This window comes from Megalobrama amblycephala, linkage group LG12, assembly GCF_018812025.1.
Source record: "Megalobrama amblycephala isolate DHTTF-2021 linkage group LG12, ASM1881202v1, whole genome shotgun sequence".
NCBI classification, from domain to species: Eukaryota; Metazoa; Chordata; class Actinopteri; order Cypriniformes; family Xenocyprididae; genus Megalobrama; species Megalobrama amblycephala.
Window position 1 is genome coordinate 35,640,016 of NC_063055.1, and position 268,075 is coordinate 35,908,090.

The following is a 268,075-nucleotide window of genomic DNA, read 5'->3' on the forward strand; positions in this document are numbered from 1 at the left end:
AACACACACCGTCTAATCTGACGTCCATCAGATACGGAGGGAGGAAGCGTATCTGCACGGCACCTATAGTAATACAGCCTGCGGTCTCAGGAGACCATGTGTTCCCTCTGTCCGACAGAGAGACACCCGCCTCTCCCTCGTCACAGAGAGCTGCTGTTGGTGACTGTGTCTTGGAGTATGTGGGTGTTGGAGGTACGGCACTCTGGGTTACAGAAAGCACTTGATGAATGAGACTCGGTCATCTGTTAGGCCTCTCTGCTGCCCATCTGTTAGCAAAAAGCTCAGGGAAAGACTGCATTTCAGGCCTGAGCTTAATACTGCATTCATGTGTTCATTTATTTATAACCTTTATTTTTTCCAGAGCACCCACGTCTGGTTTTCAATAGAGCAAATGACAAAAGCGTAACACAACAAAGTGTGGCTACACAAAAACAATCACAAAAGACTGCTGTCTCCATTAAGTTCGGAGTGGTTTTAGCTAAAGGAAATCTGATGTTGTTCCACCCATGACATTTACAAGCTGAATGCAATTGTTGTTTACTAGTCTATACAAGAAGACCAGAACACCTTGTTATCAAATGGATAGTTCCAGTTCTGGATGCTGATTGGTCAATACAATGCTCTCAAGTGATAATGTGCAGTCAGACGGTCATCATCATAAAAACAACTGACTGGGTGATCAGCCGCTTTTTTTTAGAACCGTCGAAAAGTGACATTATCAATTGATTCGAACATGAATGCCCCACGTGAGCAGCATAACTCAATGTGTCATCATGATGGCTGTTTCCCGTTTGGTTAATCCAACTCAGGCTAATCAGATAACACACAATCAGACATCTTAACACTTGACACATTCACACACAAGAAGAATAATCTCCTAAATGAAGGAAAAGCATAAACCAAAATGAGCAAAGAAAACACTTCATTTACACTTTCTAGAGAGTAACAATACTATGTGGGTAAATCTCACAAAACTAGTCAAGTACGTTACAAATGTGAAATAACCTCATATTTACTACTGTAATACAGCAACAAATTTTTATTTAATTACAGTAAAATTTAAATAATAAATAATTGACTACACAATTCATCTGTTTAATATACCAGACTGAAATAGTAGACAGCCAGGAGAGGCCGTCTCAAGACTATCAAGATGCCATTTTTGGGGATCACAGGGCACTGGATCAGGTCCTGACAGATCTCGTCTGCCCGCTCTGCCCTGAGCTGTGAAGATTATGGCTTTTAAATATGTGATTAACCCACCAAAAAAAGGCCTGCTTGGACTATTCAGCTTTAACACTAGGTCAGAGTTAAGTCAGTGTTGTAAAACACTGTGTAAAATACAGTAGGTTATATCCACCGTACTTAGAGGATACTTTTAACTTGGCAGGCAGATGACAGCTTAGATGATCCTTTAGTTTTAAAATATCCTATTGTTTGTGTTTCTTAAAGGGTGTGTTCACCCAAAAATGAAAATTCAGTCATTAATTACTTCCGCTCATGTCGTTCCACACCCGTAAGACCTTTGCTCGTCTTTGGAACACAAATTGAGGTATTTTTGATGAAATCTGAGAGGTATCTGACACATTCAAGGTCCAGGAATGTACTAAAGACATCATTAAAACAGTCGACGTGACTGCAGTGGTTCAACCTTAATGTTATGAAGCGATGAGAATACCTTTTGTGCACAAAAACAAAACAAAAATAATGACTTTATTTAACATATCTTCTGTGTCATTCTGCTACATTGTTTACGTCATAACATTAAAGTTGAACCACTGCAGTCACATGGACTATTTTAATGATGTCTTTAGTACCTTTCTGGGCCTTGAAAGTGGTGATTATATTGCTGTCTATGGACGAGTCAGAAAGCTTTTGATTTCATCAAAAATATCTTCATTTGTGTTCTGAAGATGAACGAAGGTCTTACAGGTTTGGAACAACATGAGGGTGAGTAATTAATGACAGAAATTACATTTTTGGGTGAACTAACCCTTTAATGCTACTATATTAAAGTTTAAGTCAATGTGTACTGATATCATATGTGATGTTAGACTAGACTGTATTATTTTTCTCCTCTAATAGGTTGTTTGCAATCACGTGGTTCTGGTGACGCGCAAAATTCCGGTGGAGGGCAAGCAGTGAAAATTAGAATGTAAGAGATGGAGAAAAGGCCTTTCTGTGCCGGTTTAGAAAGGTATAAACAGAAAATCACAACATATGTTGGACGTGATCTTTATGTTATGAAGATGAGCGACTTTTCCACTGAATTGAAAGACTTTCCTGCCATCGAGGAGGTTGATATAGAGAATGTGAAGCTGTCGTCCGCCGCGTTCAGTTCTAGTTTGGTTTGTTTATATCGCGCTTCCCCTTCTACTAGTGAAGTTAGGGCAGTATTTTTGATTTTCTGTCGCGATTGTGAAAAATGTCGCCATTGTAGGTCATTTATGCTGAATCGAGAATCGCAACAGGAGCTCACGTCATCGTTCATGGAAAAAACTGGACGCTGTAATACAATTGTTGCCTTTTATACATGTAAAAACACAGTAAGGGAAGCAGGCTGAGGAGGTGACGGGAAGACGACGTATATCAAATCTAATAATAAACCCACAGCCTATCACTCAGTAAAATAATCACATAGCTGAGTGTTTTTGTCTTTGTTGTTGAATCAACTAATGTCAGCTTGTTAAACATTTATTTATTTGGACATTTTCTACCATATGATGGCTGAAGCAGCAGCGCGTGACACTGTTCTCATGGTAACCAGATCAACATTGTGAACGGAATACTACAAAACTGAAGTAAAAACACCAAATGATCATTCAATGGGATAAAATAGCTTCCCTCAAACGATACCATAAAGAATGTGGATATTTAACCAAGTCAAAAACTAATAAGGTAAGCAGATATCCATCTTCATTTCAGTATCAGCAGATGCAAAACGCTATTAAAGGCGACAACTTTTAAAGTTAAAAAACGATATTATAAAAAATGGTATAAGTTATGTAAATGATATAAACATCTTCTGGGTTCTCGATTTTATCGATTTGAGCAACCATAAATGACGCAAAACATACGAATTTTGAGTTTTTGATAGGATTCCTATATAGAAAAATCACTCCCTGCCCTCCAGACTCATTCGCGCTGCTGCTGTGACGTCATGTGCAGACAACCTATACACACACAGACGTCCTAAAAAGCATTTGGACACTTGTATGAATGTCACTGCATAATATTTCCTTATACATTATTATTATTATTGTTATAATACGAGTATGATTTAGTTAATATGACTATTCAACAGGACAAAAATAATTTTATCTTTACTAACATGCACTTTCAAATCAATAGTTCATTTTTTTTTTATTCATTATTCACCATGCCAACAATGGAGGGACTGTTAAATAAAAAAAAAAAAAAAAAAAAAAAAAAAAAAAAAAAAACACGCACTGACAATGACCACATGGTTTTTACAGAAACACACAAAACAACAAATTAGGAATTATATGAAGATACTGAATTTTTCAAAGAGGGGGTGAATTCACACATCCTGAAGACACGACTGTGTGTGTGTTTGACTTGGCTTTACCTCTTTTACTACATTCATTAGATTCTACTGTTTAGCTCTCTCACACACTTTCCTTAAAATAACACACGCAGTCTGAGCTGTGGACATAAGGAGGCAGGATTGTGGGGGTTAATCACATTAGAGTGAGGGGAAGTGTGTAGAGTGAGAGAGTGTGTGAGTGCAGCATAAAGGAGTGTTTTTGTGTGTGTGTGTGTGTGTGTGTGTGTGTGTGTGTGTGTGTTAGGGTTAATCACATTAGATCTGGGTGGAGGGAGCGTCAGCTTTAAAAATTTACAACTGAGTGTGTCTGTGCGTGTATGAGGGTGTTTCTTTAACTTGATTTTTTATTGATTTCGATTTTTATTAACGGCAACAGTTTTTTTTTATTTTTATTTAACTTTCTATTAAATGAATATCATTAAACTTTTTACCATGACTTGATAATTATATACTTTTTTGCTACTCTTCATATTCTTTTATGTATAAATTTGGTTTAACCTTTGTCCCAGGTCCAGACTTGTGAAAAAGGTATGCAAATATGTAATTGTGTACATTTAGAAAAAGCTAGCTATAAAATTAGCCTTAACAAGACAAGGGGTCTTGTTTGTACATGTTTGCATAGGGTTTTAAAACCAACTTTGTTTTGCCCAATGGCAGGTGAATTAAGAACATTTACTAGCCTTAAAGTCCCCATGAAATCAAAATATTTGGGCTTTTAGTATAGATATGTTCGCCTTACTGTTATTTATAAGCTGGTGTGCTCCAAAACAATGACAAAGCCAAGCTGTGGTATTAACAAAATGCAATTGGCTATATCAAAAAGGGGAGGAGCTGTTTCAGTGGAAATTACCTCAACACATTGAATAATGCTGCGCGTTCCAAGGCACTTCAGTGGGCCTTTAACTATATTATTACAGCCATGGGACAGCATTTTGTATCATTTCCTAAAAATACATACTTTTGTCCCAAAATACATAATTTGCACAGGACATTTTATCACTCACATCATCATATATTGTCACATGATCAGTGAGACATTGTTATCGTGTTATTGTATTCCTTATACTTCAGTCTTCATACTTCAATACATTGCATGCATTATTTGATTAATTACTAGTCTGCTGACTGGATACTGAACATTTAGAAGTTTGTAAGTGTTAACTTTAATACTCTACTTTTGTAGCATGTTAACTTTCAATTTTAAAGGATTAGTTCACTTCAGAATTCTAATTTCCTGATAATTTACTCACACCCATGTCATGCAAGATGTTTATGTCTTTTTTCAGTCGAAAAGAAATTAAAGTTTTTGAGGAAAACATTCCAGGATTTTTCTCCATATAGTGGACATTACAGTTCTCAACGGGTTGAAGGTCCAAATTACAGTTTCAGTGCAGCTTCAAAGGACTCTATCGATACCAGACGAGGAATAAGAGTCTTAAAAATAAAAAAATAAAATAAAAAATAAAAATGTATATACATTTTAACCACAAATGCTCGTCTTGCACAGCTCTGCGATGCGCCACGCATTATGTAATCGCGTTGGAAAGGACACGTCTCATTTTCTCCTCCAACTTCAAAATCGTCAACATCGTTGTTTTACCTTTTTTTGGCTTAGTCATTGCATGTTCACTTTGTAGACACTGGATCGGTACTTCCGCCTACGTCACGCATGACCTTTCCAACATAATGCATGGCGCATCGCAGAGCTAGTGCAAGATGAGCATTTGTGGTTAAAAAGTGCATACTTTTTTATTTTTTGAAAATGACTGATCGTTTCGCTAGATAGTTCCTTATATGGAGTCCACTATATGGAGAAAAATCCTGGAATGTTTTCCTCAAAAACCTTAATTTCTTTTCAACTGAAGAAAGAAAGACATGAACATCTTGGATGACATGGGGGTGAGTAAATTATCAGGAAATTTTAATTCTGAAGTGAACTAATCCTTTAAGTCCAATTATAATGATAAAACACAAAATAACTTGTAATCATTTTCCATCCTCGCTGGTTGATTTTGCTACTGTGCCTGTAAGTCTTCTAAAAAATTCTTTTAAAAAAAATATCATGATTTCTATGATATGATCCACATAACTGAGTGGATGTATTTTAGTTTGAGCTTTTTTTTTTGCGACTGAGCTGGGTACATTTGATGCTCACCTGAGCTCGTATCAGAGCCTCAAAGCTGGGCTGAAAGTAGTCGATGCGGCTGTTGTAGAACTTGGGCATCTCGTCCAATAGCTGCTTGTTCTTTGCTTCAAAGTCTTCTCTGACAGGCTTCAGTTCTTCCCTGGCCTAAAATCAGAACACACACACACACACATAATGGAGCAATGAACAAAACCAGGACTTGCCAATTATTTAAGCATGTGTGTCATTAGAAAAACAACAACAACAACATATATACTATACATATATATATATATATATATATTGTATGAGGCCAGAATATTTTCAAGGGTGTGGAGGTGGGGAAGAACGATATTCATGATGCAATCACCAATCAGCACAGCGGACGGGAGGGGAAAGCGGCCCATAAGTGCTGATCTCTGCTAGGATGTGACCTGCTTTCTATATATGACACAGGACGTGTGTAAATGTGAATGTGTTCGCATACTTTATCGGTGCGTCTATCCTCTACGGCCCTGCCGAAGTCCTTCAGCGTGTGTGTGTGTGTGGGCGATGAAACAGCCTGTATGTTGAACATGTATGTTGAAGTTTTCCAGGCACCCGTCTGTATCTGTTTGCGCACCTACAGTCCTCAACATGTCAACATACACATGCATAATGACCCAGAAGTGTACAACAAAGAGAACAAACAATTATTATCTGCCCGTGTTCGCTGGATCGTGTTACCGTGTGCGAATGCGCGTGTGTGTGTGCGGAACCCAATTATCCCTCAGTGTGTGTTGAGCGCAGCCTCTTGAAAAAGTGCAGCTGAGTTGAGAGGCTGTTTCTCTTGCGTGGGTGAGTTCGCTCGCATGTATACATGTGCTCTGAATACTTCTGCACCCATCCAGCCCAGCTTCCTTCACTTGTTGCTGCGTGCTAAAAAAATCCCGCCAGAACTGTACGAGAGTGGACAGATTAGAATAAACCCAATGACTCTCAAGGTCCGCCACACTCAAGCACAAGCATCCACTACAGGAAGATCTATAAAGACCAGATCAAAACTCATTCTAATGGCTGTGTGACGTTTTGAGTCCCAGCTGAAATCAAAATTGCTTTCTTAAAGCATATTTCTGGTCTTATTGGGAACAATATCCTGTTCCATGTCACAGAAGTAAAATGAGTTGTGAATGTCATTTCACGTGGACTACTACAACAAAAATACAGTTTCAGCTCAATATGTAGTATGCATTAAAAATATTTGTATTTTGTCAATTATTTGCCATATGTCTACATCTTTTCGCTACAGGTTTGAGGCGGACATGACATTAAATTCTATAGCTCCTTGTACCCAGGGACCACCACTCAAAAAATAATACATTTATTGCAGAGTGAATTTTAAGAGTGTGTCACAAGGAAGCAGAGTTTCATTTTAAACTCTTGTCCCAATGAACATTTGTGCTGAAAATTCACACTCGGAGCAAACAAGGCTGAAGATGTGCGATTTATCCATATACAATCCGCCAGAACAAACCTTGTGAAAATAAGCAAGTGTATTTGGCCTATTAAGGTAGAATATAATGTGATGAAGGCGATGAACTGCAGGGTAATATTTGAAACACTCATAGCAGAGGAAGGAATGGATGCCCCAATTTTGAGTTAAAAGATCCAATAATCAGTTACACTTTATTTCGATGGTCAACTAACTCTTAGAGTATTTGTAGACTGTTAGGTTAGGGTTAGGTGTGAGGGTTCAGGTTAGTAGAATAAGTTGTAATTGCAAAGTTACTTATAGTCAGTAGGATGTCTAAAGTGGACTATTGAAATAAAGTGTTTTGCAATCCTCTTTTACACAGAGCTTATTTACTCCTGAACGTGCATAAGCATTAGCTGGATAAGTCTGAAAAACACAAATTTGCAATATGATTTGCAGGTCACATTTTATTTAATGTATTCTTGTTACAGTATCATTACATAAATAAGCACTGATCTTAATTAACAACATGTACATACTATAAGGTTAGGGTTTGGTTTAGTGTTAGTTGCTTGTAATAAGGGCTGGTCACTGACAGATTTGATTTTGATTCACAAGCTTGCAATTTGATTCATTTCGGATATATAGTATTAGGTACAGCACATGTAAATTTTTCTTAAGGAAAAAAAATCTCTCTTAACTAATGCTGTAAAATATTTAGAGAACCCTGTCAGTAGGTACATTACTATATTAAAAGGTCAAAATGAATGTGTTTTTTTTATACAAATATTTGAAGTTTTATATACAGAAGTTTTTATAATAATAACTTTTAATGACATAATTAGGTTTCTATTCTAATTTCTTTTTTGAAATTGCAGTTTTTATGACGGTGACTCTCAGGACAGATTTATTCAAATATATCTAGTTTATAGTCATTGAATGGCTTTCCTGTGCTAAATGTGATGTTATGTGACATTGTTTACAAGCTGTTTATTGATGTCTTTCTGCGGATGAAAGACTGATTGAGTGATTACATGAGACATTTCAGTAAGATGTACTGTATCTTTAAACATACCTTCTGATGTTCATTCATGTTTATTTCATGCTGTAACTAGCAGTAAAGCGGAAAAGATTATCTGTTCATGCGAACCGCTTGAACTGATGCGGTTACAGCGATCTGTAACGTTACATTAAAGGTCCCGTTCTTCGTGATCCCATGTTTCAAACTTTAGTTAGTGTGTAATGTTGTTGTTAGAGTATAAATAAAATCTGTAAAATTTTAAAGCTCAAAGTTCAATGCCAAGCGAGATATTTTATTTAACAGAAGTCGCCTACATCGAACGGCCAGTTTGGACTACATCCCTCTACTTCCTTCTTTAATGACGTCACTAAAACAGTTTTTTTACTAACCGTGCTTTCGTGCATCTCCCCGTTATGGTAAGAGGCGTGACCTTTCCGGGCAAGGAGCGCTAAACTGCTGTCGAATCACAACACAGGAACCGCTGGCACAATCAGAACTCGTTACGTATTTCTGAAGGAGGGACTTCATAGAACAAGGAAGTCATCAGCCCGTTTTTATGACAGTGGAAACAGCGGTATACAGATAAGTAAATTATGTGAAAAATACTGTGTTTTTTTACACGCGAAACATGAACACATGTTATATTGCACACTATAAACACAATCAAAGCTTCAAAAAACCACGAAAAACGGGACCTTTAAAGAGTGACGAAACAGAATTTATTGTTTGAAATTCTTGGGATTTAAGAATCAATATTGGTTCATTGGTTTACTCCTGATTTGAAGCACAATCTCGACAATCAGTTTTGAGATTTCTGTTTTTCTCCATCCAAACGGACAGAGCTGTTTGTTTCATCTACATGGAAAACAGCTACCTGGGGCGTTACCAAGATGACCGCTGAGTGAACTGACTTGCATTAAAGGATTTTTGGTATTATTAAGAAATCAGTCACTCATTGAAATATGAATGCCTGAAATTGCAACGCCGTCGGAAAGGAAGTCCTGCCTTTCATTTAGATGGAAGAACTGGTTGTACCTGATGGAGTTTGACCATGATGGGCCCCGTCTTCTCTTTTTCTTCATACTTCTCCACTTTAGACTGGAGTCTCTTATAATCTTGAAGAGCCTGTTCCCTGCGTTTTACTGCCATGTTCAGACTGGGAAACACACTGCTGTACCTGAGCACACACAACACAGACAGAATGGAAACGGATCACATAACAAACAATACTAGGCAAAGACAAATTACAAAAGTCAACAAAAAGCTACAAACAGAAGAAATGAGTGTAAATCAGACTGTCACATTCAATTCAGTTACAAAAGATTTATAAAGATATTTGCCAAGTTTGCATTATGCATGAGGCCAATTGTCGTGTTTCTATGACGAGAACAATTATAGCTGTCAACCTCTGGAGAAATTTCTGGCTCAATAACATGAAGTGCATATTTTTGTGTCCAAGTGCAATGTTTACTTTTAAAATTTTTGGATAAATTCATGACATATATCACTTTATTCTATAAAACCTATTTAGTTTGAATTCATTTTTAGTACATTTAATATATATATATATATATATATATATATATATATATATATATATATATATATATATATATATATATATATATATATATATATATATATATATATATATATATATATATATATTAAATGTACTATTGAGATAAACATTTGAGAATATACAAATTGCTGGACAAAAGTTTTTCAATCATCTAAACAGCTTTAAAATATATATATATATATTTTAAAGCTGTTTAGATGATTGAAAAACTTTTGTCCAGCAATTTGTATATTCTCAAATGTCAGGGTGGCACAACTGCAAACATGGCTCTTTTATTATGAGCTGAAAAGGTAATAACAGTAAAACAATGCATCATCCAGAGGACCCCAACTGATCCTTGTGAAAAGGTCTCAAATACTGGTAAAAACTGCTAATTTCAAGTATGGTTAGGTTGGTACACTTTCCATGTCAGGAGGTACAACTCAACTACAGTATACAACGTGTGCAGAATTATTAGGCAAGTTTATTTTCTGATCATTTTTTTTTTTTTTTCAAGCACATTTTACCAATTCCAAACCACATCAATCTTGATAACTACTATTAATGTTGTATTTAATCAGTGATACAGTATATAATTGTTCATGAAGGCTGGAAATGAAAAACCGGTGTGCATAATTCCACCACATCCTCTTGTACCACTGTTTGAAGAATTCATCTTCCAGAATCTGGCAGTAAGGTGTGGGAGTTCATTTTTAGTCCATCTCCTATCCTGAAAAGTCTGTCTTGCAGAGATGGACTAAAAATGATCTTCCAAAACTGAATTCTTCAAACAGTGGTACAAGATGATGTGGTGTTGGTCCTTCAAGAGTCACTCTCAATCTGTCTGTCTATAAAGCCTAAAAAACAGTCTTCATGTATTTCACAACACTTCAGCTTGTGATTCTTTTTAAGTGCGGGTCATTTTTTAGGATTCTTTACCTAATCTAAGTCTCTGAGATCCTGACACCTTACACTTCTGGAGACTCCAGGTAGGTTGCAGTTCTGGAAAATGGTGGTGCTGGAGACTAAAGGGTTCCTGATGGTTTCACACTTAATTCATTTTTTTTTTTTTTGTAGTTAATGTGTCTTCTCCACATAATCTTCTCCACCTGTTTTTGTCTGACCCTGCTGACCCAATGAGCATTTTGCTGTACAATGGTCATGCTTTAACTTTGCACTTTCTAATACTGCATTAGTATTGCATCCTTCTCATGTGCATTTAATTATTTTTGACTTTTCAGTCTGAGTTAAATCACTTTTTTTGTCTCATTTTGCCTGTAAAAGAAAACCTGCCTAATAATCATGCACACCTTATAAATAATTAAATAGAAAATGAATAGTAATTTTTAAGATTGATGTGGTTTGGAATTGGTAAAATGTGCTTGGAAAAATGTTATCTAACAACTGAAAACTTGTTTAAACACATTGTTCATGATTCAAAAATATGCATTACACGAGTTTTGTAAAGAAAACAAAAAAAAAAAAAAACACACCTTTTTTGAAGCTTTATTTGTCAATGACCCTTCCCCAACGATTTACATCTTTGCATTTGAGTTCATAATTTTAAGTATAAATTTAGATTTTCTGAACAACCGATATGACAACACTTGGCATTTTCATAACAACAGGTTGACATATCTAAAAATAAACAGTTTGTGGCATGCTTATCTGAAGTTTGCATTTATTAACTTGGTTGATCTCAACATGGCGGCCAGCCATATAAATTACAAATCTCTGGCATTTTCTAGGCCACTGATATGACTGTAGTCTTCAGAATACACATCATCCTAAAAATATTTGTCAAAAATATCTATGCATTCCTTGAGGTGTTAAACTTACTTTAAATGAAAGACTACATAGTGCTCATGGTACATTATGTAGTGTACATGGAGAGAAAATCAATACAGTGTGTTGAACACAGCAAACAGAACATTCGTCTTTAGGAACTCACAGTGAGCTTGTTCGGACAATCGTTTAATAATGCGGTGAGGTTGTTGATGTAGCATTAGCCCATTTTAACAGGATCACTTAATTACAGCCACACAAAAGGCACAGAGGCATTTCACTTGAATTGTTGTATTGTTTCTATTCCAAATGAAAATATAATCTCTGGGTGAGAAGCCTGGTCTCAGGAAACTAAAAATAGGAAAACTCTAAACTGTAACTTAGCAACAGAGTCGGCCGCTTTGGTTTGAGGCCTGACTGCGTTTCGACTTCGCATCGCCTGGGAGCACCGAGAAACAGTACAAACACATGACCCTCACCGTTTTGTTCTTTGTAACTACTGAAAAAGCTACGAGCTTCGCAGTAGGAGGACAGTTTTAAGGTCAATGAGCTAAAAATGTATGTTCTTATGTGCATTATTTGGGGGATTTAGGTGAAGAAACTCTGTAAGGTGAATCTGTAGGTCTTCTGATGCATGAAAGATGCTACGGGCAATAAGTGGGAGAAGATACAATGAGTAAAGTGGCTTCTGATTAAACTCAAATGGAAACATTGCAAATTGAATTGGTGACTTTCACAGAGAATGATAATTAGTTAATAAAGGCCTCTTCACACCAAGTACGATAAAGATATAGTTCTAAAGATCATTCTACGTAAATATAAAAGTGTAGTAGAGTCCACACCACAACTATAATCAGTAACGGAATAGAGGAACTATATCACTGGTGTCACATTCAGAACAACTTTTTTTTCCAGCTGATGAATGATAAAAACATTGGCAGCCAATCAGAATCCATCCTGCTTTAAAGAGCTCAAGTATTTAAAGTGGCAGACGAAAAAATTGGAGCGTTCGCTTAGAATAAACAGAATGATATTATGGTGTGGACTCTAATATAGTTATAGTTATTATCTTTATATTTATGGTTCTTGGTGTGAATGGGCGTTAAGCCTACTTGAATAAAAAATATTCTAAATAAATAATTAATAACAATGAACACTAAATAGATGGAATAAAGCAGCAATGGCATTTAATGTAATGCACTTCTGAGAGAAATACAACATGTCCTCCAACCAATATGACCACATAGGTCGTTTGTCACTTTCCTGAAATACGACCCATAGGAGCGTTTGCTAAAGTTGTGCCCCTATCGACAACAGGACACTTTGTTCCCTTTTATCTGCATCTTATTTTGGGTTTCGCGTAGCTCAATTGACAGAGCATTGAAATAAAAATATGCAATCATGTGATCATGCGATTGTGGGTTCGATCCCAGGGAACATATGTGCTCATAAAGTGTATATGCGCTATAAATCACTAACCACGTGTTCACATCGCCGCCGGCGAAAGCGTCAAAATTAGTCTTGGCCGCCCTGCCAACAAAGCTGTACTGTTCGTTCAAACCGGTGCCGGTGGGAGGGTCAAAGTAAATGACAACTTGCGGCAACCAATCGGAATCCTCTCAAGCAAGGACCTCTACATTCCGATTGGTTGCTGCCGAACCGCGTCATAGCTCATTACCATAGAGTTGACCTGACTTCAACTCTCCTCGACGCTCTCACCGTCCAAGACGCGCCGAGCCGCTCTCACCGAAGCTCGCCGCCAGCTCTTATTGAAAATGAAGGATTTCCTGTCACTTTGACGCTCTCGCCGGCGGCGGTGTGAACACATGGTAAGGGTAGGTTTAGGGGTGGGTGTAGTCGTTAATAAAAAAAATAAGTTTTGCTAAATGGAAATAGGAGAAATGGTGTAAAAAGTCCACACATTGCATTCAAATTAACACGCATTTTGATTGGTAATGACGACAGACGTAACACAACACTGTCATTATTTTTACACCAGCTAGAGGGTGCATGACTTTAAAACATGAATATAGGTCATAATAATTATTCTTGAAAAACGACCTATAGGGTCGTTTTTTTTTTTTTTTTTTTTTGAAGAACAGTCTCGAGAAATAATATTCAGGAAATAATGTAAGGGCTTTATTTTATACAGAGATATGAATGGATCAGGGGCTGGTTGCATAAACCACTTAGACTAGTCTTAAAAGTTAAGACACTAATGTTTTTCTTGAAGAGCGGTCCTAATTTTTTAAAGTCCGTTACATAAAAAGGTAGATTGGTGTAATTTGAATTGGAAAAATAACATTGATTACCCCTTGGTTAACTGCAAGTTGGTCAAACTAGTTCTTAAGACAAAGTCTTAATATAGTGACTAAGTTTATGCAACTGTCCAGAAGTGGAAATAGACAAAACTGAAGGCTGAACAAATGATTCATGCTATTAAACTTTTTTTTAGTATGACATGCACTAATGATTCATAAAAACAAAAACAGATATTATGAAAGTAAATCATTAGTTATTTAATGATTATTTCTATAAGCAGTTCATTATTTTAAACAGGACCATTTAAAATGACAAGTTATTAAATAAGGATGTCAACAATATAATATTAAAAAGGTGTATAACTTTTCACTTTGCTTTCTAAAGTTTGGTTATAAAATTAATAGTGATTATTTTATTCTATTGACAGCCACAGGATTTAACAGTAAAAACAACACTACCAAATCTAAATATAGTGTGAAGTGTTTTATTGCATCATAATATATAATTTTCATCATCTTCGGCTGCTCACTGAGGGTTTTATGGCAACATTCTCTGTAAAACTGCTTAGTAACAATATTTAAGCTTATTATGTGAGCATTATACAAAATAATTATTACATTATTAGTGCAAAGAAAAGAAGAATCAGTCAAATTAGTAAAGAAAGTGATGAGCTAGAAGGTGAAAGTGAAGGAGAACTACAAGGAGGGAATTAGAGAGAGAGAGAGAGAGAGAGAGAGAGAGAGAGAGAGAGAGAGAGCGGGCTTCACCATCCAGAGCTCTGTTAAGACAAGCCCTAAATTGTTTCCCACAGGAAGTAAAGAAGGGAGCGGCACAATATCACTGTAGCAACGTCATAGGACCCAGCCCCACAACCCACGCTCACTCTCTATTTATAAAACACCACCTTGGCCCAATGACTACTCTCTTCTTGACACAAATGTGAAGTGTGACAACTGGATTATACAACATGAAACGTAATACTTAAAATGGCAGAATCTATTTAAAATAGATTCATAGTGATTATGACCATTTTCATATCAAAAACAACAAACTCAAACTCTTTCTTGCTCTTTTTTTATAAACACCCACCAAGAGGTGGAGACAGCACCAAAACTAAAAATAAATAAATAAATAAATAAACCTTAAAGTATATCAGATGACCGATGGATAAAAGTCCTGCCATTCAATAACTTTTCATTATTCTTTCCAGTCATTTATGATTACTTGGAAAGGATTATTAAAAATCATTTTAATTCAGAATGATTCTCTCATGAATAATTCAGAGTGATTAGTTTGACCAATTCAAGAAAAGAGTTGAAAATAATATATTTACTATATACATATGACAGTGTCTTTTCCAGAAATGGAAGACACAGTGTCCCTGAAAGAAACAAACAAACAATAGTGCTGTCAATAAATAAATAAATCTGCTGTCAATACTGATTAATCACACATTTTTCTGTAAATTAATTGCAATTAATTGTGATTAATCACATTTATAATAATATTTTCACACTAAATCTCCAAATTGATGTAGAAACAACATAAAGAGAGTATATAAATATTTGAAGGACTTTTTTTTTTTTAATTTCTGGGTATAAAAGGAGCAATTCTTCAACATTACAGTATAATTGAAAGCCATAATTTTTCACTTTTAATAGGTTTAAAAAGATTCTAACTTTTAATTTAAGTGAACTTAAAATAATATTCACATAAACCCATAAAATAAACATCACATTTAGCTGTGATTTTAATATACTGTCTCTATCAATATCAGCTCTATCTTTAAACGAGATCTGTCAGTTCATTTTTCCCCCAAGAATGTTCATTTTGCATTCATTTTTGACAAAAAGAAAGAAAGAAATGAACTAGTTAAAACATTTGGTATCAATATATTTATGTAAGGATCGATTATCTTGATACAACATCAGTATTGCAAGTATTAACACTTATTTTCACACCTGTGTGTCTTAATCATTGGCCGCGTTACTGACAGGATCAAAAACACACAGCTAGACGGAGCTTGAAACACAAGTGGGAATGAATGTGTTATTTTTGATGGAAATTAACTTAACTAAATAAATCTGACAGAATTTCACTCACACACACAAACTAAACACTCATTAAAGGGTCACAAAACCCCAAAACACTTTTTTTGAGATGTAAACAGATATGTATAGGCTGCACATCATTGAAAACACTAAAGGTACTCATTAATATTTTTCATAAGTGAAAAATAGTTATTTTTGCATTTTTCAGAGCGATTTCTGTCTTCCGGTTTGAAAAGCTGAGTCGGAGCAACGTCACAAAATCTGACGTAATCGTGTACTTTCGGCCCAAGTATGGGCATGATCGAACATGCTGACGTAGACCGTTTTGAGCGATTTTCGACATATATTCATGACATAAAACTCATTTAATCCAATCACTGCGCTGTAGTATGCATAAGGTTATAATTGCGGTATTATGAGGAAGTATCACTTCTCTCGCCTCTGTCTCTTGTCATTCAGAGACATATCGCTGGTGTTCATTTCCTCAGTGCTACAACACAATGTGTTTTCCTGCGACGCGACCAGAGCAGAGGTTTGTGTGCATGTGGATTGTTTTGCTGAAATCTACCAGCACAAATGGAAAATATGTTTGCATGAGATCGCATTATAGCGGAGAATTCAAATGTCACAAAAGTGCGGCTCATTCACCTCTGCCTGCTCTAGCCTCGTTCAAACACGCGAGCCATATGTATGTTTCCCTCAGTACAGCAGCACGTGAGTGTTGTTTGTATTTTGCTCACGATGTGGTCAAAACTGGAGTTTGAATAAGAACACATGAAAAATACGATTGTTATTATGATATAGACGCAGAGCGCGCATATGATCGGTTTCAGCGCGGAGCTCCGCGATGAGTTTAACAACACTAGACACGTGGCACATAGCTCATACAGAATAAAGTATCTGTGTTTAAAGTTTTTATTTCACACATTCTCCTGCACCAAACATTAACCAGCACGGTGTAGTTATGCACACATATTTCATAAAGTCTTCTTCAAACTAATTATATGTGCAAACTGGACACTGATACAGTGGTGTAGCCTATCTGAACGCAACGACACGATTATTCTAATATACAAAAGACTGATTTTGAGACTGCAGTGCTCGTAAACGTAATCAAAGTAGCCTATTATTAGCCCTATTAAATATCCTTTCGCATTTCTCCCTTGTGCTTGGGAGTTTGTTGTCATTTTTCTCCGTGCTCATATATTAATATTCATTATTCTGTATAATGAGTGTGTTGTATGTCTGTGCTTCATTGGTCATTCTCTCCCCTCTTCTCCCCCTCTACACTCCCACTTTTCCAGAGCTTTACACGCCCATTTTTACAGAGTTTTTGCAGCTCAGAGGTGTGAACGACCAGGCTATAACAGGAGGGTTTCATGACCCTTTAAGAATCAAAAAAGGGTAAATATGAATTGGACTTGGCCAGCTGGATGCTTCATAAGGTAATCATGCATCATGTTAGACTGTAAGAACATCAGTCTTGATGATCTAAGCAACACAAGTGATTCACACAGTCATACAACGGTCTACTACAGAAAACGTGTCAGAAATTTGCACTTTCTAATGACTTGGAAAACTTACCATGAGCAGTTTATTAGGATGCATAAAGTAGTCACTCCATGTGGCAATGCGTAGGTGTGTTAGTGAGATGAGGTGAAGAGAATAGTGATAAAGGACAAAAATAACATTATCTTTTAAAGGATCCTAAAGCTAGGAATAGGGTTATTTATTTTCAACAATGTGAATGTCTCAGTTGAGCTTTATTTATTTGCATTGGGTAAATTTCACTGTGGATTCTTTTGCATTTCAGCGCAGGCTTCGCAAACAAACTTTTACAATATGGACTCGACAGTAATGCAACAACATGTCAGTAACTGTGTTAATTCTAATGCCTGATCTGATATTAATGATTCATGTACAGTCAGATGTTCTTTGTCTGTGTGTCAGTAAATTAAACCAGTGACTGAACGGTCAACTTCACGTTGTTTCTCTTAGCAGGGTGAAAATAATCTGTTATTTAAACGGTAATTAAATTATATAGAAAACGATCAAAGAACGCTCCCTCTACAATCGCTGGAGCTGTCAATCAAACAGCGCAGGTTTATCAGTGACTGACTTGAGACTTGTGCCAAAACTCCCATTTTATGCAACGAATCTCTTAGTTATATCTCATTTGCACTGTTAGTTATGATGAAAACATCCGTTAGTGTGCAGAAATTGAGTTGCAATGACGAGAACACTGCTTTCATGCGCTCAACAACATGTCTGTGATCAGCTTCAATGCCACGATCTAAATACAAAGCCGTAGATCTAAATGTAATGCAACACTTTTCATGACTAGTTAACCTTGAGAGCTGTAAAAACGTGCTAAAAGTTTTTGAGAGAGTAATATGTAGCTATTTCAAATGGAAAGATGTTAGCCAATCACAGCAATGGGGTCTCACAGCAAACACGCCCCTTAAAACAGAGCATTCAAATAAGAGGGCTAAAATCAAGGGTAGAAAAAAAAAAAGCCTTTTAATTCTAAATTATGACAATTTTTAATGTAAAAACCATACTAACATTATAAGTGCACCACAGGAAACATTATAAAACAATAAAACAAAGCGGTTCATGACCCCTTTAAGTCTGTAATCACTAAAAATGTTGTTTCCATTTCCATTTTGGGGGAGTGATTCCTTCCATTTTGGAACATTCACATACACATAAACATCATCTAATTATGTATGTCTACACACACTATATTAGTAAAATAACAATTTGATACCGTTACATGGAATTCGTATCTGAGAGCAGGTTTAGTGCAGGTTACTGCCTGCTCTGTCCATAATAACAGTTTACGAGTGGTGTTCTTGGAAGTAAGCAATTTAAAAACACTCGCTGTAATCTAGACTAACAGTTCAGACTGGCTAGAGGACAGCCCGTCTGACTCGGCACAACCTAAACACACAGTCATGTGCCCGTCCTGTCTAAAAGCTCTCTTGATATTTCAATGAACATCCGCATGACAGCACACACACTTATGCTCCACCTCGCTGGTCGGCTGTATAATTTAACACCCGTCTAGTCTGGCTGCGGGTGTGGTGGCCGCTTGACAGAGAATGGCAGAAATAACAGTTGGACGAAGTCGCAGTCGGCTGTTTGCAACAGTCGCGCACACACACACGCGCAGCTCCGCGAGCCAAACCAGAGTCTGGACGGGATGACCGCTACAGCTACCCCGTGCTCCTGTCAGCAGGACAGCGTGACAGTACGTCTGCGCAAGAGTTTAACAAGTTCACTGTGCTGGAGGGTGTATTCTGAATGCTGGGTGCTGTGTCATGCCTGAGAACGCCTTTATTATAGTTTTTCTATTTTTATAAATCAGAATTGGAAGCTGGTCCACATCTTTGACCAGCCCTGTGTCTCTTTTAAGCAACACAGGAGACACACCATATGGATTCTATCTGCTGGCATTTGACAATGCAAGGGTGTATCGGGTGTTTGCTAGGGTGGTTACTTACTGGCCCAAGTCAAAAGAGCCCACCCACAAGTCTCTATGGCATTCTGGTATCTAGCTATGGCTCGGCTAAGTTTATGGGATTGTTCCACCCGTTTTATTATTTGGAGGGTGAAAATCATAGAGGGATAGTGCAGACAAAAAATAATATTTTGTCATATACTTAGCTTCAGTTTTGTCCAAACCTTATGACTTGCTTTCTAAGTTTTGTTTTGTTTATGCAATGGAAGTCTGTGTTGTTTTGGACCCTGTTGACTTTCATTGTATGGACGAAACAGATGAATCGATCAAAAATACCATCTATTTAAATTTTTGGGCGAATTATCCCTTTAAAGGGTTAGTTTATCCAAAAATGAAAATTTTGTCATTAATTACTCACCCTCATGTTATTCCCGTAAAAGACCTTTGTTCATCTTTGGAACACAAATTAAGATATTTTTAATGAAATCCAAGAGGTTTCTGTACCTCCATAGACGGCCTACGCAATTTAAATTTTCTGAAGAGACACGATCTGTTTTTATGATGAACAGATTGAATTTAGGCTTACAGTGCTCAGTGTAAATCAGTACACCCCCTTTGAAAAGTAACATTTTAAACAATATCTCAATGAACACAAAAACAATTTCCAAAATGTTGACAAGACTAAGTTTAATATAACGTCTGTTTAACTTATATGAAAGTAAGGTTAAAAATATAACTTAGAGAACAAAATTTTCAGTTTTACTCAAATTAGGGTGATGCAAAAATGAGTACACGCCACTAACAGTCTCTGAAGCAACTTTTTAGACTAACAAATGTCTAATTTAACAAGAATTCAACCACAGGTGAGTCTAATTATTCATTACACAGATGTTCAGCAGACAGTTGACTATAAAAGGGTGTTAAAACACCTTCCCATTTCATGCTGTCAGCAATGGCACCACATGGAAGAGAAATGTCACAAGTAATTTCTTTACACCAGAAAGGTGAAGGCTACAATAAGATCAGCAAAGCTTTACTTATCAGTCAGAATACTGTAGCAAAAGTGGTACAAAAATTTTAAAAAGATGGAACTGCAACCATCTCACAGAGATGTCCAGGTCGTCCATGGAAGTTAACACCTCGACAGGAGCGTCTTCTGATGAGAAGAGTTGAGTACACTGTAGAGGAATGGCATGCATGGGTGCCTAGAGTTTGTCAGGGCCCATGCTGACAAAGATGAAGACTACTGGGACTCTGGAGTGATGAGACCAAGATAAATGTTTTTGGAACTGATGGCTTCAAAACTGTATGGCATCACAAAGGTGAGGAATACAAAGAAAAATGCATTGTGCCGACAGTGAAACATGGTGGTGTCAGTGTCCTTATGTGGGGCTGCATGAGTGCTGCTGGTGTCGGGGAGCTGCATTTCACTGATGGCATCATGAATTCACAGATGTACTGCTCTATACTGAAAGAGAAGATGCTACCATCTCTTCGTGCCCTTGGTCCTTGTGCACTTTTCCAACATGACAGTGATCCTAAACACACATCTAAGGGAAGAGGGAAGAACAGGGTGAAAGTGATTCAGTGGCTCCTGATCTGAACCCAGTCGAACACCTATGGGGAATTCTGAAGAGACAAGTTGAGCATCACTCTCCATCCAGCATCCAGTCTCTAAAAGAGGTCATTCTTGAAGAAGGGAAAAAGATAGATGTTGCAAAATGTCGCCAACTTGTTCATTCCATACCTAGAAGACTTGGTGCTGTCATTAAAAATCATGGAGGCCGTACAAAGTACTAGATGTAGTAGTTTTATAGTAGTTTTTTTTGTGGGGTGTACTCATTTTTGCATCACCCTAATTTGAGTAAAACTGAAAAATGTGTTATCTAAGTTATATTATTAACCTTACTTTCATGTTATAAGTTAAACAGATGTTATATTAAACTTAGCCTTGTCAACATTTTGGAAATTGTTTTTGTGTTCATTGAGATATTGTTTAAAATGTTACTTTTCAAAGGGGGTGTACTCATTTACACTGAGCACTGTACATTCACATCAACTCACACATAAGTTGTGTTAAACAGAAGCTCAAGCATGTTTGCTTGATGCGTGCAAGAACCATTGAGGTTCGTTCTTGTGTTACGCAGCACATTTGAACTTCCACAAGAACCAATGAGGTTCATTCTTAAGTTATATGTAACCACTCAATTCATATGGATTAGTTTTACGATCTCTTTATATGAACTTTTTGAAGTGTCAAAGTTTCAATTGTGTAGCTGTCAATGGAGGACAGAAAGCTTTCAGATTTCATCAGATCTTCATTTGTGTTCTGAAGATGAACGAAGGTCTTACGGGTTTAAATTTTTATTTTTGGGTGAACTCTCTTTAAGTCCGATCACTTAGAAAAGTACTAACACATCTTTCCTCAACAAGTTGTAAGATTTGAGGCATCATCCATGTCTGTAGCACAAACATTGCAGGACAAGTTAAGCAACCAAGCTGAATACTTACTGCTTTGATTTGAATAAACCCTAATATATGAGCAAGAGTTTGTGGTGTTTGCCAAGACAAGTGTCACTGTTACCAAAATATCTCCCCATGAAACATATCAGAAGAAAAAAAAAAAAAAGAAACATTCCATCTTGTCTTGGTCAACAAAGACTTCAATGAACCAAGTCAAAACAACCTCCCCCTAATGCATATCGCCCAGCAGATATAATAGAGTGCTACTCGCGCAATTCAAAACTGCTGCTGACTTCTGTTAGCGCAGACAAAACACACACTCAAAGCGAGAGGCACGCACTCACCTGGTTTAGAAATGAGTTATCACATTAAGAGATCCGACATCTGTCTGAAGCCATTAGAGTTTCAACAGCTTTTCAGAAGGATCACATTATAAATACTTTCCTCCCATGAACATTGGGAGAACAACGAGAAAGAAACAAGAAACGCCGAGCTATTCATGCACTAATGGAATCTTGTCTTTCATGGTATCTTGGCTTATGGCTGATTAAATGTGTTTTGGCTCAGCAGAAAACAAAGACAGTGTGTTTTAAGGATTCCACTGGAGGCGAGACGCAACGATGGCTAAAAGAATGCCGTTTTGTTTAAAGCTAAATATGAGATTTCTAGCACACTTGATATGGACACATACTAAGTTTGAAAGAGTCAATGCTGTAAAGGATCTGTTTTGTACCTTTATAACACACTGACAACAACCAAAACACACAGGTGGTAAAGAGAAAGACACATGATGAATAAAATTTCATCACAAGTAGCTTTTCCACAAGCTGAGGTAAATATTAATATATAGAAGGTGCACACAGTGTCATGCACACAAATACAAAACAGCATTGTGATAAAATAAAGCAATAAACATTAATCTAACAACAAGATGTAACACAAAGCCCTAATGTACATACCTGACAATGATAAAAACTAAGATGCATAATAAAATAGACATTTAAATAATAACAAAAAAAAAAAAAAAACATCAAACGTGAAGTGTCACAGGAAATGTCAATTACAGTCTAACAAAATCTCACAATATTAAATAATAATAAAATATGCTAATGGTCCTAAAAACTATTTATTTCTTTAAAGGATTAGTTCACTTCTGAATTAAAATTTCCTGATCATTTACTCACCCCCATGTCATCCAAGATGTTCATGTCCTTCTTTCTTCAGTCGAAAATACATTTTTTTGAGGAAAACATCCCAGGATTTTTCTCCATATCATGGATTTCACTGGGGTACAACAGGTTGAAGGTCAAAATGTCGGTTTCAGTGCAGCTTCAAAGGACTCTACACGATCCCAGACGAGGAATAAGGGTCTTATCTAGTGAAACCATCGGTCATTTTATTAAAAACAAAAACAAAAAAACAAAACAAAATACTCGTCTTGCACTGCTCTGCAATCCGCACGCATGACGTAATTACGTTGGAAAGGTAATGCATGATGTAGGCGGAACTGCCGATCCAGTGTCTACAAAGCGAACATGCAAAGATTAAGCCAAACGCCCTTTACAAAAAAAAAAAAAGAAAAAAAAAAAAGAAGTCACACATGACCTTTCCAACATGATTATGTAATGCGTGGCGGATTTCAGAGAATTTGTGGTTAAAAAGTATATAAACTGATATTTTTTAGAAAATGACCGATCGTTTTGCTAGACATGCCCTTATTTCTCGTCTGGGATTGTGTAGAGCTCTTTAATGCTGCACTGAAACTGACATTTGGACCTTCAACCTGTTGAACCCCAGTGAAGTCCACTATATGGAGAAAAATCCTGGAATGTTTTCCTTAACCTTAATTTCTTTTCGACTAAAAAAAACAAACATCTTGGATGATATGGGGGTGAGTAAATTATCAGAAAATTTTTATTCTGAAATGAACCAATCCTTTAAGGCAAAATGTAATTTTAATGATCTGGTCATTTGTAAATGACTCTGTGCATCTTAACCCTGTAAAACCTACTATATCATATTTGATGCATGAATTTCTAAGGCCTCTAAATTATCAACATGATCGAAACTTTGCTGAAAAAACCTGTTGCACACAATCTACTAAATGCCTTCTGTGATCTAATTGAAAGTTCATACTTTTTGGCAAGTAAAAGGCCTTTTATTATAATTGTGAGTCTTGACCTAAAGGGAGATGTTTTTACATGTCTTTCTGCTTTTAAATATTTACTTGTTTTTATAAAGTAAACGTAATTCTTTTGGTTTTGAGGAGAAAAAATATCAAGATATTTTTCAACAATTGTGATATTCACTCAAGACTGAGTGCTGTTCAAGGTCTACCGTCATTTTCAAGCAGTCATATTTACAAGCGGTCAGCTGTAAGTTTGCATGTGTTTGTGTGAGAGTGTGTATGCTGTGCAGGGTTTGCTCTGCTGTTTAAAGCCTCTTCTGTGCTCATAGTATTTGCGTGTACATGAGAGTGTGTGTTTCTGGGCTTGAGGCCACGGTAAGAGCCTACACACACGTCCGCCGCACACCCACCAGCCAGCGGAAATGAGAACCATTCCGTCCTGCCACCAAACACACACACACACACTACTGCATGTACACTTCGCAACACAAATCCCACCAGAATGTACTTCCTATCCATCTTCCTCTGACTCGCTGTCTTTGTTCACACACATACACACACACACGCGACAGCTGTACGGCTTTCACTAGAGTGGATAGAGACCAAAAACTCTTTGTGGTGAATGGTTAAGTAATAAAAAACAAATATAATTATTTCTTATATAATTGAGCACAAATCAGCACATCCTTTAGGAACGACGGCAGAGTAAGAACTCACTCCAAGAATCCTCAAACACAGACACACACACACACACACACACACACACAGGCGTTTGTTAGGAGTGTCTCCACACCCACTCCTCTTCCTAGTCGCTCGTTAAGGCCTGCTTCCTGTTCCGGCCCCTCCCACGAGAGGACGGAGGCATGGAATAGCACTCATGGGGGCGAGAGAGGAGTGGAGGGGCGGACAGCCAAATAAACTTTCCTCCAGACACACTCTTTCATTCAGGACAGACCTGCAGCCGGCAAACCATTTCTCATATAACGCTCGGCGCTTTTAATGCGCGCAGCTGAGAGGAAGTCTGGTGACCTGAAAGAGAGTCATTAACACACCTTCGATGTATTCATTAATTGCAGCAGCCTGGCTGTAGTTCTTTTACGCAATAAACGTATCAGTTCAGACTGAAAAAGAATACCGCAGATTTTTTCCACTGAGGACACGCAGATTGATTCCAGGTGTTTAAAGACAATAACATAATTCCAGCCAGCATTCTTAACTAACTTAAGATTGCACATATATGGACTGTCAATGCAACAGCGATTCAAATGGCATAATCAATTCCAGGACAGATGTCTCATTTGGAAAATATTTGATGTTTGACATAAAATTTTTCTAATGAAATAAAAAAAGAAGGTTGAAACAATGACAGATAAAACGGCTCTTTTCTAAATCCTGAGCTGCCTCACTGTCGACTCCCTACATAGGCAGCATACTTACCCAACCGAAAGCAAGAGTGGCAGCAATATCACATGTGACACAAATTGATTTATTCATTAGACTTAACACCAGGGGTGTCACTAGGCCCACTTGCACCCAGCCCCCCTAAAAGATTGATATTAACTCCGTGATATGTACACTAATTCATGATCGCCTCAGTCCCCTTTAAAACTCATATGAAACCGGCTGCAGGCTTCGGCTCATCCCCGTATTTTAGTCTGCGTTATTCAATCTGCAGCGCCAGCGTCAAAAGCGGAGGAGGACAGGTGTGCATTTATTGAAAATTGTTATGATGTCTGCATCTATGTAGTTCTTTGTCATAAATGCAGTTTATACAATATGATGCAGGATCAAATCAAGACGGTTTCCCATCCACTGTAAAATCTGGGCAAATTTATTTATTTCATGAAATTCCTTTCATCTAAATGGCATGAGACTTTGTGACTTTTCCTACTCTTACTATACTTCATACTTTAGCAATAAAATAGCTAAAATTGTTCAAACATTCATTTTATAATAAATCCAAAAGCAAAACACATGAAACCACATTACATGTTTTTTTTTTTTTTTTTTTTAAATATTTAAAAAAAAATATTTTACCCACATATAATGCGAATCTAGACAATTACAGTAATATAAAGTTTGTCTATATTCTTAATGAATATTAGCAGGTTATTTAAAATGATTAGAAATTAATTCAATATTCAGGGATTGACTTGGGGTAGTGTAGAACCTACTGCACTGTTCATGCCTACCCAGCATACAAACTGGGGGCTGAACCAGATGCCAGGCTGCAACACACGATAAAAGTATCTTTGTCATGTTAATCAGAAATTTGGTCCCACTTTATATTAAGTGGCCTTAACTACTATGTACTTACATTTAAATTAATAATTTGATACAATGCACTTATTGTGTACATACATGTCTTTACATTGTACTTATATTTTAAAAACACCTGCATGTAATTAAATCTGTAAATAATTTCTGTAATTACATTTATAATTACACTTTATTAAATACACCTATCCCCTACACCTCACCCCTACCTTTAAACCTACCCATACCACCAAAGCTTTCCCTAACTTTACCTGTATCCCACCTCAATAGCGGCAATAGTGTTTTGCAATTCAATATGATCCAAATAAGTACATTGTACTTATTTTTTTATGTAAGTACATAGTAGTTAAGGCCACTTAATATAAAGTGGGACCAGAAATTTTGTCCTGACCAGACGTGACAGCTGTACGTGACGAGTGACAAGGGTTTCTATTTTGGGTGTGTTCACACTTGCAGTTCAGTTCTCGTTGTTCTTTTGGTCCGGACCAAAAAAGATGATTTATTTAAAACGCTTACTGATATACTGTGTGAACACAATGCTGTGTGCTGGGCTAAATGCACTCATTGTATGTGCATACATATGATGGTAATTTACCAGCTGAGAACTCATAAAGAGCTTAGAAAAAGTGTAAAGGAGTAAATATAGTGCCGTTGCACAAACCAAGATGCACTGCAAGGAGACGGCGGTTCCGACGTCTGTACTTAACTGTAATGGGCAACATCAAGACTATGATGAGAACAACCAGGCATTCTTGAGCGTTCTGTCTTTTTTATGGTCGCATCTTGTGAAATCACGTCCTGTTTTTGGTTGGTTAAGACGTCTTTTGTCCATGTTGCATTGAACCACACATGAAAAAGTGGGTCTCGGTCTGTTTGTTTGGTGTGCACCAGGGTTCGGATGGCAGCGTTCACACTCATTAAAATGAACCGCACTAATAGAGGAAATCGCAACAGAGTTCGATTTAATCGAACCAAACCTGCCAAGTGTGAACACACCCTTAAAAACAGTTTCTATTTGTGTGATGTGATGACTGGAACAGCAACATACAAACTATGACAATAATAATATCAGGTACTTATTATATGCTTATTTAATGTTAACTCGAATTTGTTTTTCATTTTTTTGTGCACTTAATAGCCATACTGAATGAGCAACAATGGATAATTCACAATTCTCAGATCTCGAAAAAAAATTAAAGGAACATTCAAACTGTGAACTCAATGTATTCTATGACAAAGATTGTTTCAGTCACTCTGTATGTATTTTTAATATGTTAAAATGGTGTAATATTTATGAATTTTATTATGTACTTATCCATTTGGTTGCGAGTGCAGTGCACTTGCAGAGAGATTCCGTCCTTCTGATTGGTTGTGATTTTTGATCGATCTTGTGTCGGGTTTGGTATGGACAGATAAATTGTGTCTGGTTAGGAAACGGTGTAACTCAGAATTGAGCTTAGTTTGATGTTACCATGTCACTAAGTTAACGATGCCATGCTCTATAAAAAAAATTCAAAAATAACACAAGATTTCTGTAAAATCTGATGGATTTTCTTTTCACTGATCACAATGGATGGCCAGCTGGATGGCAATGATTAAAATATTGTTTTTCTTTTACACATATATATGTAAACATATACATATATATGTATATTTACACATACATTTACATATATATGGCTCTGCTTCAGAAGACATTGACTCATCCACTGGAGTCTTATGGATTACCATCATGATGGCTGTATATGGTTTTTGGAGTTTCAACATTCTGTGCGTCGATTCACTTACATTACATGGGCTCACTGGATTATTTTTCTAAAAATCTTTGTCAATCAGAAGTGGAAAGTCACATAAATCTTGGATAGCATGAGGGTGAGTAAATGAAGAGAAAATTTTAATTTTGGGGTTTAATCTGCTGGTTAAAAAGCCAGTTTACTAGTTTTTGGAACAGAACCTTCTTGAGAATTTTTCAAAAAAGAAGCAAAAAGAGCACTCACTTTTTCAAAGGGTCGATCACAGTCTTCTGAATCTGATTGACCTGCATAGACAGAAAAAACAAACAAACAAACACATTAGCTGAAATAAATAAATAAATCGTTAATCGCTGAATGACAACCATCAAAATAAATTACATTGATCATTACGGTCGAACACAACAAAATAATTCAAATAAATAACTACGACATCCAAAAAACTTCTCAGTGAAGCTAATTGGCAACAGGATATGACATGACCCCCACGTTTAGAAGATCAACAGCTGACGCCCCTCCCCATCAATACGAAGAGCGTTTGGCGTTCAAATGAGAAGTATGGAGAAAAAGTTTGTGACGTTGTTTCTTTATTGTGCTCCTGGCCTGAGGAAAGCAGCGAGAAAGACGTGAATATTAATTGAGCAGCGAATACAAAAGGCTGGAATCGTCGAGGGACGGCACATGAAAGCACAGCCCCGGCTGGAGTTGAAAACGCTGAAGAGGGTGGGCCGCCGTACAAGATGAAAGTTCTTTGCAAACAAACATTTTTAACAATAACAGTTTATATTCCCCCCGTTCCTCCATGTGGTGTCAGGGCTGGAGAGGAGAAGAGGAGGAGGAGGAAGAGGAGAGGAGGGAAGGGGGGTGTTCGAGTTAAATGGGTGTAAACGAGCGTCGCATTGCCGCCTCAAGCCCCAAACCAACAAAGTCTTAAAAGTTGCCACACAATTAAAATCTTAAACTTGCAAAACATCATTTACATTGCAGATCTGAGATGTCAATAGGATGTGGTTGGCTGACAGAACGCTAACCTAAGCTGGCAAACAATGCAAGGAGAGAGCAAACAGGCAACGTTAAACCAGAACACGAAGAGGGAAGCCGACACAAGTTGACAGGCCCATCAGAGGATCGTAGCTTATGGAGCTAATCAACAACTCACTCGCTATTGAGAGCAGAGTCAGTCACTGAGAGCAAATAAACCTCGACCCCAGAACAGAGTGATTCATTAAAGATGAGCTAGCCTTCTTTCAAATCACTTCTTTAACACACAAAGTCAAAAATAGCCTTAAAGAAATAAAACAAAACTAAAATATAAGAATTCTGAGTGGTGGCTTGAAAAAAAATGCTGTATAAATAAATAAATAGACTCAATTTACTTTCTTAATAAGCGTTTCTGGTCTTAGCATATTATTGTAAACTTTGGGTTAGTTGTAGTTGTACATTAAACCTAAAATAAATAAATAAATTTGCTTAAATGTTTCTGGTCTTAGCATATTATTGTAAACTTAGGGTTAGTTTAGTTGTACATTAACCATAAACCCAACTATAAATAAATAATTATTAATTTATTCAATTTACCTTCACTCTAAAAAATGCTGGGTTAAAAACAACCCAAGTTGGGTTGAAAATGGACAAACCCAGCGGTTGGGTTATATGTTTGCCCATCCTGCTGGGTAGTTTTATTTAAACCAACTATTGTTTAAAAATTGCTATATTGCTATAAAATGAACCCAAAATAGTTGGGAAATTAAAAACCAGATGCAATTAGAGGCAAAAATAATAGACAAAAGGTGAATGTTTATTAATAAGCTTTAATATTTTATTAATATAAATTTAATAGTTTAATAGTTTATTAATATAAATGTATTAATAAGCAATTTAATAAATGTTTATTGTTTAATAATTATTCATTGAACATTAATAAATGTTCATTTCCAACATACTTTGGGTTAATTTTAATTAAGCAATACAGTAATTTTTAAACAATAGTTGAGTTAAATAAAACTACCCAGCAGGTTGGGCAAACATTTAACCCAACCGCTGGGTTAAAACAACCCAATTGCTGGGTTTGTCCATTTTCAACCCAACTTGGGTTGTTTTTAACCCAGCATTTTTTAGAGTGTTCTTAATAAATGTTTCTGGTTGTACACTTATGGTTAGTTGTGGCTGTAAAATCAACCCTAAACCTAACAAACAAATAAACAAACAATAAATAAATGTTTCTGGTGTAATAATCTAATTATTGTAAACTTATACAATTTGAACAATACAAAATGAAGTCTTCAAACAGTGAGCATGATTAGTTATCTCCTCTCTTCTTAAAAGAGAAAAAGAAAGAGGAAATATTGGGTCCATTCAATCAAGATCGCATAGAGAGAAAGGAGAGTTCACCTCATCAAGGAGCTGCGGGATTATCCCAAGCGTTTCAAAGTTTACTTCAGGATGTCAGTGGCTCAGTTTGATGCTTTACTACTGGCACAATCTGTCTTTATATTCTGTATCTTTGTATTCCTAACGTTGTGCTGCTGTTTTGTGCTGTAGACGACGTGGATCAACTTGTCAGATGGCATTCTGTTTTTTTGCGTTCGCGTACGGTGGCTCTGAATTGTCAAAACGTCTCTCAAAATGCATGCCACGGATGCGAAAAACGCAGAAAATCTAACCTGATCCGAATATTTTTTCGGAGTTTCGGAGGCAGTGTGCAAACGTGATTGACATAACGTGAGGTCGAATTTATTTTTTAACGTGCGAAAGTTTCGCATGCGAATTTCGGACTCGGTGTGCAATGACCTTTAGAGTTAGTTTTAGTTGTACATTAACCCTAAAGGGTTAGGGTTAACCCTAAAATAAATAAATGAATAAATGTCTTAATAAATGTTTCTGGTCTCAACATAAATTATTGTAAACCATAAAACCTAAATTATAGTGAATCCTAAACAAACAAACACATACAGTTCCTCAATGATGTTTACCTTGATTTTTACTTTCTGTACACATCACATATCTAATACTTCACCTCATATACGCCTTTTACTCACACTGTTGTCTCCCAGGTAGGAAAGTACACTAACTTTATTAAACTTTAAAAATTTCTTGGTGTGATCGAAATGACATCCATCATGTGTCAAATTTAAATGAAAGCATAGCATCTTTTTACTGTAACCCTCATATTATAAATCCCTAAAAACCTTAAATAAAAATAAAAGTTGAAATATAGACAAAACATTACATACAAGTTGATTTCTTTCTCAGTTGACAAAGTCATATAGTAGATAGAAGTCATATAAGTCAAATAGCAGATAGTTAAAGAAAACAAGAGGAGAAAGAAATGGAGAGATGGTGGGAACGATGGGGAAGTATATCCATATGATGAGAGAACAGCCTGAGGAAAACACTCCAGTGAGAGTGTGTGTGTGAATCAGGGGCCAGAGATCAACCACACACACAATACATAACACCCAAAAATACATACAATGCATACAAACCCTGGAAAAATCGATATTCCTCTCCACCATCATGGCTGCTAGTTATTAACTATTAAAGTCTCTGCAGGCCTTAAAGCTGCTTAAACATGGCTTAAAAAATACCCAGTGCAGGCCCAAAATGAAGCTACACTTATTATCATAACATTTTTCTGCCTATTTGTATCCACCCTGGGGCAATCCATCTTTCCCTCGACTGAGAGGGGAAGACGCGGCTTAGTTATCTTTATATAACACAAATATGATTTGCTTGGCTACCGTGACAAAACCTCTCAATCTAAAGAACAGGGGGAGTTTTTGCAGGTTTGCTATGTGATTCATGGAAGTCTTATTAACCATTCAAGCATCCTAGGGAGGTAATTCACACCAGCACACTCCAAAATGCAGAGCTGAAAAATCAGCTGTGCTAACATCTCTGGTCGCCCACGGATAGAGCGCCGTTCGCCTGCCAAGTGCCCATACAGTAGAGTATGAGAAAACGGTGCTCAGGCGAAGAGGAGAGCGCTGTAGAAAGCATTTGGCTTTGGTGAATCTGACAGAGGGGTCAGCGGAGAGCAAGGATATTTGCATCAGGCTTCAATCTGCTATTTCTGAGATCTGCAGAGCTGCGGATGGCATTACAGCTAGAGGCACTCGTGCTGTGTGTTTTACACTGGCGGGTTTGCGAACAAGCGAATATCCACGACGTGTTTTACTGAGCAACTATTGTTGGCTTTGATTATCAGCTGACGGCAACCATATTCAAAAAATAGGAAGTAAATTAAACCTTATCAAGATTACAAAAGAATGCATTTATATTATGTAAACGGGGGATCATGTAGTCATACATTAACAAAACAAGGTTTAGGTGTACAAAAAACTTAAACTTCAAATACAAACAACAACAAAAAACACCATTAAAAAAAAAAAAATCATAAAATCAGTCCATGTGATTTTTGTGTTGCAAAACTGGTCACATGATAGCTGATGTCATTATTCACAGTTAATATTCCTTTCTAGTGACCGGCTAACATGAGAAAGCTGAATCAGCGAATTAAGCTGGAAAACTGGAAAAGTGAATGAATCATATAAACTGGCTGATCCGATTCAGTTACTCACAAATTAGATTGATTTGTTTACGATTCAGAATTCAACTTAATGACCTGGTTGCAGAGGTTCTGGAATTAACAGCTGACTGGAGGGAAAGATTATCAGTGAATAACAACTTAAATTTCAAGCCCTTTCGACTCCGTGTACGTTGCTTCTCTCTCCTGCTAAAGCCGTAAAGTGCCACATTAAAGTGCCCCATTATGCTTTCGAATATTTCTGTGAATGTAAACGATCTGCAAACTTGTAAAGTCAAAAGTGCACGATAAATAACGTTATTGGCCCTCATTTATCAAACGAACGTAGAAACCAGCGCACATTTGAACGGAAAAAATCAGCTTACGACAAGGCTCACGTGCGATTCGTTAAACTTTCGTATGCGGCCAATTCCGTCGCTCAAATGAGCGGGTGTTGATAAATGTGGCGGCTGAAAACTGTCTTTCCTTAAATATCACGCCCCAAATTTTAGAATCCTCGCCCTATAGTTTACGACACAGAGAAACGTAATCAGGCCATGAAGAGGAAGTAATTGCATAAAAAAAATAAACGTATCTTACTCTAAAAACCCCTCAACCTCGTAATTTCAAACGATAAAATTAATTTAAATAATAATACCGGTAAATAAAACTAAATACTTACAAACATTATTAATACATATAAACTTGGTTATTTTAGTACTTGACTCCACAGAAAATCCTTTACATGTATTTTATTTAGAACAGAACAAGAACGAAAAATAAGTAGGTATATACTGAAACACAAATTAGGCTATAATGGCATTCATTACAAAGCAGAAATGAATTTATTTAAAGGGCTCACATAGCCTACCTCTCTCATTCGGGAGGAATCCAAACGTTTCCATATTCACGATTTAACATTTATTGCTTGCTGAACTACTGTTCATTATGTTAACTAAGGCTTTCTATTTCACTTTTTCAATATCCACGTAAAACATCATCTTTCACATGTGCAAAAATGTTTGGTTGGGCGTTGCACGCGGCGACTGGTACAGATGTACTCCTAGACGTACTCGGACCATTACACTGAGCAGTGTTAACTTTGTCTGAATTTTAGTTTTCTGATAAATGGCTGAAATGTAAAGTTAGCAATGCTAGAACTGATATGTTGGATCTGGGTATGTGAGGCGCCTGCGCGATCAATTGAATTTAATAAAATAAAGACAAATATTTTAATAAAATAAAAGAAAACGAATAGGCTACAACGCGTCAAATGAACGTAACCTGTACTAGCCCTACTTGCTGCACAGTTTTTTCTCTATTGTTTTGTTAATCTGTTAATTATTTCAGTGAAATATATTTCGTGTAGTCCTATTTTTTCTTTCCTTGTAGGCTATATTTTCTGTTCTCTGCATTGCAGGTGTATGATGTATGAATCCTAATGCTCTTTTGATGTTGCCATTTTGTGCATCCAAAGCTAAATCCCTGGGGGGGGGGGGGGGATAACAAACATTTGTGGTATTTTAAGACACACATCTATTCTAATTTAATTATAATTTGACATTTTAATCGTGTCGTTTAATGGTTAATGATCGGTTAGTGATTGATTGATTGATTGATTGATTGATTGATTGATTGTCGGTCAGGGAAATAATCTAAATGTTCTCATAACAATTCTCCACCAGATTTACTATGCAGCACGCAAGTTCCCGCTGACTCAAAAATGTGAGTACACGAGCTAAGACCTGACGTGAGATTTGATCGTAGCCACCGCTCACGTCCCTATTGATAAATGCCAAATTTTGCATGGAAATGAGCGTACGCACAGTTTTCTGGCGTACGATCGTTTGATAAATGAGGGCCATTGTCTCTCAAAAGAAAGAATCGACTCTGAACAGCCTAAACGAATCATTAGGAATTCGAATCCCCCTTCCGTGAAGGTCACAAAATAACATTTGCCTAACGTTAACTGCCGCTCTCAAACACTGTAGCAGGTTTGTGTTGTATACATCCTGAGTTATACATCGCGGTTTTCTGCTCAGCAAAAGCAAATTCTCTTTGTAAACACTCCCCAAGGATGAGGATGTGAAAAGTCAGTGGTTAAAATTACCACATACAACAGCAGAATAACATTTTCACGATTGCTTCTCAAATCTCTGTCAGGTCTAAATGGGATTGACAAAACGCCATTAAAGATAGGACAATAGCCACTTTATTTGGACCAACTTGCTCCTCAGAATCACAGCCTGTAAGTATGATTAATTATTGATGTATATATTTTCTACAGGGTGTTCAAAATACGTAGTTTTGAGTTTTATATTGTGTGGGTCTCCGGCTAACCACAGGTCAACTCACGTTATCACTGTCTTACTGAAATACTTTAGCTAATCAGCTAAAAGTGTGTCCATTAATGCAGATTGTCTGTTATTCTTACTAATTTGAGTAATGATAACGGATGGAGCAAGATTTGTTTTACAAACTTTAATGTTACATCAGTCATTCATGTTAGTGCTCGGCTAACGTATGCACTTTTATTGATACAGTTAATGATACAGTTCCCGCATGTGTACTGCAATAAATTAGAAAAATACACATCTGTTTGTTGATGGACATATACTTGCTAATGCTGATGGTAAGGAATTACAGTTGCAACATCTGATGATGGATGTCAAACTAAGTAGCGTATCACTGAGAAATGTCCTGCATGCGGTGTAAGTGGTAGAGAGCAGGCTCGTGGAAAGGAGGGATTTAGAGAGACTGAAGCATCGGACAAGTCATTTGAGAATCACTGAAAAATGTGGTGATGTGCATTGTATATTATGAGAAAATGAAAGTGTTTTTTGAACTTTGATGCATGTAAACCTGTTATAAGAGAAAATTAAGAATCGTTGGCTAAAATGCTGCAGAAAACAAGAATGCTGCAAATACAATTCCTATTTTGATCTGTCATACAGATGGCTGTGATCGTTTAACTAAACCGAAGATGAACAAAGGTCTTGTGGGTTTGGAACTATATGAGGATGAGTATATATATATATATATATATATATATATATATATATATATATATATATATATATATATATATATATATATATATATATATATATATATATATATATATATATATATATATATATGTATGAGTAATTATTGAAAGAATTTTCATTTTTGGGTGAACTAACCCTTTAAGAGGTAAACCCTGCACCCCCAGTATGTTAAATAAATAAAATGTAAATAAATAAAACATATTTTATAGAAATATTTACTTTTTTTGTTAAATATTGGTAAAAATTTGTAGACATGACAACTATTTTTTCTTTTTCAAAGTACTACGGCTGCCCTGATAGAAGAGTACAACTGTTCCAAAAAAGTATTGTCCGGACCTCCGCTGGGAAGAAATACAGAGACTGGACGTCTTGGAACTTTAACAGAATACACTTGCAATACATGCTAATGTATTGGGTAATGTATCCGAACTTAGAAGAGATAAAAAGTCTGATGCATCTCAGAAAAACAAACAAACATTGTATTTCCTGACTGTATAATAAGCTTTCAATGTTCTACTCCAAGCCAATTTAGCTACAACAGGATCAGTCTCTCTTCCATCTCATTTTGATGTCTCAGCTCTGTCCACATAATATGGTATGCAAATTGTCCGGTACATAATGGCTGAGCTTTAAATGGTCAGCAGAATGCGTCAAAAGTTGAAATTGTGCATCATGTTATAGTGCTTGAGCATCACGTTGTAACTCTTCACGCCGGGAGCAGTGCAGCAGCTGGGCGCTTCACCCCATAGAGCTCAATACATTGGGAATGTTGGCGCGAGTCATGTGAAGGGCCCAGTTTCCAGGGCGGAGGTTGTAGGCGATAGACCAGAGAAGATGAGCGCTACTCTTCTGACATGCAGTCAGTGCTGAGTGTATCGCTAAAGGGCTCTTAACCACTTTCAGAAGAAAAGACTGACTCCAATGTGGGGAAGTGAGAGGGGAAAAAAGGAAAAAGACAACGATCAGTACCAGCAGCAGCAGAAAACAGAAGATAGCAACGCAGAGATGGGACTCATTTGAAGATGCATGTGCACGCTGAGTGTGGAAGGGCGTGGGGTCTGCTGTGAGAAAAACTTACTCATACCCAATCTGCTGGAGGGAAGACAGAACGTACTTCTGCCAAAGTCAGAAACGCAACTATTTTTCTCGGCCAAAAGTAGAAAATATACATGGGTTAGAAGGTGTTGCAAGGCAGAAATTAAGTTGGTCGCTGGTTCATTTTTGAGATGTACAAAACAGAGATAAAGTTATAAATAAACAGTAGCCAACTGTGCTTTGTATAGTCATATGGATGGCTATTGGAAAGACAAACAAAAACAGTAATGGTGGGGGGGGGGGGGGGGGGGGGGGGCGTGCGTATGAAGCGCAGCTCAAAACAAATTCACTTTCAAATAAAGCACATTTCTTTAGTCAACACAGCAAATTCACGCGGACAACTTTGCAAACCCGTTGCAAAATCTGTGTGGGGAAATCATTATCCCTAACGCAAAATTACAAAATTCACAGAACAGCAGCAAATGTGACTGCACCTTAAAGTCCCCCTGAAATCAAAATTTACGTTTTTTAGCTTTTAGTATGAATATGTTAGCCTTAATGTTATGAATAAGCTGGTGTGTTCTAAAACAATGACAAAATTCACATTTAGGAGATACAAGCATTCAAAACTTACAGTCTCTCACTTCCGCTAAAATGGATCACGGATTTTCATGACATCACATCGCACTTCAGCTTCTCATCAAATCTTCGGTCCAATCAAATGCTCTCTAGAATCTGAAGTCCCGCCCCCTCCTACACTATCAACAGACACTGAAGCTGTGGCTGAAATCAGTCACTTGTTCACACATTTACTAGTTTCTACATGGTGAACGGCACATAGTGGACTTTATAGAGAATAGGGAACGATTCAGAAATATGCTTTCCTTTGACGTGAATGAAGTCCGTTTTCACGTTAGTGTCACGTGAACCGCCGCAGCACGAGCACAGTCTGCTCCGGTCCAGAGACACAAGAGCACAGAGCGGATCATATGCGCGAGTCGGCACAGACCACAGAAGGTATCAGACCCACTTGATTTCTGCAGAATGCTGTATATTAAAGCGATATAAAGGACATTAGGAGGAGAAACGGTTAGAGATTAGAAGGAAACTGAGGTTTTACAAAGTCTGACAGCTCTGGCCGAGCTGTAACAAACATAAAATGCTATTGGCTATTTTAAAAAAGGGGCGGGGCTGTTCAATATATCGCCCTGTCTTCCTGTTTCAGTTGAAATTACATCAACACATTGAATAATGCTGCACGTTCCAACACTCTTCAGTGGGCCTTTAAGACTCATTGTTCTAGTCTTGTTGTTTTTAAGCTTCTCACGCCATGAGTGCTGCGGTAAACTCTGGGTCAAGTTTAAAACAAACTCTTGAGGGTGGTGTGAAATAGTCGGTAATCATTTGGATGGATAACCGAAGGTTGTAGGTTTAAACCCATAAAATGCTGGAGTCATCACCACTATCCCCTCATACAAATGACACTTTACCCTAGATGTTCTTAAATGTACTGTCAGATTCTTTGAATAAACGCATCTCCTAAACGGTGACCTGCTTATAAACACAGAATGCCATTCTTCGTTATATACACAGTATGCAAGTTATAGCATAAACACACACAAATGAATAGTTAACAAAATATATATTCAATAACTGAAACGGTTAACCCGTCAGCGTCAGCGACACATCCAACCAAGCTGTATTCATGTTACCGAAACTCTTGAACCATTTGAGTAATAATTCAAATTACTACAGACAATAGACAACATGGGGTTTTCGGCAATATATAGGTTATTATGGTCATTTCGCGCCTTCCGTCAGCAAATGGCAGCCGCTTTCAGGGAGAGCAGGTGGTAGGAGGATTCGAATGGAGAGATATGGAGCGCGGCAGTTTAGGGAGTTTTGGATCGCAAAAATAATTGAAGAAACAAACAAAAACATGGCGAACTAGTACACAGTCGATTGGGATGACTTTTGATAAGACTTGGGAGAAGGCTAAGCGAGACTCTTTCGAATACTATGTTCGGAAAGGAAGTGACAGATTCTACAGAGCCCCTAAAGGGACATGGTGATGGAAAAAAATGCTTTTGCATTCTCTCTAAATTATATTGTTCGGTAATTATATTGTATATAATTTGCGGGCATCAGACTATCAATATGTGAGGTATTGAAATAGCTTTTGATGCACGTTCGCTTTTTACTTTCACTTTCCAATTCGTGATTATGTGTAAGCTACTCTGTGTATAGGGAGCAGCGGTACTGACCACACATTTGACAAGATATGATATTTGTCAATGACACTCAGGATCTGTTGGGCACCAAATCCTCTGACATCGTCCTGTCATCTCTCCTACTATCTTCACGCGATAAGTGAAATCTGAGGTACTGTAATGTAACCGACTACCGCAGCAAGCCTAAACATGTCCCTTTAGGAGCTCCATAGAATGCGTTACTCATTTTCTGTGCCTTTCCAAATTTGGATTTAGGTTTTGGGCACATCCCTAGTTGAGGGAATGTAAATGTTAGCTTTTAGCTACCAATACAAGTGCAGTACATTCAGTGCAGTACACACAAACAGCGAAATCCATTCTGCAGAATTCCACTGATTTTCCCCCCACAATTAGCACAGAAATATGGAAAGATAAAAAGTGTACAGATTCTGTGTGGGCCTAGAGGTGAGTAAGCCAGATCTAGTGGCGGCAATATATGCTTAAAACATAAACATGTCTCACATTCACTAGCTTGTTATGCAAATGAGTATCACTGCCTAATAAGAGGCAGCTTACAAAGCCCAAATACTTCTGGTCGAAGTGGAGGCGGAGCATATGATATTTAAAGATGGAAAAAAGTAACTTTTTCCTCATTAAAAAGTTTTAGCCCTAAAGAAATGAATAGTACTTAAGGACAATGTTAACTTACATGAGATTATAGCCATGTCATATATTTTACATGGAGCGGGTCGCCTCACAGTATACGTTTTGAGATCAGCCGAATATTACTTGGTACTGGACACTTTTGTTCATGGAATAAACGTATCATGGCTGACTGCAAACACTGATACAATCGTATCAGTAACTGAAAATGTGTGTGTGATGCTGCATTCACAGAACTAGGTGTCAGTATAAGCCTAAGACATATTGGCCAAACACAATATAAACAAAATAAATAAATGAATAAATAAAAACACCGAGCGCACATAAATGATCACTGGTTATATCTCAGTGAATGTAATGTATGCGGACGCCATCTCCTAGCGAGATGTGGAAATTCATTTGCCATGAAGAACAACGAATGGGTTTTTTGCCTGTACACTCATTACTGAGGTGCATTGTGGGATTGAATGAGTGCACTCAATGTCCACTGTGGTTTCAGAGGCCACGACAAATGGCTGTCCCCTCAAATAGTGCAAGGGTATAGTGGGTGATTTCTGATACAGGCGTGGTTGATTAGACCCTGCAGAGTTTGGTTCCTTAATCCTTGGGTCATGTGCAAGCCAATAAATGGGAATGAGAACATAGTAAACATTTATAATTCAACAAAATTTAATTTCAATTAAATGTAAAAATTCAATAGGAGGAAGATATATTTTTATTAGGGATGTCCCGAGCCGATCTCAAGGATTGTTATTGGTGCAGATTTGATCATTTTTATTTTTAACCAATTGTATCGGCTAGCCTAAGCCTGATCCTTTATTTTACGTCAATTGTCACGTAGGTGTCATGCAGTAGGTGGCGGTATGCAACCACACACGTTCAAGCTTCTGTGTTAAGCATATTTATTATTAACGAATCTCTCAAAAGTAATGTATTTACCGTTTATTTTTATCAGCCATCAGACTGTCTGAGACGCTGTCGTCATAACACGTTGCTATGGGTTGCGTCTTGCTTCGGACTTGACTGACAGACTGGTATTCTGATATTGCGAGCTTCATGCTTTCTAATCATATATTCATAAACATTTTTTTATTATTCTGCTTATTGTACATATAAAATGCAAGAAGTTTATATCAGTAGTCCCATATTCATAATTGACTAAACAGTCTATTTACAAGCTCTACCATTTTAGCAGATGTTTACATCTACCAATGTACCAATATATAAATATATATACTTTATCAGGACATTCCTAGTTTTTATGCATTGGGAAACATTGTCTTTTACAACTAAATCTCACCTTCTCCTGATTGAACGCATCCATTCTTTTCATGGCTGTATCCAGAGCGTTCATGGATTCAAGGAAAGCCTGATCCTGCTCACACAATGGATTACTCAACAAGTCCCCTGAGATCTTCACTGCTGCTTTAGACATGGCTGGAAAACAAACAAAGCCTGTTATCATTTATCCTAAAAACAAAGGAATGGCCACAACAACAGAAAAATGTTTGAACAGTCAGTTGTTTTCCATCTGCGGGACCTTGTCATGCACCAACAGAATAATGCGTATTGGTTTGAAACGATCAGTAGTCACTATCTGAGAAGGTGGAAAGTACTTAAAGGATTAGTTCACTTTAAAATGAAAGTTACCCCAAGATTTACTCACCCTCAAGCCATACTTGTTGTATATGACTTTCTTCTTTTTGATGAACACAATCGGAGTTATATTAATAAATATCCTGATGCGTCCAAGCTTTATAATGGCAGTGAACGAGGGCTACGAATATGAAGCTCAAGAAAGTGCTTCCCTCCATCATAAACGTACTCCACACGGCTCCAGGGATTAATAAAGGCCTTCTGAAACTTCCGCCAAACCACCTTCCATATTCACCATATGGAAAAAGCATAACTGACACGACGTCAGTTAAGCTTTTTTCGTAAGTTGAGTATGGTAGTGTTAGCATTTTGAACTGCGAGAGGCGTTACACTTTCTTCCTAAGTTGAATACGGAAAGCGGTCTGGCGGAAGCTAGATATCTTACTTTATAACTTTTTAAATATAAATATTTTTCTTACACAAATGCTTCAGAAGGCCTTTATTAACCCCCGGAGCCGTGTGGAGTATGTTTATGATGGATGGATGCACTTTCTTGAGCTTCAAACTCGTTGCCCCCGTTCACTGCCATTATAAATCTTGGATGCGTCAGGATATTTATTAATATAACTCCGATTGTGTTCATCAGAAAGAAGAAAGTCTTGGGGTAATTTTCATTTTAAAGTGAACTAATCCTTTAAGAGTGCTTAGTGGTTTTAAACATTCAAACATATGGCAAAATGGGACTAGATGATATTAATATTATTATTACTACTATTATTGTTGTTGGTTTCAGGGATGCTGTAGCCAATTATTAATTATTATTATTAATATTTAATATCATTATTAGTATTATTAGCATCACTATTATTGCCATTATTATTATTATTCTGAATGTACAAAATGAATGTGTATCATATTTCTCAAATTTAAAATGGAAGACATCCATATTCATCACAGAGGGACCGAAATTAAAAAAAAAAAAAACTTTCCCCTTCTTTCTTGACTTTGCCCCAATTAGCTCAAGTAAATCAAGTCTTTCCTGTGTTTGGGCTGTGGGGTGTAGAGGGGTGGATGTTTTATCTGGCTTCCTGCCTCGTGTGCGTCTGATCTGGATTGACGCTGACGTGCTCATCTGATCAGCATTCTGACTTTAAGCAGCTCTGGCAAGGAAGGCGACGGACTGTAATTGGCGTTGGCACTATTGAGGCATCACTACACGATCAGAGCTCTTTAGTGAATATTCATCATCTCCGTCAACTCTCTAACGACCCCTTCCAACCTGCACGGAACAAAGTTGTGAAGCGGTGCTGGAAATCTTTGTTCTTTTGCAGGTGTTTTGCCTGGTATCTTACGAATTCGAAAGATTTCTGACCTGCCGATAGCACGGAAGGCATTTCGATATACTTGCGAGCTGAAGAAGTTTGACCTTTTGTTAACTTATAGACAAAAGGTCTATGTTGATACGTAACCTGCACAAACACCGTTGATGTGCCTCCATGTGGCGAAGGACTGATGAAGCAAGTGCAGCATTATCTTGGCTACATGTGCGGCACGTTACTCACTGTGATAGGACAGACAAATTTGTTTCCTTTATAGCACAAAAATGTAAAGAGAAAACGGTCCTCACGCTTCATTTCCATCTGATTGACATTCAGCAAAATGCAGTTACTCGTCAAAGTCAGGCCTGCATGAAGTTGGAATTCCACAGAAAACTGAGTTCTAATAGAATTCTGTGAAAAACGGCATTCACCTCTTGACCTTTACATGTTCATTATTAAATATGTTGGCACATTTCAGAGAATGTTTCAGGCATAAATGCATGCCTGATTCATTCAGAAACACTCAAATTGTTACCAAAGTATAGCTACAGGTCTTAAACATTACACAAGTCTGTATGAGAGTCTTCTCTGTGTAAAGTTTCATTGCCATGACAACTTAACTGTGATAAAACCAGGTAAACCTGGCTCTGTAATAAATCTTTTAAGATTTTTAATTAATTTTCACTGAATTTTCTACAAATTTCTGTCAATATCAGTGAAGTGAAGAGTCTATTGTTGCAAGCTTATATTGACTTTTCCTTTGAAAGGTTATTGAAAGGTTTCCTTTCTTTATGACCAGTAAAAGCAATGATATGACAGTGGAGAGGAGTTATATTTAGATAAGTGTCAACATTAACAATGAGGAGAGGGAATAATTACAAACCTAAATCAGCCTCTGTGCTTTTCTTCATGTCTTTATGCAGCTTCTTTGTCTGTTCTTCCAACCTATAAAAAAAAAAAAAAAGAAAAGAAGGGGGAACAATAATATTATATACCCATTAAATTGGTCAAAAGTAACAGTTAAGACTTTAGTGTGTGTGTGTGTGTGTGTGTGTGTGTGTGTGTGTGTGTGTGTGTGTGTGTGTAGATATTTATATTTACACACATATACAGTACTGGTCAAAAGTTTGGACACATTACTATTTTTAATGTTTTTGAAAGAAGTCTCTTCTGCTCATCAAGGCTGAATTTATTTGATAAAAAAAACAAAAAAAAAAATAATATTGTGAAATATTATTACAATTCAAAATAATGGTTTTCCACTTTAATATACTTTAAAACAATTTTATGATGTAAATAAAATAAATAAAATAAAATAATAAAATAAAATAAAATAAAATAAAATAAAAAAAGAACAGCATTTATTTAAAACAAATCTTTTGTAACAATATACACTACCGTTCAAAAGTTTGGGGTCAGTAATTTTTGTCTTTTTTTTTTTTTTTTGGAATTAAATTAATATTTTTATTCTGCAAGGATGTGTTAAATTGATAAAAAGTGATAAAGATTTATATCGTTAGAAATTATTTCTATTCTAAATAAATGCTGTTCTTTTTAACTTTTTATTCATGAAAAAAGTAGCACAGATTCCAAAAAAATAAAATAAAATAAATATTAAGCAGCTATTTCAAACATTGATAATAACGGAGTATCAAATCAGCATATTAGAATGATTTCTGAAGGATCATGTGACAATGATGCCGAAAATTCAGCTTTGATCACAGAAATAAATTTTATGTTAAAGTATATTAAAATAGAAAACCTTTATTTTAAATAGTAAAAATATTTCACAATATTACTGTGTTTTCTGTATTTTTTATCAAATAAATGCAGCCTTGATGAGCAGAAGAGACTTAAAAAAAATAAATAAATAAAAATAGTAATGGTTTCCAAACTTTTGACTGGTACAGTACACAGATATATACAAAAACACATTATATACATACACACCCGCACATACACCCACACACACCCATGTATATTTATTTATAATGAGTTGTGCTTGCCTGTACAAAACTAGGGTGTAACACAATTTTAAGGAGTTTGCTAGGGCATTGCTTTGCATTTGCTAAGGTGTTCTGACGTTTGATAAGCGGCCTGAGTCAAAAAAGTCCACCCTCAAGTGTACATGATATTCTGGTTTAACATATGCTCACATCCCCTTCAACATAAGCTTTATAAAAGCACATAAACAGCACATCTCTCCTTAACAAAATGCAGAAATTAAGGTATCATTTAGGTGTATCTGCAGCACAAACAATCACCACAATCTGCTGAAAAACTTAGTACTGAACATGGAGACCATTTTTATTCATATTACAGTATTAAATGCTCATATCATACTTAAATCAGAGATAAAACAACCTGATCTATTTTAATGCGCTCATCTGCGAGTATCCATTCATATTTCTGTACAACAGTAACATTTCCTGAGAGGCAGAAGAGATCATTCACAGGGTCTTTCACAGTGTTGATCCATTCACACCCGCTGGGGGTGTTAACAACTGCAATTACCGCACTATTGCAGTCGACTCGTGCTCACATGAGTGTGTGTTTGCGGCGGTGATGGGGGAGCTGTTCATTATAATCAATTAGGTGGAAAATTAGACACGGACTGGGGGACTCCCCTGAGGCACCTCACACTGCACTTATTATAGCAATTAAGGAAAACGTTTCTGAAATAGGTTTTTTTTTTTGGGCTGTACATAGAAAATGAAGGTGGACAAAAAGATTGTGGACAAGTTATCACCTTTATATCAGGATGCAGAAAAAGGAAAAAAAAAAAACAATTGAAGAGATAAAGAGGAGGAGGAGGCAGGGATCATAGTTAACTGGCAAGAAATGGAAAGACTCTTAACAAGACGAGATAAAGGGGCCATTACAGTAGGTGCTAATAGAGTAGCAGTGGCCCAGCTGCTCCAGACGGCTGTCATGCGAACACGTTAGCAGCACGCCTCCTTCTAACATGTGAAAGGCATTTAGAGTAAGCGCAGGTTACAAGCCAACACATTAGCACCAAACCCCCACATTCTGACGAATGAATACGGGGGGTAGAAGGAGGAGAAAGGATAATGCAACGACTACATGCAAGTCCTACTGGCACAAAGTGTGAATTTTTATACCAAAATGTGCAGCAAGATGTTAATAAAGAAGGTGAGCGACTCATTTTATTATAGTAAAGGATATTACTATGCTCAAACAAGGATATTTTTAACCTAAAAATAGTTATCCTAAAACTAAAGTCTCTTATCACTGTTTACTCAGCCTCATGTCATTCCAAACCCATAAGGCTTCGAAAGACAAATGAACATTTTTTTATAAAATCTGATAGATTTTTTGCCCATCGAGTCCATCTACCCAAAATTTGGACACTCCTAAAAGTTAATAAAGACACCGAAAAATTAATCCATATGAATCAATGAATTAGTTGCGTTTGACAAAAATAGTCTGAATGATTTGTTGGTGAAATCAGACTGACAAAGTTCTATTTGAACTCAGTGATATAGAAAAGTGAAAGAACACATAATATGGCTTTGAAAAATGTATAAAATAGTATTAGGAACTATGCAGGGGCGGCCTTTGCAATTCAAGGGCCCACTGCAAAGAAACAGTTGGAGCTCTGACAAGTTTGTCCTTAAAGTCGTGTGATGACAAAGTGCGGAGACGGACAGTCTTTCTTGCAGCATGGTGGAACGTAGCAGGCATGATTTTATCAGCAGGTGCACAATATAAATAAAGAAAAGTGAAATTCTACAAAAAATTAAATTATACTTTTAAATATGGAACTAAAACCATCAGTAGGTGGCGGCAAATCACCATCTTAACGAGTGAGTCATTGCATCATTCATTCAAGTGATTAGTTCAAAACTGCTGATTCATTCAGGGACAAAGCAAATGGAAGGATGCATCTGAAATCACATACTCCCTTGAGTAGGTACTAATAAGTAATTACTTTGTGACTGCTAAAAAGTACGTTCTATATAATATGAATGTATAGTATGAATGTTAACCGGACATACTACATTAACTATGCTGTCAGTATCATGTGACCTACCAGCGTCAGTTGTGTCGCATAACTTTCATTCACAAATCCTCATCAGTGGCCACATGGGACAGTAATCTCACCAGAAGTAGTCGCTTATCTTGGTACCTTTTGCCCACTCTCTTATGAGTACTGTGAATTCGGACATACTTCTTTTGTCACATACGGTTTTTCGGAAGTATGCAATTTTGGATGCAGTCACTGACTCTTTGAGTCGTTGAGTCAATCATTAGATCGATTTGTTTAAAAATGTTCATTCAATAATGAAACGTATCACTGTGTTGCTTGGAGACGGCTCTACTGTGGATTTGTTTGGAACTATTTATGATGGCGAAATGGAATATTGTCTATTTTTGCTCTGTTTAAAATAGTCTAAAATGTAAGTCACCAAATATTAAGTTTCTGTTAATTTAACTTTTGTATAAAATCAATATCACATTTACAATCATGTTTGATATTCAGGAAAACAACACTCTTGCTCATATGGTATTGCCTAAATATGAAAAAAGAACTTATACACTAACATTTTTGCGTGGCGTGATGGCCAGGGGTGGGACTCTTTTTTTGAGACCCCTTCTGTTGCGAGGCCCATTTCAAGTGAAAAGTGCGAAACATAGCAAAGGCCGCTACTGCTTTTATGTTGCCATTACAGTGCTTTTGTGCCATTTTTCAAGTGTGTCCAATAGTGTTCCGCAGCACTACAAACCACGGCCCTACGAATTATGCGACAAGTTTAGTCAAATAGGGAATGTCATCAGAGAGCCCCTACTTCTAGAATCGCTGATGTTGTCACAAGCACCACTCTTTTTACTTCACTTTCCTTACTTTTTTTAAGCTTCACTATTGCCACCTAGTGATACGGCATGCAAATTGTATTACATATATATTTTTATTGAAGGGGTAAGGTTAGGGCAAGGTTTAGGGTTGGGGGTAGGTTATTATCTATAATTACCATACGTCTGTATTTGACTGTATTTTATGTTTTACTAATAGCTGTAAATATGAGATTCAAAAGAAATATAAATTAGCCTTACAAGCGTTTCATACATAAAACAAAATAAAAGTACTTGTTTCAGTCAATGACATTGACGCTCGTTTCTCTGCAGGAGGCAAAATTTGTAGTTGAATGTGCGTAACTTGTCGTTGAGGGGCATAACTTGTTGTAGTTGGAGGCGTAACGTAGTTAGAGGTGTTAATTGTTGTAGTTGGATAAGGCGTAACTTGGTTTGTAGTACTGCGGGATGCAGACAGACCCTTCTCCCATTTTTGGAAGCCTGAAATCTTTGGTCTTCATTTATTGTAATTGCATGGAAAACAACAACCAGAACAATCTACAAAATTGCTCCTTTTGTGTTCCACAGAATAAACAAGGTCATACAGTTTTGGAAAGACATGAGGGTGAGTACATGTTGACAGAAGAATATTCACTTTTAAAACTAAACCTGATGAACGAATAATGTTCAGTCACAGTGTAGAGCTCTGGAAAGTGCATCCCCCAAAAAGAAGACCACAAAAGAGTTTCATGAAGACAACGGGCATCACGTTCTCTGGGCGTGTGTTGTTGCGTAATGTGAGGTATTCTGATAGCAATCAAACCAAAGGAGCGGCCCTCTCAGACAAGAGTTCAGGCCCCTACATGTCCGTGCCCACACCACCAGTGCTTGTGTATAAGTGATATATGATTTTTTAACTCTTTGTACTGACTGAGACTCCACCTACACAAACGAAACTAAGGCGACAGGGTTAGGTGAGGCGCTAGAAAGCACATACGTCTCTACAGATGACCTCCAACCTGATTCAACAAGAAAAAGGATATGATAAGCACGTAAAACAAAGCTGTGAAAAAAGTTTGCTCCTTAAAATGACTAAATTGCTTCGTACTGGGGGAGAATATTACAAAAAAAACCATGTCCAGATCTCATTGCCCCCCAAATATATCAAATTAATTATACATAGATATTATTTTAATTGGAATTAAACACTCAAATTCAGATTACTATAATGTTTCAGACATTTTACTTTCAATTTTTTTTGTAATTTGTGGATATTAATTATTTTTTTTTTTTTAAGTGAAAATATTGTAATGCAATGTTTTTTTCATTTTTTTATTTAAATCATATAAGCAAATGTATAAATATTTTAGAATATTTCAGAATATTTTCCCCCGTTTTTAGAAAAAAAAAAAAAATCTTAAAATAGGCTTAAAATTTCTTTATTAAAAAATATTTTTCTTTGTTAATTTTGGGATGAAATATGACCTAGATATGTCATTCGAGAGGTTTTGTGTGATTTACCCCTACACATTAATCAGAACTCATGGATTACATGGTCTATACAGTCCTGAAGTGTACAGGCCAGGAAATATGCTGTAGATACAGGTCTATGCATGAAAATACATATGGATTAAGGTTGGAGGCATTTTAGTCAGCGCTGAAAACCATGCTTTCATTGTGTCATGTACAAGAGTCACTTATCTTCTGTCATGATTGGGGAGAAACAAATGATGCATCAGGGTCTCGTCACCAACGTAGCAATCCTTTGGAAAACCTAGACTGGCGCCATGGTTTTGATCAAATCAAAAGTTTTCAGATCCAATGTCGATCTATTTTTAAAATCGATGTACTACTTTGGTCTGTTCTTGTTGGGAAAACATATATTTGAGTGCTAGCTGTCGTCTTTTAAGTGCAGTCTTTTTCTGGGCAATTTCAAGCTAGCTAATGATACTCAGAAACATTCAAAGCTCTGTGGGAAACAGAACACATCGAATAACAATAAAAACAACGACACCGGACATGTCAACTTACTTTTGGAGCTTCTCATATTCCCGCTCAAAGTCCCTTTCAACCTGTGGAGAACACGTAGAGAGATATGAGAGTGGAACGAGAAGAATGGATAGAAAGATCTCTTTAAAGAAGTGTGTGGGCAAACTGCTCTAGTTTTGCTCTCTTGGGTGTGTAATCACAAAAACAGGATCTACAGGGCTGCAGAACCTAAAAGTAAGACAAGAGCGTAAAACCAGTAGATGTACGTTATCAGTTCGGGACCTTTTAGCTATTAGGCGAGATCTTTGAAGAACGCCAACGAGATCAAATAAAAAAAGATTAAGAAAACAGAACAAGCTAAATCTTTCATTTGGAAATCAGCAGTTGCAGGAGGTCCTGTAATTATTGCAGTGCTCTTCTGTTGCCACATTAGTTTGTGTCCATGCCACCCTACCGCTGTGTGTAGGGGGTTAATGATGCCATAATTGCAGCAGTAGGGGTTCCTGTCCTGTGGTTCGGTGGGCAAAGTCTGTAAATAAACAATATTTGGGAAGGCAGGCAGTTGGTACCCCGTTTAGAGCCGCGTGTCCGGCCTGTGGCCTGCCCACTCAAGGGTGACCATGGAAGTGTGGTGTAGCAGGAAAGGAGGCGAGTTAGGGAATGAGGCGATGAGGGGAAAATAAGAAAAAAAAGATGTTGATTGACCTTGCAAAAATGAGGAAGAGATCAGGACGCCCACTGTGTACGGTGTCCACAACAGAGGAGCGCTTATGAACTCACAGTTGATCTCCTCAAACAATGACTCAAACTCTAACCACAGCGCTGGAGTCAAATGGGCTAGAAAACTAGACATTTACATTTGCGGAAGACGACGTGAGTGGCACGTGCCTGAGAAAACTTGTTGTCGCGATGCTACAGTGTTGAAGGGTGTTTTGTATACCGGCCCAAGTCGAAAGATCACACCCTCAAGTCTTCATGATATTCTGGTCTATAGAAACACTTCAAAGTGCGACAGTCAGGTTCCGGAAGTTAAAAGCACCTTATTTCGCAACGCAGAAGTAAACTATTTTCTGTGAATGTGCGAGACTTCTGATTCATTTGTAGTAGTAAATAACTACAAGAATAACACAGTGCAGTAAAAGGTAAAACTATTTGCGCTACAAACCTGTGATTATAACTGAAACAATACATTAAAATAATATGATAACAATTCCAGTTTACAATATCAAGCACCATAACAAGCTCTTTTGAACAGCTAAAAATAACTGCAAGCAGCTGACACCAAAACCTCGCACATTCAATTTACAAATGGCCGTGCCTGAACTTAAACTTTTTTTTTTTTTTTTTTTAAATGGACCCCATTATACATTCTACTGACTATAAGTAACATGTCAACTTATTCTATACTAACCCTAACCTAATAGTCTACTACACTGCGTTCCAAATTATTATGCAATTGACATATCAAGATTTCAGTACAATAAACATTCAGATTTTAGTTTTTCTAAGAAAATGTTTGTTTGTTTATTTATCCATGTCTTTTTAGATAACTGGTATCAATCTCAGACAATTTTAATTTGCCAGATCTATGGAAACCCTACTTAGAGGTTGTTCCACATTATTAAACAAGTCACAGTTCTCATGCAATATGGGGAGGAAGAAAGATCTTTCTGAAGATGAAAAGCATGAAATGGTGCAATGTTGTGCAAAAGGCATGAAAACAACTAATATTGTGTGAAACTGAATGAAGATTATCGAATTATCATAAGATTTGTGAGTGATTTAGAGCACAGCAGAACTTGGTCAGATAAAGGCTTATTAATGAAAGTTCCTATCAAAAAAAATTATTGTATTAAAAGGGCAGCTATAAAAAAGCCAGTGTTGAGCAGCAAACAGGTATTTGAAGCTGCTGGTGTCTCTGGAGTCTTGAGAGCCTCACCATGCAGGCTGGCAGTTGTGCGTAAAGATGCATTTTAGACACCACTAAAATGGTGTACTAATACTCCAATGAGAGTTATACCATGTTCTAACCAGACGCGTTGTGATAAGATTCAGCGACAAGCAGTTTGTCTGTCCACACCAGATGCGACTATGAGACGTTTCTGAAGTCAAGTCAAAAATTGCAGCCAATCAGAAGAGCGTGTGGACAGGCTCTCTCGGCAAGCTCCTGGCACTCGCAACAAAATAGATTAGTACATAATCAAATTTATGAATATTACACCATTTTAAAGTCCCCCTATAGTCAATAATATATTTAAAACATTTTCCTGTGAAAAAAAAAATCTTCATGCCTTAAAATAGCCTGAATGTAACTCTACACCCTTGCTTCATTTAATATACGTGGATCTATGAATATGCTAATTAGCCCCGCCTCCACTCACTCGCATGAGCTCAAAGATCCACTCGGTCAACTTACTGAGGTAAACGCTGCACAATGGTAACGCTTTTTACAACGTCGGGCACATGACGGTAATTAATATGATTAGCCTTTTGCCTGACTAAGTTATCAAAAAGCTAATAACGTGTTGCTAATTTTACACAAACTATGTTCCTGTTCGTCATCTCAGTCTGCCTTCTAAAAATCAGTATCCTTAGAAATGCTTTGAACAGCTCAGAACGGCATATAGTTCATCATAACATCGTAATATGTTCCACCTGCTATATTGCTAAATATATCTGATTTCTAATATCAACAGAAAAATATATTCCAGGATATATTCTCTTGAGACTCCCCTGCTTCAAAGCGGAACTTCATATAAACAACATTAAAAACTTGATTTTCACCACAGGGGGACTTTAACATTATTGAAAATACATACTGAGTTACTGAAACAATCTTTGTCATAGAATACACTTCACAATGAGTTGACACGTAATGTTCTTGTTCCACTTTATTTATTTTGAAGATCTGACGTAAATTGTCCATTGTTGCTATCAGTATGACTATAAAAGACACACAAAATGATATTCAAACTCACATTAGGCACTTGAGATTATCATTTTCATACTGTGTTGTTGTTCCAGCCAGACCATCGCAGAAAAATAGAAACCGTGTCGCGTCACAGTTAACTGGGACAAAAACTCGAATTAATGTGGAATAGATAGCTTTTATCGCTTGTCACGGCGACGCGTTGTGTCTGGTTAGGACACGATGTTAGTTGACATGTAGCTGCAAAGTTATTTATATAGTTAGTAGAATATCTAAAGTGGACCATCGAAATAAAGTGTAAACTTTGACACGATTCCATTCTGTTTTAAAATTGTTTTAAAATTTAAAATAAATGAATTGCAAATTATAGGTGGTAAATATTGTGCAAAATAAATTGTGGCACAGAAATCACAAAAAAAAAAAAAAAAAAACTGTTAAAAATGGGGAAAAGGACAAGATTTCTTACCGTTTTAGAAACAATCTGTTTCCTTGGTTGTCCAATTTTGAATGGAATCCTAGGAAAACAGAAACACATAATTATTAGGTAGATTATAAACTCACCTTAGCATAAAGAATACATTTCATTTATTTTCTCACATGAATTTTATTTCATTTTAATTAGTATTTATAATATAAGCACTCATTTATTAAATTCAATCATAGTTCTACTCAGTCCATTTTTACGTTTTCAAAGAAGGCTGATTTTGATGACTACAAACAAAACCCCCATTTTGGTCAACTGTTTGATTTAAAGGTCATAGTATTTCATAAGATAATTTTGAGGTTCACTATGAAAACCCCAGAGGCAAATCAAATCTTCTCATATGGGCCACATAAATCCATCTCAGAAGCCATCAAAGGCGGATGTGTGTAATTAGAAGTGGCTGTCGCCGCTGCCACAAGTCTTCCTGTGGTCTGCTGAGGGGAGGGGGGGGTCACTGTATGTGCACATCTTACACACATGCACTTTCCTGATGTCTGCTACTGAAGACAGGCATTCACTCAGAGCCAGTGCAGACTCAGGTGTTCACAAGAAGCAGTCACACACATGTGCTTTGGTGGAATCAGTGGCAAACACACGTATGCAACACACATGACAGCAAATGACTACCAACCACAGGTCACCTTCAGGCATGAACCAATGAGTTCACAGTTCTCCATGGATTGAGAGTTTATACTCAGAAATCACTCCAGGTCCAGTGTGACTCTACTATTTATCACAACCAACTATTCTGAATTTCTTTAAACTTCAACATTTAATTTAATGTTATTTAAGTTTCATAAGTCTTAAGAATAACACAAAACATGTTTTGGGCTGATGAAAGCTAAAGATCTGCGATTCAATGAAGTCGAGAACCACAACCAATTCAGTCTGTCAGTCATTAGACTGATTCAAACTAATTACTTGAGAGTTCGAGACTGATTCTTGTCTTGACTCATTTAAAAGCATCAGATCATAAGAATCTTTCATTCTCTAATCAGACTACAATGGTAGTGCTGCATATTTGTTTTTCTGTGCAACTAGCGAGGACAAAGCAATATTTATTCAGTCTTTATTATTTTGGGATGTCTAATCTTACTCTATCATCAATTTAAATTCAATTAACCTATTTTTGCCCATGAAATTTTGCATGACCGCACCTTAAGTTTTGGGCTTTTCAAAATTTATTAGGAGAGTAAGTGTTCGGTTCAATAAAGTCAGAAGCCTATGCCTTCAGTCCTAACAAATCAAGACTTTTCAGGAAGTCTGCGAATCAATTTTCACTTTTTAACAGGCCTGAAGATATCCTAACCTTGACACGACACTCCAGCCCTCTGGGTGTGAAAGTATGTTAACTTTGGTCTGGTTTTCCTACAATTCAACAAATGCAAAAAAAAAACTGATACGCCTACAGGTCGTCCTTCAGTTAGGTCACAACGGTTGGTTATGTCTCCAGATAAAATCTCATTCAAAGAACTTTGAAAAAATTTTTATGTTTAATTTGATACTTATGCCAATATTCTCTTACTTTTTCCCACCTTGTTTTACGCTGCTGCTAACTGTCAAGCTTAAACAGAGCAAGTTGTCAGAAACATGCTGAATCAAGCAATGCTTGTTAATAGCTTTCTAAAGTTAAATAGCAAACAAAAATCAGGTCTCTTAAAATCAGGTCACTTCAAAAGTTCCAACCAAATTCTTTCATTTCAAATCAAAGGCCTAAAGCTAAAGTTGTTTCAAATAGGAAATGTGTCAGATTAATGAAACGCGTCATAATGTTCACTTCTTAGACAATCCAGTCCATTCTGTAACATAACTCAATCCTTATCTTCTTTTTTTTTTTTCCGGTCTAATCTTTACTAGAGACAATTGATATTTAGGGCTTTACAATCAATGTCAGTCTAATGATAACTGGGTAAAAGATCATCCTGACCTATATAATTGACTATGACTAATGCGGACAGAGTATGAATCTCTTTATTTGCGTTTGGATGCTACTTCACAAAGACATGAGGATAAGGTTTCTGCTGAAATAAGAATCGCCCTAGACCAACGTTAATGCAGCAAACAGATGTGAAGATTCAACAGCTTCAGCTTTTATCGTGACCAGCCACTGCCAACCCAACATCTAAACTCTTTCACCACATCTTAACAGCACGATGCTTTGCTAGTAACAACAGATACAATGATATGTTTAAGATAGGTGCGTATTGTATTCAAAACCATTCAAAAGTTTGGGGACAGTAAGACTTTTTTTTATTATTTTTTTTACACACAAGAAAAGTTAAGAAGGGATTTTTGAGATCATTTTTGAGTGATGACAGAAATGAACAGTGAAAGTTTTGAATCAATTATCATCTTAAAAAAAAAAAAAAAACAACAACAAAAAAAAACTAAATTAAAGCAACATTGCTTAATTTTACATGGTCAGCAAAATAATCATGAATATATTAGGAATATTCAAAATATCACTCAGGCCTAAATCTTATATTAGGGCGATCATTAAAAAAAGAAAGAAAGAAAAAAGATCAATGCCGATACGATCACATATACTGTGCATTGTGTGGGTTTAAATTGTCACTCCATTGAACCTGTCAAACTTGTTAACGTACTAAAGACGTGGCACAATGGCATCACATTCCCATCCACTGTTCTCACAACTTTCCTTAAGTGAAAAGCAGCAATTAACCGTTCGCTCTCCTTCTTCTCTGTGACATGCGTTGTTTAGTAATTACACCTGAGACGAGCTGGGATAGACCTGGAGAGAAAAAAAAAACACGTTTCCCACTGCTGCCAGAGCAGGCACCTCTCTCACGCACACATCTACACAAACTATTATTGATGTGACAGAAGTATGGCTCCAGAAGATTGATGGACAGCTGGGGATGACAGGAACGCGGCGATGCCGGCTGCGTCAAAGCTAAGGTGTGTGAGCTAATGAGACGGAAAGAGAGGGGTGTGAGGAAGTGTGTGTGTGTGTGTGTGTGTGTGTATGAGAACTTGGTGTGGAGAACAGAAATTACATTGGCACAGCTGAGTGTATATTATATTATATTATATTATATTATATTATATTATATTATATTACATTACATTACATTACATTACATTACATTACATGACCCTGGACCACAAAACCAGTCATAAGTCGCACGGGTATATTTGTAGCGATAGCCAACAATACATTGTATGGGCCAAAATTATTAATTTTTCTTTTTTGCCAAAAATCATTAGGATATTAGGTAAAGATCATGTTCCCTGAAGATATTTTGTAAATTTCCTACTGTAAATATATAAAAAAATATATATATTTTTGAGAGTGGATATGCATTGCTAAGTACTTCATTTTGACAAATTTAAAAGGCAATTTTCTCAATTTCTTGCACCCACCCTCAGATTCCAGGTTTTCAGTTGTCTCTCGGGGCCAAATATTGTCCTATCCTAACAAACCATACATCAATGGAAAGCTTATTTATTCAGTTTTGTGGATCACACATATATATATATGGGGTGTAAGGGTACATGTATTCGTCCCGAACCGTCACAGTACAGACGACCACAGTCAGATGCCAAATACGGTCAGTCATGGGTGATCCACACACACCAATCGAGAATGGGGCGCGCGGTAATGCAATGCTGTTTGCTAAACACCACAACAGGGGGGGAAAAAAAGTGCAGAAGAAGAACAGACAATCAATGCATAGATAAAACGAATGCAACAATATATATTGTGGATAGTGACATTATGTATTGTGTATAGTTCATCCTAAATGAAAATTATTGTGTGAGAAAAAATTCAAGTTTACAAAGTTTTAGTGTCATTTCTACATTGGACTACTATATATAATGTTGAATATAATGTATAATAATGCAATTGGGCAATATTTGTAGGTCCTGATAATGCCAAATGTCTTGTGTTACCAGTAAAAAGTGCCCTACATTGTTTTAAATATATCTAGTCTGCTTGGTGTCATGTGACCCGTTAGTGTTACACGGTCTCAGGTGTGAATGGGGAGCAGGTTTGTTAAATTTGGTGTTATCGCTCTCACTCTCTCATACTGGTCACTGGAAGTTCAACATGGCACCTCATGGCAAAGAACTCTCTGAGGATTTGAAAAAAAAAAAAAAAATGTTGCTCTACATAAAGATGGCGTAGGCTACAAGAAGGAAGCCTTTTCTAAAGATGATGCACAAGAAAGCCCGTAAACAGTTTGCTGAAGACAAGCAGACTAAGGACATAGATTACTGTCCTCTGGTCTGATGAGACCAAGATAAACTTGTTTGGTTCAGATGGTGTCAAGCGTGTGTGCCGGCAACCAGATGAGGAGTACAAAGACAAGTGTGTCTTGCCTACAGTCAAGCATGGTGGTGGGAGTGTCATGGTCTGGGGCTGCATGAGTGCTGCCGGCACTGGGGAGCTACAGTTCATTGAGGGAACCATGAATGAGCAGAGCATGATCCCCTCCCTTTGGAGACTGGGCCGCAGGGCAGTATTCCAACATGATAATAACCCCAAACACACCTCCAATACAACCACTGCCTTACTAAAGAAGCTGAGCTGAATTGGCCAAGCATGTCTCCAGACCTAAACCCTATTGAGCATCTGTGGCGCATCCTCAAATGGAAGGTGGAGGAGCGCAAGGTCTCTAACATCCACCAGCTCCGTGATGTCGTCATGGAGGAGTGGAAGAGGACTCCAGTGACAACCTGTGAAGCTCTGGTGAACTCCATGCCCAAGAGGGTTAAGGCAGTGCTGGAAAATAATGGTGGCCACACAAAATATTGACAGTTTGGGCCCAATTTGGACATTTTCACTTAGGGGTGTACTCACTTTTGTGTCCAGTGGTTTAGACATTAATGGCTGTGTGTTGAGTTATTTTGAGGGGACAGCAAATTTACACTGTTATACAAGCTGTACACTCACTACTTTACATTGTAGCAAAGTGTCATTTCTTCAGTGTTGTCACATGAAAAGATGTAATAAAATATTTACAAAAATGTGAGGGGTGTACTCACTTTTTAATGTACCATCAGAGGGAACATACACACACACACATATATATATATATATATAACCTTAAAAAAAAATGTGCGTACAAATATTTATTACTCACTAAAAAAGTAAATACGTTTTAAATCACTTTTTAAAGATAAGATACAGCCCCGTTCCAAGGAACACAAAGTTCACCTTTTGTCATGCTGCTGTTATGCCTAAATCATCATGGAAAACTACAAGTCATCACCCACAGAACTTCCTGAAGTCCTACCGCTGACTCACCCCAAAAACAGTTTACTACTGCCAAAATTACATAAACAGCCATCACTCAGAGCTCGGCAAGCAAAAAAAAGAGAAAGTAAGAAGCCAGACTGAAGTCAATTGTTTCATCTGTGTGATGACGTAGTGAGTTGCAACATCAAGACCTGTTGTCTCTCCTTTCATGTCGTCAGAAAGGTGAGTTCATCTTCGTAAGCAAGTCACACATAAGTAAGTATTGCTCAACTAGATGTCCTAAATGATTTGACAGAGGAAATCCATTCGTCATTGAAAGAAGAGGGATTTTCGTTCACTATGGATGCTCTTTGGGTCTCATTCTGTAACCGTGTGTATGCACACATTTGTGAATAAAAAGTAAAACCATTAAAAAATAAAATAAAAATAATAATAGTATAAGTTGAAGTACTAAAATAAATACAACTAATGAACTAAAATAAGAAAAATGAACAAATACTAAATAAAAAAGAAATTAAAAAATTACAACAGCAAAACTGGGGATGTGTTTGGTTCACTTAGTTTTGTCATTGCCATGACATATCAGCTCGCGGGAACGTAGTAAGTCGTGGCCACGAGATCATTTTTTCGAGGAAACGACATCCTTATGTCATGGCCACTCGATGTAAGTCGTGGCCTTGAGATCCTATGTCGAGGGAACGAGATCATTTCTCATGGCAACGAGTTAAATGCGTAAACAACCTGCAATCATAATCAAAATGATTAGCTTTATATTTGCATCTAAAAGCTCATTGGTACATAGTGTTGCAATGTTATTGAAACACAGCATGGAAAAATCACATACCAAAATTCCTTCATTAACATTAAAGACTTGTTTGCCAAGTTTCTACGTTTCACATCAACGCCCCATTCCAATGACATCATCGAGCATCACGAGATATTGCATCAACATTTTTAGTTAATAACGACTTTTGGGCACGTTTCACACAGAAAACAATTCTATGACTTTAAAACATTTAGAATATACACTTCCCGGCCAAAAAAAGTCATTGTTTGGATTTTAATAGGCAAATACTTAAGAATCTATGAAAGGATCATTATTACAGTGATTATGATGTGTCTTATGGAGAACCAGGGGTGCCACTTAAAAATAAAAAGAAGAATCAATTAATTAATTTAATAATTCAAACATAAAAATGTATATAAATGATTCACTTTTTATATGGGCAAATTAATAGACATATTTAAAGTTGTTTATTTAATTCCTGTTTTTAAATTTTCATTCTTAATTAAAAATATTATTATGGAATTGTCCATTTGTGATAATTCCAGGTTGCTATGGTTGCGCAGGTTTTTTACGCATTTAACTCATGGCCATGAGAAATTATGTCGTTCCTTTAACATATGATCTAGAGTCCACGACTTTACATCTCGTGGCCACGACATAAGGATGTCGTTACCTCGACAAAATGATCTTGTGGCCACAACTTATTATCACATTCCCACGAATTAATATCTTGTGGCCACGACATATTATCACGTTCCCATGAGTTTATATGTTGTGGCCACGACAGAACTAAGTGAACCGAACATGTCCCCTCCAGGTCACCGTACTAACTGTCCAATGACAGTGAATGTTACAAGTGAGAGAGGATTGGCTCTTCAAATCGAGGGGAAAGTTGATTGGTTGCTCCCACGTGTGTACTGTCCAATGGCATTTTACCACTCGATTGACAAATGGATAAAGAAAAGCATTTGCCAAATTCTTTTTAAAAAAGCAATTTAAATGCGCATTTAAAATGATTTACTAATGTACTTTTTATTGTTTTATTGATCTAAGTTTTAAAAAATGAATTAAATATCCCATTTCAAATTTGTCTATTTATTTATACATTCAAAAAAGATTTTTAAATGTATTGTTTTATTAAACTACATTTAAAAACAGGAATTAAACAAACAACTTTAAATATGTCTATTAATTTGCCCATATAAAAAGTGATTCATTTATGTAAATTTTTATGTTTGAATTATTAAATTAACTAATTGATTCTTCTTTTTATTTTTAAGTGGCACCCCTGGTCCTCCATAGTGTCTAGCATGTTATATATTTGGCAATGGTTCTTTTAACCCTTAAAGATGGAGTGTGTAGCTTTATTTCTTAAACAACCATGCAGGAAAACACATCACGACCATATTCCTGGATGACAATGTCAAGATTCACCAGGGTTAAAATTATGAAAGAATGGTTCAGAGAGCATGAAGAATCATTTTCACACATGAATCGGCACTTCTGAGTCCAGACCTTGATTTTATTGAAAGTCTTCGGGATGTGCTGGAGGAGACTTTACACCTCTTCCATTGTCAATACAAGATCTTGACCAAAAATTGATGCACCTCTTGATGGAAATAACATCACAACATTTATTTCCATCGAGAGGTGCATCATTTTTTGGTCAAGATCTTCACCAAATGCAACAGGTGAGCACTCTGTAAAGTCTTCTCCAGCACAACCCAAAGACTTACACTGAGGTCAGTGCCGATTCATGTGTGAAAATGATTCTTCATGCTCCCTCCCAACAATTCTTTCACAATTTGAGCCTGATGAATCTTGACATTGTCATTTTGGAATATGACCATGATACATCTTAATACATGGTTGTTTAAGAAACGAAAAGCTACACACTCCATCTTTTAGGGTTAAAAAGAATTGTTGCCAAACATATAACATGCTAGATAAAATAATAATCACTGTTATAATGATTTATCCAAAGACTCTTAAGTATTTGCCTATTAAAATCCAAACAGCGACTTTTTTTTTTGGCACATGAGTCATGTGGGCTAGTTTTATGGGGTTTTTAATGGTACATTTTTTAACTTTTTTGGGGGGGCTTGGCAGCATCTGTCATCATTTACTTTCATCATATGGAAAACAAGAAGTGTATCTAAGAGAACTTCTTTTGTGTTTCATGGAAGTCAGTCTTATGAGCTGGAAAACAGGGTGAATAAACGATGACAGATTCTTTATTTGGTGATGAACTATTCCTTCAGGCTCTACTAATAAAGATTACCACATTAACACCAGAGCTGTATAAGTCAGGATGTCAAGGTTTGACAGGATGTCAAGGTTCTGACAGGAAGGAAGAAATTCAGTGGGATGATTTTGTACTGTGGGAATCTGCAGCGAAGGTTCTTCGCATACAAGGCCATTTTTACATACAGGCTTATTTAAGTAAGCGGTTAGGCCGTACGATCCGATCCCATGCTCTTGAAGAGGTCACATAAAATGAAGGAAACTTAAATCATAGACATTTTTTTTTTAAATGCAATATTAACACACTTTAAGCTCATTATCACTGCTGAAGCCAATAAAGTAGTGGATTTAGGTGCATTTCTGGACAGTAAAATGCCCAGACTTGTCAATACTTGTCAAAGCAATCAATAATACGTTTAATGTAAAAAAAATAAATAAATAAAAATGATTACAAATATGTCTTTCAATATATGCTTTTATCATTAACTATTAAGACAATCTGACATCAGAGATATTTAAAGGATTATGGGAAAATACCAGGGGTTTACTGTAGGAACTTCCTGTCTGCGGTATAACGAGACAGAATATGAAATATTATTTATGGAGATACTGTTCACAACAGTATCCTGTGTGGCATCGTGTCATTTTGGTTTGCAAATTTGTGCATGATATCATTACAGGGATGCTGCTGCTGCTGCTAAATACTGAGTTTATTATGTCAACCAATGGCGTCTTTTGGACATCAAAACAAGACGGTAATGAGTGGTAATTAACCTTCCATTTTAATCTGTTAATTACAGTGTTGACCATCCAAACTCGATGTAGAAACTATGGACATCAGGTGGTGTCTGAAGAGATAATGGTCACATGATGGAGTATTTTTGGATTCAGTTTTGAATATTTTAAGTAAAACTTGTGCTGCACAGCTTACTGCATGTTACAGTTAAGAAATACTATCTAACACGGTCTGAAATACAGCTATGAGGTGAAAGAAATACAGCCAAACAGTACATATTTGATGCTTAATATACAGCTATGTGGAGCAGAATTCTGAGGCCATCGAGATTTCACTGGGGGCGGGATTTCCCAGTCCGACAAAACAAAAATGTGTTTGTAGATCACAGTTGTGGCAGATCAGGAAACTCAAGATTAACATGGAAGAGTGAACGTGGCATCATGCCTGGTCATAGTGTAAGACCCATTTCAAGCTAACTTCAGTGGTCTGCTATGAATGAGATCGGAGACTTACAGTGTGTTCACACTTGTAGTTCGGTTCTCTTGGATCTTTTGGTCTGGATCAAAAAAAGAAAATGATACATTTAGTCCTGGTTTACTAAGCATTCACGCTGTCATTTTTAACACCGAACCTTAAAAAAAAAAAAAAAAAAAAAAAAAGGCTTTTATGACATATAGTTTGGGACAGAACTTGTCGAACGTCCTGCAATGCTGTATGTGCGTACACATGACGGAATATGATGGAGCTGACAACTTGTGAAGAGCTTATAAAATGTGTAAAGGGGTCAAAACAGTATCAGGAATCCCTCACACACAAATGAAGATCTGCTGCAAGGACACGCGGTTCTGATGCCTGTACCGAACTGTAACGGGCAACATCTTGATATGAAAAGAAAAACCAGGTATGCTTTTTTAGGGTCACATCTTGTGACATCATATCCTGTTTTTGGTTCGTTTACATGTCTTTGGTCCATGTTGCATTCATATTTCAGTCAAACTGCACCAGAGTTACGATTGCTCTGTTCATTTGTAGTGCAGTTCATTTGAATAAGTGTGAATGCTGCCATCCGAACCCTGGTGCGTTTAAAAAAAAAAACGGACCGAGATCACGGAAAAAGTGGAACTCTGGTGTAGTTTGACGCAACAAGGATCAAAGGCAAAACAGGACGTGATGTCACAAGATGCTAAAAAGCACAGAACGCTCAAGCATACTTGCTTTTTCTCGTTACAGTATCCTTGCAGCAGATCTTCATCTGTGTGTAGGAAGGAGGAACTCCTGGCACTGTTTTGACACTTTTGCACATTTTATAAGCTCTTCATAAGTTCTCAGATGGTAAAAAATACCATCATATGTACACACATGAGTGCATTTAGCTTAGCACACAGCATTGTTTTGGATGTTTGACAAAATGTACGTCATAAATGCCTTTTTTTTTTACATTTTTTATATCTTTAGGTCCAGTCTTAATGACAGTGTGAATGCTTAGCAAGCCAGACTAAATGGATCATTTTCTTTTTTGGTCCGGACCAAAAGAACCGAAATACAAGTGACATCTGTTCCAGTTTGCTGAATGATCTTTCCCACATTCTGAGATTTTACATTTGAGATTATTCACCATAAGCTCACATTTAAATAAATATATATATAAATATTGCACAAATATCACTTGCATAGTTTCTCATTTTCACTCTCTCCAACTTGCCATCCAACCATCTTGTATCTCAGGGGTGTCAAAGACAGGGCCTGCGGAGGAGTGCAATTCAGCTCACAAAATTATTTGAGGGGAAAAAAGTAAATAAAGTTAGAGAAATATAATTATAAATTATTAAAAGTATTCTCGTTCATTAATTATATTGTTATAATATTTAAAAAAAATAACTCCATGGTTGCAAGTTAGAAAATTTAATTTATTGTTTTAATTAAACCCTTTAAGTTGCAAACATTATTTTGTTGAGTCCGGTTGACATAATAATGTTGATCATTGCATCAACTTAATATTGTGTGTAATTTAAACTCAAATTTCTGCGTTAATTGATTTTTTTTTTTTTTTTTTTTTTTTTTTTTTTTGTAGTAGTAGTAGTAGTAGTAGTAGTAGTAAGTTGTAGTAACTTAATGAAATTGTCTTGATAACTTCGGAAATTAGCAAGTGGATTTCTAGTTCCCAGCATGCTTTGCATAGGACTGGATAAGGAGAATAAATGTTGAAAATAAGCATTATTTTTTTTTTATTTTTTTTTTTTTTAGTGCAAGAAAAGACCCGTTAATGTTTAATGCTGTCATGTTTGACATTTAAAAGAGTTTCTGTAATGCTGAAGTTTTTGTGGTTACCATTGTGCAGAAGAGTAGACAAGTGACAATTAATATCTTACTTGTTTATTAAAAAACACATGAGAAACTATCCAAGTTAAGCATGTGCGATGATAGCTGTGGATTTGAACTGTCATGGGTAAGATTAATTGGTTTCAGGGCTACAACTCAAACAGTTGGAGAGACTACACACGGAGACACATTTAGCTGTACACGTAAAATTTGCATCGTATCAGCGTTTCATCAAGACCGATCCGGTGTTTTGGGAGCCTGAAACCTCTATTTTTTGAAACCTGGGGGGTATTCCAGAAAGCAGGTTATGTGACATACCTGGGTATGTTTAAGAGTAAGTAAGCAGATAACCTCAAAACGGAGGTAACTTTTAGGGTATGTAAGTAACCATAGCAACTTGCTCTCTGAACATAACCTGCTCCGGAGCAGGTTATGTTCAAGGGTTAGTTAGCTTAAGAGGAATTTAGATGTGTGTTATATTATCAATATGGTTATATTAATGTATCTAAATTTGTTATATAGTTACAGTTATATACACAATGTTATATTATACAATATATAAATGTTTATTCAATTCTAATATATGAATTTTATTGTCATAGCACACATGGATCTACTTCTTAATCTTTATAACAGGACATTTTCTATGCTATAATTTCTATAATAAAATACATATCATATATGTGATATTTTATTAAATAATTAGCATCAAACAAACAATATTAAGATTAAAAATTATTGCACAACCACCCAATAGGTGGTGATGTGCACCAAGTAGGTTATGTAAATCGGCATTAAACAAAAGAAGAAGAATGAAGTAGAATGGCGCGCTTTTTCTTAGCGTCTGTTTCCATGGTGAATCATCGATTCGTCGCTCTGTTGAGAATGTCTTGTGTGTTAACCGGGAACATACTCTGGGTTGGCTGAACTTATTCCCGGATGCATTTTTGGAACCAGCATACCTCGAGTAAGCAAGGTTTGGGTTAATCAACCGAGAGTTCAGGGTATATGTGACAGTAAGTTAACCCTGCTTTCTGGAATACACCCCTGGTCCCAGAGTGGATAAATCTGAAAACGACACCCTTACGTTTTCGTGTGTACAGCCAATCCGTATATTTTGTGAGACGAGGATGTCATCACCCCACGTCTCGACCCTAGTCAGACACCGCTACATCGCGTAACAGCAACAACAACAATGCCGGACTATACGCTTATATTCGTGCCGCAGAAGCTACTGAGCCTATTAGCTTTACTAAAGCAAAAATCTTCTGCTTCTTTGCTACTACGGTGAGCAACAAATGATTATGGATTGTTGTGTTGGGTTTATATACAGCGTGCAAGATTTATGCGCATGCTCCAAATCTTCTTCTCCATTTTTAGTGTATCTCTGTCGCAGAATTATAGCACCACATACTGGTTTGGCATGTATACTACATGGTTTTGTGTCCGTTTCAGTGGTTTCATGTGTACACAGATATTTCTTGAGACGACGCCGTGTTTACAGAATTTTTTTTAGAACGAGGAAAAAAAAAAAAAGATTGGATAGGGAAAGCTCTAGCTTCGTGTGGATGTAGCCTTAATTATTTTGAGTAATCAACTTAAAAATTTGTGTTTATGCTACAAATTTAGTTCCTGAATGTAATTTCACTCAAAGTTGTCAATTTAAAAAAAAAAACTGATGCAAGCTGTTGCGTTCATTTTTTTTTTTGTTGAGCCAACAAAATGTTTTTTTGAGTGTACAAAAGGATTGACTGATTGAAATCAAACATACTGAAGAACCCACAGAATGAATCTCAAATGTTTGATAGTTTATGCCCCAAATCTCAGATTTATAATTTCATCAGAAAAAGGACACCGTAGACATTCATGCTCAAGGCCAACAGATGTGACCTTTAGAATTAAAATGAAGCGTTACATTACTGCGGGTAATTCTGCAGAGTTACTAAATGATTGCTGTATAGATGTGACACTTTCATGTTGACCTAAACAAAATCCTCTCCATTCCCAGATGCCCATAATCATGAAAGGTGCCCTGTTCTGGAATCTAAGGCTTTACGCTATCAGCACAATCGCAGACGTGCTAGTGACAGAAGCACGAACAAAGCTCCGTTCAGACTTGCAGCAAAAATTATGCCGAGAACAGGCAAACTTGACTCACGCTACACATCAGCCCGAGTGGAGAAGTCAGCTAATGGAAGCTCTATCTGTTGAGGCTGCAGTTTTATGTTGGGATCTTATCTACAAGGAGCACAGAGACTTGGTTGAAGACTAGGGAGCGGCAATTGTTTTCATGGCGACCCCAGTGTCAGAACGGCCACGTCACTCTATCTAGCAAGAGGCCCTGAATGAATGCAGTGGGTCAGCCTGGTTCATAAAGGACTCTTTCACCACCGGCTCATTCGGGCCTTCACCCCAACACTAAGCATACTAGAGAGGAAGCATCCTCTGCTGGCCGCTGACCTTTCAGTAGGGCCCTGTGACGTGGATTCAGTTTCCGAAGTTGAACATCTGACAATGCAAATGGTAGAATGTTTAATACGTCAGAAGGAAAAGCCAGAAAAGCAATCTCCCCTCTGCTTTGGACTCTCCAAAGAATGACGTTTTGATGTTCTGTGACGTTAAAATGCTGAATCGTTTCAGCCAGAGTGGACTTTATGAGTTATGACACAAATTTTTGCATGAAGTGGATCACTTCTTTGTGGTCACAAAGCCATGAGCCAAAACAAATGCATGCCTGTTCATCATCCCCTCAGCATCCCAAGTTCATTCACATTATGCCAATCGTTCAGACTGAAACTAGTGACCTTAAAGGGATAGTTCACCCAAAAATGAAAATGATCCCATGATTTACTCACCCTCAAGCCATTCTAGGTGTATATGACTATCTTCTTGCAGACGAACACAATAAGAGTTATAATAAAAAAATATCCTGGCTCTTCCAAGCTTTATAATGGCAGTGAATGGGGCTCAAGATTTTGAAGCCCAAAAAAGTGCATCCATCTATCATAAAAGTAATCTATATGACTCCAAGGAGTTAATAAAGGCCTTCTGAAACGAAGCGATGGGTTTTTGTAAGAGAAATATCCATATTTAAACCTTTATAAACTATAATAACTGGCCTCCGGTAACAGCCGTACATGAGTCTCGTTCCGGCAGAAGAATGACAGAGCAAGACAAAACACCAGGCACGAATTAATAGTCTAAAACAGGAATTTTTAAAGAGAAATGTCAGAGGAGCTTGAGTTTGTTGCCCAGCCCTATTTGTTTGAACCACGAGAGGCATCTACTCTCACGTACCGGGTCAGAGGTCACTCTTCCGCTGGAACTCAACTCGCATACAGACGTTGCCGGAAGGCAGTTATTATAGTTTATAAAGTTTTAAATATGGATATTTTTCTTACAAATCCCATTGCTTCACTTCAGAAGGCCATAATTAACTCCCTGGAGTTGTATGGATTATTTTTATGATGGGTGGATGCACTTTTTTGGGCTTCAAAATGTTGAGCCCCATTCACTGCCATTATAAAGCTTGGAAGAGCCAGGATATTTTTTAATCTTATTGTGTACATCTGAAAGAAGATAGTCATAGAAGATAGTCAACCTAGGATGGCTTGAGGGTGAGTAAATCATGGGATAATTTTCATTTTTGGGTGAACTATCCCTTTAACAAACCAAGTCAGCTTTGCTGCATGCAGTGTAATCAAGTTATGATTGGACAATGAAAATTTAAAGGGTTAGTTCACCCAAAAATGAAAATTCTGTCATTTATTACTCACCCTCATGACGTTCCACACCCGTAAGACCTTCGTTCATCTTCAGAAAACAAATTAAGATATTTTGTTGAAATCCGATGGCTCTGTGAGGCCTGCATTGCCAGCAATGACATTTCCTCTCTCAAGTTCCATTAATGTACACATTTAACACATTTAAATCAGTTCATGTGAGTACAGTGGCTCAATATTAATATTATAAAGCGACGAGAATATTTTTGGTGCGCCAAAAAAAATAAAATAAAAATAACGACTTATATAGTGATGGCTGATTTCAAAACACTGCTTCAGGAAGATTCGGAGCATAAAGAATCAGCGTGTCGAATCAGCGGTTCGGAGCGCCAAAGTCACGTGATTTCAGCAGTTTGGCGGTTTGATACGCGATCCAAATCATGATTCGATACGCTGATTCATAACGCTCTGAAGCTTCCTGAAGCAGTGTTTTGAAATCGGCCATCACTATACAAGTCGTTATTTTTTTTTTTTTTTGGCGCACCAAAAATATTCTCGTCGCTTTATAATATTAATATTGAACCACTGTACTCACATGAACTGATTTAAATGTGTTAAATGTGTACATTAATGGAACTTGAGAGAGGAAGTGTCATTGCTGTCTATGCAGGCCTCACGGAGCCATCGGATTTCAACAAAAATATCTTAATTTGTGTTCCGAAGATTAACGAAGGTCTTACGGATGTGGAACGGCATGAGGGTGAGTAATAAATGACAGAATTTTCATTTTTGGGTGAACTAACCCTTTAAAGTCAGCATGAAATGGAAAAATCACCATATTTGTTTTCTAAATGCAAATTATTTATCTTATTGTGAACATTCATTGCAATTTTTAATCAAAATGTCATAACTCAATCTTCAGCTTAACCTCTGCCTCTTTCTTACAACCGACTTCAAGCTCACATCAGATCTTCCTTCATCCAATCAACAACAGATGCACAAAACCACACCCCCACCTTACATTTTTTTTCTTTTCAATAATTCGTTTCACTCGGATGTACATCACAAATGGAAAGAAAAAGATCTGTTGCTACTTCCGTTACATTACGACTTTACAGAAATCTGCAGAAACAGACATTTATAAGATCCACATGTAATTTTAAATGCCAGCTTTCAAGAGTTACCGTAGTGGACGATTACAATTCACATGATGAACATATAAGCGCCACTGAACTGAAAAACTGCTAATCATCACAAAATCACTTTGTGTATTTGTTGGAGCAGCGTGGCAAATTATTATGTTATCTAAACACAAATCCGCCAAACCTTTGTAGTTTAATGGCAATGTCTTCCTAAGTTCTCTTACATCTTGATGAAAGTAAAACAAACTGACAAGGCAAAACTACACAAGCCGACAGTGGTCCATTGTGTTCAGCCTAAAACAAATGCTTAAAAGTCCCTAGTTTACTGGAATCCAGTGAAAGACCGACTCAGAGACTTACGAAGGGAACAACACTTGAAAATAGGATCTTCTTTATAAGACAACTCAGCAAAGAACCTCATTGTTATCTAGAGTCATGTGTACTGTATATAATTATTTAGATTTAAAGTTTGTGATGTTGCATTACATTACAGGTTCTTCAGATCAGTGAAGGCTACTGGTTTCTTCTGATTTCTTATGGTTTTCTAAATGCAGAATAAAACATTTCAATGTTCCTGTTCCAGACTGTAAAACCCTTTTGGGTCTGATTCATTGTAAATGATTCATGTACACCTATCACAGGGTGTCTACATTTATAACACTCTATTTATACATGCTCTTTTATAATTAAAGGAGCTAAAAATAAGAATCAAATAAACTATACTCATGAAGTATATATAAGAAGTGGAACATTGATAAATCAAACTGTAAACATTGTGTCTCCGGGGGCTTGTGAGCTAACTTAGCTACTGTAACTAGGGAAATACACCAAGTGCTAACAAGAGATACAGTGAAAGCGAGAAATACAGAACATTTAAAACAAATCTGAAATTCCCAACAACCAAACATCGCTTTTCTGAGTTTAAACGGGACGTTTAAACTCATTCGTGACCTCAAACACGGTTAAATTAGTGCCTCGCGAGCTCGCTAGCCACAGTCAACGGCTGCGTGTCAAAAGCTCGCGCGCTGCCTAACTGGACAGCATTTTAGTTGTATTCGAACGCGCGAAGTGCAGTCTAGGTAGGTAGCTCACTATGTATTGAAACACAACCAGCGTCACTTCACGTCGCCCGAAAACAAACGCTTTATTATTATTTATTAACCCACATAAGCGCTGTGATACATACCAGCTCATCTTGTGGTGAAATTCAGTCCAAATCAATCGAAATGTAATCCTTTTCTTTTAAAAACATCGCCTTTTCAGCCTTTTAAGAGTCGGACAGCGAGCAGGAAGTAGAGAAGTTTACTGCAAGTCAGAGGTCGAGAGGATTTAAACTACGGAAAGCGGAGAGGTCAAACTACAAGCGCGCAACAGGTACCGCACGAGACACGAGATTAGAATGCGTTTATAATGATGTTAAGCAAACAAAATTATTGTAATAATACCAATATTCTTAGTTTCGCTTGATGTTTTATTTTCAGCATTATTTTTGTCCATTCTTTAAAGAGAACGTCGACTGATTGAGAAAACATTCAAAGGTTTCTCTCAAATCAGTGCTTACCCAGCAAAGTGAATTTGCTTTTTCAAAGCTCTGGGAAGTTTACTGAGTTGTCAGGTATGTTCATTTAAGTATGAACTTTGTCTCAAATGTTCTCCTAAAATATTAAGTAGGAGTAAACACAAATGACACAATAGCTCAGGTAAACTGTGTGCTTTAGATGGTTAAATTTGATGACAAATGTTTGAGTTCAGATTGAAATCTCTCATTGCTGTTGAGGAGAAACAATTGAGCAATTAAAAAAAAAAATCTAATTTTTGATATTTTAAGTTAAATATCTAGCTTCCGCCAGAACGCCTTCCTTATTCAACTTATGAAGAAAGTGTAATGCTTTTCCGAGGTTGCCAGGTTTTCACAACAAAACCAACCCAATTGCTACTCAAAACTAGCCCAATGGTATTTCAGGGGGATCCCCTGGTAAAAATCGCATTCCAAGGGGTAAAATCCGCATTTTTGGCGGGGTTCCCCTGGTAAAATCGCACATCACTGGCTAAATATAGTGTTATAGGGTCGCTTCAACCCGCGAACATGAAAAACAACCCACAGCAGTGTAAAATTAGCCCAATTGCTCTGGAAAACCGATTTGGCAACACTGCGCCTATCGCAGTTCAAAACGCTTGCGCTATGCCGCGTCAGTTACACTTTCTTCGTAAGTTGAATACGGAAGGCGGTCTGGCGGAAGCTAGATATTTTACTTTATAACATGTTAAATGTGGATATTTTTCTTAAACAAACGCATCGCTTCACTTCAGAAAGCTATTATTAACCCTCCGGAGCCGCGTCAGGATATTTATTAATATCAGATTGTGTTCATCAGAAAGGTGAGTAGCCTAAAGGCCTTTGCAAACTGAGTCTGAAATTCGCATGCGAAACTTTCGCACGTTAAAAAATAAATTCGACCTCAAATTATGTCAATCGCGTTTGGACACTGCCTCCGAAACTTTCGTCTGTCAAAAAAATATTCGGATCAGGTTCGATTTTCTGCGTTTTTCACATCCATGGCACACATTTTGAGAGACATTTTAACAATTCAGAGCCACCGTACGCGAACACAAAAATCCAGAATGCCATCTGACAAGTTGAGCCATGTCTTCTACAGCACAAAACAGCAGCACAACGTGAGGAATACAAAGATACAGAATATAAAGACAGATTGTGCCAGTACTAAAGCATCAAACTGAGCCACTGACATCCTGAAGTAAACTTTGAAATGCTCGGGATAATCCCGCAGCTCCTTGATGAGGTGAACTCTCCTTTCTCTCTATGCGATCGGGATTGAATGGACCCAATATTTCCTCTTTCTTTTTCTCTTTTTAAGAAGAGAGGAGATAACTAAATCGTGCTCACTGCTTGAAGACTTCATTTTGTATTGTTTTGTGATTTTTTTTTCACAACGCATTAATTTTTACGCATCGGACTCAGTGTGCACGGTCTCTGTGCGTGACGATTTTTTAGGATTACGAATACGAAAAAACTTTGGACTCAGTGTGCAAAGGCCTTAAATCTTGGGGTAATTTTCATTTGAAAGTGAACTAATCCTTTAAGGCCCGTTCACATCAAGGAAAATATTTGTAGGATGATAACTATATCGATAACTGTAACTATAAAGCTTTAATAGCCTAATCGTTCTGATTCTATGAGAATAAGTCCACACTAACTGTAATGGCACAGAGGAACGATATTGTTGGAATCACATTTTTTCTCCTTCTGATGAACCATAAATACACTGACAGCCAATCAAAAACCACCCAAATTTGAAGAACTCATTTAAAGCAGCAGACTACGAAACTACAGCTCGCATTTATATGGACTCTAATATACTGTAGATAATATTATTGTTATCTTTATAGTTATCGTTCTTGGTGTGAACGAGGCTTAACTATTCGGTTGTTGAGTCTGACGTCACGCGGCAGCGCTTCCGGGTCCAAACGCTCTATCTCATACCACAAGAAAACAACAAATGGTGCTAATTTACACACACGATGTGGTTTAATACTTCCAAAAAATTTTAATCATAACATTTATCTCCATACCAAAATCTCAGATGGTCAGACAGTGATTCATCTTTTATAAATTGTTAAAATATTAATGTCTGTGAAGCTGTGAGCACGGAGACTGTTGTGTTTTAAATGTTTAACTTTTTAAAATGTTAAATATTTAATATGAATAAATAGCGCTCATAAACGACCGAAGTGAAACGAGTCGAGGCTTGGACCCGGAAACTTACGTCACGACTTAACAAGCGAATAGGTTTTAATATGTCTCATTTTATGAGAATATAAGTCCCCACCACAAACTATAATGACACAGACGAACAATATTATTGAAATCACTTTCAGTACGATTTTTTTTTTTTTTTTCAGCTGATAAGGAATGCTATTGTCTGTTGTTGTGGACGCTAATGTAGTTAGCGGTACAGTTATCTTTAGTTATGTTCTTTATGCTATTTGTTGTCTTCCAGGCCAAATCTTAAATTCCTATAGAATTTTTTTTTTTTTTTTTTACCAAAAAATATATTTATTTTTAATTTTTTTTAAATTTAATTTTAATTTTTATTCTTTTTTTTGTGTAAAATGTATGCATTCAAACAACCTACACCTGAAAATTTAGGTCATTTATTCTAGTTTTTCCAGTTGTTGGCATAGTAGTTGTTTGTTTTGTACATGTGCAACACAAAAAAAGACAAAAAAAAAAAATGGATTCAGTTGTATTTTATTCAGGTGTGTATTCAAGTACGCATCAACTGGAAAACATTTAATTTACAACAAAATGAGAAGCCAAGTGAACATTTCCTCTCCACAAAAGGATAACATCAATTAATTTCGTGAACAATTAAAAGACTTTACCACTGGGCCTTATTATAAGGCAATGGAAGTAACAGGAGGTAAAAACGTATCAAAAGATCCTTTCTTCTACTGAGCTAAATCCCATGGTTGTGTCTCTCATACTCATAAAAGTGACCACAAACAACTCGAAGTGCCTCCATCTGAGAAGAGACATGCAAGACATGCAGTAAGAGATACAGTCCTGTAGGAAAAAAAGAATACGGATACCAAAATATCTGCCACACAACAAATTATTTATTTGCACACTATAGAACGGATGGGCATCGATAAAGATGACTTTCTTCTTTCGCTTTTGTGTTTTTTGTAGAGAAGATGAGTCACTGATCACGTACAGCGCAGTGGACAGCGTCATGGGCCGTTGCTGAATGTTTACTCTCAGTCTTCAGTGACCGGCCATAATGAGGGGGTTACGGGGAGCAGAGTAATCAGGTAAACAACAGTGAATCAGTGTTGTGAAACAGGGCCTGCTTCAGAGCTGACTAGGGCCACATTTACATCTCTGTTCGGTCCTCTGTGCATATTGTTCCAGGGCAGCCAAGCCTGCAGCCCGGTTTGGCACAAACAAGGCTGTTCGTCCTGGCTCTGATCCAAAGCCGGACAGTGAACAGTCATGCTGAGACCGTGACGAGGGGGGTGGGGAGTTGTGAGACTCATCACGATATCCCAAAAAAAACCAGATCGTCTCCTTAGTACTAAAGCACTGATTGAAAAGGAATCGCAAAGTTCTTGGTTAAATGCAAATTATAAATGGTCAGTACACTAATTATACACTGCAATCCATTCTTAGCAATTCTAATGAAACTGACTCGGATGTTCACATACAAAATAAAAAAAATGGAAAATTTGGACATGGAAGCACTCAGCACAGGTATACAGGTGCATGCATGCATGCTCAAACACAAACACGCGCACATACACACAAGTTTTCCGGAGGTCACGATTGCTTGTTGCTTCACAGAACTTTATGAGGAAGACTTCTACTTGTAGTAGCATATAATAAAATCGGAGTTATGACAGATACGTTAGAATGACTTGAGCACGTTCTAATTGTTCTAATAACTTTTCAGCTCAATGCTTCTAATGTAAAATGTTCTCTTCAAACCGGAGAAACGCACATACATGCACACAATTCCACCGGGTATCGCATCTGATCTGTAAGAACTGCTTCGCTATTTTTACTGCTGCAGTTTGGCCCTGCATTCTGATGTGTCTTGGCACAGAAAGAAAGAAAGAAAGAAAAAGAAAATAACAGATAAAAAAAAAAAAAATAAATAAGCCAGAAGCTGTTTTTGTATGTATTCTTTCTTAAAAACAATAGTTCTCATACCATGTGTGCTTCAGAAATGAGGAGGGACCTTGAACAGAACCTGATATTACAGAACCTGATAAAACTCAACATTTACACTCTCCAATCAGAAATCTAACCTATCAGCACTGTAATATTTCCCTTCTTCAGTTACGTTGAGAGAGGTTAAGAGGTACAAACTAACTCGTGTACACAATTCTGACATTCTGCCATTTCCATGCATTATTCAAGACAATAATGCCAACGTATACATTCAGAATGTTTAGCTTTCGGCAAATTTCAGCAGTATGTAGATGAGTTTTATGGATCAATATTTGGTTTGTATCATTACCGTTTTGCACCCAGGATAAATATTGCATTTATTTATATTTTTTTTAACTCAGATGCAAGAGCTATAACCTGCTGAACTTTTTCAATATTGCCTATAAGGAGCTGCATTTTTAATTAAAGAACTGTCACATTAATGCTCAAATTATTTATTTAATTCTTCAGAATCCAAAATAATCCTTAAATACCACTATTGTATTAATTATTCACGCATGACCTCGCCACTGCAAAAAAAAAAAAAAAAATGGAATTCTGCCAGATGATACGTTGCAGAAATGGTTTGCCAAAGATGGCGAGAGCCTATCAAGAGTATGACATGGAAGATGTAATTTTTTTTGTGACAACGTAAGCCAAGTGAGGTGTGTGAGATTTAATTTTACATTTGTTAAACATAACTGTAGTAAACTAAATGGTAGTGTTACATATCAAATGATTTGATTTGTATGCATAGTTTGCTTATAAGGTAATGAGATACACAGGTTTTCCTTTGTTGTTTTTTTTCACCAAATAATCTTACTGTTTATTCATTTATTAAACACATCATTCAGTGTGTCCGCAAGTCATCATTTGCAATGTTGCATTAATAACAGTTAATATTTGAGACTTTAAAGAAATGCTGAAGAATGCATCACATTTGACACTGTCAATACTCAAGTTTTCCTGCACACACACACCTACACACACACACACACACACACTTAAAAAAACATTCTGCACAATGTACACAGTCACAATCTCAAAAACAAAAAAGAAAGAAAGAAAGAAAAATGTAAACACCCTTTGTTTCAACATTCAGTCAATGGAAAATCTAAGTATTAGCACACACACACACACACACACACACACACACACACACACACACACACACACACACACAAGCACAGACAAACATTGTAATACTGAAAGACATTGCTTTGTACATTCCAAGTAGAAAACATGTAGTAATATGTTTGTATAATTATCTGTACAAAACCCCCTCTCGTTCTTATCGTTAATATTCAGAATCTCTAGGCATGATCCAGATATGAGTAACCGTGGAGATACCACATTACGGTGCTGCCCCTGAGAGCAGTATAAATGTCTAAACTGTACCCATCCAAAAACATCTTGAATGGCATGCATATAGCAGGCAGGCCTCAGCCGGTAAAAATGCAAAACAATGACTCCTAAGATCAATCCTGCCCAGTGGTGATGCTCGCAGGCAAGCATTACCATAATTTTGGCTGATTTCGTTTTTGAAAACCGTGTGTACATGTGTGTTCAAATGCGTGCTGAATATATAATGTGCATAAAAAGGGACCCGATGAAAAAATATTGGAAGATGAAAGCAGGAAACACAACTGTCCAGGAAAACAATGACAATAAGGACAACAAAAGGACAATTTTCACATAAAATAAAGTGTTAACTCTCATTGACAGTCTGCATGGTTCGAATTGGATGCATATTGCTGTGGGTCTTTTCAATCTTTTCAGTACTAGCAAAGACTTGATACTAGATGCATGCAGGGATACAGGCAGCAAAAAGAGAAAGGAAAATGTTTGGATCGGATCACAGCAGAACTGCAGGCTTGGCCCTTTTGTGCACTAAATTAAGCGAAAGGCCACAGCTGTGTCTTAATTTCATCTCTAGAAAGTAAACTTGTGAAAGTGAGCCAGACTATTTTATTGTTGTTGTTGTTGTTGTTGTTTTTCTTTTTTATTGCACTGAAAGTCCGTTGCTGATAACAAACGGCATTCGCATCCCTTAATTGTACAGAAGGGATTTCCAAATATTAAGATAATGCAACAGACTTTTAAAGTCCACCTGAAACTCAGTCTCCTTGAGCCTTCAGAGCTCACAGGCTTTCCCCAAATCAACATCTGAAATGAAGTTATTAGGTTAATACAAACAATTTTTTTTTTTTTGCTGTATTTAAATACATTTGGCACATTCTGTTGAAAAACAACAACAATAACAACACAGAAACATTAAATAATTAACAATCATTTAAAAAAAGACTGCAAAACATTAAGCAAATGAAAGTGCACTTTTATCTGACAAACCAATATACAAGAAAAAAAAAAAAATGTAAAAAATGAAAAGACTAAAAATCTCAAGAGATTGCTCTGGTCCCCAGAGCTAAGAGTTGAACCCTTCTGACTGCGCTGCATCTGTAAGTGCTCTTTCTGTGGATTGACCTGACTGCTTCAACCATCATCTTTGACGCCCTCTCCCTCCTATCCACGCACCACTAGTCCACTCATTCCCCGCTCGTTTGACCTAAAACAATAGTGGCTACAGAAACATGCCACCATGATCAATGAAAACCGTAGCAAACGGATGGATATTGTGAGAGTATAAGAGTCAAGTGTATGTAAGAGGAGAAAGAAACCATTTTATTCTCCTCGCAGTCTTACTTTGCAAGTCCATCTCATGCACAAGTGGTGACGGTCATGATATTGGCACTGCTGGGTCCCGCGCTCCCACAGGAACTGGGAGGAGAAGTGTGGCTCCCCCCGGCCCCAGCGCTACTGCCCTTGTCCGTGGGTTTCTTGTCCTTCTGTTTCAGGTGCACCTTGGCGTGCCTCTTTCGCTCGTCGCTCCTCGCGAACTTGCGTCCGCAGAACTCGCACGAGAACGGCTTCTCGCCGGTGTGCGTACGGATGTGCGTCGTTAGGTGGTCGCTGCGACTGAAGGACCGCATGCAGATGCGGCACTGGAAGGGTTTGTGTCCCGTGTGGATGCGCAGGTGGCGCGTCAACTCGTCTGATCTCGAAAAGCGGCGGTCGCAGTTTTCCGCCGGACAGGCGTGCGGCCGCTCGTGGACGGGCGTTTTGCTCGGCCGGTTGGGGTACTTTCTTGGTCGAATGGGTTTGAGAGCAAGTGTCTGAGAGGGTTGATGGTGTTGGGAAACGTGCTGTTGCCCACCGAGAAAGCCGGGATGGATCTGTTGCTTATCCTTAAAGGCTCGAATGGTCTCGAGGGGAGTTATGGGAGGTGGGTTCACTCTAATAGGGTCCATGGTTTGGAAGGGTTTATGCTCCATTACCCCTACGTCTCCCTGGTGGTGGAAGAGGTTGTAGTCTGGGATCATGGAAAAGAGACTTCCGTCCATGCCCGGTTTGGAGGTGGTGTGGTAGTCGGAGCTCGGGTAGGGCAAAGACGAGGACGTGGCCGGGCTGTGGTGGAACGCCACCTGTTCCGGGTATATCTCTCCACAGGTCGAGTAGGCAGGAAGGGGTGGCGCATAAACCTGCTCCATGTCTGACGACTGTCCGCCCATGCTGCCGCCCGACGAAGACGTCTGGGTAGTGATGTTGCCAGGTGACGGTGACACCCCCAGGATTCCCGCACTCACCAGGCTGATGATGTTGTTGTCGGGGCACCAACCCGAGCCTCCGATGCTGCCTGATGGAGGGGTGTCGAACGCAAACTTGCCCAGGTAGGTGACGGTTTGTCCGCTTCGACCGGACTGGAAACTCCCAGAGCCGTATTGGATTTCTCCGCTGTTCTTCTCGCCGCCCATCCCCAAGTCCATGATATTATCTGTGTGACAGGGGGTCAGAATGGACACGTCAATTCAGCGAACACCACACCAAATAACAGTCAAAGAGTTTATGCTTGGGAAAGTGACTAGTGGAAAGTTCTGCATCTATAGAAGAAGCTTCTAGGAGTCTAGACCTAACTACCGACTTAACTTTCTCTTAACTTTATTCTCAAGTTGGTCTCAAAAACAACATCTTGGCATGCCTCTGTTAATCGCCTATCCAAAAAAAAAAAAAAAAAAAAGAGAGAAGAAAGTGAAGCACATCAGTCCAAGTGAAGGCGTGGATATTGATCTTTGACCAAATCAGAAGTGATTCAAGATTCCAGTGAATATCTCTCACCTCCCTCGCCAACTTATTGTCTTTCTATCACAAAATCTAAACGGCTGCGTATTCAGTTGTAGGACTGGAACTTATTTGGCTTCTCTGTACGACAAGATGTCACGACTGACATCACTGTTACTCTTATACGCACTCCATCTCTCTCTCTCTTTCTCTCTCTCCCACACCTTCAGTCTTTTCAGAGAGATGACACTTGACGGCTGGATCTGTTGTATTGTAGTCACTTCAATCGCTTTTAATATGTCTGACAAAAGTACGTTGTTGAACACAATGCAGTGCTGATCACAACCCATGTCTGTAAATTAAATATTTTTTATGATGGCTCTCTAAGTTTAGTCTTGTACGTGCACTTACAGTAATCGCAGCGTGTACACCAAATTGTGGCTTACGGTAGAAACAAACAGAATGAAAATTACAGATGGTCCTCGCATCTGTTCAACACACATAGGGTACGTGTGTGAAGAGATGCTGTGCTGCGTCTGAAGGAAAAGACTCACTCGGGCAAAAATCAGAGAGAAAGGGAGAAGCGTGTGTTCCACAAATAAGTCAAAAACAGGAAAAACTCTGCCTATTTATTTCATGCTATGCCTATCATTACAGGATGTGTGTGGGGATGAGTTTCACACACTTGTTGGGGATGTTTGATAGGACACTTTGTGAGGACATGAAGGGTTTGTCACCTTGACACGTTGCGATAAGCAGTCCCACAGAAGATAGCAATGAACCGTGCTTACAAAAAGTTGTCATCTAAAGTCTTAAATCTATATAAAAGAGTAAATATATATATCTCCATAAAAAAATTTATACATCACAATAGTGGGTGAGCCAATAATGTTTTCTTTCTTTTTTTATTTGCTATTTACTTATTAATATTCTGTATATTTTATTTTGATTGACTATAGTCATTTGAAGAAAAAAAAAGCTCTCCTCAAGAAATGCAATACATGTTTTGAGAAATCATTCTCAAAATATTCTTTTTTTTTATTTTCAATAACTCACGCATTTGATGAGGACTAGTTTTCAGCCTGAAGTTAACATTGATATTTCGTATTCATTTAGATATTTTAATAAACGAAACGAGGTCACTACTCTCCCGCAAGTGTGGGAAGCATAGCCTCTTTTGACCTGCAGAGTGAAAACCACATCAAGAGCTCTATGAAACTCCATCAGTATATACATCAAGAGGACGAATGATCTTATGCTTTCACTCTCGATAATAATACGATATTTCACAACTTCTCACCAGATGATTTAATGTCGCAAATTATTAACGTTTAAGAAGGCTAACGACGTTACACCAATAGAAAAACTGCTAATTCCCACGTAGAGTGTGGTATTTTTAATTGATTTATTTTCTCCTTTTTTTTTTTTTTTTTTTTTGCATCAACTATTCAAGGTTTTAGCTGAAATATTTTTATAGTTCAAAAGGTAAAATCAGCGACAATAAGAAAAACATTACGGCTATATAGAACAATTCTAACAATTTGATGACCTGCCTGGAAGGAATTCCTCACATTCTGGAACCATTTTCTTAATCAATAATCCGATTTAATTCCATCTTTTTTATTGTTCACTGGATTCTAGTCGAAAATACTGTTCCAGAAAAGTGTATAATGATTTTTTTTAGTGTGCGGAGAAAATTCAAATGATTTTAAAAAGGACAGAGTGCGCGAATAAAGAGAAAAGGACACAACGAACACGCAAAGTGAATTTCAGGTAATAAACACTTAACGACCTGAATATTTTTTAATTTAGAGGATTTTATATTTCACGTGTTTTCACGAGTGGCACGAGCTTTTTTAAGACCAGCAGCGCTCATATAAACGCCCACCTGCGCGTGTGGAGGGTCAGAAACAGGGTCAATACTGTATAAAGCACTGACTAATCAAAACCTTTAAATAATATAATTAATAAACAGAATATCTAGAACAGAATAGGATATAAGACTGGTGCAATATACGGGGACAAGCCGAAATTAAGAGTTTTCACGGAATTAAAGCGCATAGTGAAAAACGAAACGGCTTTTGAAATTATTTGATATGATTAAAATATATGAAATTTACATTTCAAGACTGTATATGCATTGGCATTGAATAACGAAGAGGTTCCGCGTGTCCCGTGACGCGTGGGCTAGGAATGATACCTATTACCTGATATTACCTGTCCACTTCACACTCTTATCACGTGACTGGAACGTTTTTACCAGGCTACTTTCACACACCTTCTTCATAAAATACAATTTGGCAACAAATTGAACGCAATCTTATCGCAGAATTCCATTGAGAAAAGGCGCGTCTAGCAGGGAATTAGTCTATAAAATCATAGCCAGTGCTCATTCTAATGTTTTGCCATAAATACATTTGATTATAATAACAATATCAATATGTAATAGCGATCTAATAAAATAATTAGGCTACTAATATGCATGCCGTTGATTATTTCTCAGTATTTGGGTAGCCTAAATGCACTACAAAATAAATCCTGATCATTTGAGAACATTTAACAATATGTACGAGGAGAGTAGCTAACCTAATTCTGAACACATTTTTTTTTTTCTTCTTTTAAATATAAAGTCTCAAATAGCAACTGTTGCAGTACCAGGAGTTCTGTTACTAAACTACCGTAACTCGTACCAGGCGCGCGTTAACAGGTGCTGCGGGGCCGAGCAGCGCGTTCTGCGGGCTTCCAGACAACTGATGCCGCATGAGAAACTCTAACCAGCCGACAACAACAACAGGTTACAAACTCCAAGAACAGCTCACTGAAAAGTGATCCAAAACTTTTTGCCCTTACCTGTATTCATCTGCGAGTAGTGCGAAATGGAGTCCGGGTTTGTGAAAATGTTCATAGAAGTGGGAATGTCTTCTTCTGGATAGAGACTGTCAGGTATGGTGTTGATTAAACTGCTCATGGTAATAGGGATCTTGTCCGCTAGTTTACCTGTCATAGCAGTTATTCAGTCTGTCATTAATGAGCACGCACAGGTGTTCCGTCCCGATCAATCTCCAGTCTTCTGAAATCTCTCTAAAAGCGGCAGAAAGAGATCTCAATCCCTTTGAAATTGTATCCAAGCGCGCGATGAAGCACCGCGCTGAGGTCTCTTCACGAGGATGAATTGTCGACTGTTTTGTGACTGATTTCTGTGAAGTGTTATTGTCTCTGGATGAGTAGAGAGATGATGTTGGTGGTGGTGATTGCACAAGTGTAGCTCTGCTCGCTCTATTGCGAGCGCAGGGAACTCCAACGCTTTCTTGTTCAACAGGGGGACGGAACAACTGCGTGACGTAGGTGACCATATATGGACACACAAAGCTAGACGGCTGCTCCACGTCACATGGAAGCTCCTCATAGTGGAACATTACAGTCGGTAGCAGAAAGATAAGTGCTCAGTGGAGCAGTGAAGGGACATTTTCATCGGTTTAGGTGACAATTGGACCCGGCGAAGAGTAAGAATATTTTTAAAGGCATATTGTGAGCATGGATTTCACTATATCTGTGAGAGCGCGTGACTGCGTAACTTTTAGGCACCACAGAAGACGCTCCTGAAGCGGCATTATACCACGAAAAAGTGCATTTACGCATTGTTTGGTGCAGAAGCCGAACGAATGCATTTGCAAATTATGTTATGAGTTATTAATAATTTAAATATAGCATTATAAATAGCCTAATGATAATAAAAAAAATAATAATAATCAATTATAAAATTAAAATGTATGCTGTCTTGACTCGAAAAGTTGAAGTCTGCAGCGATGCTGCATCATTTTGCACGAAAGCACAGTGCCGTATTTTTAATCACTTAACAACTCAGTGTAAAGATGCCATAAGAAGAGCCTTTTATTAAAGCATCATGTATAAGGGTCTTAAATAATATAATTATATACTTAAATATAATAATATAAAAAAAAAAAAAAACTGAATCCACTTTTTGCATTGTAATGTGGATTGATAAACTCTTCCAGATTAAGAGAAACATTTACATTGCTACAATCACTTGCCATTTTACACATTTGCTTTTCTTTTCTCATCTTTGATTGGTGAGCCATAGGTCTCAGATTGCACAACATAGCCTACCTTGTGTTCTTGATTCTACAAAAGGTTATTTTATTATTACAAATGCTATTTTAAGTTACTATAGCCTATTCTCAGTCAGTGTGGGTTGTCAGACTGTCTATATAAAAGGTCATAGACCCGTGAGAATAGAATATCATGAGAATGTAGTGATTAATGGAGACTGTTTTTGTGCGCAGTGGCTTGTGTTGAGAGTTAAATAAAAATAAAACCCTAAATGAATCATTTGTAAACGTCAACTAAGTGGTTTAAGCAATTGACTGCAACAGATGATCAAGAACAGAAGAAGCAACGGTAACTGAGACTGGGCTGTACAAAGGCTGTAACTGCCAGAGAGTTAATCGCGTGTAAATACTGCAGGCGCGCGGCAAATCTGTAGGCTTGGCTTTGGCCTCGAGCGCCAAGTTCGCCACTGAAGTGGAAACTCCAAATAAGGCCTTGATCCGGCCACGCCCCTCGCTGTCTGTATTTGGTTCGCAAGGTTCCGGTTTAGAGAGCTGCAAAGTGGAAAAGCGATCGGAACCCGCAGCCATTAAAGGAACCGCAGAGGGCAAAACGTCATGGGTCGTATTTCACCAATTTAGAAACCAGGGAGAAAATATCTTATCTGCGACTTTTAGAAGTAATAAAAAACTGTCCCTCGTTGCAAATGGTTGACTTTGTTTGGGGAGAATAACAGTGAAGGGGAAACACACATCTTGCCAGCCGGTGGTTCACACAAGCAGCAACACTAAAGATATATACGACCCCTGAAACAGTAGCCTGCGGTTTGTTAGGAACTTTAAATAGTTATAAAACAATATGAAAATGCTTGTTTAATTTATAAAAGTATACTAGACATGCCATGATTAAATAATATTAATATTTACAAACATGAATGAAAAAAACAACAACATTGCTATATATTACTATACATAGAAAAAAATAGAATCAGATGACATACTTGTCTGTATGTAATCCAATTAGGAGGCCATGGTGGCCCATGAGATTTCCCACGTGTCCAACTAAAATTCCTCACTCCTCATCCAAGCCAATCACAGGCACAGCGCTCCTATTACCCACCGAGAGTAGAAATCCAGGCTGCCATACATGCGCTGAAGTGCTCAGAAGATGCTGATGCAATAGACAGAGTGATGAGGTAACAATTTGTACCCGAGACCCGGTTGACATGTGTACGTCGGCCTCGAGCCTGATAAATTATGTACCAAAAATGTGTTCAAAATAATAACTTCATACCCCCCACTCCAAACCAGAGGCCGACCTCACGGTGCTGTCACAGATACAAACTTATGTACAATTACATCACAGTTATACACATACATTTTGACAGTAGATTTATCATTTAAAACCTCAAACTTGAAAAGTGTGTTTGTATATTTTTATTTAAAATAAATGCATTTTGAAATTTTGTTATGGAATACCTATTATGAAAGACATTTTTTAAGCATGACTTAAAGGGATAGTTTTTGAATGAAAAGTTGTTCTAAACCTGTATGAATTTCTTTCTTCTGCTGAATGTTTTGAAGAATATGTTGATAGGCCCCACTGACAGGTTTGGAACAACAGAATTTTCATTTTTGGGTGAACTATCCCTTTAAGTGTCTAAATACTTTTTTGGGATAAATGCACATATCCATATAAAGACAATTCATTGGACGCATTCATCCAATGAACAGCTCCCTCAATTAACCTCATCGCATCCCCAGTAATCCCCAACAACCACACGCCTGCCAAATCAACAACACTCCATTCTGAACTCTGGAATTATCCGTCTTGGCAATTGATACATAAACACTGTAGTAGTATTAGCTCACAGATATGGCCTAATGAAGTAGAAATGGAGTGTGTGGGAGGGGGGTCTGAATCATGCTGTGTTCTGGGGGCCACAATAAATAAACACAGAGACTGACACACACTCAAGGGGGACTCCAAAGGCTAAGCTCTACTCAATGGGTAAGATGCAACATGTGTGTAGGTGAGCTGCTAAAATAACGTTGTGAATCTGTCATTAGGGGATTCTAAGGGGATCTCCCCTTAACTCCCACTTTATATCCCTGATATGAATATGATTTGATCCAATCAGGATGGAAATGTGTTAAGAATGAGCCAAGAATGTTGACAATGCAACAGGCTGTCTCTAAGGCCCTGTTTACACCTGGTATTAAAGGGATAGTTCACCCAAAAATGAAAATTACCCCATGATTTATTCACCCTCAAGCCATCCTAGGTGTATATGACTATCTTCTTTCAGACGAACACAATTGGAGATATATTTAAAAAATAGCCTTGCTCTTCCAAGCTTTATAATGGTAGTGAATGGGGGGCACGATTTTGAAGCCCAGAAAAATGCATCATATAAATAATCCAGGCTCCGGGGGTTAATAAAGGCCTTCTGAAGCAAAGCGATGGGTTTGTGTAAGAAAAATATCAGGTAACACTTTATTTTAGGGTCTTTTAACTAGTTGCTTATTAGCATGCATATTACTAAAATATTGGCTGTTTATTAGTACTTATTAAGCACGTATTTATGCCTTATTCTGCATGATCATATTCTACATTATTAATCCTACCCAATACCTAAACTTAACAACTACCTTACTAACTATCAATTAGCAGAGTGTATTGAGGGAAAAGTCATGGTTAATAGTTTATATGTGTTCCCTATACTAAAGTGTTACCAAATATCCATATTTAAAACTAAAATAACTAGCTTCGGCCAGATGACCGTACACTTACTGCGCAAGTCGACTTGCGCCAAATGAGTGACCTCTGAAGCGATGTATGATGCAGGATGTAGGAGTAGAGTAAGCTTTGATGCCTCTCGCGGTTCAAACAAACTCAAGCTCCTCTTCTCTTATATTGAAATCCTCTGATATTTCTCTTAAAAAATTCTCATTTTAGACTTGGTGTGTTTGGTTTGCTCTATCCTCTGCTCTTGCACGTTCTTCATTACGTCATGAGTCGGGTCAGAGGTCACTCTTTCGCTGTAAATCGATGCGTATGGCCATCTGTCGGAAGCTAGTTATTTAAGTTTTTAAAGTTTTAAATATGGATATTTTTCTTAGAAAAACCCATCGCTTTGCTTCAGAAGGCCTTTATTAAACATCTGGAGCCATGTGGAGTACTTTTGTTATGGATGGTTGCACTTTTTTGGGCTTCAAAATCTCCAAAATCATATTTACTGCCATTATAAAGCTTGGAATAGCCAGTATATTATTTAATATAACTCCGATTGTATTCGTCTAAAAAGAAGAAAGTCGTATACACCTAGAATGGCTTGAGGGTGAGTAAATCAGGGGGTAATTTTCATTTTTGGGTGAACTATCCCTTTAAGATGTGCTTTGGTCGATCAGATCACAAGTAGATGAGGGAGACACATGGTGTTTTAATCCATCTCCTTTGTCCACTTTCAACCACTTCTGTCCTGATTTCTTCAAGGGGAGTATCTATGGGCGGGTAAATGTTTTTTTCAGATCTTTCAATCTTATGGACGAAATAAGCTCACGTAATTTACATATGAACATGAAAAGAGACGACAGAAAAAACACACGGAGAGCAGCAGCTTTCGTTTCTGCTCCACGGGAGAAAGCTGTGAGTGTGTGTTAGAAATCAGGAATGGTGAGAGAACATTGTGCTTGGTACATTTTTCATCTTCAAACCAAACTTGGGTCTTCAGCCGACAAAGTTTAAATCCTGTCTGGCTAGCGCGCTTCCCATAATGTTTACGCATTAGGTCAGTAGATGGAGAGGAGGCGGTCTTTAGTGACTGTGCAAACACACTACAAGAGCAATCCGGTCGAATGCATTTTCGGCTACCTCTGGAAGTGGTCAAAATGGACAAGCTCAAAATGTTTTAGACCCCATTTACACCTGTATTTAGCTTCATCCACTTGTGATCTGAAAATGCATCTTAATACGAGGTTACCACCAGATACCACCATATATGGTGTGGTCACATTAAATCAAATGTCTATACATTGGTATTCTTGAAAGATGTTTTCTTATGTGCTAATTTAAGTCTCTCTATTCGTGATCACTGTCCATCACCATATTTCTGTTTTATTTGAAAAGATAAAGTTAGAACAATTTCATGGAATCTGACTTATGCGGCGTCTGTTTATGTAAGTTTGATTTTGCCAATGAGAGCCCCGTCATTCATGCCAAATGAGGAAATACACACATATTTCAAATAGAATGGTGGCAGCAAGTACTGAAAAAGAGAATGGAGACTTAGTAATTTGAATATTACTTTTTATAGACCAAAATAGAGGAAGTAAACACTCTATTTCCACTGACTGAACCCATGACGTGTAACAGCACTTGTGAACACCAGTGCTGAGGCTGTCAGTGTTCATTCAACAGTGCAGAACAAAAACGTACATAACAAACAATGATTTTCATATGGCAGAAACTTGGAAACATAACCATAACCCGGCGGTTCTCAACCGTTTTGACTCCAACGCCCCTCATTGTCCACAGCAATATTTGGAGGTTGTTTTAATCCCTAATCCTTATCTAGTTTATTTACTGGATAAGAATCAAAGATAAGATTTTTCTACAATTTCTACATGCTAAAATGTTTTAGAACTTGGCATGACTAAAAATGTTTTGCTTTAATGCTTTAGCATTTTATTAATTGACATGGCTTTTCTAAGTCTAGAAATCACAAATTGAGCTTTGTTAACAATATTTTTTATTTTTGATGAAATTTCATTATTAAATCACAGCATCTGCTGGTTTCATCATGAAAACAGAAGTATTGTATTGTAAATACTGTATATCCTCACGAATAAACAGTGCACTATGGGAAGCCTGATTGTATAGTAGTCAAACGTAGAGTAATCGAGATGCGTGTTAATTAGAACTGATAAGGAGCGATTGCTGCTACACCTCAACAATGTCCATATAAAACATATGAACCGATAAGCAATATAAATCATGATGTACTTACAGAAGCCTCTGAAAATCATTTTGTTGAACATCTTTTCATCCTCCTGAAATGCCAAATCGAATCTTGAAAGACCCTGAAGTCAGGTGACAAATCGCTGATCACAAAACGAATACACTATAAATATATTCTGACATTTCTAAATGTTCCCAACGGTTACATCCTTACGTAGCCACTTTGGTGGAAAATCATTTTGACATTGCCCACACTTATCTCCACAGCACCTGATCCCAACTGTTCTTTCAGGGATGCAAAACGGACAAGGGAATTCCCTTTGCATAGGAAAACGGCGGTCTGTCAGGGCACTTTCCTATAGGGAAGCCTTTTCATGGAGTCCAGACTGGAAAAACTGCTCAACACCTGTCAAGCTCCTCTTGTTTTTATTTCCGCAACTATTGTGAGCGAGCACACTGTACAATGAATGATTGACTAGAGCATGGAACGGTTACAGGCTGAAAAAGGACTACCCTCATGCATTTTGCATGTAGGGATTCCGGGGAAGCGTTCGCTTATCCTAGATCTTGATCTCGCTAATTTTAATACGCGGCGGAAAAATACAAGGCCGCAACGAGTGTATAATCAAATTAGTTGTGTGTCTTTCCAGGCTGTGCGAGGGGCATTTCCAGTAGCTGTTCCTCGCCGCTATTATGTCCCAGAGCCGAGGCTTATTCCTATGGGCTGATAGGAAGATTATTCATATAAATTTTGGAACACTTAGATGGTACAGTGCTTATGGGACAGCATGCAAAGCAATGGTTTAACGTGTAAAATACAAGATAGTTGTAAAAATCAATGAATGGGATGGAAAAAACATTAACTTTAATAATTGTTAATTATGAATAAACAGTGTTGGGCACTTGATGCTGATGCTTATTGAGTGTGTGTTCATGGGCATGTAATAGAGTGTTGGAATCACAGAAAGTCAATGGAAAACCTTCACACACACACGTTAGGTTTTCATGTTTTATGGGGATTTTTATACTGTACAAACTGTATATTCTCTCCCCTAACCCTAAACCCTATACCCATCCCAGAAAACTTTCTGCATTTTTACAACATTTTCAGAAGACATCAGTTAGAATGGTTTATGAGCCGTTTTACTCATGAGGACCAAAAAATGATCCCACAAGGACAAGGTTTTCAGATATTGCCATCTTTGTGGGGACATTCTGGAAAAAGCAGAAAACAGCAGTCTAAAACAGCAGTTTTCGTCTTATTTATGTTTATTTAGCAAATAATCAGATGACTTTGTACCTTAGTTTGATTTAGAGTATGTTTTATATTAAAGGGGTGGTTCATTGCAATTTCAATTTTTTAACTTTAGTTAGTATATAATGTTGCTGCTTGAACATAAACAACATCTGCAAAGTTACAGCTGTGAAAGTTCAATGCAAACGGAGATATTTTCTTTTAATTCTCTGTTTAAGGACTACAACAAACGGCTGGTAGGGACTACAACAAGCTTCTTCCTAAATTAGTGACATCACTAACCCTAGAATTTACATAAACCCCGCCCCCAAGAACACACAACAAAACAGTGAGGCCATGTTACTGCATTACAGTACTAACACAAATTTATAACATGCTTTTCATGTCATAAAAGCAAGATGACAAAATGACAAGTTATAACCGTAATTAAACTAAACTATACTTGTTCTATCTTCATGCAGCATATATTCTCTGGCTCTGTAAGCATCTTACAACAGTTCCCACAGCAGCGATTTATAGATTATCATGACAGAATATGCTAATCAATGACTTTAAGATAGTTAACTCCACATCAGCTACATAAATTCATCAACTAACCGTTAAGAAGCGTCCTGCTGTATTCTACACGTTGTCACTTCTTGAGTCTCTCCATCATAGTCCGACTCCGTTTTGAACATAAAAGGCTGAACAGTTTCTGACATTTTCAGTGAGTTTGACGTAATCGGAGCTGCTAACATGAGCTCCTGAAACTCCGCCCTCTTCTTGAGAGCAGCAGCTCCTTTGCATTTAAATGGACACACAAAAAAATGTCTCTTTGCCCACCTTCAAAAAGTGACAAACTTAACATGCTATAAAAAAAAAAAAAAAAAAAAAAAAAGATCTGTGGGGTATTTTGAGCTAAATCTTCACATACACACTCTGGGGACATCAGAGACTTATTTTACATCTTGTAAAAGTGGCATTATATGACCCCTTTACTCTTTAGGGGCATATAATAACTTTGAGTTTTGTTACGACCAAGATTAGGGACCAACATAAAAAGCTGTTCAAAAGACATTATAAACAATTCGCAATGGCCAGGGCAAAAAATATCAAATTTGTTGGCAGTAAAAGTATCAAAACTATAACAAACAAAGAAAAAAACAAAACAACAAATAAACATACAAAACACAAATCAGGGGCCTGTTTCATAAAACAACTTTATCAAATAATGCAGGTTTACTTCAGTAAGCCTGATTTATTGTCAGTTGATTTGGTTCAAAATAATCAGGCTAACTGAAATAAGCCTAGCTTATTTAGTAAACTTGTTTTATGAAACTAACTAATAAATGCTAACTAATCTAAACTACAATTCAGAGTTAAACTTTCCTCACTCCTGAGGAAAAATAACAAACACAAAAGAATCTTCCGGGTCAGCTTACTTACCTATGCTTTCCCGCTATTCTAATATAGCTAAACAAACAGATCTCACTGTCCTGTACAAAAACAAAGAGGAAAACAAACTCCAAAACCACCAACAACTGGTTTCTTGAGGTAGGCCCAAATAGAGTGCCACCAGCAGCTCTTAAATAGGCAGAGGCCACAGGTGTTGGAGATAACCAGGCTCCGTCCCCATCCAATTGGCAACTATGTTCAGAAAGGAAAAAAAAAAAAACGAAACAAAAGAAAGAGCAGGGGCTCGTAACAGTTTTTACCAATTTTAGTTTTAAAACCACAAAAAAAAAAAAAAAAAAAAAAACTGATAAAAAAATGTTTGTCAATCCAGTTCACCCAAGTCTGTTCCAGTCCAGGTTTTGTTTAACCCTGCTCCAGGATGACCACTATAGCTGCCGAGTTTAACTCTAACCCTAATCAAACACACCTGAACCAGCTAATCAAGCTCTTCAGGATCACTTTGGCTGGGCCCTTAATCACTTGGAATCCCCTATGGAGTTGATTTATTATTTTTATTATTTTCCCTTACAAAATTGTTTAATGCAGCATTCTATATGTATATAGAGTTTATATATCAGTTAGAGTTTGTGGTGGGGAAAATTAAACGCAATAAGCGGTGGTGTCACAATCGTGTTGCATTGTGGTATATGGAGCTGCATGAAGTGTTCGGTCAAAATCGAGGGAGTGAGGGTCTGTCCTTATACAGTCAAACCAAAAATTATTGATATTTTTGATATATTTTTACTAGTGTGTGCAGGACACTATAGTTCATTTATGTAAGTGAGGATAGCAAAATAAAGTAAACTGTGACGTATTATACCCAAATATTCTTCATACAGTGCACTACCAGTAAAATTGATAAAAATTTGGAACCAAAAATTATTCAGACACTTTGACCTGACCATGTTTTGCTTAAGTGTTATCTGACATAATTAACATTAATATTTTCTGACACAGTTTAACTCTGAGATCTTGTCATATTTTATTACCATTTTTTTAACTATAGTGAATAAACCGTATTAATGAATGAAATGTTCAAGGTGTCTGAATAAATTTAGGTTTGACTGTAAACTTCCCTCGTCCACTTCATGAAGTGGAACGCACTTTAAAAAGGCGGCAGGGATTCCCCCAAGGGGAAGTGCTTAGGGAAGTTTGCGGGTGCTTGTCTAAAACTGAGTGAAACGCAGCCTAGATACTTCCAGGCATGTGTGTTTGGTCAGCTTGGAGCTAAACTCTACAGGACGTTGGCCCTCCAGGAACAGGATTGATTTAGCGAGTGTAAACGCTTACTCATGTTACAGTTTACAGTAACAGTCAACTTGTCCCAGAAAAATTGCACAAAATATGCAACCAAATATATATTTAATAAAATGAAACCTATATATGATCAATGTAGTATATAATATAAAATATTTAACATACATATACTTCTTTAACTTGGTTTATTAAACTGTTTAAAGTATCTGTGTGGAATTTGGCCCACTGGTGCCAAATTATATTTATATATTGCATTAATCATATTATTTATGTACTTCCATTTTTATTTTGCTTGTTTCCAGCAAATATATGTATACAATATGCAAAATGATTCACAATATTATTAATAAAAGGTTACTAGGTATTTGTGCTATTTCCTTTTGTTTGAGAATAGAAGTTGGCATGTGAAAGTGAAAGTGACATGTGAAGGCCAAGTATAGTAACCCATACTTGGAATTTGTTATCTGCATTTAACCCAGTTATTTCCTGCCAGTATTGAGAATCGAACCTGCAACCTTCAGGTTACCAGTCTGACTATGGGGAATTGATTGAATGGTTGGACGGTTGTGGTTTGCTATTGGTAGATCTCATGTGAGTGACAGGTTGTCCCGCCCCTGCACGAGGAAGCACATCATCAGAGAAGGGATTTTGATTAATGATTATGTGGGTACATAAATAATAATAAAACAGATGTGCACAGATCGATAATTTATAATACTGAAATATTCCATAATAATAATAATAAAAAAAACAAGAATTTCATGGTGACTTTAAGTGCCCTAACTGTCCCTCCAATTTAACCCCTGCCTATGACATGTGCAGTATTCACATAATAATACAAAAAATCATTTCCAGAACCTTTAACCTTTATGATGTGACCTTTACCCTCTACAATAACAAGAGATGTCTCATGGCTGATCTACTTTCACTACCTGTTGACCTTTAAAAATATTAATTAATCCAAAAATATTTGCTTATATCACTAGTGCAGCATCTCTGACCTTTAACTGCTGCAGATCCTGTAGAAGCTTGAGCAACTGAGCGTTTTTGTTGTGTGTGTGTGTGTGTGTGTGTGTGTGTGGGGAGGAGAGACCACTGAAGTCTGAGAAAATAAACAAATGCAAACAGGACAAACTGATCAATGCTCTGCTGAGTTCATGCAGGGGACATGTGAGACTCACCAAAGACTGGCTTAACCAGCACAAAGACCTGCAGGAGCCCTGTGTGTGTGTGTGTGTGTGTGTGTGTGTGTGTGTGTGTGTGTGTGTGTGTGTGTGTGTGGCGCTCGGATTTGGGGTATGTGAGATAAATGAACTTCTGATCTTCTGTGAAAGTATGAATGCATGTGAGAGTGTGCCACATCGTGTGTGTGTGTGTGTGTGTCAGATGAGACACTATTGCCTGGTCAATTAAACCACTATCTTACATTGATCATATCCACATCAAAGTACCTTCCTTAAATCCTGGCCCTTTTTTCCAGACATCTGGTGTATTGATATCAAACTGTCCTCTGAGACACAAATGCTCAACTGAAGCCGATAGTTTTTTCCAGAGAGGAGCTTTTGTGACCCAACCTTACACACCCAGGAGTGAAGCAAAGAGGGATTACATGCTATAGACATTTTGAAGCTGTTAGGATCTTCACACAACACAGCTCTACAATGCATTGTAATGATGTATTACGATGCACAATACAATTAAAGGGATAGTTCACACTAAAATGAAAATTAAGTCATAATTTACTCACCCTGGTGTTGTTTTAATACCGTATGCTGTTCTTTCTTTTGTGGGCCACAAAAGGAGAATTTTTAAAAAATGTCTCATTTGTGCTCATCCATATGAAGGCAGTGAATAGTGACCAGGACCAAGCTTTTTAAAAAAAGACCCAAAAGTATCAAAGAACAATCCCAGGCGACACGTGTCGTATATTCAAAATAACAACAAAACCTTTGCTTTCCTAAAGTAAAGAAAACAAACAGGATGCGCTTTCTGCCATCTCAGTCTCCGTGAACTTCTTACGAATACTTGTGGCACAGACATGAGACATGTCTATAAAAATCTTTGCTTATTTGATGTTAAATGCATTATACAAGTCACTTTTAAATATTTCACTGCACATTTTACAAAAAACGACAGTCTGGAAAATATGGTAATAGCCAACTATTTCGCGGACCCCTGGCTGTTGGTAATGGTCCCCAGCCCTCTTTGAGAACCGCTGCATTAAACGATAAAAATACGAGGAGTACGATATATTAGGAAGAAGAGTACACTAAACTTGTTTAAGGTATTAAAATCACAACATTATTGGGCAAGAAAGTCAAATTCCAGCATATAATTAAATATGGGTTTTATTGTATTAGCTATGCAAAAAAGGCATCGAAAAACAAAAAGCTCACTGAAAGTAAAACATACATCAACTAAAACATACATTAAATACGTGTATTAAACTGCCAAAGTCACGTGATTTCAGTAAACGAGGCTTCGTTACATCACAAGTGTTTCGAAATTTCAATGGTTCACCACTGGGGGGCGTGACTTCGGCAGTTTGATACACGCTCCGAACCACTGATTCGAAACAAAAGCTTCGAAGCTTCATGAAGCAGTGTTTTGAAATCACCCATCACTAGATATTGTTGAATAAAGTCGTTATTTTTTTTTTTTTTTTTTGTGCGCAAAAAGTATTCTCGTCGCTTTATAATATTAAGGTTGAACCACTGTAGTCACATGAACTTACGTGAACTTAAATACGTCTTGAGTATCTTTCTGGGCATTGAAAGTGTTAATTATCTTGCTGGCAATGCAGGCCTCACTGAGCCATCGGATTTCATCAAAAACATCTTAATTTGTGTTCTGAAGGTGAACGAAGGCCTTACGAGTTTGGAACGACATGAGGGTGAGTAATTAATGACAGAAATTTCATTTTTGGGTGAACTAACCCTTTAAGTTCTTCCTAATGTTGAGCTTCATTGGAAGACCTGCATGACTTCTTACAATTCAGGTTTATAATTTCCCAAAGGTTTTTAATGGCTTTAAGGTCAGGGGACTGAGGAGGACACTTGAAGATTTCAATGATGAGCATGAACATTCACATTGTGTTTGGGATTGTTATCATGTTGGAAAATACACATTTGATCTCCAAACAGATCCTCCATACTTGGCTACAATGTGTTCAGCAGGATTCCCAAGTATTTTTCAAAGTGCAACTTTGTAGATTCTTCCAACACCTTCAGCAGACATGTGTCCCCAATACCGTTACGTTTCCCCTGCAGTGCTTAATGGTGCCACACATGCATTTGATATTAAAACATGCCCGTCATCTTTTATGAGCATACCTGACACCATCCAATGATGGGTTGTTAAATATTGACTTGATAAAACTAATAAAAGGTTTCTTACAACCTCTCAATCCAGCCTCTTGTAGTTGTTGGCTTACAGTTCAAGATGAAACTCTCATCCAGGTCTTTAGAAGCAGTTTTGAGGTTTTCCATATTCAGGTGATTTTCATCCTCCTGTCAAAATGTTCACTAGTCTTCTTTGACCAGCGACAGCACTTTACATTCTGCATGATAGTGATCTCACGCTGCTTTGAAATAATTCTGTGGACATTGTGACCATTCACATCCAGCACATGAGCAATATCCAGCTCTTTCCATCTGGCCACTTTCACTAAAACCCAAAAAATAACATCTAATAATATAGCTAATACCTGTCACATACTGATTTATTGAATATAGGCTAGGAATAATGAGTGCAAGTTTGGAATGACCACTTCACCAAAAATTATATCCACACAATTCATGTTTCATTGCGTCATGACAAATGATACAATTGAAACGTGGAACGCATACATTAGTTTTACACTCCAGGCACAACTTCACGACATGCACACAATACATGAACCGGCGACAGGGTCATGGGCGGCCAAAGCTCATTGATGCACGTGGAGCGAAGGCTGGCCCGTGTGGTCCGATCCAACAGAAGAGCTGCTGTAGCTCAAATTGCTCCAGAAGTTATTGCTGGTTCTGATAGAAAGGTGTCAGAATACACAGTGCATCACAGTTTGTTGCATATGGGGCTGCATAGCTGCAGATCAGTCAGGGTGAACATGCTGACCCCTGTCCACCACCGAAAGAGCCAACAGTGGACAAGTGAGCATCAGAACTGGACCACGGAGCAATGGAAGAAGGTGGTCTGGTCTGATGAATCGCGTTTTCTTTTCTTTTCTTTTCTGTGCGTCGCTTACCTGGGGAACACAGGGCACCAGGATGCACTATGGGAAGAAGGCAAGCCGGCGGAGGCAGTGTGATGCTTTGGGCAATGTTCTGCTGGGAAACCTTGGGTCCCGCCATCCATGTGGATGTTACTTTGACACGTACCACCTACCTAACCATTGTTGCAGACCATGTACACCCATTCATGTACACTCTTTCAGCAGGATAATGCTCCTGCCACAAAACAAAAATGGTTCAGGAATGGTTTGAGGAGCACAACGAGTTTGAGGTGTTGACTTGGCCTCCAAATTCCCCAGATCTCAATCCAGTCAAGCATTTGTGGGATGTGCTGAACAAACAAGATCCAGTGCCTTGACGGGTCAGAGCTGTTTCATAATGTTATGCCTGATCGGTGTATATACGCACATTATATATACACACACACACACACACACACACACACACACACACACACACACACACACACACACACACACACACACAGTGTCCTCCACAATTATTGGCACCCTTAGTAAATATGAGCAAAGGTGGCTATGAAAATAAATCTGCATTGTTTATCCTTTTGATCTTTCATTCAAAAAATTCACAAAAATCATTAAAGTAAAACAATTGAAAATGGGGGGAAAAGCTCATTATGAAATAGATGTTTTTCTCTAGTTCACATTGGCCAGAATTATTGGCACCCAATTATTGCAACGTCCTTTTCCCAAGATAACAGCTCTGAGTCTTCACCTATAATGCCTGATGAGATGGAGAACACCTGAGGAGAGATCAGAGACCATTCCTTCATGCAGAATCTCTCCAGATCCTTCAGATTCCAGCTCCATGTTGGTGCTTCTTCTCTTCAGTTCACTCCACTCATTTTCTTTAGGGTTCAGGTCAGGGAACTGGGGAGACCATGGCAGAAGCTTCATTTTGTGCTCAGTGACACATTTTTGTGTTGGTTTTGATGTTTGTTTTGGATCATTCTCCCGATGAAAGATCCAGTCACGGCCCATTATAAGATTTCTAGCAGAAGATTGATTTTTATCTGTTGGTATTTGATAGAATCCATGATGCCATGTACCTGAACACATTGACCAGGACCTCCAGCAGAAAAATAGGCCCACAACATTAAAGATCCAGCAGTATATTTAACCGTGGGAATGGGGTACTTTTTATCCATGTGTGCACCAAACCCATCTGGTGAGTTTGCTGCCAAAAAGCTCTTTTTTTTAGTTTCATCTGACCGTAGAAGCCGGTCCTGTTTGGTCTCCTGTAGAACAGCAAGTCATGCCTGGACAATTTCATGTTCATGATCACCCTGGTGTGCTAAAAATGTAAATATGAATGGGAATATACTTCAAGTTCGAGATATTTTACTCATAAGAATTTCTAGGGGTGCCAATAATTGTGGCCAACATGTATTGGAGAAAAACATTTATTTCATAACGTGAGTTCCCCCCCCCCACTTTCAATTGTTTTACTTTGATGAAAGGTTAGAATTTTGTGAATTTTTTGAATGAAAGATCAAAACAGATTTATTTTCACAGCCACCTTTGTTCATATCTACTAAGGGTGCCAATAATTGTGGAGGGAACTGTATATATATATATATATATATATATATATATATATAATATAGGTGATTTTATAATTGCAGCTACATTTGGTGCCCAAAGTAATTTTTTATTTTTTTTCAAATGGTTATATTTTTTAAATTATTTTCATAATTTGTCACTCATTGTCACGGATCACAATATGTTACAGGCCATAACAATATAATATTTTCTGTAAAAAGTGTCTTATATAGCTGAAAATCATGATTTCTTGTTGTCCGAATTAGTGAATTTTTTCCATCGTGTATCATTGTGTAATTAAAATATTTTATTTTACTTTTATTTTGGTAATATTTTATTTAAAAAGCCCCAAATAACAATTTTCCTAATTCTACAAAATTACATTTTTTAAAAATAACTTTTATCTTATAAAAATGTGTCCATAAGTCTTGTCTCAATTCTGTTACTGTACCATACTTTGCCTCTAAATTGGTGGAATTATCTTCCACATCTATGTAAGATACAGGAAAAGATGTCATTTTCCCTCACTGATAAGATCTGAAGCACTGAAAGCTGTGTGTGTGTGTTCTCTCTGAGAAAATATTTTAATCTTAAAAAAATCTCACACCAAGAGTTATTTTGTAAAAGTCAAAAAACCACAACATCAAAAGGAGAGCAGAATTTATCACTGATCACGCAGTGGATTGGTTAAAAGTCTTTTAAATTGTGATTTCATTAGTGTCATGTGCTCTTAGCATTTATGCTAACAAGTGGAGGTTTTGGATAAAAAGTTTAAAATGGTCAATTCTGTTACTGTCAAACTCTGTTACCAGCGTAGAGTAACAATATTGGCAGCATGTAACAGAATTGACAGTAACAGAGTTGACAAACAATACTATATGTACAGTGCTCAGTGTAAATGAGTACACCCCCTTTGAAAAGTAACATTTTAAACAATATCTCAATGAACACAAAAACAATTTCCAAAATGGTGACAAGACTATGTTTAATATAACATCTGTTTAACTTATAACATGAAAGTAAGGTTAATAATATAACTTAGAGAACAAAATTTTCAGTTTTACTCAAATTAGGGTGATGAAAAAATGAGTACACGCCACTGAAAGTCTCTGAAGCAACTTTTTAGACTACAAATGTCTAATTTAACGAGAATTCAACCACAGGTGAGTCTAATTATTCATTACACAGATGTCGAGCAGACAGTTGATTATAAAAGGGTGTTAAAGGGTTAGTTCACCCAAAAACAAAAATATTAATATTATAAAGCGACGAGAATATTTTTGGTGCGCCAAAAAAAAACTAAATAACGACTTATATAGTGATGGCCGATTTCAAAACACTGCTTCAGGAAGATTCGGAGCATAATGAATCAGCGTATCAAATCATGATTCGGATCGCGTGTCAAAATGCCAAACTGCTGAAATCACGTGACTTTGGCGCTCCGAACCACTGATTCGACACGCTGATTCATTTGTGCTCCAATGCTTCATGAAGCAGTGTTTTGAAATCAGCCATCACTATATAATTTTTGGGTGAACTAACCCTTTAAAACCCCTTCCCATTTCATGCTGTCAGCAATGGCACCACATGGAAGAGAAATGTCACAAGAAATGCTAGGTTCTTTACACCAGAAAGGTGAAGGCTACAAGAAGATCAGCAAAGCTTTACTTATCAGTCAGAATACTGTAGCAAAAATGGTACAAAAATTTTAAAAAGATGGAATTGCAACCATCTCACAGAGACGTCCAGGTCGTCCACGGAAGTTAACACCTCGACAGGAGCGTCTTCTGATGAGAAGGGTTGAAGAATATCGGCATGCAAGTTCACTGCAATTATCTAAAGAAGTAGAAAGCCAAACTGGGGTGACTATTTCCCGTGACACAATATGGCAAACACTGCAGAGGAATGGCATGCATGGGTGCCGTCCACAAAAGAAGCCTCTCCTAAAGCCCAGGCACAAAAAAGCCCACCTAGAGTTTGCCAGGGCCCAAGCTGACAAAGATGAAGACTACTGGGACTCTATACTCTGGAGTGATGAGACCAAGATAAATGTTTTTTGAACTGATGGCTTCAAAACTATATGGCGTTGCAAAGGTGAGGAATACAAAGAAAAATGCATGGTGCCTACAGTGAAACATGGTGGTGTCAGTGTCCTTATGTGGGGCTGCATGAGTGCTGCTGGTGTCGGGGAGCTGCATTTCATTGATGGCATCATGAATTCACAGATGTACTGCTCTATAATGAAAGAGAAGATGCTACCATCACTCCGTGCCCTTGGTCCTCGTGCACTTTTCCAACATGACAATGATCCTAAACACACATCTAAGGCCACTGTTGGATTTCTGAAGAAGAACAGGGTGAAAGTGATTCGGTGGCTCCTGATCTGAAGTTGAGCATCACTCTCTATCCAGCATCCAGTCTCTAAAAGAGGTCATTCTTGAAGAAGGGAAAAAGATAGATGTTGCAAAATGTCGACAACTTGTTCATTCCATACCTAGAAGACTTGGTGCTGTCATTAAAATCATGGAGGCCGTACAAAGTACTAGATGTAGTAGTTTTATAGTAGTTTTTGTTGTGGGCGTACTCATTTTTGCATCACCCTAATTTGAGTAAAACTGAAAAATGTGTAATCTAAGTTATATTATTAACCTTACTTTCATGTTATAAGTTAAACAGATGTTATATTAAACTTAGCCTTGTCAACATTTTGGAAATTGTTTTTGTGTTCATTGAGATATTGTTTAAAATGTTACTTTTCAAAGGGGGTGCACTGATTTACACTGAGCACTGTATATGTATATATATATATATATATATATATATATATATATATATGTATATGTATATGTGTGTGTGTGTGTGTGTGTGTGTGTGCGTATGACCAAAAGCAATGTTATAGTACTGCAAATGTTGTGTTAATGAAACTTGTAAGTGTAAATTTAGTTTCTGTGTCTGCCTTTGTTTTGCATGTCTATAATTATTACATAAGCCTGCTCAGAAATAGTGCTCTATGAAAATGCTTTGCCCAATATAGACAAAAAGTTACTCAGGCAAGACAAAACCTGCTGCTCCGAAAAACACTGAGAGGTGCGTTTACAAAAAAGTTTGTTCCTTTTACTATGAAAGTGTGCACACGTACAACCACAACAACAACACACACACACACACACACACACACACAAAAAGGCTTGTCGTGAACCTGTGCCCCTTCTGTCTGGCCTGAAGTAACATGCGGAGAGTATTTTGGTCGTAGTTCCACTGTGGCTTCCGGCTGAGCTGTGGCCTCAACACCCCTCCTTAACTTCCTCTATTGCCCCTGACGTACTTCCTGCCTTCAGTTTGACTCTTTCCACACACTCTTTCTAATGTGTGACAGCACTGAAGCTACTTTCACACCTCTGTTTCTGTCCATCTTTTCTTGTTCTTCTGTGCATATATTTCACACGTGGCCTGCAAATTGGCATGAAGTCATCATGTGCAGCCCAAAGCATGTCTGACCTCAGAGCAGGCCAGAGAGCAAACAGCATTACTGTTGGTTTGTGTGGTGTTGAGCTGTCTGGAAGAGTCCGGGCCTGCTCTCACTGCCAAGAAAACAGGAATGCAAAACTACGGCGGTTTGTAAGTGAGGGTGGATTATGTAAGAAAGTCAGAGAAATAGACTGTCCATTTCAGGGAGAAACAGGCAGGCTGTGGGATAATATGCTGATGGGTACTGCGAGTGTGCGCGCTCCTGGCTTGATTTGATCTCGTCTTTGCTGTTTGAGGGTAGATTTTACAGATTGACAATATGCGCTTTTAAGACAAATATATATATATATATATATATATATATATATATATATATATATATATATATATATATATATAAACAGCATTTTGTGGATGGCTTTGTCAGCGTATAACATGACAGTGTTATTCATATTTATAGCACACATTTTGAACAATATGTCATGCAAGTGCTGAAAATTGAAAAAAGTAAAAGTACCATGTAATATTTAAAACATATAATAAATAAAATCAAAACATTTATTTTAAGGCCCTTTATTGTAATCCTGCAGCTGAAACTGTGCTTGGATGGAAGAAAAAATGGGCTAGCTTTCATTCCTTTTTGGACGGGTTTGGCCTGGAAATTTTTTGGGGACCTGGCAACCCTGCTTTAAAGGGGTCATGAACTGCACCGTTTTATTGTTTTATAATGTTTCCTGGGGTGCACTTATAATCTTAGTATGCTTTTTTACATCCAAAATTGTCACAATTTAGAAATAAAAGGCATTTTTGCAACCCTGACTTTATCCCTCTGATTTGAACGCTCTGTTTTAAGAGGCATGAGACTGCTGTGATTGGTTAACATCTTTTCACTTGAAATAGCCAAGTATTACTCTCTCTTTTAGCATGTTTTTACTATTACAGCTCTCAAGGTTAACTAATCATGAAAAGTGTTGCATTACATTAAGATCTATGGCGTTATATTTAGATCGTGGCATGAAAGGTTGCAGTGATGAACATTGTAGCTGATCACAGACATGCTGTTGAGCGCATGAAAGCAGTGATCTTGTCAATCCAACTCAATTTCTGCACACTAACGAATACATTCATCATAACTAACAGTGCAAATGCAATGAAACTAAGAGATTCGTTGAATAAAACGGGAGTTTTGGCGCGAGTCCAGAACTCAGTCACTGATAAACTTGCTCTATTTGATTGACAGCTCCAGCGACTGTAGAGGGAGTGTTCTTTGATCATTTTCTATATAATTTAATTACTGTTTAAATAACAGATTGTTTTCACCCTGCTCACCACTGGTTTGATTTACTGACACACAGACAAAGAACATCTGACTGTACATGAATCATTAATATCAGATCAGGCATTAGAATTAACACAGTTACTGACATGTTGTTGCATTACTGTCGAGTCCATATCGTAAAAGTTTGTTTGCAAAGCCTGCGCTGAAATGCGATTGATTTACCAAAGAATCCACAGTGAAATTTACCCAATGCAAATAAATAAAGCTCAACTGAGACATTCACATTGCTGAAAATAAATAACCATATTCCTAGCATTAGGATCCTTTGAAAGGTAATGTTATTTTTGTCATGTTGTAACGCGTTTTTTTCTTTTTCTGAGAGTGTAGTAGTATCTTATGGGCACATATTACTAATCAAAGATACAAAAATGCACCTTTTAGGGGTAGATCAGGTGCAAAGTTGTCCTTCTTCAACAACCCGTGACAAGTTGTTGTATCCCCTAAAGGTACAATTTTTGCACTTTTTTTTTTCTTTTTTCTGAAGGCAGCATATTGCTACCTTGTTTTACCTAAACTCTAAGATGGCATCACATGTCCTTTGAGGCATAGCCAATCACAGAATCAGTGTACTGAAAAACTCATCCAAGACAGTGGATGAGTGAAGAACAATGTACATTAGATTATTAACAATGTAGATTATGTGCATAATATTTAAATATTCATTTTTATCACTCATAACTTTTGTAGTGAAATAACAGACACCGGACAAGTATGAATCTTTCCATTGCGCATGTGTCAAGGCTTTGAGTTCATGCATGTTATCAAACTCAGTCTACTATGTGCATAAAAAACTAAGTATACTTTGAGCTTAAAATACTAAGGCTTTAAAAACCATGAAACTTTTAAGTGTAAATAAGGCACAAAGTTTTCCCTTTAAGGGTACTACCCCATGCAGTGACAAGCTGTCGCACCCCTAAGGATCCAGTTTTTGCACATTTTCTGCCATGTGGAGCGTCCGTCAGTCATTTAGGAGGTTCCATTTTTACGATGACTTAGAAAGCGGCTCCCTAAGTAGGCAGCTGACAGCAAGGAAGCACACTAGGTTTTGGAACAGAGCTAGAGTGTTGGAGACATTCATAAAATACATTTCTTTCCCATTGATATTTACAACATTTCATAGACATGCTGCTCACTTTCAGAATCTGAAATGATATAAATATGGCTTTTATTCAAAGTTTTGTGAACATGAGATCTTATGTGATATTACTTCAAAACACATTTCTACAAGTTCCAATTCAAATATGAGGAATCAACACAGTGTGTCTGTCATTAGTTTAACATCCCCTGAATACTGATGTGCAATGGAGTATTATGGGATATAATATCAACTAGGCAAACAATTAGTCATAGCGTGTAAGACGGCCAGAGGTCAAAGTTCAGTTGCAGGTTGGAGGTGTTCTTTAGTCCTTGTGGTTTTGGGTGAGGAACTGATGTGAAGCCACTGGGCCAGCCAGACCAAACCTCTGAACAAATGCCTGCGGATCCCAGTTCCCTAGAAAAAAACAGCAACGAAGCCTCTCATTGCTCTTGTTCATGGATGTAAAGTGTGCTTCTGCCTCTCTGTAACCTCAACTGTCTACATGAAAGACAACAACATTTCTACATGACCCACTCCAACATCCTGTTTCAATAAGAAGTTCAAGAAGAAAATCAGCACAGGAAAAGATGCAAACTATTTAATGGGATCATGTGCCACATGATAAAAAAAGTACCCTAAAATGTATAATATCATAATTTGTAATATCATAAAAAAATATGTTGTTTGTTATTATTGCAATTGTTATTGACATTTATTTGCATCATAGTTGCTGTACATATCAATAAACCAATAAAACATTACTTTTACTCATTATTAATATTGTTTGTTATTATTGCTACTGTTTTTGTCTTTATTGCTGTACAAAATACATCAATAAAAATATTATTGTTGTTGTTACTATTGTTTTTATTTGTTTCTTTTTTGCTGTACATAAATCAATAAAAACATTATTATTATTACTACTATTATTATTATTGTTGTTATTGCTACTACTTTTATTTATTTTTTGCTGTACATAAATAAATCAGTAATAACAGTATTGTTTTTGTTATTGTTATTATATTTTATTTGTTCCTTTTTTCTGTTCTGTTGTTGCTGCTATTATTTTAATTTATTTATTTTTGCTGTACGAAAATAATAAAAACAGTATTATTTTTGTTGTTATTGTTTTCATTTGTTTCTTTTTTTCTGTATATAAATAAATCAATAAAACATTGTTATTGTTAGTTTTATTTGTTATTATTGCTAATTTTATTTATTTTTTTGTTTGCTATTTGAAGCAAATAAATAAATAAATATTTACTTTCTATGTGTGAAGTTTTATGGTCCGCCTCCCCCCCGAGATAAAGAAACAACAGAGAAACGTGTTTGGCACTAAAATGGCCTTTATGACAATATTCTACACAACACAATGTCAGCTGCATCATGTGCAACAACATGCGTCCCTTTCATTACTCTCTGTACTTTCCACGAGTAGTGACTGAGCTTCTCTGGCTGAACATTTCAATGTAGTTGTTACAAATGGTAAATGAACGTGTTTAATGGAGAATCTTGTAATGCCGCACGTGTCTCAGGGCCTCGGTGGGCTGTGAATCACTGCAAGCGTCTCATCTCTAAATAAAACACACAGCCTGTCACAGTGCTGGAGGTGGCAACATGAGAGAGAGCGTTTTGGCAGGACAACCAGATAAATACCAGACGTAACTCCGGCTGCTATGACAATATCACTTCTCCGATTCCGGCAATAACCACATTCCTAAAAGCAAATGTGAAATCACATTTGGAATAAAGCGCCAACAAACTGTGTCCAAGACTGAAAAATGTAAAGTTCTCAATTTGGAGGATCTTTAATTGTTCTTTGGTTTATATCAAGCAAATTGCAACTGGTGATATCTTTGTAAAACTAGACGAAGTCTATTTAGAGAAATTTTTATTAAAAAAAAAAAAAAAAAAAAAATATATATATATATATATATATATATATATATATATATATATATATATATATATATATATATATATATATATATATATATATATATATATACACATATAATATACATATAAAATTCGAACCTTCAGCCAATCAAAAGTATCTTGTAGAACAAAAGCAGAGCAGCAACAATACCCATTTAAAATTGAAATTTCTTCCGCTATCAGCGTGCAGAGACAAACACGCGGCCGAGGCGGAAATGCTGTAGTGGTGAGAAGGGAAACCCCGTCCGTGCACACAGCAGAGCGCACCACATCCTGGAAACATCAAATGTGAGTGTGTATGCTTGTTTGTATGTTTGAATGCAAGTGGGTGTGAGAGTATGCAAGTGTGATTTTAAAGGAAAATGTCATAGTCCCTTCCCCCGCTGGTTGCGGCTCCTTTATGGCTCACCAGACACTGTCTATGAACAACCAAAGTGCCGTTTGACATTACATTTATGCATTTTGCCAGATGCTTTTATCCAAAGCAACTTCAAAGTATTATACACTTCAGCAAATTTGTACCCTGGGAATTAAACTTGTGACCCCATAAATAGGATACTAGACACTTAAAGGGATAGTTCACCCAAAATGATCATCATTTACCCTTGTGAAAATAAATGCACTTGATTGTATTGAATGTAGTTTAGTTCAAATCTTAAAAGTATATTTAACCCTCTGGTGCTGCTCGCGTGGCAATTTATTTTAATGAAATGAATGTATTACATTTTAGTTCTATGTTTTTTTTTATTTAATATTTTGTATTATTAGGGGATTTTATGGTACTAAATTATATTTATGGAATATTCATGTTCCATTTATTACCTGTTAACCACTTTTTGAGCAAAGACTGAAAATGAAAATGAAATGAAATTAAAAGTCTTAAATCTAAGTTTGATCTCTTTTTAAAGACAACACTTGGCAGATTATTGCTGAAGTGAAGAAAGTTAAAAGAAAAGTGAAACAACAACAAAAAAAAAGTTATAGAAGTTTGCACAGAAGTACTATTTTAAAATTTTATATGAAATATCTATTTTCCAAAACATGTTTAACTCTAAAACAGTGAGAAAATCAAAGCCCAAAAGTTGTTTTCCAAATTTGAGGTTGATATCTCAAAAAATGAGCTTTCAGTAAGATTTTGTTAGGGCACAGTACCAAAGGTTTCCACTAGATGAAATTCGTCCTCCATTCATTTCCAATGCGGTCACTGACCGTGAGGAGCACAAAACCTTTACTAAGTTTTGTACCATTCCGATGAAGTAAAGAAAAAAAGAAAGAAAGAAAAAAAGGAACATTTTTCACTCAAAAATGACCAAACAGCTCCAGAGGGTTAAAAAACAGTATAATATTGATGAAATAGGCCACTTAACTTTAGATTGTAACGTCAAATTAAAAGTTTTGATTTTAGTGAGCCTATAGACATACAAGTTTCAATAGAAATGACATTTAAATATATTTCTTTACTATGCTTATCATTGACAGTACACTTTAACCATATTAAACCATCTTTAACCAAAGACAATACAGACATACGTAATTTAAGTGGGTCGAAAAAGCATCTAAAGTTCAGCTAAGTGCATTTAATATAATTTGAAAATATAATACATTTTAATTTAATTGTAATTAACATGTAATTAAGTGTAATGAATGTAATTAACATTACATAGAGTTCACAATTATGTGTATATTCTTTTAAAGTATATTATTTCTGTAACAAGTACTTTATTAAAAGCATGCTAAATGTACTTCATATTCACGTTTCACCTTCATGTAGTTCCAAACCTGTATAACCTTCTTTCTTCTGCGGAACACAAAAGAAGATATTTTGAAAATGTTTCAGCATTTATTTGTCCATATAGTAAAAAAATATAATCAAAATGGTGTCCATTTTGATCTTTCACTTTATGGACACAAACAGTTGAAACATTCTTCAAATGATCGTTTTTGCGTTCTATTCAACAAAGAAAAATCAAACGTGTTTGGAATGACAGAATTATTTGCGTGAAAATGTTACGATTTGTTCAGAGAACATATATTTGCATAACAAAGAAACTGTGAGACAGAGGTTTGTGTGTGAGTGAAAATCAAGTGTGCATATGACTCTGTGTATCATGTGTGAAGATGGTTCTCTCTAATTGAGTGCTAGAAATGGAGTAAAGTGACCCAGCATTATGAGGCCATGTGACCTTTAGGCCTCTGGACCTGAGAACATGAGGAGATAATGTTCCGCCTCTGCAGATCATGATCCCTGTTTGACCCCACTACAGTCAGGGCAACACACACACACACACACACACCTACACACACCTTTACCTGGCAACATCATCAGATGTAACACATGATCAACAGACCTCATGCAGGAGCACCTGCAGGATTTCATTGAGGTTACACACATTTTTTTTTTATGTTCAAAATTCTTAATTTAAAACTCATGTTCACATTTCAACTCTGAGAGGAGTTTTAATTTTCACTATAAAAATTATCGCAATTTTAACAGTAAAATTCTGTAAAATGTTACATCTTATGTTGCTAAATTAATATTTATTGCATTATTTTGGTCACGTGTGTTATCACAATAGTGTTTTATATTTGTGTGTATGACACTGTGTGCACTTTCTATATATTAATATTTACCTCCACTTGTGGAAAAGCTACTTGTGATGAACTTTTATTCATCATGTGTCTTTCTCTTTACCACCTGTGTGTTTTGGCCTATATTCACTACAACTTTTGCCTCAAACTCCTAATTAATAACTCCTGCTTATTAAAAGTTAGCAAGGTAGTTGTTAAGTTCAGGTATTGGTAGGATTAAGGGATGTAGAATATGATCATGCAGAATAAGGCATTAATATGTGCTTAATAAGTACTAATAAACAGCCAATATGCAAGCTAATAAGAAACTTGTTAATAGTGAGAATTGGTCCCCAAACTAAACTGTAACTGTATGTCTAGAATTATTAGACACTTATTACACACTTAAAGGATTAGTTCACTTTAAAATGAAAATTAGCCCAAGCTTTACTCACCCTCAAGCCATCCTTGGTGTATATGACTTTATTCTTTCTGATGAAAATAATTGGAGTTATATTAATAAATATCCTGATGTGTCCAAGATTTATAATGAGAGTGAATGGGGCCAACGAGTTTGAAGCTCATCTGAAGTGCATCCATCCATCATAAACATACTCCATACGACTCCGGGGGGGGTTAATAAAGGCATCTGAAGCAAAGCGAAGCGATGCGTTTGTGTAAAAAAATATCCATATTTAACAAATTATGAAGTAAAATATCTAGCTTCTGCCACACTGCCTTCCATATTCAGCTTACGAAGAAAATGTAATTGACGTCACGTCAGTTATACTTTTTCTGTAAGTTGAATAGGGAAGGTTTAGACGTAGCGTAAGCATTTGAACTACAAAAGTTTTACACTTTCTTCTTAAATTGAATACGGAAGGCGGTCTGGAGGAAGCTAGATATTTTACTTTATAACTTGCTAAATATGGATATTTTTCATACACAAACGCATCATTTGGCTTCAGAAGGCCTTTATTAACCCCCCGGAGCCGTGTGGAGTACGTTTATCATGGATGGATGCATTTTCTTGAGCTTCATACTCGTTGGTCCCGTTCATTGCCATTATAAAGCTCAGATGCGTCAGGATATTTATTAATATAACTCCGATTGTTCTCATCAGAAAGAAGAAAGTCAAATACACCTAGGATGGCTTGAGGGTGAGTAAAGCTTGGGCTAATTTTGTTTTCTTTTAAAGTGAACTAATCCTTTAGGACTCTTCAGACCAAGCCATCGGTGAAAGAAGAATAAAGGTGTCTCTAGACACATTTTAAATGCTTTAAAACGACAAAAGGAACAGAATGGCCAAAGACATCCACCCAGCACGTTCACAGAGGAAAACAACTGAAAAACAGTGTGGGCGAACATCAAAATACTTTCAGTGTGAATGGGCCCTTATTCACATGACACAGCAGTAGCTGAATTTTCTCAAAGTTACCTCTCAAAAAGTAGTCTTTTGTTTCAGCTGTTTGTAAGTGAATATCCATTCAGGGCTGTTTGTTCTCTGTGTTCTTAAGTATCTGTTTTACTGACTGAGAAACCGCTTCAGATGATTCAGGGAGAGAGCCTGAACGGATACGAATTGCAAACCTGCTGAAAATATAGAACCGGCTTAATTCACGAATGTCTGGCATCAACAGAACTGTGGGACGCACATAATAACTGCAAGGAAAACGTTTCTCAGGTCAGTCAATACGTAGTGCATGTCCTGATTTTGCCGAGTTAGACGCACATGTTTTGTTGATCCTGGAACAGCATTCCTGTCTGAAAATTTAATCCTAGCCATATCACTACCCCTAAACCTACCCATAAGATATACAGTGGGTACGGAAAGTATTCAGACCCCCTTAAATGTTTCACTCTTTGTTATATTGCAGCCATTTGCTAAAATCATTTAAGTTCATTTTTTTTTTCCTCATTAATGTACACACAACACGCCATATTGACAGAAAAACACAGAATTGTTGACATTTTTGCAGATTTATTAAAAAAGAAAAACTGAAATATCACATGGTCCTAAGTATTCAGACCCTTTGCTCAGTATTTAGTGGAAGCACCCTTTTGATCTAATACAGCCATGAGTCTTTTTGGGAAAGATGCAACAAGTTTTTCACACCTGGATTTGGGGATCCTCTGCCATTCCTCCTTGCAGATCCTCTCCAGTTCTGTCAGGTTGGATGGTAAACGTTGGTGGACAGCCATTTTTAGGTCTCTCCAGAGATGCTCAATTGGGTTTAAGTCAGGGCTCTGGCTGGGCCATTCAAGAACAGTCACGGAGTTGTTGTGAAGACACTCCTTCGTTATTTTAGCTGTGTGCTTAGGGTCATTGTCTTGTTGGAAGGTAAACCTTCGGCCCAGTCTGAGGTCCTGAGCACTCTGGAGAAGGTTTTCGTCCAGGATATCCCTGTACTTGGCCGCATTCATCTTTCCCTCGATTGCAACCAGTCGTCCTGTCCCTGCAGCTGAAAAACACCCCCACAGCATGATGCTGCCACCACCATGCTTCACTGTTGGGACTGTATTGGACAGGTGATGAGCAGTGCCTGGTTTTCTCCATACATACCGCTTAGAATTAAGGCCAAAAAGTTCTGTCTTGGTCTCATCAGACCAGAGAATCTTATTTCTCACCATCTTGGCAAACTCCATGCGGGCTTTCATGTGTTTTGCACTGAGGAGAGGCTTCCGTCGGGCCACTCTGCCATAAAGCCCTGACTGGTGGAGGGCTGCAGTGATGGTTGACTTTCTACAACTTTCTCCCATCTCCCGACTGCATCTCTGGAGCTCAGCCACAATGATCTATGGGTTCTTCTTTACCTCTCTCACCAAGGCTCTTCTCCCCCGATAGCTCAGTTTGGCCGGACGGCCAGCTCTAGGAAGGGTTCTGGTTGTCCCATACATCTTCCATTTAAGGATTATGGAGGCCACTGTGCTCGTAGGAACCTTAAGTGCAGCAGAATTTTTTTTGTAACCTTGGCCAGATCTGTGCCTTGCCACAATTCTGTCTCTGAGCTCTTCAGGCAGTTCCTTTGACCTCATGATTCTCATTTGCTCTGACATGCACTGTGAGCTGTAAGGTCTTATATAGACAGGTGTGTGGCTTTGTGAGGACCATGTGATATTTCAGTTTTTCTTTTTTAATAAATCTGCAAAAATGTCAACAATTCTGTGTTTTTCTGTCAATATGGGGTGCTGTGTGTCCATTGATGAGGAAAAAAATTAACTTAAATTATTTTAGCAAATGGCTGCAATATAACAAAGAGTGAAAAATTTAAGGGGGTCTGAATACTTTCCGTACCCACTGTCTATAGGGAAATGAAAAGTGAATAACACTGATGTAGAAGCACCTAACCCTGGTTGTAAGCCTAAACTTTGCATAAACTCCCTTAAATCTAATCTAATGTTGTTCCAGGATCAGCAAAGATGTTGATCCAGGAACATGTTGCACTTGGTGAGATCAGGTTCTGCTACAGCCGTACAGCTACAGGTGCCACTAACCAAATGCAATGAGATGTTTAATCATCCGCAAGGTTAAGTTAGAAAAGAAATGACCCACTTCTCCTCAACAACAAGACAGCTGCTTTATTGTAACACTGATGTCTGCAGGACAAAAATATGTGGGATGAGTTTATACTATCCCTAAGTATGAGCAATAATACGCCAGCACTAATACAGACATCTTGATGAGGAGTACGAATCTTCCCCAACCGGACTGAATCACAACCAGTGAGTCACAACTAAACTATGCCTGGATTACGACAACGTGACATCAGTTCAGTCCAGCGAGGAGGCAAGTGTTTGGTTGATCTGTTTATGTGCTGCTATAAAAATCAAGACATCATTCAATGTATACAGCTCACAGTTTATTCAGGACTCAAAAATAGGCCAGTGGGGAAGCCCCGATGTAAGCTGTGGTTAACTAGGGAAATAGCCCATCAGTTTGATCCTCCGGCCTCTGCTGGTATTGGTAACAGGTTGCTGACAGCTCTCGATGCGATGTCATCATGGAGTCAGGGGGGCGGAGTGTTGGCTACCGCGCTGATTTACAAACGCCTCTAAAAATAGTGTGTCTCTGTGTGTTTCGGTTAATTTTGTCTCTTTCCATTCCTCAGTCTGTCGACTCATGGAAAACGGAGATAGGAAGTGGGGAGTGATGCGGCACTTTCTTCCTTTGCTCGACTCCACCCTTTCTTGTCTGTCTTTTGATTTGCGCAATACAGGAAACGAAGTCTTTACTCGGTAAGATGTCTTTGTTACTTGAAAGAGCACTTTTAAGAGGCGTACATGCAGTATGCACTGGTGACAATGCAACTGGACAGATTTAATATAATATTAATGTAACAATTTTAAAAATGTAAGTTAAATTAAATGAAAGAGCTTTTTAGTCACTTTTAATTGGCAAAAAACAGAGAGAAAATTATTAGAGTGGGCTAATGGGAGGCTGCCATCAATTTTGTGAAGTAAGACATGTTCCTGGATCAATATATTTTGTTGATCCTTGAACAATATTCCTGTCTGAAAACATCCTAACCCAATCCCTACAGCAGATCCTAATTTCACCAAATGCAACATGCTCCTGGATCAACATCTTTGTTGACTTTGCAACAACATTTCAATCAACCGGTCAGATTTGAGTGACAAGTTTACAGTTTCTGTCAAGTTGGTTGATCATTTCCCTCTGATTTTAGGGATAACATATGGGTAGAGTTAGGTATATTATTAAACTTAAGTTATGATTACATTTTTGTACAGGAATATTGTTCCAGGATCAACAAAATATGTTATGTATACGTACCTAACTCTGCAAAATCAGGACGTGCATCACTACCCCTAAAACTGATGTAAAACCCTGGTTGTAAGCCTAAACTTGACAAAATGTAAATTTGTCCCTCAAATCTGATTGGTTCATTATAATGTTGTTCTAGGATCAACAAAGATGTTGATCCAGGAACATGTTGACCACCGAGCTGACCACCAGGCCACGGCTCTTACATTGGACAGACTTTTTAACACTAAGTGGCTGAATAGTTTGCGATAATGTAAATGATATAGTTCCAGTCCCGAGTTGTGACTGGATTTCAGGAGTGCTAATATAAACAATATAATATCAGCTGATGATACAAATCTATTATTCTGCAGTTATCACTGCTCAGCACAACTGAGACCAGATTTTACGTTTTTAAGTTTTAGTTCAGGGACTATCACAATATTCTTTGCATTTTTTTTTTTTTTTCATGAAATATTATTACAACTGTTTTTGAATTTCAAAATGTAATTTATTCCCATGGATTTTCAGCATCATTACTCCAGTCTTCAGTGTCACATGATCTTTGAGAAAGCATTCTAATATGCTTCTGATATTCTGATATGATTTGCTGCTCAAGAAATATTATTGTTATGAATGTTAAAAACCAGTTGTGCTGCCTAAAATTTTTGTAGAACACATGATTATATTCAGAATTCTTTGATGAATATATATATAAAAAAAAAAAATTATTTGAAATAGAAATATATTAGAAATCCAGTCATAACAATGGAAATGTCGTTGTCACCTTTGATAAATTAAAAAGTAATGTGTGTGTGTTTGTGTGTGTGTGTGTGAGTAAGAGAGAGAGTGAGAGAGTGAGTGTGAGAGAGTGTGTGTGGTGTGTGTTTGTGAGAGTGTGTGTGGTCTTGGTAAACCCTACAAAATATCCCCACAAGGATGGTAATACCAGAAATCTTTGATCTTGTGGGGACATTTTTGGTTCCCATGAGGAAACAGCTTATGAATCATAATAAATTGTTTTATGAAAATGTAAAAATGCAGAAAGTTTTCTTTGATGGGTAGGTTTAGGGTTAGGGGATAGAATATACAGTTTGTACAGTATATAAATCATTCTGTCTATGGAAAGTATCCATAAAACACGAAAACCCAGCGTGTGTGTGTGTGTGTGTGTTTTTATACTGTAAAGGGGGCTGAAATAAAGAGTGATTTCTGGTATATTTGGTGTGGGCATTACCCTGTCTGAAGCCTGTAATACTGACATGCTTGCAGGAGGTGTCTGTCTGCGTGCGTTTGTGAGAAAATATTCAGGAGTTCTTGCTAATGTATACAGAGCTAATGCTAATGTATACAGAGATTTGTTAAAAATGAATTCACTCCAGCATTGCCGACTCTCATTCTCAGTTTTCATCAATCTCAATACAAGAAGGGCTGTCAAATGAAAGGGGATATGAATTTTGTGGCATTTTATTAATGAGCCCAATAATAATATTAGTCAAGGCTTAGAACCTAAACCTTAGTTTGACACGAACAATTTCAAACCTTTAATACTTTTAAATAGGCGTTTGTGACTGTGGAGAAACCATTTTTGAATGGCTGTCAAAGACGAAAGATGCTTTACGCTGCAGTTACAGCATCTACCAGCAGGGGCTAATGCTACTTTCCAACATCTTGCTTTATTTCACCAAATGACTGAGAATCGAGAGAAACCCATGCGGAACACAAGCAGAGGTCCAGTGTGCCGTTGCAGGTGCTACTGGACTGTACAGTGAAGCCGGTCAAGGAGTTTTTGATTAATGACTGAATCAGTTAGTGGGAGGAAGACTCATGTGGGTCCATTACTACACTGCAGTGCTGCTAATGGCTTCAATTACAGCCCTGGAACCAGTGCTGAGCTCACACATTTCTGCTGAAGTGGACTATACGAGTGGACGGCAGTGGACGGTTCTCTCAGGAGTCTCGGTGAAAGTATGTGTCATCATGCAGAACTGAACGATGTCTTGGAGGAAAATGGTAATTAATTAGCCAAGACCTTTTACAGTCACATACCTCATTTCTAGGGGATTTCTAGGAAAGAACTGCACTTTTTTTTTTTAGAATCGACTGTATACTTCAAAACTCGATGGTCCACTAGGTAGCGCGCACACATCAAACGCATCCATCTGCATATAACTGCTGGAAGTTCAAAAGAACAGCAATTCATAGGTACAATATGTAAGATTTTTGGATTAAAATATTCACTAGAACAATGTTATAATTTTTTTTTACTTTAGAACTTACATTATCCCAAATGTTTCCAAGAATGTTTAAATCCAGAGAAAAAATGAAAAACAGAAAAAAGTCGACACAGCAAAGCTCCAAAAAAATCAGACGAAGAGCCAGTGTGCTCGAAAGTCTTATATAAAAAAAATAAAATCACTTATTTTTGGAGCTTTGGTGTGCTGACTTTTTTCTGTTTTTCATTAAAGGTGCAATATGTAAGAATTTTGCAGTAAAATATCCAAAGAGCACTAGGTCAGTATTATATGTTTTGTTCACTTGAGAACATACAATATCCCAAATGTTTGCAACTATTTGTAAATCATGAGAAAATTGCAATTTTAACCAAGGCTGCGGGACGTGTGAGGAGTCGCCTGTCAATGGCGTCATACCCGCGTTACCCTCGGTTCCGGTTTTATTTTGTAGAAAACATGGAAACACCAAAGATGCTTTAATATTTACATGTTTTAATAGACAAGGGAACAACTGTTTTGATATATTTATAGACAGAAAACTAATTATTGTTATATAGCTCAACACGTTTAGTCTTATTGTTTAAATCTAATTTTCTTGATTTTTTGTGAGTACCATGCTTTACCATGCCTCAGAGAAAAACACTATTTTGTGAAGTAGCTAACATAGCATAATCAGATGCAGTTTTATTTTTAGTAACAGTAATACAGCATTTTCTCCATCATACGATACATTTTAAAATTAATTACATGCCATTTATCAACACAAGCCATCCAGCATTTAATATGATATTGTAAAATCGATCTATCTTACTGCAGTGTGTAACAGTGTCTCACAGCAGCCGCCGAGTGAACGCACAGAGTAACGTTATAACATCATTTTCAACACACTCAAATGTATCTAATATGATAAACAGAGCTGCGTTACCTCATACTCATGACCGGAAAAGCGGAAGCGGCGCCAGCGACTGTGTCATAATAAAAGTCCCGCTGCTCGTGAGGCGTGTGTTGATCAATCGCTCCAGCTCCTCGTTCAGCTCCAACAACACTCGCTCCTGCTCTGCTTCATACTATAGTAACGTTAATAATCACATCCATGAACATGATTTCTTCCCGAGTCCCATCCCAATTGTTTTCCACCAGCTGTGAGGTGAAGACCACATGTCCCAAGATTCCGCGCTCAAACTTGGCGTCATCAAGCTACGCCTTTGTTGTGAATAGGCCTCTAGCGGACAGAAAATATTACATATTGCACCTTTAATTTTGAGCATATTTTTGCCGGTGATGTGTGTGCTTTTGTCTTGATTTTGCTGAATCCAGAGAAATAAGCAAATTTAACCAGGACACGGACCGTGTCCATGTGTCGCCTATCAATGACATCATACCTGCGTTACCCTCAATTTTGTAGAAACCATGGAAACACCAAAGACGCCGCACAGTGAATGCACAGAGTAGCACAATAACAACTTTCAACACACAAATGTATCTAATATGATAAACAGTGCTGCTTTACCCCACATACTCATGACCAGAAGAAGCGGAAGGGGTGACTGCAGCATAATAAAAGCTCCGCTGCTCTCGAGGCGTGTGTCGCGCTTGTCTCTCATTAGCAATCGTTCCAGTGGCCTCGTTCAGCTCCAACAGCACTCGCCCTGCTCTGCTTCATACTACAGCAACGTTAATAATCTCATCCATGAACATTAATTCTGGCTGAGTCTCTTTTCCACCGGCTGTAGACTTGAAGACAACACCTTCCGATGATTCTGTGAAATCGAGGCGTCATCCAGCTACGCCTTTATTTTGAATAAGCGACCTCTAGCTGCAAAAAATCTACATATTGTGCCTTTAATGCATCCTTGTTGAATAAAATCATATTGACCCCAAACCTCTTAACAGTAGCGCACATATTAGGAGTTCTGCAGTGATGTAACACATTACTTTTAATAGTAACATTTTCTCCCATGCTGCATGATTTTGTCACCTGAAATGAACTTATGAGTAAGACACAAAAGTTACTTCAACACAGATGACGAAGTATGCATGTCTTTTCACTTTTCACTTCTATAAGTCATAATGATTTCCCATTCCACAGCTATGTTATCACTCTGCCAGTCCTCCTTTCTCAACAAATATGAGTCAGTGTGAGTAGGCCATGATCTCTGAACTAGCAGTGTAGAGCAGAGAAGTGCTGACTCTGAGATGCTGGACTGATTACAGGCTGACTTCATTCTTTTGAAGTACTCACACTTCAAACACGAGCACTGTTGCAGCTCTTGACTTTCACTCTCATTGTCTTAGCCTACGACGGCTCAGCTGGAGCTGTGAATTATATATAACCTCACTGATGGAGTGCAAAGATGCATCGTTCATGTAGCATAAAACATATATTGAACTTATGTAATCCACATTAGGGGCTGGACGTCATATTGGATATTTAGGATATCCAACATAAGCTCTTTGCTTTATTTATCAAGGTTCCTAAAGACAAAACAGGCTGTTCTGCACCCCTTTCTTGCCTTGTGATTAGCAGAACTTCAAGTGCCCCTATTATGCTTTTTCAAATATTACCTTTCATGCAGTGTGCTTTCTAGCTAGTTTGTGAATGTAAAAGGTCAGGAAAGTTTTAAAGGTCAAAGTGCTGGACAAATAAAGTTATTGTCTCCTAAATGAAAGAATCAATTCTGAACTGTTGAAACGAGTTGTCAGAAATTCCAGTCTCACTTCCTGCTTAAACCTACGTAGGTTTGTAACATTTGCATAATGCCAGTCTATGGTCTTCACTGGCTGCCCACGAACAACGTCTACTTTCCCCCGCCCTCAAACACTGCAGTTGTAGCTGAGACTGGAAGAGTTTTGTTCATGTTGTCGACATGTTGAGAAGATGCTGTTTTCTGCTATGAAAGCAAATACACTTTGATGCAGTTCAAATGTTGAGGACTCACACTGGAACTGCCAAAAACTGGTAAAACTGACATCATCATCAAAGCTCAAATTCACATATGGTAATGGGTGTTTGGTTTACGACACGCGCTGTAAGTGGTTGACCAATCAACAGACTGGACCATCTGACCAATCAGAGCAGAGTATGATTGTGGAAAGAAGAAGTTTAGAGAGACTGAATCTTCAAACTAATGGTTTGCAATGTGTATTATGAGTGTTTTTTGACCTTGGATGCATGTACATATATTGTAGGTGACCTCAAACAAAAAACAAACAAACAAACAAACAAAAAAGAATAAAACAGACATATTTTGATTGACTTAAACATCATTAACAAAAATGACAACACATTTGAGAAATTTGATTCATTATTGTAAACTGTGAATTAGTTAAAGGTGCCGTAGAACGCGTTTTCAAAAGATGTAATATAAGTCTAAGGTGTCCCCTGAATGTGTCTGTGAAGTTTCAGCTCAAAATACACCAATGATTTTTTTTTAATTCATTTTTTTAACTGCCTATTTTGGGGCATCATTAAATATGAGCCGATTTAGGCTGCAGCCCCTTTAAATGCTCACGCTCCCCGTCCCCGAGCTCGTGACTGCCTTAAACAGCATAAACAAAATTCACACAGCTAATATAACCCTCAAAATGGATCTTTACAAAATGTTCGTCATGCAACATGTCTAATCGCGTAAGTATGGTATTTATTTGGATGTTTACATTTGATTCTGAATGAGTTTGATGGTGCTCCGTGGCTAAAGCTAACATTACACACTGTTGGAGAGATTTATAAAGAATGAAGTTGTGTTTATGAATTATACAGACTGCAAGTGTTTAAAAATGAAAATAACGACAGTCTTGTCTCCGTGAATACAGTAAGAAATGATGGTAACTTTAACCACATTTAACAGTACATTAGCAACATGCTAACAAAACATTTAGAAAGACAATTCACAAATATCACTAAAAATATCATGTGATCATGGATCATGTCAGTTATTATTGCTCCATCTGCCATTTTTCGCTATTGTTCTTGCTTGCTTACCTAGTCTGATGATTCAGCTGTGCACATCCAGATGTTCTGCCCTTGTCTAATGGCTTGATCATGGGCTGGCATATGCAAATATTGGGGGCGTACATATTAATGATCCCGACTGTTACGTAACAGTCAGTGTTATGTTGAGATTCGCCTGTTTTTCGGAGGTCTTTTAAACAAATGAGATTTACAAAATAAGGAGGAAACAATGGAATTTGAGACTCACTGTTTGTCATTTCCATGTACTGAACTCTTGTTATTCAACTATGTCAAGATAAATTCAATTTTCCATTCTACGGCACCTTTAAAAAGTAGTGCTGTCAGATCAATTAATCACATCTAACACACACACACACATATTATATATATACACACACACACACACACACACACTCACATATACATACATACATATATATATACATATATATATATATATATATATATATATATATATATATATATATATATATATATATAATTTTTTTTTTTTTTTTTTAAATGCCTCGATGGGACTTCTAAAACACTTGATGTTAATGAATCCCTGAGTCTGTTTTTAATAGTGCTGTCAAATCGATTAATCACATGTAACATAAAAGTTTATCAATAGTGTGTGTGTATGTGCGTGTTTTTGTGACATATTACACAAATTTTTATAATGGCATGGGTATGACAGGTATTACAAGGAGAGGACATTACCCCATGTCCCCATTTTTCAAAAGGTTTATAAATCATACACAATGAGTTGTTTTGAGAAAGTAAAAATGTGCAGAGTTTCCTGTGATGGGTAGGTTTAGGAGTAGGGGTAGTGTAGGGGGATAGAAAATACGGAGTGTACAGTATAAAAACCATTACACCTATGGAATGTCCCCACAATTCACAAAAATAAACCTATGTGTGTGTGTGTGTGTGTGTGTGCATATAATTATGTAGTAAATAGTGGTTTATACTGTATATTACAACTTTTTAAATGTATCAGTTCAAATGCATTGGACAAATCTATTGGATAATCACAGTAAATTAAGTTTAGTTTACTTAAACCAAAAAAGTGTCTTTACCTACGTATTTGCATCAAAAACATTTTTGGTAAAGTGTACTTATTGTGTTGATGCTGTATTGCAAAACACATGCTGTTATTGAGGTGGGATATGGGTAAGGTTAGGACAGGTTTGGTGGTATGGGAGGTTAAAGGCTGGGCTAAGGTAAGTCAAGGGTCAATAGTGTAATATTAATGTCATTACAGAAATTAAATATAGATGAAACTGCATGCTTGCATTTTTAATTATATGTACAACATAAAAACATGTATGTGCACAACATTTTATCAAATGATTAATTTACATGTTATTACATAGTAGTTAAAGATACATAATATAAAGTGGGTGCAATATTATTTATGGATTTTAAGCTGTATTGGACAGGGTGTGGGTGTGGAAATATGCAATATGCCCTATTTTTGTGTCATTGAGTTTTATAGTTTTTATTGTTATTTTGAATATATATTTTCCATTTTCGTTTTAGTCAAAATATATGTCTGTGATTTTTAATAATTTTAATTTCTACTTTTAGTTTTAGTTGTTTAGTATATCAAGTTAAACTAAATGAAAATAAGAAATGTTGCCTTGGCAACTAGCTAAAATAAATATTTTTTTATAATTTATTTAATCTGAAGTAAAGAACATGTTTTTTTGTGGTTTTACATTAAGTGTTAGTTAACAATAACAATAATAATAATTATTATTATTAATAAACCTGTTTCAAGCAGCATTTTCATATCTAATTGTTTTATAGTTTTAATAATGTAATTTTAATTAAGAGAATAATAAATTGTCCCTTGAACATTTAGTCACACCACATGACAATTAGGCTAAAATATGATAGGAAAGATGAACAGATTGAGGGAGATATAGGGTGCTTTATTCCTGTTTTATTTATTAATTTATTTGCTTGTTTGTTTTCATTTTGTTGTTGTTGTTGCAAAGTGTTTTTTCTTGATATTTGCTATAAATAGCAATAAACAAAGTAAATAAAAAACAGGGGGAAACTTAACTTAAAATCTTGATGTTGATAAAGAAATAAATCTTATTTCAGCTCTTCTTCATGTACAGTTGTTCTAAACAAATACTATTCCACGAATAGTTGTGTGCCATTCTAAAATAGCATCACATACTTTAACAAAAAGTTCATAAGTTCATAATCTTTAATTCACAACTCATGTGTCACAGGTAAAGCATCTGAATGAAAGAAGGGCTCCCACACACTCAACGATGAGAGAGACAGTAAAAATATCCCTCTCTCTGAGACAACTCCACCGGCAGTGTGTGTGTGTGTGTGTGTGCGTGTGGGCAGCGTGAGTGTGGGTGGGAGGGTGTTTAGGGAGAGTACAAAGTAGTGGGTTGAACGCCCTGTGTTTGAGTCTGAAGGCCAGCGTGTAAACGTGTGTGTGAACAGACGCCGCCGTGCCAGCTGGCAGCAAGAGGACGCCAGGCCCTCCGTGCCCATTTGCCACCTCCGCTTGGCTTGACCCGTGGCCTGTGAAACCCCTGGCACCGAGACGGCCATTGAGAAGAATACGGGACGCAGAGGAGGCGTGGGGATTCCCCACCAACACACATCTCTCATGCCCACTGCCGCCCGCATGCCACCCGATGCCAATTGTGTAACAACCAGCTGTCACTGTCCTTTCCGTGACCCACATTTCTCTTTCTACCCACACACTCGAACACGAGCCCGGCCCTGAATTCTGTACGGCAGGCGTGTAGCGCACCTCTCCCTGTACGCTTGAAGATCAAAGCTGAGGCTGAAATTGAGTTGAGCTCAGCATCAGGGGAAATGGAGTATCACCATTAGAGCGCTGTGTGTCGAGAGAAGAGTCGGGGAAGTGGAAAATGATCATTAGATGTCTCCACACCCACAGTCAAATGCTCCAAACCCTCCAATTAGATCAATTAGTCAATCAATGTCAGCAGAACATGAGAGATGGGTACCGGTTACAGGCCACACGCAAATGAAAGCACGTTTGTTGTCGGGACCACCACATGGGTGCAGAAATGCTCTAATGTGTATTAATATGGTGTTTGTTCACTTTTACTGGTCAAGTCACATTTACTTATACAGCACTTTATACAATACAGATTGTTCCGAAGCAGCTTCACATTAATAAAATAACAGTGTTAACAATATAGCTGCAAGCAGCAATTAAGGGTCCAAGCACAACAGAAGCAAACAAGGAAGCTAGCAGCAGACCAACAATGTCATAATGGACTATGATAGCAAATGTCAATTTTGAAGTCAATCAGGGGTGCCTTTCCCAAAAGCATCGTTAGCCAACTAAGATCACAATTTCCATTGTTACTAACATAGTTCAACGATTTGGTGTCTCATGAAACCATAGCTCAAACGAACATTCGCAAACTGCAACGCAAACTTGTATGGCTGGAACGACAGCTCTCGAGCTGTGGTTAGAAGCATAGTTTCCTGTTTTTATGACATGTAGACTTAATAAATCGTTATCTTGAGCAAAATAAGCAAGCTGAAATTAAGTACAATGCATATCTTTTATTCGAACACATACAAATGTCATTTACATATTTTAGTTTGTCAAGAGATTTTAAGCACCATTTTTGAAGAGTGCGCATGTGCGTACGTGCTCTAGTACGTAAGAACAAGCCTATGATTAAATCTGGAAATAAAACAAAATAACTGAAAAATTTGAATTAGTCCTCAGATGCCATGTCCACAATTTATAGAAGAAACTCTAGCATTAATTCATCTCAAATGGATTAATTTAAGATAGTTATAACTCCATCACCTGCATGACATCATTCACCAATGTGGCTTAATGGCACGTTTACGACAATACGGTTTTGGGAAACAGTTGTGATTATCTAATTGGTTGGTTCAACGATGCATCGTACTATGGTAGTGAAGCAGCGAATTACGTCGTTGTATGGGAAACACACCCCCAGACCAACAGTACTGTAGTTAGAGTGAATTTCTTTTTTTTTTCTTCAATTATAGCACTGCTAAGTGGTGCAGTCCCACTGCTTTTTGTGTGTCCTCAGAGTGTCCCAATACATAAGTGTGTCAAATTTGGTGAACATATCTCATTTTGTTTATATGTATGAACACATAAAAAATTACCCACACCTGAATTTGATTGCATTTTTTGCCACTTACTATCAAAATTTTGACATTTGGCCATTAGCATTTAACCCTCAGGGGTCTGAGGATTTTTGGGACCCTGGAGAAGTTTTGACATGCCCTGACATTTGTGCTTTTTTCAGTTGTTCATAAACATATTAATGGAAAAAGTGTCATTACACTATATTCAGCACAAACTAGGCTACAATAATATGTGAGGAACATGTATGTACATGTTTGTATTTTTGAAGGAATAACGTTTATGCGTGGTTATTGAAAAAACAAAAAACTTAAGTCACTGAAATAAAGCCAAAAAATATATATTAAATCTTTGTTCACAAGACTTCTGGGTATATGAGGTTGTAGACTAGAGTTTTTGCTTCAAAATGAGGTAAAAATTATGCTGCCTGCTTGTTCATATAAAACAATAGAGAGATTTAAATTTTCTAAAACATCTTTGGTCAAGAAACACAGTATGCGTGGAGGCGTGAATCCTCATGTATAATGGGTAATTCTCACCTGAGAAGACAAAAGAATCACATAATAATGACCTGAAATGACTTGCATATTAATGAGGCCTTTCAGTCAGGTAGGCTGTGAAAAAACCCTTTGTGATCATGATTCAAATCGCATCATGGTGTAAATCAAACATACAGAAAAAAACAGCAATACTGGGAAATATTAATACAATTTAAAATAATGGTATTCTATTATATTCTTTAAAATATAATGTATTTCTGTGATGCAAAGTGTCTGAACAATTATGTTACCTCTATGGCATTTCATATAGGCTTTTAGCTTAAAAGCATGCACATTTGGAGAAATATTGATGGATTCTCATATGTTTGTCAATTTTCTATACAGAAGAGTAATATTTATTCAGGATTTATTGTCAGTACTATGAGTGCTGGATACTGTGTTTTCAATTCATACTTGCAGCCGGAGGGCGCTCTGTACACCTTTAGTCCACAAATGCCTGAGCACTAAAGAAGAATAGGCAATCCAGGAACTAACCGAACTAACAGAGGACAGAGATCGCTAACTATGGCTATTCAAAACACTTTTCAAGACAATAAATACACGATTGAGACGATGAATGCATGTATTGACTCAGTTGTGTGAACCACCGCAGTGATATGCGCGAGTTGGCGCAGAACACATATCAGACCCAATTGAATTCTGCACAGAATGCTGTATTTTAAAGTGATATGGAGAAGATTAGGAGGAGAAACGGTTAGAGATTAGGAGGAAACTGAGGTTTTGCCGAGCTGTGATATAAACAAAATGCTATTGGCTATTTTTAAAAAGGGGAGGAGATGCTTGATATATCCCACCCTGTCGTTCAGTGGAAATTATGTCAACACACTGAATAATGCTGCGTGTTACAAGCAACTTCAGTGGGCTTTTAATACAAATAAGAGCTGACAAAGAACAACTGAAGCACAGGCCTATAACTATAATGCCTAACTATAGATACAAACAACGGCATAATCAGTAACTAACCAAGGAAAACAAAACTAAACAGAGTGGGGAAACAGGAACTAAAGTAAACAGAACAGAATGTCAAAATAAGGAGAGGAACAACATTGTTGGAATCACTTTCAGAAGGTTTTTTTTTTTTTTTTCAGCTGATGAAACATTGACAACCCATCAGAATCCATCCTGCTTTAAAGAGCTCAAGCATTTAAAGCGGCAGACGACAAAACTGCAACATTCGCTTAGAATAAACAGAACTAGACTTATATCGTCTGCTGTTGTGGAAGCTAATATAGTTATCGTTCTTGGTGTGAACGGGCCTTAACATTATTTTTTACTAGCAGGCAATAATCATACAAAAAATATCTCACTCACTCACTCACTTTTTTGACTTGAGCCAGTAAAGAACAGCCTAGCAACCACCCACAAGATTAGACCAGGCAAAAACAACTCATGTTTTCTGCAAACATCTAGTTAAACATTTATTTTGCCATCACACACGTCATTCTAATCAGTGAGACAAAAGGATCAATTATATTATCTCTCGTAGATTGCAGATGAAAACAAAGACCGCTGAGCAGGAAAACTGAGTATTATGGTTAGTATGCAGTATGCATGGAGAGGGATTGTAATATTGTCTAATTCCACTTTTTAGGGCTGATATATAGAGACTGTTGCAACAATTTGATCAGAATACAATACACATACAGGAAATGACTCAATGATGGCATGATTTTGGCCTGATCAGAGCCAATGAAAAATACTAATGAGAAAATGATTAGGAAATCATATTAGGCATCAAGATAACAATATATGTTTTGGCAAATCAGATGGGATTTCAGACAGGATTAGGACATGAGCTGGACAAAAATCATTCATTATTTGTTTTCTTGTTTTACATAAAAAATTAAATTAGATTAAAATAGTGTGATGTGTCAATTGACTCATATTTTATAAAAACAACATTGTAAAGAAGCCACTGCTTTAACTCAATGTAAATCAAGACTCTTCTGTCATATTAGGGTGAGTTCCAGTCTGCCTCATGTCCTGATCCCGTTAAAGATACTATCAAAGGCAGAGTTTGGTTGGGGGGATGGTTGGAGTTTCTGGGCATACCAGATACCATTACTAGAGCCAATGATTTTGTCTGAGCTATGTGTGTATATATTATATATATATATATATGTGTGTGTGTGTGTGTGTGTGTAAAAATAATAGAATTCATATTTTCTCTTTTTATTAAAAACTTCTAAAAGTTCAGTTTTTAGTCTGATTAAATTTATAGGCTACTCTGCCTCAGAGGTCTAACAGCACTCGTCAATGTCAAAATGAGGGCAGGTCTTACTGTCTCAATGCAACAAGAGTTCATGGAAAGATGCAAGCATGTAAGTATTTGACAACAGTTTTACAACAGAAATGTTGAAATGTTCAGTGACCGACAGTGTCACGATCTAGTGATGCAAATTACTCAACTTTTCATGAAATTTGAAAATATGCAATTATGATTCATGTAATTCATAAATGAATGTGACGAGAATTATTATTTTTTTTTTTTCTGACATATTAGACATACTAATAAGAGTGAATGTGTGCACATTTTAAAATGAAATATTATTTGCAAATAGTCTAAATTAATTACTTCATAACTAAAATTACACCTAGGACCCCTGTGGTGAAAATCAAGTTTTTATTGTTGTTTATATGTCTTTGTGGTGTTTTTTTTTTTTAATATGCTTTAATACAAACCATGTGCAAATTCATAAGTCAACACCATTGCTGAGTTTTTTCTATTTAAAACTGCAGTGAAAAAAGACTGCCATTTGAAATCGCCTGTGTTTCCAACGTCACAAACTACCTTGTAACCAATCACGTCAATGTGCCGGCGGCTTCAGAAAATCATTAACTGACCGTTCTGAAGCAAGAGTCTTAAGAGAAGGTTTTCCCGGTATATTTTTCTGTTATGAAAAATCAGGTAGATTTAGCAATATAGCGTGTATATTACGATGTTATGATGAACTATATGTCTTTCACCACTGACGTTCTGAGTTGTTCAAAGCCTTTCTAAGGATGCTGATTTTTAGAAGGCAGACAGAAATGGCGAATGGAAACATGGTTTGCTGTTTGATAACGTAGTCAAGCAAAAGGCTTATCATATTATGTGTCCAAAGTTGTAAAAAGCGATACCATTGTGCAGCGTTTACCTCAGTAAGTTGACCAAGTGGATCACTGAGTTCATGTGAGTGAGTGGAGACAGAGATAATTAGCATATTCATAGATTCGCATATACTAAATGAAGCAAGGGTGTAGAGTTACATCCAAGCTAAAAATGTTTAAATGTAATTGAGTTTTAAGGGATAAAATTATTGATTACAGGGGGACTTTAATTATTCTTATTTCTTAAGTGATAAACCCATTACATGAAGAAACTGAGACAGAATAAATCCAGAAGAACTGTGGCAACGTCTCCTATTTCCAACACTACCAGAAAAACTGTGCAAGTGTACCTAAGACAAAAGCTGTTTTAAATGCATAGGGTGATCACACCAAATATTGATTTGATTTAGTTAATAGAAGTTAATTAAAGGGGTGGTTCACTGGTATTTTTCTAGGCTTGATTAAAAAAAAAAAAAAAAAAAGCCGTATTTTTCATATATTTTAACTTTATTCTATACTGCTGTTTCCCTTCTCCTAAAAACGCTCTGTTAAGTTCCTGGTTCTATGAAGCCTCTCCCTTAGAAATACGCAATGGGCTCAGATTGGTTAGCTGGCCCAGTATATTGTGATTCGCTGTCCGGAACACGTTGTCACGATTCACGTTGTCCGGAAATGCCACGCCCCTTACCATTACAGGCAATAGTTGCATGCTTTTGGTGGAAATGTAAATAATGGCGTCAATATTGTCGTATCAATTTGAGCCTGAATCAGACCCAGGTAGCAGTAATGATGAAGAGGGTCAAGCAGAACCTCTGCAAGCACGGCTTTTAAAGGACGTTTATGAATGGTAAGCATTTCCGTTTGTATTCGTGTCAAAGTGTTTAGATATGCTGTCACTTGTAAATGTTACTGCTGTTTGTGTTAGCTTTCGATATACTGTTTTATCCTGATTAAAGCTTTACTGTAAACGAATACATGATACATGAGTTGTAGCATTTTTGTAAAGGTATTGTTTAATTTATAACATGAATGAGCATGTGGGTAAACAACATAAATGCCGTAATGAAACAATGCTGTACACTGATAACGGAAACGCCTACAAACACCAACAGAAGTTCGTTGGTGTGAATACACAGAAGTTTGTTGGTGTTTGTAGGCGTATGTTAAAGTATGAAATAGAACTGAGCTAACTGGCTAGCGAAGCCAAATCGCATTGGTCTTTGTTTACATCCCAGAAACTATATAACTTTATAAACAATAAAACTTACTTACAGGTTGGGGCCCATAAACAGCAGCTTCTGCTTTTAAAGTGGGAACTGCTCCATCTTTCAGTAATAGCCTTTGTGCAAATCCAGCATTGAAATCGTGTAGATTCTGGAAGCTGTCTTCCGTAAAATGTGCAGCACGGACAGCTAAATTAGCGTTATGATTGTCAGGAACAAAATTAAACATAAATTTTAAACATGGTTCCCGAAGTCCAGCATCCCTAAGAAGCCCAAACACAGAAGACTTGTATGCACGCTCCATGACCTCGCTCACTTTGTTGTGTGTTCCCGTGGGCAGGGTTTATGTTAACTGCAGGGTTTATGATGTCACCAACCCGGGAAGAAGATTGTTGTAGTCCAAACCGGTCGTAACTGTAGGCATTAAACTTTAAAAGACAATATCTCCATTTGCATTGAACTTTCAGCGCTGTAACTTTGCAGATACTGTTTATGCTCAAGCAGCCACATTACACACTAACTAAAGTTAAAAAAGTGAAATCGCAATGAACCACCCCTTTAATAAATAAAATCTATTTATGACATTATTTTTGAAAGTATTTTTTCACAAGTTCCTAAACTTTTCACAGTACTATAGCTTTGCAGGTCGGTTTCTTCAAGCGTCTTGGAGATGTTGCCGCAGTTCTTCTGGATTTAGTCTGTCAGTCAGTCAGTTTTTCCTGTTTCTTCATCTATTCCCAGACAGACTCGATGATGGTGAGATCAGATCATACTGGCTTGTTGAAAGACTCCTTGTGCATGTGAAAATCTTACTGGATAATTAAAATGAACATCAAAAGGAATGTTTGAAAATGATATGTCCTTCTGACACACTACAGCAAAAGATATAAATAACTGGCTTAAAACCATTTTTTTGGGGGGTGAAAATACTAATATGCCTAAGATTTTTGCTTAGTACTGTATATTTCTAATGATTGGCCGATTGTCACATCGTGCAGCAGTTTCACGAGCAGTGACACTTGAAACTTGGTACGGTACATCTGGTTACAAGATGTCAGTGATCCACAGGTAGACAAAACACTGATTACCTTGAGAATATGTCTGCATTGACTGAGAGTATAGTATATTATACACATCAATAAATAGTTCTGCCCTATAGCGGTGGAAGAGCAGGTGTATGATGCTGGACGCACATTGATACACAGTCCCCAAAGCAGACACACCAAATGCATTTACATTTCCGCTATTAAATTGGCTCACTTAAGTCTGATAAGCTTTGGAAACTGTCTTGTCTTGGCTCTCAAAGATCAAACACTTCCTATAATTCATAAGGCCATCTGTACAGGAAGCCAAATAGGCAGCTGAAACCAGCAGAACCTTTCAATAGGTACAGAGACCAATGGAAAAGCATAATTAGTAATAAAGAAAACTAGTTCAAGTAGTGACTGGTACAAGTGCTGAATGTGACGAATGGTGTAATTTGACAAATGTGACTTAATGCAATTTGCTGTTTTTGTACCAAGATGTTTGCTGCCATCAGGACAGCCATGGTCATCATGTACCATATAACAAGAGAAGAATAATTGGATCATGTCGGTCATGGGAGCAGTTCAGAGTCTCTGTAATTGTGAGAATTGCATTTTTTATTGTGAAAAGCAGTATAATAATGATAGTATGTCATGTGCAGAAATCTACTAGTGTGTGTATTTAGTCTTCAGTGTTATTGGCACTTTTCAATTCACCTCTTTTTATGAGATCAATCATTCAGATATAAATGTTAAATTACAGAGCAATTACATAAAATATAAATTAGAGGGAAATGTCAATGTCTTGCTCTGTGGTATTTGTCATTTCATGTCGAGATGTTAATTACAAGTTATGCTGAACAGCAAGAGCGATATTTTCAAGAAAATCAAAAATAGGTGGTTGCACAGTATGCAAGTGTTTGTGTGCATGCTTTAGAGGTGTATTTCAAGTTATGTGTATTGAAAGGATAGTTCACCTTAAAATCTCAACCCATATGAACTTTTTTCAGTCCCACTTTATATTAATTACTATGTAATAACATTTAAATTAATCATTTGATACAATGCACTTATTGCGTAAATACGTTTAAAAAATGTATATATATCAGCATGTAATTACAGCTGTAATTAACTTCTGTAATGACATTTATATTTATACACTGTTGACCCTTCCTTTACCCCTTAACCCATACTTAAACCTCCCCATACCACCAAACCTGTCCCTAACCTTACCCTTATTCCACTTCAATAGCAGCACAAGTGTTTTGCAATACAACATCAACACAATAAATACATTGTACCTAACTATTTGTTTTTGTATGCAAGTACATAGCAGTTAAAGACACCTAAAGTGTGACCTTTTTTCTTCTGTGGAACACAAAAGCAGAAATTTATCACAATGTTCACGCTGCTACTTTCCGTGAAATTAAATCATAAGGTGACCCAGGGCTGTCAAGCTCCAAAAAACACCATAAAAATCAACCATAAACTTTATGTATTATATCAAGAAAGGTTTGGAATGACTTGAGGGTGAGTAAATGATCCCATACTTCTCATTTTGGGTGAACTATCACTTTAAAATCCATACACACAGTGTGTTGTGGCTAAACCCATTACTGCGTCTGTGTGATTACCCAGTGAGCTCTTCTCCTGCGGGCTGAGGGACATGGTCTGGCCTTCAGGCTGCTCAAATACAAGAAACTGGTAGCGGTGGAGCCCAGTGCCTTGAGGTGGAGTGGGGCGGGTGTATGCTAGTGATGAAAAACAAGCACAAATCTGTTTTAGAGCTCCTGCTAGAATCTATTTTCAAATGGTTTATGTTACAGCTCAGAACAGAAAACTACTTTCAGAGCTGTGCTTGTCCATGCAAAACTCATCAGTAGCATGCTAGGGTGTTGTGGGTGGATTCTAGGGCACATCCAGCCCGAGCCCAGGTGTTTACACCTGGTATTAAGATGTGTTTTGGTCGATCGGAGTAGACGAGGGAGACACATACTCATTTACACCTGGTCTCTTTTGTCCACTTTCAACCTCTTCTGTCCTGATTTCTTCGAGGGGAGTGTCTATGGGCGGGTAAATGTATGGGCTTTTTCAGAGCTTTTGATCTAATGGACGAAACGAGTTCACACAATTTACATATGAACGCAACCAGAGATGACGGAGAAACACACGTTTATGCTCTGACAGCCGAAAGACGACGATTAACACGGTGAGTTTGTATGTTAGAAATTAGGAATGGTGAGAGAACATTGTGCTTGGTACATTTTTCATCTTCAAACCAAACTTGGGTCTTCATCCGACAGTTTAAATCCCCTCTGGCTAGCACGCTTCCCATAATGTTTACGCATTAGGTCAGTAGATGGAGAGTAGATGGTCTTTAGTGGCTGTTCGAACACATTCGACCACATGAGCGTCTACACTATGAAAGCAATCCGGTTTAATGTGTTTTCGACTACCTCTGGAAGTGGTCGAAAGTGGACAAGCTCAAAATGTTTTAGACCCAGTTTACACCTGTATTTAGCGTCGTCCACTTATGATCCATTCGACCAAAATGCATCTTAATACCAGGTGTGAACAGGGCCTGAGATGGACACAATGCACATTTTTTGATATAGTATACTTTAATTTGATTGGCTAGTTTTATACAACTTCCGGGATTAAGGGCGAACAGGATTTTTAATGAACTCGCCCAGAAAACAAAGTATCAGTTTGAACCAACATACACTTTTTAATAGGAAATAATCTGTGAATTTTCCAAAGTTAGTGGCATCACATCTTCTAAAGATATATCAAGTTTTTCCCATGAATATTCCGCTTTGTTTTCAGACTTAAAGGTTTGGGTTGGGGAAGATTTGTTAATGTTTTTGAACAAAGGCTGCTCACCAAGGCTGCATTTATTTTTTATCAAAAATATAATAAAAACTGCAACATTATTACAATTTTCTGTTTTAATCTATTTTAAAATGTAATTTATTCTTGTGATGGCTGGATTTTCAGCAGCAATTACACCAGTCTTCAGCTCTGTTTCCATTCAAATTATGTCCAAAATTGGAATATCACATTAAACATTTGTGAATAAAGCAGCGTTTCCATCCCATGTGTTCAAGTGAACAAAATCATTGCTTCCTGGGAAATTGGTGCAAAATATCTGTAATAAAAATGGAAGTTGCTGCAATCAGGGAAACTACCATGGCTCTTTTTTCCTCAATCATAAATGACTTGCGTCACAGAGCAGCAGACAAAATGAAATAATCGCTGACATGTTATCTTGCATTCGGATGCTGGTGTTTGGGTACGCAATCATTATACCAAACATTTGAGATGCTGTGCAATGTGATTGGTTCATTGGTTAGTCCAGTTATCCAACCACATCCTCTGCTGAGGCAAAGTCATGTGAGTTTAGGTTGGAGGAATTTATTTGGTTAATGTGTTTCCATCGTAGTTTCAGACTCATCCGAGTACAAGCATTTTTAGAATTTATCCACATCTTGGCGTTTCCATCCATTCCAAAATGTGCATAAAAACAGGTGGATGCAAACATAGCTAGTGTCACATGACCCTTCAAAGATCATTATAATATGCTGATTATGCTGTTCAAGAAACATTTATTATTATTATTATCAATGTTAAAAACCATTGTGCCGTTTAATATTTGTGTGAAAACCATGATACATTTTTTTTTGAAAGATTCTATTATTATGAATATAAATTTCAAAAGAACAGCAATTGAAATTGAAATCATTTAGAACATTGTAAAAGTATTTGAAATAACCATTTTGGATGGACAGACATTTTACATTATTTTTCCAGTGTTTCTGCACCACCTTTAGAGGAAAGAGTATCCACTGTTTTAATTATAATTTACTCTCAGTCTATCATTGTTGAATAATTGATTTCTGCTAAACCCACCCTAAATTGTGTGTAAAAACAAAACAAACTCTGGTTGGTCGCTTCACATGTCAGTCAGAGGACCTCTTCCTTTCTGAGTGGGCGGTTCTTGGCCAGAACAAGCTGCAATGTGAACTTGACATTTTGCCATTTATTCAAAGGTCTGGCTACATAAGACTAAAAGATCCCAAGTTTAATATTTAGGATTAGAGGTTAGTTTAACTCCAAATGTGCTATTGTAATAGTGCATGTAGCATATTCAGGCAAAAGTAACACTTTTTAGAAGTCACTCACCGGATAGTTCAGTGCCTCTGACATCTCCCGTCTTGAGCGCTTCCCCCTGCAGAAAGACACATGAGAGAAAGAGGGTACTTAAAGTACAAAGGCACTGTTGTACATGCGCCATTGTCTCGTGCTCTATGCTTCTGAATTAAAACAATGCGAGCCTGGGGACGCGTTGCGATTTTCTCCTTCATTCATCACCCGAGGGCCACAAAACCACAGCTTAACTGCAGCTCAAAGCCTCCAGGACCCTAACCTAACCAGGCTTAGATGTGTCGATGTTGGCCCCGCACGGGATCTGCGATATTTAATATCCTGAGACAAAGCCAATTCCCAGGCAAATTAAGTGAGTGATTGGATTTCAGAACAGCAAATTCCCATATTATTAATTGTATATTAAGTTTCCGTTGCCTAGGAACAGAGATTCACACTGAGATTTCTATGAGTTGAGTTTTTTCCCTCCCCCAAAGGGCACTCCTATATTTGCCATGTTTAAACCCATATCCTTAAGCAGATTTAATACTGCACAGTTTCACTGTAAATATCCTGCCTAATGGATCTGATTCCTCTGTGCCGAAGCTGTAGATTACAGTAGTTTAGACTGCTTTGCTTAATAGAGTGGATAAAACACTTAAAAAGATAAAGAGGCATAGTGGAGAAAAAAAAGTTTGTGCTCAAAACCTATTTAGAATGGGAAGTCCCCGCTTATAAATAAATGCCTTTCATGGTTTGTCAGAATGTCAGCACTCTGCTATTGTCAATCAAGCAGACCCTGCCATTGAAACTCACCACTCTCTATCGCCCCCTACAGGATATTAGGGTGTACTGTAGGGACAGTGATTACCTTTTACTTCAGGTGGGTTAAGGATGCAATACATTTGGTGTAACACTAAACACATGGTCATTAATGTAGGCATTTTCAAGGCAAAACAAAATTGATGTGCTTCAAGAGTCAGTCTTTTGTGAATAAAATGTACAGTAAAAAATGTATGCCAAAAGTTATACTTATTCAAAACTTAGCACATTAAGATTTAAAGTCACCATGAAAACCATCCCATTTTACTTATGCAATTTAACATGCTTATTTACAAGAATTGTAGGTTTTAGCTATCTGGAATTGGTCTGGATGGTAAAAAGTGGTCTCTGTCTGATGGGTGACTTGAAGGGAGGGGTAAATTAAAACTAAAACAATTTAGTCTTTTCATAAGCAGAGCAAGTGTTATATTTTGATTAAAGATTCTCAACACTTCTTTTCCCATTGGAATAAAATGGACTGATGAATCATGCACAGTAAGACCAGACGTGTATTAAGAAAGTAAACACTGTCGATTTTTATATTATGTTGACTTTAAATATCTTTTACAAGAGAAACCTGACCAAGAAAAGCATCATAAAAGTACTTAAATATATAAAATAACAGATGTAGTGGTCCATACATAAGCAGGGTTATTATGTTTGTTATGTGTGTGTGTGTTTGAATTCATTCAACAAGAACATTGTGCCAAACATAAAAATACAAAGACGACAGAGCTAACTACATCTGAACATAAATATGAATTGTCACCCTACACATGTTGCAGTGAACTTCATGAAATGAGACACGGTGCGAAGACAGTCAAAGACAATTAGTTTCACGAGGCCGCTTTGCTTCATTTGCAACAATTACTTTAAAAGTAAGAAACGGCTTTATTTAGACATTCCGAAGAGTTGCGCTGCCCGCGTGTTCTAGAGCTCTGTCGTCATAGCAACTGGTTGTCAACAGTGCTGGGAGGGTGAAACGCTCTTTTTGGTTTCCCACTTGGTCTGGTTGAGATATTCTCACTTGCCTCATTGCAGAAAATCAGCGCTCCTTTGTGCTGATATATTTTGGGGAGAGTGATATTCACACTTTGCAACAAGCAAAGAAATATAAAACATCAGTGAACTGATGGGCATATTGCACACAGATGGCAACATACTACATTACTAGCGCATTGAGCCATTTTAGGATGCCGATCATCATTAAAAACCTGTTGCATTTTACCACTCGAGGAGCATTATCACCTAAGAGAAATCCCTGGGGATGTTTGAGACTCTGAAATTGGAGATTTTGTGCAGCCAAAATGTGTTTGACCCCCTTTAGCCTCTCACCGGTGGAGTGGCTGGGCAGTTCCACAGTGGATCTCTGGGAAAGAGTCACACCTATTTTTCATGACATTTACACCTGGAGGACCAGCTTTCCTTGGGAGAGATGATGTAGGCGTAACTGCAAATGCTAACAATTTGAGTGAGTGTATTCGGGTTTATTGTTAGAGGAATTCAGATCAGTTCTACTGTCAAATTTCATCAACTGTTGACAGCTTAGATGGGCACTTTTGTTCAGTGAAATAAGACAAACTTAAATGCTCCAAGGACTTGAGAGGAGAGGGTGAAACTTCTGTCATTTAAACACTCACATGTCATTAAAAACATGTATGAACCTTTTTCTTATGTGAAACAGAAAAGGAGAATATTTAAAAAATATCCTGGTGGCTCTTCCCATATATTGAAAGGCAACAGGGACTTTCTACCAAGCTCTATAGAGCCATTTACACGGCACCATTTTCAACTAAAAATTGACTTTTTACACATTTTGGCCATTCATTTAAACGTCAATGGTGTTATGGAGGCCTGAAAATGCTAACTTTTAAAAACGGGTTTCAAAGTGCAAGTTTTTGAAAATGACACCGTTATCGTCTCTGTGTAAACTACAAAAATGCGAATTTGTGAAAACGGTGATGTCATGCACATGCATATTATGTGTTCAGTCTATAGGTGCGCAGTGTTTCTTTACAAAGTTACATCGCCAACTACTGGCCTGGCAGCGTAATACAGCGTTTTAAGTTGTTTTCACGGATACGTGTGAATGGGGATTATTTTAACAATGTTGTCGTCTGTACTAGAAAAATGCAAATGAAAAACTGTTAGTACATTGTGTCGTGTAAATGTACCCAAAAATGACAAAACAACAACAAAAAACAGCATATATAGGGTCATTTGACATTTTAATCCTCCGCCACAGAAACGATGATGACGCCCCAAGCCCGCCATGGAACCAGAGCCTGAGCCCCCTCCAACCATACAGTCAGAGCCGGCCAAAGAGTTTGTCCCGAAGCCAGTGCCAGTTGCCATATCCGTCCCTAGGCCGGAGAATTTCACTGAGACAGTGCCGTTCGAACTGTCCACCTCACTGGCTCATTGATTTTGAACTCTCTCCTCCTCCGGTTAAGCCAGGTGTGATTCTGGATGACCCAGTCCAGCCAGTCCAGCCTGGCACGGCTCTGTGAAGCGGATCCCCTAGCTTCACCTCAGGCCCATTTCTATACCTCGACCTGTCAGCTATTCAGCTCCGCCTGGGCTCTGCGCTCCCTCAGCTCCGCAGTGGTCCACCATCACTCAGGCTCCACCAGGGTCCTCCTTCCTCCGGCTCCACCTTGGTCTCTCTTCATCCTAGTTTTGCCATGGACTTTCGGACCTCCGACTGCGCCTCAGTCCTCCACCCCTTCGGCCCCACCGGTTTCCTCCTTCCCTCCAGTTCTGCCTTGGTCCTTGCTCTCTCTGGTGTCACCCCTTTCTGCCAGGTCCTGCCTCTGCCATGATTACTTGAGTCAACAACGTCACCTTGGCTCTCCAAGCCTACAATGTCGCACTGGGCTTTCATCCTCACAGTTTTGCTTGGGTCTTCACCTCGTTTTAGAAATGTACTAATGTGTATATTTTGATGGTTCAGGAGCGAGGCTGATGACTATTATATCAGAGGATAGCACACTCTACTAAGACAACAAGGTAGTAGCCGAATCGTTAGTTTTGATTTATTGTTTCTGTTTTAGAAATGTACTAACGTGTACATTTTTATCGTAACACTGGCACCAATTGTTATCTGTTTATTTTAGAGTTTTGTATTCTATTGTGTTTAGCTAAGGTGGAGTTTTAATGAGTTTTGAACTCGTAAATAGAGTTCGTGTTTTTTAGTGTGCTCCGTATATGACGAGTCCCTCTCTTTGATAAATGTCCAACGTGTATTGGGAGGTAATATATCATATAGATGGCTTCCATGACAAGGAATGGTGACTGCTGAGTTGTTTGTTTAAATGTTTTTGTGTTTGTTTCTTTTTAGGTTTTCCCAGGCGGTTGCACTTGAGGGGCAGTGGGCGCACATGTGGTGTTTTGTGGATGCAGTGGTTTGGTGTGTTGGTTTTCACATAGTAAGTAAATGCTGTGGTGAATTAATTCTTGGTTTGGATTATTATTAACTTTTCACTCCACTTGTTCCTCCGTGTGCTGCCTGGTTTTGTTTATGTTGTTCTTTTTGTTTATTAGTTGTTGTTTTTTTATATGTCTATGCTGAAGTGTATTTTGGCGTTTTCAATAAAACTGCTATGTAAAAGCTTTTGTACTAAAATTATCTTGACTGCTGGTTTATTCCATACATGATATACCTGTATGCTCATTAAGTGGGCAAGGTTACATTGTGCTTCAGTGCAGTTTTGCCTTGATTGTTTCCTAGTTAGTCTCCTTGGTTACTGATTACGTTCAGCTATCGATAATTATGTTTGCCCATTGTTTTGTTCTGTTCCTTGACGGTTATTGTCTTTGCTTAAGTGTGGGGTATGTGTTCATTCTCCTGCGATTCTCTTGTGTAATTCTGTTTGTGGATTGAAGACAAGTTTATTATTGTTTATTTATTTATTTTTACAATAATAGGGCCCAATAAAAGGTTTTATTATAGAGGCTTTCGCACCGAATAGTTCTAGGAACTAGCCATTAGGAGAGTTCCCAGAGAACTAATTTCTCCTCCAGGTCATGTTCCTGGTTGCATTTGCACCGGAAATAGGAACTCTGAAGCGGCCAACAGTGACGTCTTTAAGCGCGGCATTTACAAACGCTAAAAACTGGTGGATGGAAGAAGTCGTGATCGGAGCTGTGTTTGTTGTGTGTCACGGGTTTGGTGATAACGGCGATGGAATGTAAATGCATAATTTACGTGACTGAAAGAGCAAAAAGTGAGGCTAAGAGACGAAATCTCCTATGACAACTTTCAGTATTACATATCATCGAGGTGGAGAAAAGAACACAATGCTGCAGACAACAGGTAAATGGGTGCTGGTGTTTGAGATGCGTTTGACCAATCAACGTACACTCACGTCACTGATAGTTCCTATAGTGCTGGTTTAGACCGTACTCTGAAGTAGAAGCTAATTTAGTTCTCCAAAAAAGGAGTTCCTAGAACTAAAATCGTTTCTAGTTCCTGCGGTGCGAACACAGCAAAATCCAGGTACTTCAGCCAATAGTTCTAGAAACTATGAAAAAGGTTCCTCCAGTGTGAAAGCCCCATTTGTCAGAAATTCTCTATTGTCTAGTTTACTTTTTCTGGATTTATGATTTAATACAAATAATTGTATTACAAAAACAGGAGTAATCAAATGAAGGCATAAAACTTAATTTAATTAATCTTTTAAAATGTAATCAAATTAAAATAGAAATTTTTTGTCAAACAAAGTGCTGCACAACAGATGTTTAAAAAAAAACTGTTTGATATATATATATATATATATATATATATATATATATATATATATATATATATATAAATAAAATTACATTAGTTTTTTTTGTTTTTTGTTTTTTTTTTATGGGTTGTCATGAAGAGTTTTAAGTTTCTGTGTAAATATGATATGAAGATAGTTTTTATCAAATGAATCTGTGAAACACTCGTGAAATAACTCTCAGAGCAGCTCTGTGTCATGATCACGAATTGGAGTGCCCGAGTTGACCACTAGAGGGCACTCCAACATGGACTTTTGTCACCTGTCAGAACTTCATTTCCCATAATTCACCTCCTGGACCCATTATCCTCCTTTCATTGCACTCAGCTGTTTTGTGTTTGCATATTAGTTCTGTCTATTTATACTCTGTTGTTTTCTGCCTTTGTTTGTGGTTCGTTGTATTGTTACATGCACTTTGTGTCTCTGGTTTTCTGTTTTTTTGTGGACTGTTTCTGTGGAGTTTGACCCTTGCCTGTGTGAAGTTCATGAAGTTCATGTTTTCATTTAGTGAGACAGCTGATGCTGCAAATGCCTAATATTTCCCCCAATCCAGTTCATCGCAAACTCCACCCCCCAGTCATGTCAATCACAGTGCTGATTGCCTACACGATGCTACAACAAATACTAAACTAATACAAAAATAATTTTTCCTTTAAAGTATTGATTAAATGGTCACACTTTATATTAGGTGTCTTTAACTACTATATACTTGCATAAAAAATAAGTACAATGTTCATCTTGCGTTCATGTTGTATTACAAAACATTTATGCTGCTATTGAGGTGGATATGGGTAAGGTTAGGGCAGTTTTGGTGGGATGGTTAGGTTTAAGGGTGGGTTAAGGGGTAAAGGAAGGGTCAACAATGTAATTATATATTTAATTACATTAGTTAATTACAGCTGTAATTATACACAGGTTTTTTTTAAGAAATAAGTAAAATGTAAAAACATGCATGTACACAATAAGTGCATTGTATCAAATGATTAATTTAAATGTTAGTACATAGTAGTTAAAGACACCAAATATAAAGTTGGACCGATTTGGTTAATGGGATTAATAACACATTCATTTAATCTGGTGAAGAACTATGTGACTCCAATGGTAGTGTGCGAATGTTTCAAATAAAAACACAGAACAGCTGACACAAAGAACACAAGACAACACCCCAACACAAACATGAGCATAAAACCTATTCTCAAAATAATAGTTATTCTGAATCAAAATAATAGCTTTGGGGAGCCATTCTCATCATGAATAAAGTCGATGACTTAACAAATCAGTAAACAGCAGATCTACTTCAGTCATCCCGCTCAGTAAGTGTTTTTCAGAGTCACGTGGCCAACTTTGAGGGCTCTTAAAATTCTCCACAGTGGAGCAACACAAAAGAACATCACCAGTTTGTGAACAAAAGGGGTTATACACACATATATTCAACAAGCAGCAGGGCACTGGGGCAGCCGTCTTACTCCCGTATGGTTAGGCAGATCCTCTGTTCTGCTTTCATTGTGGGTAGCATGTGGTTCACAGGTTGTAAACCCGGTTGAGAAGAGGGTTTTTATTCAGATGGTGAGGGCAACAGTCAGTGGCATTAAATCCATGTTCTGAAAGTCTGATATTGCCACAGTTGGCCTCTATTCATTCCTGCTGGTGCAGTTCAGTTCAAGTGTTTTTTCAATATCACTGGCTTCAGTTATACTTTCAGTTAAACAAAGGAAATATTCACTCTTTCTCAAAAGGAGTTAAGACAACATCTCACGAAGCACTGAGATGATGTAAACAACTGGATTGATTCTTCCTTCACCCTCCATCAATCATGTATGCAGCTCACATCTCAAGTAGAAATGCCTTTAAAGATACTGGGAATAAAAACTCTGCTATTGATGGTTTTACTGCAATATGAGAGTGAAAGAAGTGCAGCTTATTGGCTAGTTTTCATTATTAACTTAAGATTGATACACAAATCTGCTGCACAATACATCTATTATTTATTATATACAGAACAATGAATGATCCCTGCATAATAAATGAATTAATAAATTACTTATTAAGGTTAGATTTTATTTTAAGGTGTCCTTGTTACAGTGTAATTATAAATTTATGTACTGCGTAATAATAGTTAGCTAATAGTGTACTTACTATAGGTTTAGGATTAGAATGAGGGTTTGGTTTAGGGTTAGTTGCATGTCATTATGCATAATTTATTTATTTTTTACTGCAGTATATAATGTGTGGAAGCTTTTTTTCTTCCACTGAATAAAAAAAAAAGGTAATTGTGACTTTTTATCTTACAATTCTGACTTTTTTTCTCAGAAGAGCGTAACAAAGTCACAATTGTGAGTTATAAAATCAGAATTGCAATTTTGAGAAAAGAAGTCAGAATTGCAAGATAGAATGTCTCAATTATTCTTTAAATTTGTATTTATTCTGTGGCAGAAACAAGCTTCCATACATGTGTAACAAGGACGTCAAGTAAATAAAATGTTATTTATTATTACACTCTAAAAAATGCTGGGTTAAAAACAACCCAAGTTGGGTTGAAAATGGACAAACCCAGCAGTTGGGTTAAATGTTTGCCCAATGTTCTGGGAAGTTTTATTTAACTCAACTATTGTTTAAAAATTATTGTATTGCTCACTTGAAATGAACCCAAAGTATGTTGGAAATTAACATTTATTAAGTTGCTTAATAATAAATGTTCACCTTTTGATTATTATTGTTGCCTCTAGTAATAATGTGTCTGATTTTTAATTTCCAACCTATTTTGGGTTCATTTTAAGCCAGCGATATAGTCATTTTTAAACAATAGTTGAGTTAAATAAAACTAACCAGCATGTTGGAAAAACATTTAACCCAACCACTGGGTTAAAACAACCCAAATGCTGGGTTTGTCCATTCTCAACCCAACTTGGGTTGTTTTTAACTCAGCATTTTTTAGAGTGTATTATTTATCCCTTTTGAAATGTCAATAAATATTTATTAAATATAAATTATATATAATAAATTATATATATAAATAATATAAATATATTTTATAAATATAATTATCAAATTATAAATATATAAGAGATTTAATAGCAAATAATATAAACAATTGTTTAAAATAAATATTTTTGTCACGATTACGTCAGTTCCTGGACTCCAATTCCCATAATCCTCCCTGCCAGTCACATGTACACACTCCACACCAATCACCCATTGCCACATACAGCTAAGCTCATTATCTGGACTATTTAAGACTCACACACACCACCTCATTGCGAAGTCTTGTTTACTCTGTAGCAATTCTAAGCGTTATTTACCCTGTCTGCCTGTTTCTGATCCTGTTTGTTCCAGTGTACGATACTCTGCTGCCTGCCCTTTGTACTGTTTATTGTTTCCTGGATTTGTGATTGTTATCTGCCAGCCCTGACCCATTGCCTGTATCCTGACCACGATTCTGCCTGCTCTCTGCCATACCTGTTTGCCACTGTTTGACCCCAGCCTGTCTTACTACGAACTCTTTTGTTGAAAGTTTTTTGGATGGTTGCTTAGATTTTCTGTGTGTTTTCTAGTGTGTTGCTATGCGGATGCTAAGGTGGATCATTGGTGACTCTAATCTCTTTTCCTTCAATGTAAATTTTAATGTATTTATTTATTATTACCCATTTTATCATCCACCATCATTTAGAAAATTAAAATCACACCTTACTCACCTCTATAAGCTGCATGTTGCAGGATGAGTTATAGAGGCCTGTTCGGAGCAATACTAACTGCGAAGCTTGAGTTAGCAAACACCACTAGTTAAACTGCCATTCAACATTTTTGGCAAAGAGATCTAGCAGGTCTAACAGGAAATTCAAATTCACAAGATGGTGCTCTAAAACACAAGGCGACCAGCAGATCTCAAGGGGGTTTGGAGCCTCAGCAAGCTGGAGCCTCGAAATGGATATTTTTCTAGGATTTCTAGGATCTGTAATTTCCAGTAACAGTAAACTTGCCCAGAATGTCTCTTCATCCCTCAAATATCCTACTGCAAACAAAGTTCCTCAAAACCTTTTCCTCATGACAGGTTACTAGAGGAACAGTTCACAATCTTTAGAGTTTTTGCAGGAAATTATGGGCTCCGTTAAGTGTTGTTCTTCAGTGAATTGCTTCGGTTCTGTGTTGCTGTGTGTGTGAGTTTGAGAATGACTTTTGAGGTTGTAGCTACAGTCGGGGAGGTGAAGGATCTTCTAATCAATGCTGATTAGTTGAGAAAAGTGCATATTAACTCTTTCCCCATCAGCGTTTTTTAAAAAAGTTGCCAGCCAGCACCAGCATTTTAGATCATTTTCACAAAACTTTCATGGCCTCCAGAATATTGAGTTGTATGAATATCTGAATATGCAATATATCAAGAGAAAGAGCAGAGACTCTGCTTTTAAAAAACAACAAAAACATTTTACTCTAGCTTTATGCATTCTTTTTTTCATCAACACTTGAATGTGGGTTAGTTTTATCAAAAAAGCAACATTTTGAACAAAAAGATGAGAAAATCTCTTTTTTTTCTTTCTCAGAACTATGATCAAAACATAGATGGAGTAGATCAAGTCCATCAACATCCCCAAAGCTTCACAGTTCTGTACCTTTTCATGGGTTTATATGCTGTTTGTTGTTGTTAATGTTTGATTGACTTGTTATTTTATATATGCGTAAGCAATGCTTCTGCTTCTTCTTCGTTTGTGTTTTGATCTGGAGATTCTGTACTGTTTCAGAAGATGTGTAATAGTGCTCCCTAAAAACATGGATTGCCAGAAGATTCCATCAATGCTTGGAAAGCGTTAACAACAGAAAACAAGAAGTCTTGACATATGCAACATGATTCAGTCTTATTGTGTACACGCGGCTTGAGTTTCAGTAACTCTAAATCTGCTGGTGTTCTCAGTCTCAAACATCACACCTGTTGAAACTAGCTAGCAAACCATTTCTGAACATATTTTACTATCCATGATTTGACAAACATAGCTTAATGAATGTTAGTCTAATTGACTAATTACCTAACAATACTGGTGTTATGATCCAGCAGACAGACCGGTGCTCAGGAGATAGCAGCTGTTTAAGTGCACATATTGCTTTGAATAAAAATGTCTGCTAATAGTATGAATGTTTTCCCTAATTTGTCTCCTTTAATGGACCATTAATGGACCATTTTTCAAGTTCAAGTCCTCCGAGGTTAATCTTCTAACTCCTGACTGCTTTGTCGGACAAAATGGCGGATTCGGCGTTATGATTGGTTAGATTGCTTGTCAATCAAACTCCCGGCGAAGGGTCAATTAAGATTTTTTTAAACAATATTTCAACAATTCTCATTATTCTTACTGTAAATTCTCAGAATTTTTAACTGCATTTCAACACAAATTGACTGTATATATATATATATATATATATATATATATATATTACCATAAGGGCAGTAAAATAAATATTACCATAGTTATAAATCATTTACAACTGAAACAACTGCTTAAGTATTATTGCAATATTGTTAGAATTATTATTAACAATATTAAAATAATAATATTGTCTATTATAAATGTATTATATTTGAATTTATTTAATATTTTATTTTATTTAAATATTTTAAACAATTATATGATAAAATATGCACTGTTAACTTTCGTGGTTCCAAAAAACCTTGAAAGTGCTGATGAAACTTTCATTATGAAATATGCAGGATTAAAGATGATGTACTTTTAAAGTCCCCCAAACCTGTTTTTTTTTTTTTTTATTACACCCCTCCAACCCCCCATAACTGATATGTTTAATTTCCATTGGTCATTTAATAGCTCTTGTTTTCATTATGCAAAACAGAATTTCATATTTCATTTTGATTTCGGGGTGAAATATGACCCGGACATGTTCTTGACAGGTTTTCTGAGATTCACCCGAGAACAGCGAGTCTCCTGTTCAGTTCTTGAGCAGCGAGAGAGAAGAGGTCCTGCTGGGGCAACAGCGTAACAGACGGGAGAGAGAGACAGAGAGAGAGAGAGAGAATGGCAGATGGTGTTCACAGCTCTATTTCTGATACTGGACCTTCACCATGAGCCTGGTCCCCTCCCCCCTCTCCTCTCTCGTTCTCTCCCCTCCCTTCCTCTTCCTAAACTCCCTCACTCGTGCGAGTCGTGCCTACAAACCCTCTGACATTTTCTTCTCTTCTTTTGACTCTTGTTCTCTTGTCATCGTGTCCCAATATTTAATCTATTTCCAAAGAGCCGCCATTCTCCCATTCATCCGGATTTAACGTTTCGGTTTTGTTGTAGAGTCACTCTTAGATGTAGGTCATGTGATTAAATTACATAATCCCAGTGCATGCTGTTAGAATATGCTTTTTGGCATGTATTTAATTCTGTTCTTAAAAAGGTTAGAGGCATCAGAGTGTTGTGCTGGTAAATAGCTTACATTTCCTTATTGTTGGGTTTATTAGGGGATTATCTGGCTTTTGTCAAAAGATGTTATCTTGGCAAGGCAACAGTTCAAAACCGTTCCAGTATGATGCCTTCCAAAAGTCTGCGTGCTTTAAATCATTATATTTTCAAAGCGGCTGTATTAAACCGAGGCTGAACCCAGAGCGATTTTCCCAGCAGTAATTGAAACGAGTGCCGTTTCTGGCCCAAGTGCGCACTGTGAAACAGTTCACTGTGATCTTATGCTCCACTAACTCTCCACGTCTCTAAATTAACTCACCCAGTGTCTTAATCCACTCGCAACCTGACCATGTGACCTCCTGGACCCAGACTGCAACAGTTACCATAGCGATATTCATTACGGCCATTACTGCATTATCACCTCACTGGCCTAATAAATTACAACCCCTAAATCCATTAGAGCACATTTATTTCTTAGATTTCATTCAGTTATATTTTAAGATGCAGACAAAGAATTCACTGTGCAAAAAAAAAAAAAAAAATGTGAGCAATTCAAGCTAATTTTTCAATTTTTATATTTTTTTTTAAACATTAAGCAAGTCTTACGGTTTTCTTCCTTATGTTCTTCACATCTCTAATATAGTGGCCTCAAAACATATTTTTGAGTCATATATATTTAAGTCATACTTAAAAACGTTGGAATGTTATTATCGAAGAATATATCAAAGCAAATCTGGATTCAAATGCTGTGTGATCTTTTCTCACTTTTCTGTCATTTTTTATAAATATCTTTTAATCAACTTGGGTTTGATGACTTTTAGTGCATGCATGAAGTCAGTTCACAGATGTTCTACAGAGATGCAAACAGGTAAGGAGGAAAAAAGGTGAGAACATTGCACGTCTCATGTTATAAATAACGAAATGCTATGTAGGATACCCTTGTAAGACCCCCCCACCCCCCAAAGAAAACTTTCTCATTGGATCTATGCAAATCCCATAGGTGACCTATTTTGATCTCAAAAAGGTGAGTTCTCACCTAAAGGTGAGGAGTTTGCATCTATGGTTCTATTAGGTTGGACATGTAACATTCATATCTCAAAAAAAAAAAAAAAAAAAAAAAAAAAAATGGTAAAAATGGTAACAATCTGAATTATTATTACAATTTAAAATAACTGTTTTCTATTTTAATATATTTAAAAAATATATAATTTATTCCTGTGATCAAAGTTGAATTTTCAGCATCATTACTCCAGTCTTCAGTGTCACATGATCCTTCAGAAATCATTCTAATATGATGATTTGATGCTCAAGAAACATTTCTGATTATTATCAATGTTCAAATCACTTGTGCTGCTTCATTTTTTTGTGGAAACCGTAAAACATTTTTCCAGGATTCTTTGATAAATAAAGTTTACAAATTAATAAATTAAGTCTTTACTGCCAATTTAATGTGCACTTGCTGAGCATTAATTTCTAAAAACAACAACAACAACAAAAAAAACTTAATGAAAGAAAACTTTTGAACAATAGTGTATAGTATCGGAGTATTTCAGAAACCGCTGGTTTACTGGGATTTTCACGCACAATCATTTCTAGGGTTTACAAAGTATGGTCCAAAAGAGAAAAAATATCCAGTGAGCAGCAGTTCTGTGGGTGAAAATGCCTTGCTGATGTCAGAGGAGAATGACCAGACTGGATTGAGCTGATAGAAAGGCAACAGTAACTCAAATAACCACTCGTTACAACTGAGGTCTGCAGAAGAACATCTCTGAATGCTCAACATGTCGAACCTTGAAGAAGATGAGCTACAGCAGCAGAAGACACACTCCTGTCAGCTGAGAACAGCAAACTAAGGCTACAATTCACATGCATGTGCTCACCAAAACTGGACAAAAGAAGATTGGAAAAACATTACCTGGTCTGATTTTTGCTGCAACATTCAGATGGTAGGGTCAGAATTTGGTTTAAATAACATGAAAGCATGGATCCATCCTGCCTTCTATCAACGGTTCGAGTTGCTAGTGGTGTAATGGTGTGGGGGATTTTTCTTGGCACACTTTGGGCCTCTTAGTACCAATTGAGCATTGTTTAAACGCCACAGCTTGAATATTGTTGCTGATCATGTCCATCCCTTTATGACCACAGTGAAGCATCTTCTGATGGCTACTTCCAGCAGGATAGTCACAAAGCTCAAATCATCTCAAACTGGTTTCTTGAACATGACTGTGAGTTCACTAGACTCAAATGGCCTCCACAGTCACCAGATCTCAATCCAATAGAGCAGCTTTGGGATGTGCTGGAACGGGAGATTCGCATCATGGATGTGCAGCTGACAAATCTGTAGCATCTGTGTGAGGCTATCATGACAATATGGACCAAAATCTCTGAGGAATGTTTCCAGAACTTTGTTGAATCTACGCCATGAAGAATTAAGGCAGTTCTGAAGGCAAAAGGGGCTCCAACTAGAGGTCTTCTCGGGTCCTCGTGCATAAATTATTTTTTTAAAAGACAAAACTCGATCCGAGACAGACCAGATAAAATTAGACCCGAGTCCGATCCCTACCCCACAGCATATTTAGCATATTTTCGAACCTGACTGGACACGAATGTAAACAGCATTGACTTATCAGGTCCATTTGGAAAAAGGCACATTTAATTTAAATTACACAAGACCCGAGGCCATTGATACCGAACCCGACCCGTGTCCGGGGCATTCGTTGGAGTCTTGGACCCGAACCTGCTCGCGTCTCGGGTTTTCGGATCCAAGTGGACCCATGAAGACCTCTAGTTCCAACCCGGTACTAGCAAAGTGTATTTAATAAAGTGTATATCTTTTGTTACAATAAATTAGAACTTCCATACACTAAAAGTGCTTAAAGTCTTATTGGGACCACTGACATATATGACCTTTGACCCATATTAATACTAATAGTAGAGAGGATATAGGATATGATGATGGAAAAATTTTGGGACCCAAAAAATTGATCACTGCATAAGCACCATGGCTTGATGACTTAAATTAAATAAAAATGAACTAAAATAAATATTATCTACAAGTAAAATTAATTATACAAATGGATAAATTCAATTTATTAATTCAATTTTTAAAAAAATATAAATATAGTCAGAGTCTGCTCCAAAAGTTAAGTATGGAGTAAAATATGTAGAAAAAATGTAACAGTTTATATTAAAAACATGTTGAAATTAAACTCAATAAAAGTGAGCGAAACAATGCAAAACAAACCATATAAGCCAAAGTGCTGTACAAGCGGACCAGTGAAGAGTAGGCGGATCGTTACAAAATGACTCCAAGTCCGGACGGTGACTACTTAGGGAAGTCTCTGCTCCACTGACTCCTCAGCTAAATTAACTCACCACAAAAGTCATTCAGAGGGTTAATAATGGCCAGATAAAAGTCAATTAGTGTGGCTAATAAGATGAGATTGGTAATACAAACAGTCCTTTTCATGACACGAGCTTTTTAAGAGAGAACACCAAGCACTGGACCGCTTGACACTTCCTAAAACCCACACACATTTCTTGTAAGCTAGGCTTGAATGAGTCACGTTATTAACTGAAAAGGTACTTCACACCACTAGCTAAAGAAACAATCACCTGACCCATCTGAGCAGGATTAAGTTTAATCTAAATGCCAAAACATTAACTAACCGAAGGCGGCAGGATATGCTTGGACTCTTTACGAGATCCTGGGCAATGAGAACACTGAAAATGAGTTACCGGTAAAGAAAGCCAATGAGGTGGGGGAGGATTATAACTGTGAAAATTCAATAAATGCTAATTAGGAGCCTCACCAGCCTGTGATCATCTCTAGAACTCTACTAGTCATCTTATATTGCGAAATATATATCCACACTTATGTAACCATCTTCTAAGCCGCCCCTTCTTGTTCTGTCTTGTAGTTCTTGTCCTTCTCTCTTATCTGTGAATTGTTTTATAGCTCTAGGAGAGAGAGAGAGAGAGAGAGAGAGAGAGAGAGAGAGAGAGAGAGATGGTCGTGGTGCTGATGAGGGAAGCCCCCGGTCCGAGTTCCCTAGGTAACCCTGCGGAGAGTGGGCAGAGCGGGGGGCCGACTGCCTGCCTGACTCATTTGGAGGGAATCCTGGAACACGGCGACTGCCCACTCCAGTACACCCCCGGATTCATCAGCAAACAAACACACACACTGAACCCACACTGTCCTTCGCAGACAAGAACGCTGGCATTTCATCCCCTAGGAAGCAGGGGAAACCCTGTGTGTGTGTGTGTGTGTGTGTGTGTGTGTGTGTGTGTGTGTGTGTGTGTGTGAGTCATACCTGCACAGATGATAAGAGAGATACAGTAAAGATGAGAGTGCAGTAGAGTGACACCAATAAGCATTTGCTGACTAATAGGAAGAGAGTGAGGCAGATGAGCTGATTGGTGGAGGAGGCGTTGAAATTGGGATGCACTTAAGAACACTGCCAAATCATCATAATATGATCTTAAACACATTTATACTTGTATTAGTTAAACTGATAAATTGAAAGCTTATTTATTTTCAAAATACGCATTCTTAGTCTTATTGTGAAATCGGCATGAAATGGAAATTATTTGTCATGTTTTGAACAAATCATGCATGTTTTTGCATTATGTTTTTGAATTGAATAAAAATGTCATTGGTTTGATCTTCTAGTGAAATGACAGACTTTTCTCTGGTGATGTATGCAGGGCTTGTCCAAAAATTTTGTCAGCTTAAACCCAGCCTTTTTCTTACAATTGACTCCATCCAATCAACAATTGAGAGATTGACAGATAAACCTCGCCCTACATTGGGCCTGTCCCAATGCCCACACTTGCAGTCTTTGCAATTGCTGCCAATGTGTGTAGAACATTTGATTACCCAACGGGATGCAATTATACACTTTAAAACAAAATATATTTTTAGAACTTGTAAATAAAATAAAAGGTTTTGGAGAGCTTTATTTTGATTTTCAATATTTTGCACTTGAAAATAAACTTTTAAATTTCTATTCGGTAGTCACTGATCTATGACTGGTTTGCTCATTGCGTTCTAAACTGCCAGCAGGTGGTGATGCCAAAGAAAATATTCGAGCGGCCATATTGGTATTCCCTACTGACAGAGGGCATCATCGACTTAGGGCCGGGGATATTTCATTTTCTGTGTTCCGCTCCATCTTTCCATCCAGCCTTTCAAAGTGTACTCCTTTGGCCGTGAATGTGGAAAGACGCATTTGGTGTCTAGTGGACTGTTTCCAAGTGCTCAAGTCATTCGCACATGTGTTGTTGTACGCGCACCATCCCTCCAGATGATGAAATTACGGCACCTGGACAGTGTGGGAACCGTCTCGGAATGTGGACGACTGAAGTATACTTTGGGCTTTACAGCCAAAACTTTGAGCTAGATTCACCTGAATTGCAGCATATCAGTGGGACAGGATTAGGATAATCTTGCTCAAAGTGACAGTATAAATGCTTGGAAACGTGAATATTATGTGAAGCGTGAATATTATTTCCTGATGTCTTTTTCTTGACCAACATCCACTTCAGATTATTGGTGGTCTTGGAAAACATTAAAAAGCTACAGGTCAGCTAAAATTTTATGGATTTTTACTAGCATGACAGTTTGCATATGAATTAAGTGTTATTTGTATACATTGCTGAGCTAATTATTCATTTAACCAACGTTTAAGTCGTTATCTTTACTGCTTCGAAATACATGCTGTTAACGAAAACTTAATTTACAGTTATGACAATGTTAATATTTTAAGTCTTTTGCTACGCTGCTGTTATTGCTGCTGCTGCAAGTTAGACATGCTGCTGCTGCTGCTGTACAAGCATACATGAATCACCCCTGAAGCAGCTCTATTCAGGTGGAACTGGGGAAGGAGAAGGGTTTCTGAAAGCGAGCCGCTCTGCAACAGCAAATGCCAACCAAATATTTGAAGGTTAAGCAGGCAAGCTCATTGGCTGTTGATACAGCAGGAACCAATCAGCTGTGCCCTATAGAGAATTATGTGATTACAAGCAGGTTAATCCTTAAATGCATTAATGTTTTGCCAAGCATTCTTACATATTCGGGTCTTTAGCGACCCGGATCTATATCTAACGCTGATGGATCTCCACCTGTTGTGATAATATAAAACTCCCCTAATATTATAATAACCATTACAGAAGAATAAAATAAAGCATAATTTGTTACCTTTTGGAGCTTGGAAGGGTTCATTTTGAGCAGATGTTTTATGTGATCATCACTGTCCTCATCAGAGCTCATTTCCCAGTGCATTCAGCAAATTATAGTTTTGAGAATACGTGGGAGATTGCAAATGGGCTCAAATCTAGACTTATCAGACCAGGCAACGTTTTTACAATCTTCTATTGTCTAATTTTGGTGATTCTGTGTGAATTGTAGCCTCAGTTTCCTGTTCTTATCTGATAGGAGTGTCACCGGTGTGTCTTTTGCTGCTGTAGCTCATCTTCTTCAAGGTTGGACATGTTGTGTGTTCAGAGATGCTCTTCTGCACCTCAGTTGTAGCGAGTGCTTATTTGAGTAACTGTTGCCTTTCTATCAGCTCAATCCAGTCTCGCCATTCTCCTCTGACCTCTGGCATCAATGAGGCAATTTCACCAACAAAACTGACGGTCACTGGATATTTTCTCTTTTTCTAACCTTTTTCTGATTGTACGTGAAAATCCCAGTAGATCAGCAGTTTCTGAAATACTCGGATCAGCCTGTCTGGCACCAACAACCATGCCACGTTCAAAGTTACTCAAACCTTTATTCCCCAATCTGATGCTCAGTTTCAGCAGATCGTCTTGACCATGTCTACATGTCTACATGCCTAAATGCATTGAGTTGTTGCCATGTGATTAAGTGATTAGATATTTGTGTTGATGAGCAATTGAACACCTATTAAAGTGGCTGGTGAGTGAATGTGTGTATTTATATATGCATATGAATATTATATATATATATATATATTTTTTTTTTATATATATATTTTTGTGATCCTCTCTCCATAACTGCCTAAAAACATAGCAGCGGATAGTGCTATACCCAAATAGTAAAGTTGGGGAAATGCAATTTCTTGAGCCTCTGTAGTTCTTTGTGTGGGGGAGGATGAGGTTGAAAAGAGAAAAAAAAAATGGCTATTTGGTGGTCAGGTCCAGCCAATTAAAAATGAATAGCAATTAAATCACTATTAAAAGCTATTATGAGGACTCAACAGGCATGTAATAATCCTTAATTAGCTCAAGGTCACTTGATGTCTTAAGGAGCTTCAAAGGACATTAAGAACAAACTTTGTGGGAGCTTTTAGGGGTTGTGTACATATGACTTCTGAAAATATGGCCATAACCTCTCTTTATTCATGAAATTTAGAATGAGAGTCAATAAATAAATTAATTGGATATTAAATTAACTGTAAGGATTTAGGTAAACTGTGGCAAAAGTTACTGCAAAATTAGCATTTCTAACACTACCACGTGATTTCAAGAGGTGCAGTACAGTACATCCAGAACTTCAAATGACATTACAATATCACACTTCAACAAGACTCCTACTGTATAACAGCACACAATCTTTTAAAATACACCAATCTAGGGACTAAATTGGATCGACTCTGGGTTTTACATGCAATGTCTCTCTGTAAAGAGGCACTACTCAGTGAATCACTGCAGTGGCTGTTTAATTCTTGTATTATAATTGAGATAGAAGCAGCTCAGAGGTTATAGAAACTGCTGGGGAACCAGGAGCACTTCACGGAGAGGTTAACGAACCCCGCAGCCCTCTGGGAGATGGAGTATGCTGTTAATTTGACGAACGTGGGAAATGAATGCTTTTATGCTTTTATTGACGGTGACCAGAAAACGGCCTTTGCGGGAATGAAAGGTTTTTAGTCTTGCAGCCGCTCGGCTCACTGCGGCAAAACAATGCCGCTGAATGCATTTGTTGGAAGAAAACTAAGTACATAATTGTTTTGACGGTAATTACAGGGGCAAAATGTTTCTTCATTAATTCCCCTTTTTTTCATGGAAATCGTACAATGAAAACATACAGAAGTGTGAGTGCAGCACTGTATTACATGTTTTATGCAATGAATGAGAAAGTTACCTGAATATTATATTGAGGGGGTCTACACAGTTCCATCACAAGGGCTTCGAAGGGAAGTGAGAACTTTGACAGACTCTATCAAATAAAAAAAATTGTTGCTTTTGCTAGATAGGCTTGTGTGTGTGTGTGTGTGTGTGTGTGTGTGTGTGTGTGTGTGTGTGTGTGTGTATATAAAATGATTTCTGAAGGATGAAGTAATGGCTGCTGAAAAGTCAGCTTTGTCATCAGGAAAAAATTATATCCTGAAATATATTAAAATAGAAAACAGTTGTTTTAGTTTGTAATAATAGCCTATTTTACTATATTACTGTTTTTACTTGATACACTTAATTATTGTAATTTTTTTACCTGTAGTGTATTGTATTATATTATTATATAATTTCATTATATAAAGTTTTAATATTTTACTTATATTAATAAAGTTTATATAAACACCCGAAGCACTGGCCGAGATGAAGCTGTTCTCTGCCGGTACATGAGCGCTGAGTGGCCGCTGACGGACTGGAGCTCGCATCTGTGAAAGCGTCAAAACAAATAGTAAAATAGGCGCTATGTTTATATATGAGTCACATATTTGATATCTAAATAACTACATTCTTGCTAAAAACATAACAACAGTAGTATTTATAAAAAAAAATTGGTAGATTTGCTCGACTGCCATGACAGTCGCTGCAAACGGAGTGATACAAAGGTTGAAACGGTACCAGTGCTGATACTGGGAGAATATCACAGGGCTCTCAGCCAATCACATTCGAGAATCAGAAAGAACTGTGGTATAAATATATATATGTTGCTTTTGTTAGACAGGCTTGTGATTTTATATATATATATATATATATATATATATATATATATATATATATAATGATTATATATATACGTATGCATGTATGGTATGCATGTATGCATGTATATACAGTACAGTCCAAAAGTTTGGAACCACTAAGAGTTTTAATGTTTTTAAAAGAAGTTTCGTCTGCTCACCAAGGCTACATTTATTTAATTAAAAATACAGTAAAAAACAGTAATATTGTGAAATATTATTACAATTTAAAATAACTGTTTTCTATTTGAATATATTTCACAAAGTAATTTATTCCTGTGATGCAAAGCTGAATTTTCAGCATCATTACTCCAGTCTTCAGTGTCACATGATCCTTCAGAAATCATTCTAATATGCTGATCTGCTGCTCAAGAAACATTTAAGGTGTACAATTGTACAAAATATTTGTGTACAATATTTTTTTTCAGGATTATTTGATGAATAGAAAGTTCAAAAGAACAGTGTTTATCTGAAATCTAATCTTTTGTAACATTATAAATGTCTTTACTGCCACTTTTGATTGATTTAATGCATCCTTGCTGAATAAAAGTATTCATTTCTTTAATTTCTTTTCAAAAAAATAAAAATAAAAATTCTTACTGACCCCAAACTTTTGAACGGTAGTGTATAATGCTACAGAAGCTTTGTATTTCAGATAAATGCTGTTCTTTTGAACTTTCTATTCATCAAGGAATCCTGAAAAACATACTTTTAATAATATCTAATTATATAAATGTAATAGGGTATTTTTAATTACAATAATGTTATTTTTTTCGTAGAGAAAAACCTTAAAGGTACAGTAGTGGACATTCTAAATGTACAGAGAAAAGGTGGAAAATAGTCAACTGTATCTCAAAACTAAAATTTTACATTTTCTAAAAGTGCTTGGCCATAATGCTATGGTATTGTGGGTAGTTGCCTGCGGGCATTGCTGTGTGGTGCCTAAGGTGTTATGAGTGGTTTTAATGTGCTGCTATGTGGTTGTTAGGGTGTTCTTGTGGTTATGAGGTGGTTGCTTATTAGTCCATGTTCCAAAAAAAAAAAAAAAAAGTCTTATCACTAAGAAAAGACGTAAAACATCCATCTTCAACAAACTGAGGCATCATTCATGTCAGTAGCACAAAAAAAAAAAAAAAAAAAATGCAAGTTATGCACCAAAATATAACTTTGTAATTTCAGATTTTTGTCAAAATGAATGGTATTTGCAACAATCAAACAATAATCCATCGACCAATATGTAACAAGCACACAGTGGTAACAATCACACCATGATGCCTGCTTTCTTTCTGTTAAGCACTGTAAAAACAGTCTTTTTCTCTGTACATGAAGTGAATCTCCCGGGGACGTGCAGTGCTACCGTTCCGAGCTGCATAACGCCTCTCTTAACCTTTGACTTCCTCTGTTATTCTTACCTGAGAGCGCTGCTGCGTCTGTAGCTAACGAATAACATTTTTTTTAAACGAGTAACATCCTCATCATTTAGAGCTGCGAGCTGTTTATGTTTCTTGACTGTCGGACAGGCAGGGGAGCAGGGGAGAGAGAGAGGCAGGGGGCTGGAGGGAAGGAAGCAAAGAGAAGAGGAGGGGGAAGAGAAAGAGGGGAGCGATTTAATCCCCCCCAAAGGAACTCCCCTCTGAACCCCGTATCGTGAACTCGCAGGCAAAACTCGTCGCCATGGGCAACACCACACACAATGTGCTGTCTTTTTAATTTCATCAGCTGTGAGAAATCTATACCGAAGCGGCGAGATAGAGGAAGAGAGAGAAGGCGCGCAGGAGAGAGAGAGAAAGAGACGGAGATAAAAACAACAATGCAACAGGCGAAAATAAAAGCCAGTTGCTTGACTAATTGTTGCAGTTCAGAACGAGGCAGTGGGAATGGGGTCTGTGGGCTGTGGTGATGGTGATGGTCATTGGTCTGCAATTGTGTAGGAAACACTTTATATAGAATCATTCAAACTTGTGGCAGATAAAAAAAAAATGCTCTTTCATAGTTTGAGAGGTTTGATTATCTCAATTTTGTTTCATTTAAGTACCAACTTTGTCTCAGGTGTTTCTTCTAAAGTTCCTAGAGATAAACACAAATGAGAAATTCATTGACATACAGTAAGACTAAAGAGATATAAAATGAACGTCTATAACAAAGAAATGACTGAGAAATGGTTGCATTCATATCGAAATCTCTTTTGATTGCAGATTTTGGTACCTTGGCAAATATGAGCACAGATTGAGACACTGTTGACTGTTCTGAAAAGCCAGAGGACAGATGTAAGATTACAGAGGTCATTTTCACTGACTGGAGAAGATACGGTGAGATACAGCTGATGATTTGGCCTATAAAGCAAATACTTGCCTTATCCCTTTTTCTCCTTTTGCTGTATTATAGAACCAATTGGATAAATTATGCAACTATAATTGTGTGGTTGTGTTGGTATGGATGTCAAAGTGTGGTTTGTGTGTGTGTGTGTGTGTGTACTAAAAAAATGTGTGTGTTTGTGCATGTGAGCCTGTAATGTTTGAGAGAGAGAAATTATATTTTACTGTGAATCACAAATCCCAATCCCATCTAATGGGAAAATTGCGCCCAAACAAAATCTTACTAAGAGCTAATTTTTTGAGATATCAATCTCAAATTTGGAACACAACTTATTTAAATTCGTTTTTTTTTTGTTTTTGTTTTTTTGCGTTCAACATGTTTTATACAATATATATTTTATATAAATATTTGCTCATAAATTATTTTCATAAACTAAAACCTCTAAAACTTTTTTTTTGTTTCATTTTTAAAAGTAACTGTTTTAATTGATGCACAGTACTGAAAATACTATTTCAGTCTTTCTATGTCAACATTTTCTGTTAGACTTTATTAAAGGTGTCCTTATTACAGAGTAATCATACATTTAAGTATTGAGTAATATTAATTGAATACATGTACTTGGTATAGGGTTAGGGTTAAGATTAGGGTTTTGTCACAGTGTGGCGGTATCACCCAAACAGTCTTTAATTCAAACATCCAACAGATCACAGTTCATAGAAACTCAGGAATTAATGAGACAAGAAAAACAACCACTTCACATTGACGAAACCGGACAAAGAACTGAACACAACAGTGGTACACAACCAATGAGGAAACTAATGAGTTAAAGGGGTCCTTGATTATGATTTCCCTTTTTTAACTTTAGTTAGTGTGTAATGTTGCTATTTGAACATAAACAACATCTGCCAAATTACTACGCTCAAAGTTCAATGCAAAGGGAGACATTTTATTTTACAGTAATCGCATCTTAAGGACTACAACAAACGGTTGGTAGGAACTACAACAAGCTTCTTCCAGGGTTGGTGACATCACAAACCCTAAAATTTACATAAACCCCGCCCCCGGGAACACACAACAAAGGGGGTCAGGCCATGTTGGGCTGCTTTAGAGAAGAGGAAGAGTTGTTGTTGTAGAGTGTTGTTGTCATTGCGTCATTTTACAGCGAACTGCTTCACAAACAAGGGTCAATTCAACACTGGATTTGCACAAAAGATGAACATGACGGCACATGCTAGTCGATGAGTTGAATCAACTCCACAGCAACTACATAAATGTATCCACTAACCATTCAGAAACGTCCAGTTTCATTCTAAAAGTTGTAACTTCTTCCTGAGTCTCTCCATCAGTGTCGACTCCGGTTTGAACAATGTAAGGCTGAACACCGTTACTGACAATCCTCATTTTGGCAGATTCTCCAGCTTTGTTGTTCCAGGTTTGGTTTAGGATTAGTTGCATGTGATTATGCATAATTTTACAGTTATTACTATATATGTATATATAACCACATGTAAGGAGTATCAAGAACACTAAAATAAATTATGTTAATTCAAAGTCTTACTTGCCATTTGTTTGCTTGCTTCTGAGCTAAAATTACACTTTATTTTAGTGTCCTCGTTACATGTTACATGTAGTTACAATAGTAATAACAATAAATTATGAATAATTACATGCAACTAACCCCAAACAAAACCTGATCCTAACCAAACCCTAAAGTTCATGTAGTTAATTAATATTACTTGGTATTTAAAGGTATAATTACACTGTAACAAGGACACCGTAAAATAAAGTGTAACCAAATTTTTTTTTCACACACCTTTTTTTTGCAAAAATGCAATGCAAAAGTTTGCAAATCTCTATGAGATGTTACATAGTAGGCACATTCACAAATATGTTCAATTATCCACAATAAAAAGGAGACTGTCCTCCTCTAAAAAACAACCCTATAGGTCATTTTTTCAAGCACCTTATTACAACTTATATTTACATTTTAAAGTCATGCGACCTCTAGATGACAGTGTCATGTTACATCTGTCGTCATGAAATGACGTATGACCATTATTAACAATCAAAATGCATGTTCATTTAAATGCAATGTGTGGACATTTTACATGGTCCCTTACCTACCTTACCCCTTACCCATCTTTCTTTTTTTTTTAACAACTAAACCTACCCTTAGTGATTTATAGAGCATATAAACTTTATGAGCACATGCGCCCCCTGGGATCGAACCCACAATTGCATGATCACATGATTGCACATTGTTGTATACTGTAATGCTCTACCAATTGAGCTACGCGAAACTCTAAATATGACGCAGATAAAAGGGAACAATGCATTAAAATGAAAGTGTCCTGTTGTCGATAGGGGCGCAACTTTAGTAAACGCTCCTATGGGTCGTATTTCAGGGAAGTGAAAAACGACCTATATGGGCGTATTGGTTGGAGGACATGTTGATAAAAAGCGTGTGTTTAGTATGCGTTCCAGAATGCCATAACCCACAAGGCCATGTTATGTCTGAATTTAATGTGTTTTGTCCAAACATGAGAACCCCTCTGATTTCTTTAAAACAAACACATCTTACCCTCTCAACTCACTTAAAATGCTTACATTTCTTATTGTCTGACTTTTCATATTTCTTGCCGTCAGCATAAACAAGAGCGATGAACTCTGTAATGAACCGCCTGCAGTTCAGATCTGAGTTGAGGTTTCATCTGCCCAAAAAGTGTTGAACTAGGAGTGGTTCTTATTTGTGCAGAAAAACAAACATAAAGTACAATTCACATTGGCTGAATTTTAAAGAAGTTTAGTTCTGAAACGAAGATATCTGAATCAACAAGCATCACCCTCTTCTTTCATGCCATAGTTCAAGTGTACTTCCTTTGCAAGGTAGGCAGCAAGTTTTAACCCACACCTGCTCCTTTCTTATGACAGGAAATAGGGCTGGATATCAGATTTTCTCATTCAGTGTGATTTCAATTCACCTTCAAAAATAGATTCTGGTTTGATTTCGATTCACTTGGCTATTTTTCAGTAATGTCCAATAATGCCATTTTTCGTGGAACACTGTCTTATTATTGGACCACATTCAATACATATTGCAAATTCACATTCACAATTAAAATAAAACATTATTTTTCACATATTTTACATTGTTGCAGCTCCTCTCTTCCCAGTCTGTCAGTAAGGATTTGGGGTGCGTTTCCCAAAAGCATCGTTAGCCAACCAACATCGCAAGTTCCGTCGTTACTAACATACTGTAGTTCAACGATTTGGTGTCTCCCGAAACCATAGTTCAAACGAACATTCGCAAACTGCATCGCAAACTTGTGTGGTTGGAACGACAGCTCTCGAGCTGCGGTTAGAAGCATAGTTTCTTGTTTTTATGACATGTGGAGTTAATAAATTGTTATCTTGAGCAAAATAAGCAAGCTGACATTAAGTACAATGTACATCTTTTATTCGAACACATACAAATGTCATTTACATATTTTAGTTTGTCAAGAGATTTTAAGCACCATTTTTGAATAGTGTGCATGTGCGTACGTGCTCTAGTACGTAAACATAAGAACGAGCCTATGACTGAATCTGGAAATAAAGCAAAATAACTGAGAAAAATGAGAATTAGTCCTCAGATGCCATGTCCGCAATTTATAGCAGAAATCTAGCTTTAATTCCTCTCAAATGGATTCATTTAAAGAAGTTATTACTCCACTCCCTGCATGACATCATTCACCAATGTGGCTGAACGACAGGTTTGTGACAATACGGTTTCGGGAAACAGTCGTCATTATCTGGTCGATTTGTTCAACGATGCATCGTACTATGGTAGTGAAGCAGCGAGTTACGTCTTTGTATGGGAAACACACTCCTGTTTAGTTCCTGTCTCTATGAAGCCCATCCTTCTGAAAAGCGCAATGTGCTCTGATTGGTCAACCACTTTGAGCTTGTTTGGGAAATATCACGCCCCTTACCATAACAGTGAGTTTCAACACACTACTAACTCAATCAGGCCCCGCCTCTTAATTTTGTGTTTGCCTTGGAGGGAAATTATTTAAATGAGGAATATTGTGACGTATTCATTCCCAGAAGAAAACTCAGGACTACAATGGAGGCGTTTCAGGGAGAAACAGCGCTTATATACACATAACTCCCTCTAGAGTGGATGGAGTAATCAAGGTCTACAGAGTAACTAATTTTACAGGTAGGTGAGTTTGAACAGTGGCCCTCCAGGAGACAGTTTTAAATAACCTTTTTCTTCTGTGTGAAGAACATTTTAAAATTCTTTTTTCCACTATGAAGAATCGTTTGTGGAATGGAAAGGTTCCATGGATTTTAAAAAGAATAAAGAATGCGATAAAGAATCTTTATTTTTTTAGAGTTTAACTTAATACATTATGAAAAAAATTAATTTTGAAGAATGAAAATAGGAATTAAAAAAATAGATCTTATAATAGTCAATACTGGAATCATTCAGATGAATATTGTGATTAATCTGAAAATTCAATATTTTTACCCAGTCCTATTTGGAAAGAACAATCACAAATAAGTGTTCTTTGTTCTCTTTCTTTAAGACTGCAAATAGAGAGTTAAATTAAGATTTTTTTTTTCTCCTGAAAAAAGGACTCCAGCAATCTTACGTACCTCTTCTAAAGTTTCAGAAGGAATCTCAACAATGTCTCAAAATATGCTAAGTGGAAATGCTGTCAGTATGAGAGCATAACACAGGTCTGCTGTTGCATTTATACTGTATGAAAGTGTAGCCATGTATGGTGTCCCATACTCGCAATTTGTGCTCTGCATTTCACCCATCCAAGTGCACACACACAGCAGTGAGTTGTGAACACGCACACACTGTGAACACACACAGCGCAGTGGTCAGCCATTTTTGCTGCATCACCCAGGGGATGATTGGGGGGTTAGGTGCGCTGCCTAATGGCACCTCAGTTGTGGGTAATGAGAGTGGAAGAGAGCGCTGTTCATTCACTCCCCCCACCTACATTTCCTACCGGTACTGAAACTCGAACCCGCAACCTTCAGTCTGACTCTCTAACCATTAGGCTACAACTGTCCCCATGTGTGTTCGTGAAACATTTTAGGTTAATACTTCATAGAACTCTTTTAAGTGCCCTAAACTAAGAAAGAAAAAAAAAAAAAATCCCTATTTCTCACACATTTTAAATCACGCATGACCTTCAATGAAGCTGTTACACCCAATATTAATCTTTCTCAACATCTACCTCTCACTAATGACCATATACTTCTCTGTTTTTGTCCCTTATATTTTCTTTCCCCTACTACAGTTTGTGTGTGTGAATGAGAGAGAGAGAGAGAGAGAGACAAAAAGGACAGCTTGTGAGGGGGTTACATTGTCTGCAGCGACGTCTCGGAAATCTACTCAAGGGTAGAACAGGATTTGGAGCACAATGGTTGTGGGTGTAAAGAAAGAGGGCACGTCTTACAAAGACGAGGTGTCTTAATGTGTGAAGCTTCAGCCCTGGCGTGGATGAGCTTCAGTCGGCTTGTCTGCGCTGTCTGGATTGCTGAGAGGTTTTTCCCTATCTTTCGCTGTTGACTGCGGATAATGCAGTGATCAAGGGAAGAGGACACTCAAATGCTGTGCAGATAATAAGCATTATAGGCATTTAAACAGAATGGCACTTCCTATCAGCTCTCATGGATTACTTCAGAAGCCATTCTGAAAGTTCAATCGCATCCTAAAAACACCTCTAAATTCTACACAAATTCTCTCAACCTTAAAAACTGAAAGCTGTACTTAACTACAACACTAAAGATGTTTTTCCAAAGACTCTTAAAAATCACAGAGCATGTGATTGACAAACCCTATAGGATTTTTATTTAAAATATAAATCTTTTGTAATATTATAAATGTCTGGTCAATTTATTGCATTCTTGCTGAAGTAAAAAAGTTTTAAAAAATTAATAAATAAATAATCTTAAATAAATGTGTGTTGGCACATTGTGTGTAACCACACTATAATGCTAAAAAATCCACCCACTCCTTTATTATATTCCCCTTATAAATCATAAACCGTATCTCGAAATGAGCTGTTGCGTTTTCTACACATTGTGATGTCACAACGTAACAGGCCCCACAAGTGGTGATGGAATCTGCCCTGTTAGCTTAGCTCCTCCCCTGAGTGAGCTGTACACAGTCCGCCATGTTTATCTTCTCACTAGAGCAGCTTGTGGAAAGACAAGAATGTCTCAGCTATGTGATAAACAATCTAAATGTTCTGTTGTTGGCTGTATCAATGAACACAGAATGTTTTTACATTTCTCTGTGGTGTTATTTTTCCATTACTTTTCTATGTAAACATGCTAGACGGACGTGTTTGACCGTTGTGTTTGTGTCCCGCATCTTTTACAGCATCTCACGCCGGAATCGGTGTTCTAAAAATGCAGCGCTCAAGAAGTTTAACTTATAAAAAATGCGTCTTGACACTTTGCGTTTTCCACTGCCCAAGTCTCACGTTTTTAAACGCAAAGACGTGTTGTGTGTGAATGGCCCCGAATGGTAGAAAAAACTCAAGGTCTGTCTAGCAGGTTTACATACAAAAAAATACTGGAAAAGCAGTGCAGTGCAAAAACATGTTCTGTAGAAACGGCTCCATACTCTTTCTCCTGTTTTGTTGTTGCTGGAGTATCTGAGGCACGAGCTGTAAAGGCACAGCCCCCTTCTGGAAAGGGGGGAGCAGCAGCTCATTTGTATTTAAAGAGTCACACACAAAAACAGTGTGTTTTTGCTTCCACCCAAAAAGTGGCATTTATTAAGTATAATAAATGATCTGTGGGGTATTTTGAGCTGAAACTTCACAGACACATTCTGGGGACACCAGAGACTTATATTACATCTTGTAAAAAAGGGCATAAAATACCAAGTTCTGTCATGAAAAGTTCTGCACATGGTGCAGGCTGATGGGTCCTTGATGCAACCTGATGATATTTACATAGTTAACTACATGGCACAAGCAGATTGGTTCATGTCACATCTGCAGCCAATGAGCTTGCTGCTCAACATTCAAATAGCTGGTTAGTGTTCACTGTAGCAGTTTGCAGCGCACTTTTAGAGTTCCTCTGAGACCCTCCACCTTCCCCAGCTCCACCTGTATACATCAGGTAATTTTATATATGCTCTTTGTGCTGAAGAAACATGTCTTACATGTTTACAGCACCGTATCAACAGAAGCAGTAGCATAGCAGATCCATTCCGCCAAGACCAAATACATTAACATTTTCATATCCAATTCTGTGTATTATATATTAAATGATTAGTTCACTTTCAAATGAAAATTAGCCCAAGCTTTATTCACCCTCAAGCCATCCTAGGTGTATATGACTCTCTTCTTTCTGATGAAAACAATCAGAGAAATATTAATAAATGTCCTGACACATCTGAGCTTTATAATGGCAGTGAACAGGGGTCACTAGTATGAGCTGAAGAAAGTGCTTCCATCCACATCCATCCATCATAAACATACTCCACATGGCTCCGGGGTGTTAATAAAGGCCTTCTTAAGCGAAGTGATGCGTTTGTGTAAAAAAAAAAATATCCATATTTAACATGTTATGAAGTAAAATATCTAGCTTCCGCCAGACTGCCTTCCGTATTCAACTTACGCAGAAAGTGTAAAACTCTTGCAGATCACAAAGCTTACGCTACGTCCTACGCCTTCCCTATTCAACTTACGGAAAAAGTGTTACTGACACAATGCCAGTTTACACTTTCTTCATAACTTGAATACAGAAGGCGGTATGGCGGAAGTTAGATATTTTACTTCATAACTTGTTAAATATGGATTTTTTTTTTTTTTTTTTTACACAAATGTATCACTTTGCTTCAGAAGGGGTGAGTAAAGCTTGGGCTAATTTTTATTTGAAAGTGAACTAATTCACTGCCATTATAAAGCTCGGATGCATCAGGATATTTATTAAAATATCTTAAGATTGTGTTCATCTGAAAGAAGAAAGTCATATACACCTAGGATGGCTTGAGGGTGAGTAAGGCTTGGGCTAATTTTAATGAACTAATCCTTTAAATATATATACAGATTAATTATTATTATATATACACATTAATTATTATTAATTATTATACTAGTTCATGTTATGGTCAGGAGAAAATTGGTCTGGAATGATTTGGAACCTTCTGGCACCTTGTTCAAAATTTCCTGTATGTTCAGAGTATGTACTGAATTCGATGAAGAAATGTTGAAGCATGGATTAAGAATAAGAGAATTCGGGCAACTTTCATGAGTCAACTAAATCCAAACTTTGAATGTCCTCAGGTCCCACAACATTATGGGATAGCAAAGTGTCCATCGGCTGCACACTTCAGAATGTGCACACAGCAGATGCAGACTAGGTATTGTTAAAGGGGTACTTCACCCCTGGAAAGATGAATTTGTATTTAAAATTGGTCATTTATGTAGTAGAAATGTGAAATTATTTTTGAATTTGGAGCTTTCTAGACTGAGAAAAGGCAGAAAATGTATTTTTGACTAATGTGGATGAAAGACAACAACTCCCAGAATGCACTTGTTTTGCTACCCTTGCGAGGCCACGCCCAAACCACGCCTATCGGTTACAGGCGGCATTCAGGAAAATTCAAACAAATAAATCGTGAGTTAGTTCATACATTTACAGCGAAATGGTGCTAAATTGCTTTGTACCTGGATGTACACCCAAAACCAGGAAAGGACAAGTAAGTTTCCATCATTTTCCTATTAAGTTAAAGATTTGGAGCGATGTAAACAGTGGCTGCGGGCCATCAAACACCCGAAGTTTGGAGATGACACCGTTATAGAAAACCTAAAAAAACGCAGAATATGTAGTCTCCATTTCAAGCACGAGGACTACGAACCAAATATCCTTGCAATGAAGAGAACCATTCTGAAGGACACCGCGATACCATCTATATTCACTTTCCCAGAGGACGAACAGCCTGGGCATCTGGTACTAAGCGTATTCGCCCAGAGGTAAGACTCGCTGATACTAGACTGATAACACAGTAGCCTATATGTAGTGTTGTAGGTAACAGTAAAACTGCAAACTTAGCAAAGTAACGTTAGATAGACAATTACATATAAGTTGCATATAAGTTGACTGTTATCAAAGTAAAGCCTCTGTTCTGTAAAACTGAGTTTATTTATCTATTTATGCTAACGTTACCACAAAAGCCTGTTGCTGTATTGGTTGAGATGACTGCAGAGACCGATAAATTTGCGAGATGAACCAATGATGTAGTGCAGACTATAACAAATAATGTTAATTACTGTAAGCTTAAAAATATATTGACACCCACTTTTGATAAAATCTTTGATCTATGTCCGTGAGTAACCTCAAAAGCGCATATGTATGGGCGTGGTGAAAAAATGCGGAACTACCTGCTATTACTGGCTGTAGTTTTAAGCCTCTGGCCAAAAAAGCCTCCGATGACGCAAAATGACGATTTTTGCGTCATCGGAGGCTTTTTTACAGAATAAAAATGCATAAATCTCTCATCTCGGGCTGATATGAAGGGGGAAAGCACGCTAATTAGAAAATACTAGTGGTATTCTACTAATACAAAGCTTAATGCTAAATCCTGAAGTAACCCTTTAATCTACTGTATAATGTATATGCATGCTATTAAGTAGGGAATTGTGCATATTTATACTCGGACAATGATTGGCGATACGTTTGTCAATCCATTTCATTTTGTAGGTGTATGTTCCAGTCCAGGTTTTGTGTGATTCCAGTAGTAGTGTACTGGCTGAAAAACTCACACCAAGGACCCCAAATACGATGACCCCTTGTGACAGACCTCCTTCCTACAATATAAAGGGACGCATATATTTTAATGTGTAAAACATGCTATTTTCAAAATGTAATAACTGATTTTTAATAATTTTACCATAAATATTGTTCCAAAGCAGTTTTAGAGAGAATACAACTCCCACAGAGCAATATTAAGGAGATTTCTGTACCCATCCTGTAAGATATTTGAATATATATATATATATATATATATATATATATATATTTTTTTTTTTTTTTTTTTTTTTTTTTTGCACACACGCTTTAAGTATGAGTGAGAAGATATCAGGCTGGATGATCACATCTACATCTCCCTAAGTCTGACTAATGAGGGGGAGAGCGAGGGTAGTCGTGCAACCAAAAGTCCTTTCCTGTGTGGCACCTCGGTTACCACACAGTCGCAACAGAGGCTTTTGGTTGAGAGGAAAGTGGTTGTTATAGCAATAACAGAAGGTTGGAAGGGTAAGCGAGGCGAGTGAATGGTGAGCGTGGATGGAAGATGGAGAGGAGGATTGTTACATAAGACAGAAACAGAGAGTCAGCAAGCGATATCATAGAAACCAAAGCAGCCCACATGACAACAAGGGCAAGCAACGTGTGCTAACAATGACAAGATCACAGCCTCCCCATACGCCTTACACTTCCACACAAATAAATACACAACCACAAACAGGCATTTAAAGTGTCCTCTCATTTATACACATAGAAACATACATATGAAATGGCCTCAAACATGATCAGATAAAATAGATTCAATTTTTAAAAAGTCTATATATACACTGGAAGAACTAAAACTAAAACTGGAAACTGAGAAAAAACAAAAAAAACTTTAAATATCACAGACTGAAAACTGTACTAAATTGGAATGATAAACTCATATAAAATGGTTTCTATGCAGTTGTTCATAGATATAAAGTGCACCGATGCCATTATGCTTCAATTATCATGACCATGGTTGAGAAAACAAATTAATTAAATGAAATTACCTACATTTTTATTTTAAACAATCATTAATCACTAAATCTAAAGGTCTCTGGTATGACAAATTATATTAATTCAAATATATAATAATATTTATATTCTATAAATTCACATGGATGTATAATATTTTTTACTATTTACACTATTATTTGAACCAGGGTAAAATTAATTAGTGTTGAATGCACGATGTAGTGCATTTCAAATGAATACGTTTCATCAATTGAAGTGAACTTCTACAGATATCACCTGCTCAGTGTGTAGGGAGCAGTGAACACTGGGTAGGGACCCTTTGAAGTCAAGTTCACACAGGTGTAGTTCATTACAATAACCGCCAACATTTGACATCCATGTCACAATACTTTGTCTTTGAAAAATATAAATATCATTTTATCAATGTGATATTTTGTTATGTAATGTATTTTAAACGCTCCTCTAGTTAAAACCACAGACAGACAGAGAGATCGATCTTCAGTTCCGCAGAATCTTTCTGGTGGCTCTAATTGCTGGTTAAGGCCTGTGCACACTTGACCTCAGTGCGTGCGAGTGAGTAGGTGTGCATATGGAAGGAGTGGCGGGTTACTGACCTCTATTCAGCAGCGTTCTGACTGACCCCCCTCCCTCCACCAGCAGCTCCAGATGGCCTCACATGTTAAAGACCTATTGTCAGCTCTGCTCTCTTTATCCAATAGGGACACAGCATAAATAGACACATCTGAACGAAAACATACGGGGGGAAGCAATCCAGCACTATTCTCATTATACATAAACAGCATTTCCTAAAATTGCAATATAGTGTGATTTATGTAAGAAAGAATAATAAAGGTTAAAAAGTTTGAGCTCTGAATGAAATATTGAATTTTATATATTTATATTTCTTTCCTTCTTCATTTTCTTATTATATTGTAATTTATTTAAGAAAGGATAAAGGTTAAAAAGTTTGAGCTCTGAATTAAATTTTGAGTTTTATCCATTTATTTATTTATTGTGTTATATTGTAGTTTATGCAAGAAAGAAAAAAAAAAGTTTTAGTTTATTTAGTTCGATTTTTATTTATTTATTTAATATTTTGTGATATATTGTAATTTATGTAAGAAAGAGTACATAAATTTGAAAAAAAGTTTAAGCTCTGAATTGAAGATGGAATTTTATTTATTTATTTTCTTGTTATATTGTTTATTTAGTAAAAAAGAAAAAGTTTGAGCTGTGAATTAAAGCTTGAAATTTTATTTATTTATTGTGTTATATTGTAATTTAAAGAAACAAAAAAGGTTAAAATGTTTGAACTCTGAATTAAATATTGATTGATTGATTTAGTGTTTGTTATATTGTAATTTATGCGTAAATAGTTTAAGCTCTGAATTAAACCTCAAGTTTTTATTTATTTAAGATTTTGTGATATTTTGTAATTTATGTAAGAAAGAGTACATAAATTAAAAAAGTTTGAGCTGTGAATTAAAGATTGAATTTTATTTATTTATTTATTTGTTTATATTTTCTTGTTATACTGTATTACTAAAAAAGGTTAAAAAGCTCTGAATTAATTTTTTTAATGTATTTTATTATGTTTATTTATTTATTGAGTTATACTGTAATTTATTTAAGAAATTAAAAAGGGTAAGTTTGAGCTCTGAATTAAATATTTATTTATTTAGTGTTTTATTGTAATTTATGTATGAAAAGAAAATGCTTAAACAGTTTAAGCCCTGAATTAAAGCTTGAGTTTTTCTTTATTTAATATTTTGTGATATATTGTAATTTATGTAAGAAAGAGTACATAAATTAAAAAAGTCTGAGTTTTGAATAAGATTTAATCATTTATTAATGAATTTATTCATTATTTATTTTAATATTATTTAGTCGTTGTTTTCATCACAGTTACTGTTGACTGAACTACACAATATTAAACAGGATATTTTTTTTTAAAGGCCTGCTGAAGTGTGTTGGAAAGCGCAGCATTATTCAATGTTGATGTAATTTCAACTGAAACAGGAAGACAGGGCGGGACATATCGAACAGCCCCACCCCTTTTTTAAAATAGCCAATAGCGTTTAGTTTATACCACAGCTCGACCAGAGCTGTTAAACTCAGTAAAACCTCCGTTTCCTTCTAATGTCTAACTGTTTCTCCTCCTAATGCCCTCTATATCACTTTAAATACAGCATTCTGTGTAAAATTCAAATGGGTCGGATACATTTTGTGGTCTGTGCCGACTCGCGGTCTGCGGATATGATTCGCTCTGTACTCTAATGTCTCTGGATCGGAGCAGACTGCTCATGCCCTTGCAGTTCACGTGATGAAAACGGATTCCAATCGCGTCAATGGAAAGCATATTTACACTCTCTGAATCGTTCCCTATTCTCTAGTGCACTATGTGCCATTCACCATGTAGAAACTAGTAAATATGTGAACAAATGACCGATTTCAGCCGCAGTTTCAGTGTAGTGTAGGAGGGCGGGACTTCAGATTCTAGAGAGCATTTGATTGGACAGAAAATCTGACGAGAAGCTGAAGTGCGATGTGATGTCATGAAAATCCGTGATCGATTTCAACGGAAGTGAGAGACTGTAAGTTTTGAATGCTTATATCTCCTAAATGCGAATTTTGTCATTGTTTTGTTTATTTATAACCTTAAGGCTAACATATTCATAAAAGCTAAAAAACTTAAATTTTGATTTCAGGGGGACTTTAAAAAAGTGAGGTTTGCTTGCATTGTATTTTGTGAAATTTGATTTGAAAATATTCTTCCTTTGTTTTCAGAGACTTGAGGTCATTATAAAAATTTAGGATACAAATTATGCATACTCAAATGTAAGTTCTTGTTAACCAGGTCGTAATGTGCATTCATCTGCAGACTTTCTGATTGGTTGAAGAAAATGTGAGGTATGTGGAGCATATCTGTCTAGACCAGGGCTGCCCAATCCTTTTCCTAGAGATCTACTACCTGAAAAGTTCGGCTCTATCCTTGATCAAACACAACTGAAGCAGCCAATCAAGACCTTCAGGAGCACTTGGATTAGGGATGGATCTGAAGTCCAAGTAGTTAAAGTAGTAGGAGCTCTAGGAACAGGACTGGGAACCCCTGATCTAGACCAACTGTACATGTTAAATGATTTACTTTTAAAAAAGAAAAAAAGATAATACAAAAACACAATGAAACCTATATATAAGGGAAGAGAAAAATAAATATTTGTTGAATAAGTTCTCAAATGAATCATTCAAGAACCTCTGACAGGGTCTAAATGTGATGCAATTCACCAGGAGCTCGCTGGGATACACTAAGACTAACGAATCTTAATTAAGACACAACCGAGAGATTGCAGAGAGAGTGATGGATGTCGACATGTTGACGAGCATTTCATTTTCACAGCTCTGGAAAAACCTCACAAACACATCACGACCTCACACATCTGCATATCCTCTAAATATGGAATTAAAATCACATTAGACAAAAAAGGAAGAAAAACAGACTTCGCCACGCTCCTGCACGGCGCCCACCGTCTCTCGGAAAGATACAGGTGGCTTGTAAGGTTAGCAGCACACGTCTGCAAATGAACTACTTCGAAAACAACAAGCCCTGCATATGTCGGTAAATCTGTCGGGTTGGGCGTTCGCGGAGAAGTGAGCGGACCAGTGGCGGCGAACGGTGTCTCGGGTAGCTGAGAGAAAGGGCAGCAACACTCATCATTAACGGGGATGAGATGCACTCCGGTACCTGCGCCCCATATGCCCCCCCAGCCGTCACGCTCCCCGCACAGATGTTTCCCCGACAAGGTGTGAGGCTCACAGACATGGGAAACAGAGAAAAAGTGCGGCAGGAGAAAAAAGAACAGTTGTCTAAGTGTACAATAGAGGAGTAATTCTAAATAACAGTTGTTGTTGTTGTTGTCGGGGGTTTTTTTGAGTCTGAAACGGGTCCTTAGAGAGTAAATAGTCATGATTGAGAACTACCTGAGGAGAAATGTCTGTCAAACTCAGCTGGATTGTGAGAAATTACATGGTACACATGAGCTCCCTGGACACAATAACACATCAAATGGAGCGAAAAAAGCAGATTGACCCTATTTACTGCCTTAATACACATTCTTGATCTTATTGTGAAGGTCTTACTGAACAGTGGATATGTTACCCCACAGTCTTTATAATCATTCATCAAAATAATGTTAACCAATAGCCATTTATAGACATTGCTGTAACCTGAAGAGTTTCATTTCAGGGAACGCACAGAAATCTGACCCCTATTTCCGCTCCCCAATAATACAGTCACACAACAAAGAAAAATTCATAGCATAAAAAAACACATGTTATTTGTTAATGTGTTAATGGCATGACACTCACATTTTTTGTCTGGATCTATTAATCAAAAATGCATTAACAAAATGCAGTTCATACATACTGTACTGTACTCGTTCAAAGGTTTGGAGTCAGTAAATGTTTTTGTTTTTGAAAAAAAAAGGACACTTTTATTCAGCAAAGATGCATTACATTGATCAAAATGATGGTAAAGACATTTATAATGTTGCAAATATTTCTATTTTAAATGAACACTGTTCAAATTTCTAAGAAAAAACAATACACTTTTAACACTCCATTAAGCAGTACAATCATTTTAAACTAATAATATTGAGAAAAAATGTTTCTTGAGCAGCAAAACAGTATATTAGAATGATTTCTGAAGGATCATGTGACACTGAAGACTGGAGTAACGCAAACATAAGACTCTTCTTTCAAAAACATTCACTGACCATGAACTGTTGAATGGTAGTGTACACTGACTATACATCTATATGCACTTCTATGATAAAAATTAAAGTAAAAAATGTATAGGTGGTACAACTGGTCCTGATATCTTAATTGAGAAAAAAAATCCTCATTAAATGGTGATTTAAAAAAAAATAAAAAAAATTTTAAAGACCTCATTAGTAGCAGTTGGCTAATATTTTATTATTATTTCTTAGAAAAAAGTGAAGCGTATTTCGTATTTCACGAATTTTGATATCATAAAATGCCTTAATTAAAGCATAAATAACTATCACAATATATATATATATACTCAACATTTGAAGTGGATCAAAAAGTTCACCTCACTCCAGTCTAAACTAACTGATTTTATAGGTAGGCCTAATTTACTACACATTGTCATTTAAATAACCTGAAAATATTGTGGATTATTAAGGCTAATTTTACTAACCACTCTTGCTAAATGGGGTAAGCACACTTATGTTCTCATTTCAGAGTTGTTCGAGTAAATGATTCATTATAGACCGTGTGGACAGATCAGTTGTTGTCATGATTCATTAAAATGAATCTGTTCAAATGAGTCATTAGGTCACGAATCGGACATTAGCGGACGTTGACGCGTTGCATGTGAATCGCGACTGTTATTAGGACATCGCAAAAGATTTGTCAACACAGAAAACACTTCACCACTGGATAGGATTTTCTTTTTGTTTACTGAAAGTGTGGTTTATGTCAGCTGCACGTGCAAGGCGCGCCTGTCAGAGAAGATGAGGTGACGTTCTTTTGAGCACTATTCACACCCAACGGTTATTCAGGAAAAACATTCTCCGAATGCGTGAAACATGATGGATTCAGTCTTATGAACTTTTAGCATTGTGTCAGTTGATTTAGATTATTATGTGTGAGGTAGAGAGAGTGCAAAGACGGTGCTTACTTTGAAAGAGCTCGCGCGCACGAGAACGGCTCCAGGTTCAAAGGTCAATACGGAATGGATTAATCGGCGTTATTTTTTTAACACGTTATTTTTTCTCAGATTAATTAATCGAAATTAACGTGTTATTTTGACAGCCCTAATATATATATATATATATATATATTGATGAAAATTGATGAAAATGGTACAAAGACTGTACTATCACCCAGAAATTTGTCAAATTTAGAAGTAAAATGGTTTAGGAATGCCATTCAATGTTGACTTTTAAAATCTAAAAACAGAAAGTCAAGTCTGACACAAACACATGCAATGGGACAAAAACATCTCTCAAGACAATAACACACTGCCGGCTCCTGAGACCTTAAACTGTTTTCAGTTAAACAATAATAAAACAGTTTCTGCTCTGCCTTGGCATAACAAACTCCTACAGATTTGCTGTCTTATTGACCCTAAAGAGGCCGGGAGTCACTTACAGAGCTTAACAGCTTCTTCAGCTAAGCGTGGATGCACACATAAACACACAGGGAGAGAAGAAAACACTTGCGCTTGACACGCTGACTTCCAGAAAAGCGCAGTCCTCTGAGGGAAAGAAATATAATCCAATCAGCAGTCAAAGGACATGCAGTACAGGCAGAGCCGAGCGTCCCAACAGGCACTCGAAAGACTGCACAAAACTGAGAAACACACAGCTGTTCTGAGAGTATTACAATAGTTTCTCTGTCTGTAAAAGTGTGTTCTCTCCTGAGAGTCATGCTGCTTTAAAGTGGCTGGATGCTGAGGTATTTCCCACCAGTACCTCATGCCTCCATCACACACACACAAAACTTTTTATTGCATAATCTAGTCTCTAATTAGAAATTATAGAAATTGCAGTAACGCTTTATTTCGATAGTCTGTTTTACACATTCTACGAACTAGACCTGCACGATTAATTGTTAAAAGATTGCAATCTCAATTCAAACACCCATGCGATTTTATCCCTAAATGACCACAATTTGTCTATGTCTATTAAACTTCTGGAAGCAAAACTCCAGGACCGACCATTGACCCAGAGGAAGCAGTTGTCATGTGTAAGTATGAAACAGCTTCACAAACAGTCTTTTCACCCACACAGTATCAAAATTTCTGTATTACAATCATTCAAATTATCACAGAAGTACTGGTATGAAAGTTTATAGTTTGGATATAAACACTGATGTCTACGATAGTCCTCAAGTAAATCGCCTGAAAGTACCTTGTCGCTTCAAATAAAGATTGTATTAATTATATTGTTACACCAGTAGGTGGCGACAAGTGACTTAAAGAATGTATTTGTCACTGAATCATTCATTCAAGAGATTCATTCAAAAATGCTGATTCATCTAGTAAAAAAAAAGTCCTTGAAAAATTTCAAGAATTCAAACAAATTATTTTTAAATGCAACAATTAACATTTTGTCAGAACCTCTAATAAATTACATGTTATTTTGTTTAGTTGTCTATTCAGAATCATGGGAGAATAGTGATCTCTTCTTTTCAATTTATCCAGAATTGTACAGCTTCAACATCAACTTATTCTAACCTGAACCCTTACCCTAACAGTCTACTAATACTTCATAGTTCGAAGAAGGTTATCTGGAGTCCCTAAATGAGACACTATGGACGGCAATTTATGGACACCATTTTCAGTTAGAAAGGTTATCATATGAGCTAAGCATAGCCCTAAAGGCCTGTTAACACCAAGGATTTGAAGTGGACAGTAATAAAGTTATCGTTATCTTTATAGTTATCATTCTCGGTGTGAATGGGCCTAAACTAACTAAAGGTGTGGTCATATTTCTTTGCTGTTCAGCAAATTTTCACAGACAATATCCAGTAGGAATCTACTTGATCAGGAATTTCGTGCGAGGGCGAAAGATTTCCCCACGCAGATTTCAGGTTCAAGTTGGTCACGTGAATTCATCATGCTGACCATAAGAAAGCTTTTTGGTTAGAAAATGCCTTGTATGTTAGCTGTGCTTTATATGTCGCTGCACTATTGACGATGGACCTTTTTGGACTGAGAAAATTTGCTAATGTGACTGCGAAAAAGTAACGAGCAGTTCTATCACACTAGCCTCATGTTAACATGTGTAATACTATGTCTTGCTATAAACAGTGTACATTTTAATGTGTACTGCTTTGTTAGTCTCACTACATCTTGCCTCACCACAAATTTTACTTAAAGGGGTCCTTGATTATGATTTCACTTTTTTAACTTTAGTTAGTGTGTAATGTTGCTGTTTGAGCATAAACAACTTCTGCAAAGTTACGACGCTCAAAATTCGATGCAAATGGAGATATTTTCTTTTACAGAATTCTCTGTTTAAGGACTACAACAAACGGTTGGTAGGAACTAGTGACATCACTAACCCTAAAATTTACATAAGCCCACCCCCGAGAACACGCAACAAAGGGGGTGAGGCCATGTTGGGCTGCTTTAGAGAAGAGGAAGAGTTGTTGTAGTAGAGTGTTGCTGTCATTGCGTCATTTTACGCCGGACTGCTTCACAAACGAGGGTCAATTCAACACTGGATTTGCACAAAAGATTAACATGACGGCACATGCTAGTCAATGAGCTGAATCAACTCCACAGCAACTACATAAATTTATCCACTAACCATTCAGAAACGTCCAGTTTCATTCTAAAAGTTGTAACTTCTTCCTGAGTCTCTCCATCAGTGTCGACTCCGGTTTGAACAATGTAAGGCTGAACACCGTTACTGACAATCCTCATTTTGGCTGCGTGAGATTCTCCAGCTTTGTTGTTGTTGAGCTGTTAAAGCTCCGCCCTCTTCTGGAAAGGGGGCCAGAAGCAGCAGCTCATTTGCATTTAAAGGGACAAACACAAAACAGCATGTTTTTGCTCACACCCAAACAGGGGCAAATTTGACAAGCTATAATAAATGATCTGTGGGGTATTTTGAGCTGAAACTTCACAGACACATCCTGGGGACACCAGAGACTTATATTGCATCTTGTGAAAAGGGGCATTGAAAAATTATAAATAAATAAATAAATAATAAGAGAGAAGTCAGAATTACTTATGATAAAATTGATTTATATGAAACAAATGCTGATGACTGAGTTAAACTTGTATTGAACCCACAACATTCCTTTAATATCTGCCTGTTAGCGATTAGCATGAATTCTCAAAATGATCCATTGTGACTGAGACTCACATACACTTGTGTCGGATGTGAGGTGTGTGTGAGAGAGAGATGAGCACATGCGGGTGTGTCAGGGTCAGTTTGGACCTTATGATAGGAAAAACACTGGCAATGACATGCAGTCAGGCCCACACAGCTACACTGGCCCCCAAAATTATATATTTGAACATTTAAGTCATACATAAAATGTCTGGATGATTTTGCATTAGATTAAAGAAACAAAAAAACAAACCAAAAGCAAGTTGCATCTGAAAATAAATGATAAATATATTTTATACTTACTGTATATTTATACAGTATTTATTCAAATTTTCATCATATTATTATTCAAAGCACTTCTTAAAATCTTAAAAAATGTATGCCACCCGTGGTACAAATACCTTTCAAAAAGAGACCTTGGGAATGCTAAAGGGTTAAATATTTTTACCCCTCAATCAAGAAAAAAATACTGATTAAGAAAATGCAATTGAAGAGAACTTGATAAATGAAATCAATTCAAGCGTTTTAAAATAATAATTGTAATTTGGCAAAACTCCTGTGCAAGATTACAGTTAATAATTATTTGATTCACCAGCAGCTCTTGGGTGATGCGATATTGCAATCTGTGGGTGGACTATTAGGGTGAAAAGTAAATAAGGATTTTTCACCTAGTGCTTTATTTACATAAGCAAACTATTCTCTACTGCTAATGACTCTACCTTTTGTTTCTGTCGGCAGAGCAAACAAAAACATCCGCTTTTATGTGCAGAGAAAGAGAGAGCGAGAGATACTGAAATCAGACAGAGCAAGACATAGGAGCGTTGTGATCTGGAGGAAGAGTCCGTTTGAGGCAGAACAAGCTGTTCGGGGATTGTTTTTTGGTAGTATTCCATGAGCAGGAGGGAATTGAGAGACAGAATGGGTCAGGCGGGCTGAGTGGTGAGCTACAGGGGCATTTCAGCTCCCCATTCCCCTCTTCCATCACCATCTGCTCCAACAGAATTAATAACTTCATTACCAATTCAATCTGCATCAGCTTCCTTAAACGTGAAATCAACAGGCGTCCACTGTGTAAATAGCCTATAGTAGAACTGGAAGTTTTTTTTTTTCTCTCTCTCTCTCTTACAACGATAATATGGTTATCAAAGTTTAGCCATTAGTGTTGTTTGCTGAGTGGTTGCTTAACAAAAAATATCTATACTGTACATTGTAAAAACAATAGAAGACTGTAAAAATGCTATGGTAAAAACTTGATAATTAGTTAATGGTAAGTTCCCTAACTGTATACAATGAAAAACTGTAACAAATATAATGGGACATTTCATGTAATTTTTCATGAAAATACTGTTAAAGGGGTGATGAACTGAGAAATCAAATTTTCCTTGAGCTTTTGACATATAAGAGGTCATCATACTTTAAGAGTATTCTGTAAGTTTTAGAGCTGAAAACTTCATTGTTAGTCCAATAAAAGCTTTAATTGACACCAGACCCAGCAAATGACAGGATTTACAAAGGGCAGCAAGCACCGCCTCCGCAGAAGAAGATCAACGCCTACTTCATCCCTGCCTGTTTAGCCCCGCCCACCGATTCGCACATTACATGCAATAGAATAGGTAGCCTAAGTAACATAGGCCTACTTGGTGCTAAACCAGTTTGAGGTACCAAGCAATAAACATGCCGTTGAGGATTACAAAATATCGTGCAGTGCCTGGACTCGACAGTAATGCAACAACATGTCAGTAACTGTGTTAATTCTAATGCCTGATCTGATATTAATGATTCATGTACAGTCAGATGTTCTTTGTCTGTGTGTCAGTAAATCAAACCCGTGACTAAACGTCAACTTGCGTTGTTTCTCTTAGTAGGATGAAAATAATCTGTTATTTAACGGTGATTAAATTATATAAAGAAAGCTCAAAGAACGCTCCCTTTGCAATCGTTGGAGCTGTCAATCAAACAGTGCGAGTTTATCAGTGACTGATGCGCGAAACTCCTGTTTTATTCAACAAATCTTTTAGTTATATCGCGTTTGCACTGTTAGTGAAGATGAAGGCATTTGTTAGTGTCCAGAAATTGAGTTGCAATGACGAGATCACTGCTTTCATGCGCTCAACAACATGTCTGTGATCGACTACGATGTTCATTTCTGCAACCTTTCATGCCGCGATCTAAATATAACACCATAGATTTAAATGTAATGCAACACTTTTCATGATTAGTTAACCTTGAGAGCTGTAATAGTAAAAACGCGCTAAAAGTTTTCGAGAGAGTAATACTTGGCTATTTCAAATGGAAAGATGTTAGCCAATCACAGTAGTGGGCGTTTACAATGAAGTTTCACAGCAGACACGTCCCTTAAAACAGAGCGTTCAAGTCAGAGGGCTAAAATCAGGGTAGGAAAAATGCCTTTTATTTATAAATTATGACAATTTTGGATGTAAAAAGCATACTAACATTATAAGTGCACCTCAGGAAACATTATAAAACAATAAACCAACGCAGTTCATGACACCTTTAAATGTATAAATGTATAATTTACAGTGAAAAACCATAAATTTACATTTTCAGAATTCTCTTTTAATAGAATTCTTTTAATAAATACTTCTTAGTTTTTTTTTTCTTAACAGATTTGTAAATGTCATATTACACCTTGTGTTTTGCCTTCTTTATATTAGTATTAAAGGAACACTCCACTTCTTTTTGAAAATAGGCTCATTTTCCATCTCCCCTTGAGTTAAACAGTTGAGTTTTACCATTTTCGAATCCATTCAGCTGATCTCCGGGTCTGGCCGCACCACTTTTAGCATAGCTTAGCATAGTTCATTGAATCTGATTAGACCAATAGCATCTCGCTCAAAAAAATGACCAAAGAGTTTCGAAATTTTTCCTATTTAAAACTTGACTCTTCTGTAGTTACATCGTGTACTAAGACGGACGGAAAATGAAAAGTTGTGATTTTCTAGGCCGATATGGCTAGGAACTATACTCTCATTCCAGCGTAATAATCAAGGAACTGCTGCCGTACCATGAGTGCAGCAGGCGCAATGATATTACGCAGCGCCTCTCACAAATGTCTCCATGGTTGCAAGGCACGCTCCCTGTGCAAGGTCACAGGCGGTGCATAATATCATTGCGCCTGCTGCACCCAAAGTTCCTTGATTATCAGTTTAGATATGACTCAGGTTCCTCCTATAATGTGAGACTAGGGATTTGTTTGCCCACTATATTGTCTGCCCAGATAAAATCGTAACACCTTGTCCCAACCATTTGCGACACAAGTTCCAGTGACAAGCAATTTGTCTGTTCACATCAGACAAGACAAAATCAATCACAACTCACAGCCAATCAGAAGAGTATGTGGGCAGAGCTCTCTGTGCAAGTGCACTGCTGACTTGCACTCACAAGCATATAGCTGTCACGGCTGGTCAGGATAAAAACTCTGGTTAACTTGTAGACTTTTTATTGTGTGTCAGTGTCAAACCATGTCGCGTCTGGTTAGGACATTTTGTAAGTCTGACTGTTCAGAGAAAGTAATAGCACATGTCTCTATCATTCATGCTAATACTAGGGCAACAGCATTAGAGAAGCTTGTTGTAACAAGCACACAGAGAGATGTGGCTTGTATTGAAAAAAAACAAAATGAACAAAATGCGTGATAAAGTCAAAAGCTACAAGAAGTATAATCATGATCTTGTACACAAAGTGACAATCCAAAGCCTTGAGTCAATCACGCCAGGCAAGAGCTCTCATGAAAGTCCCAGACAACGGTTAACAGGATCTTGAGAGGCATGAATGGTTGGTCGGAGAAAAGCAGAACTGGTCAGGCCTGAGCCAGGAACAGTTCAAGTACCCGAGCGGATAGCGGTTGCATGGAAACTGTTGGCTGAAGAGCCGAAGAGCATAAGATGATGTGTTACTGAGGGAGATATGTTCAGCACAATGACACAAATGTGTGGAGTGAGCTCTCTGGTTTGCGACGAGTGCCAGAAATCTCGAGTGGTGACTGGAGATGGCGACTGACTGCGAGTGGCGAGTTGGCAGCGGTACGGGAGGAAGGGTCCATCTGCACACATGCTGCCAAACAGAGGAAATGACAAACTAAATATGGTTCCAATAAAGTGTTAGAAATACCTCCTTCAGACAGACAAAGGTCGAGGCAAAACTTGTGTGAGCGCTGATGACAAAATCACTAATTAACACAGGACTGTATAAGACATTACATTCAAGAGAATACATAGATAATTTTATGTCAGGCAAAGGAGGTGAATGAATCACTGAATGAAAGAGATTTTGAATGAGATGGTGCTTGTCCACACAAAAGGCGCTTATTGTAGGTAGTTGCTACACTCTTAAAAATAAAGGTTCCAATTTTTTTTTTTTTTTTTTTTAGTTTATTTGCAGAGATGCCATAAAATAACCATTTTAGATTCCCCAAAGAACCTTACAGTAAACAGTTCTTAAAAAAGAACTATTTTTTTTTTCTTAGTGAGAAGAACCTTTATCCACTTTAAAGAACCTTTCGTGCAACTGAATAGGTTCCATGGATGTTAAAGGTTCTTCATGGAACCATTGATGCCAATGAAGAACCATTATTTTTAAGAGTGTTGGTCATTTCTATGTGGATACTAAGACCTTCTGAAAGGTTTTGAATACATTGCATTGCTCTTTCAATGCAAGTATAGAGGATTTTTTTCCTCATTTTATCGTCAGACAGGCGGAAATTTTTCGAACACTAAAGGTGCAGTGACATTGGCGAAAAATTTGGCTAAATTTGGCAAAAAAGCTCTATTGTCTATTGTCAATAAGCATGAAGCATAACTCACAAATAAGTCACTTTCAAGCCAAGCTGCTTTATGTTGGTCAGCATGATGAATTCATGTTACCAACTTGAACACAAGCAAAAATTGTTTGCCTTCACATGAAACTCACATGGATTGAACACAATTGAAATGACTGGATTTTGACTGTTAAATTGCGCTGAGCAGCTGTAATTCAAGTCTGTATTCATGTCCGTCATGATGTGTAGGACTAGGTTTGAGTGTATCAAAGATTGAATCAGCCACTGAGTATGTATTTTGAATAATGTTAAACTTGATTAATTTTTGAAATGTTTAAATGTATTTACTGTGATTTTGATTGGAGGGTTGTTCTTGCTACAGTGTAATTATACATTTAAGTACTGAGTAATATTAATTAACAACATGTACTTACTATAGGGTTAGGAACAGGGTTTGGTTTAGGGTTAGTTGCATGTACTTATTAATAATTTACTGCAAATACTATAGTAAGTACATGCAACGTGTAAAAAGGACATAAAGTGTTACCAGTTGATGTTGTGTCTCAAAAATGCATGTCGCTGGAATCTTATTGTGCCATATTTGCTTTAATCATTCAGGAAGTGGACACCAGGAAGCACTGAATTAAGCTTCTGAATGTGAAGTGTTTTTAGAAATTTAGAAAGAAAAACTTATTAAAAAAAAAAACTTATTTTCAAACTTATTATGATATATTTCAAGAAATATGATTGTCTACTCATGTTGTAATAAAAGCTTAATTTAATACATTTCCAGTACTTGATAAGAAAACCTGTTCCCTGCGCTAATATTCATCAGTAGCTAATAAAGTTGTGCTATTTTTCTGTAAACACAGAAAAAAGTTGTAATATATACATATATAGTTAAATTACACACTGAAGTTCATTATAGGTGAGATTTTTTTTTTTTTTTTTTTTTTTTTTTTTGCTTTTAATGCACCTTCATTTTTAGTTTAGACATCCCATGAGTCAAAGTCAATTTAGCATGGAAACCAAAACTGAGATAAAATGTGTTCTCCGATATGAGTTTGGATGGAAGAGTGAAAATGAAAAACAACTTTTGCTCTCCTATCGTGTTTGCATGCAATACACAAAAGACATTACGTTTGCTTGTATGGGGGAGTAACAAGCCAAATCAGGGTTGTAATTTAATTTCTAAAAAAAGGAATTACAGGGTAGATTTCTAAATAAGGTGTTGGAATGAGAGGGGAATTGTTCATTTGTGTGGCACCTGCTTCAGTCTGAAGCCCAGGAGTATTCCAGGACAGATAATTCCACACATTCACACGGGATGTTATTATAACTTCAGCGAGGTTAGAGGAAGTCACCGCGGCAATTACTCACCTCCCACCAGCCTCATTAAACCTCTGACCAACCACGGCCCCTCATCATACACACAGCACAACGAGACAGCCAATCAGGGAGCAGACAGGCGGCATGCCGCCGCCCACACAGTGACAGGGTATTGAGAGGTTGTCTGTCTGAGCACCTGAAATACATTTGTTTATTCACAATGTGTCGCCTGGCCAGACGGGGAGGAGGCTCATCTCTGTGAGACAGAGAATAACAGGAGAGGAGGGCAGGGCTGAGCTAGCGCCGAAGATGGCCTCGCTTTCAGGGACTATGATCATACGCTGCTTTTAGCAAATGTATTTGTATCGAGATTTACGAGTAAAACGCCTGCAAAAAAGGGTGATGCTTTTTGTAGCCGCAGGATTGTCCTTAGTGGTATTTTATAGATATCCTGTCACGAAACCACAATGAAATGGTAGAATTAAAGGAATAGTTCACCCAAAAAAAGAGAATTATGTCATCATTTGCACACCGTTATGCCTTTTCAATCTCGTATGGCTTCTTACCTTTTTAGTTTGCAGCACGAAAGGCAGAATGTGCAAGCTGCTCTTTTCCATACAATGAAAATAAATAAGGACTGGGGCTGTCAAGCTTCAAAAAAAAAAAAAAAAAAAAAACGCAGCTCAAATACATCTAATTTGTGTGATTTTTATATTGCATTTGGCATTCCAAATTATTATTATTGTTAAAGGGATAGTTTACCCAAAAATGAAATTCTGTCATCATTTCCTCGCCCTCAAGTTGTTCCAAACCTGTATGAGTTTCTTTCTTCTGCTGAACACACAAAAAAAGATATTTTGAAGAATATGGGTAACCAAACAGGCCCAGGGCCCCACTGACTTCTACAGTATGGAAAAAAAAATTATAATATTATGGAAGTCAATGGCGCTCATCAACTGTTTGGTTACTGTCATTCTTCAAAATATCTTCTTTTGTGTTCAGCAGAAGAATGAAATTCATACAGGTTTGGAACAACTTGAGGGTGAGGAAATAAAGACAAAATTTTCATTTTTGGGGTGAACTGTCCCTTTAAATAAAACTAAAACTACTACAATAGTTTTTTGTTAACTGAAATAAAGAAAAAAATTAAAGTAAATACAAATATTATTTGAACACTAGTTGCACATTAGTTGAAGACTTAAACTTTGAAGTTAAGTTGGTTAATTTGAAGCGCACAGTTGAAGTAAATTAATTAAAACTAAATGTAAATATAAAAAAGCTGAGAAAATGTACAAAGCATATAACAAACTAAAATTAAAACTATAAAAATAAAGCTAAATGACTGAAAAATCTCATTAAATCTCATTTAAATAATATTAAAATAACACTGCTCAAAACCAACGACATTGCCATTACTGAGGTCAAACCTGGCATGACATATGTCGTGTCATATTTATGTGGAAATATGAATGAGATTTGAGAGCTACACAAATCAGTAAATAACTTAAATGTCTGCCTTTTGATCAATAAAGGGGGCAGTCGTGGCCTAATGGATAGAGAGTCGGACTTGTAACCCAAAGGTCATGGGTTCGAGTCTCAGGTCTGGCAGGGATTGTGGGTGAGGGGAGTGAATATCCAGCGCTCTCCCCACCCTCAATACCACAACTGAGGTGAGACCCTTGAGCAAGGCACCGTACCCCCAACTGCTCTCCGGGCGCCGCAGCAACGGCTGCCCACTGCTCCGGGTGTGTGTTCACTGCTGTGTGTGTGCACTTGGATGGGTTAAATGCAGAGCACAAATTCCGAGTATGGGTCACTATACTCGGCCACATGTCACTTCACTCACTCACTTAATAAAAATGATCATATGGCCTCAAAAGACTTGGAAATAGCATACAGACAGCTGTTATGGCACTATCACCATTTTTTTTTCTTTTTTTTTTCTAGCTTGACAGCCACTGTCACTGTCATTGTGAATGAAACAGCAGCATGAACATTCTGCTTAATGCCTCCTTTTGTCTTCCAAAGAAGAAAAAGTCATGTGAATTTAACTGACCCTTTGAATGTAAATGGAAGGAATGAACAGGGCTTTAATGTAAATGTAAGAAAATAAATAAATAAATTAATTAATTAATTAATATGACATCTTCAATGGAAACTTTATGTGACTCTTCCAGTACAAGGTGTAAAAAAAAGAAACAAAGAGAACAATAGTTACAGTACTCCTCTTTCCCATCTGTAGTTCTCTTGTTCCGCTCTGTCTGAAGCAGAACTGACGTGCAATCATTCCCGTTACACAGGAGAGCCATTCGCCCACATGACTGCCACAAACATTTCCAAACAGAAAATCTTGAACGTCAGGAATGTCATTCATCAAAACTTAATTTTTGGTACCTTGTGTATGTGAGACACGTCAGTCATTTTTCTAGTTTTTTTAAGTTTCTAGTTACAAACTTTATTGAAATCAATGGGCTCCCCTGTGAACTAATAGGACCACAGCAAGAAAATCAGAGAAAGAAAGAAAGTACATATATAAAAAAAAAAAATAGCCTGCAAGATTAAGAGCGGATGAAAGAATATTGACTTAATATTGAGCAATTAAAGTGTGTCTCATCCCCGGTTGTTTAAACACGGCGTCCCCATACACAGCCTGATGAATCTGCCTCTAGATCCCGCCGGAGCGGAGCGCTGATGACTAACATGATATTTTTACTCAGTAATTATGTAACTCATCGGAAACGCAGCACAAGTGTGAAGCACATGGAAGGTGCAGATACGGTCCACGCGATCCAGGAATTGTTTGCCCACCAAAGTGTTTCTGACACCTTTTGCTTTGCACATTATGTCCAGGATTGTCCGTGCCAAAGCTCTGCTTTAAGCAACCTTTATTTTAAGGCTTTGTTCCTGGTAATATTCAGATTATATATATATGTATTGACTTATATTAGATGGCTTGAAGAATCATCATATCACAGAAGAACATTCATGAAGTCACAGAGGTTATAACACTCAAGGAAGTAAAAAGATTGTACAACTGCGAAATTAGGGTGACACAGCATTTCAAAGTCGTTTTTGGGAGATGTGACGTACCTTAATATCAGCCAGTAACCAATGTCTCCAGTAAGCACGAGAGGGTTTCTTACGACTTGGAGCATCTGGATCCACCATTAATAAAGTGTATTTCTTCTCCTAGACAGAAAGAAGGAAAAAATATTTGACTTCAGAACTTCACATTAACCATTCAGAATGGGTTTTGTCAGTATGAAATATGATATGCGAGATATGATATGCAATATATACAGCCTATATATGATATGCGAGAGATATGATATGATATATGGTATATAATATATGAGATATGATATATGATATGAGATATATGATGATATATGATTGATATATGTGAGATGTGTTATGATATGCAAGATATATATGATATATATACATGATATGATATGATATGATATGATATGATATGATATGATTGATGTATGATTGTTATGATATATGATAGATATATGATATGCAAGATATGATATGACATATGATATATAATATATGGGATATATGATATGAGATATATGATGATATGATATATGATATGATAATATTCAGGGCTATAACTACCACAAAAACAGCTAATCAATTTGCTTTTTTCACAAACTGATTATCATGGTTACATCCTTGATAGTAATGTAATAATAATTATGTATTAAAAATAATACATACGTTTCTGCTTTTTGTTCTCATCAACATGGATCTGAGCTTTACTTTCCTTCAGCGATTTCCTTCAGAAACATCAGGTGCTTTAACTATTTCTGAGAACCCAGCATCTTTAGCAATTGACGTACGGAAGAAAACTTTAATTAGTTACTGATATTCTCAGGCAACCTTCCATTCTCACACATTCACCAAATCACAATCTGTCTGCGAAGTTTTCTTTACTTTCTCCCTCTCTCTCTCTCTCTCTCTCTCTCATAAAAACACTTCTCCATAAACAACCTGGCACATATTTTTGGTGCTACACATTAACAATGACTGACCAACTTAATTGCTCCAACTACTCATCTTCGCAAGTCCCCTTAAAGTTGAAGAACTGGGAGAGCAGATTGAATTATTGCGTGAGCACATTTGTCATCCCTGGTGAGGAGCCCAAAATCTGCCAGACCATATGATAGCGTTATTATTATACGCCTCTCTCAAGAAAACAGTACTGTCAATCACGATTGTTGCCATGCAACAATAGCTCCTCCCCACAACATCAAGACTTAGAAGAAGAATAAGTAAAACACAGTATAAAGTTAAACAATGCAGTATGGTATTTCCAAAAAAGGGAAATTAATGACAAAAAGCCAAAATGATTACAAATGATCAAATCAAGTCAAATTGCAGTGTTAATGTTGTAAAATTAATTCATTATGAAACAAATTCAATTAAAAACAGCGTCATTATTTAGCTCAATCAAGTTCAGGGCTGTTTCAATTCAGTTCAATATCCATGCCAGTGTTGCAAAGTTCAATTCAATTATGAAAAGTTCATCAATTATGAAACAATTATCATAAAAAACAAACAGTAGTTATGCATTTAAAAGTAAAAGGACCAAAATTACACAGCACACATAAATTATTATACATTAAATTAAATAAGCTTTATATTAAACAGAGGACATCTGTTTAATTTTTTTGTTTTGTTGTTGTTGTTTAGATGTTGCCAGTCCAAGAAAAGAGTTTTTCTCATTTCATCTGCAGCCTCGAGACAATTTAATCAGACAAGCCTATGTTTAAGCAACTAAAGCATGGAATTAAAAATCCCCGATATTCGAAGGTCTCTACAGCCTAAATCCTTTGCTCACCTGACACAAAGCAATAAGCTCAAACAACCATAAGCCTAATAATCGGATGATGTTTAAGTTTAAGTGATAGCAGCTCCAGGCAATATTCAAACAGCCAGAACAATGCTGCCTCCTCCACGGGCTGTCACGGTAAACCCTGACTGGATCGCACTGATCTGACCCCCCTGTGGACAGATTAACCACCCTCCTCAGACCTGTTGCCGAAAATGCGATTCCAGTTCTTATCGGCCATGATGAAGAGCAGATGAAACAAACAAACCTTTGATTAGTTCCAGCACTTAAATAAATCTCAAGATTTTAATGTCCAGATTTTAATGCTACACTACATAAAGTTGGATATATAGTACATCCTACGTTACCTGCATACTTACAGTATACTCACATAAAACAATATATACTAAATAGCAAATCTCAGTGATTGTTTATATTGTTGCAAAAATATAAACTGTATTGTCACAGATCTATAAATAATGTTAGATATATACTGTATCTGCCAAAACATATACATTCCCTTAAAAAGATATACACTATATAGCAAATTCTAATTGTCTGATTTTATTTATTTATTTATTTATTTTGTCGCAAAATGTACCTATATTATCGCCAAGCTCTTTATATAAAGTTTGATATAAAAGTATGTCCACATACATACAGTATACTCACTTTGGGTGATATATAATATATAGGAAATCTCAATTGCTTGATCGCTCTTACACTGTAAACCCTAATGTTCAAAATAATTAATTGACTTAAGTAAGGTAAACTTAAATTAATCAAATTAACTTTGAGTATTTAGAACTTTCTTTTCTTTTGAGTTCACAAAATTGACACATTTTAAGTAATCTTAATTGTTTCATTGTTTTGAGTTTTATGAACTTGTTTCTTTTAATTTAGACAAACTTAAATTTAACTGAAACTGGGCTGGGATTTCTATTTCCCAGCATGCTTTGCCATGACACTCAAAAGGGAGAGTAAATTCTAAAATTAAGTGTTATACAATGTTTTTTTTTTTTGTTTGTTTGTTTGTTTGTTTTTTTGATGCAAGATTAATGTTAAGTGGGAGATTTAGTAGTGTTTAATGTTTAGCTATGCTAATTTAGAAGTTTCTGTATATGTTAAATGTTTCCAATTAGCAAGTTAGCATTTACTGACTTAGCTAGTTACTAATACTTCCACTACTAAAAATATTTAAGTTGAGATTACATTGTATTTTAAGTTAAATGAATTAAGAACTAGCTTACTCAAATATTTAAAGTTAAGAGCAAATAAAATATATTGGAACAAAATAAAAAATCTGCCAGTTCTGCAATTCTTAAATATTTTAATTTAACTGATTACCTAAAAAATTTTTTGCCAACTTATTCGGATTTACAGTGTATAGTTGCAGAATGTAAACTATATCATTGCCCAGCTCTGATCAGCTAAATGAGACCACAAGGTCTCTGTATTTTATGAATTTTATGAAGATATATTGTCATTCAACATCAGAGTCTGAAAGCCCCTCCCCCTCCGCTATGTAATTAAAGCTGCGACAATGGACCCTTCGCTAAGCCACGCCCGAAAACCGCCACAGGCCAATCGTGGTTTAGCAACCGTTACTAGGCACGGGAGGTCTGTCAAGCTTTCGAGCGAGGGAACATGCCGAAGCGTTGTGCTTATGGATTGTGTTAACATGATACCCGATATCCTAAAAGTTTGGACGGGGTGGTGGAATTTTTTTTCCCTTCCCGACACCTAAAACCCAAGTGGAGAAATGCCGGTGTTCTGACAATTTGTGCTACCCTGTCAGATTTTACTACCTCCCATTGAAACAGTAGGTAACGTTAGCAAAATCTGAAAAATGCTAACGTTACCTATCAGATTGTGCTTCCAGTGTGATATTAACGTGGTTTATGGCTTTATTAACATCTACACTTTCCCCAACCCTAAACCTACCCTTAACAATAATGCAAGTACAGTAATTGTGTGTTATTTATCATGACGACAGTGATGTAATATTGATGTATGCAAATGCAGTAAGTCCGGGTAGGTTAGCTAGCTAGCTAACTCAGCACATCGTTGCTTGGAAATAATGGCGGTTCTTTGTTCATAATGCATATAATGTATTTTAATGTGAAATAATATGATTAAAGGCAAGACGGAGTAACGTTAGCCTGGCGTGCTAAAATTATAAGCGAGAGAATGTTATCATTGCAAAGTGGTCAGGCTAACGTCTTGTGTTTATTCCACAAGACTTAAGGATAAGCTGTTTGATTTAAAATTATTAGGTTATTTTCACAAATTTCACTTAACCTGCTGTGGATGAACAAAGCTTTTCCTCAATAAACTGTGTGTTTCCCATTTGAATGGTCAGTGTATGAGGCGGCTGCCGCTCGCGCTCGGAGCTTTAGCTTCAATTTTGATTAAATTATTTTCTAATCGGTTGCATATTATGTCGCGGATATATCCCTCGAATGCATACTGCAGTCCCTTTTGTCTTGCTCTCTCAGATATTTCACCTGTTCACCAAAAATGCCTAATTATCTCATTGAAAATGTCTGACACCGGTGCATACACACTGTAAATGACTTGCCAGGCTCGAAAGTTTGACAGGCGTAGCAACAGTAACTAAGGAGGGCGGGGCTTAGCGACGAGTCCATTGAATGCATGAAGTCTTCCACACTTTTTTTTTTCTTTTTTTTTCGGTTAAATAAATGCATCATCCGAGTATTTGAATTGCTCTTTTTCTTTTGGAATTTTCAGTGGGACCAATAGCCTCGGACCTCGAGCACCAAGGCCAAAATCAAGCTGCGTTTCCACTGTCGGGCCAGTAGCCCCACAGTGCTTACCCTAAAACCAACCCTTAACACACACCACCAGCATGGAGAAGCTAGCTGACTGAAAACTAGCTAGATTGCCGTTTGGTCTTTGCTTAAAGACTTTACTTAAAGTCACATTTCTTTAGAAAGAATGAGCATTTCTATTAATTTTCCACTAAATTATGTGATCTGAGCAGTTTTGAATGATCTCTTACGTCTCGCTATACTGTTATCCTTTCATCCAGAGCAACAGAGGAAGCTCACTAGCAGAAAACAGCAGTTATGAGTTATACGAGTTAACCAGACTATATATAATTTATGACATGCAGATACATTGCAGAAGTCTGGTATCAACAAAGGCACGGGGAAGAGATGGAAGAAAAATGAAACCAAATAAATATATGATTATAATCATATATGATTTGTTTAAGTTCTTTACGCAGTCTCTTGTATTTTAAATAACCGTGTGTATTTATTATGGCAATGGTTAGCATAAGTATCCTTGAGCATCGCATGTAAGTATATTTCTGCCTCAGACACTCGCTGGTGTGAGTTGAGCTGAAAATTGTTTTAAATGTCTTAAATGTTGAAGTTAGCTGGTAGTCTGATATGAAGCATGGGAAATAAGCAGCAGTGTTAACCCTCTCCTGACTCAGATAAACTCCACCTCTGTTCATGACCACTCATCAAAGCCCAGTTGGCCCGTTTTGGATCAAGGTGTTCGGCGAGCCAATAACCCCTTCTTCTTTATTCTTCTTTTGGTGTTTTATGGCAGTTGGCAAACCATCTTAAATGGTGCATTCCCACCACCTACTGGATTGGAGTGTGGAGCACGAAAGGGTTGGAAGTTGGGAAATATCAGGGGAGATGTTTTTAAAAAAAATAATAAAACCGTATTCTAAATTCTATTGATCATTCTTGTTTCTTTAAAAGTAATTAAACAATTCGCTGTAACTTCTTGAATGCTTTGGACCAACAAACCCTGGCCGTTGGCTCCCAGGAGGCCAGATCAAGCCCCAGAAGTGAAAGTAGAAACGCAACTGGCCCTGGCACGCACTAGCATGCTCGCTTTTGGCCCGACAGTGGAAATGCGGCTAATGTCTATTGTGAAAAAAAAGCTATACAAATAAATTTGACTTGACATAACCCTTTAATTGTAATGTTATTGGGAGCTCGTCCGGGATATGGACTTTGCAGAACTCTGCTCCTGTAAACAATGCTTTACAGATTGTTCTGTACATCAGTTCCATGTCCATTCCTGGTACCCTTGTGCAGATACTAAGTTAAAGTAACTGTGTTTACTTATTTAGATGGTCATGGCATCACTTGAAACGCTAGATAAAGTGTTGACAGACAAGTTTGGCAAATGATTCTTTCACAACAGTCTCATGCCAACACGTGTAATGTTTATTTCAAAAACTGTGTGATACTTGTATATTTTAGAAGTATTTTTATTTACAGTACTGCACATTTGCCTGCTAGATTTTCATTGTAAGTGCATTACTATAAATGTGTCTTTCATTGCTTTTTACAAACTGACTGACAAGTTGTAATTATATTCTATGGTAACTGACAGCATGCCACAGATGCTGTTAATAGAGCTAATGATGTATTTAAATGCAAAAACATTTAATAATTTAATCATTTGAGCAGAGTTCTTCAATATATTAGACACTGTACGTGTTTATGTGCAGTTCCAAAACTTTTTATGTCAATGAACATGTCCAAACTTTTATTCATTATTCCAGTCTCAACAATCATATTATTGTAACATCAGTACACTACTGACATTAGGACCTATTTTCAGTGTTTCCCCTAATAAATGTGGAGAAAGCACATGCATTATGTGGGTGTGTGTCGCTGGGGTAGAGAATATATGTGTGTATGTGTATAATTAATGTGCATTTAGACAGATGGAGGAAGCAAATGCAGTGGAAAGAGAGGACAGGGAGGGAAGGTGTGAAGAGATGCAGTCTTCCCCCCACCAGCTGGGACAGGGTATGGTTTAGGTGTACTAAAAACAACATAATATCTTAATATTTGTGGATTTAAGTCATTTTCATTTGTATTTCATGAACATGTTGTAATTGTTTGGTAGACATCATCCTTGTTTGAGATGAGCTCAAGTCATATGTAGGGACCAGAATGCAGAGAGCCTGGGGCTCGTTTGACTTGGCTTGTAAGCAACCACCTGGAAACGCCCTAGAAAGCACACTTAACATAGTAACACACACCCCACAGTGCCATATTTTGCATAATGCTTCTGAAGATAGGGTCTGAAAGACCAACGGTCAAAATCATTTCGCAAGTATTTTCACAAGATGTTCTATATTTCTACTGTATCTTACACTATAATGCAAATATTTTAAATTATGCTCTACAGGAGCCATGGCCTAGCTGTTAACATGCTTCAGATTTTAAGGTCTGACAGTGTCCCAAGAGAAAAAAAAATGGTTCAACATAATAATGGTTTAACGGTTTACCAGTGGAAATAAATCCCTGGTGAGTTTCAGCCTTCGGGCTGTGTCTTGGGTTTTTTCTTCTAGTTATTATTGGTATTTTTGGTTGCAAAATAATATGCACTTAGGATTTCACACATTTTGGATTCCTGTAGCCTCTTTGCATGGGACAGGGCACATTAAGGACATATTTAACACATTCAGTATATTGCTTTCCAAAACAATCAACAAAATTCAATATTCAAAATTGCTTGACCTCAGACACATTTAGCTGTGGTGGTCAATCCATATCTTACCACTATTCCACTGGGGCTTGTGCCGGAGCTGAGTGTGTGTGTGTCTATGTATAGGGTGGGGACTTGATTCTACGCATTGGTTCTTTGTTTGGATTTTGAGATGTCAGTGTTGCACGCACTCAAAAATGGAGGCAGATGAATACAAACTCGAAGGGGTGTGTTTAAGCAAACTAAATTATTAGAGAAGTCCTGCATACGTCACCAGAGATGTCTGTCATTTCACTGGAAGGTCCCAGTGTCATTTTGATTAAACATTATGAGGTCAAATTTTTTTGAACTACTAGTGGACTAACTAGCACATTAAAATACAAATTTACCAACAATCAAGTGAACTTTACTATAGGCCTACTATTGACAATCCTGACTCTTTATGGTTTCAGATTTTGGCATCACACCAAAACATCAATGAAAGCTCACATAAGAGGTTCTGATTCCTTTGAAGACTGCAGTATGATAAGAGCCATTTGATGTGTACATGTGTTATAGTGAAAAACAGAGAATATGGAACATGGAACATAGAACATGCAACACAGTAGGTCTAAAAGTACGCAGGGTGTCCCTGTTTGACCTCATTCATGGCTGTAAAATGTAAATGTACTGTTACAATCTCAACTCTATGTTTAATCGCTCAATTATTCAATTGTGAAAATGAAAATCAACACCATACCAATAATTTACAGTTAATATGCTATTCTAAAATGAGTTCGTTCAACTAAGATTAAGGACTAAGGCTAAGGTTGATTAAAAACCCCTCTGGAAGTACACAATTTGAATTCTGCCATCTTTGCGCATGGGCACTAGTTAGATTTTTTTAACTAATACATTACGGAAATGGGATTATTATCATAAGAAACTGCAAGAAATGAGTAGATAACCAAGACATGGGAAAACAAACATAAAATGAAAGAGTAGCTAAGATGGAGAGGAAAAAAAAGAACAGAGAAAACATGGCCCCATTGTGAGTTTATAAGTTCATGGTTTATCCCTGACCCGATACCAAGCCGTGTTGTCCATTCAAAAGTCTATAAATATCCATCCTGCTTTATCCTTCCCTCTCTCTCCATAGACACACAGATGACCATAAACACACACATACACACAAACAGACACTCGGGACCCGCAGCTAACGCAACCCAATCAATCCCAAATCTCTCTTTAAGCAGTGAAAACACTTGAACTGGTTGGGTAATTAACAGGTATCTGTGTTGTGATTAAGATACAGAGACGGCTTAAGGATCATCGACTGTAGCTTAGTGCAAGGTTAGCCGATCAATGAGTAAATACAGGGGAAATTGGCCCATTAAAAAGAGCACCAGATGAATACTGATCTCAAAACTGGAGAACAAGTATCCCTGAAATTCACAAGTTATAACTAACTTACGAATGCAAGAGTGCTTGTCCATGCAAAATTTTCCATGATCTCAAAACCTAGCAAATCTAGACAGCATATTTGGGCATTATAGACTCAAATCCAATCATTCAAATGTGTCAATGATTGCCAAAAGAGCTGTCTAGGTAGGACATTTTTTAGATTTCGAATAAATGCCAATACTGTCAAAAACAACCTACTTTTCTTAGGGTGTGTCATTCCACTAACTAATTCCCAATTGTATGAATCAATATATTGTGAACACAAGGGCCTTGATTCACAGGACACTTATGACTTAATGGGGATAATCATTAAGTTGTTTCATCAACTTGAGAGACTGAACAACAGTTTTGTTGGGTTAATTTTTCAGTGTGTGTGTTTCTTGGCTGTACAGTGTGAATATTTTTGTTATCCAAAGAAAATATAAATGAAATAACTGGTCAAATTTGGTTTAAGTTTTTCAATATTTATTCAGCAATGTTCACTGAAGCTATTTCGTTTCTGTATAAACTGTATAACTGTTGATTTGCCATTCTTGTCTGCAGTTTTTCTTACTCGCATACATGTACACATTGTTTTTATTTTTGTTTAACGTTTTGGCCATTTCTAGGTGTTCTTGAGTATTAATAAATTCCGCCCTTCGAGTATTACGGTTTCCTGTTTTGTTACTGTAGTCATTCTGTGTGCTTTAGTGTGATTTGAATTTACAACCAATTTGGATTCATTTAAAAAATTTTCACCCAGCAGTAATTTTAGGTAAAAAAAATGTAAAAAAAAAATCGAGCGCTGGGTTGCCAAATTACCCAAATTGTACTGCTTTTAACTCAGCATTTTTAGAGTGTATACTTAACAGGTGATGCTCACTGATTTTTACAGTGCATTTTGGGAATTCCTAGGGAGAAAATGCTTCAGTGTAGTTTAGTAAACTACCTAAGCTGCATGACCCCATTGGAATTGGACTTATCCAATATCCAATAGATATATCCAATATCTCTTACATTTTATGTCACAATATTACTCTTGAAGGTTTTATCTATTTTATGTTAAAGGTCCCGTTCTTCGTGATCCCATGTTTCAAACTTTAGTTAGTGTGTAATGTTGTTGTTAGAGTATAAATGAAATCTGTAAAATTTTAAAGCTCAAAGTTCAATGCCAAGCGAGATATTTTATTTAACAGAAGTTGCCTACATCGAACGGCCAGTTTGGACTACATCCCTCTACTTCCTTCTTTAATGACGTCACTAAAACAGTTTTTTGACTAACCTCCGCCCACAGGAATACACAAGAGTTGCGTTTGTAGAGTGTGTTTGTCGCCATGTCGTCGAAACGCTGTTATTTTCATCCCGCAGTCCAATCACCGGGTCTGATTCCGGCTCAAATTGATAGGGTAAAAGTAAAGACATGTTTACAATAACACTGAGCGCGTGCATCTCCACGTTATGTTAAGAGGCGTGACCTTTCCGGGCAAGATGCGCTAAGCTGCTGTCAAATCACAACACAGGAACCGCTGGCACAATCAGAACTCGTTACGTATTTCTGAAGGAGGGACTTCATAGAACAAGGAAGTCATCAGCCCGTTTTTATGACAGTGGAAACAGCGGTATACAGATAAGTAAATTATGTGAAAAATACTGTGTTTTTTTACACGCGAAACATGAACACATGTTATATTGCACACTATAAACACAATCAAAGCTTCAAAAAACCACGAAAAACGGGACCTTTAATTTAAAATACGATTTTCCTCCCTGATGCCTGACACCACACCCACTGTGTCTGTCTTAACGTTCACACAGGGTTGAAAACTAGGGATCAATATGGAGACCACCTGGGGTGAATTGTAGATAGGTGAGAGTTAAGACGTGGTAGGAGATGAGGAAAAAGATGACAGAAGAATGAGTCTGAAAGACGGATAGAATAAGGAGAAAAAGGAAGAACATTATGGGAAAAAAAACAAAGAGATGCAAAAGGGCATAACAAGAAAGGACAAAGGAAAAGGACAGAAGAGTAGAGGGGAGGTAGGTATGTGGTGGGCTGGTATGGGCTGCTATCGAGGCAGGCGATGGGGCTGTTCTCAGGGATCAAAGGGGTTTAAGGTCAGAGCAGGGGCAGTAATTGAATCTAGTCTGTGGTGGAAAAAGGGACAGTGGAAATGCAGAGATTAAGCTGGGACAGGAAACACACACACTGTTTTGCTCTCACCTCATTTCCCACACACATATATAGGTCACTATCTTAAAAGAGAACACTTAGGGTTAGGAAAGATGTCCTTTATTGTCAAGGCTGGTCTGTACCTTAGGTTTCTTTGCCTACTATGTGGCTAAAGAATAAAAACTAGAATCTATTAAAAGCCGTTGGAATTTTTGGTGCTTTTTTTAAGAATCTCTTTTCCATACAAGCAAAATAAAATGGAGGAAAAAAACACTGAAATGCATGAAACAGACCTTAAGTATTTACTGAAAATCTTGCATTTTGCCAAAGCTGTCAAATCTCATTTGCAGCATTCCTGTAGGACAAACAATAGAGCATGGCGTTGACCATGTCAAGGTCATGAGTTCAAGTATGAACTGATAAAATGGATACCCTGAATGCAATGTAATGACGCTTTTCCACTGCGTGGTATGACTCGGCTTGGCATATCATGGGATATCATATCACGGGATATGATGATGTAACGTCGATGTCCCTATATAACAAACCAGTGTTTAAAACTCTTGGACGTATTTTAAAGAGTCAATGCGGCAAACTTTACATACTTTTGAAAATCCAGCGTTTAGTTGATCCTGATAAGCGCTCATTGTAAGTCTGCGGCTTGCTTGTATCATAAGGGGGTTTGGTGTCACTGCATCTTTGTTTCCAGACGGACCATTAAAGAACATGACACACGTCTCCCAGAAATCCTGTAGAATTCAACCAATCAGATAATGACTTTGAAACTCCTGAAGTGTTTCCAATTTTGTGTGTGTTATATGCATCAGATTTTTAGTCCGTGGGTGTGACGTCTGAGACTGAGACTAATTAAATTTGAGAGCTACAGCAAAAAAAGTGTATCAGTAAAACGAATTCTTCCACAAAGGAAAAAAAATAAAAAATAAAGTAAATATTGACAGATTTTTCATTTTTGTTGAAAGTCTTGCTCAAAGGCAAACGTGCATGGATTGCTTCTTGTGGGGATAAAATCAGCAAACTTCTGGTAACAAGCCTTAAGCTTAAAGTATACTTCAGTTTTGATGTGAACTCTTAGCCTATGTGTACAGCCGAACACGCAGTCTTTTAAAGTATAATCCATTTAATATCCTGCATGAAGACAAGCGCTCACCACATGTACACTATTAAGTTTCATCCTTGTCCTGTGTCTGTGCTATTTCTCTCTAGAAGTTATGAGTAATAAAAATGTCTTTGCACTTGTTTTAAGTAGAGTTGTGTGTATTTCTGAAACCCCCACAGAAGCACTTGTCAACACGGGCATCTATTGTTGATACGTCTCAAGTAGTTTGTTGTTGTTCAGTCACATCAGTTTCTTTTTCGCTGGTGAAATAGCGGCCTGAGCCAATTTGTTGCCATCTTGTGGATAAACTAATCAGTACAAAACAATCTTGTGGTGCATGTGAGAGCTAAGCATACATTGTATGTGCATTTAAAAAAAAAAAATTGACCATCACGCGCACTTCACACATACCCAATCGTACGCATAAAACTGAAGTATACTTTGGCCTACTATGCCGTCCACTCCCAAAAATTGAAATCTCCCCATTGCGGAACAAAAACCCTGGTCTCCTGTACGACATTCAGAAAGACTGTCCACTTATGAGGAACAAATTTACAAAGACAGTTGTATATGTATGCTTGACTGTGTGTATGTGTGTGTGTGTGTGTGTGTGTGTGTGGGAGAGAGTGAATGGTCATGGGCTCTCATAACCAGAGCTCCTACTGCGCCACCACCCACCGCAGTAACCTGAACTTCATATCCTCTTGCGCAAAAAGGCTCTAGAGATGCAAACACAGCACGTCGAAAAGTGATTACAGTTATTACTGAATGGCTGTGGGTGACATGCGTGCGGCTCGTTAACGCTCTGCGCTGCTAAGTGTTTGGTTCCTGCTATTAACAGATATGGGCTTCCAGCTATTCGTCTCTTACTAACACTAATATGGCATCGCAGGGGCAGGAGTGGACGCACAGAGCAATCAACATTAGAGATGCCACAGTGAAGGGTTAGTAATGCAGAAACAAAAGTGTTTTAGCCTGGAAACACAGAATGGACAGTCGTAGTGGGAAAGTGAGGATAAAGAAAGAAAATGTTTATAAAAGTTTGTAATGCAATTCTCTTTTCATTTTGGGCACTACTGGTCAAAAGTTTGTAATAATTAAGGTTTAATGTTTTTGAAATAAGTCTCTTATGCTCAACAAACTAAGGCTGCATTTATGTGATCAAAATACAGTAAAAACGGTAATATCATGAAATCTTATTACATTTTGAAATATCTGCTCTCTATTTGAATATATTGTAAAATGTAATTTATTCCTGTGATCAAAGCTGAATTTTCAGCATCATTACTCCAGTCTTCAGTGTCACATGATCCTTAAGAAATAGATATGCTAATATGCTGATTTGGTGCTCAGTTATTAATTATTATTAGTGCTTAATTATTAATTATTTTATGTTTTTGCTGCTTAAGATGTTTTGTGGAAACCGTGATACTTTTTTTTTCAGGATTCTTTGATGAATTGAAAGTTCAAAAGAACAACATTTATTTGAAATAGAAATCATTTATAACAATGTAAACACTTTACTGACACTTTTGATCAATGTATTGCATCCTTGTTGAATAAACATATTTCTTTTTTAAAAAGTGGTAACACTTTAGTATAGGGAGCACAAATATACTATTAACTATGACTTTTCCCTCAATGCCATTTCATGTATTCTGACATATTTACACTGTTAAAGAGTTGGATTCTCATGCTAAACATGGCCAAAGTTTCAAAACACGAGTTGGACGTATGACGGAGTATTTCTGTGCCAAAAATCCTCACGAACTTTGGGGTCTTTTTTTCGAGTATGGGCCTGTGTGACATAAACGGGGGCGGAATTTCTTGTACGGGCACTTCTCCCGGAAGAGCGCACGCACACATTGACCAGAGCGAGAGAGCAAGAGCACGCCCATCAACGCGCGTTCGGCTTTACGGAAGTCGTCGGCAGCGCTGCACAGTTCACAGGACTTTACAAAATCAACAATGTCACCAAAGAAGTGTTTTTGGTTGTGAGGGAAAGATAACCTTGCTTCCCAAAGAACCCAGCATTAAGTGGAGCTGAGAGTTTTGTGCTCACACATTACATTGATGCGCTCTCTATATTTGTTATTAAAATAACCATAGAAACTGATAGTTGCAATCACTTTTTTATTGGTTAAAATGAATGGAGAATATCTTGTGTTTTTCCGTGGCTGCTCGAGCCCTCAGGATCAGTGCTTATGGTTTTATAAACAAGGCCCAGTTCCACGCTGGATTTACAGATCGTTTGAAACTGAAAGATGGAGCGGTCACAGCGGTCATGAGTCAGAACCGCAGGTGGTGAGTAAAACTGCATCAAATGTCTGTTTTGTTGGCAATCCGCGCCTAACTGCATATAATGTAAACAACACGAACGTAGTGAATTCATAAATTCATTATTCATCATTCACTATATGCTATATTCATTATAGTGATTCAAAAGTTATCCATGGATAATGCAATGGTGCATTGCGTGTGTTTAAATATATCTGTTTAGCTGACCATTGATAGCTTGCAGCCGATCTCTACGCATAAGTTGCGCGTGCTTGTGTAGGTATTGGGTAGGATTAAGAATGTAGAATAAGGTCATACAGAATAAGGCATTAATAAGTGCCTAATAAGTAATAATAAATAGCCAATATTCTAGTAATATGCCTGCTAATAATGAGCTAGTTAAAAGACCCTAAAATAAAGTGTTGCCAAAAAAGTTTCTTCTGACAGGTAGTGTATCATGGTTTCCACAAAAATATAAAGCAGCAAAAACTGTTTTCAACATTGATAATAATCAGAAATGTTTCTTGAGTAACAGATCAGCATTTTAGAATGATTTCTGAAGGATCATGTGACACTAAAGACTGAAGTAATGATGCTGAAAATTCAGCTTTGATCACAGGAATAAATTACATTTTAAAATACATATTCAATATATTTAAATCTAATATTTTACAATATTACTGTTTTACTGTATTTTTAATCAAATAAATGCAGCCTTGGTGAGCAGAAAAGACTGCAAACTTTTAAAACTTTCTAAATAAATCTGCAAAAATGTCAACAATTCTGTGTTTTTCTGTCAATATGGGGTGCTGTGTGTCCATTAATGAGGAAAAAAAATGAACTTAAATGATTTTAGCAAATGGCTGCAATATAACAAAGTGTGAAAAATTTAAGGGGGTCTGAATACTTTCTGTACACACTGTATATCTTATCTCTTATAGAACGTGAACTTTCAATATTCAATGAATATTTTGAGCATCGTTTTATTACATCCAATGAGCTAATAAATCTTTTTATTATGGGCACCTTATAGCACAAGTAGCATGTTCTTTACAAAAGAAATGGTGATATTCACATCGTGCCTCAAAGAAATTCATGCGTACATCTCATATGCAAACTCTCTCTTTGTCTTTTCTTCACTCTGACTGCTTTATTTAAGATTCTCTGCCTCTCTCAAGGGCTAACCTCACCCTCCAGCCCTAAGACAACTAAATTTATCCCATTCTGTAGCCCACACACCCTCACACACATGTATACAGTTTCTGTGTGGGGGGGGGGGGTGAATATTAGTGGATATTGTTGTTAAGAACACAAAACTGAGATACTTCAAGAAAATCAAAGCCAATTTTTTATTAACACACAGTTCTCAAACGGATCCAGTAGAGAAGACACCATCTGGACTATGATAAGAAAAATGAAATAACAGATTCAAGAGCGATAAAAATCACAGAGCAATGTGAAATATTGTTCTTTTGTTAAAAAAGTGCATTAACACCTTTATGTTGATTGTCTCCATGTGCCCATGTGATCCGATCATAGTTCCAGTCCTTGGCAGGGGCCTGGGAGCTCGAATGTGGCCTCTATACAAAATTCTCGGAAGCTTGTTTACACTATTGGTGATCCAACACCAGTGCTTCTAAACCAGGGAGGTCGGGTCCACAAAAGAAAAACTGAACCGTGTCAAGTGGACATTTTTGTTTGTTTATTTGTTTAATCAGTGGATAAAAAAAAGACTGTTGTTCACTATTTTATTAAAACCACTTTGCAGCTTTAAATGATTATGCAAGATGACATGTGTTAACAATGTACAGATCACCAACAAATTATTTGGACCCTTAAGTCACTTAAAATCGTGTGACTGTCATTAAAAAAAAAAAAACAAGTGGCATTTCAAAGAAAGATAGCCCACTTTCAAAAAAAAAAAAAAAATGTTAGTGGATCATGTTCATAGATCATGTGATGAACTACACCTGTGCGAACTTGAGGAGAACTGACTTATACTGTACATCCACTAAAAATCACATGCTGATCAAAAGTCATCACAGACTGGCTCTGAGAAAAGCTTGTAAAACATTGTTTGCATATGCAACTTGCTTTTATATATATATATATATATATATATATATATATATATATATATATATATATATATATATATATATATATATGTGACCAGTCACGGAAAGTAGGGACACAAGTCGGTTTTGGGGCATTTTGAGTTATTCACAGATTCTGAAAGTGCAGTCTCCAAGCTTTCCAACGATGTGTGACACATGGAAATCTGATAATATTTGGAGAAGTTGTGGCCATTTGAAGGTAGGCAATCAAGAAAGCTCTATAGGGAGAAAAACGCCTCTAAAGTTGCAGTTCTCACCTGTTCTCACCTGCTGGGAGTGACAATAGGGCTCATTTACATCTCATTTAGATAAGCCATACCCCCTGTAAAGCTGCATGGACCGCATACTATTAATAATAAAGGTTAATGTGCATTGTAAATGTCAGTAATTTATCTTTTTTGACTTTTATAAAAATGATTTAGAGGCTGAAATATGTGACTTTTTTGTCAAAACTCTATTTGAACTTGTGCATTGTAGATAACATGTTGCAAGACACTCCTTTAAAATCTGCCCATCATTTTTAATGTTATTATTTTAATGTTTATGTAAAGAAAAAGTACATATTGATGCTAATTTTATTTTTTATTTGTTGGTTTTCCACATAAAACTTGGTGAATTGACTTTTTGAACAGGATTCTGTGATAACCGTGATCATTTTGGTCACTTTAATCATGAAATGAAATGTTCTCACCTGAGAAGCCTGTTAAAGAAGAATAGGCAATCCAGGAAATAACTGGACTAACAGAGGCCAGAGATCGCTAACTATGGCTATTCAAAACACTTTTCAAGACAATAAATAGCTACACGATTGAGACGATGAATGCATGCATTGCCTCTGAATTTGCGTCTGAATAGCGCTCCCTCCGTGGGCGTGGCCGCATTAGCAGATAATGAGCTGAATCACGGACTTCTGACATGGCTCTCTTTTCATAAAGATTACATAAACACAGAAGGTTTGTTTTCGATTTGACTTACACGTTTTAAAACTTGACATTTCAATGTTTTTTCAGACATAAGTATAATTTTTTTATGATTAGTATTCACTAAGTTACAGTTCATTTTCTGAGAACTATCAGATTGGACTTCGTTCAGAGGGAGACGAGAGATCACGCATCATGTTAGTTTTCTTTATTTTACAAAAAGCACAACATTGTGTTTTTACTCTGAGTGTACACAAATAAAAGAAGACATTCTATAGTTTCAATTGATATATTACTTATGTCTCTATGACAAAAAATGACGGAGTATTTTAAGTCTGTTTTGCTGCAATGTGAAAAAAATCCTGCAAAATGCGCCAGCGCGTTACCCGACTCCAGAGAGGTAATGTCTTATTATGCCGCTTTCATCGTCGCTCAGATCGTTTTCAGAATCAGTGAGCGCTTGTTCATAAGCATCCGGCTTGTCGAAGAAGTACTTCAAAACATTTTCGGTGTAACGGCCACGGTCATTCATTGAATTTTGATATCAGCTAGAGCCGGCCAGAGCGCTGCATAGTAAGTATAGCCACGCTTCCCAGTATGGAAATACACACAGACATGACACGCCCCTACTGCGTGCTAGAATCTCCGAAAAACAAGCCGATTTCGACCTCAAAATGTACGCTTTTAAATATACCAATACTGCTATCTCAAACACGGAAAGGCTTCTTCATGATCTCAACTAACAGATTCTGCAAAAACACGAAAATCACCAATTTTGAAAAAAAATGCTTCTTTCTCATTTTGCTCAAGAGTTGTGCTGCCGACTTGTGTCCCTGGTTTCCGGGACAGGTCACATATATATATATTTTTTTTTTTTTGGCTTTATTATGATAGGATAGTATAGAGTGAAAAGGAAGTGAGATGGGAGAGAGAGAGGGGGACGGGATTAGGATTAGAAAAAGTCCACGAGCCGGGACTCGAACTTGGGTCACCCGAAGCGCAACAACGCTATATGTCGGTGTGCTGCCCACGAGGCTATTGGCGCCAACTGCTTTGATCATTTTTATATAATGGGATGATATTCAGACATTTAAATATTTATATTTAAATACTTTTCAAATATTTTATTTTGATTTCTTTAGTTTAGAAAAGCCTTTACTACAGGGGTTGGACAATGAAACTGAAACACTGGCCAATATATTGTTGGAGGTTTCACAGCTATATATGCGTGGCCTGGAGGACAATCTTAATTGATTTTACATTCCATCAGTAAGAGCAGAGTGTGAAGGTTGAATTAGCAGAGCAATAGCACAGCTGTACATAAAACATTGCAATCCACACAACATAATGGGAGACATTTCAGAGTTCAAAAGAGGACAAATTATTGGTGAGTGTCTCGCTGGCTCATCTGTGACCAGGACAACAAGTCTTTGTGGTGTATCAAGAGCTATGGTATCCAGGGTAATGTAGGACGAACCACATCCAACAGGATGACATAAGAGGAAGCTGTCTGAAAGTGATGTCCAGGTACTAACCCGGACTGTATCCAAAAAACATAAAACCACAGCTGCCGAGCTCACTGCAGAATTATATGCGCACCTTGATTCTCCTGTTTCCACCATGTATCAGCATGATAATGCACCAATATACTCAGCAAGACTTGTGACAGAATGGTTTGATGAACATGAAAGTGAAATTGAACACCTCCCATGTCCTGAACATTCATCAGATCTGAATTTTTTGAGCCACTTTTGGGGTATTTTGGAAGAGTCAAAAAATGTTTTCCTCCACCAGCATCAAGTAGTAACCTGGCCAATGTTCTGGAAGAGGAATGCCTCAAATCCCTCTGGCCACTGTGAAGGACTTGTATCTGTCATTCCCAATATGAACTGATGCTGTATTGGCCACAAAAAGAGGCCCCATATTAATACATTATTGGTGTTTTTTAGGGGTGTGACGAGATCTCGTGACTCAAGATCTCACAAGATTAAAAGGTTACAAGATTATTTGTCAAGGTGAAAAGCAGTCTCGTGATAGCCTATTGCTATGACGGAGCGTGAGGTTGAAATTAGGATAGAAGTATACACTGCTACCACTGCTACATTTACATTACGCCTCTACTGTTGTTTTGCTTTTTATAAAAATAAAAACCATTTAATTCAGTTGGATAACAGTCGCTTCAATTCCATCCAGCTCATCCAACATAAGCAGCAGGGCTGTACATAGTGCAGCAGGAAACAGAGTTAACTGATCAAGAGTAAGTGATGGGATGACTGACAAGACCATGGCAGAGGATTCGTTGCACAACAGAGCCTAAGCGTCTGACAAATGTTTTATCTTGTAGAATGCATGCTCAGCACCGCCACTCCCTATTCACAGAGTACATGCGATCGCAAAATCTAAAGTGAAAGTAAAACATGAGCGCACATTCAAACGCGATTTCAATACAGCGCATTTTGAAAGCGGCTCCCTGATGCATGCAAATATATTCCAATATGAAAGCTATATTAGGTTGGGCTGTGTAGTTGTAACCATCTCTTAGCGCTGTATCGTACTTAAAGAAAAATTTGGTCTGTATTTGCACTTTGAATATTGAGAGTACTTTGATTATGGTTGCACTTCTTGTTTGCACTTAATACTTTAATACTTCTTGTTACACTTAATTTTTATTTATACTGTTTTATTTCTACGATCAATTTGTGGAAAGGAGTTCAGTTAAAAGTTGTAGAAGCTCATAATTCATGTACAGTAAGGTCTGAAGAGGCTCATATGAAATCATACAGGAGAGTCAGTTGAGTTGAGAGCTTGAGTATTGTTGTCTTTTACTGCATATGATAATTCATACTCAGGAAGTAGAACTGAACTGACATTCATTACAAGATGATTAGTTAAATAATTTCAAATGCACCTGCAGACTATTTTTCCAGTCGTGTATTACGCCATTGAGGATTTCTTAAAAATACTGTGTAAAAATTCTAACTATAAAATTATATAACATTATAAACACCCCTAGTGTTTATAATAACCAGGTGTTTCAGTTTCATCGCCCAACCCTTGTACTGTATGTGCATCACAATTTATCAAAAATTGACTTTCTTGTAGTAATACATGTATCTAAATATCTGATGTATTTATAGACATTCAAGCCATCTTAAACCTTGCCTATTTCTGCACTTTACTTAAAAGAAACTTAATTTACAATCATTCTTACAGTATAAATTCTAACTACTAAACCTCATTATGAATATTTGCAACATGCCGGGATATAGCTTTGGAAGTTTATCTTTTTATAACTTTTAATAAGTCACGTTTAATCTTGCTTCAGTTAAGTATGCTCTAGTAGAACATTAATTAGATTTTGGTCCAGCTGAATTTTAGAATGTACTGTATGGGAAACTTCACCAGGCATGATGTTTAGTATCCCAAAACATTCATTTTTATGCTTTGAAAAGAGTTAACGATTAGTTTTAACAGTTCGAGGGTTACTGTGCAATTACAAGATTTACAGAATTAATTCTTTAAAAAGAAGACTGCAGATTACTGTAAGTACAAGAAAAATGCAAATGGCACGAACAAGTCAGTCTCAATGAACTCGGTGGTATGAGTTATCTAATACTTATGAAATATATCTGAAACTCTTCAAAAAAACAGACTGTTTTGAAATAAAATGATTGTTAGATCCCTGACAGAGTTAATTGAATGAAAAATGCTGCAAATTATAAATAATGTTGGTTACATTTATATTTGAAGCAAAAATTAAATTGTCATCAATTAAATCAATCTCACAAAAATCTCACACTGGCTGTTACATAAATATTTTTTTATAATATTAATAATAATAATAATAATAATAATAATAATAATAATATATTATAAATATTAATAATAGTTATGTAATAACAGTTATAAATAATAATAATAATAATAATAAAAATAAAAATAAAATAATAACAGTTCTGTCATGTCTGTATTAGTTATCGTTAGTCACCATGGTTTCTAATTAGTCTTGTCAGTTGTTTCCATTTAGTAGTCATCCCCCATTTTCACAGACAAGGCTTAAGCTAGTCCTAGTCTAAAATGTATGTTTGAGCTTTTTTAACTGAAAGCAACTTGCTCTGACATGTCTTAAATTATGTCAGTGTCAATGTTTTGTCTCAAGATTCACACCAGTAATATTTTTTTCAAGGGTACGATTATAAAAGATACTTAAATGCCCTAACTGAACTAAGGCCTAATCCAATCCAGGCTTAGTCTAAGCCCTGTCTGTGAAACCAGGCCATTATCTGTGTATTTAAGTCCACTGCAGAGCCAGGAGCGGACCTGGACCTGATCGATCTGTGGTCCGTGGACCCAATTCCCACCCAAGTCCCCACCCTAGAAATCCTCCTCTTCATCACTGGTCCCGTCCAGTTATTTGGATGCTCCAGTCCCATCCGGAGATCTTCTTCAGCCCGTATCCCTGCCTGACTTCCTGATCCCGTCTCCATCGCTGGTCCACTGGCGTCACTAGTGTCGTCAAGCACCTTGGCTCTGTCCCCACCGCTCATTCCGTGCAGCTCATCTTCCTCGCCTCAGGCTTCCCCTCCACCAGCTCAGCTTGAGGCCAGCTTGAGGCCCTGGCTCCACTTTGGGCCTCCAGGCCCATGTCTCCACCTTGGCCTGTCAGCCCGTCACTATCGCCTCCATGGCCCGTCTGCCTGGATATTCTGCTAGGCTCCCTTGTCACTCCAGGTCAGCCTCCGGCGGTCGACGACCAGCTTCCGCAACGGACTTCGGGGGTTCCAGTTACACACTGCACCCCTACAGCGTCATCGGACTCCTCCCTTCCTCTGACCTCCCCATCATCCTTAATCACCCCATCGTCGCCCCAGTCATCCAAGTCCCCATCGCTGCCTCAGTCCCACGAGATAGCAGTTCAGCGCCAGGCTTCCAGGCCTGTGATGTCACACTGGTCTGTCAGCCGCTCTGTTCCACTGGTTCCTCCACTCACCATGGTTCGGTCTCCGTCAATTGGTCCCAGGGTTTTGTCTGCCCTCTCAGTCAAGACTCCGCCCTGGATCCTCCCAACCTCAGCGCCACCATGGTGCCTGTGGCCAACTCCTCCAGGCTCCTATCCATCACCAGCTCTACGCCCTCCACCCTCTTTCCTTTTCTTAGAATTTCTTTGTCACGGCGTGAGGATGCACCTTTCCGAGGGGGGCGTTATGTCACATGTATGTTCAGTTTAGTTCAGTTCTGTCTTGTCTTTATTAGTTCTTGTTAGTCACCATGGTTTCTAATTAGTTAAGTCTTGTCAGCTGTTTCCGTTTAGTAGGCATCATCTGTGTGTTTAAGTTCCAGCCTGTTTTCTGTTGATGGTCGGTTGTTGTCTGTGCACTAGCACACTGTGATTTATAGTTACCAGTTATCCTGAGTTGTATAATAAATCTGTCTTTATTGTATTTGTCTTCATCTTCTGTGGAGCACGATGTTACAAATACACTGTAAAAATTTCAGACCTCTCTAACTAAAATGTTCTAGTGCTTGTTGCATCTAAATATAATAATAATAATAATAATAATGCTTGTAACTGAATGCTAATAATAACTAACAATAATTATTATATATTACACATACTTATATTACAAATATAATATCTATATTGTGTAAAAATGCATGATAACAAAACAAATTTTCTAAGGTCTTATGATCAAACCAAATGTAAAAGTAGCTGTGATTTGCTTGAGATAAAACTGTATGAATAGCATGTCGCAATAAATCTGGCATTATAAAGTGTGTAACAAAAAAGCAAATGGCACAGATGGACTGTTTTTTTCTGCTAGATGGAGACACGGCTGGTTGGGTAAGCTGAGCGATCGGCACAGGCAGATAATATATGTAAGAGAACAGAGACTACTCGATAATCATGCTAATCCTGAACACTGCCAAACATTCAGCATACTGACAGTGCCAAGTATCTGCAGAGAAACACTCTCTCTCTCTCTCTCTCTCTCTCTCACACACACACACACACACACACACACACACACAAAATCATAGACACAAATCACGCATACGCTTACACCCAAACACACATGGAACACTCAGACTGACATACGAGCACAAACCATCAGAAACACTCGCTCACACACATCACTGGTAAAAAGATGCATTCAAATGGCTGCCCATTTCTCAGCCACTCTCTGAAAGTTGTACATTACAAAGAACGGTGTGATTTCAAAGTGAAAAATGCCTGAAGACAATTAAGCAAGGTCTCTAAGAGGCATCTGATTTGCAGCCCCCTTTGAGAGGAATATTCTAAATATAAACACATATTGGAAATGGGATTTTAGTCTGACTTCAGGCAGCTATATGCGGTTTCCAAGGCAACACTTTTTTGTTTGTGCTAATGGGTGGGATACAGTAAGACAGTTTAAAACAGAAGACGCACATTTACATTGTAAGTGCTACATGGGCAGAACTTCTAGTCAGATAATTAATAGTGAGGTTCTTTTCAGTTCAATGTAACCCACCACTCCAATCTGGTCAGTCTTCTGGCTTGGAGGCAGAAACATATTTCTGCAGCTGAGATCCACGCAAAAGTACAATGCTGCATGTGTTCGATTCCATATGTGCTGTGTACGTGTCTCTGCTTGCTTAATTTGATACTTCAATGCTAAAGGAAGTGATTAAGGATTTCAATCTCACATCTTAGTTTTCCATAAGACTGTATATAATTACACTACATGTTCACATAATTGCTGTCACTCTGCATTACGTCGTAAATTAAACTAACGCTACAGTAGTCTCAAAGCAGTGAACATTCCTCATTAATCTACCTTTCTTATATGTAATTAGATTAACATCTCACTCATCTTCATCAAGAAGAACATACAGTTGGAAAATTCACTTTACCATGGAAAGCAATATAGGAATCACCCTCTGGATGAAAATGTCAAAGCTGTGGCTTAGTGGTTTGTGCATGCTCTAACATTTAGCTCAAGCAGGTAACATGGGTTTGAATCTGGCCAGTGTTGTTATTAGCTAAAACTGCTAAAAATATTTTTTTTTCATAAACTGAAAATAAAATATAAATATTAGATGAAAAACTTAAACGTAAAGGCACAATATGTAAGACTTTTGCATTAAATTATCCAAAAACTCCTAGCACACCATAGTAAAAAACAACCTACACTAAAATCTATTTAAAGTACAGTACATTTATTTCATAAGTATACTTCAAATTCATTAACATATTTATTGACATATCACGAAAGACTGATAAACAATTATAATTAAACTTTATCTGAAGTATTTCTTTGTTGCACAATGCACATTTTCTTAATATTATGCTGAAAAAGTGTTTTAATATCACTATTAATAAGGATTTTATGATCTCTGTATAATATCAGTCTTTAAATGCAAGATATTTAAAGTCTACCTAAAGAAAACTTGCAATTGTTCCACTTTAACACAATCAAAAATACTTCAGTTTGTTTAGTTGGACCTCAGCACTACTTCCCCACAATTAAAGTGCATTAAGTACAAAATTAGTTGCTCCAATTTAGCAGACAATTGCAGGGTATTTTTATTTAGCACATAATATGTAAATGTATTTGTAGTAGAGTTGTCAAAAGATTTGGTACCGAGGTCGGTACTGAAATTTTAAAAATGTGACACCTTGAGCACTGTTGGGCAGATTCGTAAACACCTCTGATTGGCCGTTGTGTTCACACACTCATCAGATATGTCTGTGATTGGCTACAATGATCAATGTACGGGAGTGTTTAAAGGCACACGGAAATGTTTGAATTTGAAAGCATTTTAAAAGGGGAGTGTTTGAAAGCAGGCCTGTGTATCTGTGTAAGCACTCGGTGAAGAGTGTCATTGATGTCTATTTACAACATGTTTTTTAAGCATTGATCATTGAAGCCAATCACAGACATATCTGATAAGCGCATGAACACAATGGCCAATCAGAGGTGTTTACGAATCCACTCAACAGTGCTTAAAGCATCACATTTTTAAAATTTCATTACTGACTTGGTACCGAAGTCGTTACTTTTAACTCTAATTTGTAGTATACTTAGCACAAAATAAATGTATTTCAAATACATTTTAGTATACTTTTTTTTCACTGTGGCATTGTTATATATTTTGTTCACTTGTGTACTTATATTATCCTAAAAGTTTCCAACAATGTAAAAATGCTGAGAAATTCCCAATTTTAACCAGTGTAATGTTCTGTCATTGCCTGTCAATGGCGTTACGCTTGCGTTATGCGCAGTTTCCGCTTTGCCATAGAAACCATGGTCACACAGTGACCATGAAAAAATCAATTTGAAAAAAATCAAATGTATTTTACTATGATTGTTTTGACCAAGTAAAACACTACTAAAAATTCACAAATAAAAGCTAATTCAAAATATTAATAAATACAAAAAAGTTTATTAATAATATTAAAATAACTAAAAATATTTTCTGAAGCAATTCCCTGCAATTTATTAAATAAAATAATGTGAATTTAAGTGATCAAACGTAACTGTAACAAAGTTCAAGTTCAGGGAAGAAGGACGCAGGAACTGGCAAGCGTTAAACGTAGCTTTAATCGTAAAATAAACATAAACAACAAATGAAAGGAGCATAATAAAACAGCAACGTAAAATGCACACCACAGTAACGTTAATAAAACTTACTATTAAAAATAAAATAAAAAAGCTCATCCATGAACATGATTTGTGCCTTTTTATTACCGCTAAATCGCCATCACCTGCTTTCAAATGGAGCGGCATTTAATAGACAGAGCCGTAGTTCACTGACAAGCTACGCAATATCGCGTTCATTATCGAAGGCGATTCATCTGCGATATGAATGCGATATTGCATGGCTTTTCAGTGATCTACGGTTCTGTCTATTAAATGCCACTCCATTTGAAAGCAGGTGATGGCGATTTAGCGGTAATCAGGGAACTGGCTTTACTGACGAAATGCGTGTGTGATATATCGCCCAGCCCTACTGTGGAGGTGAAGATAACAACTCGCATGACTCCACGCTCATTCTCGGCGTTATCAAGCTACGCCTTTGTTATTGTTTTAAAGGGTTACTTCAGGATTTAGCATTAAGCTTTGTATTAGTAGAATACCACTAGTATTTTCGAATTACCGTGCTTTCCCCCTTCATATCAGCCCGAGATGAGAGATTTATGCATTTTTATTCTGTAAAAAAGCCTCCGATGACGCAAAAATCGTCATTTTGCGTCATCGGAGGCTTTTTTGGCCAGAGGCTTAAAACTACAGCCAGTAATAGCAGGTAGTTCCGCGTTTTTTCACCACGCCCATACATATGCGCTTTTGAGGTTACTCACGGACATAGATCAAAGATTTTATCAAAAGTGGGTATCAATTATATTTTTAAGCTTACAGTAATTAACATTATTTGTTATAGTCTGCACTACATCAGTGGTTCATCTCGCAAATTTATCGGTCTCTGCAGTCATCTCAACCAATACAGCAACAGGCTTTTGTGGTAATAAATAGATAAATAGACTAACTCAGTTTTACAGAACAGTGGCTTTACTTTGATAACAGTCAACTTATATGCAACTTATATGTAATTGTCTATCTAACGTTACTTTGCTAAGTTTGCAGTTTTACTGCTACCTACAACACTACATATAGGCTACTGTGTTATTAGTCTAGTATCAGCGAGTCTTACCTCTGGGCGAATACGCTTAGTACCAGATGCCCAGGCTGTTCGTCCTCTGGGTAAGTGAATATAGATGGTATCGCAATGTCCTTCAGAATGGTTCTCTTCATTGCAAGGATATTTGGTTCGTAGTCCTCGTGCTTGAAATGGAGACTACATATTCTGCGGTTTTTTATGTTTTCTATAACGGTGTCATCTCCAAACTTCGGGTGTTTGATGGCCCGCAGCCACTGTTTACATCGCTCCAAATCTTTAACTTAATCGGAAAATGATGGAAACTTACTTGTCCTTTCCTGGTTTTGGGTGTACATCCAGGTACAAAGCAATTTAGCACCATTTCGCTGTAAATGTATGAACTAACTCACGATTTATAGAATTAATATGTAATAAAGCAAGCCTAGTTGTTTGAATTTTCCTAGTAATGCCGCCTGTAACCGATAGGCGTGTTTGGGCGTGGCCTCGCAAGGGCAGCAAAACAAGTGCATTCTGGGAGTTGTTGTCTTTCATTCACATTAGTCAAAAATACATTTTCTGCCTTTTCTCAGTCTAGAAAGCTTCAAATTCAAAAATAATTTCACATTTCTACTACATAAATGACCAATTTTAAATACACATTCATCTTTCCAGGGGTAAAGTACCCCTTTAAATAAGTGACCTATAGTGGTGAAACTTACATACTGTGCCTTTAACCAAAAATTATAAATGTTGCCTTGGAAACTAACTTGAATAAAATAAGTTTTAGCTGAGGTACTAAAATTACAAAAGCTAAAACTATAAACTAAAAAGGAATATATGCTAAACTGAAATATAATAATAATAATAATAATGACAAAAGCACATAACAAAACTGCTAAGACTCAAACTATATTTAAAATGAAACTAAAAATATACAAATAAAAGCTAATTCAAAATATTAATAAATACAAAAAACGTTTATTAATATTAAAATAACTGTAAATCTGGCTTAGAATATTTTCTGAAGCAATTCCCAGCAATTTCCCATTAACAGTTTTCTCATTTTCTCTCACTGTAAAGCAAAAGTTATACTAAACTAAACTCAACTAAACACGTTTATCCTGATGTCCAATTAAAAAGCTTTTTTGCAACTAAATCATTCATAATTTTGTTTTGTGTAACCACTTTCCACACTATCTCTGATCCTATACTATCTCATCATGGCTGCCCCATCATTTAATAATCTCTTTGAAAAGCCTGCATTACAAGCTTAAAAAAATAAAAATAAAAAATCAGTCACATAATTTGTTAACATCATTTTGAAATGACCAGGGACATTGCTAAAACTATACTTTAGCCACTCTTTCCTAACATTGGGATCCTGAAGAAGGATCTGCAGAGCGGCAGGTGCTACACACAGTCAAGAACAGCACAGAATTGACAGATTTTCACACATTTTACCATTAGTTCTTCTTGGGTTTAGGAATAATGAATACATCCTTTGATTTGGTAATCGGTTTTAGGACACCACAGGGTAATCTTGGGTTTATGATTTTGGGTCAGAAAATCCAAGGAAGAAATTTTGACTTCTGAAATTTTACCTCCATTCATAGTACAATGAACTCAAAAGATCAAAAAAAAATGTATTCCTCTATAATAAAAATATTTCACACAACCTTCGCCGAGGTCTAATGCATTCTGTTTTTATGTGGGAAGGAAGAAAACTCATTGAAATGGGTTGAATCTTAAGTACCAGATTGCAGGGCTGTCCTCAGAACGCACAGAAAGTCTCTCAAACTGATTCTGACACCTCTCCTGTTAGCCCATCAGCGCTGCTAACGCTAACACAAGCATTCACAGGCACTGCATGTATCACCACCGAACACATCCCTTCCATGAATTTCTTTCCTATCAGGATTAATTATGGCTACTAATGTTGGCTGCATGTGAGAATGACTGTCATAAAAGGGACATTTTACTGCCACTCATAGTCATGTCCTCTTTGCACTCCTCTGTGTGGGATGATGACATTGACGCCATTCGTGGACACCCACCAAAATGGCTCTCCCACTGGCAAGGGCCGAGTTTGAGATTTCTGATTTGGTTTGCCAGTGCAACATGACAGATGAAAATGATCTGGCTAAGGAAGCCTTAGCATGAAACACTTAAGCTGACCTGAGTCTTTTACCGTTCTCATCTGCCAAAAGAGATAAAGCTAGTCTGAAGCAAACTTATGTTAATGTTTGTGTTAATAGACGTTCATGAGTTCGCCAACAACAACGTGTCAGGAAATGTGCTCAGAAGGCTCTATTATTATTGTCACAACAAAAACACAAGCAGTGAGGTTTTCCTTTATTAGATTTTTTTTTTAATCTAAGAAACTGTTTGTTCTAAAAATTCAGCTAAGAAAGTATATGCAATAAACACTGCATAATATAAATCTACAAATCTGGTAAGGGAAGATGGACATGCTGTGTGTTTTAGAGTCGATACACTTTGGCCACATTTCTTGATGCCCAACTCCGATTTGTTGACTATATTTTTTTGACGACCAGCTTACATCCTTTAAAAGCGACCCATATCTGCATTTACACTATACACTTGGCGAAACAACCCAAGGTAGACATACTGACCCGGAAAAGCTTAGGCCGAAAAGGTAAAAATGGGACGATTTGCAATGGACGCAGACATTGGGTCAGCAAAACATTGGGTTGAGGTTTCGTCCTCCATTACGCCATTGAAAAGAGTCATGTGATCGCGGTTGAGTCCACCTAAGCTGATGTCATTCACCACCATCTCTTTTTCAATGACATACGACTCCGCATTGTTGGGAATATCCGATCTGTCGGCTTACATGACAGATGCACGTATCATACCAGATTTATTTACACATACACTCTAAAAAATGCTGGGTTAAAAACAACCCAAGTTGGGTTGAAAATGGACAAACCCAGCAATTGGGTTGTTTTAACCCAGCGGTTGGGTTAAATGTTTGCCCAACCTGCTGGGTAGTTTTATTTAACTCAACTATTGTTTAAAAATTACTGTATTGCTTAATTAAATTTAACCCAAAGTATGTTGGAAATGAACATTTATTAATGTTCAATGAATAATTATTAAACAATAAACATTTATTAAATTGCTTATTAATAAATTTATATTAATAAACTATTAAACTATTAAATTTACATTAATAAAATATTAAAGCTTATTAATAAACATTCACCTTTTGTCTATTATTGTTGTCTCTAATTGCATCTGGTTTTTAATTTCCCAACTATTTTGGGTTCATTTTAAGCTAGCCATATAGCAATTTTTAAACAATAGTTGGTTTAAATAAAACTACCCAGCAGGTTGGGCAAACATTTAACCCAACCGCTGGGTTAAAACAACCCAATTGCTGGGTTTGTCCATTTTCAACCCAACTTGGGTTGTTTTTAACCCAGCATTTTTTAGAGTGTATGAATAAGGCCTGAATATCGGAATCCTTGTGCTTTTTTCTGTTGATCTGTGCCACATGGGAGAAAAAAATAAAATTGGAATTGGGTCACTTGAACTATGTAATGTAAATGCAAATTGTAAATTGAGACACATCTTAGGCTATGACAGAAGTATTGAACATTTATGGGGATATTTGCAAGAATGATAATAGAAAAAGACAGATATTCACTTTCACATAAAGTCAAAATTTTCCAGGTGATACAACATTCCTGATATTATGGTCAAGAAAATACCTCATTAAATGATGAATTTCTTGAAAGAAAACCTTACAGATTAGTAGTAACAAATAAGTAGTTTGGCATAATGCGGTGTGACCAAAATATCAGATCATTTGCTCTTTTTATGACAAGGCAAGGTTGGTTCAGGTTGTAAAATGTAATGTGGTTCGATTAATATTAAATAATTCATGAGTATTGTTAAAAATAAATAAATAAAATTCCTGAAAATAATGATTAAGACGTGTATACTCATAAGTTCAAGATGTTAATAAAACGGTATTACTTTTTATTTGATTGTTACACAACATTACATTTTCAGAACTTTAGAAAAAATTCAAAACCACATAAAACCAACATGAATACAAAGACTAGATCTCTATGATTTGGTACATGTGCCTTAAACTGGATTTTTCATTAACACTGACACTCTTAATTGTCACAGACCCACCATGCTCACTACAAGAGTGGGTGGGATGTACGGTTCAACCATTGTATAAGATCTACACAGTGTTTACAACGGAATAGGCCTTTTACAGCTACATTACACCCACAATCTTACAGTCACCTTCTAGCCACAAGGTGCTAGTATGGCAGCATTCAAGGGTCTAAACACATGCAAGGTTACAAGCTTTCAAGTCTCTCTTTGACGTATCTACAGCAGATGAGGGCCGTCTGTGTGCTGCTCTCACCAGCCCACCCGTCTGACAAACGGCACCTCGCTGATCCGCGAGAGCTAGCGTCAGGGAGCCCTCGCGACTCGCTAAGACTCGGGCCTAGTCAAGACGTCAGAAACACCATCACCATCACCATCATTCACAGCCAACTCAGCCCAGACTCAAACGGAACAGATGGAGGTTCACAGAACATAGAATGCATACATTGTACCCGCCTGGGAAACATGCTGTACCACTTCGCATATAAGAAAGAAAAAAATTAGAGCTCATTAAAATCTGAATTGTTTTTCCTATATAGAAATGGAATTAAACAGAGAGGAAATGTAGACTTTTGTTGAGGTCTCCTGCTTCTCAGGCTTTAATTTTGAGAAAAGTTCACAGGTCAGTGATGTGAAGCTCATTTTTTAAAATATTAATATACTGATTTAATATTAACTATTAAAATATTGACTGTAATTATCTTTTAAAATGTATTTTATAGAACAAAATTTTTTACTTTTGTCTACAAATTCAAAGTCAAGTGGTGCAACCAACATGCAGAAAAAACACGTTCTAAACCCTCATGACTGTGTTTCAAGATCAATAAGTCTTTAACAATAGATCCTTTTCACATTTCCGGGTTTCTCAGAAGCGGAAGTCGTCATAGTTGGGTAAAATTCTATAGCGGTGAATGAGAGAATACATTAAATATATATTTTTTGTGTGTTTCCATTTGCTCACACAGCAAAAGAAAAACTCCACAAGTGTTTTCACAACTTTCAATAAGAGGAAAAAAATTGAAACTTTTACTGTCACTCCCATAGCTGCTGTATTAGAAACACCCTCACAGCAGCGTTAACAAATTTTTTGTAATTTGATGCAAAGGTAATATAATACTAAGTAAATGTACATATGTTTTTTTTTTTTTTAATGAAAATATAAAAAACTTATTTATATTTATATAAACTTTTTATATTATATAAAACACTGCAGGATTTACGATATTGATGACCGTTAAAACGTATCATCACAGTCTGTGAAAAGGGTCTACCTCAGATAAATTGACTTTTTATGACAAGGAAAGGTTAGTTCTGCTTGTAAAATGTCATGTGGTGTAACTTAAATGAATTAATTCATGATATTGTACTTCGTTGTTTTTTTTTTTTTTTTTTAAATAATGATTACGATGTGAACACGTATTCAATGTGAAAAGAAAATGTTATTACTTTTTATTTGATGGTTAAACCACATGACATTTTATATACATTAAGCTTGAAAAGTTTTTCAAAACCATATGAAACCAAAATGAAAAGTTCTAAGAACTTGGTACATGATTTAAAGCAGATTTTTACAACTCTACTATATCATTGACCCTTGATGAAAAGAGCAACCTTTGAGCAGTCAAATCAAATTATAACTCTCTATATATGTGGTGATTTTCACTCTGTATTAAAATATGCTGAAAATACAATACTCCAAGAAATATTAATAGACAGCAAGCATACTATATCTTCTCCCACTGAAAGGAAATTACTTTAATTAACCTCAAGATTTGCGGGTTTAGATTGCACAGATCCAAAAAAAGAAGGAATAATGGAAGTTAGGGAGAGGGAAAAAGAAAAATCATAATAATTAAGAGGGAGGAGCAGGGGGAAAAGGTTCGTAAGGCATGGAGAATGATAGAAACGAATGATTGGGGGAGAGAGAAAGGAAGAGTGGTATGTAAGAGGATATAAATATCGTCATGTGGTCTGGCGGTAATGATGTCACAATAGTGTGTGTTATCAGCGCTTGTGCAGGTTCTTTGGTCGCAGGGTTTGTCCTTTTCACTGCTAAACAGACACCCGCTCTGCCCTTAATGCTGATAAAAAGCCACAAATAATGCTGACACATGTGACCACACCCATGGTTACTAGCCCGCTGGACAGATATCTCATCCGTCTTGACCATTCTGTTATCTTTAGTGTAGCTCTCTCCCCTTACAGCTAAGATATTTAAGTAGAAGGGATCTAATTTGGATCATTAGTTCATGACCAGTCTGGTGACTGATGCTTATAATAAACAATCACAATAAACATTTTATTCACCAAGTAATACAATTTATTAGCATAATTGTAGACTGTTAACAGTTTTCGGCATTTTGTGCTTTAATATAGAATTGACCTGATTTGCTATCACAATGTTGCCTATTTTACAACGGCTTCAAATGAGACTCATTCAATCAGATTTAAAATTCTGTCATTTATTACTCACCCTCATGTTGTTCCAAACAAACACAAATGATCATTTTGATAAAACATGAAAGCTTTCGCCCCTCCATAGACAGCTACATTTTTGACGTAAAACTAATCCATATGAATTGAGGTTTAGTCTAAATTTTCTGAAGAGACTCAATCACTTTATATGATGAACAGACTTAATTTAGGCTTTTATTCACATATAAACATTGATCAACTCACACATCAGCCGTGGTAAACGGAAGCTCAAGCGTGTTCACTTGATGTGTAAGAAAAAGAGTAGCATAATAACACTAATACACAGATCTGTAGAATAAGCAGGTTACAGAATGAAATATGCCAAATATGCAAACACTGGCCATGAAGAAGGCTATGCTATACATTCAGTTTAGTAGTTAACCTTTCACAAAGTCATGCTAAAAAACACTCATAAGAGCACTAGACAAAGTCCATATTACTTATCCATATAGCAATGCCTATTAATGAAAAATATTACAGTAATAAGTATTGTTGAAAAATAATAATAAACAAATAATACAATTACATAGCCTATAGTAAAGCATTAACAGATTGTGATGCAATAAATTAAAGGTGCCCTAGAATCAAAAATTGAATTTACCTCGGCATAGTTGAATAACAAGAGTTCAGTACATGGAAAAGACATACGTTGAGTTTCATACTCCATTGTTTCCTCCTTCTTATATAAATCTCATTTGTTTAAAAGACCTCCGGAAAACAGGCGAATCTCAACATAACACAGACTGTTACGTAACAGTCGGGATCATTAATATGTACGCCCCCAATATTTGCATATGCCAGCTCATGTTCAAGGCATTAGACAAGGGCAGCCAGTATTAACGTCTGGATCTGTGCACAGCTGAATCATCAGACTAGGTAAGCAAGCGAGGACAATAGCAAAAAATGGCAGATGGAGCAATAATAACTGACATGATCCATGATTACATGATATTTTTAGTGATATTTGTAAATTGTCTTTCTAAATGTTTCGTTAGCATGTTGCTAATGTACTGTTAAATATGGTTAAAGTTACCATCGTTTATTACTGTATTTGCGGAGACAAGAGCCGTCGCTATTTTAATTTTTAAACACTTGCAGTCTGTATAATTCATAAACACAACTTCATTCTTTATAAATCTCTACAACAGTGTAGCATTAGCCCGTTAGCCACAGAGCATATAGCCTCAAACTCATTCAGAATCAAATGTAAACATCCAAATAAATACTGTACTCACAGGAATCGATGCATGCATGCAGCATGAATGATGAACATCTTGTAAAGATCCATTTTCTTTTACAGGCAAAATGAGCCAAAAAAGAGATTTAACTCAGACTGAAAAGTCAAAAATTATTAAATACTCATGAGAAGGACGCAATACTAATGCAATACTAGAAATTGCAAAGTTAAAGCATGACCAAGGGACAGCAAAATGCTCAGTGGGTCAGCGGGGTCAGACAAAAACAGGTGGAAAAGAAAAGACACATGTTAACTGCAAAATAATTAAGAATTAAGGTGAAGAATTAAGTGTGAAACCATCAGGAACCCTTTAGTCTCCAGCGCCACCATTTTCCAGAGCTGCAACCTACCTGGAGTCTCCAGAAGTGCAAGGTCTCAGGATCTCAGAGACTTAGGTTAGCTAAAGAATCCTAAAAAATGACCTGCACTTGATAAGAATCACAAGCTGAAGTGTTATAAAATACATGAAGACTGAGTTTTTATAGGCCTTATAGACAGACAGCTTGAGAATGACTCCTGATGGACCAGCACCACATCCTCTTGTACCACTGTTTGAAGAATTTATCCAGAATCTGGCAGTAAGGTGTTTGAGTTCACTTTTAGCAGAGATGGACTAAAAATGATCTTCCAAAACTTACTGCCAGATTCTGGAAGATAAATTCTTCAAACAGTGGTACAAGAGGATGTGGTGCTGGTCCTTCAGGAGTCACTCTCAAGCTGTCGGTTTATAAGGCCTATAAAAACCCAGTCTTCATGTATTTTATAACACTTCAGCTTGTGATTCTTATCAAGTGCGGGTCATTTTTTAGGATTCTTTAGCTAACCTAAGTCTCTGAGATCCTGAGACCTTGCACTTCTGGAGACTCCAGGTAGGTTGCAGTTCTGGAAAATGGTGGCGCTGGAGACTAAAGGGTTCCTGATGGTTTCACACATAATTCTTAATTATTTTGCAGTTAACGTGTCTTTTCTTTTCCACCTGTTTTTGTCTGACCCCGCTGACCCAATGAGCATTTTGCTGTCCCTTGGTCATGCTTTAACTTTGCAATTTCTAGTATTGCATTAGTATTGCGTCCTTCTCATGAGTATTTAATAATTTTTGACTTTTCAGTCTGAGTTAAATCTCTTTTTTTGGCTCATTTTGCCTGTAAAAGAAAACTTGCCTAATAATTCTGCACACCTGAATATAAGGCATTTTTCATTTCCAGCCTTCATGAACAATTATATATCACTTATAAATGATTAAAAACAATATTAATAGTAGTTATTAAGATTGATGTGGATTGGAATTGGTAAAATGTGCTTGGGAAAAAAATATGATCAGAAAATCAACTTGCCTAATAATTCTGCACTCCCTGTATAACTGCACTTATAGTCAAGAGCTCGGGGGGGCAGGGAGCGAGAGATTTAAAGGGGCCGCGCAGCCTGAATCGGTGCATAGTTAATGATGCCCCAAAATAGGCAGTTAAAAAAAATAATAAAAAAAAATCTATAGGGTATTTTGAGCTGAAACTTCACAGACACATTCAGGGGACACCTTAGACTTATATTACATCTTGTGAAAAGACGTTCTACGGCACCTTTAAGTCTAATTTAACAATGTCCATCCTACCAAAAAAAAAGACAGAACAGAGAGAGAGAGTAGAATGCAAGAAGGTTCCGACAAAATACGTTAGATGTATTTCTTTTAAAAAAAAAGCCTAAATCAGGAAGGCCAATATGAGGACAAAGAGGAGAGCAACAGGGAGGAAGAGGATAGAGATCAGAAGGAGACAAAGGAGAGCAACAGGGAGGAGGAGGAGGATAGAGATATGAAGGAGACTTTTAAAATTTACATATAGTGTATATTAATGAGTTGCATTTGTAGGTGTTATTAATAGCACATTTCTCAACACCCCTCCCCAGACCTCACTAATTTTCAAAACCTGGTTACAGCAATGATCACCTCATATCATTTCCATCACAAAAGTTTTGCGAGTGTAACGAAGGCCAGCTAGTAAGAGCTGTGCAAGTAAACCACACTCCCCTGGCCTCAAGAGGCACACTAGAGACTGCAATCTTTAGCGTTCTTGTTAACGTGCCTGCCTCCCATTCCGGAGACGCTGGTTCAAATCCCGCTCGGAGTGGGTTGAGTAGGACCGGTTACATTTGGTGCCGTGACCCGGATGGGTGTGAGGTTTAGGAGGGTGAGTGTAACGGATGCAAGCTAGTATGAGTTGTGCGAGTAAACCTCACTCCCCTGGCCTCAAGAGGCATGCTAGCGACTAACGGTAGAGGCTGCAGTCTTTAGCATGCTTGTTAGGGCACTCGCCTCCCATGCCGGAGACGGCAGATTAAACACCCTTCAGAGTGAGTCGAGAAGGGCCGTTTACATGAGCGAATGAAAACGTTTTTCTGATAAATGAAAAAACATAATTTTTCCATCACATGTTCCTTTATGGCTCCACAGTCTGTTGCTCATTTGATGAACAAAAGCATTTAAATTATCAGTTGGTAGTTGAGTTATCCTTAACAAATTCATTGTAATAGGTTGCCTTATTTTTCAAGTTAGGTAAACTTTTTTTATAGTGCGGACACAGTGTCTTCCTAAATTCCTGTGAGCCTGTGACCTGTTTTATACAATCTATCAGTTAACCTATTGAGAGTAAAATGGCATAATGTTAAAGTCAAGAGTCAAAGAGCTCTGCAGTTTATTTCCAAAAGGTCATGCATGTAAAAAACATGCGTTTGTTCAGTTTTCCCTTTGAACGTATAGAGGGGTTCCTGAATGAAACATTACTGGTCTGTGTGATCCAAAACACTTCTGAATCTTATTATTGAACTGACTTGAAAAGACACTGGCTCAAAAGAGTGCCAGTTAAAGATCCCCACTGTGGTGCATTAGGTTAACATCTTAATGTAACATTTCTGGATTTATCACACTGATCTAGAGAATGGCTAGTTTTCAAACACGCTGTTTGTTGACGTTTGTTTTGTTTTATGCTGTATGTCTGTACACAATATCCTGCATGTATAAGCCCATCCATCATGGCCCAACAGCTCAGAGCCACAATCCCATTTTAGACACAATTAAACCACCTGAGTGAAATAAACATGACATACGTGTCGCTTTTTGCGACCACAGCCAGATAACGGATTAAGTGGGATTTACATAGACAAAAACGGGACATTACTTGGCAGGTCTTTGAGAGGACATACCTATCGATTGGCAACGTGAAACCTGACGTACACATCTCCAAACAGATGCATTTTCTACATTTAGTCCTTGAATCTGTTGTTTGGGTCTCATGTTGAGATTCTTAAAATGCTTTCAACAAAAGCCTGAAGTCAATTATGTAGCTGTCTGAATACATAGGTGCAGCCAGTAAGCCGCTCCATCAACAGAGCGACCGCTTTCCCTCATCTCATGTTTCTCGGCTCTCTCTCATCCTTCTCGAAAGGTCTCAACAGATGCCTGAGGTCCATAAACTCTCTGCATTCTCCGAAGCATCTGGGATCTGCTTCTCTGTCAAGGCAAGTTACGGGACAATAACCTCAGCCACATTTCTCAGGGTAAAAATGTGTTTTTAAAAGCAGAGTTTGAATACATTCGGCACAAAACAGCAGAGAGCCAGGAATCAGCCTAGCGGCAAACACAAGCGCTCGGCTTCTCGCACTGTGAAAGGGTTACATCCGCATCTCGCGCTGAAAGAAAACGCTCAACATACACACGGAGAAGAACAAATCCTGTTGAGCCAAGCTGAGCTGAGATACCCTACATACTACCAGCCCTTCCAGGCACAATTAGGATTTTACGGAAGGGAGAAATCCACATTCCTGCACACACAGAACATCATCCTTCTCAACAGCATCCAGCTATTCTCTCGTTTTCTCTCTTTCCTTCTTGCACGCTCATGAATCTTTCCTCTCCCTTCTTTCTTACTTGGGAATTTGCGCGAAACAGAGAAAGTCTTGGAAATCAAATTAAGAGCTCCTTTTTGGCAGGGAAAGGGTGTCTGAGGGTTATCGAGAAAAGCAAAGATATTTTGTATACATTCAGTCCCAATCAAATTTTTTCAGGCATAGTTGTGTCAGTCTTGTGTTTTAGTGCACCATTTCTAACAATACAGACTAGACTTGCGCTGAAGGCAAGCAAAGCCAACACAAAACTATAGTAGTTCTAGGTCAATGTTCTTAGTTTTGGGGCTTTTTAAACACTTGAGTAGAGTGCAAAATTAATGCTGTTTGATGATACATGTAAGATTCAAGGATAAAACTTCATCTTTACAAGTCCTGTCGGCCAGACAACAGATTAGGTAAAAGTACCCAGATAGGTGGAGTTGGGGATGGAGGAGGGAGTTAAATGCAGCGTGCAGCTAAGCAATAGAGAGAGGCAGAATGAATGGGCATTTAAATGAACCACTGTGATGGGTGTCACGACTGGATTGGTAGGCGTCATGAAACAGCTGACGGTCAGCTGGTGCGAGCTTGACTGACGTGGCCTGCCTGAACTAACGCGATGCTTGATAACAATTTTTCCAAGAAAACTATTTTTGCTTACATTATTTTGATTAGAGAAAATGGGGAAAAAATTAAGAAACACCCGCAATGAATTCCTAATAAACTGCCAGTTTTTGAAGTTTCAGAGAACCCGGTGACACATCAATAATAACCAAACCAAAATACTGAAATAATTTAAAATGCACCCCTTTTTTACTTAATTGTGATATTGTGTAATAAAAGAAAATGAACTAATATGATTTCCAACACTTGTTTTTATTTAGCAGATCTTATATGATGCAGGTACATCAAAACATAGTACATAGGAATGACCCAAATGCATTGCAAATGCCATTTTATATTGTCTTAAATTATCCTATTACACTTTTTCATTATTAAAGAATAGTGCTGAGCATCAGACAATGGCCTAAATGCTCTCTGCTGTCCTTAAAAAACAAAATGTACCAGATCATTAAAGAAAACTGATATAATTTAACTCAATGATTCATGTAACTGCAGAGAGAGAGAGAGAGAGAGAGAGTCAGGAATCCTTTATTAAGTTCCAAGAAGCAGTCATTAAGATTACAGTTAAACTGTGATTCACAAACATCATGTACTGTATTTTCTAAATATGCTAATCTATAGAGAATTATGGGTATTCTGCAACCAAGCCAATTCCTCCAAACACTCAGACACACACACACACAGTTAAAGTGCAACAATCTCAGCATATTATAGTAGTCAGTTAAGCGACAGTTAGTTGAGGCAACAGTCTGAGCAAAGCAGACACTGGAACGGTTACTGAGATTGACTTTGGCCTTTTAGCTGTCAGCACAATAGGGCTGAGCCCTCACAAACATATTATTACTGTCACTAAAGATTCCCTGAATGAAAAGAAAAGGTTAACACCATCTCTACCATGTGAAATGACACTGGATCTAACAGCTTAATCATGACCTGCAGTTAAAGCACAAACGTGTTTGTAAAAGTATGATCAGAGTATAAATATTACTCATATTACCATGCAAGAAACATATTTAAAACTGTAACTTGCAAGGATTTTAACAGATCATTTATATCCATTAACGACAGTTCCATTCCTGACTTCTGATTGGTCAATACAGTATTAAAAACATGAAACATCAGTTCATCTCTGTGCAGCTCCCATTGCAGTTAATTATTTCGGCTTCATAGCTATTGTTCTGTTTTTGCTCTTTTTTTAATATTTGTATTGTGTAGTAAAGACATTATAAAACTGCTTGAGGCTGTGTTGATTTGTGAATACAGTCAAAGCTAAAGGCCACTGCTGATGTATATATTTTTTTTTTTTTCCCGATGCATGATGAATATGAACGAAAGAGGAGAGATCAAAAGAAAAAAAAAAAACTGGAGCAACAGTTGGAGAAGGTTTTAGAAGACAATGCATTAAAAAAAAAAAAAAAAATCACTCAGCAGGATGCAGGCAAATGCATGTGGAAGTAAGTTGACTTATGCCCACTTGTGTTCTCTTCACAGACAAAATGTCCACATGGTGTTCCAAGTCCTTGTGTATTGTGGGGGTGAGAAGCAGTGAAAAACCTCAGTCACTTCAGGGTAATGCAAATGACTTTAATATGTTAAGAAGATTAAAGTGGATAAATGTCTAGATACATTTTTTTGAAAAGCCACATAAACCTCTAGTGTTTTTATTTGGCGAGGGGAGGGGTGGATATACGTGAGTCAGTTCGGGATGATCAACACAAAAACCCTGCCGAAATGAGACGCCATTGGCTGAGGAAAATTGGGCTTATTCGAGATTTTGCATTTTAAGCTTCTTGGATGTAAGACCGTCCCACTTCTTTCTTATTATTTTTAAACACCAACCCTTAGGACAACAAAAAGCTACCGGCAGACATAGGTCACAATCCACGCTCTCTCCTGAATTAGGCTTGGTTGTCTTCTTCAGCTTTTGTCAAAGTGGTCTTAAAGATGGTGTGCTCTGAACTACTTTTGCGGTCCTCCTGTGAAAGTAAGTACACATGCAGCCTGTAGAATAATGCTTTAACTAAACTTGTGTATCTGTTTTCTTAAGCTATAGTTAGCAAATCAAGTTTTTTGTAGGTGAGCTTTCTTGGTGATGCAATCAACAAAACTTATTTCTTAAGAAAGAAACCTGAACACGAAATGACAACCGACTGCAGCAATTGGCCGAAGTTTGTGTGGTGGTAGAACACTGCATAAAACGTACAGATGCCACAGCAAAAATATGTGAGTGTGAAAAATGAAAGAGAAATGGAACAAAATAACATAAAAGGATTAAGAAATGATTTGCATAACATTTCCGTTACTTCCAAAGCGCAGGATCAGAGACATGACAGGGACGTGATGACTGCTGAGTCTTATCGTCAACCACATTCTCTTCAAGGCACAAAGCTAGTCAAGATCAATCACAGTTAATTTCACAATTAAAGATATAACCATCAAGAGAATATCTTCAGCTTGCTTCTGGGATCCAAAATCTGAAGAATATGAACATGTTTGTTTCATTCACATTCCCTTCACTTTTCTCATGATACTGAGAATGATCGCTGTCCCAACCACCCGGTAAAAGGAACAAGAGGTGAAATCACAATAGTCTGAAACATAAGCGAGTTATGTTCAAGTGTGATATGTGCCATGCACTTACTACAATTCTTATTTGCTCTGATCAAAAAGACAATATCTAACCAGCTGGGCTGCTGCCAATGAAAATCAGATTCAGCTCGTAATGACCACAAAATAACATCAACAACAACAACAACATGCCCAGTAGGTACAGCTAGAGAACAAAAGAAAATATGCAGGAAAAGAAAGAGTAGTTGATAACTCTGAAGGAAGGGAAAAGGAAGGAAGGAACTAAGGAACAAAGTAGAATGGAAGGGGAAAAGAAGGAAGGAATGAAGTAAGCAGAAAGAAATGAAGTGGAAAGAAAGAAGTAAAAAGGAAGAGAAAAAGAAGAAATTAACTAAGTGGAATGGATGTGAAATCAAAGGAAGGAAGGAAGGAAGGAAAAAAGGAAGGAAGGAAGGAAGGAAGGAAGGAGGGGGGAAAGAAGAATGGAATAAAGTAAGCGGAAAGGAAGGAAGGAAGGAAGGAAGGAAGGAAGGAAGGAAGGAAGGAAGGAAGGAAGAAAGGAAGGAAGGAAGGAAGGAAGAGAAAGGAAGGAATTAACTAAGTGGAATGGAAGTGAAATCAAAGAAGAGAAGGAAGGAAGGAAGGAAGGAAGGAAGGAAGGAAGGAAGGAAGGAAGCAGAAAGGAAGAGAAAGGAAGGAATTAACTAAGTGGAATGGAAGTGAAATCAAAGAAGAGAAGGAAGGAAGGAAGGAAGGAAGGAAGGAAGGAAGGAAGGAAGGAAGGAAGGAAGGAAGGAAGGAAGGAAGGAAGGAAGGAAGGGGGAAAGAAGAAAGGAATAAAGAAAGGAAGGAAGAAGAAAGGAAGGAATTAACTAAGTGGAATGGAAGTGAAATCAAAGAAGAGAAGGAAGGAAGGAAGGAAGGAAGGAAGGAAGGAAGGAGGGGGGAAAGAAGAAAGGAATAAAGTAAGCAGAAAGGAAGGAAGGAAGGAAGGAAGCAGAAAAGAAGAGAAAGGAAGGAATTAACTAAGTGGAATGGAAGTGAAATCAAAGAAGAAAAGGAATGAAGGAAGGAAGGAAAAAAGGAAAGAAGGAAGGAGGGGGGAAAGAAGAAAGGAATAAAGTTAGCGGAATGGAAGGAAGGAAGGAAGGAAGGAAGGAAGGAAGCAGAAAAGAAGAGAAAGGGAGGAATTAACTAAGTGGAATGGAAGTGAAATCAAATAAGAAAAGGAATGAAGGAAGGAATGAAAAAAGGAAGGAAGGAAGGAGGGGGGAAAGAAGGAAGGAATTAACTAAGTGGAATGGAAGTGAAATCAAAGAAGAGAAGGAAGGAAGGAAGGAAGGAAGGAAGGAAGGAAGGGGAAAGAAGAAAGGAAGGAAGGAAGGAAGAGAAAGGAAGGAATTAACAGTGGAATGGAAGTGAAATCAAAGAAGAGAAGGAAGGAAGGAAGGAAGGAAGGAAGGAAGCGAAAAAGTGGGAGGAAGGAATGAACAAAGGAACAAAGTAGAATGGAAGGGGAAAAGAGGGAAGGAATGAAGTAAGCAGAAAGAAATGAAGTGGAAAGGAAGAAGTAAAAAGGAAGAGAAAAAGAAGAAATTAACTAAGTGGAATGGAAGTGAAATCAAAGAAGAGAAGGAAGGAAGGAAGTAAGTGAAAAAGTGGGAGAAAGGAAAGAACTAAGGAACAAAGTAGAATGGGAGGGGAAAAGAAGGAAGGAACAAAGTAAGCAGAAAGGAATGAAATAAGTGGAAAGGAAGAAGCAGAAAGGAAGAGAAAAGGAAGGGAAAAGCAAGTGAAAATGAAGAAGAAACAGAAGGAAGGAAGCAAGGAACGAAGAAAGGAAGTAGAATGGGGTAGGGAAGGAAGGAAGGAAGGAAGGAAGGAAGGAAGGAAGGAAGGAAGAACAGAGAGGAATAAAGTGGAAAGGAAAGAACAAGCTCCACTGAGACTTTTTTTGGTGCATTAAATAAGATTTTATATAGCTGATCTTCAAAATGATAATCTTTGTAATACTGAATATTCTGCATTTTAAGTTTCATTAATTTTGATGAACTAAATTAATTAATTTTAAAGTAAAAATTTCTTAAACACTTACAAAAAAAAAAAAAAAAAAAGTCCACACTCTGGTCTCATTCCTAATGAGAATACTCACTAATTCAAATAATAAAGCTAAATGAACGGTTAGCATATAAGCGACAGACACATTGAGCCATGGTCGAAAATGCAGTTTCGAGTCTGCATCATACCCCATTTTTCCACTTCTCTTCATTCTCGTTTCTTTGAGTAAATGGACACACATAGTACTAAAATAAAGACAAATGTTTGTTAAATCAAGTTTCAGAAGTTGCAAATGATACTTTCAAGCGACTTTGATATGAATGTAGTCTCACAGCAAAGAAGATTAAACATGGCTCATTAAATACATACTGTCCCTTTTTTCTCACAGTTCCCACAGAACTATGGATCTGCCAAGCCTCTCTTGTTCTCTCGTCTTTATCTGTGGAAACAATATCTTTGCCAAGACAAAAGGGGACGGCGGGAAGACAGAGACAGTGAAAGTTTGTAAAAGGCCCCAGGGCTCTTTCAGGACCAGGTGAATCAGTGGGCTGGGACAGACGTGCATGGAGGGGGTGGTAGGGAGGAATTATGGCGAATCTTCAGAAACACATGCATTTAATTCCTGTAAAATGAATGCAAATCCAAAACTTTTTCAAACTTAAACTCTTTAGAGAACAGAGGGAAAAGAAGTTTAAGAACAGCTCTAAAAGTTCTAAATTTGGTCTCCGATGATCATTAAACAAGGTAACGCGTCGAAGCCGCGGCCCAGCGGGTAGCGTGCGTCGTCCGACACGTCGAGCGCCGCTAATGCGGCCGCGAATCCGTCATTTCCCGATCCATCTTCCTCGCATCATTTCCTGTCCTCTCTAAAAGAAAGTGACAAGAAGGCCCAAAATCCGAAAAGGCAACATTACTTCAACCTTTTGTAAAGGCACAACATGCAGGGCATCAAATGCACTGTAACCGAATGTCACAGTCTTTGCACCTAAGTGAACGAGACACCCACTCAAACAGACACCCGGCAACATCAGCCTGCAACAATATCAGCTCACAATTCACATTAGAGGTGGCATTACATATTTCTGACAGGCTTGCCTTTACACGCAGAACTCCTCAAATGGGATTGGGCAGATCCCTCTAAACAGCTTGCAGCCGAGTGACATTTTGTCCCCATTTCAGCAACGGTTCTGCCAGATATGATCCACCATCTAGTTAACGCAAGTGTTAGGCTAATTACTTTAGCTGCTTGAGCCTGGCCTCCGATGCTCCGTGCAGCATCAATTCTCCGGCAAACGCTTGGCGGTTTCCAGGCTTCGTATAAATAGAAATTTAATTTCTGTATGTTTATCCTGGCATCCTCTGCGGCAAAGGCATATTCCCGAGCCTGATGGATTATTGCATCTTTGAACTTTAAAATATCTGTCAATGTAGGGAAAAGGCACAAAGTAGAATCTCGACTTTAATGAGATTTGTAAGTGACAAACGAGAGATTAATGTTCTAAGTCGATGTAATTCCATCTTTCCAAATGTGTCTCCCATACCTTTTCGTCTGACTTCTCTCTGTTTGTCTTTGGCTCATTTTTTTTTTCTAGGTTTGACGTAAAGCGGAAATTTAAATGAAGGTGAAGCAGAATGCAATTATGAAGAATCTTAATAAAGATGCATTGTTTAAATTAGCAATTTGCGGTAGCAATTTGAAAGCTGGTGGAAAAACTGAAAGATAAATAACTAGTGAGATAATAGTTAATAGCAAATTAAAAATACAGCTGGAGGCGTGGCCTCACATAATTAATGCATATGCAACTCTACACTATATTAGTGAAGACACTGCATAGACTTCCATTGATTTTATGTCAGGTTAGTGATATTTTCTATCACCTAACTCAACCCCTACACCTAAACAAAACCCTCTGTGTGCAAAACACTAGATTTAAATAAAAACAAGTTTTGGATCATTTATAAGCCCTTTTAAATAGTGAGGACCAGTAAAATGTCCTCACTAGTTAGTTATTTCACATTAGACATTTGACACTCACAAATATAGTCAAACCTGACCACAAGGAAGGAAAGTCCAGAGATCAAACAATACTGTTGTATGACTGATAATTAAGTGCTTAATAACCAATATTCATAACTGATTTTTAAAACTTCTGAAGGTGACCAGCTAGCTATAAGTGTTTAATATTACACTGAATAAGTCTAAAAGGTTATGCAAGTGACATAACATTAAGAGTTTATTCGATAAATGTTTAATGCTTTAATGACAGCAACAGTTGCTTGAACTCCACAAGTTGATGACTATGTTCTCCAGCATGATTTGAGGATTATTTAAAGAGCATCTTGTGCTTCAATGGAAGCAAGAACATCTGAACATGACACAAAATTGCTAATGTCATTAGTGACCTAGAAATAGTGCAGAATATTAAATTCTTTTTACATCATCCAGGTTTTAATGAATCAACTACAGATTACAGATAAAATTACAGATTTTAAAGAGTTCTCAGACTTTTAAAGTTGACCCCTCTTTACATGATGTAATATAAGCCTTAGGTGCCCCCAGAATGTGTCTGTGACCTTTCCAGAAGGGGGCTGTGCCTTTACAACTCCTCGAATACTCAGTCAACAAAAAAACTGGAGAAACAATATGGGGCCGTTTCCAAAAAATGCACATTTGCATTCCACTGCGCTGCTTTTCTATTATTTTCTGAGTAAACATGCAATAGACGGACCTTGCATTTTTTTTTTCTCTTATTCGGGGCCATTCATATACAACACGTCTTTGCATTTAAAAATGCAAGACGTGGGCAGTGGAAACGCAAGGTGTCAAGACACATTTTTTAAAAGTTAAACTTTTAACTTCAGCGCTGCGTTTTTAGAACACCGTTTCCTGCGAGAGATGCTGTAAAAGATGTGAGATGCAAGCAAACACATCTGTCTAGCACATTTACAAAGAAAAGCAACGGAAAAATAATGCCACAGAGGAATGAAAATACACGTTATGTGTTCATTTACACAGTCAAGAACAGAACATTTAGATTGTTTATCACATAGCTGAGACATTCTTGTGTTTCCACAAGCTGCTCTAGCGAGGAGATAAACATGGCGGACTGTGTACAGCTAAGCTAACAGGGCAGATTCCGTAACCAGTCGTGGGCGGGGCCTGTTACATTGTGATGTCACATTGTATAGAAAACACGAATGACTCATTTTGAGATACGGTTTATGATTCATGGGGAATATAAAAAAAAGGAGTGGGTGGATTTTCACCATTATAGGGTGGTTGTGTACACACTGCCAACACATTTATGTTCATACACCATGTGAAAATGAATTTTGCATAATAGGTCCCCTTTAACCCCTTTCATTTAAAAAAAATGAAGCAAGGTAAAACAAGACAGAAACATGGAAAATACCATGAGGAGATGTATAATTTGTCTATGAGGTCAAAGTTCACAGGCTCCTGGGTCCTCACAGGAGTTCACATCTCAGCGCTGACCCTACCCACGGGGGCCGATTCCTGAACCTCACTATGGAATCTTTACATTCATGATGCGCTCCAGTCTGAGAGTGGTGCGCAGTCCTTATACAACATGTAAATCATCTGTGTGTGTGGAAACGAGGATTATGTGGCTTATTGCCTCTCTCACCATTTAACTGAATATTCATATCAATCCTTCGCCTCTAGTAAAGAGTAGCAGCAGATGTTGGCAGAGTCAGATCCCCGGTGTGATTCATAGGCATTGTGTAAGAGCGCCTGATGATGACTGTATAAATGAGGTCCAGTGTCAAAGCAATATGCTTGTTATCATGACAAACAGATCCACAGGGGAGAAAGAGAGAAACCTGGTGTCTATCCTGAATGAGAGCCTGTAATCCTACACGCCCGAGACGCCCACCTGGTTATGGCAGATTTACTATTAAACAGGCAACAGTGACCTTCTTTCATTCATGGAGTGGATCTCATCTAGTGGCATGGTTTGGCAAAATTTGGAATTTAAGAATTGGCTCCATTTCAAACCAATGGCAATTCAGTTTCAGAAAACTGGTCACACCCAAAAGAGCCATGTTTCAGTAAAAAAAAAAAAAAAAAAAAAAAAAAATCACAGGTCTGAATGTTTTCAGTCCAGTTGAGTTTAACCTTCCGCAGATAATTTGCTTTAAACTGAAAAATCTGTTATTCGCCCAAAATAATATGCTGATCTTAGAACAAGAAGTTATCCAAGTGGCAAATCTGCTTTTTTCATGTAAAGAAAATGTTCACTGTCTGTCAAATTTATTTGCAATTTTGCTCAGTTCATTAAAACAAATAAATAAAATATAATTAAATATGATTTTTTTTAAAGTATTGTTTTAATTATTTATTTCTTATTTTTATTATATTAATTAAAATATCAATTAATAATGTATTAATTGTATTTAGTTGAAATACATTTTTAATAAAAAAATCAAAATTGCAATATATACTTAGGTTTCCCATTTAAGGTTTCAATCTTGTATGCCTGCTTAATTTTTTAAGAATTTGGAACATTACATGCAAATTGTTCATGGTGCATCAAATAAAATTTAAAAGTATTAAGTATATTGAAATATATGTCCATCCATTACATACACATTTCTATAATGTGTATTTTGATTATTTATTATTATCCTAATTGTAATTTTCTGATGTGTGTATTCACTAGAGCTGTAGGCCAGTGCTAAACTATTCAACTACATGGTAATAAAACAAACTCTATAGAAAGAGCTTTGTACATTTTTGTATTCATTTGTGAACAAACATGTCTTAAATAGTATTTGGGTGCTTTTCACAGCCATTATTAATAAATGTCATTAACTTCAAGTTAAAAATGTTCACATTTATTCCAATTTATTTCATTTTTTTTTTTTTTTTTTTTACAATTGAATTAACAGCTCTAGTGACAAACTTTTTAAGTGTAATTCATACTACAAACGTAATATATTAATAAAAACTACACTTACTGCAGTTCTATGAATTATCTCCAGCCCTTCCTCATAAAGATAGACAAATTAAAGTGGTTCGCCCACTGCGAGTATAAAAAGCAAACTCAAAACCCCCTCTCTTCCTCCATCTTTCAAGAGGCCCAACAGCGAAAGACCTTTCAGGAATCCTGCATGGGTGGACGAGTGGGTTTTCCCTGGGAAAGACACTCAGGGTCTTCCGGAAAGGAACCCCACCTTCGGATGTCGGATAGCACGCTGCTAAGGCGCGCTGGTGCCAAGGCTAGCGTGGGTGAGTGGGCAGCGCTGCACTGAGACGACTAGCAGCCGTGGGCACTGCCAGGCTTAGCGATGAAGATGCCGCCCCTGTCGTCATTACAGGCAGCTCACAGAAAAGAACAGAGAGCTTCGCCGAAATAAGCCAAAAAAAGCAGGAAGTAGGGAGGGATGGTTCACATTGAAATCCTCTCTTGACGCCCCCACGCACGGTTTTAAGCACAGCGTACAAAATCACTCTCACAGAGAGAGCGAGAGAAGAAGAGATATTAGCGGCGCAGTAAGCTAGCTCAGGAGATCACATCCAGGCGCTTTCTAATCACTGTAATGGTTTAGAAACCTCATGCTCATCTCTCTTAAGCACCGAATAAAACAGTAGAAGTCCCCATATGAACCACAGGCGCTGCTTTCCTATGCCAAAGAGACTTTCAACAGCTGCGGGGGGCAACAGCCTAAAAAGTTAACGTGATTTTTTTTATTTTTTTTTTCTGGGAATAAGTCACATCCTAGAATACCACCCGATAAGACCTTAAGGAAATGGATGGAGTTGAGAAGTTCTGAAATATCCTTGTATGCCGATACTTCTCGATCAGCAAATAACACGTGCCAGATCAAACGTTCATCCAAAATACAAGATTATGCACACGTTTAAATAAACACTCCAGATATCTTTAAGAGCACACAGCACGTTGGATATCACAGGCTGCTCGATGCCAAACATAGCCTTGCAGATGCTTTTAAGGTAAGAATGTGTGATATATCCGTGACCTTACCGGTATAGGCTAATATTAGCATTTTTTAAATGAGTCAATATTGAAATAGCATCAGGGATTATTTCCAGCATCAAATAGTAAACTATTTTTTCTATACCAGGTCACAACTTTGAAACAGTTACACATGTCCCAAATAGGCATGCTGCAATGCATCGATGAAAAACAGGACAATCATTTAGTCTCTATTTCTGAGCAACATGCTCTCCAACCAATACGCCCATATAGGTCGTTTGTCACTTCCCTAAAATACGACCCATAGGGGCGTTTACTAAAGTTGTGCCCCTATCGACAACAGGACACTTTCATTTTAATGCATTGTTCCCTTTTATCTGCGTCATATTTCGGGTTTCGCGTAGCTCAATTGGCAGAGCATTGCAGTATACAACAATATGCAATCATGTGATCATGGGTTTGATTCCAGGGGATGCATGTGCTCATAAAGTGTATATGCACTATAAGTCATTAAGGTTAGGTTTAGGGGTGGGTGCAGTCGTTAATAAAAAAATAAAAAAAGAGTTTTGCTAAATGGAAATAGGAGAAATGGTGTAAAAAGTCCACACATTGCATTTAAATGAACACGCATTTTGATTGGTACCGACGGTCATACGTCATTTCATGACGACAGACGTAACATAACACTGTCATTATTTTTATGCCAGTTAGAGGGCACATGACTTTAAAACGTAAATATACATGTAAGTTGTAATAAGGTGCTTGAAAAACGACCTATAGGGTCGGGTTTTTTTTTTTTTTTTTTTGGAGGACAGTATGTTCTGAGGCTTTGCACTGGGTAGGCCCGCCCACCTCAAAATGCCATTGGTCAAAAATCCTGCTCTTCAAACATCAAATTTGTTCTGATTGGCTGTGATTTCATCAAGCGCTCAATGAAAACAGATAAATTGTTTGCCACTGGAAACTTTGTTGTTGGATATGGCGTTAAGCAACTTTTCTTCAGAACCTGATTTAATATCTCATGTAAAATTATAGTTTGGAGCTTTAACTATGAACATTTTTTTTTTAAACAAGGACAAAACTGTATAAATGTATGGTAACAGTTTAGTTTAGGGTCCAATTTTCACTATGGACTAGTTGCTTATTAGCATGCATATTACTAGGATATTGTTTATTAGTACTTATAAAGCACATATTAATGTTTTATTCAGCATAACCATATTCTACATCCCTTAATTCTATACCTTACTAACTATTAAAAGCAGTAATTAGGAGTTTATTGAGGCAAAAGTCATAGTCAATAGTTAGTTAAGTGAGAATTGGACCCTAAACTAAAGTGTGACCAAATAATACTGGCCATCCCACGAACAATTATCAACTATCAATTATTTTTTTGCAAACAAGGACAAAACTGTATAAATTTATAGTAACACTTTAATTTAGGGTGGAATTCTCTTATTAGCATGCATATTATAAACATATTGGCTGTTTATCATTGTCTTATTCTGCATGACCATATTTTACATCCCTTAATCCTATCCAATACCTGAACTTAACAGCTACCTTACTAACTAGTAATAAGCAGTAATTTTATATGGATCTTATAAAGTACACAAAGCCAAGATCTCAAATCATATCATACATTTAACTGCAAATTTACATGAACACTATAATAACCATTGTCGAAAGGAGCGAAAAATAAGAAATCATTTTGATGATGTACATGAATCGAGGATATTTGTGGGTCTTGGAAAATGGCACAAGCATTACAACACAAGTGTTGGTACATAAAATGCTGCCAATGGTCTGTTCTCCAAACTGAGAACATGTGGTATCGTCACAAGAGAAACAGGAGAATATTCCATACATAACAAATCCCATTTATAAAAGACCATTTATGAAATCCAATTGAACTTTCTTTTGTGTATGTGTGAGATAAAAGGGCCTTGTAACAGTTCTAACAGTTTAACAGGCTATACTGGCAGTTAAAATGAATTGAAATGAAAGCACATTGACGTGTAAGGTCTTTCATGAAGATTACTGCACGTTTTAAAGGGGAAATCATGTGCAATTTTTGCAATTTAGCATTATTTCCTGCTAAACTAATCCTAATAAGGTCAGGGTTAAAGGGATATTTCACTGGCAAATAAAAATTCTGTCATCAATTATTGACCCTTATGTTGTATCAAACCCATAAGACTTTCGTTCATGTTCAAAACATAAATGAAGATATTTTTAATGAAACCTCCACTGAAAGTCCATTCCACTGAATCAAAAAAAAAAAAATCCATATGAATCGAGCGGTTTATTTGAATATATGAATTTATTTGGTTACACTTTATTTTAAGGTGTCCGTGTTACAGTGTAATTATACATTTAAGTACTGAGTAATACTAGTTAACAAGCTGTACTTTCTATAGGGTAGGGTTAGGAATATAGTTTGGTTTAGGGTTAGTTGCATGTAATTATGCACAATTTACTGTTATTACTACAGTATATGTAACAAGGACACTGTAAAATAAAGTGTACCCTTTACTTTAAGGTGTCCGTGTTACGGTGTTCGACATTTAAGTACTGAGTAATATTGTACTTACTATAAGGTTACGGTTAGGATTAGGGTGTGGTTTAGGGTTAGTTGCACGTAGTTATTCATAATGTATAGTTATTACTACAGGTAACGTAATAAGGACACTCAAATAAAATGGGTTACGCTTTATTTTAAGGTGTCTTTGTTACACTGTAATTATACTTTTAAGTACTGAGTAATATTAAGTAACTACATGTACTTAGGGTTTGGTTTGGTTTAGGGTAAATTGCATGTAACTAGTCATAATTTATAGTTATTACTACAGTAACTACATGTAACATACGTAACAATGACACTGTAAAATAAAGCGTTACCATAAAATGTTACCTCGCTTTTCTTTCACAATTTTTGAACTTTTTCAAGCCTCAACATTTTGATGTAATTAATGCATTAATTAATTTGTTTGCAGCCTAAAGGCATTTTAATATCAGATTTACGGCTGCTTTTGTAACAGCTATGCTAGATCATTATAAAATGTGTTGCTAATTTTAACATAAAAACAAGATGAGTTCATCAAGCATTACTGTAAACAAACTATTTTTGACACTGCATCCAGAAGTGCCAGACAAAGACGCAATTATCTCCATAATGGCCTGAGATTAAAATAATTTGAATTACGAGCACTTTAGACAGTGTTGACTGTCAACAATATTCCTGGGCTGCGTTTCCCAAAAGCATCGCAAGCCTAAGTTGATCGTAGAAGCATTGCCACCGGTGGAGCTACGATCAACTTAGGCCTGCGATACTTTTGGGGAACACTGCCCAGATTCCTGAGATATAAATTTCTTAGTAAGTGAAGAAGTAAACAATAGTACACGCAACAGATGTTTACACCCTCAACACCAACAACAAACGATGAGATTTCAAAGGCCGTTATCCCTTCAGATCACACCGTATGCAAATGCTAAAACATTCACTCAAACCCATTACTTTGATGAAGCCGTTATGACTTTCGAAGACATTTCGACTGCAATAGCACAAAAGCATTATGGTTGTTCGAGTGAAAATCAAGTTCAAGTCAAGCTGAGGGTTGAGTCATTACTTTGAGGGCTGACGGAGGGAAATCTGTTGTTTAGTGTGACCCTTTGCTTTTGTTTTGGGTAATGAAAGCCCATTGAGAGGCGGACGTGCTGGACCGCTGCCCATTTTGCTCTGTTTCAATTACCCAGCATGCCTTCAGCAGGGTAATGAGGTGGGTGTCACCGCGGGGGTAAAGCGACAACCAGTGACCGCTGCGTCGCCACTTGGCCTCTCATTTCCGTGGTGATGAAGTGACGATTGGCAGGGTCAAGGGGGCGGGAGGGAGAGAGCGACCGCGCAACGAGGGCTGACACGTACGGTCTCCGAAGCCTCCTCGTATTCGCAGCACAGACCTCCAGCTACCATATGTTTTTATCAGAGACAGAACCACAAAAGGGGGAATTACGTTTGAAAGGCCTGTAAATAAAGTTGGTATTGATTTGATCTCATGTGTAATCCGTTTTGCTGTCTGACACCAAGTCCAGCAATAAAAGAGAATCATGTAGGACAGCATAATAGATAATACGACCATACATCAATTGGGGTTTGGGAGACGTGAGGGCGATAGATCATCTTCCAGCCAGACTGCTTAGCTATGGAATTTATAAACTAGCTCCTAAAATTGAAGCGGCTTTCAATTTTAGTTTCCAATTTACAGATACGCCATGGTACTTTGCTGCTTTTCTCCACCACAGTTGATTCTATTTCAAGTTTACCAGAACGATTCCCACAACATCGCTGCTCTAAACTCAAATACACCAATCAAGAGAGACAGACAAAGTTTGCTTGACATAGCAGCTGTCCAACGCCTCTTCTGTCATATCGATGCCGTTTTTGTCTCTTACTTTGTCTGAAACGGTTGCTTTTAAAAGATGCCCTTGAGCACATTTAAATTTTAAAATGAGGAACATTAAAACATTTGATTAATTTTTTCATTTTTAAACAATTATTATTAGTTTTTAAAAGAATGTAAATGTAAACTTCTAAAAATAAAGATCCATATTATTATTATTATTATTAATATTGGAGTGGTTTGACTTCGAAAGAAAGCTATTCTAAAGTTCAATTGTGGAGAAGGATATTTGGACGAATCAAAAGCTCCAAATGCAAATATTACTACAAATCCAATTATGATGATGCATAATAAAAAATATTTTCTTAATATGATCAGGATTGAAGAAAATATTTCATATAGACTGAATACACTACAACTGATAAGAGTTCATTTAAAAACTAAGTAATGATAATGTATGTAAATATAGGCTAATATAAAAATGTTATATAAATAAAATATAAATATAAAGTTTTGAAATATATATATAATATCTTGATGTAATGCATATTTTTGAGTTATAAACAATGTTGAGTTTAAACAAGTTTCAGTAGTTCAATAACGTTTCAAGTTGTTTAAATTAATTTTTTGACTGTTTTTTATGTCAGGCGGTACAACCAAATAGTTGTATTATACTGTAGTTGTACCACCTGACATGGAAAGTGTACCAACCTACCCATACTTGAAATGAGCAGTTTTTACCAGTTTTTGAGAGAAAACCTTTTCACTCTACCATGAGGATCAGTTGAGGTCCTCAGGATGATGCATTATCATGTTTACTGTTATCACTTTGTCAATCAATTCATAATAAAAGAGCCAAGTTTGCAGATTGCAGCCACCCTGATATTTGAGAATATACAAATTGCTGGACAAAAAGTTTTTTAATTATCTCAACAGCTTTAAAAACCACTGATATTTAAAAAAAAAAAAAAAAAAAAAAATGTACATGAAAGGTTTCAAACCTAAAATGATGCCATAGTATTTATTTTTTATTTTTTTATTATTAAGACACCATTTTAAACAGTTTTCCTAGTCTGTTCATTTGTTCGGACAGTTGCACCACCTGACTTTTTGGGCATTACAAAACATAAAATAAAATGTATTACTTAAATGTACTAAAAATTAATTCAAATTAAATCGGTTTTATAGAATAAAGTGATATATGTCATGAATTTAGCAAATTATTTTAAAAGGAAATAATGCACAATAATAAACAAAAATATGAATGTCATGTCATTGACCCAAATATATATTATATGAAGCACTGCAGCATTGATACATTTACAGACATTAATTAATAAACCAATCTCCGATTACCTTCCTTCAATAAAATGAACCACATTTATGTAAACAACATAAATGCCTGAAGACAAACTTTAAGTCATCAAAAGTGATCACATGAGGTCAGTAAAGATGTCAATGCAGGTTTCAATGACATACTCAAAGAGAATTTTGTCTCCGTAACATGAATTCATTTCAGCACACATATGTCTTAGTTATGGAGCACTAGCGCCATCTTCTGGAGACATAACATAACAACAACATACCAGTATGACGTAGTACACAACATGACTTGAAAACAAGTTTAAAGAAACTCTAAAGATATTAAAATAGCAAATAGAGTGGCAGAGAACTTGCACTTTAGCCATTACTAATCACTGACTAAAGGCTAAAGCAATGAACACTAACTGACTGAGTGAGTAAGAGGTCAGTGTTGAATTTCTCTTACCTCATCAGCACTAGGAAGCTGTACTTGTGGTGATCCCCACTCCTTACTGATCTTCTCTCTGATCCTCTGAGGGATGATCAAGCACTCGTCAATAACCAGATCTGGGTAAATCAGCTTTAACTCTCCCCTAAAGAGTAAAAATGCAGGTATGAATATGTTAACACGTCTATAATACTCCATCACTATTCAATGAATAGTTTATGGTTTCCTATAGGTCATAAAACACTAATATAAGCTGTGAATAGCCCATGATTGCACTGAAAGTTGAACAAGCGAGTAAGTTGTCAGGTTTGTAAGGCTTGTTGTGTGGGTTTTGAGTGGGACCGGCTGCTTAAGCGTCCATGACTCAGTGCTCTGAGGGAGTCCTACACATCCCACACCGGCCTACAAGCCAGACTTCTGAAATCAATTCATCTAAAGCAATATGGTTTGGAAATTAACCCATGACCAAAAATCCTAAAGGAAGAAATTTGTAAATGATTCCAATTGGAATTTTAATGAACCAATCCCAGCAGGATAAAAATGCCTATGTGAGACATCAAAAGGACTTTACATGCATTATTTTTTTCCCCCCAGTTTTTTTTCAGCAAACATTCAGGATGTTTTGATCATATTAACTAATTGTTTACTACATTCAGTTTGCTATTTTTATATTAAACAGAAGTGTATATTAACCCCTAGTTTACAGTACATGTGGGTCAACATCTATATATGTAATTACTGTAAATGTGCATATAGACAATGTTAAATATAAAAATAATGATTCCTAGATTTATATATAATCACTAAATAGCAACTGTCATTTCCCAGATGCTTTTAACCATGACGATTTACAGTAGTGACAGTTCTCTTGAAGCATCGAGGTACACACACACATTTACTTAGCTAAATGAGAACATTGTTTTGACAGATTTAGCTAATTTAGAGATTTAGATTTAGACAAATACGTCTCCAAACATTAGCTAAGTAAGCCTAAGTATCAGATTATGGACATAAATTATGTATTTTGGTATTAAATGGTTAGTTCACCCAAAAATGAAAATTCTGTCATTTATTACTCACCCTCATGTCATTCCACACTAAAACCTTCATTAATCGTCTGAACAAAAATTAAGATATTTTTGTTGAAATCCGATGGCTCAGTGAGGCCTCCATAGCCAGCAATGACATTTCATCTCTCAAGATACATTAATGTACTAAAAACATATTTAAATCAGTTCATGTGAGTACAGTGGTTCAATATTAATATTATAAAGCGACAAGAATATTTTTGGTGCACCAAAAAAAAAAAAAAAAAAAAAAAAAACGACTTTTATAGTGATGGCCGATTTCAAAACACTGCTTCAGGAAGCTTTGGAGCATTATGAATCAAATCAGTGGATCGGAGCGCCAAAGTTTAGCGGTTTGACACGCGATCTGAATCATGATTCGACACAAAAGATTCATAACGCTCCGAAGCTTCCTGAAACAGTGTTTTGAAATCGGCCATCACTAAATAAGTCGTTATTTTGTTTTTTTGGCGCACCAAAAATATTCTCGTTGCTTTATAATATTAATATTGAACTCACATGAACTGATTTAAATGTGTTTTTAGTACATTAATGAATCTTGAGAGAGGAAATGTCATTGCTGGCTATGCTGGCTCAGTGAGGCCTTCGGATTTCATCAAAAATATCTTAATTTGTGTTCAGAAGATGAACGAAGGACCTATGGGTGTGGAACGGCATTATTTTCATTTTGGGGTGAACTAACCCTTTAAGAGAAATATAATTATGATATAATACAACTTGAAAAAAAAATTGTTGACTATAAAAACAAAAAATCATTCATTATTAGCTGGAAATAAAAATGTTTGAGAAGAAAATCTACCAAGTTGTTGAAGATGGCCTATTGGAGCTGATATTCAGGGACAGGTAAGCGAACAAGATATTTGGACACATTAAAATTCTCACAGGATTTTTGGACAAAACGACAACATTATGAAGTCTTACTTGCAGAATTCAGCATCTTCTGAAGTCAGGAGCCCATCACAGGTGGATGTGATCATGTGACATGCAGAGAGGACGCACAAAACAAGCGACGTGCAAAATAAATGCATTTCCACCGACCCTTCAAGAGAGAGAAACGTAAATAACTCATTTCACTCTCTTTCATATTATATACGTATGTAAAACTTACTTTAAGTGCAATTTTATAGAGGATTAAACGTAGGCTATATCATGTCTGTTTTTGACAAAACATTAAATCTTTGATAACGTTCATAATTTCTGTATCGTTTACCTGTAATTCTCGACAAACTTGGAGATGTTAGTAGCTGAGGTTTAACAGACCTTCAAACAGTCGAGTCGTCGACGAAAATAGTAAGGTAATATTACGTTACAAAGTTAAATTGAGAAACACATTAGAACCGCCCCCTCTTCACTGCCATTGGTTTACACTGCTATTAGCTGACACCTTAGTGGTCTATAGATGCGTCAGTCATTTTTTGTTTGTTGTTGGGGTGGCGGTGCTTAATTTTTTTTGTTTTTTTTTTTTAGGCAGGTTGGTATTAATGCCACATGGCAACAGGTGTTTGTTGCTGTAATAACGTCTGTGATGTCTCTTTAGTGAAAATTATATGTACTGAAAGCTAAATCGAAGCCGAAATCGTTCACGTATCGCACTGAATCCATCCCGCTGGTTCTCGAGTCAATAGAGTGCCCCAGGGATGACGTGTTTTTGTAGGCCAACCCGGAAGTTAGCGGCGCACGGGTTCCTTCGATCGAAAGCCTATGCATTTTTCCCATAGACTTTTGGAAATTCGCAAAAAATAAGCTCTGTGTTTAACAAACGGTTATGACACTTGCACGTTTTGTCTATCAAGATAATCTTTACAAGTGAACATTGTAAAGTTAAATGTAATTTATACATTTTGAAGCCTAAATAAAGTCGTCAGATATAAAAGGCTAACAGTAAGCTATAAACGGACTACAGCACACCATGGTCGCGGATCAACGACGTCACCAAATGTATTGCTCAAATGTATGTTTATTGTATTTATATGTTTCTGTGAAACGCTTTGAGATATAACTTTTAAAGGCGCTATGTAAAATAAAGTTATTATTATTATTATTATTACCAAGCTTCCTCAAACTTTATTTAAAAAACAACGTTATTTAAAAACATGCTAGTTGATTGTGGTCTGCGCTGTGTATGAATACTTATCCACTTTTTCATGAGAAGTACTGTCCAAATGTCCCGTTTGTCATGATGGCGTCTAAAGCCCCCGCCAAAGGAAGTAGTCCAAAGGAAGTAGCCGTTTTTTAGACACGATAAAGGTTTAAAAAATCACAAGTGGGTTATAACTGGTGTGTTTTATGTCATAGATCAAAACATGAAAATATTTAGGGGCTTTGTTAACCACAGACATTATTTCAGGCGATTTAGCAAAAACCTATTCAAAAACCCATTGACTTCGGGGTGATGGAACCAGAAGTCCTAAAATGCTAACTTGCATCTGGGTTTTGCCTACAAAAACACGTCATTCCTGAGATACTCTATATCTAGCTTCCGCCAGACCGCCTTCCGTATTCAAGTTACGAAGAAAGTAAAAACTGTCAATTAAGCTTTTCCCTTAAGTTGAGGGAAGGCGTAGGACGTAGCATAAGTTTTTTGAACTGCAAGAGTTTTACACTTTCCTTATAAATTGAATATGAAGTTGCAAACGACTTTTCTTCAGTGTTGTGATGTATTTCCAAGTGAAACGGAATATTGAATAGAGGGCAGGGTTTTACTTTAGCGCTCCTCCTCTCCATCTCTCGCTCATAGCAGACTAATGTTTGGAGGGGAGTGGTTTAAGCATTTTCAAACCAAGCTGTCAAACTGACATCATCAGATAAGGAACGCCATTCCAGACCGGAAATAACTTATCAGATTTTGATTAAAGATTACCACGACAATCAATTTTCTTCTGTGTATTAACTTGTAAGGATTAATTGTTCACCATAAGACTAGTAATATGCACTTACAAAGTAACTAGGGTCAATTTTGATTTCATGACGACTGTAAATATGGATTTTTTTCTTACACAAACACATCTGTTCGCTTCAGAAGGCCTTTATTAACCCCCTGGAGCCGTGTGGAGTACGTTTATGATGGATGGATGTGGATGGAGGCACTTTCTTGAGCGCATACTCGTTGATCCCATTCACTGCCGTTATAAAGCTCAGATGCGTCAGGATATTTATTAATATAACTGCGATTGTGTTGATCAGAAAGAATAAAGTCAAATACACCTAGGATGGCTCGAGGGTGAGTAAAGTTTAGGCAAATTTTCATTTGAAAGTGAACTAATCCTTTAACTTACAATTTTATTGACCTTAGGCTTAGTGGAATAATGGCTAGACTGCTCTATTTTCCACATAGTCAAAATTGAACATTATGGGGACAAACAAACAAATAAATGAATACAAAATGCAAACTTCTAGCTTGTGTTTATTAAACACTAGTATTTACACATTTCATGAACACATGCTGCAGGTTTCCTGAAAATACAAACTCCCCCCTCCCCAATACCATCTCATAGAAATGCCTGTTTCCCATACAAATCATCAATGTCAGGCATCTAAATACTGAGAGAACATTCAAGTTTTTCATTCAGTCATTTGATTTCAAGGCTTTCGTGGCTTCTTTGCTGCACTGGCCCTACATTTTTGTAACTGTGCAGCAAAAACAACATCAGGTGCTGCTGACACTCTGGTTTGTGCTTCTTTGCAATGGTGGCACTAGGACCTAGAGCTCAATAAAATGAGCTACTATAGGCTTTAAATCAATTATTTTTAATGATTTCATTATATTCTTAAATTACACACAGTATATTTTTCTGCTTTAACCCCTGATTATGTATCTTATCTGAGAGTAAAATAAAAATACAGGACATGCATCAGTGGCGAACACTGATTGGAAGTGCATGATTACTTTAGATGGCACTATACAGTATATTATGCTGCATAGTGCACAGTTGTCCCCAATATTATTTTTTTAATCTTTTGTTTTTTACCGTTCTTATAGCGGACCATAACGTTAGCCTATTTGCACACAGCATGTCAAGGTAGTCAAGATTTAAAAATGCCCACCTAACTGATCATTGTTCATTTCTGTACACACTTTGTATCATTGTATTCAATATTCTTCATCTGTAAATGGAAGCAGTATGATAACACGTTCACATGTATGATAAGACATTCACGTAACACCAAGACAATTGAGAAAATCACAAGGTAATAATGGGCTAGTAAAGTAGACGAATAAACCATCTTTACCAAACAATATGACATCGATTTTACACATTATGCACCTATTTGGTGTACAACACATATAATACATAAAGGATATCATTACATTTCAAATATGTCTCTCCTTGTGTACTTTACATTAAGGCATGGGGTATCTTCTCTGCAGCAACAGGTTAGGAACACAATGTTACTCACTTCTTACCTGATTTTTTTTTTTTACTTATTTTGCTCGCAGAGAGTTTCTACAGTCTGAATTGAGTGAATCTGGGGTGGTTAAAAACCCATAAGAAGTCAAAATCACAAGAAGGATCCTTTAATATCTCAGTTGTTTCTCCTAGACCTAGACAGCTTCTCAGATTTTTCTTCTGTATTTTCATCGAATTTCATTTCTGCTAAGGAATTCTGGGAGAAACATCTGAGATATTTGAGTTGATATTAAACTCCATAATGAGTGAAAGAGCAACATCTGAGCAATACATTCTAGGAAGATGAAAATAGTATAGCAAATGATACATGTCATATCTCAGTACATTCATATAATCTCGCACACTTTGATTTATATAATAGTGTTACATAACTGTATACGCTCTATAATGATAACTTAAAAACTCAGAACTTTCATATGTATCATATGCTAACAGACTGTTGTGATTGTGAATTGTAGCAATGTACGCCACTTAAATGCTTTTCTTTTTTCGGATGATTGGTAGAGACTTTAGATTGATGCACGTATAAATGATTCTTCCTTATGCCCAATTATGTTGCACTTTTTACGCGTACACGAGGGTCATCGTAGAGTGCACGTTACGTGAATTTCATCATCAGAAGAGTACGCGCACCGCCGATTTTTGTAACCGCGCATACTTATACGCGCAGGTCGCACATACGCATATAATTTTTTTGCAGTAATTAGTTTATCCACAAGGTGGCAACCGTGCCCTGGGGGCGTCGATTCACAAGGTAGTCAAAGAAAAACTGCATAAACAGAACAGACCGGAACGCATGCAAGCTACAGAGAAGATGGAGGCCTATATAGATGAGAGATTGTGTGAAGTGGTTAGAAAGTACCCTCATTTGTACAACTCTTGCATGAAAGAATACATAGATGTTTACGCCTGTGTATGCGTATATATACTTTCCAAGGCTGAACGTTCGACTGTGCGTTTACACTAGCATACATGTAAAAAAACCCGAAGTATACCCAGGGCTTAAAATTCATTAATTTCCAAAATAACCTTCAAATTCCTTGAAACACTTTCGGATGAAACCTCTTCACACTTTAACACTTTATCTTTATATGTTAATGACTAGAGTCAGCAAATGTTCCTGAGTGCTATTACAAATACTTAGTAAGATACTGAAAAATCTTCGCTTGCCCCACCAGAGGAATTAATTATCATTCTGGATCTACATTCATAGCACAGCATAGAGCATACACATATTTTTGGGTTTCTAAATTAAAACTATATTCCTCAGCATACCCTTGATGCCAGCTTCAACAGCCTTGCACATGCAGGTCAGCTCTTAATTTGATTTATTAAAGCAGAAAAAACATTCTCTAATAATAATTGGTTTACAACTGCAGAAAATGCATAGCAGATTGCCTTTTACTCTCCATGGGGTGTTTTAATTTCCCTTTTTTTCTGTTGAAGTCAATCTGGTGCTAGAAAAAGTAGTGTATTTCCTTATTATAAGTCATTCTATATTTAAGGTGCTATTCGCTTCTGTAACTATCGCATGTGCTAGATCAGAAACATTCAAATCGCAAAGGGTTTAAGTCTATATGAACCATGCTTGTGAGGTTTCCTCTCCTATATAGGGAGATAATGCACCTTAAATAGTGTTGTAAATTGTAAAACTGCCTTGCATTGCATTATTCAATTGGAACTTTTCTGTCATTTTTTCCTTAGTATATTATAGTATTAGAATAGTCATATAAATACCTTTATTCCTAAGTTACTACTAGTTATATTAATATTTTAAAGACCCTAAAGTGTCCCCCAGAATGGGATGCTGAAATCTAGCAGATGTAGGAAACACTCTACAACTACTTAAATGTAACATGCTGTGATGCTTCATGGGATGGTCACGGGCCTGCCCGTAAAACTCATCCAAAAGCTATTTGGAAACATTTAAAACTGTGTTTCTGTGTGTGGATTGATATCATCCACCTTATGAAGCAAATGTGAGCTTACTTTGGTAAAGACAGCAGCTAGTGCCCACACTTTGAATATCAGCAGTGTTGAGGCACTCTTTAGATTCCCTGTAGAGAAACCCAGCATGACTGTTCACCTGGGATCCTGTTTTGAAGTGTCTGGTTATAATATTACAGGTTGTTGCTGTTTTCCAGAAATATTGTTATCGAGACAAAAATGCAGCTTTCAGGAGGCAATCTTGATGTAAACCTGAACTTCATCTTGTGATAGCACACATAAATGCAGATTTTGTGTAAGCCCATAATCATTTGAGTGCCTTTTTCGATTTGCACACTTGTCAGCTGATAACGTGAGGTTACAATTATTAACAGGAAATAGAGAAGAAAGACTGCTTCAGTCTAACAAATAAGCAAAAATATATACCACAGTGTGCAGGAAAAACAAATAGTCTCAAAGTATTTGTCTGTTGTGCACCAGTAACATCCAGCCTGAACATTCTTGAAGAGCAGGACTGAAAGCACATAAAGTGGCAAAACATGTTAAGCCCCATCCACAGGTATAATGTTTATTACCACAGAAAATACTCTGCCATCTGTACGTTTGAAAGAAGTCTCTTATGCTCACTCTTAGGCTGCACTTATTTGATCAAAAAATACCACAGATATATATACAGAAATTGTGAAATATTATTACAATTTAAAATAACTGTTTTCATAATAATAGTTTTTAAAATGTAATTTATTCCTGTGATGCAAAGCTGAATTTTTAGCATTATAACTCCAATCTTCAGTGTCACATGATCCTTCAGAAATCATTCCAACATGCTGATTTGGTGCTTAAGAAAAATGTCTTAATCATGTTGAAAATAGTTGCGCTGCTTAATATTTTTGTGGATACCATACATTTTTTTTTCCAAGATGTTTTGTTTTTGGTTTTTTTATGAATAGAAAGATCAAATGAACAGCATTTATTTGAAATAGAAATCTTTTGTCTTTTACTGTCACTTTTGATCAATTTAGTGCATCCTTGCAGAATACAAGTATTTATTTTTTTCCAAATTTTAGTGCACTTAAACCCTCTCCTTTCTTACAATGGCATTCTTAAGTTCTTGTTTAGATCTGCCTCCATCCAATCAACAACCAATGGATAGACCAAGTCCCCGCCCTACATAAATCATTTCACACGTATATCACAATACGGAAGAAAACATCTGTCGCTAATTCCGTTTCATCGCAACCGTAAAAAGACAGTTCACCCCAAAATGAAAATTCTGTCATCATTTACTTACCCTCAAGTTGTTCCAACCCTGTATGAATTTCTTTCTTCTGCTGAACACAAAAGAAGATATTTTGAAGAATGTCAGTAACCAAACAGTTGATGGGCTCCACTGACTGACTGAAGTCAATGGGTTTCCATCAACTTGTTGGTTATCGACATTCTTCAAAATATATTCTTTTGTGTTTAGGTTTCAGGTTTGGAACTTGAGGGTGAGTAAATGAAGACAGAATTTTTATGTGAACTATCCCTTTAAGTCCTGTGGCTATACATTGTTTATACAGTGTGCATTTTAACCTTTGTTTTTAACCTTTAACCCCCATGGTAAATGCCTTAAAGTACCCACAGTTATTTTCAGTGGTAATCGACATTATGCCATAGATAACGTCTGTGGAGTTAATTCCCCACATGTCCCTCCACAAACCTTTAAATGTCACATTAATAATACCTTTAGATGTTGAACGGTGGACACCATTTGAATCTTGAGAACGTCGGTCTGTTAAAGTGGTTTGAATGTAGATTGCCAAAACACTGAGAAATTCATGTTTGTCGTGTTTGCTGGTTGCTCTAAAATGTTCCCGTCTTCTTGTCATTTAGAGCTGAAAAGCACTTAGCATTTCAAGTTATGAATATGTGCAGTCCTGCCATGTATTTTTCTATACAGATGATGATATGCAGTTTTTGATGGTTATGTTTGGGAAACCGATGCTAAGTGTAGATTGTCTTTACAAAGGTAATTGAGCAGCATTCTACCACCGCAGGATATGATGTCACAAGAGGACATCAAAGCTGATTTGATGAAAATCCAATCAGTAAAGCAGAGACTAAACAAAGTGCTTTTAGTCAAAGCCTTGTGTTACTTTAACATTCTCCATCCTTTTTCATTTTTGCCTGTTCTTCAGCAGCTAAAAGCAGGGCTTGGGCATTTTGCTCAACAGAAAACAGGTAATCTTGTAGAGTTGAAAAAGGCTATCATTCCTTATTGTTTATATCCCATATTTAGGGCTGTTAGGTGGATTGTGCACCCTGAGAGCCATTCAGATGACTGCAGAGGAACCAGCAGAAGACGGAGAATTGGAAGAAGGGGAAGACGGAAGATGCCAAAAGAGCCACTTGCGTTTACACTGACGCTTCTGGTACAAGTAATCTTCTTTCTCACGCTCCTTACGAGCCCGCTGATAGTGATCTTCTTCCTTTAGATACCACACGGGAGGCCAGCGATGTTTCTCAAAGTGCTCCTGGTTTTCTGCAAAACAGAATAAAATTGCCACAAGTAATTTCAGTACTGAGATAAGGGGTGCCTGCTTTGCTTTTTAGGAAAAATAGCCAGACATCTCTAAAACAAGATAAATGTTACCTATAAACTACCATTCAATAGTAGTGTGGTCAGTAAGATTTTTGGTTTGTTTGTTTTTGAAAGAGGTCTCTAATGCTCACCAAGACTGAATTTATCTGACAGTAAAATAACAGTAATAGTGACATATTATTACAATTTAAAATAACTGTTTTCTGTTATTCCTGTGAAATTTTCTGCATCATTATTCAGTGTCTTCAGTCTTCAGTGCATTCAGAAATCATTCTAATATGCTGATTTGCTGCTCAAGAAACATTTCTTATTATCGGTTGTACCTCCGTTCCCTGATGGAGGGAATGAGACATGGTGTCGATGACTGACACTAGGGGTCATACTTGGGAGCCCAAATCACCTTTGATACTTTGAGAAAAGGCCAATGAAAATTGGTGCGTGGAATTTGCACCACTTCCCCGGACATACAGGTATAAAGGAGCCGGCGTGCATCCATTCATTCAGGTTTGTGCTAAGGAGCCGAGACAGTGTCCCGCCCATTTCAGAGGGCAGTTCAGCATTGTGGCAGGAGGGACACCATGTCTCGTTCCCTCCATCAGGGAATGGAGGTTACAACAGTAACCGAGATGTTCTCTATCTGTGAGTCACTTTGGCGTGGTGTCATTGACTGACACTAGGGGTCCTCCGAGGAAAACACCAAAACAGCTGAAACATGTTACAAGGTTTTGGCGGTGCAGAGGTCGGCAAGCCCCTGCGTGCCGTAACAAGGACAGTTGCAACATTGTACCCACCACCCCACGTAAGCTGTTTAGTCCTTCATACCACACGGGGACAGAGAGGGAATAGGTCACTTCAGCCAGGAATAGGTCGGTACCATGGGATTAGGTTGCTTTAGCCGGTCTTTGTTGACCTTTTCTATTTTTTTTTAATTCACAGCTGTGCGAACCTGAGAAAGCACTGGGGAAGTTTTCCTTTTTTCATGCAGAAAAGGAATACTACGGAGACCACATCCATGCCCAAAGAGAGGTTAACATGTGGAGAATACATCACATGAACACCCACTGGGAAGTACCACACATGGAAAGAAGGTAGGTAGGTGGTAGGTCCTACCTGAAGAGGGAAGAACTTCTACAAGCACAGTGACTGGAGGCAGAGACGCTCCAGTCACTGTGAGCTCTGCCTAGGGGAAGACAGGTTTACCGCCAGAGAAACCGCATCATAGAGGATACCTCATATGGGATTACCATCAGGGACTACACAGGACTACCAGATCTTTAAGTGCCTTGGCCTGATAGACGTGCAGGATGGCCATGGCATGCAAGGTGGAAGCAGCCTGTCCAGCGGCAATGTAAACATTCGCCATTAGAGACAAAGTAAATTTAGAGCCCCTGGACGGGAGTCTAGGATGATTCTGCCAGGTGGCGGCATTTAGCTGGCATAAATACACCACAATCGCATGCTCCATCTAAGGAACCTCCATGAGCCCAGATACCAATCATCCAACCATGAATGCTTGGGACAGGGTGGAGGATTCCACTCCAGCTCAACGCTCGTGGCGCCCCGGGCAAGCATGGCTGTCAACTCAGCATCAAACTCAGGATGGGCTACTGCACCCGAAGTTAAGAGTCCAGCTGAGTCCACAGAATCAGAAGGCATTAGCCCATCCACAGATGCTGTGATTGATAATTCATCCTCGTCTGGAGCCCCAAATGAGAAATCTGCTGCATCATGTGGCGCAACACCAAACTCATCCGGGAACTCCACTGGTCACAAGAGGAATGGGAGGTCCGTGGGAAATTACCCGATGGAAAAGCTCCCATTTTTGCCCTCAGATCATCCTGAGCGCTAGCCAGTGCAGTCTTGTGCATTTCAGAAAGACCAGGATGAGGAGCAGCTGAGGTGACTCCTTTTACTAGTAAAGAGAGTCATGATCACAGCATTGCCATGGTCATGTTCTCACAATGAGGACATGAACCATCCAAGAACACTCTTAGCATGGGTCTCAGCACGGGTGTGACCTAAACACATGAGACAAAGATTGTGGCCATCCAAGGATAAGTAATATCAACCGCACCCAGAAACACACAGACGGAAAGGCATCTTGAAAAGATGCTCTCTGTCTGTGCTTGCTCTTTTAGAAGAATCTTGCTCTTACCGATCACTGAAACGCCCAGGGGAAGCTCTTTCTGCACTTATCCATGCGAGGCTTGGAGAAAGACCTCTGTACTGCACCATAACACCAGCAATCCTTCTCAAAAGAGGTGATTGGAATGAGGTTGTGTATAGATGACACTTCGCTTGGCTCCGAAGAACAAATCTGAATTCACGAGTTCACACTTACAAATAAGTCAAATAGAATAAATGGTATGTGTATTTGGCATGCTGTCCGAGGAAAGGGCTCCGAGCTCGAACCTAGAGTACTCCCCCCGTATTCCTGGCTGTGGTAGAAACAAGCCAAGAGTGAGGAGTCAAGGTAGTGGAGGGATGCTTGAAACCTTTTGAGGAATGTAGGTGAGTCGACTGTGTGTGTGTGTGTGTGTGTGTGTGTGTGTGTGTGTGTGTGTGTGTGTGTATATATATATATATATATATATATATATATATATATATACACTGCGTTCCAAATTATTATGCAAGAGACAAATCAGTAAGATTTCTGTACAATAAACATTCAGATTTTAGTTTTTCTAAGAAAATGTTTGTTCGTTTATTTATCCATGTCTTTTTAGATAACTGGTATCAATCTCAGACAAAATAATTTGCCAGATCTATGGAAACCCTACTTAGAGGTTGTTCCACATTATTAAGCAAGTCACAGTTCTCATGCAATATGGGGAGGAAGAAAGATCTTTCTGAAGATGAAAAGCATGAAATGGTGCAATGTTGTGCAAAAGGCATGAAAACAACTAATATTGTGTGAAAGCTGAATAGAGATTATCGAATTATCGTAAGATTTGAGAGTGATTTAGAGCACAGCAGAACTCGGTCAGATAAAGGCTTATTGAGGAAAGTTCCTGTCAAAAAAATTAATTGTATCAAAAGGGCAGCTATAAAAAAGTCAGTGTTGAGCAGCAAACAGGTATTTGAAGCTGCTGGTATCTCTGGAGTCTCAAGAAGCTCTCCATGCAGGCTGGCAGTTGTGCTTAAAGATGCATTTCAGCCACTCCAAACCAAACCTCACAAAGAGAAACATTTACAGTGGGTGTAGAAATACATGAAGACTCATTTTTAAATAGTTTTATTCACTGACTAATGCCGTACTACAATGGATGGTCTAAATGGATGGATTTCTGGATGGTTGGTGAATGGCCACCACGTTCCAACAAGACTGTGACGTCAGCAAGGAGCTGGTGGGTGATGATTTGGGCTGGAATACTGGGAAGTGAGATGGAGGGTATTAAAATGACTTTTGCAAGATATGCGGAGTTCATAACTGGCCATTTTCAGCTATGGTATAAAAAGGAGGATAGTGCCTTCTGAAATACAATGCACTATGCACTATCCCATGCTGCAAAAAAACACCACAGCAATAAAACTGTTTGAAAATGTATTTCTACACCCACTGTAAATGTTTCTCTTTGTTAGGTTTGGTTAGTGGTGTCTAAAATGCATCTTTACGCACAACTGCCAGCCTGCTTGGAGAGCTTCTCAAGACTCCAGAGACACCAGCAGCTTCAAATACCTGTTTGCTGCTCAACACTGGCTTTTTTTATAGCTGCCTTTTAATACAATACATTTTTTTTGACAGGAACTTTCATTAATAAGCCTTTATCTGAATGAGTTCTGCTGTGCTCTAAATCACTCACAAATCTTATGATAATTTGATAATCTCCATTCAGTTTTCACACAATATTAGTTGTTTTCATGCCTTTTGCACAACATTGGACCATTTCATGCTTTTCATCTTCAGAAAGATCTTTCTTCCTCCCCATATTGCATGAGAACTGTGACTTGCTTAATAATGTGGAACAACCTCTAAGTAGGGTTTCCATAGATCTGGCTAATTATTTTGTCTGAGATTGATCCCAGTTATCTAAAAAGACATGGATAAATAAACAAACAAACATTTTCTTAGAAAAACTAAAATCTGAATGTTTATTGTACTGAAATCTTACTGATATATCAATTGCATGATAATTTGGAACGCAGTGTATTACACACACACACACAGTCGACTCACCTACATTCCTCAAAAGGTTTCAAAATATATATATATATATATATAGGCTTCCTCTCATGCTGATAGGACAGATGTGGTAATTGCTGATGTGTTGATTGGATAGATCATTTGAACATGCTCTTCCCGAACTTTGTTAATGAAACATCATTAAGTGGATGCACACTGGCTCTTTTTATACCCGTATGTCCACTCGCCAATTTTCATTGGCCTTTTCTCAAAGTATCAGAGGTGATTGGGGCTCCCAAGTATGACCCCTAGTGTCAGTCATCGACACCACTTCGAAGTGACTGACAGATAGGGAACAGTTGTGCTTTAATATTTTTTAATATTTTTTAACAGTATTTGACACAGAAATCTAACAATTTAACAATGTAAAAGTCTTTACTGTCAGTTTTGATTAATTTAATGCATCCTTTCTGAATAAAGGTATGAATTTCTTTCTTAAAAAATTTTTACTGACCCCTATAAATGTATTAAATATACAAATGTTGTACAATATTAATATACTCCAAGATTATACAGTGAAATAAATAGTTAATAATAATTCATTATTTACTGAAATCCATTATTCCATTATTTATTTAATGCCATGTCACAATATTTATTTTAAAGTTAAAATAAATGTGATATTTGTTTTAGATGTGGCAGCTATACCGATCTCAAGGCTGTTGAATTACCTGTAGATTTGGCTTTCATGTCACGAGGGAATTTGCGACAGACTCTATTGTAGTTGGTGCAGATGTGGTGGAGGCACCAATCAGTCATCTGATGAGAGCAGTGGAACTAATGGGAAGAATCACATAGATGAAAACGCTAGGGAGAAAATCATAGGTTTTGAAATGCTTCCCTTCACATTTTTCCACAATCTCTCTAGAATACTTGATTCTAATTGAAAGCAATAATTCATTATTATTTATTTATTTAGTAAAACTACATGCAATAAAGCCAGTCGGCTGAGATATACTGTATCCAGCTGCAGACTTGCATTCAAGCATGACAAGCATTATGGGGAATACTGTGTAATATTTCTGTCATGATGTGGTGAACTCATTTATATACAAGTGTTTAGCTGCTAAAAAAAAATACTAATATACTACTGTGCACATCTTTTGCATTTTATAATTGAAGTTTGAATTTGTTGACATAGTTAGGATATGTTTATGCAACAACATTGTACTAAAAACGGAAAATGAGTAATTTCCCTATGAGTTTTTCACGTACAGACGACAATATTTTCAAAACGATCCCTGATGTCACTTTGTAACGAAACCCTACACACCTATAGACTGAACAAGTAATACACACGTGCTTGACGTCACCATTTTCACAAATTTGCGTTTTTGTAGTTTACACAGAGTACTTTGAAGTGCACTTTGAAACCCGTTTTCAAAAGTTTGCGTTTTCAGGCCCCCAAAACGCTGTTGTCATGTAAATGAATGGCCAGAAAGCATCAGACTTTACAAACAGGAGTTTGTAAACTTGACAGCGATCCATTTTCATTCTCTCAGTCAGAGGTACACTTACTTGGGCCATGTCTAGGTAGAGCAGAACATCTCCATCTATGTCAGCTCCCATCATCGCTGCCTCTGTCAGTACCGTCACAGTGTATAGCTCTACAACAGACACACAACACTCATAAAAACAACAGAATATGTCAAAATTATTCTTTTTTTTTCTTTTTCTTTGTTAATGACTCAGTAACTCACATGTCACATGTATGCTCTGTTTTGGTTTCATTCTGTTCCCTGTGTTCCTTTGCCTATGTTTGTTGTCATTAGTTAGCATTAGCCACATTTCCACCACAGGAACTTTCCCCAGGAACTATGGAGTTTGGGTTGGTACTTTTGTTTCAACCACAGGAACCAGGGTCTAAAAAGTTCCAGTTGAAATTTCCTCCTCAGAAAGTCCCTTCTCACGAGGTAGTACTTTTTCAAAAGTTCAGCAACTTTCGGGGGTGGGACTTGGGCACTGAACATGCTGATTGGCTGAGTTCACACAGCATTTTGATTGGTTGACTCATGCAGCATTTTATTTCAACCAACATTTTTAAAAGTATGTTGGAATAAAGATTATTTTGTATACTCTTTAGTCGTGCGCATCTCTACAGCCACCTCACACGACAGTAACACTGCACCATTTGTTTACAATAGTTAATGTTCCATTTGCAAACATTAGTTAATTACATTAACATGAACTAAAAATGAAAATATAACTCTAAAGCATGTATTAGTCTTAATGTTAATTTCAGCGTTTACTAACACATTATTAAAATCAAAAGTCATATCCGTGGCTCATTATTGGCCGGCTCCTGCATCAGCATCACACGCATGCGTCGTGCTGCACACATGAACAGCGTCGGCCAATACTGAGCCGGCGTTCTAACGTAGAACCTGGAAGCACTGAATATAAACAGCACAGGAGACTGACAGGGAGTGAAGAATTTGTTGAATAAAGTTGTTATTTTTGTTTTGTTTGTGCGCAGAAAAAGTATTCTCGTCACTTCATAAAATTAATTTGAACTGTAGTCACATTGACTATTTTAACAATGTCTTTACTACTTTTCTGGACCTTGAATGTGGTAATTTCATTGCTTTAAAAAAAAAAAAATGAATTTGTGTTCTGAAGATGAACGAAGGTCTTACGGGTGTGGAACGTTATGAGGGTGACAGAAATTAATTCATTTTTGGGTGAACTAACCCTTTAAATAATTTTCCCCAACACATAAATAGGTCAGCCTGATGATGGTGGGAAATGTTCTCCTTAAAAATATTTAAAAATAGGTCAAACAGTAGAGCAAGACATTAGCAATGCTGATATCATGGATTTGATTCCCAGGGAATGCATGATAAAATGTGTCTGCCAAATGTAGATTTACACAGGATGCGAGCATCTGTAGAGATCAAACTCAGACTGTTATGTGCATTTATTATGGCCAAAAACAGTGTGTATGTAGGTTTATTTGTGTACCTGTCAGCGCAACCAGGTGAGGCAAACAGAGACGGTTTGCAAGTACAATGAGTTCCATGGCATCCAGATCTGAGCGAGAGCAGAAGCGGCCAGTATAGAGATACTCCAGCACAGCACGCATGCAGCTCCGCGTAGTGTTAGGAAACAGCACCTGACAAAACACAGCAACAGTCTCAAAGCCTCTTTTGTGTGTGTGTGTGTGTGTGTGTGTGTGTGTGTGTGTGTGTGTGTGTGTGTGTGTGTGTGTGTGTGTGTGTGTGTGTGTGTGTCTGTGTGTGTGTGGGGTGGGGGGAATAAAACCTCAGTTTTAAAGTAACATGGTAGAGCGATATTATAGGAATCAACTGTGTTCATCAGTAAAGTCCAACTATAAGCATTCTGTAGATCATTTATGTTTGCAAACATATTGGTATACAAGGGGGTCCAAAAGTCTGAGAGTATCACATGAGCACTCCGTCTTCTCAATGTCTAGGTAATTGTTTTGTCCTACTTTTGCTTAGTGCAGCAAGTTTGTGTAAAACCTGATGTTTATGTTCTACAGCATGATCCAAAGAGCATTTTTAGCTTCACTGGGAGCAAAAACAACTGACTATCTGTACAAAATATACATGATCAATGTCACAAAACTACTTATTTGATTAATACTCTAGATATTCTGAAAATCTGAAATGTAATTTTTCTTTGTTGTATTTTTTAACCCTGTAAAACCAGACATATGAAGTTGTGCAATTATTTTTCAGGAAACTCACAACTAAAGTAGTTCCAGGCCAGTTCTTTACCACATTACAGTTCTAAAATTATGTTCGGAATGAGATGTGTAAGAAAGTAGTTCCACACCCAAGAGCATTTTAAGGACAAAAACATGACAAATGTCTGAACAATGTCTTGAAGCGTGGTTATCATAGTAAAAGCGGAATAATTTTGCGGGATTGCTGTTGAATTATTAGAAAAATAATGCACACCAGCTTCACATCGTGACCGCATTGCCACCTCGGGTGTGTATTTCTTTTTATAATCATTTAATGCCCCGTCGTCAATTATTCCTTACAAACTACTTACATAAAATGCATATAAAAATCATTTTTCACACTATATCTCCTAATAATATGTCTTATACTTAAATGCTTAGTTTTAAATCTCTGTAGTTTTTATTGTTGGGTCAAAATATTTAATGCAATGCAATACAATGAGATGAACAAATAAACGTTTCTCAAAAGCCTGTTGTATCATATTTGATTTTAACATGATTTTTATAAAAAATAATGTACGGATAATCAAGTAAACCTAAGTTGCTTCAGTCGAGTAAGTGTTAATTTGAAAATATTACTAACAATATAAGTTATTCTTAAGTTTACTTTATAAAAATCATTAAAGGTTTCACAGCAAAAAGACATGTGAACCACAAGCTGTATAATTACATCAAAAGGCCTTTTACTTGATAAAAACGAATAAACTATCAATCAGGCAACGATGTCGTAGATTGTGTACAACAGATTTTTCAGCAAAGTTTTGATCATGTTGATCATTTAGAGGCCCTAGAAATGTTTTTGTATCAAATATGATTCAGTAGGCTTCATAGGCTTTAAACTAGATCTATCCAAATGTTAAGAGAAATATTCTGTTTGTCTATCAAAAAATGTATTTTCAAATGTTTATCCATCTAATCTTTCCAATTTAAATACATAAAAATTCCAGCTGTTCATCAGATTCCTATCAAAAACTATACTGGGTCATGTTAAACAAATTTTACATCATGTGTCCATTAAAATACAGACCACAAACAGTAGTTTTACGAATTCAGTTTTACCACTGGTACTGGATATACAGTATGAGAGTGCACGTTACCTCTTTAGTACAACTCTCCACAAATGGTCCACCAAACATGGCTGACATCCAATCACAGCTTGAGATGAGCAGTGGCTTATGGGCCATAATGGTGCCATCATCCAACCTGAACACCACATCTGTAACACAGAACAGAAGACTATCTGTAGCTTTTCAAATCACTATTATAATTGCATATCATATCTATATCGTATAAACATGCTTCACTCTTTGGTCAAAAAAAAAAAAAAGGTTCAATCTCAAATTTGACCAATAGGCTATTTGACCATATCATCTTGACAAGTTAAAAGGCACTTTGTGACAGTGGCTTAATATTACGCTCCACCTAAAGCTTAATCTTAGCGCTGGAGTCGAGTATAAATAAATCGAAATTCTCAGTGTTTATGTTAAAAGAGGGAAAAGCTTGGTCAGCATTACAAGACAGCTTGATGTCCTCCAAACCCTGAGAGTGCTGAAAAACACAATATGTCCACACCGGTTCTCACTACCAGAACAGCACTGATTATGAAACCGAAAGCCAGCTGACAAAATATGGGGGCTTGTTTTTCTCTATGGGGGTGAAAAATTAAGCTGAAGTAGAGGGGAAAATAGCTCGAAGGGACATTCTGCTTTAGCCCATCACACAAATTTGCTTTGGTTATATGAAAAAATGCTGGGCGACCTTCCGCTAGGATGGACACTGTACACCCAACGTGTGCAGATAGCAAAAACGCAGAAGTTTGCTTTTTAATATACAGCTGACATTATTATACTACATGACACAGGAAGGTCGGGGTGACAAATAGGGACATTTGCAAGAAAAAGGCAAAGGGACAGCAAAACTAGTCGATGGGTTGTCTAAATGCTATGCAGTGTTAGTGTAACTGACAAATATAAGCTAACAAGGCTAATCGCAGTCCACAAACAAACAGAGACCTACAGATTTTTAGGACTGGGTAATATATCGAATATTCATTATTACATAATTGCGATCATTTAGCTGGTGATTTAAAAAACGTAATGAATGTTTCAATATTTTGAATGCACAATTAGGTTTCCTAAAGTGTTATTTGTGAATCAGTTCGAACTGTCTGTTTCAGTAACTTAATTCAAAACTCCGAATCAACCATTTGTTTGATTCCCGAAATCTCACATAAAAAAATAAAATAAATAAATATTCATTTGGCATTACTCTATGGAAGCTTGTTTCTGCCAATAAATGAAAAATAAAAAAGATATATGCTCACAATTGCAAGAAATAAACTCATTTGCAAGAAATAAAGTCAGAATTGCAAGATATAAGCTCACAATTGCAAGAAATAAAGTCAGAATTGCGAGTTATAATGTCAGAATTGAGATATAAACTCACAATTGCAAGAAATAAAGTCAGAATTGCGAGATATAATGTCAGAATTGAGATATAAACACAATTGTTAGAAATAAAGTCAGAATTGTGAGTTATAAAGTCACAGTTTTAAGATATAAACTCGCAATTGCAAGAAATAAAGTCAGAATTGCGAGTTATAATGTCAGAATTGCAAGAAATAGTCAGAATTACGAGTTATGTCAGAATTGAGATGTAAACAATCAAAAAGTCAGAATTGTGAGTTATAAAGTCACGATTTTAAGATATAAACTCGCAATTCTGACTTTTTTTCTTAGAAATGTGAGTTTATATCTCACAATTCTGAGAAAAAAGTCAGAATTGTGAGACAAAAAGTCGCAATTATGCCTTTTTTATTTTTTCAGTGGCAGAAACAAGCTTCCATATTACTCCCATTTTTCATATACAGAAGGTTTTAGTGAAAATATATGTACAGTTGTTAAATATTGCTGTTTACTGTTATATTGGTGCATATAAATAATGATAAAATATCATTCTTTCAATATCATTGAAAGAAACACTATCAAGAAAAACACTATGGAAAACATGCCTAGATTTTTAATGTATTAGACATTTTTCCATGTATTATTAATAGTAATTATTCAGTTTGACATTCTAAATACAGTAGTTGTTTGGTTTAAATGATTGTCTTTTGACTGACCTCTGAATTTTTCAGTAATTGTAGAGCAATTACATTTGTGATTGTGTATCTGCCCTGAAATGTACTGTTCATTTCATGTAAAACAATAATGGCAAACTAGATAAGTGCCCTAGTCCACCTTATTAACCAAATAGTTGCTTTGTGGAAGACTAGACTATTGTTCTGGCCCATCCCTAATAACTGCCAAGCATACATACAGTTCACATGCCTCTCACCAGAGAAGGTCCCTTTGGCCAGACATTCTTTGACTCGATTTGTGCGTCTCACGTGAAAGGCCTTGGTGATCTCCTGATTCATGAAGGCCTCATCGTTCAGGATGTTAGCCACCATCATACGCAGGTCAAACACTTCCAGCAGCTCTGCGATGTGAGCCACCTGCATTAGCTCTTTCTCCCGTTCATCTAGTTTACCCGTGTACAGGTAGCGCAACACGGATCGGAAGGGACCGGGTTGCATTGAAGGGTCCATGTGCACAACAGTCATTTTTCTAGGGTTGAAAGTGACGGGGTCATCTACCAATTCTTCTTGGATGCTAATGAAAGCACGGCTCAAGGCAGGGAGCAGACGACCACGGCGATCTCCGTCGCCTTTTAGAGTTCCATCACTGGTGCAAGCACGCAAGTTTGCTCTATCTCCATCGTCGCTACTCTCACAAACGTCAAAACTAGCTGCGCGCATCAGCAAATCGCGGCCAGAAAGTGGTGGTCCTCGGGGTCGTTTTCGCACCCGTTCGATCTCCTCAGACCCGTGAAGTTCAGTTAAGAAGAGATCGTAGAACTTGGAGGAGGATGTGGCAAGGTAAATGCGATGGGCGAAGATCCTCTGCCGTTCCTGGAGGACTAAGATGACGTCGGCACAGAGCGGGTCCTCCAAGAGGCGGCTAGGGTGCTCCTCTATGTTACTGGGAGGGGCGGGAACAGTGATAATGGGTGGAGGGGGTTTAGGGGGAAGGAAAGGGGCTTGGAGTAGTGGCCTTTGAACATTTCGTAAATGTGATTTCCAGAACTGCAGATGACGGCGGGAAATGAGGGCTGCACGGATAGCATTGTCGAAAACGTCCTTAACTCCAAACTGAGCAACTATGCTGGTCTCATAATAAGGGACGCCTAGTTCTTTAGCCACCTCACGGCCTTTCTCTGGTGGCAATATCTCATTGGATTTGATGGGTCTGAAACAAAAAATAGCATTGTATCATCATACTAAAGGACTAGCATTCCCCAAAATGAAAAGTCTATCACCATTTACCACTCTCATGTCATTCCAAACCTGTGAGAAACCCAAAAGACTTACTCTTTACGGTACAATGAAAGTGAATGGGCATAGGTCAGGGGTGTTTAATAGGGCTGGGACAATAAATCGATTCATCTCGATTCTGAGATTTTCCGAATGCACGATTCTCGCGATTCTCTTTTGAATCGATTCAGAGCTTAGTTTTTAAAAGCAGATGGTGCTCTAGATTTAGTTTTTAACCACACACTTAAATGCTCATGAAGAAGACCACTCGTGCGTTCAGCTATGTGCACCTCAGAATTCTTTTATGACACAAGATTAATGTATTATTGGAAGAAAGCAGAGTACGTCTTTTTCTAAAGCACACACTGCCATCTGCTGTTTAAAAACTAAGCTCAGAATTGATTCAAAAGAGATAATCGCGATTCATACGGAAAATCTCTGAATCGATCCAGAATCATTTCTCAATTCGCGATGCAATAATTTATTGTCTCAGCCCTAGTGTTTATTCCTGCTCCTGGAGGGTCAACGTCCTGCAGAGTTTAGCTACAACTAGCTCCAACACACCTGCATGAAAGTTTCTAGTGGATGCATACAAAAGCTACGAAAGCCTTCCGAGACAGCATACATAGGTAAGAATTCAAATTTAATTATTGTGTTACATCCTGTCCACTGAAATACATTAATATGATTATTTTTTGAAAGCAGCACAGATGCATCCTCTGCTGCCTATGATATCTCACTATTTTGTGCATCTGATTCTGTGACCACTAAGTTAAAAAATAAAATGGCATCTGAAAGTTGCAGTTGGTGGTTTTTGATACTTTTTTCCACTTTTGATGTCATTTCTAGCAAGAAATTAGTATTCAATTATAATCAACATAGCTCTTTCTATTTTGTTGTAGATCATTAGACAGGTATGCTGCCTCAGAAGTCTGTCCGAAATCAGTTTCGTGAGGTACCTTTGTGCGCAACCGCTGCCAGCAAAGTCATTGTCTAGGGCAGTGAGGCTACATGTCATCTGCTTAAGCTTTCAGACATAGCCAGCTTAGGCACCTGGCTTGTTGCCTCGCTGCCCTATCAGGCAATGACTTTGCAGACCTGCGCAGGATTGTGGGCTATCAAAGGCAGCAAAGGATACATCTATTCTGCCTTCAAAAATCAATAAGATGAAGGTATCTTAGTAGACATGATGTGGTGCGACCACTGGATTCGGACATGCCTTGTTGCCTTCCTACTTCTGTATCTTGCGAAACTCTTAATTGTATGTGCAACATTGAAGGAGTATTTTGAGTCTCTTTCACACTGGTAAGAAAAAAACCGAGGTGGTATCACCGGTGATACCTCAGACTCCAGAGTGTTAAACACACCTAAGCCATCTAATCAAGGTGTTCAGGATCACAAGAAACTTTCAGGCAGGAGTGTTGGAGCTAAACTCTGCAGGACATTTGCCTTACAGGTGCAGGATTGGACACCACTGGTTTACAAAGGTCATTTACCTGGCCAGTGGGCGGCGAGCTCTATTCACTGCCTCCAAATCAGCGTACCGCAGGTCTAGCTGGCAGCCCACTAGGATAACAGGAGCTCTGGGACAGAAATGTTTGATCTCAGGGTACCACATCGTCCTCACATGGTGGAGTGAGTTTGGGTTCGCAATGGAGAAACACAACACCACCACATCAGACCTGTTATGAAACCAGAGACAACTCATTAACATATAGTTTAAAATTGTTTAGGTTGCTGTGTAACCTTTTTCGGGTCACCTTTGACTTCTGCATAGTATGCTGCAAGCTTATCAGTGAGAGCAAAGTTTAATCAGATAGAGTTCTGTAGAATGTGACCATTTCACATGTCTGTGGTAAAAAAAAAATGAATGTGTTTCAATGGAGGTACTGTTGTAAAAAACTTTTATAATGTTCTTTTTTAAATTCCACATAGTCTGTTTTGTCCAGTATTCTTTCAAAATGTGTATAATATGCAAATAATAAGGGAAAAAGGACAACAAAAAAAATATCCCATATAATTTATAAATGAGTATTCTTAAAGGGTTAGTTCACCCAAAAATGAAAATTATGTCATTAATGATTCAGCCTCATGTCGTTCCAAACCCGTAAGACCTCCGTTCATCTTCTGTACACAGTTTAAGATATTTTAGATTTAGTCCGAGAGCTTTCTGTCCCTCCATTGAAAATGTATGTACGGTGTACTGTCCATGTCCAGAAAGGTAATAAAAACATAATCAAAGTACTCCATGTGACATCAGTGGGTTAGTTAGAAGTTTTTGAAGCATCTAAAATACATTTTGGTCCAAAAATAACAAAAACTACGACTTTATTCAGCATTGTCTTCTCTTCCGGGTCTGTTGTATATCCGCTTTCACTCCACAGTGATGCTGCTTCTTCTTCTTCTTCTTTCCTGTTTTACGGCGGTTGGCATCCAGCTTATTGGTGCATTACCGCCCCCTTCTGCTCCGGACAGTGACGCGATTAGGACATCCGCGACATGCACACCTACGCACCATTTTAAAAAATATAGCAATACCAAAATACAAACAATGTAGAATAGCTTGAATAATTTGACTGTAAACGAAGCTCGGGCGCACTAGATAACACGTCATCAGCGTCACTGTCCGGAGCAGAAGGGGGCGGTAATGCACCAATAAGCTGGATGCCAACCGCCGTAAAACAGGAAAGAAGAAGAAGAAGCAGTGTCACTGTGGAGTGAAAGCGGATATGCAACAGACCCGGAAGAGAAGACAATGCTGAATAAAGTCGTTAGTTGTTATTTTTGGACTAAAATGTATTTTAGATGCTTCAAAAACTTCTAACTAACCCACTGATGTCACATTGACTACTTTGATGATGTTTTTATTACCTTTCTGGACATGGACAGTATACCGTACATACATTTTCAATGGAGGGACAGAAAGCTCTCGGACTAAATCTAAAATATCTTAAACTGTGTACCGAAGATGAACGGAGGTCTTACGGGTTTGGAACGACATGAGGGTGAGTCATTAATGACATCATTTTCATTATTGGGTGAACTAACCCTTTAATATAGTATGAAGTAGAGAAATAATGATCCAAATTCACCTGCCATACGCAAATCTGCGGTCCTTGTGATGGTCACCAAAAGTGTCCCAGAGACGCAAGGACACACTGACATCATCCACCACATCCCTGGACCTTTCTAGAACCTGACCGGAGAGAGACACCTATCACATGCATGGAGATTTACCCGAGAAACTGTACTACACATTTTTAAATAATTTAGCAGATTATTTATATATAGAGTATAGTGTCATCCATCACATGTTTTTCATCAATCTATATTTTACATACTTTCTTTGAAAGAATAAGAATATGACATTAGGCGTTCCTCACCTCCTGGCAGACTCTGTACTGATCTATTGCCCAGACTGTGGGCACATGTGTGGCAAGTAGCTGGTACTGTGTAAGCGTCGCATTGCAGGCCCGGGCACAGATGAGCCGGGTCTTTCCAACTGCGTTGTCCCCAACCACCACACACTTGATAGTCTCGACATTTGGCCTCTCATAGTCCATGTCAAAATCCATAAAATGATGCCTTTCACATAAAACAAAAAATAATATAATAAAGATACAAACTTTTAAATATTTATTTTTGTGGGGGGAAAAAACCTCAAAAAGTTGTAGTGACATTTCTTGCCAAGAAACTACCAGAGATGAACAAAGACACAGAGATGTGAATATTGGTTGATTATTGGATTACTGATAAATGGGTCAATGATGTAGTCATTATTCTTTTTTTCATTCATTTAATTTTACATTAAAAAATACAATTCAAACTTTGATTTAGAATTTTGATATTTTTAGTTCAGGTTGTAAAATGCCATGTGGTGCAACTCTCTGCAAAGTTGTGTGTGTGTGTGTGTGTACACTGTATTGTATTGTAGATGCAAGGAAAATATATTACATTTTACTTGATAAACCACATGACATTATAAGAGTAATTAAATTTAAACTTTTCTCGAAAAATACATGAATTTTTTCCAATAACAACCAAAACAGGAATGCAAAAATTACACTTCTAAGAACTTGGTATATATTTTAGGGTACGCTTACACAACAACAATGTATAAAAATGGAAAAGTTTTTCCTTTGCATTTTTCGCGTACAGACGACAACATTGTCAAAAAGATCCCTGTTCACACAAATCTGTGTGTGAAAAGGATTAAAAACGCTGTATTCTACTGACAGGCCAGTAGTGGGCGATGTCACTTTGTAAAGAAACACTACACACCTATAGACTGAACACGTAATGCACATGCGCAAGACGTCACCATTTTCACAAATTTGTGTTTTTGTAGTTTACACAGAGATGATAATGGTATCGTTTTCAAAAACTTGCACTTTGAAACCTATATTCAAAACTTTGCATTTTCAGGCCCCTGAAACACCGGTGTCATGTAAACGCACAAAAAAAAATTGCATTTAGTTGAAAACAGTGTCGTGTAAACACCCCTTTAGTTTCTTACAATCACTAGGACCAATTTCTCCATACTTAGGTCACTTTTTTAAAACTCTTCATTCAGTGATCACAACAGCAGTCTATGTGGGCTAAACTGTGGGTCATTTATCACTTCTTTGGCACAAAATGCATTCAATAACTACATCATTCAAATTACATAAATTCTTTTCTCACTTAGGCACAACCAGCACTAAAACTCAATGAACCTACAGGTCAATTTTCACATTTACATACTCTTTTCAAAACTGTTAGGTTCAAACCAATAACATAATAAAGACTGAATAAAACAGCAATTTGCTACAATACTACTGTAATACCATGTTGAAAAAGAATCTAAAAAATGAAAAACTATCAAAATAATTAGATGTAGCTGAACACGTGTTAGTTTCTATTTCATTA

At 37.1% G+C, this 268,075-nt stretch overlaps 3 protein-coding genes across 7 annotated transcripts in view; all 3 read right to left on the reverse strand.

The window, feature by feature from the left end:
• bin3 (bridging integrator 3) overlaps nt 1–70,066 on the reverse strand; it is a 78,204-nt gene extending 8,138 nt beyond the window's left edge. Inside the window, exons 1-8 of one of the 2 annotated variants that reach the window (XM_048210874.1) lie at nt 69,884–70,066; nt 52,506–52,554; nt 49,153–49,193; nt 43,190–43,251; nt 40,692–40,828; nt 28,155–28,195; nt 9,203–9,344; nt 5,724–5,858 (exon numbers count right to left, since the gene is read on the reverse strand). In XM_048210874.1, the coding sequence (XP_048066831.1) occupies nt 5,724–5,858; nt 9,203–9,344; nt 28,155–28,195; nt 40,692–40,828; nt 43,190–43,251; nt 49,153–49,193; nt 52,506–52,554; nt 69,884–69,891 (615 nt within the window). In that variant the 5' untranslated portion in view covers nt 69,892–70,066. The remainder of the gene's footprint in view (nt 1–5,723; nt 5,859–9,202; nt 9,345–28,154; nt 28,196–40,691; nt 40,829–43,189; nt 43,252–49,152; nt 49,194–52,505; nt 52,555–69,883) is intronic. The other variant, XM_048210875.1, reaches the window with a different exon arrangement.
• A 5,148-nt stretch (nt 70,067–75,214) lies between these two features.
• egr3 (early growth response 3) lies at nt 75,215–243,589 on the reverse strand. Of its 2 annotated transcripts, XM_048210872.1 has the most exons (7): nt 243,189–243,589; nt 242,900–243,017; nt 240,909–241,035; nt 184,886–184,984; nt 132,872–132,917; nt 130,324–130,440; nt 75,215–78,260 (listed from the first exon to the last, which is right to left on the reverse strand). In XM_048210872.1, the coding sequence occupies exons 2-7, from the start codon at nt 243,004–243,006 to the stop codon at nt 77,146–77,148; spliced, it is 1,611 nt and encodes a 536-aa protein (XP_048066829.1). In that variant the 5' UTR covers nt 243,007–243,017; nt 243,189–243,589; the 3' UTR covers nt 75,215–77,145. The 2 variants fall into 2 exon arrangements, with proteins under 2 accessions (XP_048066829.1, XP_048066830.1); XM_048210873.1 differs by lacking the exons at nt 130,324–130,440; nt 132,872–132,917; nt 184,886–184,984; ... (1 more) ...; nt 242,900–243,017; nt 243,189–243,589 and adding an exon at nt 81,395–81,842.
• Nucleotides 243,590–249,272: 5,683 nt separating this feature from the next.
• LOC125280375 (rho-related BTB domain-containing protein 2-like) overlaps nt 249,273–268,075 on the reverse strand; it is a 27,036-nt gene continuing 8,233 nt past the window's right edge. For all 3 annotated transcript variants that reach the window (XM_048210877.1, XM_048210876.1, XM_048210878.1), the window contains exons 2-10: nt 266,551–266,752; nt 266,260–266,363; nt 264,664–264,849; nt 262,150–263,102; nt 259,911–260,029; nt 258,066–258,216; nt 256,623–256,711; nt 255,776–255,881; nt 249,273–250,858 (exon numbers count right to left, since the gene is read on the reverse strand). In XM_048210877.1, the coding sequence (XP_048066834.1) occupies nt 250,650–250,858; nt 255,776–255,881; nt 256,623–256,711; nt 258,066–258,216; nt 259,911–260,029; nt 262,150–263,102; nt 264,664–264,849; nt 266,260–266,363; nt 266,551–266,742 (2,109 nt within the window). In that variant the 5' untranslated portion in view covers nt 266,743–266,752 and the 3' untranslated portion in view covers nt 249,273–250,649. The remainder of the gene's footprint in view (nt 250,859–255,775; nt 255,882–256,622; nt 256,712–258,065; nt 258,217–259,910; nt 260,030–262,149; nt 263,103–264,663; nt 264,850–266,259; nt 266,364–266,550; nt 266,753–268,075) is intronic.

Bases quoted from the DNA above. Each gene is read 5' to 3' on its own strand.
- egr3 (XM_048210872.1), bottom strand. From the start codon at position 243,006: ATGCATTTATTTTGCACGTCGCTTGTTTTGTGCGTCCTCTCTGCATGT. The intron at 184,985-240,908 runs GTAAGAGAAATT...CTTTCTGTCTAG, and splicing joins AGCTTCCTAGTGCTGATGAG to GAGAAGAAATACACTTTATT. The intron at 132,918-184,885 runs GTACGTCACATC...GTCTTTCTGCAG, and splicing joins GGTTACTGGCTGATATTAAG to GGGGAAGCGCTCAAGACGGG.